General features: G+C 41.4%; 4 protein-coding genes and 2 long non-coding RNA genes across 32 annotated transcripts; 4 read left to right on the top strand and 2 right to left on the bottom strand.

Annotated features, from left to right (window-relative positions):
• Positions 1 to 567: 567 nt before the first annotated feature.
• On the top strand, positions 568 to 94633 carry ldb2a (LIM domain binding 2a). Of its 6 annotated transcripts, none has more exons than XM_023959478.2 (9): positions 569 to 1119; positions 26365 to 26467; positions 62244 to 62416; positions 69216 to 69338; positions 73364 to 73447; positions 78518 to 78641; positions 85321 to 85374; positions 85954 to 86090; positions 92742 to 94633. In XM_023959478.2, the coding sequence occupies exons 1-9, from the start codon at positions 988 to 990 to the stop codon at positions 92970 to 92972; spliced, it is 1161 nt and encodes a 386-aa protein (XP_023815246.1). In that variant the 5' UTR covers positions 569 to 987; the 3' UTR covers positions 92973 to 94633. The 6 variants fall into 6 exon arrangements, with proteins under 6 accessions (XP_078809963.1, XP_023815246.1, XP_023815247.1 ...); XM_023959479.2 differs by having other exon boundaries at positions 571 to 1119; positions 85954 to 86084; XM_078953834.1 differs by having other exon boundaries at positions 573 to 1119; positions 85321 to 85376; positions 85944 to 86090.
• On the bottom strand, positions 89740 to 90426 carry LOC144994817 (uncharacterized). Its single transcript, XR_013658460.1, has 3 exons — positions 90275 to 90426; positions 90056 to 90157; positions 89740 to 89862 (listed from the first exon to the last, which is right to left on the bottom strand). It is a non-coding gene; the product is annotated as an uncharacterized LOC144994817 (long non-coding RNA).
• A 4781-nt stretch (positions 94634 to 99414) lies between the features above and the next one.
• On the top strand, positions 99415 to 125242 carry tapt1a (transmembrane anterior posterior transformation 1a). 2 transcript variants are annotated; one of them, XM_023959474.2, is made up of 15 exons: positions 99666 to 99927; positions 102239 to 102369; positions 103101 to 103219; positions 103830 to 103862; positions 107294 to 107456; positions 108793 to 108928; positions 109302 to 109399; positions 109595 to 109664; positions 110447 to 110527; positions 112648 to 112757; positions 112832 to 112891; positions 112986 to 113054; positions 113183 to 113259; positions 114119 to 114288; positions 123350 to 125242. In XM_023959474.2, exons 1-15 carry the CDS (start codon positions 99738 to 99740, stop codon positions 123649 to 123651), a joined length of 1809 nt encoding a protein of 602 aa, XP_023815242.1. In that variant the 5' UTR covers positions 99666 to 99737; the 3' UTR covers positions 123652 to 125242. The 2 variants fall into 2 exon arrangements, with proteins under 2 accessions (XP_023815243.1, XP_023815242.1); XM_023959475.2 differs by lacking the exon at positions 103830 to 103862 and having other exon boundaries at positions 99415 to 99927.
• Positions 125243 to 129172: 3930 nt separating this feature from the next.
• On the top strand, positions 129173 to 218617 carry prom1a (prominin 1a). 21 transcript variants are annotated; one of them, XM_078953816.1, is made up of 30 exons: positions 129178 to 129749; positions 165098 to 165156; positions 165883 to 165909; positions 172675 to 172880; positions 190366 to 190486; positions 190893 to 190956; positions 191230 to 191319; positions 191467 to 191490; positions 193285 to 193514; positions 193745 to 193819; positions 194047 to 194110; positions 194337 to 194496; positions 197053 to 197205; positions 199257 to 199380; positions 200026 to 200129; positions 200570 to 200654; positions 202311 to 202457; positions 203985 to 204056; positions 204196 to 204288; positions 204864 to 204881; positions 206935 to 206988; positions 207067 to 207147; positions 207227 to 207295; positions 207756 to 207845; positions 208460 to 208575; positions 209257 to 209280; positions 209641 to 209709; positions 211279 to 211381; positions 213888 to 213920; positions 214550 to 215785. In XM_078953816.1, the coding sequence occupies exons 1-28, from the start codon at positions 129515 to 129517 to the stop codon at positions 211346 to 211348; spliced, it is 2724 nt and encodes a 907-aa protein (XP_078809942.1). In that variant the 5' UTR covers positions 129178 to 129514; the 3' UTR covers positions 211349 to 211381; positions 213888 to 213920; positions 214550 to 215785. The 21 variants fall into 21 exon arrangements, with proteins under 21 accessions (XP_078809944.1, XP_078809947.1, XP_078809956.1 ...); XM_078953818.1 differs by lacking the exon at positions 191467 to 191490 and having other exon boundaries at positions 129173 to 129749; XM_078953822.1 differs by lacking the exon at positions 211279 to 211381 and having other exon boundaries at positions 214550 to 218617.
• Positions 163093 to 166552, bottom strand: LOC144994814 (uncharacterized). Its single transcript, XR_013658456.1, has 3 exons — positions 166422 to 166552; positions 164497 to 164537; positions 163093 to 163230 (listed from the first exon to the last, which is right to left on the bottom strand). It is a non-coding gene; the product is annotated as an uncharacterized LOC144994814 (long non-coding RNA).
• Positions 218618 to 220687: 2070 nt separating the features above from the next.
• fgfbp2a (fibroblast growth factor binding protein 2a) lies at positions 220688 to 222613 on the top strand. Its single transcript, XM_004086514.5, has 2 exons — positions 220688 to 221398; positions 222055 to 222613. The coding sequence occupies exon 1, from the start codon at positions 220719 to 220721 to the stop codon at positions 221388 to 221390; it is 672 nt and encodes a 223-aa protein (XP_004086562.1). The 5' UTR covers positions 220688 to 220718; the 3' UTR covers positions 221391 to 221398; positions 222055 to 222613.
• The last annotated feature ends 19846 nt before the right edge of the window (positions 222614 to 242459 follow it).

The following is a 242459-nucleotide window of genomic DNA, read 5'->3' as shown; positions in this document are numbered from 1 at the left end:
GCTGCTTACCTGTTGCAGATTCACCTTCCTGCCTGGTAGAGGTGAACAGTTTGGTTTCTTCTCTTTGGTCTCGGCCATAGCGGAGCTTGAAGTGTCACTGTTTGAGGTTGTGGACAGATGTCACATGTTGTCACGTTGTGTTTCCATGCACCTGCTTCTTTTGGTGTCTCTTTGCTTATTACAGACACATCAGACTTTATGCTTATGGGTGTTAATTAAAAAAAAATCCAAAATGTGTTACAAAGATTTTGGTTGAGTGGGTCCATAGCCTAAAGGTAAAGCCATGCATGGAAGTATTTACAGAGGCTGTTTGGAAATACTGGATTTTTTGGTTGGCTGAAGCATCTCATGGAGACACGATCATGCAGTTTGTACTGAAATAGTGTGGCAGTGTCTTTAATGGAAACAAGTTGTTCGTTACAAATTTTAAAAAGACAGATAAGTGTTTTTTATTCCATCTAGCGTCAAACTGCAGGCTGTTTTGATGAAGAGCAGCTCAGACTGGTCTCCTCTTTGGGGCTGATGGGAACTTTGGGAGGATGTCTCCTTTTCCAGCTCTCGGCAGCTGCTGGTCTGTCCTCCATGCAGTGTGTTTGCTGTGACGGACACGGAGCTGTGGATCTGATGGAGCAGGACGGACATCGGCACGCTCCACCACAGGACCACGGAGCGCGGACAGCCTCCCTTCGCACAGGAAGCCCACGAGCACGCAGACACGATGAACTTTTAGAGCAAAACTTCTTGAGGGAACAGGAAACCCTCCTCCCCCGTTCAACTCCCCCCACCCACAGTTCCCCTCCCTCCCGTCTCTGCCTCTTCCTCCTCCTCCTCCTCCTCCTCCAGCACCACGCTATAGCCGTGAACTAGGCAGGCCAACTTGCAGAGAGCAGCTCAGCCTCGACAGCGGCTGCTTCCTGCAGAGCATCGCGCTCCATGTGCGCCGCTGAGCCCGCTGGATGTTTCTGACGCGCCTGGCCAGGATCCACCATGTCCAACCCGACCCACGACCCGTTCTACTCCTCTCCGTTCGGACCCTTCTACAGGAGACACTCGCCCTACATGGTCCAGCCCGAGTACCGGATCTACGAGATGAACAAGCGGCTGCAGGCGCGCACAGAGGTGAGCCCGCCGGACGCTCTCGCCGACAGAGGGGTTGGGCTGGGGGTGTCGGAGGAAGAGGAGGGGGCATGCACAGGTTTAGGGGAGCTCTGGAGGATGCGGGGCCAAAGTGTCAAACATTCCTGAGGTAAAAGTAAGCCGAGTGCTGCTGAATGCCATCCTCCGAGCGCAGAAGAGAAGGCAGCTTCTCCGGGGAGCACAGCAGCCCCCCAGCCCCGGGGCCAAAGGACCCCCGAGAGCCGTAGGAAGGAGCACCTCCGACTCACCTGAAGGGGGAGAGACCCCAGTGGGCACATCTTCATTTTCTACTTTAGAACGCCAGTTTTCCGTGATGGAACCTGATGGGAAGGAAGACTTTCAGAAGTTAACTGAACTCTTCCAACAATCACAGATTAAAACTTACAAAAATATCATGGCAGAGAAAAGCAAAGAAACGTGTCTGTTTATATGGCAGAACTACACTCATTTACATATTTCTGATCGTTTGCATATTGTTATCTGGTTAATGAAAGACCATCTGCAGCCCAACAAGAAAGCTTAGTTCTGCTCAAGCTCTTCCCTGCACGTTACATTTTCTCAATGAACATGGCCTTGATTCCAAATGTATGACTGTAAGACAACAAAACCACTTCAAGTTTCATTTGGCGTGTGGCGTGCAGTGTCATCCGGCCTGCACCTTTGCTGATCTCTGTGTGAGTTGCATGGGGAGCATCTGTCTTTTGCAGCTGTGCTGTGATCTCCAGCATGCAGACCAACCAAACGCAGTGAAGGACGGTTTTGGCTGCTCCTCTTCCTCACAGATTACCTGCTTTAGTTTGCTGATTTATTGCCTTGCATGTCAGGGTTTTCTGCAAACAGTGAGGATAATAGTTGATGTTTTGCCATTTACAGAGGAATCTAAAGCTACATTTTCAAAATAGTTTTCATGAAAAGAATTTCCGACCATCTTTGTTCAGTAAGTCAAAACATTTTTAAAACAAAGAATAAATAATATGACATTTGGGTGAGTGAAGCTTCATACTCACTAAGAGTTAATAAACTAAAAATACTTTAAAATAATCTCAAAAAGGGTAATGAGAAATAACCAGAGTCACACAAACTATTTGAAAGTGCTTCTGAAGAACATGCTTGTGAATATTTGTGCCTGAATTCTTTGGAAATGTTTAGGTGAGACTCAGCAGAGGTGCTGCAGCCTCGTGCAGAAGGATGCTGATGCTCCAAGAGCAACTTGCAACTTTAAGCAAAGCGACAGAGGCGGTGTTGCTGAGATGCTGCAGCCTTAGTCAGATGCATTATTCATGTGGAGTCCCAGCAGACCTGGACTCCTGTAGCACACATACCCTCACACCGAGTGCAGTCACCACACACACACACACACACACACCCAACAAATGCACGCACTGCTGCACATACATGTGCTGCATGTGCACACACACACATTTACTCAGGGATATTGTGAGATATTTGTGTAGCAGACACACTCTGGTTTAATCCATTACCTTCAGCTTCTCAGGCTCAATTATATAATTGTGCATCACTGGCATTAGTTTTCTGTTTCATATGCTGTACATTTATTCTCGTTTTCATTTTTTGTCTCTCGGTCCAGAAAGAATCAAATCATTCTCATTCAACAACATTTTTGTATCCTGATAGGCCTTCCTGATAGTTTTTATTTAAAATTTTGAATTTATTGCTCAATTAAGAAAGTCTTTTCTTATGTAAACTGTATATTTAGTTTCTATTTGTTTGAAATAACGCACAAAATAAGAAAAAGCATCCTCTTGACTCTAGCCATGACACAAAGTTTTCTTGCAGCGCATCGTCCTCACTGCTGATGTGCGCATGCCTCTGTGTGCTGCTGCAGACCGTGCTCAGTCCATCTCTGGTGGCCTTTAACTGTTGGTGAGGATGGTGGAAGGGTCGGGCTCCAGCTGCAAAGCAGCAGGTTTAAGAGGCTTTCTTCCAAAATACCAAACAAGTAGAAAAGAGTTGGAAGAAAATCAGCTGAAGCACCATAAGGACTCAAACAGGAGTCATCTAGTTTCATTTTTACCTCTGTTTGCTAGATTTTACATCTGTGTGTCATGATAGTGGTGCTGGGTAAAATGTAAAAAAAAACCTTTTTCAGCAGATTCGGCCTTTTCCATTTTTGTTAAGGTTGTAACGCAGCCATTGGAACATTAACATCTAATTTAAGAGTGTTCCATTCATACACACACACACCTATAATGAGGCAGCTTAATATAAGACAATTTTGGTTTGAGCCTCTGAAGTAACAAATCTCACAAAACTTGATGTGTGACCCTTAAATCGTTTTTTCCAGTGAATGTTTCCTGTTTGGAAAGGTGTCTGAGCACAGTGGAACCCGGGAAAGGAGCGCTCAGCCTGGCTCAAACGTGCCGTCACCTGTTGGTCCTCTTCAAAGCGTGTCAGGAAGTAGATGGGTTACAATCTGCTCCATGACGCTGTTCTCAAGATGTAAACTCTTCTTTGCATCAGGAGCATTAAATCCTACCACGAGTGTATAATAGAGTGTCTGTGTTGGATTTTAGTGGGAAGTGACATTATTTGACGGGGGTGTTGCTGTTTTTTGTGGATCCTGTCAAATGGATTTCAAGCTTGCAAACAGAGTTCTTGTCAGAATTATCACCAGAGTAAAAACCTTAATATGATGAAAGGAGGGCTATTGTTGGGTAGAAGAATCATTCACGCTCACTGGCAGGCAGCTGAGGGAGGAAAATGACTCACTGTTTGCTCCTCTGACGTTTTAAGTAGCTTTCTTTATGGGAGAGCCGACTGAGCGTCGTTGACACTCCAACTTTCAGAGGGTCTAAAAGACTCGAATGAATTTATTCTTCGGTTTGAAAGTCCACTATGTCTCCTGCGCAGAGGTGGACTTTTTGGTTTGGTAATCTTGCAGCTGCTTCACGGGTCAGAAGGAGACTCAAACAGCAAGAGAAGAAGCAAAGCTCTGAAGGGAGTGAAGGTTATAGTTTGTACATCCTGTTTGCATTTTATCCCTAGTGCTATCCTAGATGACCCCGACCCCCCCCCCCCCCCCCTTACATTGATGTGTTCTCCCTACCATGACAAAGGTGGATAAAGGTGGAAAGATTTCATGTAATCCATGGACACCAGTGAAGATCACAAATCATTGAAGAAAAAAGGTTCAGAGCACTGTCTAGTGGGTCTAGATGACCCAACTCCCAAGGTTAAAGTGCCTAGGATAGCACAAGGGTTACAGGTCAGATATGACTTTGGTGATTTCCTCTAAAGTTTTTCTTGTCTTGTTTTTGGTTTTCTCCTAGCTCTATATATCCATTTGGCTGTCATGTGTAGTTGGAGACAGTTTAATAGAATGTAGACCTGCATTAAACACTTTTAATTGGCCTTCAATCAGAAAATTATCAAATGTTTTATTCTTTTCTGTACACCTTGCTCTCAGCTCATAGTCAGGTGAAACAGAACAAAGTGTCAATCATCATTTTTTGGAGGGAAATGGCTGCAGTTCCATGTCAGAAATGGTTCATAGAAGCTCCAGAACATTATTCAGAAAGTTTGAATGAAAACACAGAATTCTGAATTGACCCCAAAGTTTCTCAGGTTCTTTCAAGACACAGCTTTTCTTCCACCAACAGTTTTCAGTTTAGTTTCCCACTAAACTGAAAAACAGTGAGACAGCCCACAGAGAACGGGGCTGATCTTTGCAGTTTACTGCATCAGTCGTAGTTTGCAAAACTGGGCAACACAACTTTTTTTAGTCAAATCTAGTTTTCTTTTACGACAATCATAATACATAATTTGTGATGATTCCTCTGAACGCTGTATGAATGTTAAATATTCAACGGCATAAAAATACCTAATTGGGAAAAATCATTTTACATTGACAAAAAAAAGCAAACTCTTGTATTAAGCAAACTTCTACAAATTAATTTGAAACCAAATGACCTGTAAAGACCCAGCACTCAAATCTTCAACAACAAAAACCATAAACAGGAATCGGATTGAAAGACCTTTCAGAAACCATGCCATATAAAGTGCATACATGCTGCACAAATGCTTTTAAAAATAAAGTAAAAATGTAGAGAGAACCAGACCACAAACCCAGAAGCCAAAAGTATGGCGTATACTTGTGTAGTACTTTTCTACTTTTCTCAAAAGCCTAATGGCTTCACAGTCTCATTCACCCATTATCACACATTCACACACTGATGGCGGCTCCGCTGTCAAACACTGGCGCCAACCTTCCACCAGGAAGAGGTGGGGTTAGGTGTCTTGCCCAAGGACACTTTGACACATGGTTAGGCAAGGCGGAAATCGAACCTGCACTCTTTCGATCATGGCTGCAGTGATATAAAGGGAAAAAAACAGACTAATTTAATTGAACATGCGTACCTGGATCAACTTAATAACATAGAGAAGGTAAAGTATTAAATAGTATTTATCTGTTTGTTGTTGTTGTCTGTCACACCGGCTTGATTTTGGAACCAAAGAGCTCAGAGTATTTTCCCTCGTGTCTGGTTAGATGCCGCTGCAGATTGGGCCTCATCAGTTGGATGTGTTGTAGAGGATCACATTAAGACGGTGATAGAACAAATCTTTGGTTGTGGAAATGTGTTTTATTGAAGGTCCCCCAACCAAAACCACCACATAATGGATCCCGTCAAAGGCTTCATCTGTCTCCTAACTTGTTTGCATCTTTTAAAACTCAGAAGCTCGCTTGGCGCTCGTACTTAAACATAAAGATATTTCCTCCCGTGTCCTGATGGAACACGGGAGGAAAGACAGCCAAACTACAAACACTGTCATGGTCTTCACCACACGCTGGTTTTGCTCATCTAATGTCAATCTTTTTGAGATGTAATGTGCATATTTTAAACACCTTTGGGAGAAAAATCCAGCTAATTATGACACAGTTAGGAAATAATTAACATTTAATTCACTGTAGCTCAAGATTTGTCTGAGAAACAGCCAGTTAGTAAAAAGGACAGGCGTTCAAACTCTGACCTCCTGGCTTAACAAAAAAAGATGAGACAATAGTAATAATAATAATAATATGTCAAAATATTGTATTAAATATTATGTTTTTTTTTTTATTTTTATCATCAGCTGCCACTCTTCTTTCATAAACAAGAACAAATGCTGATACAGAAGTTTTTATCAGCAGGGTGTCGCTGGGTGTAAAACATTGATTTATTGAATTAAATTGATCTGTACACAGAAACGTACTTTTAATTAATCTATGTATCTGTTTTCCTTAGATAACATTTATCTTATTGTAATTTTATTTTAGGCAAAAAAAAAAACTCGGACTCCCTTAATTTCTATTGTAATAATTCATAATTTCCCCCTTTCTTAATTTTAATTAGCTCATGTGAAAACTGATTTTTATAAATAAACTTTTTTTTGAGTTTTTGGAATACAAATATGAAAAAAAACCATTGAATCAAATATCTTGTCATTTATGTCATGAACTTGTAAATCTCAATGGGAATTGGTTCAGTATTTTAGTTTTATTCTTCATTCTGTTTTTCTGAAGTTGCTCATCAGGTTTGCAGAGAATCAGGTTTCCTCTCCTCGCTGTAACGAATCCTTCCTCTGGAAATCCTCTGGACTGGAAGCAGCAGCTCAGCGGCTCCTCTGTGTTTGTTCGGCTTCAGTGCTCACCTTTGAACCGATAACGTGCTGCAGCTCAAACAGTCCTGCTGTGATGATTCAGGGTCTGTTTCTATCCCAACCTTATTACTCGCTCCATTCATACTTATTACCTGCCTGGCTGTATTTCTGCGCCGGCCTGACTGCTATCCCATTACCTTCATTTTAGTGAACGTGAACCTGCTCTGACCCTGCAATCTAAACAGGCTTTGATGTAGATTTGATGCCGTACATACGGTGCGACCACACTGTTTGTGCGCTGTCGCTTCGGGGGCGCAGACCTCAGCGTTCAGCGGCAGCTGCAATGATTTGTGGGGGAATTTGACACTTAAGTGTATGTAAATGAGGCAGCAGATTAACATTCAGAGGAGGAGCTTGCTCGACCTCAGCTGCGAGTTTCATTAGCATAAAGAGCATTAATATTCAACAGCAGAGAGCGGCACACAAAATAACACTGTAAGTAAAACTACATCGCAGAGGGTGAAACAGGAGCAAAACAAAAGCATTAATGGAGGCGCTGTAATAATACCCACAGGGCGGCGTGCAGAAAGCTCTCTGCTGCTCACAGTGGCTCCAGTGGTCACACTCTTCTCTGGCTGATAGACGTGCCATCAGTAACAATGATTGGCAGGCCTTTCATTGGATTCGTGTGTCTATTGCTCCTAGTTAGTCTCTTTCTCATTATTTAAATGGGTCCGCAGACCTGACTCATTGCTATCACTATGGAACTGCATGAACTGGAGTGTTCATTACGGCAAACTCCCTTGTCCCTGTCAGGAGCAAAGTGGATGTTTTCCCATCAGGACTACGTGTCAGATTGACATGAATAAGCTTAGGGTGTTGAGGTCAAGTTGCTACTGAGCTGTTAGGTTCCCAGAGAGGGATTAAGAATGAAGACCATAGTGGGATCCCATTTGTGTTTGTGAAGATCCGTCGTTCCACAATTTACAGCCTGAGGTTCCTCTGCTGGCTGTTTGGAATAAACCATTTTGCAGAGGAGGGAATGGGGAAAATGTCACGTTTTCTTGGCTAGTTTCATGTCGTTCAGTCAGACACGCAAACGTAGATAATCTCATTGAACCTTCCATTTCTCCGTCTTTCTACATTGAGATAAATTACAGTTGAACTCATGTACGGCTTCTGATTTCTTGCAGTCCTAACAGGGTGTGTAGCAGACTCAATACGTGTTGTTGGTAAACTGAGGATCAGAGTCAAATGATTAAACCGGCTGTATGGACAGATGTCAGATCTGTTTGTGCTCCTCACAGTGGCACTAAGAAACTGCTGTTCCCTCACTCAGTGACAGATGAACACTCTTAATTAGTTTGGTTTTTCAGCGCTGACCTGCCGTCTGCAATGGCCAGAGTTACTCCTGCTCTCTGTAACAGTGCTTCTCTTTGCCTGTTGGTTGTAGGATTACAGGTAAGCTTCAAGTGATACATAAAAAAGTACAGCAAAATATTTGGCTCATTGCCAAATATGAAAGAAAATAGAGAGAAGAAAGTTTCAAGTAGATGAAAGTTTTATGAAAATGTAAAAACATTTTAACAAACCTACAATAGGTGAGATTTGGATTAAAAAAACTAACTAACTAACTAAACTAAACTAATAGTAAATGCAGAGTAGGAAAAGTTTTACCGAGTTCAACTACACGTATCTTTATGGTGCAAACAGACAGACACTGACTGTGTCAAAAACAGGTGACAAGCTGACATTTCTTATTAGAGGTGTAACGATTAATCAATGAATTGATTTATAATCCTATGATCCAACCAGATCAATTTGTCTGAGACAAGTTGTTAATATAATCAAATTAACCAATACCATTAGGTCTATAATGGATCTTGGAAAATACCATTTAGATTTATTTTACTGTCATGTAAAAACGACCAAGGTCATCACACCAGCCAACACACATGTGATGTCATCAAAAACTGATCATCCATCATTCCAGTCCAATGTGTGGACAGACTTTGAATAAAGTCATGTGACCATCCAGTGTCTAGAATGTTCTAAGAATGTTCCCTTTGGATTCTTTGGATGTGGAAAAACAACAGTGGTGAACTTTAGGAAACTAACATGTGAATGGATTTGACATTCATTCTAGTTTACTTGTTTGTTTGGACACAGATTTCATTTCCACTTGATGATCTGGAAGAAATCCAAGAATCTGGAAAACTTCACTGTTCAGTAGCAGGAATTTCTGTCTGAGTCTCACTGCTGGAAGTTTGGATGAAGAGGATCTGGATCCACTCTAGGTCAATAATCGGATCATTCAATTTAAACGAATAACGACTATGAATCGGATCATTCAACAGGAGCCAATATTGACTTTGAATCACATATTATGATTTGTATCAAATCACTGTTAAAATGAATGGTATTCTGCATCACGACTGTATTTAATAATAAAAACAAATTCTCTTAAAAGCAGGAGTTTTAAAATTGGGTAATGCCAATAATTTCATTTTAATGCTACTATTTGATACTATTGCAATATTATGCCAGTATTGTGCCTTTAATATTAAGCATAGGTGCTCTTTTGTTTACAAAAAATCCTCCTAAAGATTCTTATTTTTAGATGAGTATAAGTCCAACATAAGCATTAGAACTTGTGTTCTGTATATTATAAATGACTCATCTAAGCATCAAGATATCAGTATTTTGTGTTGATGCTTGGCTTGTTCCACTGGATTTGGTCTCCCCATGCGGTCTCAGTTCTCCTCTGGACTCCACGGTTTAACATGGGTCCCAGGGAACAGCAGGATCCTCTTGGTGTTTTTTTAACCACTGTCAGTGAAACCAGGACACGAGCGTCAATCAGAAGGGTTTCCATTTTCATGCAAATTTCTGACCAATTCTTTAAATATTTACTCTTTTATTACAGCTCTTTGTTCTGCAGAGGCTGCAGTGTTTTCAGATGTGTCCTTGGTGAAGTTCAGATCTCATAGCTTTGAGTCATTCTGTATAGAAACGATCTTAAGAGCAACATTGAGTCAGGAGTGTCTCATTTTTGGGCTCTTATTATTGGGGCTTACACAATGTTCTCTGTGAACACCCCAGTGGTATATTTACACAAATGCCTTTATTCTAGTCTTATTTGTTCTAAATGTGCCTTCCAGACAGGCATAAGAGAGAGTCAGGAATATGGGGATGGGATGATTTAGGACATGGAAAGAGAAAGGGAAAAAGAGGGCGAAGAGGGTGACACGAAAACAATGAATTAAATAAATGTGCAAAAAAATCATCTTTTGGAGGTTTTTCATCATAGAAAGCAGTTTCTTTGTCCTGAGAATTGAAGAAACCAGAAAAAATGTGTCAGTCTTGTGAAAAACGTGCATGTCAGTTTTTGATTATAATTATTTGTTTGTTTGTTAAGTAAATAACATTTTTGCACTAACTGCAGGAACATTCAATGAATGTCTTTCTGGTTTTTACTGGTGATAGAAGTCTTTGGTCGTGTCTTTAAGTTTGATCACAGTTGCAACCATCGGATGATATATTTCATATTTTTATTGCAAAACAACACAAGCATTACTTTGTTTCTAGGCTTCCTTTCAATGTGCAAAAATATGTCCACAAACAGCATTGTTGTTTACTCAGTTTGGCTGAATAACAAGCATAGTTATTATCGTTGTTCATTTTTTTCATTCAAATGAATCTCTAATTTGTTCTGTTTTGAAGGCTTATTGATAAAGAACAGGCGTCTGCTTTTGAGGGCTGCTGAAACGTTGCTCAGAGCTTTCACATTAAAAACCTGAAAGGACTGAATCACATTAACTCCTGCTTCCCTTCGTTAAGTCCCCGCCAGCATCCGCCTCTCTAAATTAAAGAATAATGCTGCTAAAAGGTGAGGAGGCTGGCAGATAGTTGTGAAGGGACAAAGTAACCATCTCCACAGAAAGCTGTGGTCAGAGCTGAATACCTTCTGCCTATTTCTAATTGTTTTTCCTTAGAAAGCTGCTCTTTGGAGCAAAGTTACTGAATAGAATAAAATTTGCTTCACTGTCTTGGGGAAAATTTGCAATCCTTTTTTTTTTCTAAGCAGTGGATCAGACTAATTAGTGAGTGTTTGCACAGAGACACAGGTCTTTGTTCGTCCCAGAAGAGGACAAAGCTTTGACCCTCTGAGCCCAACAAGAAACCACCTCAACCTTTCTTTTGCACAAAGCAGTCAAGAACTTCTTGCTTCTCTGAGCAAAGTCAGCCTCATGTTTAGGTGAGTCGCAGTTAATTTCACCAGCGATCGGCTGGAAAGACTCTTGCTAGATCTTTTACTCCTGACATTGAACTGGGACTCAGAAACTGATGAAACTGTAGATTCTTTCTTTACACGTTTAAATGTCACTTTTGAACAATTTCTTAGTTCGATTTAAATTGTTCTGTAAAACATTTTTTTTTCAAAATGAAACTGAAATCTGCTTCCAAATAGAGATGTGGTTGAAAATTGTGATTTGTCAGTGACGCCCGGCTCGGTCCTGATGTGCTCTGAGCTCACAGGAGCAACAGGTCCTCAGAGGGGACAGGAAGTCACAGAGTCTTCCATGAGTTCCTGTGGATCAAATGTCTTCAGTGGATTTGTTTAACTTATTTATTGTGTGTTCTTCCGCTGTGGCTCCTCTCAGAGAGGTTTTGTGAGCCCCCACTCAGCAAACTCAAGAACATCTTCTCACTACTGCTGCAGACAGGGAGGCAATGCACAAGACCACCAGCAGCATTTCATCACACCAGCAGATGTCTGCCACAAAGTCATGTTGGACTGACTTGATGAATAGACACGTCTGATCAGATGCTAAAACAGAAAAGGAGATAAAATGGCTCCTGAAACAACACCCTCAGCTGGATTCTTTAACCTGCAGAAATCTGCTTTTGGTTGATAGATTGACCCATATTGTGGATTTTGTGTCATACTTAGAACCCAAAGAAAGAAGAATTCTGATTCTGGTGACCAAAAATGGAGATAAAAAAAGAATATATGATGGGCTGTTGTTGCTCTTTGGACAAAAAAAACTGATGAAGCTTTTGACTGAACACCGAATGTATTAATGATTGTGTCTTCCCACATAAAATGTCAGAAAGTTTAACAGAAAAAGCTAAAAATCTAATGAAAGGAAAAAAAAAAATCAAATGAAACAAGAGAGTCAAAGTAAAACTTCTGAAAACTCAAAAATGACACCTGTTCAAGTTTTTATTTATTTATTTGAAATAGATTAAGTAAACTGGTTACGCATCATTTAAAAACCTTAAAGATCAGCTAACTCCTGTCCAGTTTGAGAAACCAAATGTTTCAATGATCTGACAAATGCTCTGCCGGGTTCTTCTGTCCATGAAAATGTAGCATTTATAGGTTTCAGTGCAAGGAAATGTACTTTGTTATAACTGTTTCAAAAGAATGCTTAGTCTGCAAATGGGCATTCATTTAAAAATGCAATGATCCAATAAATATTTCTGTTATTTGTTTTCTTTGAAAAGATAAAATACAGTTTTAAAAACAGAGTTCCTGCTGTACTGGAGAGACATTGATTGTGTATCAGCACTGATGTGATCACAGCGCAGTATCAGCCTCCTGAACATGGGATGCTTTGAGAGGATGTTCCAAGAAAATCATTTGAGGAGAAAAAAAGGTCCTCTGGTCAAATCACGAGCGTCAGCCATGTCCAGCAGGATGCCAGGACAATAGACCCACCTTTTTCCTGGTTCTTTCCCATAGTTCCTTCCAGGCTGCTCTGCGGCTCAGATAACGCACAAGACAGACGTGCCTGTAGTCAGTTCATGTCCTGTTGATCTCACTGTCTGCTGGGTCAGGGAGTGTGTCCTGAAACAGAGGGTCACAGGTTGAAGTCTTAGGTTATGTGTTCAGTTTTGGTTCCTGACAGGTAGAAAAGATGCATTAGGGCTATAATTGAAACACTCTGTGGGTTGTGGAGTGGAGAAAAACCTTGACTGGTATTAGCTCACATTTATACTTTATTTTGATATATGTTTAAAAACAAGTTTGCAGATCCACAGTCCCCTTACAGTTGTCATGAATGAAAAATGCAACAATAGACAACAAACAAGTCTTTAAAACCGGGCTGTACATGTATACATCTTTTAACATGGGACTCCAAGTTACTTCCCTCTGAAACTAGAATTCCAGGATCTATTAAGAAACTGCAATGTTTGTCCCATCTGGACTTGCTTTGGATTCAGTAACAAAAGGTGGGAGCTTTGTTATTTCCTTCTGCGGGGTTATGTAAAATATTGAAAAAGGTAACAGGGCTGGGAATCACCAATCATTTCCAGAATCAATCTGATTTGATTCACCAGAGCCTGGATTGGTTCCATTCACGATTATTTCCAATCCACTTGATTGAATTCAATTCAATTTTAAATTTACACAGTTCACACGTATGTATTTGTATAGAAATACATTAATAATCTTTATATGTTTCTAAGATATTGATATCTATAAGTGAAATAATAAACCAGTGAGATTGTTAACAGCAAACAGTGTTACATGATTTCTTAAACAGAGAAACTCCAACAAGAATGTACAGATCATTAACATTGTCTGAGACTGTAAACTGGATCATATTACAAACATAAATGTTCTGTCTCTCCTGGAGGAGGTGTCATTGTGATCACTAGGTGAAGCTTGCGCTTTTGCATTACACTTTATTCCAGAAGATTTGAGCAAAAAATTGTGTTTTAGACCATAACTGGTTAGTTTAAAAAATGTTTCTTTAAAAGAGGTTGAAAAATTCCTGCCTGTGAGTTAATAAAGCTGTTCATTTACTCAGTAATGTATGTTTCGGTCGACTGACCGTTAGCATTAGCCGTCCTATGGGAACTTCCATTATATGTTAGCATCAAGCTAGCAGACTTTGGCTTTACTGCTGTCATACGTTAGGTCACCGAAAAAGGAAAGGCATAAAAGATCGATTTCTACTTTTATGGAATCTTTTATCGATTTATTAAGCTTGGATTGATTCAGATTGATTAATCGATTTTATCAACCCAGCCCTAGGATAACATTTTGACCTGAAGAAATTCCAAGATTAATGTTTATATGTGAAGTTTAATAACTGAATTTTCACTCAGCGTGATTTGTAGGACAAAGTGGAAATTCATAATTTTTCTCATTAAATACATTATATCCTGTAAACTGAGCTTAGACTGACAACAGGGTGATAGAGAAGAGTGTCTTTCAGTGCTGGTCTTCCCTGTTGTGTAATTCCTGCTGTATGCTTTCATCAGCAGATGCAGTGATCAGAGAAAGGAACGATGTTGTGAAGGTAGATTTTTGCTGCGGCGCCTTTCTGCTTGGTGAGGATTTCTGGGTGTGTCATCATTTTGCTCAGCAGCCCCTTTATTCTTATATGTCTTTCCTGTTCATTTGATTCAAAGTGATTTATTCTGGACACATGCGGCACACGCATGCCCTTCACATAGTCCAGCATGTGCGTTCTTCATCGGGGAACACTTATCAGTGAACCACTCAAACACCTCCAAAATGTTGCATTGTTTTTTTCTGCTGGTCTCAAAGGAGAAGAACTTCATCTGTGAATCAGGATGTTGGATTCTAGAGAGTCATTGTTTTTCCTTGTGCCGTTCATGTGCAATGTCCCATGAGAAAACGACTTTAATGCTGTGTCTGTAGTCCAGGCACCCTAACTCTCCTTCTGTGCCTGAAACTTTATGTGAATTATTCAGTACTGAGAAAATGACAGTTTGGACTAATTATTGCAAATTGAAATCCCAGTGGTCACACATCATACTGAGGTAGCGGAGGTACAGTATATTAGAGACATTGATGATCACTGATATGACATGAGCCTGAAACAGGGATAACAGAAGTGCAACTGTTGCAGGTATGTCTTCAGTGGTTTACAGTTTTTCTCTGTCGCTTTAGTACAATTCTCAGATCAGAATGAAATTCCCCAAACTATTTGTTCAATCTTCACATCATGATGTCACTTGTGCACATCATATAAGCAGTTTCTCACTTCTTTGAACAAGTTGCAATTGCTTTGGTACATCCATGCAAATGATTATGTACAATTCTCTGCTCTTTGCTACATTATCAATTGTTTATGTCATGCTGATCAAAATGTATTATATAGTTCACTATGCAATAGTCTTACTCCTCAAATCACCTAGTCATTAGTTCATCGTATAAGTCATTAACTGCAAATGGTTGACCAAGTTGTCAAAATGTGACAAACATATTTTGCTGCATTGCAAGAGAGGATATTCTCTGTGATGTGGATGAGAATTTGTGGCCTAACATACAGGAACGACAAGAGGTGTAGGAAGACCACACCAATTCCTACTGCACTGCCTGTACTGTTGGACAGAATATTGTCCTATCTTTTTTCCCTTAGTGTTACTGTTTGCAGTGGGTTTTTTTCTATGTTGGTATGACATGGTCTGTCAACAAATTACAATATGAACAATAAAAGTATAAATGTGAATCTTGTCCAGTCTCTTGCAATCAAACAGAAAAGGTGTAACTTACATTTTACAATAATTTTCATCCAAACTTTAGCCATAGTTTACATCAGAACCTCCCTCAAAAGTACACAGTTATATTGACAACACGACTAAGTAATTTGACTGTCTTGTTCATAGACAATGACACAAGGACTTGACATTCTGATGGCACTGACATGTTCAATGACATAAAGACTTAGTTTTGAGAAATGAACTAAAGATTTTGAGCAAGTTACAGGCTTTTGCAAGAAATCTGTAGTGTTTTGCTGTTTGTACAAATTGTTTTGAGAAATGCACACACGTTTTTGCAAACTTCAATTGTGATCTGAGAATTGTACTAAAGCGACTGAGAAAAACTGTATTTTCTATATTTCTCCGTGAATCGCTTTCTCTATGGGCGCGGCTATCTTGTCTTCGTCTTCCCGGCCTAATTGACCAATGACGGGACGTTTTGGTTGCTTTCGGATGAGAAAGGAACTTTCTCTCTGAACTGATGCTTTATTCAACCCATCGGGACGATCAGCATATATATATCGCCGAATCTTGACTGCAGCGGTGGTGCGGCGCGATGCAGAATAACCAACCCCATTGATCAAAACTGAAACATTTGAATACATTTTTCTATCTAATTTATTTGTATTTCCTAATTACCATGATTTAGTTCAGTTTTGCTCAAAAACATTATTGACATTAATTATAATTATTATAAGTATTTGGTGGTTTGGACCCACACTCCCTTAAAAAAGAATGTTTACAATGTTTAATTTTGTTTGTATGTTTGTTTTGATATTTCCCAGATTACTAAGTATTGGTGTTAAAGAATTGATGTATTATGTTATGGAAAGATAGTTTAAAGCAGATCCCATATTTTGATGTAATGCAGAAATCGTTCAAATAAATGAGGTACTTTCATAGAATATCATAGTTACTGGTGTTTTTTTTTGCCATTTTGCTTTGATGTTACTATCTTTTAGCAATTGTATGTTTTGCAGCTTTTAGGAAAAGCTTAGATTGTAGGATTGTGTTACTTTTAGGAATTATCCAAATTCTTTTTTAGGACCAGCAAGTCCTTAATGGCAAGTCAAACTAAGGGTTTGAATTACAAATCATGATGCTCCAATTAGTCTTAGTTTCTTGATTAAGAAGTGAATAACTAGCTGCCAGAATGTACCAGAATTGATCTAAGACCATGTATTTTTCAAAAATTTCGCTCCGCGTCCGCCATATCGCTCAAAGAAAAGTTCTGGTATTTTTTCCTTGCCTGACCTTCATCACTGAGTAAAGCACATTTCCTTAGATCAGTACTCCAGCTGTCAATCCAGTCCTATAGTTTTTAGCAACTTCAGACCAGTGTCCAACTTAGAATTTTTTATTTAGTTTTAGAAAAAGTTGCTTTTATAGAGTTTCTCTTGCAAAACAACATCTTTGAGACAAACCAGTCTGGTTTTAGAACGAACCACAGTACTGAGACGGACTTGTTATGATATCTGGTGTGCCTTGAATTCAGGTCAGATCTCAGTGTTCTGACTTCTGGGACTCTGTATTTTACTCTTTATCCTCTGTCTGTAACGTCAAAGTACACGATCCCCAATGACAGCCCTTTTTGGTATACTTCCGGACAATCATTCTCTCCCTCCTTGGTTAGAGGACCTTATTGCCTTTCTGACACTACTTGCCCGTCGGACTATCTTGATGCACTGGAAAGATCTTCGCCCACCTACTCACTCAAAGTGGATAAAAAACTCTCTTTCTTTTATTAAGCTGGAAAAAATCAGACATTCTCTTAATGGTACTGAATGTAAATTCTCTGAAATTTGGTCACCTTTCTTTGAGCATGTCATGTCCTTGACCTTAGAAACGACCCAGTGAACTTTCAGGTACATTAACAGTTATGAGGTGTGCAGTGTCTTTGCTGTTCATAGATTGGTAGCACAGTATATTGTTTGTAAGATTTTATTCATTCATATTTGTGTACATTGTTGTTGTTTTTTTCTCTTTTTTTTTTTCTTTGTAATTGTGGGTTTGAATTGTTTTTTTTATTTTGAAAAATGTATAAATAAATCATACATAAAAAAAGATCTCAGTGTTAGTTCTACTTGATCTTAGTGCAACTTTTGATACTGCTGATCATCAAACTTATCTTTTTTCATTGGCTTTTAACACCAGAGTAGATGACAATTAGGCCAGTGTTTTTATTATTGTTTATTTTACTGTTACTGTAATTTTTTATTATTTTTACTTGTAATTATATTTTATTCTACCTGTGCATCACTTTGGATCTCTAGTGGCTGTTTAAGTGCTTTACAAATAAAGTTTTGATTGATTGATTGATTGATTGATTGATTGATTGATTGATTGATTGATTGATTGATTGATCACCTGATCCTTGTAAAAAGACTTAAAAGTCTTGGCCTTTCAGGTATTGTTCTTGAGTGTTTCTAATCGTATCTCATGGAGAGGAACTTTATGATAAGCGTGGACATACACTTTTCTGGGGTCCATGAAATAACTGTGGTGTGCCACAAGGTTCCATCCTTGGCCCCTTGCTATTGAACAATTACATGCTTCCTCTGGGGAATGTCATCAGAAGCCACAAGGTTAGCTTTCATAGCAATGCTGATGATACCCAGCTGTACATAGATGTATCTCCTGATAAAACAAGGCCGATAGAAGCACTTTTTAAGTGTATTTTAGATGTGAAATAATGGCGTATACTTATATAGGGCTTTTCTACCTACAAGGCCCAAGGCACTTTACAGTCACAGACCCATTCACACACATATTCACAAAATGGATGATGGATGAATGGATGGATGGATGGATGATGGATGGATAGATGGATAAATGGATGGATGAATAGATGATGGATGATGGATGAATGGATGGATGGATGATGGATGGATGGATAGATGATGGATGATGGATGAATGGATGGATGGATGATGGATGGATGGATAGATGATGGATGAATAGATGGATGATGGATGGATGATGGATTGATGGATGGATGGATCGATGAATAGATGGATGATGGATGATGGATGAGATTTGCACAGTTGTAATAAAAGTATTTGTTTAAAAGATTCCAGTATAAGGCAGCTGACCACATGGGAGTTGCTTGAGCGTCTGTGTGAAGGGCCGCACAGCAGTTGTGGTGGATTTCTTCAGATGAAGAACTGAGTATGAGCGAGAGCCCAGAGCCTCAGCTCAACAGTATCTGATGAAATCAAGTATTGATGAAGACTCCTGCTTTGCAGTAAGAGGAAGTGCGCTGAGTTGATTGTTTATTGGTCTCATTAGAGCAGCAGGGGAAACACAGGCTTGATGCCTGGAATCGTGTTAGTGGGTCAAAGCCAGAACCTGCATCCTTGCCTTCGTTCAGGTTCTAATTTCTCATGGGTGCGGCAGATAATTCCATTTCCCTGCTTTGTTATTCATGCACTTTGTAGTTGCTTTAGCATTTCATCTGTATTGATGTAGGTTACTATGATGCAGTGTCTGTGTCTGTGCTGCATCTATTGACAGATTTGTGTTTGTCTCCACTGAGGCGAGACTCTGCTGCTGCTGTTTGGTTAAGTTTGTTCCGGTAGTTTGTGTTTGGGTGAGCAATTACTGTTTGTCGGTGTTTTCTGGCTGCTGAAAATGTTAGAATAAACCGAACAGAACGCAGCAAAAGTCTTTTAAAGTGAAGGTAATCAGACTGGAGGCTGTGAAATGTGATGGTGCAGATAGGAGATTTCTGTCTTTACAGTTTTTACTATACTGATCACTTGATGTGAAAGTATAGAGATCTTCTCTAATTTAGCTAAAGCCTTTTAGAAAATTGTTTTCTGTGAATGAGCATGTCAGTGGAAACACACAGAATGATGTTAGGAACCAGTCCCGTCTTTTTGAATCAAACTCAGCAGTGCTGCATGTAATCGGCCCCCATGTTGCATTGAAACAGCACACATCTGTGCATTTTGACCCGGAGCCCACATGAGGACACCATCAGTGTCTGAACCACGTTCCTAACTCCTGCCTGTGATGTATGACAGTCAGAAACAGAGGGGTGCCTAAATGAATGGATAGATTTGACATGAACCCAGGGAATATCTCTGGTGACTTTGTTTAGACGTCAGTCCTGCAGAATGTGCAGTGGCTGTCAAAGGGTTAGGACTTTCCTCCTGCTGCATTCATTTCTCTTTATTTGCATAATGCTTGACGGGTGGCTGTATGGACGCCAAATGCAGCAGCATGTGAAGTCTGCGTTGCTTTAAAAAACATTGGAAGCCTATGAGGATAAACCTGTGCTGATACCAAAGTGACAAATGTGATTAAACCATGCTGTTCTCACAGGAAGACTTCACTAAGGTACTCAGGCTCTCCAACAGACGCTGTAACCTCAGGGTGTGTACACCATCTCCACTTAGATTGATCTGCATCGAGTCCTGAACCGTCGTCTGGGTTTTAACTGGGCATTTCTGTTTTGAACCAAAACTTGTAAACAAAACCACATGACTAAAGATCTCTTCACTCATTGGCGTGGAATTATGAGGGCGGGGCAAAGCAACGGGAGGCAGAAATGATGGATGTCCTTTGCAGTCCTTGTTGGGATAAACTTCATATTTTGCTGACCCATTTTGAACGTCCTTATCAACGTCAGGCTCAACACGTTTCAATTGCTGTTCTGGTCCGACTGCTCTGCCCTGTACCACCCAGAATCCCCCTGAACAGGATTCACACATCAGGGCATCCACCTTCAATGTTAAGTGAATGTGCTGATGGGGTGAAAGGTCTTGCAGCTCATTTTTGAGGGTCGAGGGTGGCATGATTCTCTAGTGGCAACATTATTTGACACAGAGTGACAAAAATTCAGCTGCGTGTTGAATTTTCAGCGTGCGCCTTGTTGTTTACAGAGCATCAAATAGCTGAACTTTGGTAAATATCCACGTTGCATAACCAAAGAACTTTTTATTCAGACTTAAGTTAATTTTGTAACTACCTGCCTTTTATTTATTTATTTTCTGTCTTACGTATTTTGTTTAATTAATTAATTTTATTGCACGTTACTTTGTTATATTTTTCTGTAAAATGTGCCTAATAAATAGATTTTTCTTCTTCCACCAGGAAGTTGGCTTTGGTAGTTACTTTGACAGTGCTGTTTTTGTATAGATCCTCATTTCTATTGCAAATCAAGTTTTTAATGAACTCTACAAAACTGACATTTTTCTGTTTGGTGTAACAGTCTCAAATCAAAGTCATAGCTACAGAAAGCTGGACATGGAAAAAAGATCCCTTTATGAATCTGATATGATGACATAAAATACATAATTAAAATGGCCTCACAACCGTTTGTTTGGCCCAGTAGACCTTTTCCACCTGTGCGTTTGTGCTGAAGCTGCTGCTTCTTGGCGACAGCTAAGCCTGTTCTGCCCAGCCGTCTGCTGCACTGCATTCCGCTCAGGAGCTGAATGGGGTTTCAGACGTTGGTAATACTCCAAGGTCAGGCCCCAGACACGCCTACACTCTTGGAGGCTTCTTTTCTGCCACAAGAGGCTGGAGGCAACAACAAAAGCATGCAGCCTGAAACACACTTGCTTGCAGAATGTTTCATGCTGAAAACAGAGATATTGGGTTGCTTTGAGAAAAATGGCCTCGTCCCGCGAGTGCAAAAATAAATGTAAACTAATGTACAGACTGAGCAGGGAATAATGTGGCTCCGCCTAATAAAGAGATGAGTGGCTTTGTGTATACATGCAGCACTCAGGAGCGTTGTTGAGTGTTTTCATGAAACCATCTGCCTCTGTGCAGGCATTATTTTATGTGAAGACTTAACCCCCAGCTCTGTTACTATTTATTGAGGATCCTCCATATGCTGTTTCACCAATCCACTGGATTTCCTACAAATCCCGCCGGCCTGGCCAGTGCTGCTGATTTGTGGGTGGCTAGTGGGCAATTGACACATTGATAAATCCCCTTTAGACGCGGCGCTATTCATTTGAATCAATAGAGCTTTATCGGCTGACGGCAGTCACAGCCGTCAAGGCTGCAGTCGTGTCAGTTCACCGCAGGTCCCTGGAAGTCTGCCTGATTTGTAGCATTTGACACAAACACCGTCATGCCATGTGGTTCGTCAGGGAGTCCGCAGGCGTAAATGAAGGCAGGATGTCGTCTGTCAGTGAGCAGCGGCTGGAAGGATGGAAGAAGAACCCAGAGACGGATATGAAGACAGGCAGGCAGAAAAAAGCTCAATCAAATATTTTAAGGGAGCGCAGTCCCGACTTCCTCTTTCATAGTAAAGATGTGTCATTTGTAATCTTAGAATCTGGGAGCAGACGCAGTGAAGGCAGAGCTCCTGAGAGATCCTCACACACTCTTGGCAGGTTCAGCTTCAGCCAGAGGATTCGTGTGGCCCGTTCCCACTGGCAGAGCTTAAACGGTTCTCCGGCCTTCCTGGATCTGATCCAGGGTCTTCTCTGTCCAAATAGATCCGTGCCAAAACCAACTGATCTGGAGCTCAGCCAGCCGCGTCTCACAATGTAGGGACATAAAGACCAAAAACTGGAGCAACCTCCATGTCCAGATAGGAATTTCTAACTATCCAAAAACATTTTGCTTTCAAAAAATAGAGATGATATGGGGACATTTAGTTTCATCTCTTGGTAGTCAGATATTGTGTAACTAAGAAGATGAACAGGTTAAAGAAAAAAATATGGCTTTGTAAAAACCAGTAACATGAGAAAAAACCTGAAAACTGAGCGGGAAAATGAAAGTCAGAATTTAGATTTTTGGAAAGAAAACAGTGTTAGGCGTCAGAGGATAGGAGCTTATCCATCACTCCTCTGTAAAACAGAAGACTCCTGCAGGTAATTCAAGAGTCTTGAAGATGACTGGTGATAAATAACTAGAAATATCAAAATCACTAAATTTCCTGAAATGCGTGAAATCATTGAACAGTTTTTTCTAAAGGGGGACATCAATGGATTGAATTTGTATATTTGCTGCTTAAGAAAAACTTGGAAGACCCATACATTTATAAAAAAGAATCCAATCCAACCCACTTCATTTATATAGCACTCAAACAGGCAGTTTCCAAAGAGCTGTACAGTGACCAAAAACCCGGCAAAAGCTTGACAAAACTAAATAAAAACAAAGTACACCAGTAAAATGAATAAGAATGAAATAAAAATAAGAACACAGATAAAAACAAGCAGGTAAGAGCGAATAGAAGGTTAGGATAGGCAGGTGTTTGGTACTTTCCATATGCGCTAACTGGCACTTAACTGGCTATGAAGCAGCTCTTTAGCCTGGAGGTTCAAACATGAAGATCAAAATAACTGGACAGATGACAGAAACTACTGCAGTTTTAGGTTGCACCACAAAGACTCTACCAGTGAACTGCCGTTGATCCAAAACCATCATCTGTCAGTCAGAAAGTGGTGGTTTAATTCCAGGGCCTTGTCCATGTCTTACTGGTCTGAAGTGTCCAAGTGGCCAGTGGGTGTGTGCAGGTTAACAAGAAACCTCGACCACATAGGAATGTGCTGCATGCGCATGTACTTTCAGTGTTTGACATGGCAGGTTTGTCTACAAGTGAAATCCAAGAGGAGAACTTTCCTGTGAAGAAACTAGACTGTGAATTTGGCTCAGACGCCGGCGCACACATCCAGCCTGTGCTCAGACTCAGTTCCTGTCAGGATGGAGGTTTAAAGGACCCGAAAGCAGGATATGTGGCCGTTGACCTACTCTGGTTCTTGATTATTATTGCTAAATAAAAAGGAAAGCATGGACATAAACATCAGACTACAAAAACCTGAAAGAGTCATCATTTAAAGGCTAAAAGCTGAGTTGATTGGCATTAAAAACTACTACTTTGAACAGAAAAAAAGCATAGCTTTATTTAAGGAAACCAAGAACGTTCAACAGAAAACCACCAACCGTAAAACACCTATATTTGGGAAGTGTTTAAAATGAACTACATTGTTGCTAACCAAAAGTCAAACACGTAAATAGCAGTCTACATTTCTGTAGGGATGATAAACACGATTCAGACGTATCCTGTAAATGTGCCTACAGTGTCCGTGACCTCAGAGAACTTAGGAGCTACTTTACAAAGTTTATTCTTGTCTAGCACGCTGATATAACAGTCTTACATAAACCATAAAAAGAACAAAAATGATGTGTATAAGGTTTTATTGAAAGTCATTCCAAAAATATGGCTAATGTTCTGTACGTAAAACAGATGTTGGTAGGTGTAGTTGAGATGTGGAGTCCGACTCTTCCGTGGCCGTGCCTTCCTCCCCGCTGTCCTCGCATGCCCCCGCTGCTCCGTTATGAGATGAGGCCGGTTTGAATGTCTGTCTCCATCACTCCCTGCTTCTTTTGTCTCGGCGTGCCACACGGCTGGCTCCATGTGTCTCTCTGAAATAGATGTTTTCTCATGACACGGCACACGTGCTGGCTGTTCACACCTGCTGACCCTCACAGTGTGACTCAGTCAGGCAAACGCAAACAGACACACACGGCAGCTCGTGCAGCTCCCTCCCTCCGGACAGCTGCCATGTTTTAGCATTTGATTGATTTTTGAAAACATTTATTAGGGGGATCTCTCTGACTTAGCTTGCATTAGAGAAACTAGTTACAGACTGAAAGTATTCAGGATTAAAATCATGTGAAAGTGGAACATATTCACTGCTGTGCCAATTCTGACTTAATTACAGTGATTCTATTTCAATTCATTAAACCCTTAGTAATTTCTGTGCCCGACTAATGAGGCAAAATGACAGAAATGTGCTCTGTCAGGCTTTTTTAATGAAACTGTTGGCTTCTGACCTCAGTTTGAATGTGCGCAGCCTGCAGGTGTTGGTCAGCGTAACAGAAAAAACAATTGAAATGTATTCTTTTGCCATTTTTGACGTAATTAATAAAAATACCAATCAATTAATAATCCAAAATAACTAGCTAGCTTTTTTAAAATATTGCAAGTGTGAACACTAAGATCTAAAAAAGCTCTCAGTTTCTTCAGTTTTAGGATTTTATCATTCAGAATGTAAGAAAAAAATCAGATCTCTCTCAGAGAAATTTGCAGAATGTAAAACTTGAAACACTTCCTGTGTTTCTCATCCAGTTCAGATTTTTGAAAACTGGGATCTGCTGATTAGGATTTTAGGTGATTCCAAATTCCAACAGTGGCATTGCAGAAGACATTTGGACTTTGTTTTTTATGTCTGAAACTGGACGGAGTGAATGGTGCAAACCTCAAAGACACACATGCTCTCAGGATCACCTGTTGAATAGCTGCTTTCATGAGTGTTGGGTTTGGCGCCTCCTCAACACATCTCCCTCTTGGATGGGACTCTTCTGGAGGAAGACCCGCTGACCTCCTGGTGCCCTGGTCACCGCTCATTTGGCTTGATGCTGCTTGATGGTGACACTGCTAATTGCTAACATGTGGGGAGTGTTTGTGATCCTTTGGAGCTGGCGCAGAATGAAACGTGCTGATCTGTCACGAGGTGTCAGAGGAAATTAGCTTTAGCAGAGGGGGGAGGAGGGTGAGGGTGGTTCTGACGGGGACGAGGGCAAAAGGCTGGTAGAGGAGTCATCCCCCCTGCAGGATAAATATGCACGATTCCTCTCCCCCCAGCTTTAGTAATAACTGCTGCTAAAACTACAAATACATTTGTAGTAAAACTACAAACACTTGTTACTTTTTCTACTTTAGAGTCTGTACTTTAAAAAAACATCAATTTTTCATGTAATCACAGTGACAGGTGTTTTTTCTCAACCTATCATGCACCTGTAATTACTGTCACCACTGTTCATGATACTGTTACTATGGGCCTCTAGTTTGGTTTGCACCATGAAACAGTTTACTAATACTACAGTCTCTGATCCTGTGAACAACACAGAAATCCACAAGCACGTCTGTGTTCTGCTAGCAAAAATTCTCCCATATTCTTCCTCATAGATGTAAACATTTAGGCGTTGTGTTGCAGCTGCTGTTCAGATAGACGTGCTCTGTGTAAGTGAGGGAATGAGCATGCTGTCGGGCCTCTGCTGGTATGTCAGGCTTGTTGGAGCCTCAGGCTGGGCTCACCAAGGCTCAGGCACTGCGGAGCACTGGCTGCATAGGTCAGCATTAAACTTTCTTCTTTAAGACACCACTGTGACCCTAAAAATGCAGACTGCTTTGTTATTCAATTCATATTTTTATGTTTAAAAAAAAAATCTTCTTTGTTCTCTTATACAATGTCTATATTCTGTCCTTTAACACAACCAGTAATCATTTTTGAGATGTTCTGCTGCATGCAGCCTGCATGGTCATGCTCTCTTTGTCTCTGTGTCTGTTGATCTAAATCCATATCCAGAAAGTATAAGTAAGGCCGACGAGACGGCATGGAAGCCTGAAACCATCCGACGCAAAGTGAAGGACGGTTGCTTTCGTTGAGTCTGTCAATTTCTCATTATGGACACTCGTCGGCCATTATGCCGCTTATACCATGGTCCCTTAAAAAACTACAGAAAGAAATATTCAATCAGTGGTAGTACTTTGTTCTTGTTCATTTTAAGGTTTAAATCGCTTTTTCACAAAAAGCATACTAATTGATACATGGTGCAACGCATTGTCATGGTAACAGCTACAGAGCCCACACCGACCTCGACCACAGCGGCAAAGAAAAGTGATATCTATGCTGATTGTCATGATGGGTTGAATAAAGCATCAGTTCAGAGAGAAAGTTCATCTCTTACCCCTTGTTTTTGTCCTGATGATGAAGCTAAAGTTTGTTTTAAAGAAGCCGGCGCAGTGACACAGAACATTTAAGCTATGTGACTGGAACTTCTTTTTAGTTTTTAGTTTTGCCAATCAGAATCGAGTATTCACCCGGACCATGGCATAACCACGGTTACTTTAGTAGAAGAACACATAAAGGTTTCCTATAAACCAAAACAGACCATGCTGGTACAGCACAAAGTTCCTCACTTTTGGTGACTCACCCTTGAGCAAGGCACCATGTTAAACCCAATCTGTTCTGGTCAGTGTTTGTGTTTGGAGTGTGGGTGTGTTCTGAGGGGGGGTTAGGGGAGACGACAACTGTGCTTTCATGATGACCTGAGATCCTTCTCCTCTCACAGGAAAGTGACAGTTTGTGGTGGGACGCTTTTGCCACAGAATTCTTTGAGGAGGACGCCACCCTCACACTCTCCTTCTGCCTTGAAGATGGACCAAAGAGATACAGTAAGACACAAACACAAGTCTCGTTAGGATTTTGCTTAAAAATTAGGAGCCTAAACACTCTGTGTGAGTCATGTATTTTATTTGTTCTTTTTAATTTTACTGTGTTTGAGATGGTTTTGAAATCTGCCATGTGATTGGTATTTTCTGACGCTTCGTTTACCACCAGAACATGCCCACAAGTCAACTGATCTCTTTATATCACTGAAAGTCACTAAACCTGTTGAATTCTAAATCTTTAAATCTTTAATCCTGGTCGCCACTTCTTCTGCATTGCTGTCAGTAGCAAATACTGATGTACACGCCAGCAGTGCCCTTTAACTGTTGTAACAGGGAAAATAAGGAACATATGAGCCTATTTGTTTAAATAAAAGTCACACATAAGGCAAATCTAGTTTTGAATCACACCCTTGGCCAATATTATGCAAAAAAACACAACCCATACTCCAAAAAATATAATAACTACAGACAGGTGTCCATCTGCCAGCGTTTTGGGGTGGGGTTGGAGCCGTCTGGTGTCCGGTGAGGGCAGTGATGGCTCCATTGGTTGGGGGATCTGGTTCAGCACCTGGGTGGGGTGCGGCGTGGTCTTTCTTGCTTGGCCGGGGGGGTGTGTGAATGGCGGGATTGAGTCTGGTTTGGCTTGGGGGTGGACTTTCTGGCCCTCTCCTGGGGGGCTGTATTTGGGAAGGGGGAGTCCACTAAAGGTATGGGACCGTGGAGGTTTGGCTGGTTGGGGTCTCGACTGAGGGAATCGGTGGGGGCCCTGACTGGTCAGGCTGCCTCTGTCCTGTCAGACCCTGACCAGAGCTGTTGGATTGCGGGGGTTGGGCTTGCCACTGGGCTATGTCTTGGCTGCTCTCTCTTTGTGTGGGGTGGGGGGTCTTGGTGCTCCTTGCAATGGGGCCCCTGGGCTGGGAGGCTTGGGCCAGATGCTGAGGGGGTTGTTTCACTGGGTGGGGCTCAGTCTGCTAGCTTCCCCCGACCTAATCTCCTTCCTCTTACGGCCACTTCTTTGGGCGATTGGGGGGTGGTGTTGGTGGTGGTGGGGTGGCAGCCTGCGAGGCGCCTCCGGGGGGGCACTTGCTTGGCAGTGGCCCCCCTCCCATAGTTACCGCATGGAATTGGGCCCCTCTTCTCTCGGTTTTAATTGCACCTTCAGCAAGCAGGAGATGTCCTCTTAGCGCCTCACTAAATGTCTTAACTGCACCGTAGACATTTAGGGCCCCTTGGTGGGGAGGGTGATGGGACATCACTGTGAGTAATCAGGAGATGTCCGCTCAGTGCCCTACCCGCCGATTTTAATTGCACCCCTCATTTCATACACCCCTTACGCCTCAACAATATACACTCCAACACATACCATTACACAAGGAAGGAGGGACCTCTGATCATCTGTCCTCTGCCCCAGTGTTTTTCAACCTTTTTTGAGCCACGGCACACTTTAACCTTGACAAAAATCCAGCGGCACACCAGCATCCACAAAAAAAAAAAAGCAGAAATTCATGGTCTGTATTGATCGACAGCCCCCCCTCCGCAATCTCACGTGGATTTTTGTGATAATTGTGGCAGAAAAAGCAGGAAGTTGCGGCTATTTTTTTCTAAGAGATGAAATTAAAGTTAAATTAGAAAAATTTAGAAACTGTTTGTTTGTTGTGGTTTCAAGACGTTTCACAAGGACGACTCATTGTGCGCTGTCCCTTTGAGCCAATGCATCATGGGAGATGTAGTGTGAAAACTGCCGAAAAAGGGCAGAAAGACTCGCGTCTCTGAGCTTCATTGTGTTGTTCACTTGTTCCACGGTCTGACACCGGACTCTGTGGAAAGCTACACCGCTAAAGACGAGCTTTAGCTAGTATTTCTGTTGGAACTGAGAGACTTTATCAGCAGAATTAAGAACAAGGAAATGAAGACTTTAAGCACTTCTGATTGGTCAGACTGATGACATGTGATTAAGCCTTCAAGAATGATTGGCGGAGACAGTTAAAGGGGCGGGACTTTTCCTTACACAGTTATAGCTGCAGCTAAATCGCGGAACCGTCATTTTTATCAAAATGTCTTCCATAGAATTAAATAAACACAAAGAAAAAGTAATTTTAAGATCTTTTATATTCCTAACTTCTCAGTGTTTTATCAGGGCCTGTTTGGATGAACACAGAGCTGAAATCCTGGAGATGGAAAATGTTTTTAGATCAGTTAATGAGGGCAATTTCCCACGGCGCACCTGACCATCTCCCACGGCACACTAGTGTGCCGCGGCACACTGGTTGAAAAACACTGCTCTACCCCATCCCTGGTGGGGGGGAACAACAGAGGCAGTGTCCCTTAGGTGCTGAGTTCCTGGGTCGGGTGGACCTGTCTACAACATCCCTCCCTTTTTCCTCTTCTTCTTTCCCCTTCCGGTCCAACAAAAAAAATGATACAAATGTTATGAATCTCAATAAAGTTTAGCCTAAATTACAAAAGGAGGTTTATACAACTACACACCTAGTGTGTTAGAATATCCACAACCCCATGTTATAACAGTAAAATATGTCCACACAAGAAGCCTCCAGCTCCTATCTGTGTGCTCAGCTGTTGGACAGAACAAGTAAAAAATAAGTAAAACCAGGGGTAATGCTTAATAAAGAGGCTGCTGTATTTATGACTCTGAAAATCAACCTTAAAATACATTTTAACACAAAACTTTCACAGTTAGTTTGAGACCTCAGTCTACATCTCTCAGTTGCATCTGTTTTCCAGAATGACAAATGATTTGTCTTCAATAAAGAGATGATATTTGGTTTTCTGTTATTGTCAGTCACAGAATTTATTTCCCCAATTTCCTCAAAATATTTTACATTAAAAGTTGTTAGTTTGCTTAGTGAGGATTTATTTGTGTTACTGTTTCTGCGCTCTGAAGAAACTGACATCTCACCTTCTTCCCACTAGAGGTTTTTCTGCATGAGGTAGCAAAGCATTGATGCAATGTCACATGCAACAACTGGTAACCTCCACCGAAGGTTTCCTCACAAATCTTTGTTAGTGAGGCCTCCACTCTTTAGAATGAGTGTGAACAGTAGCCAAAAAAAGGTTCACCCAAAGATTATATTAATATGACGTGATGGTACTGCACAATCTTGCCTTGCCAAAAATGACAGATCCCTGATTATTGCCAAAAAGCATGTTGTTGTTTCTAACATATGTGTGAGGGCAAAGCTCAGATTCCGATTCCACATTCTAGTCTGATCCGTGGTCAACAGTTGAAATGACTGTGCTTCAGGTTAAGGATTTAGTCTGTAGAGATTCCAAGTTTCATGTGCAGAGAACAGGGTAGTTAGTGTAAAACATTATTCAGATCAGCTAAAAACGAATCTATGATCCCACAGTAATGTTAGCTCACAGCGGGAGCAAACAAAGGAATCCTCCAACCTTCAGAAAAGAAGCTGAACCTGTTTAATCAAAGCACCAAATGATATGGAAACCGTGTAGATTTCCATGTCAACTGTTCAAACAGAGTTAGTCCTGGCAGAAACTTGAATGCTTAACATCCGTTCTCTCCTGCAGTCTTTGCACATTTGTCACCAAACAACAGTTCATCCTTACCGTTTCCTCACTGAAGATGTGGAAATCCCAGAGGGTGAAGTCTGAATGTGTTTATCTGCTTTTAGTAATCATATCAGAATTAGGAAGGGTTTTTTTCACATGAGAAAAGCAGATTTGCCTTTAATGTCTCAGTCATACGTGAGTATTGCTTTTTGTTTCCTCTTTGTGTCTTCTTGACAGAGAAGTGAACACCTTTGTGACTAAACATGACAGCTTAACGCACCACCTTTGTTTAGTGGATGCGGCATGTGTCTGCATATTGTTTAAAAAACAATGAAAATCCTGATGGAGGAAAGTTGCCGGGCTTTAAACTGCACTTTGTGTTTTAATCCAGCTGCCAGTCGCCTCCACTCTCACTGTAATGGGAAGGCTGCTGAAAAAAGCCAGACCTGCTGCTGTTCTCTGTAAAACCTAGAGCCAGTCTTTGAATGTTGGCCCATTCAATGCTTCCAGTTTTCAGCGGGTTGTGCTCACTTTAACCTCACGAAGCCTTAAGTCTTCAGCTTTGCCGTTCAGCAGCTGAGGGGAGGTCGCTCCTCTGGTTTGATATTGTCCTCTCTATCTCATCTGCGTACGTTTGTGTTCTGATATCTGACACATATTGAATATCACTGAGGCTGTGATAAGGCTGAGAGCAGATGTGTGTGCGCTGCTCTGTCCATGTGTCGGATGCAGCTCAGCTGTGGAGGAGGAAGGAGAGCAGTTAGCCTGGCTCCATGTTACTTTTTTAAAGGTGAAGATAAAACCCCCCAGGAGATGGTTAACTGCATGGCAGTGATGAGTCACCATGCCGTCTGATTCACACGCATGCATTAATGCACTTTCCTTGAAAAATCCACCACCCCCACAGTCATCCGCAACAATAGTGTCTCTGAAAGAAGTTTTTATGCAAAAGTTTTGCACTGAACTCTACGAATAGGGCCACAAAATGACTCATAAAAACAGATTGGAGTTTTACTTTCTGTTCGTTTTATTCCTGGTCTGAGTGGGGAGGAGGGCAGTTGAAGTTTTTAGGCTGATGCAGGTTATTGTCAAAGAAAGTGATGAATGAGATCCAAGCAGATCCATGAATATTTGGTCTTTAGTCAATTAGAGAATTTTCAATTTTAGCAAACAATCTGCTGCTCTATTTTTTCTGAACTTGTGGTTTGTTGATGAAAGAACCAACCAACAATGTGGGGGGGGGGGGGGGGGTTCATTCATTCATTCATTCATTCACTCATTCACTCATTCATTCATTCACTCATTCTTAGGATAAATCTTTATTTATTTCTTTTTTTAACTTGTTCTCTCCAACAGCTGAGCAGACAGATCAGAGCTGAAGGCCTCTTGTGTTGGACATATTTTAGGGGTTATGAATCTTTATTTATATATATTTGAATTAACCCCTTTTGTAATTTAGGCTAAACTTTATTCATCTTACTCATATCTGTTAGCGTTTTTGTTTTATTTATGTTTTTTGTTGGACAGGACAGAAAAGAAAGGCAGGGAAAAAGGGGGATGTTAGAGGTGGGAGGGTGATTAAGGGGGGGGGGGGGGGGGGGTTGCTGGGGTCCAGATATTGTTGTACATGTTTAAGAATAAGGAAATTACATACCACAAAAAAACACCAAAGACCTGGGTTAGGTATACAGAAATGACATGAAAAAGAAAAAAACAAGTTATACATTGAAATGTTAAAATAAAAAACAGATTCTTGTGAGAAATGTTTGTCAAAACATGACTTGATTTCCTGGTTTTGGATATTGGAGTACAACTCCTTTAAAGCTCTTTAGATATTCAAACCAAGCGCTGTGTTTCTGTATTCTTTTGTTTTCTATACACTGAGGTCTTTCAAATCATTTCTGTCCTGTCTAATCATTCTGAATGCATAAAATGTCATCTTTGCCTCCTATCCCTGTTTTTTCCTTTATTTTCATGCATTATTTACGGCTCTGAGTTGTGATCTCCGTTCTCTGCAGTTGTCTTTATTGTTAGTCACTGCTTAAGAGAGCTGGCTTCCTGCCTAACAGCAGAAATGTAACGTGACCCCCACTGACCCCGCACTGAAATAATCCTACAGCTTCCAGCTCTGCGTAAAGTGCTTAAACGTGTAGTTATTGTCACGCAGGTCAGTAAAACTCTGACCGGGAGAGATCTGAGGGGGTCGGAGGAGTAGCCATGCAAAAACAGTTCCAGCAAAACAGAGCTTGTAATGTTTCTCAGCTGAGCAGCAGGATGAATTCAAATGGAGCCAGACTCCACAATATTCCCCACATGGCATTTAGACAGAGGAGATCCAAATCTAGCAAGTCCAAAGATCAAACACATAAAGGAAATGAAACGCACAATTCTGCACATTTGAGTTTCATTAGACAACCTGGGCTTGTTATTGCAATTGTGTTCTTTCCTTAAAATGTTTTTCACACTAAAACACTCCTAATACATGTCTAATTCCTCAGAGACAGTTCACAGGATTAAGCGGCACAAATATAGGAACTCAAATCCTTGTTGAAATTAAATCATATTTGCTTGAGTGGCTTATAGGATAATTACAATCAAACAATCATTTCTCTCCTGTCTGAGGTGCTCTAATTTCATAACATTCAGCAATGGAAACATTAGAAAAGCTAATTTACCTAATCTGTTGACTGCAAGGACCTGTATTTAGGCGTTTGGAACTGGTTCCAGCTGCTGCTGAGGGAACAGCGCATACTAGAAAAATCCAGGTTTTAGCTGTAGACTGGTTCTGAAGCTCTAAGGAGACGTTTCTGAGACATGGTTGATGTGAGTTGTATGATCTTCATTTATTCAGCCTTAATGAACTTTAACATGTGTTGGTAATAAGTTAAACAATTCACTTATTTATTTGAACTAGAATTCTGGTACATTTCCTGGATTTAAGGGTTCTCAATTAAACTAAATGTAGCTCAAGCAATAGTATTTTAGAACAATGCACACCACATTTGGAGCTTGTGCTGTTTTGTGGCAGCGTCTGACACCTGACAAGGTTAGAAATGATTCACTGGATCAGTCCAGTACAAAGAATGTTTTTTCCACTGTGCCAGGATTCAAAAGTTGTATCTAATTATGTCCTCATTTGCCATGGCCTCAGCATTTGTCCCTGTGCGTTGTCTGGCCTTACAATCTGTGAGGCATCTGATAACAGCGGCTCTCTGTGATGCAATCAAAGAGCAAGGCTTCATTTAGAGCTTCATTTAGAAGAAGTTCAAACCAGTGAAGAAAGCTGCACGTGTCGTGGGCTCACTGCGGATGGAGCTTCAGGGCTATCTGTGAAAATAATTCATCAGTTATTCTTGCAAAATAATTGCAGTGAAGAAATGACCACAACAGAATGAGGAGAGAGGAAACACAAGCAGCAGATCTCCGCTGCAGTGAACTGAACACTCCAAAAACGGTAGAAGGTTTTCATCAGTAACTATGAAAAGATAGGATTGTGATACTTTAGTAGATCTGTTTCAGAGAAACCTACATCACTTCAAATATAATGACTTCTGATCTGAAAGGCAGTGTGAAAAGTTCAAATCAAGGCATAAGCATATTAAAAATATTTGTTCCAGATTATCGGGGGAAAGAACTCCAAAAACTCATAATGTAACATTAGAGGCCAACAATTCAGGTGTATTGCTTTGCTCCTCAAGTCTTTTCAGATGACTTTTGAAATGCTTGTGAATCTTTGAGATTCCTGAAATCAGAGGAAGCCCCCCCCTCATTATCCACACCTGTGTGAACGCCTGTGCTCTGTGTTTTCCAGGAGAAATGAATGTATAGCACAGTGCAAGTTCACCACACACACACACAATTTAGATTCTGATTGGGAGATCCCTATATTCAGGGTTTAACGATTAATAGAATAATTGATTTCTGTCACAAAGATTCAACCAGATTGATCTGATCTCAAATTGAATCAACCTGAACCTTAAAAAAATCCTTTTTAAATGAGATAAATCGATAATTGAATCAAGATTAGAAAATACCGTTTGAATTGAGACATGAAAAGTCAATTTTACTATAACATAAAAATGACACAAAAAAACACATGTGATGTCATCAAAAACTGATCATCCATCATTCCAGTCCAATGTGTGGACAGACTTTGAATAAAGTCATGTGACCATCCAGTGTCTAGAATGTTCTAAGAATGTTCCCTTTGGATTCTTTGGATGTGGAAAAACAACAGTGGTGAACTTTAGGAAACTAACATGTGAATGGATTTGACATTCATTCTAGTTTACTTGTTTGTTTGGACACAGATTTCATTTCCACTTGATGATCTGGAAGAAATCCAAGAATCTGGAAAACTTCACTGTTCAGTAGCAGGAATTTCTGTCTGAGTCTGACTGCTGGAAGTTTGGATCAAGATGATCTGGATCCATTTTAGGTCAGAGAATTGGATCCAATCAGATTGTTAAAAAGGAATCAATATTGACTGAATCGTATTGGCAATCACAGGTCGGATGTGAATCAAATCGTTGTAAACATGAAATGGTACAACTTTCATGGTTCCAGTTTGAGCATCAGGGTATTTGATCTGCGTCAGACCTGGAATGAACCACTGATCTGCTGTCTGGGTGGCAGCCCGGTCATCACCTTTACTACCTGGAACAGCTGGAGGTCTTTTGTTTTTTAAGAGGATTAATGTTGTAAATAAACCATCTGCCATTTGTGTAGCATTAATCCTGTAATGACGTTAATGGAAGACGTATATCCAGACCTCTCATTTTCTCTGCACATCCTGTGCTTGGACTCTACACAGCGTTAGAATGATGTTGTGTTGACAACTTTGGGTGTTCATGTGTCTCTGCAACAGTACCAGGACAATGTGTGAACCCCTCACAGTGCGTCCAGAAAACAGCCAAACTGCTAAACTTAGCTAGAGCAGTAAGGTAAAAAGAGTAACTGCTGGAGCTGAGTGCCACCTGTTAAAGCTGATGAAGGTGGATTATGTTATGAGCACACAAACGGTCGCTCTGTTAATCTGGTCATGCATGCACCCATGCAGCCTGTCTGCTTTGTGAGGGCTTTGTCAGCTGGGGCCTGTTTGGATCTGAGTGTTTGTGAGGAAGTGCTGGTTGGAGAGTTAGATGGATCTCAGTGCTCCTGCGGTAGTGACTGTTTTGAAAAAGGGAGAGGCGATGGGGGGGCGGTGGTCAAATCTGCCTCAGAGAGATGGAGAGGATTGAAGGTGTGGAGCCGTGATTGGCAGGTGGGATGATGCAGACCTGGCTCAGCTGCACTGCTGAGATGTCGACTCGTCCTGACTGACAGTTGAGTCCAGCCTGGGAACTTCAGCGCTGGATCAAGCTCAAAGAACGGCGAGAAGGAGCAGAAGAGGAGAGAAAGACTACATTTCAACAGAAATCTAAAGTCTGAACAGTTTGCTGTGTGCTCAGCTCTTCAGCAGTTCAACACTGCCATCTATTGAAAACATGGCTTATAGTTTCTTTAATTATGTTTCTGCCAGCTGTCTTTGTGCCTCTTTGTCTCTTGCTTTATTTGCTCCAGATTAGTGATAAAGGGAGGACTAAAAGTAAGAGCAATGAGAAACACTGAGCCTGAAATGATCTATGATTCACAGAAAAGGCAGTGAACTGTCTCTAATTTATGTAGGAAAGCAGGACAGTGTTCAGTTTCTGATTCCTGGAAATCATGGATTTGCGCTTTATTTTAATAATGCATTGTTTTCCTTTTCTTTCCTATTTAGGTCAATAAAATTAAATCAAAATTAAAAAGTAGGAATTTCTATTTTTCTGATGAGGTAAACAAAAACGTAAATCACCAAGAAATAATTTTTTTCCCCACTTCATCACGTTTATTGAGTAAAAAGCAGGATCAGGTATGATTCTTTTCTGTCTTATTATGGACGTCGTTTTACTAGGAGATGATAAACAGTTTAGATTTGGAGTTGGTGACAGCATGGTTTTAATGAAACTGCTGCTAAGTGTTTTGTCTTTTTTCTCCATTGTATTGCAGTTCTGCCAGCTCTGCGACTACATGAGCTGAGCTTTGTGTTGTGCTGTGGAAAAACAAACTTGAGCGTCTGCTGTCTAACCGTGCAGAACATTTCTTTCTTTCTTGAAACTGCTTTGTGTTCAAACCTGCAGGATCCCCGAGCGTCTCCTTCCTCTACTTTACTTTCTGCTGAAAACTGTCTGACTTTACTGCCAAAAAATGAGATGCTGCTGAGATTTTTGGAAAAAGTTAACTAAAGTGTTTTTCCTCTAGTTTTTAACATCATATTCAGGAAATGCAGAATGAACTTTATTTTTTGAATGGAGCACATGAATTGACCATGTTTTCTGTATATTTTCCCTTATGCTGTTTCCCATAGCAACAGATCCAGAGATGTAGGATGGTAATAACATGATGTCTGAGCAGTAGCAGAGCAGGTTTGTATTAGTTTTAAAGGAAACAGACGTAGCCCCAAAAACATTTACACTTAGTTTAACGAGTGTTCAAGCCATAGAATAAGTCATTTATGTTTTTTCTCTTTTTTATCATCATGTAAATTCACATGAATACCAACTCAAACAAAGCAACATTAACCAAGAAAGAAAAGAGATTGATAACATTATTGGTTTGTTTTACCAGCAAACAGTTTCAGTATCGTTTCTTTGGCTGCAATAAAAAGATCTAGAAGACAAACCGTCACACATCACATCACATGTTTTTCATTTGCTAGGATCTGCATGGGACATGGGGTCTGTCCTATTGCACCGTTTGCTGATAGTTGTTCAGTTTTTGCATATGTTGAGTGACTGGTAGGCAGAAAGTCATTTAATTAGACCAAACTTTTTTCTGATGAGTTCAAGTGCTGTTGAATTCTAATTTATATTATTATGCTGATGTTTTGTCTGCAAATTTATATTGAAAAGACGAGAAATGTACATAGTTATTCTCTGGCAGCTGACAGGTCCTGATTCATCTATTAGAAGGTCATACATTTGATCATATGTTTGACAGAATTTAAACTTTACAAAGCAGCATTTCCACCATTCAAAACTTTTTTTTTACTCAGACAATCCACCTTTTTTTTAATTTTTCACCAGAATCAGAATCCATCTGTTGTATTAATCTGTTTTATCCCTTCCGCGGTCACGGGGCTGCTGGAGCCTAGTTTTGGTACCTACTCTTGGGCAAAGGCAGAAAACACCCTGGACAGGTCACCAGTTTGTCACAGGGCCACACAATACAATACACACTCACAGTCACACTAAGAAACAATTTAGAGTAACCAATTAACCTATGAAGCATGTTTGTGGTCCATGGGAGGAAGCCGGGGCCCGGAGAAAACCTGCGCATGCACGGGGAGAACAGTGCTCTCGCTGTGAGACGACAGCACTAACCGCTGCACCACAGTTGATTGATTACTCTAGGTGTGACTGTTACTGTGTGAGAAAGTGTCTGGGATTTTGTGCCCTGCGACAGGCTGGCAGCCAGTCAAGGGTGAACCCTGCCTTCTCTCAACAGTAGCCAGGTCAGGCTCTGGCAGCCCTGTGACCCCAAAAGGGTTAAGAAAAAATGGATGGATGATTTAAAACACCCTATGATGATTAGAACTGTTTACTTAACATAGGACTGTTCTGTACACCCAGACATACTCTATGACATTTTTATGTAGATTTTTTGCAAATGTATTCTCCATCAGGAAAAAAAAGTTTCGTACTTGTAACAAGAGATTTGTTTGTTGTAAAAATATTTTTTATCTGTGGAAAATAAATGGTCTGTCCGTGACGAAGTTTTGTATCTGTAACAAGAGTTTTCTTGTTCTGTAAAATGATTTCTTATCTGTAGAAAAAACAATGTAAAAAGTTTCATACCTGTAACAAGAAATGAGTGTGTGTGTGTGTGTGCGTGTGTGTAAATTCGAGTAGAAAAACTGTCTTTAGGTGAAATGCTTTCCTGAAACTAATAAAAATCAACACATAGTTTGAGTATTTTCTTTTTTTTTTTTTAAACTTGTCCTGTCCAACAGCTAGGCAGACAGACGAGAGCTGAGGGCCTCTTGTGTTGGACATATTTTGCTTTAACAAGAGGGGTTATTAATCTTCTGACAAACCAAAGGTATGTCTGAATAAACCCCTTTTGTAATTGAGGCCAAACTTTATTAATTTCAATCATGTCTGAAAATCTATGGTGTTGGACCGGACGGAAAAGGAAAGAGGGGAAGAAGAGAGAGGGACGCTAGAGAGAGGGGGGGTAGGGGGTGATAATAGGAGGGGAAGGGGGGTAAGACCATGAAGCAGCATACAGCAACAAGTTTACTGGTTGTTAATCATTATGGTAAGGTTCAAATGTAGTACAAAAAGGGCGGGGCCCGTCCACACACACACTCAAATGTTATAAACACACCTGCTAGCTGCAAAAATGTCCACCTGTCGGCATGTACACAAAACAGATAGTGTTCACACGCATACTTATGCCTTAAAACCAACTAGTGTGAAACATTTCAGTCATTCAGTCATGCAAGCTATTAGTGCAAAGGTGAGCTAACACCAGTGCTCAGGTGAGGTTTTATGTTCTTCTAAAATGGATGGTGGAACGTGAAAAGGACGAGGGAGAGTGCCCAGCCATCCCCACCCCAAGACCCCCACCGCAGCAGCAGCGGCAGCCGGAATCCCCCCAACGCCACACGGGAACCGGCAGGGAACAACCGCCGCCCGGGCGACCAAGCCCGCCACCCAGGCCAGGGCCAGCAGGGCCGCCGCAAGGCCCCCAGAGCCAGAGGCCAGGGAAGCACGGAGGGAAATAGAGCGCCGCCCCAGCCCACCCAGGAGAGCAGCCCCCCCGCCGCGCCGGGAGAACCCAACGCAGAGCCCCACCGGAGAAGGACGCCCACAGCCCCAAACGAGCACCCCACCACCACCCAGGAGTTCCGGGCATCCCCCCGCCCCAACCCCAGGTACGAGCCAGGACCCCCCAAGGGAGACCCGCTCCGCACTCCAGGCAGCCATCCGCCCGGCCCACGGTTGGTCCAGGGAGGAGCGAGGCAGGGGGCCCGCCGCCCCCGCCCAGGAGGGGGGAACCCCGGGGAAAAAAAGAGGGCCCACAAGGGGTGTTATAAATATGGCCCGACCAGGCTCGGCCACAGTTGGAAATTTGGCGGGGCCCAGCACTCAGGAGCAAGGACCAGAACCCACCCCCCAGGGACCAGACACCCCCGGCTCAGATGTAATGTGAACTCCCCCACCGCGCGGAGAGAGCACCGCCGGGCCCAGGAAGCCGGCACCCCGGGGACACGGCCGCCGTTGCAAAGGGGCCCGCACCCCCCACCAGGGAAGAGGCAGGGGACAGATGGACCCAGGTCCCACCTTCCTTGCAAAATGTGTGTGCGTGTATGTGTGTTTGAGATGGTGTGTGTGTGCATGTGTGTGTGTTTATGTTGGGATGTATATATTGAGGGGGGAGGAGTGTGTGTACTAAGGGGGGTGCAGTTAAAATTGGCGGGTAGGGCACTAAGGGGACATCTCCTGATTACTCACAGTGACGTCCCCTCACCCTCCCCACCAAGGGGCCCTAAATGTCTAAGGTGCGGTTAAAATTGGCGGGTAGGGTGCTAGGAGGACATCCGCTGCTTGCTGGCAGTGATGTCCAAGCACCCCCCCTACCAAGGGCCCTACATGTCTAAGGTGCAAGTAAAACCGAAAGAGGGGGTGCCCACTCCATACGGCAACCATAGGAGGGGGGCCACTGCCTAGTAAACCCCCCCCCCCCCCAGGCTCATCGCAGGCTAAGCCCCCCACCCCCTCACCCTATTATGAGGTTATATGAGGAAGGGGGTAAGTTGGGGACAACTGATAGACTGTCCCCCGGTGGTCAAACAGCTGTCCCCCGCCCCCCCCCCCAGCAAGGGGGCCAGGCCCACCCAGCCCAGGGGCCCCACCCCCGGAGGCGCCGACACCCCAGGCCCAGCACCACCCCCCCCACACAGAGAGAGAGGAGCCAGAAAGCGCCGGCCCCCCCCGGAGCAAGCCCAGGCCCCCACCCCCAAACGCCGGCCCTAGAAGAGCTCTGGTCAGGCCTCGACGGGACCGAGGCAGCCAACCGGCCGGGGAAACCGCCGATGGCCTAGTTTGAGTATTTTCTACCATTTCGTCTCATCTTCTTTTTGAAGAATGAAGAAACAATTTTCATATTTCTGTTCTTTTTTCCAAGCATGGATATAATTCTTTGTTTAGTATTCCCTTGAGAATTTGTGTGAAAAAATAAAAGCAAAGGAACGAGTATTGAATTACTTTTTAAATTAGGGAATGAGTATTTAATTACTATTTCATCCAGTAACTAAAGTAATCAATTAGTCTTTAAAAGTAATTCACCCATCGATGCACACTAGGGGTGCAAGAGTCTGTTGATACGATACGTATCCCAATATTGTACCGGAACTTTTCTTTTTAGTAAAAGTATGACTTAGAATAAACTATAACTGGATATTAAAATTGTAAAATTCTGTTTAATTAATGATCACAATGTTAAGCACTGTAGCTGTTTCTCATGTATAAGTTGCTTTTACCCAAGAAAATTCATAGTGCTTTTATTTTGGTAAAAAAAAAAAATTTTTAATTTTTTTTCTTTTAATCTTCTTTTACTCGAGTGGTGTTGTCCGGTTGTCCAATAATGGGAGATATTTATCTGTGGCTTTGCTCCACAGTCTCTGACAGTCTGTACTGCCCTTTCCGCCTCACCATTGGAGTGTCGCGTATGTGGCGATGATGTTTTGTGCTGGATTCCATAGCTTTGGCTAAACTTCTTGAACTCTGCTGACGTATACTGTGGACCAGTATCTGTTCTCAGGATGGCAGGGATGCCATCCTGCTGCTGCGCTGATCTTTTAGCTTGTCTGCTTCAATGAATTTAGAATAATAATCCACAAGTACGATGTAATGCTTATCCTCAAACTCAAACAGAGTGGAGCCAACTACTTTAAAGGGAAGTTCAGGTGTTTCTGTTGGCATTAGTGGAAGTTTGAGGAGTCGGTTTTGCACATAAGCACACTTGGGGCAGTTTCTGATCTTTATTATCTTTTTTTTTTTATTAAACTTTTTATTAAACTTATTTCAAGCACCAGTTGGAGCAACTGGTGCTTGAAATATTCATGTTTTCTTTGTTTGATTCTGACAAGCGCGTAAATACTTGCTCTCTTCTTCTGAGTGAAAAGCGACTTTAAGAAGCGTAAAGTTGCGCAGCGCCACCTTGTGTACAGGAGTATTTCTGTTTACATTAAGCGCCATCTAATGTCAGGGAATGAAATTGAACGTTCGCTCAGCTCATCGTCAGCGAATATTCGTCCCGGTGTGTACGGGCCTTAAGATGCTTTGTTTACATGTAGCTCCATTTTCTCACACGCGGCTGTGGTGCAGCGGTCACCTCTGATCAGAAGTCTGCAGGTTTGATTCACGCCTTGCCCACTCATGTGTTGAAGTGTCCTTGGGCAAGACACTGAACCCCACCTGTATAGTTTTGACAGCATTTTGAATCCATACAAATATCGGCAAATGAACTATCGGGATCTATCGCCAAATCGATTTTTTCTAACACCCCTACTGCACAGTCTTCTTACAAGTACAAAACTTTCTTACTGATGCTTCATATTTTTATAAATGTTGGCATTAATTAATTTGATTGAATCAAGTGAAACTTCACTTCGGATTGTTACATCAAAATTACAAATCATTATTGGGGGGGGGGGGGGGGGGGGGGGGGGGTTCTTTCATTGAAAAATTGCCTTTTATAAACTAGAGCCAGTTGGAAAAATTTAATTTTTAGGCTCAGAACTGTTTTGAATTAAATTTCCTATGTTATTGTATTAAATTGCTTGTTTTTCTACAACACTTTAATAATCAAACTGGTTTTTCTATAGAACTGTATCAAATAAATGCATATTATGGAATCAAACTGGACATTTGTAAATGGAAACTGAATGTAGTCAGCACTTTGACAGTGGTTAATAATAAGTGTGTAACAAATATACCAACCCAACAGCAGCAGAAGTCATCTCTATTATGAACTCATGGAAACCTGGTCATTTCCCTCACATTTTCTGTAAACTACCTAGTAAATGCTAGCTTTGATGTAGCTGGTTTTATTTCTGTCAGGATGTTTCTCATATGACCGTTTTTAATCATGCATTTGATCTGATGCTGACACATCAATAATATCCTTGCTGTGTCAGCTCTCTGAACTTTTTAGGTAGATGAGAAGAGAAAAGCTTCTTGAAGAAGTATTATGTCTCTTTAAGCAGCATGAATTGTAGACTGTCATTTTAAAAAAAAATCCAACACCTAGAGTGACTGAGGCCTACTCCTGCACCAAAATCCTTTCTGTCCTGAAGCCATATGCTGTACCGCAATACCTGCAATTCATTTTCTAAGAAAAACAGCAGAAACATGTCTTAAACCATATTGAATTAATAGATTTCAATGAAAAAACATGAACAAAATACTTCTCTCTTCTCTTTGACACCAAAATGTATGGCAAATGAATGATAGAAGACTATTTCATGTTCAGTCCGGCTACATGTGCAGCACATTAGCTTGGAGTTCGTTGGAGTTGTTGCACAAACAGTGCATGTTGGAGAGAATTATTGATGGAAACATGCACTGTTTTACCGTCTTGTTGCTTCAGTTTTGCTTTAGGTCCACTTTTCTTCTTTCCGTGTCTTGTTACCTTTCCTTGTTTTGCGAGGAGATGTTGAGCTGTAGCATTGTAGCTCCCGCCCCAGCTGATCGGTGATGAAGGCCTGTGCGAAAGAGTGTTGTAACGAGCAGAATATCCTTGGAGTACGTTATCCAGGTTTTTGTTTCAATGCAGTTTCCTTGAGTTGTGGACCAAACAGGAAAATCCACATGTTCCCAGTTGGATTGGAACTTTGTGAATGACGCTATGACAAGAAAGCATCTGGTTGGGTATCCAGCAACAACACCGAAACAGAAATGTGCGGGGTCGGTAGCCCCTACTATACAGCAAAATACCAATAAAAACGTATAAGATTAGGGAGAAAATAAACTAAATGCACATAAACTAGTCTCTCTGCACCAACCGGTTGACCAGGAAGAACAGTCGACCAGGAAGAGGAATGCGTGCAGACACCAGTAACTAATGCATTAAAAACAGGCCATATGTCATGGCGTCGTGGACGCGGCAGACCCAGAAGCTGTAACCCGGAAGTAACTCTCGGACAGGACTAGCTTGAAGGTGGTTTATTTTCTTAAGAGGAGAACAACAGTTTCAAGGTGCGCGGAGTAATCCTCGGGTGAAGGTCTGACGTCACCGGAGATGTGGACGACGAGAACTGGTGGAGTATTTCCCACGAGCGAGGTGATCCGTGGATCCAGCGACGTGGACGTCGAGGACGGCAAAACCAACTTGAGGAAGGCGTGGGCGCCGAGGACGGCGAAACCAACTTGAGGAAGGACGTGAGCGCCGAGGACGGCGAGACCAGGGTGAAGAGAAGCTCTGGACGAAGGAACCAGCGTGACCAATGGTAAGTGGACCTGAGGGTGAGCACAAGAGTCGTGAGCAAAAATAACTTAGCTTGGTTAGCGAAGTTTAAAAGGCCAGACGTATGCACCGGAGTGAGTATAACAAACTGGCGCTGGATACTGAAGAGAAGAACCCTTATGAAGGCAGGCAGGAGATGAGGAGATGCAGGACAGCTGGTTCCAATCAGCAGAGCAGGAGCAGGTGAGCTGGGAGGGGGAGGTGGCTGACACAGGCACCGTGACACCATAGACAATAATGTTAACAAAACAAACACCCACTGACCACTTTATTATGCAAACCTGTCCAACTGGTCGTTATCGCACATTTCTAATCAGCCAATCACATGGCAGCAACTCAATGCATTCAGGTATGTAGATATGGTCAAGACAATCTCCTGCAGTTTCAACCGAATATCAGAACGTAGAAGAAAGATGATTGAAGTGACTTTGAATGGGACATGGTTGTTGGTGCCAGACGGGCTGGTCTGAGTATTTCAGAAACTGCTGATCTACTGGGATTTTCACCCACAACCATCTCTAGGGTTTAAAGAGAATGGTCCTAAAAAAGAGAAAATATCCAGTGAGCGGCAGTTCTGTGGGCAGAAATGCCTTGTTGATGCCAGAGGTCAGAGGAGACTGATCAGACTGGTTCTAGCCGAGAGAAAGACAACATGAAGTGACATAATCCCCGGATTTCAACCGAGTCCCTCAGAAGAGCATCTCTGATCGCACAACCCGTCCAACCTGGAGGCAGATGGACCACAGCAGACCAAACTCCTATCAGCTAAGAACAGGAAACTGAGGCTAGAATTCACACAGACTCACCAAAACCGGACAATAGAAGATTTGAAAAACGTTGTCTGGTCTGACGAGTCTCCACTTCTGTTACCACATTCAGATGGTAGGGTCAGAATTCGGCCTCAACAACATGAAAGCATGAATCCATCCTGCCTTGAATCATTGGTTCAGGCTGGTGGTGCTGGTATCATGGTGTGGGGGATATTTTCTTTACACATTTAGTACCAGTTGAGCATGGTTCCAACAACACATGCTACCTGACTATGGTTGCTGACCATGTCCATCCCTTTATGACCCGGTACTAGCAAGGTCTACCTAATAAAGTGCCTGGTGCATGTATATGGAGGAAGCCCCACCAGTTCAAAGTCCCCCCTTCTTAGAGTTTAGTTTTGGATCTTTTAGGGGGCCATCACTCCCAATCCCGTGCTTACTAAGAAAAAACAGCATTTTTCCTGTTTTTTTAGCTACATATTCAAGTCACACTGCTCTCTCAAATTGTGAGAACAATGTGACTGGTGTGCAATATTTTTATGTAGTAGGCAGGTGTCAAAGCTGGCATATGCATTTGAGATTTGGATCACACAGGATCCTTATTTGATTACATGTATGTATTAAGTTTCTTAAAGGTGCAGGTTATGGAGACAAACTGAACTGTCTGTCTGAAATCTAAGATCAGGTTAGATGTGGGGTTGTGAGCAGAAGAGAAGCTATTAATCTTCCACCTTCAGGCATTGGCTTGTGGCCCCATGATTTTACAAAAATGTTCTTCAAGCTTATGTGCCAATGGACCAACATTCTGATATTTAAGCAAATGAATATGAATGTATGTATTTGATACCATTTAAGGGCAGAGCAGAGCTCCTGTCCATCTCAGCAGTGTGTATTTTGGAGAGACCAAAATGGCATACCTTTCTTTACTGTTCTCTTTTTAAAGAAAAATCTTGAATGCCCTTGTATGGCATGAGTAATAATTTGTGATGTCTGACTCTGACCCGCTGTAACAGCTCCATTAAAATCAGCTTTTTGATGCAACGTAAATGGCTGTTTACAATTAGGGTGGATGGTCTATTGGTTGGCTGGTTGGAGTTTCCTGGTGGCCAGGATCAGGGTGGGAACTATTGTGTGAAACTAACAGGAAAAAGGGAACAGCTATCGGAGAGCACAGCTGTCCGTGAGGAAGGGCAGGTCCCCTGACTTCCTGTTTCTCAACACTCTGTGATCTGAAGCAAAACAAAAAGCTTCCCTTTCTAACCAGAGAAACAATATATATGGTCAAAAACCCTCATCCACTTCCATCCTCCTCTCTCTGTCTGTGCCTTCCTCCTCGTTTTGTCTGCTTCTTTTTCTGCCTAGTTTTCCTGCTGCATTGACTTTCTCAAAGTAATTTCCTCTGTTTCCCTCCTTTTGGGTCATGTCCCTTTTCTTCCTATGTTTTGTGCTGTAAAGCATTCTTTTTGTCATTTTCCCTCTCCTTCCACACTTTTTGTTTGAGGATTTGCTGTGTGGAGGGCTGTCATGAACGTTGCATGTTACTGAGGATGCACAGCATGCACTCAGATTCTCTCATGTCAGTTTATTTCTGTCAAGAACTTTCTCAAAATGAATATGCAGAGTGGCACAAGATTATAACTTATTTTGGAAGAAAATTTCATAGAAAATATAATGAGAAAAAACAGTTAAGCATCTGCTTAGTTTAAATTTGGAAATCATTTAAAAAACAAAAAGAGAACTCATAGTAGTATCACTGGAAGGTTTCTTCTTGTACCAACCTGTGATTTGTTTTGTTAAAATGGAATTTTTGAATGTTTCAGGCCACAATGACAAACAGGCAGTTCATGAAAAAATGAAGAGTGAAATGCAACAAGAGCTTTTAACAGCAGAAAGGTCAAAAGGAGGAGCTCTGTCGGGGAAAGAGAGAGACATTTTATTAATAATAAAAAAGCATTTTCTTATATGGATGTGGAACAGTGAATGAAAAAGTCCTGATGTAAAACATGCAGCATGAGCATCATATGGTGCATGAAGCCAGGCACTCATCGACTTACGTGTTGTAAAAGCAAGAGTGAGCCCTACAACTGAAACCTTACACACACACACTCACACACACATCCATGTGCATTTACACATTGGCTTTAAGTTGAATCAACTGGACTTAACGTGTCCGAATTCCACTATTTTGTAGTTCTGTCTGAAGTCTCTGTGAAAAACCAGTCTGCATCAATGCTCACTGGATTGGGGAACATAGACCACAATGCATTGAAAAATTGTTTAAAATATATAATTAATTAAAGGTTGTTTTTATTAAATAAACCATCATCATCAGAACACAGTGGACTCATAAATAGTCAAATGAAATGATTTCATTAATTAGGTTTTAACTTCGTTGACGTCATATATATTTAAAAAAAAATAGTAGTGAGCTTTGTGTCCAAATTTAAAATCCAGGGCACTAGATACTCCCACACTAGAAAGCTTCTTTAGAAGTAAGGGAGTAGGGAGGGAATTCTGACATACCCAAAATCTTCTTTCTTGAAACATACAAGACATTGGAAAAACCTGGATGAATGAGCACTTTCACCAACATGTTTCCACTCTGTGTTGACCTGGGTCTTATGCATCCGACAGCCTGACCTCATCATGATCAGGAAGCCTCGAATGCTCGAATGGGGTAAACTTACCAAGACGTCCAGTCCTGACGAAGTCTGAAGTTTTCTGTTAATTTTTTATTTAATTTTTTTATTATACTGTATTCATCCCACAATGGGAAATTTGTTCTCCGCATTTGACCCATGAGCCGAACCTCGGGAGGCAGTAGCTTTTTAGGGCCTTGCCCAAGGGCCCTCACTGGGTGATGTTAATTGACATGGTAATATGGTAACCAACCGAGCTACCCGCCGCACCTTTCTTCCCACTATACTGATATTCTGATTCTCTGGGATAATTATATAGTATAAAAGCAAAAGTTCTTGCTAATATTTTTTTAATAAGCAAACAGGCAAAGACTTTAAATATTTCTGATCAGCTCCAATCTGATCCATACAGATTCAGTCCTGCTTTGACTAAACTAATAGAGAAACTATTGTGAAGAAGTAAAAAATCTAGAAGAAAATAGGAAACTATTGGACAAAAATAGGGAGAAACAAACAAGGAAAACCTCTGAAATATCTGATGATGACAAATATTGACTTTGAGAGCTGTGTGATGGAAGGTGCACTTATAAGTCGATCATACAATGAACCTCAGCAGTCTCAGCCTGTAGCAGCAGAACTAAAGGCCTGTTTCTGGTCTTCCAGACAAACCTCCAACTTTTTCAAAAAGGAAAGTTTGAGGTGGGCTGCATGGTGTTCTCCTGTTTCCTCCCACTGTCCAAAAGCATGCTTCATAGGTCAATTGGTTACTCTAAATTGCCCCTAGGTGTGAATGCGGTGTGTGATTGTGGCCCTATGTCAGACTGGCACCCTGTCCAGGGTGTCCCCTGCCTTCACCCATGAGTGACCGGAATAGGCTCCAGCAGCCCTGTGACCCAGAAAGGGGCAAAACGGCTTTGGAAAATGAATGAAAGAAAGTGGGAGGTCTTTGCTTGAAGGTAAAGATGCTGTCTGCCTGCAGAAGTGAAGTAAGGAGGGGGTTCCATTTGAGAGTGGCCTCTTTTGGTTCTGCCATTCATTGATATTTTAGAAATTCAACCTTTGGTTGCTACAGTTTGACAGGGCAGAGCTCTCTTGGAAACACAGAGCTTTGAGGTTTTGAGGTAAGAACTGGCTTAGTCATTTAAAGTGTAAGTTTTTTTTATATTGTTTTGGCTTTGAACTGACAGCTTATGAAAAGAGACTTAAAGTGTTAAATATTTTGTGGTCAGCTTTTTGAGGAGTTTGGAATTAAAAACAGTTTGTTTCTCTTTGTGAGTTATAAGTTGTGTCGTCAGCATAGATTCTCCACGTTACTCACTGCAGGTATGGAGATCAAAGAAGGCCTTCAGTGTGCTGAGTGAGTTTCTGAGACGCCTTTTTACCCTGAATGTAAAGCCTTTGAAACTTTAGGAGACACTTGTTGTCCAGTGAACTGATTTCTTCCATCATGATCATCATAAATAATGAAAAATTAGGACTGTGCTGATGGGTCCATGCATAGAGCCTTGTGGTACACCTTGATTGACTGTTGTGTTTAGAAAAGGTTCATTATTCTCATCAACAAACGGTCAGATAGACATAAACCATAAACCAAAGCTGCTGTTACACCAATGGCTTCCGGTTTCTGTAATGTACAGTGTGTTGGGAGCATGATCTGCAATTTTATTCCTATAAAATGAATTTAAAATGACTTTAGCAAACTAAAGAGGAGCTGTGATTCTTTGTCAGCCTGGCTTCAGTGCTGAAAACACACCTGGGGGGTTGTTGTTCAGACAGATTGAAATCATTTTCTGAATACTCCCCTTTTGACATTCATGTGTTTGACCTCTGAAGATGCTTTCTGACAGGGAGACTTGAGTTATGTTCTCAAGAATTCTAGTATGAAGGATTTTACAATTGTGTTTTTCTTGGTTTATCATCTCTAAACTATGGATTTTTTTTACCTTAAAACACAGTTTTTACCATTTAACCCCTCCCCTCATGTGAACTAATAGATAACAGTATGATTATTGGAGGCCAAACAGTGAGAGTGACTCTCATTAATATTGATTGCTGCTCTGTGGGAATGTGAGTCTCACTGTGTGGGAATGTCTGTGTTGGCTGTTATTTCCCAGCATCAATCAAGAGCGATCAGCTGCATTCATGGCGTCTGCCTGAACCGTCGGAGGAAAGGATGCAAACGTCCTCTGGTATCAGCTTTTATTTTTTTCCTGTCAGACTCCGCCCCGCGGCGTGTGTGGTGCTTTGGGTGGTGGGAGGGTGTCCTGTCTCTTCCTCCTTTGTGTGTTGTGTCCTCCCGGAGGAGCCGTGCCCTGGGGCTCTCTATACCTGGGGGAAGGAGGTTGTTGAATTCTAAATTGGGGTGAAGAGGGGATGACTGGTGGCCTTGGGGGGACCCCAACCCCCATCTTCAGTATCTGCCCCCCCCACACACACACACAGCTCAAACACTCTCCATCCACGCATGGCGTGAGGTTGGATGAGGGTGAGTGGAGACACATCTCTGTCTTTGCTTTGCTGCCTTGCTCCTTGTCTTGTTACGCTTTGGTCCTTATCACCTTTTCTCTCTTTTTTTACCAACCTCAGCCTGGAAAGTCAAAATCGACAAAGACAATGGTCTACACATGTTGAGTAAATAAAACAAAGATGTTGAGGGTCTAGGATTTCTTTCATTGGTAGTTCTCTGCAGTGTCTGCTGGTAATCTGCACATGAACCTTTGTGTGTACTGCTTCTTGTAGATCTCTTGTTTTATCTATTTGTGTCAGTCTTTGTCAAAATGGTCATTTTCCCCTTTCCTCCAGATGTAGGAATCTGAACAGTTGTCTGTCCTCTTAATTTAAGGCATTACAAAGCTGACCAACAGATTTAATCTTCAATCAATGTCCAAAGAACATTTGATGCAGCACTTGTGGCATTTAGCCATCTACAGGAATGTTCACTGCATGTCGCCTCACCAGCTGATTTTTTCTACCATGTGCAATAAGCTTATGTTGGCTGCTGTCAATCCACAACATGGAATACAGTCCATTTGCAGAGATTATGTGTTTTTTGTTACACTAAACATAACTAACAAATAAAAAGAGAGGAATCACACTTCCCCAGTAAATTTGGCCACAGGCTGATTGGGAACATGGCATTATTTTATGGCTTTTCTTTTGGTCAAACTTAGAAACACACTTGAAATTTAGAAAAAGTGAATGTTAAGACGGGTTTGAAGCATAGGAACATTTAAAAGTATCTTATATGATAGTTATAAGTTATGTTACTTCAACCTTAGAAAAGGAAAGTGCTGATATAAGACTTTCAGTTGTCATCCAAAAAGTATCATTTTCAGCCAGGACATCAGGAAAGGAAGACTCCTTCAGATTTTTACTGCTTAAAATGGTAACGCTGCTTCACCTTGTTTAGTCCTTCTCCAAGTCTCAGCTGGTTTAAGTTGGACCAACACGTCAGAAGTGTTCTTTGTTACTAAGCCATGCAGAGACTTAAACACAAGGGGGACTGTTGGAAAGCCAGAGCAAAGACCTGAGGACTCAGAACTGATGCAGTCTTACATCCTGCTTTTTGTCAGGATCCAATTAGCAGAGTTCTGGATGAATTGCAGCTGCTTTATAGGACTTTTTAACTTGGTAACAACTGCCCTTGCAGGTGGATGAGCTGTCTGCGGGTGTGAGAGGGGGGAAAACCTGTGAGGGGCATGCAGGAAGCAAAATATCAAGGTGGTAGACCCTCATTGAGCTTGTAGAGCAAAACTGTTCATGCACATTTTCTAAGAGCATGCTACGAGTTACAGGTTGTAGTGAACACTTATGCAACATGCTAGGGTAAGTAAGGGTGACGTAGGTGAGTGTTGAACAGACTTTTCAGCATTACAACAGTAAGTATTTGTATCCAGTGGACTGCACCGGGAGGCTGCTAGTGAGATGAGTGCCGCCCACCTGTGTACAAGTTTGCCCATTTTTTGCCTGAAGACAGTTGTGAAGGCAGTTGAGAATGAAGTTTGGTGCAGCGGTACAGCAGCATCACTGGCATGTCATAAATGCAGGCAAATTACCTTAAAAACTCTACCAATACTTTAGTGATTATGGTTATGACCAGCGTTCGAACCTCCCTGGGCCGCTCCTTCATTCTTCTTTCTGCCCCCTGTGACTGGAATGAATCGCAGAAAACCTTAAAGTTGTGTACCTTGGTCTCCTTAGCTGCCTAGATCTTTAACAGATGTGGTTTGTGATGAATGCAGAAGTGTTCAAATGTTTTTATGGGTCTCGTTCATTCTTTTTTGTAAACGTGACCTTAGTGCCTCCTGTAGACGTTTTGTTGTTTTGATGTTTGAATATGTCCTTTTTTATTTGTATGTAACTTATATGACACTGTCAGTCTGTTGTATTGTGATTTTAAATGAGAAATAAACCTTACTAACCTTAGCCTTTCCAATACTTGACAACACACTCACCACTCGACAATGCAATGAAAGGGAACTCCAAGGCACACCTGGGATCCCTTTAAAATGCGCCTTGAGGTGGCATCTTCTCTCTATGACCCTCCATGGGCCCAGGCAAGCCAAAAAGCAGACAGTTGCAGTCGTCTAACCTGATGTAGATAAACATGCCTCTCCAAGTCTGATATAAACAGTAGAGCTTTGATTTTCTTTAATGTCTTTAAGATGCAAAATGCTGATGATTTTGCAGATTTAAAAATGTCTCATTAAGGAAAGGTTCACGTTTAAGACTTTATATCATTAAAATAAATGTTAAAAACTTATTTTAGAACCAAAGGTTACACATAAATGTGTAACTTAAAGTCAACTTAGCACTTGATGGACCAATCAACTAATTATCTGAGCACAGCTTGGCATCATTTAAAATAAAAGATTCCACAATTATGCAGTTTTGGTCTGTTACATACCATGAAAGAGGACCCCCATGCTTCTCATTTTTTTCTCACTATGGACATGAGTATGCTACTTCCTCTGCAGGAGTTCCATGGCTTGAATGACAATAACAGGGGCCTTCAAAACCTCTGCTTCACAGCACTAAACAAGGACCACTGCATGTTCTGTCAGCCTACAAGAAATGTTACGTCTTAATGATGCATTTTGATTCATGCAGTTGGGCAGAAATGCAACCAAGGTTTTTGTGAAATGTCCTGCTGTTATTAGTTGCAGGAACAGTGCAAGAAGTGTTGACCACACAAAGTGGAATCAGGCAGCCTCCAAAAAGACACAAAATACAGAGGGAGGGCAACAGACTGGATTAAAGTTTTATAACTGATAAATATTTCATGTCCTGGGCAGTGATTCTCACATTCTGGTGGGTTTGTGCAGGAATGTGTGTATGCTCTGAAGTGTGCAGGCCTCAGTGTTGGATGCATTTCTCCTCAATATATGCTGCATGTTCCAACCCTCTATGGACACCACCATCACTATCTGGAGTATTTTATCCAGAAAATGTTGACTTTTTTCCACTCTTATTTGAAAACATGACACAATTTTTGCAAGTAACATGGAAACTTCTTCCCATTGAAATTCTCAGTGAAGATACTCCTACTGTGATCACGGTTTTAAAGATCGTAATAAGAAAATGATACCAATGCATTTTGTTCACACATGTTTCAAGTATCCTGGATGGTTGTGTGCAGAAACAGCTGGAAGAACACAGCAGAAAGAGATGATAAAACATCAGGAGACTGCAGTGAACTGAAAGCAACAGAACACAGAGAGGTGGAGGGAGAGTTTCTTTCTAAAGTTGCTGTCAGAACTTTGCAGAGAATCTGTTTCAGTGGAAGGACTGAGATGTTTTTCTGAGGTTTGAACTGACAGCTCATACCTTTCCCAATGTAAAACCAGTTAAGGATTCATACTGCAGTTAGTTTGAAACCAGCTCAAATTAATAGAAGGTTCACCAAAAATATGAAATATGATTATTAGGATAAATTCATAAATTACAACTTAGAGTCTCTACAATTTACATAATAACAGACAAATGACACACTCATGCTACAATCACTAATGCTCACTTTATTATGAACTACATGGCATCAGAAAACATCAACAGAATTGTGCAAATGAAACAGCTAGAGTTGGATAAATGGGTATAGCTGCGTTTCCTGAAAAAGTGTTGTTACAATAAATGTCTTAAATATTATTAACTCAAAGGATATTCTAAAGTTCTCTTTTGGTTACATTTCATTTTTGCATATAGATCAAATTAAGACAGAAGATATTCTTCAATTCTGCAGCAAATCAAAACATTTGCTACCAGGTGAGTATTAAAAGCAGGAAGTCAGTTAATCTGAGGATTTATTAACCTTCAAAATGAACTATGCTTTTGCCAAATTAAACCCTAAGAAATATAAACACTCACCCCACACCTCCATCAGGAGGCCAGTTTTATCGTGGTAACGGACCAAAGAGGGCCTTCTTTTGCATTTGTTCATAACAAGAAAGCAGGCAAAGTTGGCGGCCTTCAATGTTCAAATGTATGAACAAATACATGAGGAAAACCAACACAGCTGCAGTGGCTGTCACAGACCAAAAATCACAAGCATGCAGCAGCTGAGAGACAATGCTTTTAGTAATCCCATCATCTGCTGCAGGAATGCAAACTGTCACTCCACATTGTTGTTCAGTCCATCCATGCGCTGCTTTGGAAATAATATAGCCTATATCTCTCACTTGGGAGCCCCTTGGTTCATTTGTGAACTCTGAATATGGATTTAATAAAAAATATCTACAACTAAAAAGGAGACTTTAGGTCACTGAAATGAACCACCCAAGGTTCGGTTTCACTATTTTACAAGAGCAACAGCAGACAGCAGCAGGATCATGCAGTGACCTCGTCTGACCCTCGTGTGTCCTGCATCCTCAGCTGATTAACCTGACTACCTTTGTGAAAAACAAAACAAAAAAGCCCAGAATGAACTTTTTTGCCTCAAACCTTCATCTACTTAGCTTTAATAATACTTTATTAGTCAGAGTCAATGTCAAATTTACAAGGTGGTCACATGATCAGAGGAAGAAATGTTTGTCTCAACGGCATGGCGCTGACGAAGTGAAGAAGAAACACAGACGGTAGTTGGGAGGGGTGTGGTTAAGAAACGGCGTGACTATGGCAACAGCGACAGTAATGTGGTTTTTAAACTAGCTCATCTTTTTGGAAACATGAAGCCTGGTTACTCATGCAGAGCAAAGTGTCACAGCATTCGTCACAGTAAACTGTGTGAATTATGGCCGTGATATTTATGCACAACAATGATTGTTGTCAAAAGAAAAGGTATTAAAAATACTTCTTCCTTTACACTGCAGTAACAGCGTTGTAAGTATCCTGGTAATGTACAGGTATTGAAAATAAACTGAAGGGAGAGACGGAGTACGGATTTGATGCCCTGCAAACAGACTCAATGTACTGAATTTTATTTGAAACACTCATTTTGTGCATTGATATCAAAACAGTTTCATTGGTTTATGAAAAACCTAATTAACACGCAGAAGTAACACAATTATGGTTCTATTAATGCTTGAAATGAGGATTTCTGATTTTCAGTTAAATAAAAACATAAATAAAATAATAAGTCATTAGATAAAATAAAGGCAAAATACTTCTGAAATGTTTGAGAGTTGTTTTCCCACCAACACAGCCTCCCACTCTGCTCAGGTGTGGCGGAAAAGATTCTCCTGCTCTCACAGAAAGGGCTGGACATTTCAGTTCTAGCATCACATGTGACAGTAAAGCGAACAGATGGACAGCTTTGTCAGCTGTCATGTGATCATGTAATTACCTGCATGATGTCCCCCCCCCCCCCCGGCTCCATCTCTCCTCATGCCCTCTGTGGGGCAGTGCAGTGATCTCATGCTCGTGCTGCGGACTCAGTAATGGCAGCTCATGATGCGCGTTTAGATAGAGATGGGGTCGATGCCGGCAGGTGTGTTTGCAGAGCTGTGTGAGCTCTCCTCAGCCATTGATTAGGCTCACAGATCAATATGTCAGCTTGCTTTTCATTTTTGCATCTCTCCCCTCACCGATCGTCAACAGTAGCTTACACTTTGAAGCAATAATCAATGTTCATGGCATTTCTGGCTTAGCTTATTGATTACTGCCCCTACCATCAGTCTAAGCTAGCTCTGGTTTGGAAACATTTCAGGTACTGAAAAATAAAAAAATACAAATCAATATTTCCTGTGAGTCTGGAGGTCTACTTTGTTTCTAAACCCCTGAAATAAGTTTGCTTTATTTCAGTCTGGTGTGAAACTTTGGGAGTTTCTTTTTTTTTTGTTACCAAAAATCTTTTAACGCTAATATTAAAGTTACTTCTAAAAAGTCTTAAAAATATGAATAAACACAAGTATGTATAGTTTAAGTGCATCTACCCGTTTTTTCATTCGACAAGCAGCTTTCTGAAAGCCTCTTTTTAAGTGACACATTAATAAACCAAACTTTTTTCACAGATGTAATTGTAGTCCCTATATATATGTACTCATCTATTTGCAGAAAAGTATACTTGAACATTTTTACAATGAATTTATAACTTGTGGAGTTGAATAGCTTGAAACAATACATTTAAAAAAACCAAAACGTTGTTTCTCTGGAGAGCTGGAAGGGTTGCAGGGCTGGATCATGCTTGTGCTTCTCTGCATGTTTACAATATTTATTTTTGTCCATACATGTGGGCGGCATACTGTTTACTAGGTTTTCGTTGCTCTCCCATGGTGCATCATTACTGTGCATATATGGCTCTGAGGTCACGTCTACGTGTGTCCGTGCACACGTGTGTGTGTGAGCCAGAGTAGACAGCAGTAAATTCAATATTCTGCCGTTTTACAGCGTGCATGCGGCTCCCACACTGACACATGAGGAAACGCTCTCACACAGACGCACAAGTGCGTGTAGAGGAGGAACACAAGCACACATGTTCGAGAACGCCTCACACAAATCAAAGGGAGCAGGGACTCTTAACCTGTTCCAAACAATGGCACACCTTTTTCTGTCTGAAACACTCAGAAGCACATGGCAGAGGAATCATCCCTCTCCAGAGGAAATTAAAAATATTGACCAAAATGTTTCTGCAGCATTCCAACAGTAAATCGTTTAATTGAACGTGTGAAAAAGTGAGGACATTTAAGAATAAAAGACTAAAAAAAGGGAGTTCTCACTGTGGTAATTTTGATCACCCAAGATGTTGTGGCTCTAAAGTTTTGGATGAAAAACCGTTTTTAGTTTAAATAAGTACATTTTATTTAAAAAACACAACATTCTTTTTTTATATGATCAAAAAATCTGTAATTACACAAAGTGAATATTGTCAACAAAGTTTATGATTTTAGAGAAGGGAGGATTTCACAGGAAATGAGGACAAACTATCATCCTCCGTTTAGTTCATTCATTAATATAATGTAAACTTAACAAACCTGAGAAATACACAATCCCATAGGAATTCCAGTTCAGGGGGAATCCTTAAAGCAGCAGAATTGAATGATGCAGTTATCTTGGTAATCATCTGTCGTCCTTCAACATCCTGCTGCCAAAAAAATAAAAATAAAAAATGGAAATAATACATTTAAAATAGGCCTTTCTACATGAAGTGTACATTAAATGGAAAACAAATCATCTCTTTTCTAATATTAGTGATGGATTTTCAAAGAAACAAACTTCATTTTACATGTGTTGGTAGCAAAGCAAAACAAAAGTAATGCAATGAAGAAACATTTGACTTTTTACTGCAACAAAGTAGTAAGGTGTTGCATATTTTTTTACGTTACTCAGTAAATATGTGGTCGCTGGTGTTTTGTGGTGATAATTAAATGTTGTAGTCATAATTAGACATATCACTTAAATCACTGTTTTATAACATTATTTTAGCCTTTTTAACAGCCAGGTTGTGGACCTGGATTTAGAAGTGTTTACTGTAATTAAAGCTGACATTAATATGTTTTTTATTTTTTCCTTGTTTCAACGTTTGATCGCTCCTCTCCTCCACCTCTCCTGAAAACCCCGCATTTGATTTGGGAACAATACCTTGAAATATACTTAGCAGATGATCCAATTTGTTTGCTTTCAGCTCCAATATTACAATATTTATTTGGCAGTAATTTAGCAGTACAAAAATGTACAATTTATAGAACTATAAAGTATTAATACAGGACTGTGAGTGTTTGCCAGTGCATGTGCAGCAGCGGCCGCTCCTCCAGCGGCAGAACTCTTCTGCCGTCTCGCTGGCTGTCGCTGCTGGCAGGAGTCCTGGCCAACAACAGAGAGAAACAATCCCAACAAAGTGGCATAAATTAATGCGACTAATTAACACTGCGTTGATTATTTGTAAATTGCATGTTTGGGTACACATTACTTGAGAGACATATGCTGCTTGTCCTGTTCTCATAAACAAGTGCCAGCTAATCGCTATCTCTGGAGCGCCCGGCAACTGGAGACGGGCCAATCAGCAGCTCTGGAGAACAAAAGCACAGAACAAGAAGAAGGGTAATGAAGAGGAAAGGAAGGAAAATAAAAAAAAGGATTCAAATAAATCTACCATTTCTTTATGCTTCCTTTTTTTAGGATTGTATTCTAAAGCAGAGTTTTTTCTAAGCCCACACTCTGCTGGTGGGTGTGAAACGTTACTGCCTGAGAGACAAATGTGGGGCCTCTTCCTTCTCTCTCCAACATATTTAGGTTTTATTGAGACTTGTAGTGAAGATTTTCATCTTCTGGAAAGTTTCAACCTCCCCCGACTTTCCTTTTCCTGAAAAGTTTTTCCTTATCCAGTAAAAATGCTCGTTAGACTGCCTTCTCAGCTGCCTGTGTTGATTCCTACTCAATTATTTCTTTGTCGGATGAAAAGAATCAGATAACAAACAATTGTCATGGAGTTAAAGTGTTGTGTTGTTTTTTTGATTTTTTCGTGTAAGATCATGAGTTCTTGACAGCCGTAGCCTCCACATGGAAATGAGGGTTTTGTGCAGCCACAGCTCCATCAGTGTCTTGATGATCTTCAAGGACACATTCCACGTCTTTCTGTGCATGTTCATAACTGACAGAGTCACATATGATGTGAACAACACAGAGGGGACTCCAGGTTTGACTGAGTGATGATTGTGAAGGATGTTCGGACCCAATCAGACTGCAGCCTCGTGACACGGCTTTCAGCCCTCAGAGTCTGAGGTTTACGGTGGTCACAGACAAAACCTGCCTGCAGACTCGGATCTGGCTGATATGGCTGCACAGAAAGGGATTTCTGTCATGATCCAGAGCCTCTTGAGAATACACTTCCATGGCATAGAAGCCTTTCTGCTGCACTTCTATGTGCAAACATGATTTAAACTCTGTGGACATTAAATGGCTGAGTAGAATTTAACAACATAATAGTCTTAGCATTAGGTTCTTTGTTTTGCATGTTCTCGCTCAGTGTGGTAAATGCGTGCAGACAACCAAAGGATCCAGAAACCCTAAGGAAGAGTCATGTTTTTGGTGTGTTAAATCCAAATGTTTATTAACCGAGGATGTAGACAGACTGTAACATCCAGAGCAGAAGGTCAGCTGAAAGGTTTGCTTGCAGTGTAAATATTGGATGAGGGAACCTAAAAATGATGTGAAGCGAGACCGGGACTGCTGTGCCTGCTGCCGTGCTAACACCACCTCTGAGCTGTTTGGACCCTTTAGGCTGAGAAGATCCAACCGGAGCTTCTTTGTTGTTCGGTCACCGGCTGCCCCCAGCCCCCCCTCCCATCCTTCGAGTCTTCCTCCCGTCATTGACAAGCCCTTCTTTTTTTTTACTTCTTTAGTTTCCTCTCACAGTTTCTCTATTACTGCTGGCTCTTTTTTTCTTACCCGATTCCTTCTCACCTCCTCCTCCCCCCAGCTCCACCCCACCCACCCCCACCCCACCCCCCAGCTCCTCAGAGTTCCTCCACATTAACAGTCAGCTCCACTCCTGGAAATACTTTGTTTTTCAAGCCTGAGTGAGAGAGGCAGCGAGATACAGAGAGAGCATCATTTACACAGCCCCTCCCCAGCCTTCTGCCCCCGCCACAGTCACTGCTCACCACGCCAAACATTTTTGTCTTATTTAGTCATGCCTGACTTTAAAGAACATTTGAAACACACCAGTCCTCCTTCCCTCCTCTCTGCCCTCCACTCTCCACATCACCCAGGACCCGACCAACCAGGTCTGACCTTGAGAGCCTCCGGAGCCGCTGTCTTTAGGGACATTTCACTTCTAAATTAGGTTTTATACGACCGGCCCCCTCCACCTCCTGACCACCCACTCCTCCCAAGGGAAGGGGAGCGAGAACATAATTCTAGACAGCAGAGTTGACTCTAAAATGGATTATTTCTGCCTGAAATCAGAGGCTGGGTGCTGCTGGATGGGGGGGGGGGGGGGGGGGGGGTGTCCTTTACCAAAACACAACATCACAAAGTAGGAGGAAGTGGGTTTTTTTCTCAATTTAAATGTTTTCATATCTTAGTTCCATGAGGCATGTTGCTGTGACTCTGGGTAAAATAAGGGATTGATCTCATTTGCAGAGCAGAATGCAGCTTAAATTCCAGCTAGCATTCCACAGCAGCATCCTCTGAACCACCGGGTGGGTCATGGCGGCGCAGGGAGGTCCCAGCAGCCGTCCTCTGTAAGAGTGAAGGTTTTTAGAACGAACTGCTGCAGGGTTGAGCAGCATTACATTACATTACTACCGTATGTAACACGGATCCTGAGTGTAAACCACTAAACCATCATCACAGTTGTCACAAAGGTTTGTGCTTTGTGGATATGTTGCAGTCAGTCTATGCAACTGAAGCACCAGTCTAAGTCAACATCTCAATCTTAAAGAAAATGTATGCATTTAGAAGTTGCATAAAAAGTTTACAACATTGAGAGAAATTCGGGAAGAAACAGGAACTGGTTCCCTTTCCCTGTGCATTTCTATCTAGTTGCCCCTGAGCAAGTCAGTGTGCACGGGAGGAAGTGCCTGCTGATATTTGCAGCTCTCAGGCATGTGTGTGTGTGTGTGTGTGTGTGTGTGTGTGTGTGTGTGTGTGTGTGTGTGTGTGAAGCAGGGCGATGCTGGAAATGAGTATCAGCATTCTGCAGCAACCTCATGACTAAAGAAATGAAAGTGAGACAGGCGGGCTCTGTGGGAATGAGCTCCCAGGATGGATTCTGGGTTTTCCCGCTGAAGGAGAAACTCTGCAGGAAGAGCAGCCCGCCGTTTCTACGGCTGCTTCTCTGTCTGTGCTGTTCGGAGGTCAGAGGAACATTCAGATGGGCTGCTGCAAATATTGAAAACATATGTGATGCTTTGTTTACCTGATTTTATAGAAAATGCTGTGAGGTTTTGGTGTAACTTCACCTCATTTGTTTTCAGCAAAAAAAAACACAAAAAATAAAGAATCTGAGCACATCTAGTGCATAATATTTCCTTGTTTGGATGAAGTTTTGTTCTCCCAAGAAATAGATTTTGATGAGCAGTGTTCAGACTAGCTGCTGGGGAGGGGAGCACGCCAAGGCAGAATCTCCGGGGCAGAAAAAATGAAAAAATGAATGACTTTAGCAGAATTAAAAAAAAAAATTCAAGTTAACTTAAACTTTGATCGGTTTGAATTTAAAACACGTGGATCACATTAGCCATTTCTTTTTGCCTGCGACATGAGACTAGAAAAGGAATATATTTATTGTACATTTATGAAGCCTATATATGTTTTGATATATATATATTACTTCATTTATATTTCAAAAATTAAAAAGAAATTAACTTTAAATCAAACACATTTAATATATTATTTTTTTATTAATTTAATATATTATTTTCCTATTGAACTCTTTGTATTCATGATCCTTTTGAGTTCATGTTTCACTTCGAAGCCCATCGAACAACAAATCTCTGTTGTTGTGATTTTGGGCTGTACAAATAAAATTGAATTGAATTGAATATTAATTATTCCATTTATTAGAATATAAAGAAAAATAACAAAGAACTTAAAAAATTATGCCGTGTTCTTGACAGTGTAATTACTTATCATCATGTGTGTGTGCTGTAAACCATGCAGTTCACACACACACATTAGATTCATTCAATATCTGGGTTATCTAATAAAGTCAAGTGAAATCTGATGTGTTTCTTGAAAGGGAGTTTGAAGAAGCCAATGTATATAATAATGTATATAATCCCACCCGTATTGAGTTATTGCTTTATCACTGATATTTTTGAACAGTTGGCATAATCTAGTCCTCATCAGATCAAAGGATTTATCCAGGAACCAAGAGGAGGGCTTGTTGATCCTCCTCAGAAAACATTCTTACATCATTTCAGTTATGAGACGTCATGGAACTGATATCATGAACTCATTATTATCATCAGAGAACATCATTGCATGAATCCAGAAATGCTCGCTGCACAATAACTTATTGGTATCATCAGAAAACACTTTTATTTAATTTCAGGTAACATTGGTGTAACATTATCATCAGAACACATTTCATCAGACTTCACTCATCCCTGTTTTTGGAATTGGCTCAGACTCCCACTGACCTTTAGGAAAAGTTTCTCTATACATTTTTTTGAATTTATGGATATTTGAAGATTGTTTGAGCTCAGTGCTTAACCTGTTCTAAAGTTTAGTGCCGCACACTGACACACAGAAACTTTTCTTGTGGTTTAAATCCATTTTAAAGTTACATCCGTCAGTTTGTAGCCAACGACATTTTCCAAGAACTGCTGTTGGAAATGTGTGGTCATACAGCTTTAAAAGTCTGGATTCATAAAATAAAGTGTTTGAATGATCAACATAGCCAGATTTTTGTATGACTGTTTTAAGTTAAAAAGACATGTTCATCAGAATGTGTATGAGACTGAAGCAGGTCAGGATCAGTGGAAAGTGATCAATAAACAGCAAACATTTGTCAAAGCTGTGTGCAAACAGGATTTGCTGTAAAAATAGTAGCTTCATTTGTGGCACACAGCCAGGCCAGCTGCCTCCTGCTGTTACTGCTATTTATGCCAAGTTGAGCTGATTGTCTCTCTGCTGCGGCTCAGGGGCGCCATCGGGGTCTCGCCTAGCTTATGGTACAAAACAAACAGGCCAAATGATGCATTCAAGGTTTGGATGACGGTGTGGCTCTCGTATCTTTACTGAAGCATCGTAGCAGAAACACGTCTCAAACAGAACATGAGCCTTGTTTAAAATACGCTGAGTGGGCTTTCAGTGTCTGACAGGAGGACATGACTCCAAGAGTTTTGTTTTGTTGGAGAACAGACCCTGGACCTGCTCGGGCCCCTCATGTGTCTCTCTGCTGTCTCCCTGCAGCGATCGGCCGGACGCTGATCCCCCGTTACTTCAGCACGGTTTTTGAAGGAGGCGTCACAGAGCTCAGCTACATCCTGAAGCACTCCAAGGAGTCCTTCCACAACTCCTGCATCACACTGGACTGTGACCAGTGCACCATGGTCACTCAGCACGGGAAGCCCATGTTTACCAAGGTAATGCTGGACCACCTCCATGAATATTAGAACACCGGCTATGACCGTGTCAGGACAGACTCACTGACACTTTCAATGCCATTCATTCCTTCATGTCATGCAATAAATGATGACATCTTATATGCATGTGTCTCATTTTATGAATAATAAAGGAGATTAGTTTAGATACATTTTTAAGTCGACTTCTCCTTTCGGAGCTTGTTTACTGGTTTCTGACTTTCAGAGAAATCCAGAATATTCTCTAAAAAAAGGATATTGTTTGAACTCAAACTATTGAGCCAATTGCTCCCTTGATGTTTAATTGTAATAAACCAGAATGTATCTAAAATCTGTGTTATTAAATTGCTGATTTGCAGAGTCTTGTCCTCTTAAGCACTTTTCAGAGTTCTGGCATTTTTCCTGTTAATGGTGCTGACGCATTCATACACTGAGTCTCCTGAGATCAAACTACTGGGATGAGAATGAGATGCATGAAGATTACAGTTTTGGAGTTCAGTCTAAATGACAGAAACAGAGCAAACTCTAAATGTTCTGTGAAATCATCCAAAACTGACACAAAGGGGCTCTGAAAGCACTAAAGCTGAGCTCATCTGCTTTTGTCTGAGGAGGAGACAATCCCCTTGTGAGCTGGAGTGAGTATCTTCCTCACCACAGTCTGATCCAGATGGCTCTCTGACTCCAGTCTCCTTCTGCTGACTGTCTAAATGGATGTGAGGCCGGATACCTCGTCAGTGCAGAGCAGCCCAGCTGACGGGATTCCAGGAGCAGAAGGAGCGGACCGCATCGTTCGGACTTTAAACAGCGGCACGCCCTCCTCGTTTTTGTGCTTTAACAGCAAGCACCCTTCATGTGTGTGTGTCTGCGTGTGAAGATTAACTTTCTCTGCTAATCTGCCCAGAGTCCACACGGGGAATGAAAAACAGGGCAGGTTGTGTTGATCAGACTTTGTCTTTTATTGAGGGAATTAAGTTCTTTATTCTCTTCCATTCATGTCGCCCTGCTGAGTCTGACCCCGTTGGGTCTGGACTGCTGCTTGTGAGACCAAACATTTGGAGGACAACTTTCCTGCTCGGGTTTTACAATGTTTTTCATAATTTGATTCTCAGATCTGTGAATATGTGATACTGTTAGTGAGGCTAGCAGACATTAGAGCAGCAAGCAGGGCTGATGCATTTCCACTCTGAACCTCACACACACGCACACACACACAGTCTCACACACGCCCACATGCACACAAACAGACACGCACACAGTCACACACACGCCCACATGCACACAAACAGACCCGCACACACACACACACAGTGCTAGACCGCTGCTCCCTCAGTGCTTGGGAGGATCTGCCGCAGCACTAGGATGAATTTTAGACGACAACCCGTCTCGACTCACATGGTCCTTTTCAAACTTTCTCATTGGTCTCAACAACATTTGTGTGTCAGTTTCAGCTTATTTGGTGCACAGAGTGGTTTTTTGTTACAGCAGGACTCACAGCAGTGGGACTTCTACGACTTTTCTGACTTAGAAGGATTCAAGTCAATTTCAGTTTTCTTTATTTCAAACACAAATGACAATAAACACAAGCTTTTAAAATAGACAGGATAATGAGGAATGTTGGACTAATATGAATCCTCACAACAAACACGCAGACATGCATAATGTTACAATAAAAACACATTTGACTGCTTGATCGGACCTTAAATGTCTCTATACTGTAAACTTCTTTCTTATATTTCATCATGTTATTAATAATTTGTGCTTTTCTAGCTTATGCAAAAGCAGTCCCATCTATTGATTGATGGATTTTTGATACGTATTATTGCAAAACAAAAACAATCGTAGTAAATTAGCTTATGTCAGGAAACTGCAGGCTTTTCCCTAAACAGAGAAAATGTTTTTGGTGTCCAAATGTTTTGATGCATGGTCGGTCTCCCTGCAGCATGTGTGGGACGGTGACTTGCTGGGTGGGCTTAGATATGTGCATGCAGTAAAATTGCAGTAAATGAAGGATGCATCCTCTGTTAGTTGTTGCGTCAGTCAACACAAAGGAAATCTCGACATTCTTTCGAATATGGAATGTCTTGTTTTTTTGTTTGTTTGTTTTTTACCATGTTTCTCAAAGGTAGTGAAAAAAAGTCACAGATATATTACAAGTGTCAGATATTAATGTTTGGAAAGGAGCAGATCTGTGACCTGGTCAACAAAAGGCTAAATTTACTGCTTACTCCGGCTCTCTTTTCATCTCTAAATTGGACGGGAAGAATGAATTCATTAGAAAAAATTCCAATAAGTGAGCGTGTTGTGTGAGCGCTCCCAGCAGCCGTGAGCCTGCAGCTCTGGAGGCCCGAATCTCAATCAGCTCTGCCTCGCCTCGCTTTCCTCAACCGCCGCTGCCCCCCGACTCACTCATCCTCCCCCAACTCGCTCATTCTCTTCCTCGCTCTCCACTCCACCGCACGCTCTCATCCCCCCCGTACACACACACTCGCATCCTTCATCCCCAGAGAAATCATTCCCAGCTCCCGACATGAGCTCTGCCCCCCCCCCCCCCCCCCCCCCCCCCCCCGTTTCCGTCTCTTTCTGTTCCTATCTGTCTTCAAAATGTCTAATTCTGCTCACATTTTCCAAGATTATTTAGTTTGGTTTATAAAATTTGCGATATTTGCTGTTTGGGACGTTCTCTGATCACTGAAATCTAGGTGGTGAAGTTAAGCAGCTAAATGTGGAAATGCTGGAATTAGGTCAAAAAAGAAACGTTTTTCACATTGGACTGAACAAAGAACAACACGTTGTGAACGGCGAGCTAAACACCGAGCTGTTAGTTATTTTTGTTTTTTATGTTCAGCTAAATTCCTTTTCTCCTGGTATAATTGGAGTTTTGAGGGGAGAAATGTCTGATATTAGCTCATTTTTAAGCCTAAATGTGATTAAGATAAAGTATTGTTACACTTTGAGTATGAAATTAAGAATATATATTCATTCCTCGCTCACTCAATACATTTCAAGAAAGATGATCAGTTGTTTGAAGTCTCCACTAATTGACACGTCGCTTTGCAAAAAGTCGTAAAGTCACAGATGAGCGATTTCTGTGTGGTTAAAAAAATGAATTATCATATACGGGACAAGATATTAATTGATTTCTATGGTTGACAAGTAGGAACTAAACTCTTATTGTGAAAATGTAAAGAGGAAAAGTCTTTTTGCCGCCTGATGTCACAAATGAAACAGCCTTAATGATGCCTGCAAATGATCTTTTCAATAAAATGTGAAGTTGGAGGAGGCATTGCGTGTCTGAAGTTTCTCCCCCTGCACACACGTGTGTGCTGCTCTAGTCTAATGAGTGGGCGGAGTCAGAAAGGCTGCTAGAATGCGGGCTGTTCTTCAGGTGTGGGTGGAAAATGTGTGCAGGGCTCTCAAGCCGGTGAGGTGTTGACAAGTTGACACAGGGAGCCAATTTAAGCAGAAGCTCCCAACCTGCCAGCCTCCCTCCGTCTCCAGCATCTCCATTCAGGACCCAGCATGCATCACTCTCCCTGACCAGCATGGGTTGGCTGTGCAGGCCTGGTCATCGTTACAGGAGCCCAGATGGGATTTTGTTTGCTCGGAGGTGAGCAAAGAGCAAAACAGCTTTTTGACGCATAAATCTGTTTGAAGTGGATTTTTTCACTCATAACATTATTTTTAGAAAATAATATATTTTTTTTTGATTTACCCTAAGAAAAATAGGTTATTCATAAAAAGATATTTAAATCAATGCGTCCATAAAGAAAACCAACCCTTGGTGATCGACTGTCACGCCACCTTCATCTGTCATCTGTGGGGTTTTCATAGTTGTCTGATTCGGATGAAGGGATATCTGAACATTTTTTCTGCAACATGATGGAATTTGTTTTATTAAATCCTGACCATTTCAAAAGCGGAGCTGAGAGATTATATTAATTTTTTTTAAATTTAAACTAAACTGAGATGCAATGATGAAGAAAAGACAGATGAACCACTGCAGTCACAGTAGTTTGTCTGAAGAAAGCATTTCTGCTGACTCAAAAACAAATGAAGGGATTTGGAGCAGTCATATCTAAAGACACACTGAAGCATCGAAAGTGATTTCCTTTAACGACCAATGAAGCGAGTGTTCATCAGATAGTCATGTATTGAATTCTTTGGCTCATGTTTTTCTGAAAACAGACTGAGAACATTTTCCCCAAACTTACAGAAGACGTCAAAGAATGACAGTGTGTACTGGTGCAACGTCCATTTAAATGAGATCCATGCTGGACCTGCGACAGAGCGATCAGAGCAGTTAAGAAATAGATGGAGGGATGGACATCAGGACATGAAATGTGGCATTTTTATTAAAAGGTTAAAATAATATTTTTGACAATACTGACATTGTTCTGTATTCTCAGAAATTGTGAGACCATCTTCAGAAAAGTTAAAACAAGGATTTGCTGTGACTGAGGACATTCAGCCTGACTCCACTTTATTTTTAAATGCTTCTAATGTCTTTGAATGACCTTCATTGGCTCTGTTGGTTGATCGTTAGGTTGGGGTTCGGTATTGAAGACAGTTGCAGCAGAACTGGAGATCCCCTGATCTCAACCCCCCCTGTGTGGAAGATTTATGAGCGTGCTGCTAAATCAATGTGGACTCTCTTTCAGGAGCTCCTCCTTTTCAATGGAACACTTTTTATTTAACAGGATCTTTCACTTTTCACGAGTGTGCACTAATTAGGGAAAAATATGAGCCATTATTAGAAATATGAGCTCTAACATTTCCTCAGGAATTTCAAGGAATGCTGCATTTGTGTCTGTGCAGCAGCATACTAAACAATAATTGCTGCACATTTAATGCACATGGCAATTGAAGTGATGCTGTTTGGCTTCTTGGTGTGGTTCTGATTCTGACAATCTGTCTATCAGTTACACCGAGGCTTTCCTGGAGAAGCCGAAGATAGAGACAATGCAAGGGAATGGCTTAGCACTTCAGAAGAAGGAATCAATAGCACATTGTTATTTCACTGTAGGCATTAGACCTGGAAACAGCAGAAGACCCAGCTCACCAGGAAACACAATTCAGGTTATGTCTCTGCCCACAAAAAGTCAGGGTTTCACAAATTAAAGAAACAATTACTTGCTTCTTTCAAACATGCCTTAATATCGGGTTGTTTAATAGACTTCAGCTGCCAGAAGGCAGAAAAGTCATTCACTGCATAATTACTGCCATGCATTTCAATTCAAAGTGGAAGAGAAATAACTAAAAACAAAGTTTCACCTTTGTTTTCCTATCCGTTTCCCTAAAAGCAATGGTGAGTTGATCAAATTAATCTAGAAACCTGCCATTAAATTAAGGAACAAATACAAATGAAGATCAGTTTCAGAAAAGTTGATTGAATTACTTTGTTTTATACGATCGTGTCACCTCTGAACTATGAAATAAATTACTTTTTTAAAGAGCAGAGATAAGGATGGGAAACAGGAACCTCACTGATCAGAGCCGACTTTATAGAATCATTAGGATTCTGATCATTTTAGAAATTAAAACTGACCAAAAGTAAGAACTGAACAGCCATGAAGACAGTCTATTCAAGTAAAACTAAGTCATTATCATTGAAACTCACATAATTCCCTTAATGCCTGCAAATTACCAATAAAGGAAGGAAAAAAAACGTAAAAGCGAACGCATAATGTTGAACTTGCTTGATAATTCCATTTATTTGGTTCATTTTGGGAAAAAGCCAGAGCATCATAGAATGACAATAACTGAAATGTATGATAGTGATGTCATTTATTGTAAACAAACAATGAGAAGCAGCAGTAAAGTTGACTTGGGTGTGTGAAGCAGTGTGAAGAATTGGGCATGCTGCAGTGATTTTTCTGGTTAGAAAAGTCTCATTAGAAGCTAGAATCCTAATGCAGTGGCAGCGTTGCTCTGCACGGCTCTGTATGCGTATTCGGACACATTTGTCATTTGCTCCATGCATTCGTGGTAGATGTCACCAAGGTTTCCGTGTGGACTGCAAAGCAAGGACATCCACGGCCACGGCGTGGAGCTCCTCTGTCTGCTTTTCTCCTGGACCGACTGTGTTGGCACGTGACCAGCACAGATAGAGTTTGGTGGGAATTCGGGGGGAAGTGGGTGAGAGGTGGTGGGGGTGGGGGGTGGGGATGAGGAGGTGGGGGGTGGGGTGTAGCATGGCCGCTAGCCTCTTTCTTGTTGATCCTCAGGAGACCATCTGCACTGGGGGCATTGATTAGAGTGTGTCTGGTGGGATTACATCTTTGCTGTTGCCATGCCAACTAATCAGCTGATTTTTCCCCCCCTCTTTCTCTGTCTGTCTCTCCACTCCTCTGTCTCCTGGTTGTCACAGCAACGAAATACGGGAGAAGCAAGATTCAGCTAAAGGGGAGAAAAATGCCCCCCACCCCTCCCTCTCTCGCTCTCCCTCCCTCCCTCCGCTCTGCATCTCTTCCTCTCCTCCTAATTGGCAACTCTTTCTGACCTGAAGTTCTTTTGTCTCTGGCATAAACACGCCCTTCTCCAGTTAGTTTATTTTTGCATTTAAAACATAGCTGGACGATGGAGAGACTCAAGGACGGAGGAGAGGCTGGGGTAGAATAAAATACATTCTCACATCCCTGCACAACCACCAAATGAGGCAAAATGATTCCAATGTTTCATGGCCGACCATGAAATCATTCTCTGTTCAATCTAGCCGACAGCCTCCTGTCAGTTAGTGAGTCGTAACTGTAAAGATACGAGTCTGAGGCCAGAAATTAACACTACATCTGTGCTCTTTGTGCAGGTTTGTACAGAGGGGCGTTTGATACTAGAGTTTGCCTTCGATGACCTGATGAGGATTAAGACGTGGCACTTTACTATCCGGCAGTACCGGGAACTCATCCCCCGCAGCATCCTGGCCATGCACGTAAGTGTGCCATCACTCACACACAGTCCTACATCCCGCTATGGGTTCCACTTTTGAGGAGCACATCTACATACATGTTGTATGGAAATGAAATGCACTGAACACTGGCGGTTCAGAAGGATTTCTGTTTGCAGATATCAGAAAGCACAAAGGGTCACTGATGCAAAAAAAACAAAAAAACACAAGGTCAGATGAATAAAGGTTGAATTCCATCAAGTGTAACACGCACGTGTAGTCACTGGAAATGTGGAGTGAGCTGAATTCATGGTGAAGCAGCAAGAAGGAGGTGTGTAGAGACAAAGCCAATTCCTGCACACATTCAGTGATATACAGTAGAGCTTTACATGGTGGAAGGACCCCGGGTTTGCAAAAGCCTCTTTCAAACATTCAGGCATCATAGAAAAGCAGCTGCTGCCTGTGTTACATATGAAGAGGTGCAGATGTCCATATCCATTTTATCAAGAGAGGTCAAATCTGCTCGTAAATCATTTGCAGTGAAACAATAGTTTGTTTCCATCAGAGGCAGCAACATGAGACGAAGCAGAAACTGAGCTCAGCTCCTCATTTAGGATTCATTACAACTGGCTGTCAAATTTCAGTTCATTCAGTAATTCACAATTCATTCCAATTCACACAATTTCTTAATTAAATATCAACATCAAATTTATTTTTCTAAAACCAACTTAGTTGAATTATAAAGAACAGTTTTTCTGTAAACTGAACGTTCACCAATAACAGTTCTTGTTGTAAAAACTGACAGAAAATCCTTTTTGACAACAAACTGCTTGTAAGGAAAGTGCTGCTCTGAAATGTTGAGTAACAGATGCTAATCATGGAAACAAAATGTCCATCCTGCTGTAGTAAACATGCAGCCTGGAACCAGACCAAAAGTTGCCATTCATGATGCATTGACTTACAAAAAACACAGTTTTTGTGTAAAATGTTAAAGAATTGTTATATTAGTGAGTACTTTGTTTTTATTTCTTTTTCTTTCTCTTGGAAGACATCTGCTCCTGAAAACAGTGAACGCGTCTGTCTTTCCGCCCGTGCATGGGGGTGGGGGTGGGGGGCAGGGGGTGTGGTCTATTCCTGCTGTCAAGGTAAAAATGTAAAGAACCATATGTCAAAAATGTCTGCTTTGAAAACAACAGCATTAAATGCAATCATTTATAGTGCTCAGTCATGACTCCTTGTCCTCAGCAGTGACATGTGCAGACCCCCGCCCTCCACCCCCACCTCCATTTGCTTGATAAACTAAAGGGGCTTCAGTTCTTTGCCTTGTTCTGCTTCATGAAGCTAAAGGTGGGGAAGGCAGGGTGTCTTTTTGACCAAATGTTCATACGAATTTCACTCGGCGATAAATTGGCCCCTCCGGGAATTCCCGTTAATTCCTGGAGAGATAAAAGGGGGGCTATGGGGTGAAATGTGAGGCACGGTGGGTGCGCTCAGGCTTTTGATGGCTGTCGCGGTTGATGAAAGCAGATTCAGAGCAGGAAGGTTGAGACGGCAGATTCTGGTACAGATGTAGAGCTGCTCTGCTGGGCCACCGTCTGAAGTCATGTTTTCACTTCTATCAGGTCCTGTGAGACACTGGGAGCAAAATTAGCTTCATTGTTTATTATCAAGTTTTGAAAAAATTGGCCTGTAGTTGATCAATGTAATCCATGACTGATCACATCCGAGCCACAACTCTAGTTCACGTTTTCTTTTGTCAGCTACAGTACAGTGTGCAGCACAAATTCAACATAAATGAACTCTGTTTGTGCATCAGCTGGGCTAAACTCTTTGAGTAGGCCTGCACAATATACCGCAAATTTATCGTTATCGCAATATCCAGCTCTGCAATAGGCATATCGCAAAAGACTGCGAATATCGCAATAAATTGTAAACCCAAAATGTGTTAAAACAATCTTATGGCAGCTTGACGCATTTAACAAATCAAATAAATCCCTTTATGCTTCCCATTGTTTACCAATCAGATGGAGGCCTATTATGTTAGATGTTTGTAACCTATGTCGATGAGGGTCATTTGGAGTGTAATTTTAAACTGTTGCAATGAAATGGGAATGATGTTTTTGGCATTTTTCTATTTTTTTATATACCGCAAATTATATCAATATCGCAATATTAATCTCTAATATCGCATATCGCAAGTTTTCCTCATATCGTGCAGCCCTATCTTTGAGGAAAGAAGAATTCAATAAACTGAATGAAAGGCTGATCCAAAGCTGCCTTTAGAAATCTGAGTGATGGACATGAAGGATCAAAGAAAACTCGTTTATTTCCAGTGCAGAAAATGTTAGCTATCTTTCTACATTTTAAATGAAAGAGAATAATTATATTTGTAAAGAAAACATACAGTTAGGTGAAAACTCTCCCAAGTTTCCATTTTAAAACATTATAAATAAATATATACCATCAGAGGCTTTGAAGAGAGGCCAATATTCAGCTGGACCTCAGTTTGTGATTCTATCAAAGCAGGTCTCAGATTCAATGATCAGTGTGAGCTTTAGGAAAACCTGCCTTTGGTGGTTTGCTGTGATCATCTCAGCTGCAGTGATCCTAAAAGAAAAATACTTCGAAATCACAAACAGAAGCCACATTGTGCAACAAACATGGTTTCAGTGTTTCTGGAACATTTAACTGAAATGCAACTTAGTGAAGCTTCCAAACAGCTTGAAGATTCAATAAAAATAAAGTCTTTTTTGCCTCAGAAACCTAAAAGATTAAAAAAATGTTCATATCTTTCTATGTTGTTTTGCATTTTTGTTATTCTTAATCCCTAAATTGATGGGTTTGAGTCTGGACTCTGACCGAATGTCCCTGTGACGGCGTCACACCAACACGCGTGTGGTTTCTCCTTCCTCGCCGGTTACAGACGACAGCATGGCACGCTGGCAGCAGAGCAGCACCTCAGCTTCACCTGTCAATCTAAATGCAATGCATTTGCTGTAGATGCCTTCTGACCTTGTGTTTTTTAAAATTGGAGCCACCATCTTGCATCTTAATGCTTTTTTTTCCTCAGATATTTCTGCACAGACATGTTTGCTGCCTCTGGATGGTCTCCATGTCTCAGTATTTGCTCGGTTACAACACAGACTGTTGTTGCATCTCTGTATCTGTGCAGCCAAGAAGGATTGTGTCCATTGCAGTCCCCCTAATTCTGCTTGATGAGTAAAGTATTTTGGTCTGTGATCCTCCAGCTGCCAAATAATGCTCTCTGGTTCAGTCCTCCTGTGCCTGTGCTGACAGCACAGAAGGCCTCCCTCCCTCACTTTCCTCTGAACTTTTTCCACTCAGAGATGCAACTGCAGATAGAATGATGCATTTTTCATGAGCCACCCAATGCAAGGCGGCTTGCTGCCTCTGCTATGTTTGGGCTGCTTTGCTCTGTCAATACCTGTGACTTTTTAGAATGCAGGAGCTTTTTGGGAAGCAACAAACAAGCTTGGTGAACAATCACACGTCTGCAGATTTGGCAGCGTGGCTTTTGTGTTTACTTTTAATATTCACTCCACATCACTCTTGTTCTTTCTGGATCAACACAATTTTTGCAATTCATTCTTTAGTTGATTCTGGTTACTCAGACTCATGTGTGTAAATTAGCCATGTCCTCTCGTCCTCATGAATCTTTTATATGAAGAGTGAAGCAAATCTGCAGATTTATTGTCCTTTTCCAGCTTCCTGTCATCAGTCAGCTGTTGTCCTTACTCAAAAACATGGCTTTATAGGTTTCAGGTTTAAGTACATATATGTTTCAGTGCTATAAATATGTGGCGATCTCACTATTCAAATCAGCTGTGCAACTATTTGGAGATTCTTTTTGAAGAAACTGCAATGAACATGTTAAAGACACCTGTGAGACTCTGCATAAACATCTAATATAGCTGAGTTCTGGAAATATCCTGTTTAGAAGGATTTAGATGTTTAGAAGGATTTGGCTGAATGCAGTGACTTCGGTTGTAAATCTGCTCTTTATGCAGAATTTGTCTCTTTCATCTTTATTTTCCTGCTGCTTACTTCAGGCACAGGACCCTCAGGTGCTGGAACAACTGTCCAAAAACATCACTCGCATGGGCTTGACCAACTTCACCCTCAACTACCTCAGGGTAAGTACGGTGTGTCTGTGTGTGTGTCTGACAATATATGTCATTTTGCATTTGCTGTTGTTCTCCTCTCTTGCTTGTGATGCACATCATGGAATAATTCCATTAGAAACTCAGTAATTCACTCTGCTCAAAAACCCCTCCTGTTGTTATTTTGTTTATTTTTAACTGTGCAACATCTTCAATGTAGATTTCTTTAGATATTTTTTGTTAGATTGATTTAATAGAGCTGTTGTTTTATATTTAATTTATTCACACCTTTTTAAATTCATGGTTTGACCCTATACTTTTATTGTTGAAATTCCCATTCCATCTTTTAGAATTGTTCTTTTTTTCCTGTATTTTTATTCCTTCTTGCTTCTGTGCTCAGCACGAAAGCACTCGGAATAAAGCGATATCATTTACAGGATAAAGGAAGCATAGGCCGGGTAAATACATGAGCCGTTTGTGACAGAGGCTTCTGTTTGTGTTTTTCAACGCCACATTCCACTGACAGCCACTATTTCCAAATAGGAGAGCACGAGCGAGGGCGAGACAAACAGGGAGAGGGAAGAATTAATTGGATACAGAAAATTAGCATAACATTAATGAGAGCTCCCTGTTGAGACTCATAATTGTGAAAAGACGCAAATCAGAGAACGGCACCTTCATTGCTTATTGTAGCTGAGAGAGGAGAGACACCAAGGCAGGAAGAGAGGATGCTGGGTCCATGCTGTGCTTTTCTCTAAGAACCATTCTTTCTGCAGAAAGCTGCTCTGATGCGGCTGAAAGAGAAGCCTCCAAATGCAAGGGTCTGTAATTCCTCATGGAGGTTTTATGATTTAGACCATCACAAAATTAAAAAGGACAATAACTGAAACTATAAAAAAATCAACTTTTAATTTACATTTAAAAATATGGTTTTGACTTTCAGTGGGCTGAATTTAAAATTGATTTGAACTGATTCCAATTGATCTTTCCTTACAAGATGCAAATCCATTATGAAATCACTCTTCCTTCAATACAGTGGTTAATTTTCATTTCCTGCATTATTCATATTATCCATCACATATATTTAGTTAAAAATGAGAACTTTACACAAAACAATATTTTAAAAACAAAAAATGCATGAATGGTTTAAGAACTGAAATTGACCAAAAATGTAAATCTAATTAACCAATGATTTTAAAAATGTGACTGAAATGATTTTGACAGCAATGCCCAGACAAAGGCATGAGTGTGTGTGTGCATGAGTGTATGGTTGTGGCGACCTGTCCACAGTGTACCCCCCCTCACCCAACAGTGGCTGGGTGGATGGATGGATGGATGCATGGATGGATGGATGGACGGACAGATGGATGGATTTTTGGATGGATGGATGGATGGACAGACGGATGGATGGATGGACGGATGGATGGATTTATGGATGGATGGATGGATGGACAGACGGATGGATGGATGGACGGATGGATGGATGGATGGATGGATGGATGGATGGATGGATTTATGGATGGATGGATGGATGGATGGATGGATGGATGGATGGATGGACGGACAGATGGATGGATTTATGGATGGATGGATGGATGGATGGATGGATGGATGGACGGACAGATGGATGGATTTATGGATGGATGGATGGATGGATGGATGGATGGACGGACAGATGGATGGATTTATGGATGGATGGATGGACGGACAGATGGATGGATGTATGGATGGATTGATGGATGGACGGACGGATGGATGGACGGATGGATGGATTTATGGATGGATGGATGGATGGATGGATGGATGGATGGACGGACAGATGGATGGATGTATGGATGGATTGATGGATGGACAGACAGATGGATGGACGGACGGATGGATGGACGGATGGATGGATTTATGGATTGATGGATGGATGGACGGATGCATGGATGGATGGATGGATGGACAGATGGATGGATGTATGCATGGATGTATGGATGGATGGATGGATGGATGGACAGATGGATGGATGCATGGATGGATGGATGGATGGATGGACGGACGGGCGGGCAGGCGGATGGATGGATGGATGGATGGATGGATGGATGGATGGATGGATGGACAGATGGATGGACGGATGGATGGACGGATGGATGTATGGATGGATGGATGGATGGATGGACAGATGGATGGATGGATGGATGGATGGATGGATGGATGGATGGTTGGGTGGGTGGATGGTCAGACAAAGATTCAAAAACTGATCAATAATTGGACGTTGTTTCTTTGTTTTTATATACATTAATTCTCCAGGGTTTTATCATTAAATGGAATTAAAAAGATTGAACAGAAAATAAAGTAGAGTTTTACCATAAATAAACTGATGTCTTGTTTGCAACACAGGGATTTGGCATCTCTCTTGAAAAATCAAGTTGGGGATGGTTACTGATTTTTAACAAGTTGCACATTTTGGATATCGGGTGTGTCGAGGTAAAATGCAGCCTTTCCTCACAATACAGTGCTTGTCTGGAAAAGGCCTTGCCCAGCATTTTCCCTCATTTCTAAAGAGACCTGACAGCTTCTTGGCTGGGCGGCCATGACTGTCTGTCTGTCTGTCACGTTAAAACCAGAATGCAAAAATGTGTTATTCATTCGTAGTGTTTCAGCTTTTCCATGTATCGTGGCTGTAGGCTTCCTACTATTCAAGCTGAAAATAACCCTTGTTTTCCGAGAGAGTCAGGCTTTCTGGCTGAACAGGGAAGGGATATTACAGTGTCAGCAGGGAACAATCAGAGGAGAACACTGGATTGGTCTACTGCAGGGATGTTCTCTTTGCCTGGAGCGGCGTGGCACAGAAACACGGCCATCCTGACGGAGGGGAAAGCATTACACGTTGCTAAAGTTATGTAAAGACATTGGACGTGATCACCTGAGGCTGAAAAAACTAGTTCAGACTGACATGAACTTCTATCAGTTCCACAAGGATTCCTGATTTCGCTGAACAAGTTGTATTACAACGTCCAGAGTTGTTTTACACACCGTAGTAGTCGTTATGTGGATGACACGCTTCCGTTCCAAGGGCTCACTGCACTTTGATCATTTCAAGTTTTGCTGCAAAGAGCACCCTGAGCTGGGACAAACATGTTGATTAGAACTCATGAAGGGAAAGTGGGAGTGGTGGGAAGCTGAAGGTCAGATGAAATGATTTGAACATGCACTGAATGATTAACAGTCTCCTTTCTTAAAGTAATGAATGTGGGAGCGCCCTTGAGCCGCTTGGTAAACTGCTGTTTCTGCACCGGTCACGCTTTGACAGTGAGACAGCATCAGTGAGGAGAATTTGAGCATCACAGATATGAACATGCAGGAACCATGTCACACTCAAGACCTGCAGAAATTACCTGGCATGTGGTTCTTTTTCTGACTCTTAGTAGAAATGATTCTCTAATATTGCAAAAAGAGTTGTATTTTTGTTGTGTTGATGAACCAGCATAAAGCTGTAGTTAGCGTTGTCTAGTTGCTTTAGCCACTGAACAGGTGAGCTCTGTAAAGTGACGGTTTAACAGAAGACTCGGTCACTGGTTTTACCAATGACTGCACGGAAAAGTAAAATACAGCAGAAGAATTAGAGCCGACTTATTGCCTTGAGTTTGACTCTGGCTTTCATATTTGATCGGTTTGATGTAAACAGAGCCGTGCCTGTCCTCCAGCTACTCCAACCAGCATCTGCATGAATGCTGCTGGTGAAGAAGGTACACCACCCAGCTGTTTACGGCAGCTCATCTTTATTTATGTTGACCCTTGTTTAGCTCTCTAGAGATGTCTAGCTTTCTCCTGAATTAAATCACATTTAAAGTGCTGTAAAACAAAAAATCATTGGTCACTCATTAAATTCAACAACAATCAGCGTCGGGTTAGAGAAGAAAGGGCTACCTGTGCACACTTTTTGTGGAAGGTGTAAACAACCAGCAAAGGCTATTTATCTGCCATCCTGACTATTTTGAGTGAGTCTTTCTCCCATTGCTCCTCTCAGGAGTACATTTTTTAGAGATACTTTATCTGGAAGGTTTAGAAGAAGTTTATTTCCATGGTAAAAAACAGAATTAACCCAAACCCCAGAACATTTTTACCACACTGCCAAGTGTGGCCTATAGAGCTACTGAAGGTTGGCCGAATCTTAATAAACCTTTTTCAATGAAAAAAGGGTCCAAATGTGTAAAAGTGCATCTTGTTGCCTAACGTCAAGCAAAATGCAGTTGAACCTGAAATATTTTTGTTTCCTATTGTGAAGAAATTCTGCAAACACTGATGCAGAAATACCTACCAAGTTTCAAGCTGTGGTTAGAAATTCTAATCATGTAACTCATGACACATATAAGACTTTTAGACCAACTCAGTCCTCAATTTGGAAAAAAGTCAAGTTGCCTAAGGTTGACATTTGTCATTTAACCCTTGTTCTATCCTAGGCACTTTAACGTTGGGAGTTGGGTCATCCAGACCCACTAGACAGTGCACTGAACCTTTTTTCTTCAATGATTTGTGATCTTCACTGGTGTCCATGGATTACATGAAATCTTTCCCCTTTTATCCACCTTTGTCATGGTAGGGAGAACACGTCAATGGAAGGGGGGGGGGTCATCTAAGATAGCACAAGGGTTAAACAGAGTTATACTGTGGTCCTCCTTAAAGTGGAAGAAATTTAAGTTTCCCCCTTAAAGTTTAGGTTCAACCTTGTAAATTTTAAAGAAGGGGCAAGAAAAATCCACCTGATTTTATGATTTCTGTTTAATGTCAGAATTGTTCTTGACATAGATCAGTTTTTCATGACTGCAGACATTGGAAATGGCAAACCCCCTCTTTGTCATTTGATTAGTAAAGGCAGAGTCTTTACGTCTTGTGTGAAACAGAGAAACGTTGTCAGTTTTACACAAGTGTTTGTTAAGGTAAGGTTAATTTCTTTACGACCCTCTCGACAACCCAAAAACCAACAGCACCTGTAGGGCTCAATCCCCACGGACTGAAACCAGAGGAGTGAGCAGACCTTGTCTTCATTGCAGTTATGGGTCCAGCTGCAAGGAGAAGCTATTAAGCTGTAATGCGGTTTGTCGTGTTTGTCCACAGCTGTGTGTCATCCTGGAGCCCATGCAGGAGCTCATGTCAAGACACAAGACCTACAACCTCAGCCCCAGGGACTGTCTCAAGACATGTCTGTTCCAAAAATGGCAGAGAATGGTAGCCCCACCAGGTAACCCCAAACAATCACCAATCATGTACTTAAAGAACAGCCAAGCTGAGAAAGCTATTGATTTCTTCAAAGGTTCTCACATTGCTGGATTAACCTGTTAATGTTAATGTTGATGTGCCAAACCCCAGAAAGAGTGTTAAAACACAGTATTAGTTAATCAATCCATCAAGAAAGTTTTAAATGTGCAAGAATCTGGATCTTTTCCCTTCGAATGCCTTCATTGCATCATTTACATTTCCAAATTTGCCATTAAACATCTTAATCCTTCAAATATGTTTTGCCTGTCAGGTATGTGAAGTAATGAGAATTCAGTTTCCTCTTGAATCTCAGCCCTGCCAGTCCTGACGGGGCTCTCAGCCAGCTATGATTGATGCTTGTAGGGTTGTTTCTGAAAAGTAGCAGGCTTAAATTGGCTGTGCAGTCTTAAGCTGGTGAGAGAGGAAACCAAGCTTCTTTTTCTTTTTGGGACACATTGGAGGGGCTGCAAATTACAGCAATGCTTAGCGAGGCGTGACGAGGTGTCTTTTAAGACCAACACCAGTCAAAAAGCCTCAACTCAGACCTGTGTAACTTTAATTAAGAGTGCTGGCTGTAATCAAACTAGTATATCCAGCTCTGTTGCCAGAGGCTCCCCAGTGTCAACGACATTCTTCAACAAGAGAAAAAGACGGAGAGAAAACACTGAGGGCATTTTTTGAATACAAAAAGCCTCCTCACTGTCCTAATGCTTTGGCAAGACAATCACAAGCTCACATGAAATCTTCTGCAGGTTTATCATTTGTGTCACAACCAGGTTTGCGTATTTCAAAAAGGCAGGCTTTGGATTTTTAATTATTTGTTTGTCAATTCTGGCTCAGACTAGCTAAGTTTTATTCTGCTTGTTGTTTGAATTTAGTGAGAGTAATGAAGGTTTGTGCTCTTCATTGTACTGGACATGATAAAAAGGCTTTTGTATGTCATCTTCACAGATGAACTTTACAGTGTAGCTGGAAGTGTGGCTCTCCGTGTTGGTGATGTGTTATTCCATGTTTCCTGCCATTCTTATCCAACTCGCAAACTGGCTAGGATTTAGCCAGGAAGGAAGCAAAAAGTGCATTTATTCCCAGATAAGTCCTTTCCTGTGGAAATGGAAGTGATTTCAACTGGCTCAGCATTGAAGGAAATCAGCGGGATAACAGAAATAATTCTCTCACAATAGGCTCACTTTTTTTTACTCACATGTTTGTCAAAGTCAGGAGTCAAAAGAAGAAAGAGAGGAGATTCTGATTAAGACTCTGGGTTTTGTTTGTATTATGATCTACCACTCGTTCTAACTGAATATGAGAGCCTCTCCTTCGCCATGATCAATTCAATTCAATTCAATTCAATTTTATTTGTATAGCCCAAAATCACAACAACAGTCGTCTCGATGGGCTTCGAAGTAAAACATGAACTCAAAAGGATCACGAATACAAAGAGTTCAATAGGAAAATACTAAAATGAACTAACAAACTGACTAAGCTATACTGGCATCCCTGCATAGACCCCCCTTGGCGGTAAGGAAAAACTCCCAAAAAAACCGGATTCCGGAAAAAACGAAGAAACCTCAGGGGTGCCCACATGAAGGAGGGATCCTCCCCCAGGATGGACAGGCGATTTACCAGAAATCTTAGAGAAGAATTAACTTATCTAAATCTACAACTACATATATAAAAGTCCAGCAGACGAGCTTCATCCAGCCGTGGTTGTGGGGACAGTCAAAGGCGCGAGTCGAGCCGGAGACAGGAAACACAGCCAGGTGTAGGAGCAGGAGCAGAGGCGAGGTACTCGGTCAGGCACAGAGCAGAGACGAGCCAGAGATGAGCCTGAGACAGGATCCACAGCCAGGTGTAGGAGCAGGAGCAAAGGCGAGGTAAACGGTCAGGAACTGGAGCACGGATGAGCCAACTGGAATCTGGAAGCACTCCCACTCCCCAGGAGGGGATAGGAAAAGAGGGACAATACATGAATCGCACTGCACCAGACAGAGGCATGGAGAACTAAATGATGAATAATGATCAAGAATAGAGGAGAGGAAGGGTAGAAGTAGAAAAGGAAAGAGGACAGAACCCCAGTGCACCATAGTTACCCCAGCTTCAACTTCTAGCAGCCTTTTAAAAGAAATAGTTATTATTAAGTTTAATTTAAACAAATTAACATTAAGTTAAATAATCTCTGAATACTAACTAGTCTGACAATAAGCCTGTCCAAAGAGGAATGTTTTCAGTTTAACTTTGAATGTAGAAACTGAGTCGGCCTCTCTTCCATCAGTTGGGAGTTTATTCCATAAGACAGGGGCTTGGTGGCTAAACGCTCTACCTCCAACCGTACTTTTACTAATTCTAGGAACCACAAGCAGTCCTGCATTTTGCGAGCGAAGTGTTCTGATTGGATGGTAAGGGACTATGAGGTCCTTAATATAGGACGGGGCCATTCCATGTAAGGCCTTATAGGTTAACAGGAGGATCTTGAACTTGATTCTAGAATCAACTGGGAGCCAATGGAGCGAAACTAACACAGGAGTGATGTGATCTCTTCTGCTAGTTCCAGCTAACAATCTAGCTGCTGCGTTCTGAACAAGCTGGAGACTTCTTAAGGAACTCTTAGGACACACTGCTAACAAGGAGTTACAGTAATCCAGCCTCGACGTAACAAATGCATGGATGAGTTTTTCAGCATCACTCTTAGAAAGTATATTTCTGATCTTAGCAATATTCCGCAGGTGAAAAAAAGGCAGTTCTGCACGCCTGAGATATGTGAGCCTTAAATGATAAATCCTGGTCAAGTAAAACCCCAAGGTTTCTAACTGTGGAATTGGGGGTTATACTTATGCCATCCAGGGAGACTATCTGAGCAGACAGAGCATCTCTGAGGTTTTTAGGACCAAGTATAATGACCTCAGTTTTTTCTGGGTTCAAGAGGAGGTAATTAATTGTCATCCAGGTCTTGATGTCACTGATGCAGGCGTTCAGTTTCTTTATCTGGTCATTCTGGTCAGGCTTCATGGATAAATACAACTGCGTATCGTCGGCATAACAATGAAAATTAATGCTGTGTTTCCTGATTATGTTTCCTAGGGGTAGTATATAAAGCGTAAACAGGATTGGTCCCAAGACTGAGCCCTGTGGGACTCCATAGTTGACTCGAGTGCACTGAGAGGAATGTCCATTTACATTAACGAACTGATACCTATCGGACAGATAGGATTTAAACCACTGGAGAGCAGATCCTCTGATCCCTATGTCCTGCTCTAATCTATGGAGTAAAATACCGTGGTCGATAGTGTCAAAGGCAGCACTGAGGTCCAACAGGACCAGAATAGAAAGTAGTCCCTTTTCTGAGGCCAATAACAAGTCATTAGAGACTCTAACTAGTGCAGTTTCCGTACTGTGGTGGGGTCTAAACCCCGACTGAAAGTCTTCAAAGTGGCTGTTGTCCTGTAGGTGGCAGTAAAGCTGCTTAACTACAACTCTTTCTAGGGTTTTAGAAATAAAGGGCAGGTTTGATATCGGTCTATAGTTGGCCAAGATGCTAGGATCCAAACTGGGCTTTTTCAGAAGAGGTTTAACAACTGTATATTTAAAAGACTGTGGCACGTAACCCGTTTCCAGAGAGGGATTTATCATTGTTAATATGGAATCATTAATTAGGGGAAAAGTTTCTTTAAAAAGTCTGGTGGGAATTGGGTCTAACAGACACGTTGAGGATTTGGAGGACCTAATAATTGATGCTATTTCCACTTGATCCACAGCAGTGAAGCAGTCTAATGTTACAGAGGTTTCTATGGATGCCTCCATTTCTACCGCTTCAGCCTGCTCTGGGCTGATAGTAGGAATAACTTGATTTAACTTATGTCTAATATTTGAGATTTTACTATCGAAAAATGTAAGAAAATCATCAGAGCTGAGAGAAACAGGAACATGTGGTTCTACTGAGCTCTGACTGCGAGTTAATTTAGCAATAGTGCTAAAAAGATATCTTGGATTGTTTCCATTCTCTGATATTAAGGTTGAATAGTACTGGCTTCTAGCTCTACGCAGAGCTTTTTTATAATTTAATAGGCTATGTTTCCAGGTATTCAGAGACTGCTCTGAACCGGAGCGGCGCCATTCTCTTTCCAACTTACGGGTTTCTTGTTTAAGAGAACGAGTTTCAGCGTTAAACCACGGTGCTACTCGGTTTTGTCTAACAAACTTAGGTTTCAGGGGGGCAACAACATCGAGTGTACTCCTGAGGGCTTGTAAGGCATCATTAACAAAATGGTCATTTATACTAGGACTGATGCTATGGGAGCTGGACTCAGAGTATTTTCTCAGAATATCACTAAGTACTGGCTGAACTGTGTGTTTAAACTCAGACACAGAACGGTCAGTTAAGGTTCTTCTAAGCTGTTTCTTATTCACTGGGGCAGAAGGATGTTCCAGTGTAAACTGGAAGGTAATCATAAAGTGATCAGAAATGATGGGGTTAAGAGGAAGGACACTCAGCTGGCTGATCTCTATCCCATGGGTTAGAACAAGGTCCAGGGTGTGCTTATGACAGTGAGTGGGTTCATTCACACTTTGGGTGAAACCAACATCATCTAATAAAGCTGCAAAAGCCTTTCCTAGGCAGTCACTGGGGTCATCAACATGAATATTAAAATCCCCTAATATTATAGTTTGATCAGAATCTAAGACAAAAGTCGATAGGAAGTCGGAAAACTCAGTTAAAAATTCTGAATATGGGCCGGGGGGGCGATAAATAATTATGAGTAAAACAGGTTTTCGAGTTTTCCTGTTTGGGTGATTTATAGACAATATGATGTTTTCAAATGAATTATAAGCATTTTTAACTTTAGGGCTGAGAAGTAAGCTAGACTGTGATATTACTGCTAAACCACCTCCTTTCCCTGAAATCCTGGATTTCTGATAGTTAGCATAAGTGGGGGGGGTTGCTTCATTCAATCTAACATAGTCATCCTGTTGGAGCCAAGTTTCTGTTAAGGCTAAAAGACTAAGATTGTTATCAATGATTAACTCATTGACTAAGAGGGACTTGGAGGAAATGGATCTAATGTTTAATAAACCGCATTTAATTACATCATAATTCTGCTTGTGAGTACTGCTGTCTGTCACTTTAAGGTTTCTATGACGCGCTCCTTTCATTTGTCTTTCAGCACATAAGTTAAAGCTAGGACCTGCTTGACTTTCCCTGCATGGGTTTTGCACCGGCACTAACCCTAAGGGAGGCTCAGAGGAGCGTTTTACACTGCTGCTCTGCGCCCGGGTCTCGTCTCTGGATTGTCAGGTTAACAGACTAAGGCTAGCAGAAATGTTTCTAGAAAGAAAAGCGGCACCGTCCCGGGTGGGATGGACGCCGTCTCTCCGCATGAGACCGGGCTTCCCCCAAAACGCGCTCCAGTTATCCACAAAACCAACGCCGTTTTCTGGGCACCATCTAGAAAGCCAGCGGTTAAATGATGAAAAGCGGCTGTACATTTCATCACTGACTAAGTTCGGCAGGGGACCAGAGAAAATTACAGTGTCGGACATCGTCTTAGCCAGTTTACACACTGAAGTTACGTTTAACTTAACCACCTCTGATTGTCTCCTTCGGGCATCATTACCGCCTGCGTGAATCACGACTCGACGGAACCTAGACTTACTCTGAGCTAACATCCTAAGGTTCCCCTCAATGTCACCAACTCTGGCCCCCGGATAACACCTGACTGTAGCCGCTGGGAGCTCCACGTTTCTAACTTCAGAAGAGCCTATAACCAGAGTTGAGTGTTCAGCGGGTGTGTCGCCGAGGGGGGAGAACCTATTACTAACGTGGAGTCTCGGGTGCTCTAAGTTTTTGCGTTTAGCAAGATGTTTCCTCCCAACCGGTGCAAACCCCTGACTGTCTCCCGGCTGTTGGGAGGGCGCTGGGGTGCTAGCTAAGTTAGCCCTGGTAGCGCGGCCCGCGCTACGAGTAACGACCTGGCTAGCCGGCTTAGCTTCAACTGTGCGGAGCCGCGCTTCTAACTGCTCCGGCCTGGCCTCCAAGTCTAACACAGGACACGTTAGAGAGACTATGTCTGTCAGCTGGCCTGGGAACGCCTCGTGGTCCCCCCAGAGGAGCTGGAGGAAGTGGCTGGGGCGAAGGAAGTCTGGGCATCTCTGCTTAGACTGCTGCCCCTGCAACCCGGTCCCGGATAAGTGGAGGAAGATGGATGGATACACAGCATAGGTTCCATAAAATGGCCGTTGTTGGCTGTGTGTAGGAAAAACCGGGGTTTGATTCCCGGGTCTGGGTTCCTCTGTGGTGGTCAACAGGCCAGATAAAATACAGAGTTGTGTCTGGAAGGGCAGCCAAATGTGCGTATTGCTGAAAGCGGATTCGCTGTGGCGACCCCTGAAGGGATATGCCGAAAGGTGAACAACATGCACAGGTTCTTATGTATGAGATGTATTTCCACTAAGATCTCTATTTAAACTTTCCTATACTTTTTATAAGGATTTTAATAGGATTGTGTCTACAAGAACCATCTGCATTGAAAGCTCCAATGTTTAGTAGAAACGTCAGAGTGCTACATAATCAAAAGTGGTTTAAATTTTGTCTGTCTGTTTTCACCTCTGATCTTCTGTCTTTTATCACTGCATCCATGAAATAAACCTGGTTTTGGCTCCGTTTTCAGCTGGACATCCACAGAACTTCAAAACGGAAATATTCCCTACAAATCACAAAAAAGGTATCTTCCCTGTCAGTCGTCTGAAGTCGCAGAAAGGCCAGTGTCGTGGTGCTTGCTGCAATGGAGCACAACACACCTGTAGGCTCACTGGGATGCTTAACAGCAAGATCGAAAAGCTTGGCATGTGAAAAATTACAGCATATAATAAAACGAATCTAAACTTTTGTAAAACCATTTGTGTTACACAAACAGGTGTTGTTTCTGCCTCAGCAGAGAAGATTTAACTTTACTTCCACTGTCAGCATGTGTCCGTTGTGCAGCAGAGACGGTTCTTTCTTCCATGTGCATGTCTAAGGAAATGCTAACATTGGTGTGGATTCACTTCTGAAGACAAAGCTCTCATGGTTCTAGTAGAATGCTCTTATCTGAATGTGTTCTTTCTGCATGCATGTGTAAGCATGTTTGATAAAGAGCTACCTGTATGTTTTTATGTCTGCACGCATGTTTTCCTCACAGTTTGTCAACAACATGACTCCACAAACACCACTACAAACACACACACACACACACACCTCCACGTGTCTCCGTCTGTATGCATTATGTTCTGGCCTCTGTTTCTCTTTGCTGGTCGCGCCAAAGCTGAGCCTGCCCGACAGACAACGACGAAGAGGAGGAAACGGAAGAACTCAGCCAGCAGCGCCAACAGCAGCGTGGGAGCCACCGCAGGCAAGAAGCGCAGTCCCGCCACCAACTTCAGCCTCTCCAGTCAGGTACCTGTAAGCATCGGCTCCACTCGGTTTGCTTCCTCCTTTACCGTCTTGCAGATCTGCTCTTGTATGTCTACAGGGAAACAAAGAAGCAGCAGCAATTGCTGTTGTTGTAGCTATTTGGTTTAACGTTTGCCAAATCCCAGAAGGTGGGGATCAAACCAAACTTGCCGTAAGATGAAGAAACCTGCAGGGACTACAAAAATACAGAAGACTTGACCTTTTCTTTTGTACAGCATTATAAACTGGCTTCCATGTATCATCAAGCTGTGTCAAAAAATTAAAATTTAACAAAACATAGTTCAAATGTGTTTACCCAATCAGACGTATTAACCGAACAAATTTAATGTACATAATGAAAATCACAGAGAAATGATTTGAAATGAAATAAAACAGACATCTATAACATCAAAGCACTGAAAGCACTACAGCTAAGATTGAAGTGATGGATATACTGCAGATCAGGGGTGCTCAAACGGTTTTGGCATACTATTCAGCCAACAATCTCCAACAAATCTACCTATATATATAAATATATATATATATATATTTGATTTTTGCTTTTGCTAAATTTGTGGCTTTCCACGACCGTTCCACATATGTCTTGCAGACCTTTCCTGCATGTATCACCAATGTACAACTTTTATATCGCATAAATGGCACACATGGTAAAATTATTCAATTGATGCACAAATCACTAATTAATTGCATACAAGCAGTGCAATAATAACGCACCCTACATGCATGATTGAAGTATTGTGTGACGAGTACATAAATCGGCCGACCCCTCCAGCAGTTTATACCAAGTGGGGGTCTCTCGGTCAGGTCTCTTGGGGGGGCGATGTCCAGCACCGGGTCGTGGTAGGGGGCCAAGCATGGCTTAAACTGGCTGATGTGATTTTTGCTCAGTGCTCTAAATGTCAAGGTGAACAAATCCAATGAAGTGCGCATTTACCTATTCTTTGCATGGTTTATTCGTGCTTATTCCGTGGTTTTAATGTCGTTCGTTTGTCATACATTTGTGAAAACTACAGATATAGAACACAACTTTTCTCACTTTTTACGCATATATTCACATATGACCAGTTTTCACCCGTGCAATGAGCGCAAAATGTACGTAGCTGCAATGTGACGCGGCGTTTAGATGGAGGCAGATGATTTGCTGTGAGGACATAAAAAGGGAGCAGCACAAAGATGATTACAAAAAAATGAATAAATAAAAGGACAAGGAAGAAGTGACATCAGAAATGATCATGTAGACGTGTGTACAATGCAAAGAAGTATTTCCAGATACAAAACTGTCAGATGTATAATCTATTGTTTTGAATAAAAGTATCAAAATATTTGAAAGCAAAAAAAAACAAAAAAACAGGCTGTTTAACAGTTAATAGTGAGGTCCAGTTTTAGATCTGTTTGAGGCAACATGGGCACCAGGTTCACTATACTGAATACATGGTCATCTGCGTATCTGTACTGGTCACACTGTTCCCCCTTTCCATTGTGGAGGGGCCTGGTTTGGTGACAGATCTCCATAGAAAACACTTGACACCCCAACAGGTTAAACAGCCTCTTAAACAGATGAGTGCAGTGACCCCCCCCCCCCCCCTCCAGTATCCCATGCCATTGTGTTTGTGTGCAGTCCATACTGTACTTTCTTCTTCTTCCTCCTCATGCACTGCTCATTATGCTCATGCTGTACTACATTTACTCCCCAGCATCCAATTTAGTGTTGTGCAGCCGCGCTGGTGCAGTTCTTCAGCACAGATCATTTCAGGGCCTGCATAAAATGCACTGATACCAAACATAAAAGGAATTTGTTGATGCCAAAGTGTGGCTGGCTGGCATTAATGTGTGTTCATGTTGTACACAGGGCTCATTCAGCTTAATGGGAATCTTAAGAGAGCTAATGGGTTTCCATACAGTGTGTGCAGCAGAGCTGCAGTCCTCCACAAATGATCCCTCTGTAGTGGCGGATTATTTCAGAGAATATCTTGTCTTTATGTGGTTTGTTTTGCTAGAAAATGCTCTTCATGGTGTCACAGCATTGCAGCTCTTATGAGAGACTGACCCTATTTTTTGATATAGAAGGTCTGCTCAACCAGTGAATGGAATCGATTTGGATTCACAGTTTGATTTATGAATTAACAGGATTCAGTTAAAATCCTTTGTTAAAATGTCATTCTGGTTTGGTTGGGGTCAGTTTAATGGTCAGTTTAACTATTGATGTAAACTAAACTATTTTGGAACTATTATTTTTTTCAAATTAAATCTTGTATGAAAACTAAGAAAAAGCTCTTTTCCCTTAGAAAACACGTGAATTTCTTTTTTTTTTAAATATGTGTGGATCCATGGATTTGAATGTGCATCACATTTGTTGGTCAGATTGGTTTAATGAACAGATTTGTTTCAAAGGCAGTCCCCCTCCATAGAATGTGCTCGCCACTCTTAATGCAGTTCTAACTTTTTTACCAGTTTTGGTGAAGGTGGGATACACCCTGGACAGGTTGCCAGGCTGTCACAGGACCCCCTCCTTCACCCACAAGACCCATGACAGGCTCCAGCAACCCGTGGCCCCAAAAGGGCGTCAGCAGGTTGAGAGCATAGATGGATGGTGAAGGTGTGGGTGTGCACTCAGTCTTTGCTGCAGAGATTCAGGGCTCTAGACAAACCTAGACTAACCACATCGGTGTGTTGTCGGTGGAGCTGTCTGCAGAATGCAGCAGGAACGGAACGTCTCATTTGAATTTTCATTCTGGCCACACTTTGTTTCTCCTTTATTAAGTCAGGCTGCTTCTTCATCTGCGGCTTTTTCTCATTTCCTCGTTCAGCTGGTGTTGGTTCTGGATCAACAACACAACGCCATGCGCACTCTGAGAGGCCTTTCTGCGCTCTTGTCTTCATCCTGCTGCCTGCGCTCCTCTTCCTCGGTCTCACACATTCATGATGCCTGTGTCCCACACATACATGCGCAGATTGTTTTCTCTGCAGAAAACAGCGTGGCACCGCGCCAGCTCTCATTATAAGGGATATCTGCGCACTCCTTCCTGATCACATGCACGCTCTTTACTTCATCATCCCCCCCTGCACCAACACCTCCCCCACCCGCAGCAGTCGGTGGTGCATTTACGCGCCTCTTAAGGACGGCCCGCCAACACGCTGCTTACATATGTTGCACGTCTGCCGTCTTTGTCTGAGAACTTGTTCGTTTGTGGCTGAACACGAGCCTACGTGAGCCCAATCACAATGAGGAGTGGACCCTCCAGCATGGGGGGGGTTTTGGTAGGAGGTGGGGAGCAACACTGACCTCTAGTGGTCAGAGCTACAGACACATGCTGCTTTAAGTGTTTGTCAGGATCATGAGGTTGGGTGATCTTTATTTTTCAACTTAAATATATGCTATGTGTGTCTTTATACTTTTATGAGCTGAAACAGCTCAATTTATTCTAAAATAACTGAAAAACAAATCAAAAATATTTCTGAAATGCAAAGAATCAAAACCTTCATCTAGTTGACTTATTTTAGTTTGAATGTGATCATGGAAATACATTTTAGGTCACTTTTATTGTTTGAATGCTTTCAGAAAATACAACCATTAAAGATCTCGGGTTGTTTTCAAATGTTTTTGCAAATTTCACCGTCCTTGAAAAACTGTCTGCAGCAGCTGCGCAGACAGGAGTCAGTGGTGACGGACTGCAAACCATCTCTTTTGCTGTAACATCAGGTTAGGGTTGTATCTAAAACATTCCGCTGAAACGAAGCTGTGCATCTCAGCAAACACTGTCTAAAAAAAGACGGAAATAAAACTAATGAAGTCAGAAGCCACATTCAGTTTGGTCAGAGCACCGACAAGACAAAGTACGTCCTGCTTAGAAATCATGTTAATAAAGAAGGAATTAGGATGTTTTAGTTTTCAGTAGCCAACATATAAGACAAAAACAAATCAAATAAGAAAGTATTGAAAATAATAAACTAACGGCAGCAGTTAAAAGAACATCTGTGTTCTTGTTGTCAGCCCAATCCCAACAATTTTCCACTTGTTGTTTGGGAGCCCATGGAAATTTGTCCTCCGTGCTAATCTGGCAAAATATGCAAATAAGAGTGTTGGGTGAAACATTCACAGCCTGATCTCAGCCGTTGTAAAAGCTAACTTAAGGAGATGAGCAGACACGCAAACATAGCATTAATTAACTCACAATTAGAGCTCCCCAGTCTTTGACTAGCCACCAGCTGTTATTGTTGGAGGGATTTTCTTCTGGAGGGGTGTTCCTAAAATTGGCCAGAGGTAGGTTGACGGGGGCTCCTCACAGGAACAGATGGTGAATGCAAGGCTTGTTGGCAATCAGGACATTTTAGCTAATGACTTAATTAACGATGCAAATTGACAAAACTGTGGATATTGTCGTTTGGTTGAAAAGCGCACCTAAATTAATTAGCCTGATTAAGGCATCGTGGGGTTGCGAAGTGGTCGCTGGGGGCTTAGAGATGACTTGGATTCATGCTCTGCTCCTCTTATCGTTGCCTTTTGATGGGAGTGGGTCAAGTTACACCGTTTTCTGTGCCGGAATCAGCATTTAATGGCTCTGTTTTATGTTAAAAAGCCTTTGTATATAATAGTGTTGCTGTGAAATGAATGTTTGTGAACAAAAGTTCCACCATCAATGCTTTGTTTCAGTGCCTGTTTGTTGGGATTCAGGGTTGTGTAGCAGTTTACGACAGTAGGGTAGACTCTTGGAGTTTGGTTGCCATGTGCAGATATCTGTGTGTGCTTGTTGCAGAGGAATGGCTGAGGAGGAGATCTCCCAAGCCAGACAGTTGACACACATGGCCAGTGAAGCATGCGCCCTATTTAACTGTAGAGCTTCCTCCTAGGTTACAATGGGGGGGCAGCAAGATACACAGATGAGATACAAAAACTCACAACTAATGCAGCCAAAACCTATGTCAAAATGTAGACCACATCTCAGTGTTGTGGGTTCTTTTTGTAAGGAAGAAAAAAAAACATGAGCCAACAGAAGCCCTTCTGGGTTCATCCCTCTTCATCAAGGCTTCTCAGCATCACAACAGTCACAGATATCAGTAGATATAGGATAAATCCCTTGTTCCCCTCCATGACCCCCTCTGAGAGGGTCATCTGTGTGAAATATGTCTTACATGATGAGTATTGATTGCAGCTGGTACAGAGCACCAGGAGAATCCACTGTCTCAACAGGAAGGTTTCATTTGCACAGCGAGCAGTGAGAGGGGTTGACCATGTGGATGGGTTCACTGGATACAGCAAGGCTTGTCCTAAAAACACTTGCAGTCAAAGTCCAGTGCAGGCAAAAGATGTGCGGCGAAGCAGAAACACACACCCTCAGCTGAGGGTAACTGGGTTCTCGAGAATCGCAAAATACACAATGAAACAGCTCTATGCCGTTTGAAAGGGCTTTTTGAGCTTTTAAGTTTATGAAAATGTTCATTCCACACTATAAACAATCTCAAAGCGGTAATTTGATCCATTCACGCATTTCTGAGCGTTCCTCTAAAAACCCGTGCTCTGAGCACCAGCCCCTCCCACTCCACGGAAACACGTGGGTTTTCACGTTGTGACATCACAAAGTGGGAACAGCCCTTTTCAGTAGGAGTCTGTGCTGGCAGCCCCGCCCCCAGGCTAACACACACACACACACACACACACACACTTTCTCCATGGAGCTACCGGGGACCAGCAAAAACGTCTTCCTTTTAAATGCACAGTATACACGTCCTTCTTTGCAAAAGTTTGGATGTGGTTGTTTTCGTGGGCGAGACACATTCACGCTGCTAAGGCCGCCTCTAGGATGATGTCATGAAATGGGCGGAACCCACAGGAGTGAAAGGCGGAGCCTCAGAGATTGAAATGTCTTACTTCCGGATTGGAAAAAACGAATAATTAATTAAAAAAATAATTCCTTAATGTGCCAAAGGTAATAAATGATCACATACATGGATATTGTTTTCTATAAAAAGCTTAAGAATAGCAAGATATAGGCCATCAGAACTTTATTTACTGTCAATGCCATTTTTTATTATTGGAAAAGGCATTTATTGTAAGTGATACTATTCTAATTTAAAAGTCTTTATAGATCTATTTTTTAATGAATCTTGTTGGTAGAGGATGCAGAAGGGGGTTAGATGGAGGAAGTTGATTTGCTGTGGTGACCCCTGAAGGGAAAAACCAAAAGTAAAAGAAGCAAAAGTCGGTTACTGCTCCGAAGAATTTAATAAACTTAAATAGAATCATTTCTCTTCTGGGGGTATTTTAAAAGTTCTGCAGAAAGGCATATTGGCTTTATTGGTAATAGCACCATCACACATAGAGCCAGATAAAAAGGATTATAAAGATTTGAAGTAGCTTTAAAGAAGCATTTAGTCTGTTCTGCAACAAAACCCAACACTCCAGTAACACACACAACACACACACAAGATCTTTAAACCTGTTTGTTGGATAGATGGAATTAAAGATGTCTTCTGTTGTAAATGTCTTTTTTTTAACACTGAAAGGATGAAAAGAATTGAAAATATGCCATAAAGGAACAGAACTATCAGAGCGTAGTGGGAATTTTTTTTTATTAATTTAATCACCTGAAAAGGAACTGTTGTGTTGTCAAAACGTCTTTCTCCTCGTCTTTGTCTCTGCAGGACGTGATGGTGGTGGGTGAGCCCACACTGATGGGTGGTGAGTTTGGGGATGAAGATGAGCGCCTGATCACTCGCCTAGAGAACACACAATATGACGCCACCAATGGTTTGGATGACGAGGACGACTTTACCAGTTCGCCTGCTCTGGGAAACAACACCCCCTGGAACAGCAAACCCCCTGCTGCCCAGGACAGCAAGCCTGAGAGCACAGCGCCACAACCCTCGCAGTAAAAACCAGAGAAGAAAACAGCAGATACTTGGCTCCATGTGGACTGGGTTTTAACCCCCCTTCCCCAAAGGGCAGTTCTTCTATACGTTTCAACATCTTCATGAATCAGAACCCCTGATGGTCGGCATGCCCAGCCTGACTCTGTCTATTGGAACAACCAGGAGAACCCTGAGAACTGTCTGCACTGTTCAGCAATACCCACAGACAAGTTATGCATACAAGTTGTATGCAACTGTAATTTAAAAATAGCAAAGCAAAGTGAGGCTTACTTGAAGAATGCACTGAGAGCCGGCAGATCAAATTCTCCACCCTGGACCCACAGATATGAACCTTTCGGCTCGTGGAATACCACAGCTGTGATTGCTTGACCTGCAGGTCAGAAGTCATCATGCTGACAGCAGACAGTGGGAAGGAAAGAAGAAGAGTAAAATCAACAAAATAAACGTCTCAGACATTGAAAATTTGTGAAGGAAACATGGTTTTAACAGCCAGCAGAGCCCATGGAAGCATCTCACCACAATGGGGACAAATGAAACGTTGTTTGGGGCGATTGCATTTTCGTTGGAAATTGAGTCGGCTGTTGGTTTGCTTCTGTTGTTGCTTTTTATTTTCATTTCCAATTAAGAGGAAATAAACGTGCTCTGCCAAAATGGACTTTTTTCAAATGAGAGAAAATCGCCGTTGGATTGTTTTTCCACATTATGGCAGTCGTCACAGATTGTGATTTCATGCAAACCAGTTTGATTGTGTTCGTAGTCTTTTGGTATTTTGCTTCTCTCTGAATCTTTTGCAGTCACATTGTAATTTGCGTGAACATTGTCAACATGCTTTGACGCATTAATGTTGTTGATTTCTTTATACGTTTCTTAAAATTGGACTTTGTTTCCCTTTAACGACCTATTCCCAAACTGACAATAAACCTTTTCCTGCATGATTTTAGAGGACTTTGATTTTGTTTGCTATTTGTGCTTTTAAAACACATCCATTGATTTGACCTTTTGGGTTCAACAGTTTGGGAACACTGTAACAAGGTTTGTAGCTCTGTATATAAGGATGGAATCTATTTTGTCCACTGTAAATCAGCCACTGAAAGCAGTTTGGATTTGGCAGCTGTATTGTTTAGTCCCAGAGGGGATTATTTCTGTGGGATGGCAAAGACAAATGCTGCTTTGCCTCTTTAAGAAAGAAAATGTCTAATGTTACCTGGTCTCTAACAATTACAGAACTAAAACAGGACTTGAGAAGAACAAAAAATAAAGCTGTTGTATTTGAGGAATTTTCATTAACATCAACAAAGCAGTTTTACTTTTCTAAACTGAAATGAAATGTCATCCACCCCACAGAAACACTGGGAGATTCCTGTGTTTGTGTTCACAAGTGTTCTTTCATTGAATTGATACTCAAGTATGCCACTGACTAATTTTGATAGATTTTTGTTTGAAAATCAGCAGGAACACAATGGCAGGCAGAGGTCTTTCTAATTGGATCAAATGGATATTTATTTGTGCATTTGTGAGGATGCTAACACATTTCTAAATATGTTTCAACCTACTGTTAATAGACATCATTTGTACATTATATAGCAAAAGTGTTCAGTGTCAAATCTGATGTCTGGTATGTATGCTTTATCATTATGTGTGCCAATAAACCGTGCTTAAAAAGACTGAATTGGGCTTGGTTACACACAGTAAGGGGGTTTCCCACCAGTGCACTGTTTTCAGGGGCTTTATCATTTGAACAAGTTTTACTCTAAAATAAAAACTGATCATATGAATGAAATGAATGAAATGAAACTAGATACATATGAATGTATCTAGTTATCGTTATAGAAATATGAATTTTGGACTTGTGATTTTTATTTGTAAAACATTTAAAAGAAAATGTATACGAATATTTATGCCTATAGTTTAAAATAACATTTAACCCTTGTGCTATCCTAGGCACTTTAACGTTGGGAGTGGGGTCATCTAGACCCACTAGACAGAGCTCTGAACCTTTTTTCTTCAATGATTTGTGATCTTCACTGGTGTCCATGGATTACATGAAATCTTTCCACCTTTATCCACCTTTGTCATGGTAGGGAGAACACGTCAATGTAAGGGGGGGGGGGGGGGGGGGTCATAGGATAGCACAAGGGTTAAAAATCCCCCATTAAATCATAAAAAAAGGGAGCAGGAAGACTGAAGAAGACAAGAATGCATAATTAGATCACTACATAACCAACAGTTGGAAGAAAAACACTTCAATGTGGCTTCTAATGTCTTTCTTTAAGGATAACAATTTTCTGTCTTCCTTCCACTCTTGGGATTATTTTCACAGCTCCTCAGGTCCACAGAACAACACAAGCATGTGTGCATTGGAGGTGAGTGACAGGTGAGTGACAGTGGGCTCTCTGAGCAGCGCCGTTCAGAAAACTGTGAGGACGTCAACCAGCTGGCAACCTTGTCCATTATAGAGACCATATCTAAATTAATAATCAGCAAAGACTTTAGCATTCTAAATCTTTTGATTTATTCACCTGAATTTGTCTGGTTTTCTGTTATTTTTATTGATTATCTTCTGAAATACAAAACTGAATCCGGAGTGCCTCTCACATCAATGTGCCTTTCAAAGTCGTTATCTTTTGATGTTTACTGTCATGACCCAGATGTTATAGTTTTTACTATTGACTCTTACCTATATTAAACGGCGGAAATGTTCTATTCTAGTCATTGCCTTGTTAGAGTATGTAAATTGCTCCATGTTCATCAAGGATGTTTTTTTTTTGTGAGGTTCATTTGCCTGATTTTGATATGGAACTAATTTTAACCCCTTGTGCTATCCTAGGCACTTTAACATTGGGAGTGGGGTCATCTAGACCAGCGTTTTTCAACCTTTTCTGAGCCACGGCACACTTTAACCTTAAAAAAAATCCCGCGGCACACCAGCATCCAAAAATTTAAAAAAAGAAGGAGAAACTCATAGTCTGTATTGATCTACAGCCCCTCCACAATCTCACATGCATTTTTGAGATAATTGTTGCAGAAAAAGCTGGAAACTGCAGCTGTTTTTTTCTCTAAAAGATTCAATAAAAGTTAAGTTAGAAGATTTAAAAATAGTTTGATGTGTGTTAGTTGGTTTCAAGACGTTTAACGACAGATCTCCTTGTGCCCTGTCACTCTCACAACCCAATGCATCATGGGAGATGTAGTGCATAAAATGGCCGGAGATCGGTTTTCGGAGCTTCATTGTTTTGTTCACTTGTTCCACGGTCTGATACCGGATTCTGTGGAAAGCTACAGCGCTAAAGACGAGCTTTAGCTGGTATTTTTGTTAGAACTGAGCGACTTTACGAGCTAAATCGGGACAAGGAAGTGAAGACTTTAAGCACTTCTGATTGGTCAGACTGATGACATGTGATTAAGCCCCTCAAGAATGATTGGTGGAGACAGTCAAAGGGACGGGACTTTTCCCAAATACAGCCGGAGCTGCAGCTGAATCGCGGTACGGTCATTCTTATCAAAATGTCTTTAATAAAATAAAATAAACGCAAAGAAAAAGTATTTTACGATCTTTTATATTCCTAACTCCTCAGTGTTTTATCAGGGCCTGTTTGGATGAACACAGAGCTGAAATCCTGGAGATGGGAAATGTTTTTAGATCAGTTAATGAGGGCAATTTTCCACGGCACACTTGACCATCTCCCACGGCACACTAGTGTGCCGCGGCACACTGGTTGAAAAACACTGATCTAGACCCACTAGACAGTGCTCTGAACCTTTTTTCTTCAATGATTTGGGATCTTCACTGGTGTCCATGGATTACATGAAATCTTTCCACCTTTATCCACCTTTGTCATGGTAGGAATAACACGTCAATGGAAGGGGGGGGGGGGGTCATCTAAGATAGCACAAGGGGTAATATTACATAAATATGAGCGAGACTGGTGAAGCCACTTGGTTGAGTAGTGAAAAGTTTCAAAGAAGACTTTAGGTCCAGGTGCCATGATTCACCTTCAAGACAACATCACCTGGAAGAATGAGAACCTTTATCGACAAGTTTGGTCTGAACAAAACCACATCATTGTCCGATGGTCAGAGACCAGCCTTAAAGACATTAGTTGTGTCAAGGAATAATTGCAACCACCCCTGCTTTGCTTCATGGTCGTTTGTTTTTCTGTGTCATGATTCAGATCTCAAATGACAAACATAGTTTGTCAGAGTGACCGGTCAGGTAAAACCATCTGTTCTTCAGTCAGTTGATTGATTTATGTCACTGAAATTGCAACCAAAGGAATCCAGAGGCATTAAACACAGAGAGTAAACATTAAAATGTAGGGGTGTAACTATTCACTTTCACAACAATTTGATTTATGTCATACATTCTGTTTGCTGATGCGATTCAAAGTCAATATTAGCTCATTTTAAACGATCCTATTCTCTGACCCAGAAGGGATCCAGATCCTCTTTATCCAAACTTCCAGCAGTGAGACTCAAACAGAAATTCCTGCTACTGAACAGTTTTCCAGATTCTTGGATTTCTTCCAGATCATCAAGTGGAAATGAAATCTGTGTCCAAACAAACAAGTAAACTAGAATGAATGTCAAATCCATTCACATGTTAGTTTCCTAAAGTTCACCCCTGTTGTTTTTCCACATCCAAAGAATCCAAAGGGAACATTCTTAGAACATTCTAGACACTGGATGGTCACATGACTTTATTCAAAGTCTGTCCACACATTGGACTGGAATGATGGATGATCAGTTTTTGATGACATCACATGTGTGTTGTCCAGTGTGATGTAATTGGTCATTTTTACATGACAGTAAAATAAACTACCATATCTCTGTCCAAATGGTATTTTCCAATATCAATTATGGATTAATTTGTTTCATTTTGAAACGATTTTTAATAGTATTGGTTGACTTGATTTGATTTGATTTGGTTACCAACTTTCCTCAAATAGATGGATCTGGTTGGGTTGTAGGAATATTAAATTGATTTATCGCTGAAAAGGAATCCATGACAGGTTTAATCAATTCTAGGATTGTCAGATAATCTGAGTTTCTTATTCTTTGATAATTATTCTTACATTTGGGGCAACGAATGTAAGTTAAAAATAATAGTTTTACACTTACTTTTTTTTAGCATGAACATTTTTTTAAACACAAAGATAGGATGTAGACAGGAAAATGTGTGATTTAGTTATGTGAGCGGATCTGAACATACGAAAGAACTTTTGCATCTCCAAGTGGAAGGTCGCAGTACTGCCACCTATTTTATTTTTGGATTTGTTCATGTGGAAAAACTTCACTTTCACTTTTATACAATCTATTTATTGAACTATAATTAAAATAATGGCAACAGAAAAATAGATATCTTGAAAACATACTGGATGCCACACAGCTGACACCACCCACAACGTGAGCGTCACGGCTAATATAGAATGAAAAACACTCGTGTTTTTCTTTTTTATATACATGAAAAAATTAGAACGAAGATTATCATTAATTCATTCATCTTCTAACCCGTTTTGTCCTTTTTGGGGTCACAGGACTGCCATCCCGGCCACTCATGGGGGGAAGCGGGGACAAAGATTATCCCTTTATTTTATTTCTATTTTTTTTTTGGTTGGATGCAATACGCTGCCATAGGATTTGTGTATTTAGAGAAAAAAAAACACATGAGATTTTTGTACCAGTATTTTTAAGAAAATATAAAAGCAAAGAAGTCCAAAAAAGCTGGGCTCTAAGCTTGTTGTCTGTTCATAAAACCTGTAATATGAGCTGAAAGCTGCAAGTTAAAAAGCCACAAGGTGTCCGTGTCATAGACATGATCTGTTTTGTTTATGCTCATCCAATAACACTACAGAGAAAAATACTGAATGTTGACCAGCATGAACTGTTTATTTATGTTTGTGAGTCAATCCCGATGACAATATCGGACACAAAGCAGCAAAGTCAGTGGGTGACCTGCTGGACGCTCACTTTGTGGGTGTAGTCAACTTGTGGCACAGAGTCTGTAATTTTTTAAATAATATTTTATACAATTTTTTTGTTTTTGACATATTGTTCTCCAACGTTTCCATATTTTTTCTGTTTTTCGCGATACGCTTTTTTTGTATATCATGTTTTTGTTTTTTATTCACGACACTCCCCTGGCTCTAATTATTTTCTTAATTTCGCTCTTTTTTATTTTTGAACTACAGTTGTAGTTCACAGCGAGGAGATAAGGAACCGTCTACAAATTGCATTAGTCGAACATGCTGGTTTACTCTAAGAGAAGGAGGAAGGATATTAGTGGTTTCTGTAGAGTTTGTTATAACAATGATGAGTACCTGTGATGTTTTTCAGATTATTAATGGTGAAGGAGAGAGAAACTGCTATCGTTTGTCTGGGTTTTTTCGTGTACTTTATTGACGGTCCCTGCCTGCCTCTGCAGCTTCACAAGCATCAACGTCAAGGCAGACTTCAAAGTTCAGAACAGGCGAAGTCTATTTACCGAAAAACTCCGTCTGTATCTTATTTTTGCATCACCACTGACAAAAATAAACAGTCATAGCACATAAACTGAACGCACGCGGATTTAAGGCACGGACTGGCTTTTTGTTTTAAACACGAACATTTTAGAGAGGAGATCATCCGTTTTTTTAATTCTTTCCTTTTTTAAATGCAAGACGCTTAAGTTTCCATACAAAGCGGACTCATCTGGGTAACGATTGTTATTGGTGTGACTGGTGATGACGTAGCACTGGGCGACGCTCGCGCCTCGCTGTGACCAAACTAAAGATGGCGGACGTGTCGGGGACCGAGCTGTCAGAACAGAAAGAAGTGGAGATTGATCTGAAAAGAAAGCAGGACAGACGGTGGGAATGCGCGCAGAGGTCAGGGAAGGCCGGCGTTACCCCGGAGCTGCCGGAAACGCTGGGCTTTTACGACATTAGCTCCGTCAGGAGGGAACAGCGGGGGCTCTCAGCAGGTAACCATCTGGACTCCCCAACAACACACGTCAACTGCAGCCGCGAGCTTTCCCCGCCGTCAGGGTCTCCGCGCCTTTACAAGCAAAGAGTTTTATCAGCTGCGATGGTTTCGGTCTGTTTTTGTCACAGCTGCTTCCGAGCTTCTCTACACTTGTTTACACAGTTACGGAGCCCCCATGCCCTTTGATGAATGAGTCAAAGTAACGAGTAACGTGTCTGCTCTGCCGGGATTACCTCCTGGAAGCGTTCGGTTTGTCATCAGACGTAGAGGTTGAACCAGAGTGAACCGTGAGGCTGAGGAGGCTCGCAGATCCGCAGTGAGCAGCTCAGGTGTCTGAGGACCAAACCGTTTGTTCTCAGTGACTGTGAGCAGAAGCTTTTTGACCAACACACGTCTGTATGATGACACCAACTATTCAGTCAGACATGGTCAAACCGACACTTTGAAACGGAACGAGTCCTCTATGAACACGCTAAGGCACAGTCACGTGGTACAGGCATGTGCCCTCAGAGCCTCTTTGGACTTGAACAGCTCTTATCTGTTTGTCTGACAGGCAAACACGTTAAATAAATACAAATAAAGTACAGATGCACTTTCACTGGTAGACCATTCAGCAGGTAGTGTTATTAGAATACAAGCTTTAATGGCTCTTGTGATTCTAACAGATGCCATTGCAACCAGGTCCTGTAATCATTGCAGACAGTATTATAAAAAGCTCCACAATGGTTTCATTCCTGCATCGTTTTCATTCGGATCTGCTCTACAAGGCAGATAGGTGGTGCTGCTCTGCTAATCACAGCAGATGTGGGCTTCAGCCAAACATCTGGAATAGAACGGCTGCAACTAAAATCCCATTTAGGTCAGAAGAAGCAGAACAAGCTTTGTCTTGGAGGTTTGATGGCTTCTCACTGATGCAGAGGAGTCCTTACAGCATCACTATTAAGCCTTTGTTTCTGCTTTGTGGCTACAGAAGTTTCTTTATTGAAATTTTATTTCTGTAGAAAATCTGAACTTTATACTCTTTGTTACACATTTGAGTTAAGTTGCAGTTGTATAAAATCAACTTAATAACTGAACGTGAAAAGATAACCTTTATTTTCAGTAAAAAAATAAACCTAAAAGACAACTTTTATTAAAGTTTTACAATAATTTTAACATTTTATATAAAAACAAAAACAGTATCTAAGTCAGCTACTTTATTCATTCAATCATTTATCATTCATTCATTCATCTTCTAATCCCGAAAGGGATCGTTCTGTCCCTTTCGGGGTCACGGGGCTGCTGGAGCCTATCCTGGCCACTTGTGGGCGAAGGCAGCAGACTTTCTGGAGAGGTCGCCAGTCTGTCACAGTTTGAATATTTTAAATCCAAATAATACCTACATTATTATCAGTAACTGTCAAATCCCTCAAAGATCTCCAGTTACAGTCATCTTCAACAGGAATCTCACATACACACACATACACACACAGACACACACAGACACACACACAGACACGCATAGATACAGTTGGGCAAAAAAGTATTTATTCAGCTACCATTGTGCAAGTTCTCCTACCTAAAAACATGCGAGGTGCCTGTAATTTTCACAATAGGTAAACCTCAACTATGAAAGACAAATGAAAAATAAATCACATTGTCTGATTTTTAAAGAATTTCTTGTGATCATTGTGACCCCACAGGGTGAGATCTTGGGGGGAGCCCCAGATGGAGGGAGATAATCAGTGGTCTTGTATGTCTTCAGTTTTCTAATAATTGCTCTCATAGTTGATTTCTTCACACCAAGCTGCTGACCTGTTGCAGATTCAGTCTTCCAGCCTGGTGCAGCTCAACAGTTTGGTTTCTGGTGTCCTTAAACAGCTCTTTGGTCTAGGCAACAGTCGAGTTTGGAGTGTGACTGTTTGAGGTGCCGTTCTCACAGGTAACCAGTGGAGGACAGAGGATCCTCTACAGAAGACGTTACAGGTCTGTGAGAGACAGAAATCTTGTTTGTCTGTTATTGACTAAATATTTATTTTCCACCATAGTTTACAAATAAAGTCCTTAAAAGCCAGACAATGAGACTTTTTGGATTTTCTTTCTCATTTTGTCTCTCATAGATGAGGTTTACCTATGATTACAGGCCTCTCTCATCTTTTTAAGTGGGAGAACTTGCACAATTGGTGACTAAATCCTTTTTTGCCCCACTGTACTCACAGACACACACTCAGCTATGCATTGAACATGTGTTTAAAGGTGAATTGTCTCTCATTTCAGTGAATGTGTGTGAATGTCTCCGTGGTAACACACTCCCCTTCCTGTTGTTCCAGATCCATCGTTGACTCGCTTCATTTGTGCAGAACTCACCAGAGGTTACTTCCTGGAGCACAATGAAGCAAAGTATAAAGAGCGCAGGGAGAGAGTGTACACGTGCATGCGCATTCCCAAGGAGCTGGAAAAGGTAGCATAAACTAGCTGTCCTGATCTTTTCTCTACCTGTCTTTCTCTTTCTTCAAAGCACAACAGATCTTCTGACTCCCTCAGGCTGTGGCAAACCCGTGTCAAAGCTCTGAAAGTGCTTCTTACTGACTATTTCATTGATGCATTTTTCAACCTGTCTTTTTGCTTTAGTCATTTGTTTAACTGACTGGTAATAAATGTTCAAGTTATGTCTGGTAATCAAAGCCATTTCATGTCGTTGTGTGTGTAGTTTGGAACCAGGATTGTTGTGAATGATTTGCAGAATGTGTGTTTGTTTTATGTTGACTTGTCCTTTCAAGAGCTGAATCCTGCAGTTAGAGCCCATGCTCACCAGAACCAGAACCAGGAGTCCAGGACAGTGAGAGGAGGCAGGACACATGATTCTGCTGTTCCTATTGCAAATGCATGTTCCTTCTTCAATCAGACTTCTCATGCATTTGAATCATGTTATTACCATCGATGAAGTAATGTCATCAACAAAGAAAGGCTTTCCAGCTGTGGTTCCTGTGTTGTTGTTGCCGTGTTCCCCTTACACCTTTGCAGAGACAGCGGAGCGCTTACGTTCTTTGATTACTGACTTTCACTTTAAGTTTGATGGATAAAGAAGGTTTGGTTTGTTTGCAAATCCTCCTTCAGCGGAGTTGTTGTTCCCTTTTATGCATCACGCAGTAGTGGGCTGTTCAGTGACTTTGGGTTGTGTGACTGTTCCAGCTGATGATCTTCGGTTTCTTCCTGTGTGCCGATGCCTTCCTGTACGTCTTCACTCTGCTGCCCCTCCGGGTGCTGCTGGCTCTGCTGCGCATGCTCACCCTGCCCTGCTGTGGCTTCAGGTCAGCGTGCGCACACACACACACACACACACACACACAGTAGAATCTGTCCGGTATCTTGTCCCATGAATCTCAGGCCTAAATGATGGTGACATACTCTTGTCATAGTCTGAGTTTGTGGCTAAGCACATGGCTGTGTGCTCAGCTGGTGGCTCAGTCCCATTTTTCCTGCTGTATTGTTTTACCTCTGTCCTCATGTCCCAGGATATGTTGGCAGTGACACCATGGATCATAACAGAATCTTTTCCTATCTGCAGTTTCTGCTCAAAACAACAAGATGTGTTTGACTTTCCTCCTTAAAGTTCACAGCCAGGTTCTCTGGGTTTCATGTTTATTGCAGTCCCACTTCATATTCCTTCTGTCATTCATTCTACTTAATCTGAGTAATTTTCCTCTTAATTTTCCAACCTTAAAAGCTCTTAAAAACCAAAGAAGCAATATTCACACATGTGATGCATCCTCATTTATAATTCTGTGGGTTACACATTTATCACATGACAGGGAGATCTGTTTGAAGAAGTATTGATCATATGCTTCTAATTCCCCTGGCAGGAGCTTGCATTTCTCTTATGTCTGACTGTTTTTCCTCTTGCCCCCTTTCCCCCTGCAGGGTGCACACATGCCCCTTCTGCCAAAGGAGCAGGTAGACTCTCAGAAGTCCATTATAAATATTGCACTGCCCCCTTGTTTTATGCTTTATTTTTCCATTTCTGTTCATCTTGACACAAAGAGCAGCTGGTTCCACATTCATCATGATCTGTCCTCTCAGGCTGAACCTCCGTGTGGGTCCTGCCTAAGTGTAGCTTTCTGTGAACTTTGGGTAGGAATGAAGATTTCCATCCCCTGCATGATCATCCTCACTACTGTGGTGCCACGCTGCACAGGTTGTGGGCAGTCGGGGCTTTTCTGCCTGCCTGTGGCTCCTGTGGCAACCCTCGGTGGTAGTTGTGGTGATAGGGGGGTAAACGGCAGTAACTAAACACTAACAAGCTGGTCTTGCTACTCACAAGGCAGCTTATTCAACCCGGATCATTGATCCGTCTGAATGCTCGGCTGAACACGTTTCTGTATCCTGTCTTGGTGTGACCTGGAAGTTCAGCTGCTGCTCCCTGTCATGAAGGTTCAGCTGTCTGCCTCAGCTGACCCTTCATGAGTCTGCAGGATGGAGAGGGTTTGTGCAGCAAACCTGAGCAGCTCCATGAAGCAGCTTTGAATCCTGGGAGCTGTGAGTGACCCGCTTTACCCCACAGCCGTTTACCGATCTGATCCGACTACATCCACAGAAAAAAAATCATTTCAACGCAACAGAACGACTGTAAACCTGCAGAGTCTGGAAAGAGTGTGGAACTGCAGCAGAACCAAAGTCTGTCCAGATGGACTCAGCAGGGTCCGATGACAAAGTCATATGTGTGTTAATATTACTGTATGCAACATGACGTGGAGCAAATTTCCAACAACTTTCTAATAATCTTTTGCATGTAATGAACAAATGTGTAACTTTTAGAGGAGAGAAACAGCGTGGAGAGTTAGAAGATGATGATGGACGGATGTTGAAGCTGTGTAGAGCCACGCCATGGACTGCATGCTGAAGACATGGGTGACCTCTGAGGTCACATGACTCACTGATTTGTACTGGTCCCATCTGATGCCAGTTTTCACTCTGCAGTTGTCGTCATCTTAGATAGATCTGACCCCCCCCACCCCCCCCCCCCCCCCGGCCCCTCCACCACCACCACCACCGCCGCCTTTGTGTTCTTGGAACAGATGAGGATTTGACAATACCGGAAAGTCAAAAGGTCCCAGTTGAGTGTAGATGGGATCTAAGATCTAAAATCAATGATCGACTGGATAAATAATTCACCTTGGGTACATATGCTGTGAATAATGTATTTAAGTTTGAATCTGAAAAACTCTATTTTTTAGTTGTATAAACTGAGATGAACATTATTGACCTCATATGTAACCAGCCACTGAGCGAGTAAACGGACCCAACAGTAGGTAGGTAGGTACTTCTGTGTTCACAGAGGTCTGAAGGCAGAAGTGCTGCCTCCTGGTTTCCATGAACTACTCCAGCTTGTGTTTGGTGGCTTGTTGACTGTAAATGATTCAATTCTGGTCCCTTTTGTTGGTATTTTACTACTGAGATGCTAAGATAAGCAGGACAATCTGAGCGCAAATGTAACATTTATAAGCAAACATTATTAAATGTTTCAGATCAGTCAGTTGTGTAAGGTCTATCTATCATCTAGAGCGATTCAGGGAGACTCTGTCCTATTGTCTGGACTAGAAGAAATCATAAGCTGTGTCTGAATTCCCCCCCTAACCCCCAACTACTCAAAAACTATATAGTGCGACACTATGTAGTGCCCTGAATTTTAATAGCAATTGGGACGCCATGCTTACTACTTTTTCTTTTTTTAAACGGCGGATATGACATCATCGACATGAATTTAAATCTAATTGGTATGAGCGTTTTGTGACAATTATTTATGAGTCCACTGTCTTCTGAAGTTAAAAAAGTTGATGGTTTATTTAAATACATTTCTTTGGCAAAAATTGTTCCGACGCAATGCATTGTGGTCTATATTCGCCGATCTAGTGAGCATCGATGCACACTGGTTTTTCACAGAGACTTCTGGGTAATTTCCAGGGCCCTGGATTTGGCAATTGTAGATTGGGACAGCAGTACAAAATGGAGAAGAAACTATATAGAGCATTATGTGGGGTTTAGGGAAGGAATGTGGGCACATCAATATTCTTCAGAAAAGGATGATAGCCCATTGCCTCCACTGGGGGGAGCCACAGCCTCGGAGAGCATAACATGGGACATCTTCATCACAAGAGAGAGAGGGCTTTTTCATTGGCATGGACAGCGACAGTACACACTAATGGCTGTCAGGTAAATTCAAAACAAAAGCAATTATAGTCTCATATATTATTAGGAAAATAGAACAGATGTTTTCCTCATCAAAGCCTTTAAAAAACAGTGAGGTTCATAATTAAGCTGATCCTCTCAAAAAGCTTTTTTCCTCCTCCCTGCAGTTTGTTCCTGGTTTGCTGAATCTGAGCCCCTTCATCTTTCTCATTTTGATCTTTCTTTTTCTATCAATTGCTAATTAAATGACTCTTAAGTAATAATGGTAGCAATTTGTGGTATTGGTTAACATCTTGTGCACAGAGTCTAGTGTTTTTGCAATGAATAGATATATAATAGTTTTGTTTGTAAAATGAATTTTACATCAGGGGTTGTTTAAAACGTCAAAAGTGTCATCATTTAGTTGACTCATTCAGGTTTTAGATTTCCACCTAGAAATGTGACAGAGCTTTCACGTGTTAAACAGGTTGACAAAACTGTCACAAACAGAAGCCATACTTGTATTTTTCATCCACCCTTTCCTGTAAAACCGATGGGAGCTTTTTCTGCTTTAAACACAACTGCAGACGTTCAGCTCTGTGCAGACACACACACACACACACACACATGCTGTGTTGACATGGTTGAGGCTTCGACACACTGAGAGCACAGAGTGGAGCTCTGCAGGATATCAACTGACTGCATCTACTCCCGTGTTTGCATTGAATGGAGGAACTCGTCATAAAAAGTCACATTACAGAGGCACATCTTATCAAAAAGAAACGGACGATGGAGACGGCCTTACCATCTTTAATGCCTTCCATATAGATGTGTTTGTGTTGTCAGGGCATGTTTGTGTTTCTTTTGTGTCTGATGCTGAAAAGAACTGTGCTGTTGTATGTTGTCCTGCTGTTTCTCTTCCTTTGAGAGCAACGTTTGCCAAGTTTAAAAAATCTTTTTTGATTATTCTGCAAATGATTGTAAATGTGTTCATGCTCATTATAATCAACAGTCTGCATCTGTCAGCACACATTGGTGTACGCAGGTCATCTTTCACTCATGTGCATGTGTGGCACTGCAAGAATCTCTGCAGCCTTTATCACAGCATGCAGTGGTGCATCCAAAAACATGTATGTTTAAGCCGTTCTGTGTGTGTCAGCACACAAGTGAATTTTTCTGTTTCTGTGTGTGTGTGCGTGTGTGTGTGTATGCGTGGTCAGTGGGTCACAGCTACTGCAGCCGGCTCAGGTGTGTGACATGCTGAAGGGTCTGATCCTGCTGCTGTGTTTCTCCATGATGCACTACGTGGATTACTCCATGATGTATCACCTGATCCGAGGACAGTCTGTTATCAAACTCTACATCATCTACAACATGTTGGAGGTACCTGCACACTTCTAACAACTTTTTCATCAAACACAGTCTTTTGCTATGTCCCAGTTCCCTCCCTACTCCATAACTACTAAGAAACTGTATATTGCAGGACTATTTAGTGGCCTACATTTCAGAAGCACCCTGATCACTATATGGGCTGCATGGTGGTGCAGTGCTTAGCGTTCCGGCCTCACAGCTTCTCTGTGCATGCGTGGGTTTCTCTGGGCACTCCAGCTTCCTCCCACAGAAACATGATGCAAAGGTTGATTGGTTACTCTGTAGTGTTCCTAGGTGTGTGACTGTGTGGCCCTGTAACAGATTAGCCACCTGTACAGAGTGTACCCTGCCTTCACCCAACACTAGCTGGGACTGACTCCGTCAACCCTGTGACCCCAAAAGGGGTATAGCGGGTCAAGACGATGGATATATGCTGCTACCGTTTTTTTTAAATGGGAAATATGACGTCACCGATTTCCCAAAGTAAAAACCTAATGGATATGAACATTTACAAAGACTATTAATAGATGAAAACTTGGATGCTTTATAAAAAGTAAATGTAAAATTGTTCAAATGCAATGCATTGTGGTCTACAATTGCCAAACAAGTGGGCATCGACGCACACTGTGTTTTTTTCAGAGACTTCTGGTAAATTTCCGGAGCATTTGATTTTGGAAATGTCGATTTTTACAGCTGTACCAAACGGCAAACGCACTATAAAGTGCACTAAGTAGTGAGTAGTGAAAGAACTCAGACACAACCGTAGTTTTTGTTTTTGTTGTCCTCCAGCTTGCTGGTCTTTAGCATTCACTGCACCAGTGTGCCGTAATACATTGAACCAACAGGAGCCAACTGAAGGACTTCAGAATCAGTGTCTTTTTGGGAGAACAAAGGGAAGATTTTCCGCCCCACAAATACACCTCAACACAGCTCGTCAGTACTAACTAAAATGAGACGTAGTGGAGAGTTAAACAAGAAAACCTGGGTTTTCTTTGAGCCAAATGGAATCTGTCTCCAAATATCAGCAGAGACTGTGGCAGCAGCAGTCATTCATCAGCGGTTCATCTCAGCTGGTGGAGAGTCTGTCACTTCCTGACTTCCCTCCACCAATGACACTAAACGTGGGATGTTCATCCATTTACTGTGCTGTCGCACAGTCCAGTGAGAGTTTCAAATACCACGGCGTCTTTCTCTGGTTGTTGTGGTTACTACGCTAAAATGTGGGGGTGTTAATCTCAAGGTGACCCCTGTCTAAATGATCAAATACCATGACTGCAAAAATGTCAAAGTTGCACTGGTAAAATAGTCAAAAAGGTGTTGATCTGTACCTCCTGTTCTCTACCTTTAGGTAGCAGATCGCCTTTTCTCCTCTTTTGGTCAGGACATCTTGGATGCCCTGTACTGGACCGCCACAGAACCCAAAGAACGGAAAAGAGACAATATAGGACTTATCCCTCACTTTTTAATGGCAGTCTTTTATGTCTGTATCTTTTCTATCTGTGGCATTTGAAATCAATGTTTTTAGAGGACTGTTATTGTTCTATATAGCTTCTGTTTTACTCAAAAGCGATGAATAAGGAGGTTTTTTCAGCTTTGGTTAGACTCCCGATAGTAGATGATAGAACAGTTACCATGACAATAGATCATGTCTTTTGTACTTGGTGGTTTGACTCCACTTCATCCAGTAGATGGCTACAGTCTCACCATGTAATATCAGTTCTATGAAGTGTTACTGATTATTTTCATGCACAAAGGCCGTTGCTGCATCAGTTGAGCAGGTTTGTGTATCAGATGATGTGAGGAGATGACAGTGAAGCGTTCTTTGATCTGCCGTTTTCCTGAGCTGTTGACCTTCAGTTCTACACTCCATCCTCATCATGGTCCAAGCCTCCACACTCAACGTGGCCTTCAACTCCCACAACAAGTCTCTGCTCACCATCATGATGTCCAACAATGTCAGTACACACACACACACAAGTCTATGTCAAACAGAAAATGTGAATGTAAACAAACTGAACTGCTTTTTATTTACTAGTTTAACTTTTGTGGGAAAACATAAAAAAATTCTTTCAGTGACCTTCAGCCATTATATACTAGCTTTTGTTGTTTTCTGGGTCTATTTTCTTCACGTTTTTGTGTTTTTTCTTCAGTTTGTTGAAATTAAAGGCAGCGTGTTCAAGAAGTTTGAGAAGAACAACTTATTCCAGATGTCCAACAGTGGTAAATATTCAATGACACACATTTTTCATTGAACATAAACAACATTATATAAAAAAGGATAAAAATAGTCTAACAAACTGAATGTGTTAAAGCTTCAGACTCTCATAAAAAACATCAACTTAATACCAGCTATTTTAGTCTATAGGTTGGTTTTGACTGATTTATACCAATTTTATCTACATCATTTTCTAATTTGGAGTTTGGTGTCAAACTTTGAGTAGAAAAGATTCAGACTTGGGATAGACCACTTTTTTTCTTAAATAATTAGCCATCCTTCTTGTAGGTCATTGGCACGTAGTAAGTCTGGCTTCCCAACATCCCTACATGCCTTTTTATATACACTCCCAATCCCCAACCTAACATTAGCGCTGCAACAAAAATGGAGAAAATTATCAGAGCTGCACAGTTTTGAGGCAGATTTCAGCTCAGAAAACAAAGACGTACCTGGATCTGTTTGTCTGCAAGCGCATGCATGTTGTGTGCAATTAGTTTATAAGTATTTTCCCAAACCCTATAAGGCCCTTTTTTTAGCTGGGAATGTTTGAAAAGAGATTTCTGTTTTATTAGAACCCTTTTCTTCAGTACAGGTAAAAAAGTTGGTAAAAAATAAACGATTTGACCGTGTGAATCACAAAACAGACCTTCAGTCTGTGGCCTTTAAATTGGGTTTTATTGGACGTGGTGAATTTCTTTGTGACGCCTCAGAGAGATAAATCTACCAGATCTGTCTGTGTTAAGAAGTATTTGTAGCTGTAAAACCATAGTCTCTCTGAACCCTGCAGATATCAAAGAGAGGTTCACCAGCTATGTTCTCTTGCTCATCGTTTGTCTCAGGAACATGGAGCAGTTTTCCTGGAATCCAGGTAATCTTTTGGTTTGTGGTAATTATAATGTTGATATAATGAAACTATTAACTATTAATATTCCAGTGAATTTTAAGTGACATCATCAGATCTGTTCATTGGAACAGCTAAAGTTAGCTACTTAACAAATGAAATGAACATTATTCTGCCCCCAGTTTGCCTTTGTTCTTTAAAGGCCCCCTCCCTTGTAAATCATGTTTTTGGAGTTTCTGACATGTACGTGTGGCATTTATCTTATGAAAGAGAACAAATGTGGTAAGAAATCTTTTCAGTTTTGGATTTCTGAGTATTTTGTTCTTGTAAATTGCTGTCAATCAAACTGTTGCAAAGATGCTGGGTTTGAATTGATGAGTCGCTGTGATGTCACAACGGCCCAGGAGGGCATGCCCACCCCGACCCCCCATCTGGCCCACCCAGCGTGCACATCATGTGTGAGAGAGGAGAAGATGGCTCGCTGCGTTGTTCCCCACACGTATTTTAAGGCCATCCGAGGCTGGATTTAGTTTCTGTCAGAGAGGGAACACAAATGTGAGTTTGAAGGCTTGCTGTCCCGCTTTAATCAGAGAGGGTAAAAACAAAAATAAGAATAAAACCAGGGGACCTTTTTTATTATTACCTTGATTAAAACAAAATGACATAAAATTCAGGAGACCTGAGCAGGCTGGCGAGTCTCTGTCCTCCGGGAGCCGGCATAGTTATGGGGATGGTTTCAGCTCCATCAGCCCTGCCTCAGACTGTCCAGGCTTGACCCGCCTTCACTGAATCATATTAGAAATGTATGAAAAGAGCAAGGAAAACATTATTTGGGTCGAAAAAAATCCTGGTCTTTGTTTCCATGGTGAAATCCTTTCTCCTGGCCCAGCTGACCGGCTGCTTGACCTTCATCCCTGAGACAGCAGTCAGAGAAAAGAGCTTCTGAGTGACAGCTGTGTGGAAACGCTTTCTACTGAGAGGAACAGTCTGCCAGCTCAGATATGTTTGATGTGAAGCAGCATCCATTCTGCTTCTTACTGTTGGAAAGCTGCATGTTAGTTAGTGTATGCTGCAGTGCTGAGGTCTGCACTGGCACCAAAGCACACATATTGGTAGCACTGCTGGCATTTGTGCTGGTGAGAACCATGTTTTTAAAATAAGAATGTAGTTAACGTCTCTCATGTATTAAACTATATCAAGTTCGAGCTCTACCTACATTTCTATTGATATGAAATGTAGTTCAGAAAGCATAAAGTTATTGTATCCTTTTTGCAGCTGCCCTGCATTGGACTGTGTAGGTGTGCCCCGCCTTGACCCTGGTGCAGCTAGAATAGGCTCCAGCAGCCCTGCACAGGATATGGCAGAAATGATGGATGGGTGGTTTATAGTTGAGACGCAACATTCCACTTTCATGCTGATTCAGTTCAAACTTCAGTTTTTGGGGCACTTTTTTTTTGGTTTAATATATGATTTTTTTATTTTTTTGGTGGCTGAGACTGGCCTTTGCAGCAAAAAATAGGAAATGTGAAAACAAAAAAGAAACTGTGCAAAGAACAAGAAGCACTGCTGCAAATAAAGAAGTCAACTTCTCATTCATCCAAATAACTACTGTTACTTACGCCCTGGATTATTTCCATGTGCTGTGCTCCAATATGCAGCAAAGCACATGGAGCTGTGCTTTGCTGCAGAACTTTATTCTTCTCACAGCGGTGCATTGGCAAAGACCATCATGAAGCCCCTTCCACTGTGGCTTTTTTATTTGCAACATCATTTCTGTTTATTTACAGCAGTGTTTCTTTTATTCGTAGCAGCATTTCTTTTTTTTTTGCAAATTTTTTTTTTTTAGTTCCTTTTTTTGCTGCAATAGTGGGTCTCGGCCACCGTAATCCGTGTATTACAAAAGAAACAAAAACCTTAAAACTGTAGAAAAACCTTTCAGTTGGTTCATACTAAGCCTGGTGTAATGTAATAAAATAAATCCTAAATATTTCTTTATTTAGTACAATACTGGTTTGACTCTTTCAACGTAAACATTCTGCTATAGGATTCCCCTTTCCCACCAGTCAGTTTAGTGGAGTAACGTAGGATTCAGTTTTAAACAGAGAATGCTGGCATTTCTGTCTAAAATAGTGCTATTTTCCCACCAGAACACCTGTGGGTGTTGCTTCCTGATGTCTTTATGGTGGTCTACTCAGAGGTTGCTGTGGACATCATTAAACACGCTTTCATCACAAAGTTCAATGACATCCCTGCAGACGTAAGAAGCCACTCTGCTGCTCGTCCTCATCAGCGCGGCCCGTCCAGCACGTGTAACAGGTCTGTGTGTTGCAGGTCTACAGTGAATACAGAGCCAGTCTGGCTTTTGATCTGGTCAGCAGTCGACAGAAGAACGTGAGCATCGTTCTTTTAATTCCAGAGCGTTTCTGAGCAGACAAATGCAGGCCTTTTCATCAGTGCTGTTGTGTTTGTTTGTGTCATTTTACAGGCTTACACTGACTACAGTGACTCTGTCGCTCGCAGGATGGGCTTCATCCCTCTGCCGCTGGCTGTTCTGGTGAGACTGACATTCAGGATGAGGTCAAACAGGTTCACTTTAAAAGGCTCCTGCTGCTCTTATTTCTGACTAAAGGATCTCAGATTCGGCTGTTTCCATGTGTGTTTTCTTGTTGTCGTACCTAACAGCTCATCCGGGTGGTGATGAGCTCAGTGAAGGTGCAGGGCGCCATGTCATACTCGTGTGTGTTCCTCTTTTACCTCGGGTAAGCCTTTTCCTTTCCGTCCCTGGCCTGTTGTTCTTGTTAGTCCACACATCCCCATGCTTACTGCAGGGAAAATGGCTTTTCTCATTCTGCTGGGTAGCAGTTCATCCTCACTGAATCCACGTGGGCTTTAATACTAATCCTGTTTGAAAATATGACATGGTGGTTAAAGCATTTAAAAACTGTAAGTACAGGATACAAATGTGTTTTTAGAGCTTGGTTTTTTGCATGGAGACACTGGGGTTACATAATCAAAGCTCTGGACGTTTCCTCGTGCTGCTCTGCTGCTGACGGCTAAACACAGTCTGTGACGCTGAACCCCACTGGGGCCTGAGACTTCCCCTCTGGGTCAAGAACAGCGTTGGCATCCCAAAATAGCTCTGGCTTGAGCGTGCAGCCGTGCCACGGCAAGAATTCTGCTGACAGTCTGAATTCCAAGCCCCTGTCAGAGCGGGGTTTGGACCACAGACCCAGATGTGTCCACCGTCCTCTCATCAGGTCGCGTCTAAGCTCTGTAGAAATGCACTCGAGCAGATGAAGGGTGCATGTCAGCAGCCTGCTGCGTCCAGATTACAGCTGTTGCCCCCTACTGAAGAGTCACGGTGCTGTTTTTGAGCCTCATGTATCAAATGCTCTGCTGGATTCATTGGAAAACATTCATTCCCTCTTCTCGTTCCCTACTGTGAATTTTGTCTTGCTCACAGAAGTTCCAGGTTATGAGAGCTCCTGTGATGGTCACAGTTCCCTCCTTCTGCTTAATTATGAAGCTGGAAATGCTGCTTTCTGTGCTGCTCATCAGACTTAGTTTGGGTGTTTGTTCTCGTGGTCACACACAGACTGTTCTCTTCCCATCCTGCAGGCTGGTGACAATGAAAGTGTTGAACAGCATCGTGCTGCTGGGGAAGTCGTGTGTTTATGTCAAAAGAGCCAAAATGGAAGAAAAACTGTTTGAGAGACCCCCCACTGCACCCTCCGCTTCTGCAAAGAGCCCCAGCAGAGCTGACGTGGCCAGGTGCCCCAAAGCTTCAGGTAAAGCTCCCAGCAGCCACCTTGTTCCTGTCAGGAACTGTCAGACAAGCAAGAGCTGGAGGAAACCTTCAGCTCCTCTAACATGACTCAGATGTCTCACCTACAATCAGCCACACATGACTCCATTATCCTTCAAATAATTGGTTAAGATTTAAAGACCAAAAACTGGAATTTAATTCCTGACTTGTAAGTATCAGGTGATCCAGCTCTGCTTGATAATGAAATGTTTTGGTTTGATGTGGAATTCTCTATTATTGCCCATAAATGTAAATTCTTCTGATCTTATTCTGCAGTGTGGTTGGTATTAAAATTAGACAAATACTTTTAGGAGAAGACAGTATGGATGTAACTTATAGTGCTTTAAATATATCCAGCAGACAGCAGGATCCTTTCTTTCTGAGCCGCTCTCTGTGTTCAGGTTCCCTCATCCCGGCTCTTATCCATGCAGACACCTTTAGGTTCCTCCTAGCCTGGGTGTGAAGATGGTTGGGCTGCTGAACAGATTTTGATTCATTTTTCAGTTGGGGATTTTAAGGTTGGGGCTAAAATGAACTAAGTCTTTAGCATCTAAGCACAAAGCTGACGCTGCCATGAAGTGTTTGAAATAAAGCTGCTATGATGCACAGATGCATTTAGCCTCAGGTGAACCAGCTGTCATGAGGCTGAGTGTCTGACAGCTAGCAAAAACTGAACAGGCCACAGCCAGACTGTGCTCAGTGTGTGTGCCTCAGTGTGTGCCTCAGTGTGTGCCTCAGTGTGTGCTTCAGTGTGTGCTTCAGTGTGTGCTTCAGTGTGTGCTTCAATGCTTCAGTGTGTGCTTCAATGCTTCAGTGTGTGCTTCAGTGCTTCAGTGTGTGCTTCAGTGTGTGTGCTTCAGTGTGTGTGCTTCAGTGTGTGTGCCTCAGTGTGTGCCTCAGTGTGTGCTTCAGTGTGTGCTTCAGTGTGTGCTTCAATGCTTCAGTGTGTGCTTCAGTGTGTGCTTCAATGCTTCAGTGTGTGCTTCAGTGTGTGCTTCAGTGTGTGTGCCTCAGTGTGTGCCTCAGTGTGTGCTTTAGTGTGTGCTTCAGTGTGTGCTTCAGTGTGTGCTTCAGTGTGTGCTTCAGTGTGTGCCTCAGTGTGTGCCTCAGTGTGTGCCTCAGTGTGTGCCTCAGTGTGTGTGCTTCAGTGTGTGCCTCAGTGTGTGCCTCAGTGTGTGCTTCAGTGTGTGCTTCAGTGTGTGCCTCAGTGTGTGTGCCTCAGTGTGTGCTTTAGTGTGTGCTTCAGTGTGTGCTTCAGTGTGTGCTTCAGTGTGTGCTTCAGTGTGTGCCTCAGTGTGTGCCTCAGTGTGTGCCTCAGTGTGTGCCTCAGTGTGTGCCTCAGTGTGTGCCTCAGTGTGTGTGCTTCAGTGTGTGCCTCAGTGTGTGCCTCAGTGTGTGCTTTAGTGTGTGCCTCAGTGTGTGTGCCTCAGTGTGTGCTTTAGTGTGTGCTTCAGTGTGTGCTTCAGTGTGTGCTTCAGTGTGTGCCTCAGTGTGTGCCTCAGTGTGTGCCTCAGTGTGTGCCTCAGTGTGTGTGCTTCAGTGTGTGCCTCAGTGTGTGCCTCAGTGTGTGCCTCAGTGTGTGCTTCAGTGTGTGCTTCAGTGTGTGCTTCAGTGTGTGCTTCAGTGTTGCTTCAGTGTGTGCTTTAGTGTGTGCTTCAGTGTGTGCTTCAGTGTGTGCTTCAGTGTGTGCTTCAGTGTGTGCTTCAGTGTGTGCTTCAGTGTGTGCCTCAGTGTGTGCTTTAGTGTGTGCCTCAGTGTGTGCTTCAGTGTGTGCCTCAGTGTGTGCTTCAGTGTGTGCTTCAGTGTGTGCCTCAGTGTGTGCTTCAGTGTGTGCCTCAGTGTGTGCTTCAGTGTGTGCTTCAGTGTGTGCCTCAGTGTGTGCTTTAGTGTGTGCCTCAGTGTGTGCTTCAGTGTGTGCCTCAGTGTGTGCTTCAGTGTGTGCTTCAGTGTGTGCCTCAGTGTGTGCTTTAGTGTGTGCTTCAGTGTGTGCTTCAGTGTGTGCTTCAGTGTGTGCTTCAGTGTGTGCCTCAGTGTGTGCTTTAGTGTGTGCCTCAGTGTGTGCTTCAGTGTGTGCCTCAGTGTGTGTGCCTCAGTGTGTGCCTCAGTGTGTGTGCCTCAGTGTGTGTGCTTCAGTGTGTGCTTCAGTGTGTGCTTCAATGCTTCAGTGTGTGCTTCAGTGTGTGCTTCAGTGTGTGCTTCAGTGTGTGCCTCAGTGTGTGCCTCAGTGTGTGCCTCAGTGTGTGTGCTTCAGTGTGTGCCTCAGTGTGTGTGCTTCAGTGTGTGCTTCAATGCTTCAGTGTGTGTGCCTCAGTGTGTGCCTCAGTGTGTGCCTCAGTGTGTGCTTCAATGTGTGCCTCAGTGTGTGCTTCAGTGTGTGCTTCAGTGTGTGCTTCAGTTTGTGCCTCAGTGTGTGCCTCAGTCTGTGCTTCAGTGTGTGCCTCAGTGTGTGCCTCAGTGTGTGTGCTTCAGTGTGTGCTTCAATGCTTCAGTGTGTGTGCCTCAGTGTGTGCCTCAGTGTGTGCCTCAGTGTGCGCTTCAATGTGTGCCTCAGTGTGTGCTTCAGTGTGTGCTTCAGTGTGTGCTTCAGTTTGTGCCTCAGTGTGTGCCTCAGTCTGTGCTTCAGTGTGTGCGTCAGTGTGTGCTTCAGTGTGTGCCTCAATGTGTGTGCCTCAATGTGTGTGCTTCAGTGTGTGCTTCAGTGTGTGCCTCAGTGTGTGCCTCAATGTGTGCGTCAGTGTGTGCTTCAGTGTGCCTCAATGTGTGCCTCAGTGTGTGCCTCAGTGTGTGCCTCAGTGTGTGCCTCAGTGTGTGCGTCAGTGTGTGCTTCAGTGTGTGCCTCAATGTGTGTGCTTCAGTGTGTGCTTCAGTGTGTGCCTCAGTGTGTGCCTCAATGTGTGCGTCAGTGTGTGCTTCAGTGTGCCTCAATGTGTGCCTCAGTATGTTTGCCTCAGTATGTGTGCCTCAGTGTGTGTTTCAGTGTGTGTTTCAGCGTGTGCTTCAGTGTGTGCTTCAGTTTGTGCCTCAGTGTGTGCTTCAGTGTGTGCCTCAGTGTGTGCCTCAATGTGTGTGCTTCAGTGTGTGCTTCAGTGTGTGCTTCAGTGTGTGCCTCAGTGTCTGCTTCAGTGTGTGCCTCAATGTGTGTGCCTCAATGTGTGTGCTTCAGTGTGTGCTTCAGTGTGTGCTTCAGTGTGTGCTTTAGTGTGTGCTTCAGTGTGTGCTTCAGTGTGTGCTTCAGTGTGTGCTTCAGTGTGTGCCTCAGTGTGTGCTTCAGTGTGTGCCTCAGTGTGTGCTTTAGTGTGTGCTTCAGTGTGTGCTTCAGTGTGTGCTTCAGTGTGTGCCTCAGTGTGTGTGCCTCAGTGTGTGCCTCAGTGTGTGCCTCAGTGTGTGCCTCAGTGTGTGCCTCAGTGTGTGTGCTTCAGTGTGTGCTTCAGTGTGTGCTTCAATGCTTCAGTGTGTGCTTCAGTGTGTGCTTCAGTGTGTGCTTCAGTGTGTGTGCCTCAGTGTGTGCCTCAGTGTGTGCCTCAGTGTGTGTGCTTCAGTGTGTGCCTCAGTGTGTGTGCTTCAGTGTGTGCTTCAATGCTTCAGTGTGTGTGCCTCAGTGTGTGCCTCAGTGTGTGCTTCAGTGTGTGCTTCAGTGTGTGTGCCTCAGTGTGTGCTTCAATGCTTCAGTGTGTGTGCCTCAGTGTGTGCCTCAGTGTGTGCCTCAGTGTGTGCTTCAATGTGTGCCTCAGTGTGTGCCTCAGTGTGTGCTTCAATGTGTGCCTCAGTGTGTGCTTCAGTGTGTGCTTCAGTGTGTGCTTCAGTTTGTGCCTCAGTGTGTGCCTCAGTCTGTGCTTCAGTGTGTGCCTCAGTGTGTGCCTCAGTGTGTGTGCTTCAGTGTGTGCTTCAATGCTTCAGTGTGTGTGCCTCAGTGTGTGCCTCAGTGTGTGCCTCAGTGTGCGCTTCAATGTGTGCCTCAGTGTGTGCTTCAGTGTGTGCTTCAGTGTGTGCTTCAGTTTGTGCCTCTGTGTGTGCCTCAGTCTGTGCTTCAGTGTGTGCCTCAATGTGTGTGCCTCAGTGTGTGCCTCAGTGTGTGCCTCAGTGTGTGCCTCAGTGTGTGCCTCAGTGTGTGCTTCAGTGTGTGCTTCAGTGTGTGCCTCAATGTGTGTGCCTCAATGTGTGTGCTTCAGTGTGTGCTTCAGTGTGTGCTTCAGTGTGTGCCTCAGTGTGTGCCTCAATGTGTGCGTCAGTGTGTGCTTCAGTGTGCCTCAATGTGTGCCTCAGTATGTTTGCCTCAGTATGTGTGCCTCAGTGTGTGCTTCAGTGTGTGCTTCAGTTTGTGCCTCAGTGTGTGCTTCAGTGTGTGCCTCAGTGTGTGCCTCAATGTGTGTGCTTCAGTGTGTGCTTCAGTGTGTGCTTCAGTGTGTGCCTCAGTGTCTGCTTCAGTGTGTGCCTCAATGTGTGTGCCTCAATGTGTGTGCTTCAGTGTGTGCTTCAGTGTGTGCCTCATTGTGTGCCACAGTGTGTGCTTCGATGCTTCAGTGTGTGCTTCAGTGTGTGCCTCAATGTTTGTCTCAGTGTGTGCTTTAGTGTGTGCCTCAATGTGTGTGCCTCAATGTGTGTGCTTCAGTGTGTGCCTCATTGTGTGCCACAGTGTGTGCTTCGATGCTTCAGTGTGTGCTTCAGTGTGTGCTTCAGTGTGTGCCTCAATGTTTGCCTCAGTGTGTGTGCCTCAGTGTGTGCCTCAGTGTGTGTGCCTCAGTGTGTGCCTCAGTGTGTGCCTCAGTGTGTGTGCCTCAGTGTGTGTGCTTCAGTGTGTGCCTCAATGTGTGCCTCAGTGTGTGTGCGCCTCAGTGTGTGCCTCAGTGTGTTCTTCAGTGTGTGCTTCTGTGTGCGCCTCAGTGTGTGCCTCAGTGTGTTCTTCAGTGTGTGCTTCAGTGTGTGCCTCAGTGTGTGTGCCTGTGTGTGCCTCAATGTGTGTGCCTCAATGTGTGTGCCTCAGTGTGTGCTTCAGTGTGTGCCTCAGTGTGTGCCTCAATGTGTGCCTCAATGTGTGCCTCAGTGTGTGCTTCAGTGTGTGCCTCAGTGTGTGCTTCAGTGTGTGCCACAGTGTGTGTGCCTCAGTGTGTGCCTCAGTGTGTGCCTCAATGTGTGTGCCTCAGTGTGTGCTTCAGTGTGTGCCTCAGTGTGTGCCTCAATGTGTGCCTCAATGTGTGCCTCAGTGTGTGCTTCAGTGTGTGCCTCAGTGTGTGCTTCAGTGTGTGCCACAGTGTGTGTGCCTCAGTGTGTGCCTCAGTGTGTGTGCCTCAATTCGTGTGCTTCAGTGTGTGCTTCAGTGTGTGCCTCAGTGTGTGCCTCAATGTGTGCGTCAGTGTGTGCTTCAGTGTGCCTCAATGTGTGCCTCAGTATGTTTGCCTCAGTATGTGTGCCTCAGTGTGTGTTTCAGTGTGTGTTTCAGCGTGTGCTTCAGTGTGTGCTTCAGTTTGTGCCTCAGTGTGTGCTTCAGTGTGTGCCTCAGTGTGTGCCTCAATGTGTGTGCTTCAGTGTGTGCTTCAGTGTGTGCTTCAGTGTGTGCCTCAGTGTCTGCTTCAGTGTGTGCCTCAATGTGTGTGCCTCAATGTGTGTGCTTCAGTGTGTGCTTCAGTGTGTGCTTCAGTGTGTGCTTTAGTGTGTGCTTCAGTGTGTGCTTCAGTGTGTGCTTCAGTGTGTGCTTCAGTGTGTGCCTCAGTGTGTGCTTCAGTGTGTGCCTCAGTGTGTGCTTTAGTGTGTGCTTCAGTGTGTGCTTCAGTGTGTGCTTCAGTGTGTGCCTCAGTGTGTGTGCCTCAGTGTGTGCCTCAGTGTGTGCCTCAGTGTGTGCCTCAGTGTGTGCCTCAGTGTGTGTGCTTCAGTGTGTGCTTCAGTGTGTGCTTCAATGCTTCAGTGTGTGCTTCAGTGTGTGCTTCAGTGTGTGCTTCAGTGTGTGTGCCTCAGTGTGTGCCTCAGTGTGTGCCTCAGTGTGTGTGCTTCAGTGTGTGCCTCAGTGTGTGTGCTTCAGTGTGTGCTTCAATGCTTCAGTGTGTGTGCCTCAGTGTGTGCCTCAGTGTGTGCTTCAGTGTGTGCTTCAGTGTGTGTGCCTCAGTGTGTGCTTCAATGCTTCAGTGTGTGTGCCTCAGTGTGTGCCTCAGTGTGTGCCTCAGTGTGTGCTTCAATGTGTGCCTCAGTGTGTGCCTCAGTGTGTGCTTCAATGTGTGCCTCAGTGTGTGCTTCAGTGTGTGCTTCAGTGTGTGCTTCAGTGTGTGCTTCAGTTTGTGCCTCAGTGTGTGCCTCAGTCTGTGCTTCAGTGTGTGCCTCAGTGTGTGCCTCAGTGTGTGCCTCAGTGTGTGTGCTTCAGTGTGTGCTTCAATGCTTCAGTGTGTGTGCCTCAGTGTGTGCCTCAGTGTGTGCCTCAGTGTGCGCTTCAATGTGTGCCTCAGTGTGTGCTTCAGTGTGTGCTTCAGTGTGTGCTTCAGTTTGTGCCTCTGTGTGTGCCTCAGTCTGTGCTTCAGTGTGTGCCTCAATGTGTGTGCCTCAGTGTGTGCCTCAGTGTGTGCCTCAGTGTGTGCCTCAGTGTGTGCCTCAGTGTGTGCTTCAGTGTGTGCTTCAGTGTGTGCCTCAATGTGTGTGCCTCAATGTGTGTGCTTCAGTGTGTGCTTCAGTGTGTGCTTCAGTGTGTGCCTCAGTGTGTGCCTCAATGTGTGCGTCAGTGTGTGCTTCAGTGTGCCTCAATGTGTGCCTCAGTATGTTTGCCTCAGTATGTGTGCCTCAGTGTGTGCTTCAGTGTGTGCTTCAGTTTGTGCCTCAGTGTGTGCTTCAGTGTGTGCCTCAGTGTGTGCCTCAATGTGTGTGCTTCAGTGTGTGCTTCAGTGTGTGCTTCAGTGTGTGCCTCAGTGTCTGCTTCAGTGTGTGCCTCAATGTGTGTGCCTCAATGTGTGTGCTTCAGTGTGTGCTTCAGTGTGTGCCTCATTGTGTGCCACAGTGTGTGCTTCGATGCTTCAGTGTGTGCTTCAGTGTGTGCTTCAGTGTGTGCCTCAATGTTTGTCTCAGTGTGTGCTTCAGTGTGTGCCTCAATGTGTGTGCCTCAATGTGTGTGCTTCAGTGTGTGCCTCATTGTGTGCCACAGTGTGTGCTTCGATGCTTCAGTGTGTGCTTCAGTGTGTGCTTCAGTGTGTGCCTCAATGTTTGCCTCAGTGTGTGTGCCTCAGTGTGTGCCTCAGTGTGTGTGCCTCAGTGTGTGCCTCAGTGTGTGCCTCAGTGTCTGTGCCTCAGTGTGTGTGCTTCAGTGTGTGCCTCAATGTGTGCCTCAGTGTGTGTGCGCCTCAGTGTGTGCCTCAGTGTGTTCTTCAGTGTGTGCTTCTGTGTGCGCCTCAGTGTGTGCCTCAGTGTGTTCTTCAGTGTGTGCTTCAGTGTGTGCCTCAGTGTGTGTGCCTGTGTGTGCCTCAATGTGTGTGCCTCAATGTGTGTGCCTCAGTGTGTGCTTCAGTGTGTGCCTCAGTGTGTGCCTCAATGTGTGCCTCAATGTGTGCCTCAGTGTGTGCTTCAGTGTGTGCCTCAGTGTGTGCTTCAGTGTGTGCCACAGTGTGTGTGCCTCAGTGTGTGCCTCAGTGTGTGCCTCAATGTGTGTGCCTCAGTGTGTGCCTCAGTGTGTGCCTCAATGTGTGCTTCAGTGTGTGCTTCAGTGTGTGCTTCAGTGTGCTCTTCAGTGTGTGCCTCAGTGTGTGCCTCAATGTGTGTGCTTCAGTGTGTGCCTCAGTGTGTGTGCCTCAATGTGTGTGCCTCAATGTGTGTGCCTCAATGTGTGTGCCTCAGTGTGTGCTTCAGTGTGTGCCTCAATGTGTGCCTCAATGTGTGCCTCAGTGTGTGCTTCAGTGTGTGCCTCAGTGTGTGCTTCAGTGTGTGCCTCAGTGTGTTCCTCAATGTGTGCCTCAGTGTGTGCCTCAGTGTGTGCTTCAGTGTGTGCCTCAGTGTGTGCCTCAGTGTGTGCCTCAGTGTGTGCTTCAGTGTGTGCCTCAATGTGTGTGCTTCAGTGTGTGTGCTTCAGTGTGTGTGCTTTAGTGTGTGCCTCAATGTGTGTGCTTCAGTGTGTTTGCCTCATTGTGTGCTTCAGTGTGTGCCTCAATGTGTGTGCTTCAGTGTGTGTGCTTCAGTGTGTGTGCTTTAGTGTGTGCCTCAATGTGTGTGCTTCAGTGTGTTTGCCTCATTGTGTGCTTCAGTGTGTTTGCCTCATTGTGTGCTTGTCTTAGACTCCTGCTGAAATGACGGCTGATACATTTGGCTCATTAGCAGTGGTAGAAAGCAGAGATGCTGGAAGTTTCAGACTGAAGGTCTACAGACAGGATGTGCATGTAGTTACTGCAGGACATGACTTCATGGCACAGGTGTGAAGGTGGACTATGTGAGCGAGGACCCGTGTCTCCATTGAGAGACTCATTAAACCAAAGGAAAGTAAGGAAGACTTTCCAACAGATCATAGAGCTTTTAGTGGTGAAGGATCGCTGCATGGACTCAAAAAGTAAGGCCAATTCAATTTTTGTTTTAATAAAAAGAACATAGGAGTAAGTAGAAAAAAAATGTATGTATTTGAAAATGAACCTTTAGGCCTAAAAGAATTGTTTTTATCATCATTTTCACAGACAACATTTGATAACACTGATGAAAGCATTTGAAGTTGGAAAAAAACTGAAATAGTTACTGGGGGTTAATGTGTGCTGAACACATCTGTATACTTTCATTTATTTACAGTGTATATGAATAATTTATACACAAGAAGAGTGTTCTATCCATGTCCATGTTCTTGTGTGTATTTTATAAGCTCTTAGCTGCTGTTGGATGAAAGGGTAAATATTCAGTTCTTGTAAATCTGCCTCCAGAGGAGTCGCTGCCTCACCAGCCATCAACCTCACCGCACGCCACTGTTCTACAGCTCTGTTTATGGCGTCATGAGGCGTCACTACATTCACGTGCAGACGTGTTTATCTCTAGGCTGAGTCAGGGAGCTCTCATTCAGTACATGTTGGTGTTCACGTGACCGTGCCTTCTGTTCTTCATAGGGGAGTTTAAGACCACGCAGATTGTCGCTGCGCCCTGTACCCCCCCATGCTCCTCTTCCTCCTCCGTGACCACCCAGCCAGCTCCCAGGACTGAACTGTTCCCTCCCCCCCTCACCCCTGCTAACCCTGCCAGCCGCCCATCCTTCGCCCCACCTGAACCAGAACCAGAACAGCCTGAACCGGTGCTCTCAAAGGAAGAGGACCATGCAGCTCATGATGCTGAGGAACTGCAGCCCAGATCTCCAGAAAATGACCTGCTGGAGATCGATCGCTTCACCATCTGTGGTAACCGCATCGACTGAGCTGCAGCTGCTGCAGTTGCAAAGGGCAAAGCTCTCAGGAAAGACAGCAGACCGGCCGCTCCCTCAGCCTGTGGCCCTGCGGTCACCCCTGGGGTTACCGTGAACATGTGGAGCCACACACACCTGGAGTCGACGCCTTCCTCAAAACGGAGCAGCGCTTCAGGAAGTGAACAGCACCTGGCCTATGTTCATACAGACCCTGTTCTCTTGGGACCTGCTCAGACAGTAAAATCACCAAAAACTGCAGCTCACATCTCTGCAGGACTTAACCCTTTAGCTTTGTGACAGAGGAAGAGGATTTCCTTTGTGGGAGTCTGAAGTAGAGTCGGACACTCTGCAGATCATCCGTGTAACATACACATGCTGCTTTTCCTAATTCTCTTCAGTTTGGGGTGCAGACACGTCTCTGCTCCGTGCAGGTCTGCTCACTGCCGTGTTCGTCTTTGTGCAGCTAATCTTTTTTGCTCCAGTGCCAGTCGACGGTGAATCCTTACTTGAAGAAACTCAGCTGTTTGGTTCAGTCACTTCATGAAGAAGCTGAGCTGTTCTTCATCCTGCAGACTCTGTTCCAGCCTGTCCTGCCAGCTGCTTCCACAGCCCATGGAACTCTTTCTTGATCCTTTCTTTTTGGTCCCTTTATATCTTTATTTTTAACAAACTATCTGCCTGCCCCCCTGAAATGCAGGCTCTAGCTGGAACAGGGTTATGGCTGAACGGGACGCCTCCAGCAGGACAGGTGTGATCAGAAAGCTGCTCTCAGGTCCCGTTTGTTGGTCTGGCATGTTGGCACTGATGACCATGACGAGTGTAAAAACTCCTGCCTCCCCGTCAGTGTGACCCGAGCTCTGATGTTTGCACCTTAGGATGATCAATATGTCTACAGCTTCTCTGCATGTGGGCTTCACTGAATGACTGACGGCTGACAAAGATTTCTCTCCATTGAAATGGTAAATATAATATATACAGCATCAACAAGAGCATTAGTTCCATTGAGTCTCACTGGTTGTACATAACTGCAAGATTGTATACAATTAATGAATATGCCTTTAATTAGATTTTTTTTATTTCATTTATTTGTGTTGAGACTCAGCTTTCATTTGATCCATGTCTGTTCACAAAAGTTTGGAAGTTAATATGAATAAAAATCTTTTGTAGTTTTGTCAAATCAGCCAAAGATTTCTTTGCCAAACAGACTTCAATCTGGTACTGTTTACTTTCTTTATTTGTTTAGCAAAGCAGAACGGTACTTTATTGAATAAAAAACGGTAATAAAGAACATTTCATGAATGTTTTGGGTGTAGCAATATGTTGAGAAGTTTCCATCTGTGTGGATTGTAGTTTGAGCAGTTATTGTTCATGACCAATGGAATGAGGTTCTGTTTTTCCTGTGTGAGTTGTGGACCTTGTTCTTTACTGTCTCCTCTTTCTGGGACAGACCTGAGTCGACTTGAGTTTGCTTCAGGCCTGAAGTTTAGCTGATAAAGACGAGTCTTTCACGGCTGCTTCCTGTCTGTGTTCAATTCAAATTTTAGATTTCACTTCCAGTGTATAATCTTGCCTTCTGAAAAATTAAAGTTTGTTTTTAAGTGTTTTCAGTCAATGTTTAATTTCAGTGCATTTTTATTTGTATAGCCCTATATTACAACAATAATCATTTCAACAGGCTTCACATAGTAAACATACAGTCATAGAATTCCATAGGTACATTCTAAACTAAACTGGACATCCCTGCCCTTAGACCCCCCCTCTTCTCAGTAAGGAAAAACTCCGCCAAAAAAACGGATTCCGGAAGAAAACGAAGAAACCAGGGTTGTCCACATGAAGGAGGGATCCTCCCCCAGGACAGACAGGAGATTACCAGAACTCATGGAGAAGAATTAACTTATCTAACCCTACAACTACATATATAAAGTCCAGTAGACGAGCTTCATCCATAAATGATCAAGAATGGAGGAGAGTAGATGAGATTAGAGGACAGAGGACTTTCCCCAGCCTCAAACTTCTATCTTCTTGGTCAGTGGGGGCTCCAGTTTTAAGATGGAATTTCTTTCCTTTGAGGTTTTACTGCCACAGAATTTGGTGGCCCTCCTTGGTCGCAGCACTGGGTGGCCCACTCAGGGGAGGATCCCACCAGATCCTGATCACTTTCCAGCTGATCCTAGCTGGACCCACTGGGTGAAGGTTTTGCTACCAAAGCCTTGTTAATGAGTTCCAGCTCCTTCGATGTGATTGGGTAACACATCCTTTGTGAGCACACATTTTCAGAGTCACTGTTTCCCTGAGGAAGAAGAAGCTAAGGACTTTTTCTTAATGCTGGTGTCTTTTATTAGAAGGATTATGAATTCTGTGACTACCTCTGTGCTGTCTTTATTGTGTGGGATCTGGAGTTCAGGCAAAGTCAATCTACAGCAGCGTTTCTTAGAGCTGTAAGCTTCTTACAGCTGCGGTCTGAAGAGAGCTTCAGTCTTGTGAGTTATCAGGGCCGTTCAACGCAGGGTCTGCAGGAGTGTGCCTGCATGGGCAGACCCCACATCAGCATTTAGCCACAACTATAATGGAATCTATTCAGAATCGAGGACATTCATCAACTGGATATTAATGTCCCATGTTCCACCTCTGCAGGCCTGATGAGTGTATGCCATCACTGATAAAAAGAATCAGAGAATCAACAGATTCAAAACAGAAATCTTTCTCCTATCCCTGCAGAAGCTGGCCCCACAGGCCCTCCACAGAGGACAAGGGTGTTATTGTGCTGCAAGATGTGAGCAGAAGCTACTGTACCTGATCGCTGCACCTGCAACCACACAGCTTCACTCTGATCTGTTTGCACTCCAGATAGAAAACAGCTCAGGAGTTCTCCTGCATGCAGGCTGACAGGCAGGCGCTTCCTTTCAGCTAAAGCAGATGTAAAACAAATCTTTCTGTCTTTACTATTAATAACTACTTGATGTTTTTATTTTATAAAGAAAGGTTAACATTAACTGGTACAATGGGCTGCCTTTGGTGTTTTTAAGGCAGCAGTTTCAACTTTGAGCCCCCTGTGTTAATGACAGAGAAGCACTCACTAAGTGGTTCCCTGAATCTCTACATCAATTTCTGAAAACTACTTTCAACTGGAAATCAGACATTCCTTTGGATTCACTGTTCAACAGAAGATTATGTGAAACATCTGAATGAATCAGGCCTGAAAAAAAAAGGTGCACTAAATGTTGCATTTTTGAAGCAAACACTGCAATAAAAAAACTCTTCCCTCGGCCTCCTCATGAGTGAAGTGCTGATTGTCACAGGAGGACGGCGTGTTTCAGCTCCTTCACATGTGTTCAGCAGAGTTTACATCAGCTGTAACCCTTGTGCTATCCTAGGCACTTTAATGTTGGGAGGTGGGTCATCTAGACCCACTAGACAGCTCTGAACCTTTTTTCTTCAATGATTTGTGATCTTCACTGGTGTCCATGGATTACATGAAATCTTTCCACCTTTATCCACCTTTGTCATGGTAGGGAGAACACGTCAATGGAAGGGGGGGGTCATCTAAGATTAAAATAAGGGTTAGTCAGGTAAGAGAAACTTGAAATATGAAACTACAAATAACCAAAGAATTAGCACCTTAACTAAAACATGAAAGTGAAGAATAAAATGGATACGACCAAACACACACCAGAAACTCCCAGTTATCAGTGAGAGACAACTACAGCGAGAAAAAAGCCTAAAGTCAACAACGGTCCATCGACCCATCAACCCATCCGTCCATCCATCCATTTATCCATCCGTCCATCCATCCATCCACCCATCCATCCATCCATCCATCCATCCACCCATCCATCCACCCATCCATCCATCCATCCATCCATCCACCCATCCATCCACCCATCCATCCACCCATCCATCCATCCGTCCATCCATCCATCCATCCATTCATCTATCCATCCACCCATCCATCCATCCATCCATCCATCCATCCGTCTATCCATCCGTCCATCCATCCATCCATCCATCCATCCATCCATCCATCCATCCACCCATCCATCCATCCATCCATCCATTTATCCATCCGTCCATCCATCCATCCATTTATCCATCCATCCATCCATCCATTTATCCATCCGTCCATCCATCATCCATCCATCCATCCATCCATCCATCCATCCATCCATCCATCTATCCATCCATCCATCCACCCATCCATCCATCCATCCATCCATCCATCCATTTATCCATCCATCCATCCATCCATTTATCCATCCGTCCATCCATCCATCCATCCACCCATCCATCCATCCATCCATTTATCCATCCATCCATTTATCCATCTGTCCATCCATCCATCCATCCATTTATCCATCCATCCGTCCATCCATCCATTTATCCATCTGTCCATCCATCCATCCATCCATTTATCCATCCATCCATCCATCCATTTATCCATCCGTCCATCCATCCATCCATCCATCCACCCATCCATCCATCCATCCATTTATCCATCCATCCATTTATCCATCTGTCCATCCATCCATCCATCCATTTATCCATCCATCCGTCCATCCATCCATTTATCCATCCACCCATCCATCCATCCATCCATTTATCCATCCGTCCGTCCATCCATCCATCCATCCATCCATCCATTTATCCATCCATCCATCCATCCATCTGTCCATCCATCTATCCATCCATCCATCCATCCATCCATTTATCCATCCATCCATCCATCCATCCATTTATCCATCTGTCCATCCATCCATCCATCCATCCATCCGTCCATCCATCCATCCGTCCATCCATCCATCCATTTATCCATCTGTCCATCCATCCATCCATTTATCCATCTGTCCATCCATCCATCCATTTATCCATCCGTCCGTCCATCCATCAGTCCATCCATCCATCCATCCATCCGTCCATCCATTTATCCATCTGTCCATCCATCCATCCATCCATCCATCCGTCCGTTTATCCATCCATCCATCCATTTATCCATCTGTCCATCCATCCGTCCGTTTATCCATCCATCCATCCATTTATCCATCCGTCCATCCATCCATCCATTTATCCATCTGTCCATCCATCCATCCATCCATCCATCATCCATCTATCCATCCATCCATCCATCCATCCATCCATCTATCCATCCATCCATCCATCCATCCATCCATCCATCCGTCCGTTTATCCATCCATCCATCCATTTATCCATCTGTCCATCCATCCATCCGTCCATCCATTTATCCATCCATCCATCCATCCATCCATCCATCATCCATCTATCCATCCATCCATCCATCCATCCATGCATCCATCCATCCATCCATCCATCCATCCATCCGTCCGTTTATCCATCCATCCATCCATCCATCCATCCATCCATTTATCCATCTTTCCATCCATCCATCCATCCATTTATCCATCCATCCATCCATCCATCCATCCATCCATCCATCCATCCATCCATCCATCCATCCATCCACATGTGCTCGTCTCTCCAGCAGGAGGAGCGCGTCTCTGTGTACCAGTGCTTCGAGCTCACGCTTGGCTGCGCGCGGCCGTCATTTAGCGCATCCCCGTGCTGCTCAGCGATGCCGTTGGAGAGGACGGGACGCGCACGCATATCTCGGTGACACGGAACCGCACGGAGCGCATGGAGAGCTGAGAACGGGGAAGAGCAGCAGGTTTCCGCGGGAAACATGTCCACAGCGGGCCGCTTCGAGCTCAGCAGCCCGTTAGGAGCCGCGCTTTACCCACTGGAAGACTTGTTTTAGGAAAAGCACCGCGTCTTTGCGTCCGCTTCAGCGCGATAAGCAGCACAAGACAAGTCACAGTCCGGTTTTCTCGCCCCCCGGATTTCGGTCCAGTTCTTCCCTGGCAGCATGTTGGAGATCGGGACTCTGCTGCTGCTGCTGCTGTCGGTGTTTTCTGCGTCCGGTGAACTCCAGCAGGAGACGGAGCAACGGAGGCTTCCACCCCCGGGAAAGTTGGATTTCGGTTATGTGCCTGCGGGAGTTTACGAGACTCTGGCCCATTATGAGCCGGGACCCATCGGGATTCTGTTCCACTTGGTGCAAAGCTTCCTGCGCGCAGTGCAGCCCAACGCTTTCCCTCACGGTAAGACGGTGTGACGGTGGGCTGCGTTCAGCATCAACCCGCAGACTGAACGGGGCGTGATGGGGGGGCTGAGCATCCTCACTTAGAGCCCACTTTACCCCTTTTTAAAGAAAAACAGGCGTGCAGTTTACAGTTTCTGTAAACTATCACCATGAGAAAACCCACACTTGCTATGTGTGCACCCCGCGCATGCATGCGCCGCGCGCGGCTGGTAGAGCGCAAAGGTGAGGGCGGGAAGGTATTTTCTCGTTTCCATATTTGAAGTTTGGTGTGCGTCAGTCTTTGGTTTGCGTTTACGCGCCGGAACGGAAGGGCTCGCCCGCCGGGCCTTTACGCACACGCTCATGCTGAACCGGGTGAGGTAATTGGGCTCCGGATCCTGAAGGCACGCGGATCCTCTGGGCTTCACAGGCTGCGTCCACGCGCGTCGGGACGTTTTGCAGATAAGTAGCCCTCTGAGTCACCTTGTTAATCCCATAAACCCGTGCGCCATATGTTGTTGGTCTTTTAGTTTGCAGTTTGCTATGAGCTCCTAGACTAATACCGTGGAGCAGACAGACTCCTGCTTAATGAGCATTTCCAATCACAGAGGGCCATGTAAGTCAGATGTTTATGTCAAACTACTGTCCAACAATCTTTCATTGGTTTGGTCTTTTTGGATTTCTTATCATTGCCTTTTTAAATGATTTAACTTAAACTATACGTTACCACCCGCTCTAATAACATAGTTTATAGAAGACCAAATGACACAGAACTCCACTTCCTGGGGTCTTAAGATTTGTAGACCCTTGCTTTGTTTCCTCTACAGTTGGACCTCTGTCTTTTGTAGCAGGACTGGTGATCATTTATGTTCTGATCAGAGTTTGTCATGTCACAGTGCTTATCAAACTACACAGTCTAAGCAAAGACAATCTGGAAAATAAGCAAAGCACACCAAGAGCATTGCCTTACATATGATGCCATTGCTGCAGTTAGTCAGGCCTCAGCACCATGGCTGTTTGGATGATGCTTTCACAGCATGCCTTTTCAATAAAAACGTGTCTACATTTGTGATTTGCTTGAGCTCTAGTCTGATGTTGAATATGAATCCATTCACCTTCGGCCTGCAGGTCAGTGTTTCATCCATGTTACCCTTTAAAAAGTGTGCTCTATCAGTAGAACTGGAGAGCCACCACCAGGGATGTAAATCAGAGGAAGGTAAATGTTCGTTTTAAAGAGTCATTTGCAAAACCGAACCTTCCTTCCAGAGTGTACCTCGGCTTTGCCCAACAGTGGGTGGGATAGGCCCCAGCATTTCTGTGACTAAAGGGAGAAAGCAGGTTTGAAGAATGGTTGGATGGCTCACAAAACACTGGGACAAATTCACCTCAAGCTCTACTTACTGCAAACCAATTTGCTGTCAATATGAAGAACTGTAATTGGAATATGGCCAAAGGATTGTTTTCAAATATCCTACTTTTAAAGTGTGTTCAGGTGGAAACCAGCTGTCTTACCACAGCCGTCTGATCTGATCACCACACAGCTTTCTAATCACTGGGAAAGGTTTCTGGGTTTGGTTTGGTTTGCTCCAGGGTTTGTTTCCTCTGATCTTCTCTCAGGTGGTTTGGTCCAAAATTGCTGTAACTGGAAGCAAACTAGTCTAGGTCAGGTGGTAAAATTCAGCGTTGCCACTCATCTGAACTGAGTGCACAGCAGTCTTAATATACAGTGGGATAGTTCTGACTTATATTTGATCTTCTAGCCGCAGCTGTTTGTGTGTATACCCAATACTGAAGTCCTGACTGCATTCAAACTTTACTAGTTATGACAGAGCCAAAGTCATATGAGGTTTAAAGCATACATATATATTACTGGGTAGGCCTTTGTGTATTTGCTGCTATACACAGTGACGTGAGCGCAGACGCCACTGCTATGCATTGAGTCACGTCAACAGAACTGCTGTTCCAGTTTGGGACAGACAGACACAAAAAACAAACTCCTTCATTTCTTAACTGATTTTCACCAAACAGCTCGAATTAAAGCTTGGAAAATAATTGATCTCATGGTATATTTAAATATTTACCATGTCTAAAGAATAATCTGTGAATAGTGCATGAACTGTGTCTTCTAGTGTTACCAACACTTTGCTGTCAAATGAACAGCTTCAATGACAATAAAAGCAAATCTAATCTAATCTTCTAAATATCAGTGATTTTTGATTTCTGTCTGTATGCCAGAACAAGTGTAGCTGAGCTTGTAAATGCACCCAAACCCAGAAAGGAGGGGGGCTGAAGAAGGTCAATAGCATGAATGGCTGACAAACTTGACAAAGTGAGGAAAACACCTCAAAGAACTGTACAAAGAAAAAAACTACCTGTGTGGTAGACACATACAAATACAATTAGGTGAGCAACACCTTGTAAAATCTACTATAACAAAAATCAATAATAAGAAACTATAGCTGTTATTGTCTTTTATTATTTTTGCATTACATACATGGTAAATCCATCTCAATGCATTCAAAGATTACATTCAAATAGAGGATTTCATAGTCCTCTGAGAATATTAAGCTTGGTATTTTGTTGATGTTGTTTGTGCTTCTGCAGCAGTTATGTTTTTAGATGTGCATTATTATGCTGGTTGTAGGTGATGTTCTGCTTTCAACAGGATAGAGTGACTGCATCTGATGTTCGCTGGAGATGGAGCTCTTTCCAGAAGATATCCTCTAGATGTCTCACAAGATACTTCTTTGGAAGATCTCTTTACAATCCAACCTATAAAAACAAAACAAACAATGAAATTTATAAGACAAACTATGGCACAACTTCATAGAATGCTAGAAAAATAAGCATGGAAAAGAGTTTTTTTTAATTTTTGGTCCAATGACTGTTGACTTGTCAAAGACAATGCAGTTAATATGTTTGTGAAAATATTGCATCTTATGGAGTTTTATAGTAAGTTTGGGCGATGATGAATCTGTAGAACATTTGAGAGCAGGATATTGTCATAAAATGCATTTATATTTTATTTTTAATTTCATCTTAGAATCTTATGCAGTGGTCTCCAAGCTTTTTCAGACCACAAATCAGTCTGAACGGGGCCAAAGTTTGCTTTTGATATTTTTAAGCTTCTAATTTCTGAAAAATCTATTTCTCTAATTAAAATGGTAACCCTTGTGCTATCCGAGGCACTTTAACATTGGGAGTTGGGTCATCTAGACCCACTAGACAGTGCTCTGAACCTTTTTTCTTCAATGATTTGTGATCTTCACTGGTGTCCATGGATTACATGAAATCTTTCCACCTTTATCCACCTTTGTCATGGTAGGAAGAACACGTCAATGGAAGGAGGGGGGTCATCAAAGATAGCACAAGGGTAAAACAAGAAATTGAATCGGTTAGTTCAAAAGGGGCCCAAGTCCAAGAGTTTTTTTTTTCCGGGAAATGATTTTAATTGCATAGCTTAAAGGGAGGCTACACCAAATGATTCATACTTTACCCAGATTTGGCACCAGTTCATAGCTTACAAATGCTATTACATGAAGCACCTCACTTTTATCATTTCAGAGGACTAGCAAGCTAAAGTCTCTGGACTTGGGCCCTTCTTGAATTAAACAGGGGCGCTGCCATATTGGATAATTAGTGCTGCCATCTATGGGATAAAGCTAAACCCATGCAAGAGAGGCCCAAGTCCAGGAATTTGGACGTAATGCATTTTAAATGTCAAGTATAGTCAATCCATTACAACAGACTTGGGACTTTTTGCACATAACCAGATAGCTTTTCCCTTGAAGACTACAGAACATATAATATCTCTATTTTGAAAAATTGTGGACTTGGGCCCCTTTTGAACTAACTGATTCAATTTAGTTTAAAAAAAATCTGAAAACAGTAGATTTTTTTATTTTTATTTTTTTTAACAGACGATGAGGAGTCCGTGAAGCAAAATTGTGGATTTGTAGAAGTTGGTTCTTAATTATAAAAATTGAATAAAAGAAGCAATACAGTTTTTTTTCAAAGAATACCATTATAACATTTAGAACTCAACCCAGGCTTAGATCATCTTTCGGGGTAAAAACATTTATCATGTTTTTTTTTTACATAAATGCTGAATCATCATGTATTTTTTTTAACACAGAGGAACATTTATTGTGCTAAAGTTTCTTTGCTGCCTGCCTGATTCACCCTTAATCTCCCTTTTACAAGTTTCCACAAATCAGAAACAACTTTGTTTGATGGAATCTTCTTTCTTTAAAATGTTTGCTGCTGGTTTAAACGTAGACTTTGTGATGAAGATGAAGACGTCAGAGTGGATGCTAACAACCGGATGTTAACTTTACCTGCAACCAATGTTTAAGGTATGACATGGATAAATAAAGCAAAATAAAATGATACAATCATCATTAAACTGGTATTTTCTAAGTATAATAATAAACATGAATCCACCATGTCTGCATCTTTATTATCTGCATGTGTGAAACAATCAATAGTCAGTCGCTGCATTTTAGGCAGAGCAGCTTCTTGTCCGTGAGAACAACTGTCTCCATAAATCCGTCTTTGGAGGAAAACTCCAGGTTTTGTCTGTAAACAGCACCTTTATGTTTCTTTGTAGGTGAAGGTTCTTCTTCAGTTTCCCCACTGACTCTTTTCTTCCTCAAGACGAAAAGAGTGTTTTATTGTTTGGTTTTATTACCTTTTATCTTTGGCCCGGCGGTTAAGACCCACTGATCTTATGAACTCCACAGCACCACCCATCTGATCAAAGAACAGATTGAACTTGACTTCTTGACAGCTGTTGCCAATTTCAACCTGCTATATATTATATGATATCACAATGTTGAAAACAAGTTCAATACAATAAGCTTGAGTCTGAATTTTCTCCTGACCCAATATGAGGGTCAAATTGGCGTCAGACTTCTCTCTTTTGACGTGCATCATGTTTGCTGCTCAGCACCTGTCCAGAAATGTGCTTGGCGGCTTGATGCCCCAGACGCGTGTGGGAGGAGCTACCACTAAATGTTTCTGCTACAAGGAGCGCTGTCTGTGTATATGTCATTACAATGCATGGAAGACACGGAGGATGTCTGGAGATCAGACTTATTTCTGGTAAAAAGCTGCATGAGATGTTTCAGAGTGTCTCCTGATCTTCACTCCTACTGCAGAAGCTCGGTCTGAATCACAGCCGCTTTCCGCCGCTACGTCCATGTCTCTGTGACCCAGTTTGATTACTTATTGCTTTCCCACATTAGTCCGAGGGGGGAGATTTTATTATTGTGTTGATTAGAATAAGAAAAATATAGTGAGGTTTAGGAGACTGCCTTCCCATCCCACACTGGCTCTCTGTCTGCCGGTCAGCCAGTCCCCCAGGAGCCAGCCTAGCGGGTGCGATAGCTTCAGCAACTCCGGCCCCTCCAGCAGGCTCTGGGGGCCAGTGAAGCTTGCTAGCTCTGGCGGCCCCTGTCTGGCTGGCAGACGGAGAGCCGTACGGGTGCCAGTGTAGCGGCCGTGACCACTCCAGCTTCATGGGGGCTGCAACAGGCCAGAGAACCTTTCCGGGGCGTCCCCCTTCTTCATCCAACATTATCCGGGACAGTCTCCGGCACCCGCTTGGCCCCAGCGGGTTAAGAAAATGGATGGAAGTTTAGGACGAGTGGATTTATATCCTCCGCATGCCAAATGGCGATGCTGAAATCACACTGCTGCCAGACCAACGCACCGCGCCCGACGTTTGAATGGCGCTGCAGGACCTTAGATTGCGTCTAAACTTTGACTTAACATTGAAAGCCGAATGGCTTCCGGTGTGAATGCAGCTTGATATTAAGGCTAAATCAGGCTAGAATATTTCAGATAAATGACAGTGTATCTGTATTAGATGAGACAAAGGCTGAAATCAAACAAGAAGGCAAATCGCAGCAAAAACAGCAATTTGTCTCAATATTGTCACACTGAAGTTTTAGACAAAACAACAGATGTAACTGAAGAATTCCACTGACTGAAGTGTATCTAAAGGTTATAGGGGTTTGATTTTTGTTTAGGATATGTGCATCTTTGTCGTTTTTAAAATCTTTGTGAGAAGCTTTTTGTCTAAAGCGCTTCAAAAACAAGAAAGGTTTTCTAATTGAACTTTGCTCTGACTTGATATGAGTAGCACTATTGTGTTTCTTTAGTAAAAACCTGATCACAGAGGGACAAATCTGCCGCCTGAATTTTATTTTATTTTTGTGACTTTTTGGGGAATAAGGTTGCAGTAAAGCATCATCAGCCCTGAATCATCTAAAACCTCTGGAGAATTGGATGATGTTAGCTACCAAAGCGATGCGGATCCTGGTACGCTCTCATTAGTGACTTTGTTTTTTCACATCAAGAAAACAGCTCTTCTGTGAAATCCAAACCTCCAAGGAGCGCAGAGAGTCTGGCAGAGTTCCAGGAAGGTTTCTTTTGCCAGTTGTCAGCTCAGAGTGTCGACTTTTGCATCTTTGGTTCTTTTTGTGACTTGCTCATTAGGATCAAAGATAAAAAATACACTTGTGCTTACAGCACTGGCTCTGCAGCAATGTTGAGTGAGGAACACACAGACATTACAGAAACACAACACCTCCAAAGATTTAGATGCCAGGAAGATGAAGGGATTGAAGCTCTCAGTGCTTTAGCCTTTTAGGTGATTCAGATTCACTGGAACATGTCAGGTCCAAACTAACGCTGTTCAAGCGTCCCACAGAACAGCTGGGGACATGCCGGCTATCATGGGACTCTGTGCTTTTGCTCCATTTCACACTCTTTATGTCTCAATGAATTAGTTGGCATGTTGACAGTGAAGGTGATCCAAACTGCCCCCCCATCACATTTCTGGGGTTATCGCAAAAAGAGAAAGACAGAAAGATAGAACTTTTTCTCGATAGAAAAATTAATCTATTGTGATAGAATTTGGTTTTGAAGGGTCTGAAATTAACACTTGTTAGTTTCGAGCATTTTCTCCTCTTTGTTGAGTAAAAGTTGGAGGGTTAGTCGCCACATTGTGAGTAAATGTTTGTTTCAAATTATTCCTGATTATCAGGTCTCCTTTTGGTGAATTTCTATTGTCCTCTCCCCCTTTACCTTCTGAACATGAGACCCCTCCACCCCCTATGAATGGCAGCGGAACATTCAGTGATTTTCATCAGGATCTGGTCAGATTTGGAGGAGAAACGCACTGGAGCTGGACTCACAGCAGCAACAGAAAGTTTACTGAAAGTGTAGATTTGGAGACAGGGCTGTTGCTTAGCATGCTGCTACGATGCTACGATGCTACGATGCTATGCTAACGAGCTGTTCCATGTATGTAAACACGGACCGGTTTAAATGGAACCGCTCGCTTTCTGCGCTGTCCTGGATAATAATATGGCGTGACACAGGAGAGAAGCCTCCCTTTATTTCTGATAACAAACAAACAGAAAACAACACACTGTCCTATACAAACAAAACAAAACAAAATTTAAGTTTTAACAGTGAATCCCCAAAATATCTCTCCTAAAACATCAATACAAGTTTGAAACAAATATTGTTGAAATAATACAAATAAAAATTAGCACCAAAAAAGGACAATAAACAATAGGATGGATTGGAATAAAATTATTTTAGGCTGAAGGCACCCACCTCTCTGACAGGAGATCATACAAAAGGGGCGGGGCTTTGGAATATGTAGGAGGGCCAAAAGAAGAAGAAGAAGAAGGAAGGACGGGCTATGACTAGGAGTGTAATGCTGCAGTTTGTTAGAGATCTCTCAGGTATGGTAACATTTGAACAGATTTTGTGCCATTATAAAATAAGATAAAGACTATCCCAGTTACATAAAGTCGGACAATATTTTCACAGACCGTACTTAAAGACGTGGCTGATAAATACAAGAGTAGGGCAGTAATAAAAATGCTTAAAAAATGTGTGTGTGTGTGTGTGTGTGTGTGTGTGTGTGTGTGTGTGTGTGTGTATAGATATAGATATACATATATAACAATAATCAAAAACTGTTTTCAGGCTGTTGTTTTGTTTTGTTATGATTGAATATAAAATGTGATCATCTGGAAGCAGAATTAGAAAATCTCTCGTACATTTGTCCTTGTTTTCTCAGCATATTTAAATTGGAGTTTACAGTTAGATGGCAATAAAGATGTGTTCATACCATCTATAAATTACTTTTATGCAATTTCATTTTATTAAAAAAAACAAAAATTGAATAAAGTTCAAAAAGTAAAACGCCTAAATTATTTCTGAAGGTCAGAAATACACTATTACAATTTATTGTTTGCTAAATTGTAATAGTGTTACAATTTGGCCAGTAAAAATATATATATGGCCAGTAGATTTCTTAATCTACCTGCCAATTCTGTTTTATTTATGTTTTCTTTTGAATCTGGAAAGCTTTTGTTTTAATTTTCAGTTTTATTTTGTAATATACATGCATACACTTAGTTCTCTGATAAAACGTCATCATGTTCCTTTAGTGCGTCTGTTATGTTTAAAGTCTGAGAGGAGATAAATATTTCAAGATGCTGATTATGACAAATTTCTCTTATGAGAACAGAGCATTCAAATTTGACAATATATAGTTATTTGGTTTATTTTCTTATAATTATCATTATCGCCTGAATTGAAAAACTATATCATGATGTAAAATAAAAAATCGATATCACCCAGCCCTCGTGTCAGTTTAAAACTGGATATCATTGCTCATGCTGTCATGTCTCATGAAGAAAAAATAAATTCATGGTACGGTAAACTTTCCTGGACAGAGCTGTCATAAAATCTTGTTTATGTTTTTTGGTAAACACTTTGGGTTCTCAGCTTGTGTTTCAGAAACCTTCAGTCTGTCATCACTGAACTGTCATTAACAGTCGGTACTTCTGCCTTAAGCTCACACTACTAAACAAAATCAAATAGGCCAGATTTTGTACCTACAAACTCCTATTACAGCTTTATTAAACAAAAAAGCACCACCCTTGAGTGGCAGTGGATTAGACAGCATTTAGATGTGTTAGCCTTTTATAGCGGAGGTGAAAATGTCAGGCATGTCATGACTTAGCACAGCATTTGCCATGTTTAACAATACAGAGTGTGATTGTGATGACATTTATTCAGAAGTGTGTAGCAGTAACCTCTCTGCTATGTCATGCAGGCTGGTCTTCAGTAAGACTGATGGACTGCAACAGAGACTGAAGAAGAGTGGGAATTTCTACAGCTACTCCATCAAAGTGCACTTTATTAAGGTTTCTTTACTGGTATAGCTGAAACATGTCTGTATACATTCTCATTCATCCATGGTTCATTCACATTCAATGGAGAATTGAGAAAGCCTCTTGGAGAACAGGCAACTGCTTTTTTGCCTACTGCTTCTATATCATTGTTTAAAGTAACATTTTCTTGGCCACTTGGAAGTTGCCCCTGGACCGCATGTGGCCTGTTGTGGTTGAATATTTGAATATTTTTCCCTTCAGATGTCCTGAAAAATAAATGTATGTTTGTGTCTCTGAAGCTTCTGAGCTTCTTCTGGCTTATCTTTTAGTGTAAAACAGCTTGGAAGGTAAGAACGTGGATCTTCAGGACTCAGTAATGCAGAAATATTCACTGGTGTTTCAGCGACGTGACCGAATTCAAACAGCTGAATACTTCACACATTACTGTCAGCCTGAACAGGTCTCAATGCTCCCATCTCTTGGCCTCACAGATCAGTGATATGGCTGCTGTTAAAAGTTACAAGGCTGTATGAAAAAATAACTTGGAATTGTGTTTTGAAGGCCCAAAGTCAACTGCTCTGATGCATTACCAATGGTGTAGTTGTTAGTCGACAGTAACGGCAGAATTGCACTTTCTGAACCCACTGAATCCCAGCTGCTGTTTGGTAAATGCAGGCTACACCCTAGTCAGGTGGGCAGTCTGCCGTAGGGCCTCACTAACGCCACCGCCACCTTCCCTGTGGGTGGATGTGACAGTGTTGCTTTGATCTAAATAAGTTGTACCTGTCTGCATCTTAACCTAAAGTTTGCAGATTCATCTTTTTGGACCAAGATCAAATTATTTGGAGTACAAAAGACAGGAAAGCATAACAATATTGTTTAGTTGTTATCATATATTATTGTAAGTTAACACCACTTCCCCCAGAACAACCGGATGAGAGTGAGAGGATCTGTCTGGACTATGCTCCCAGTCACACTGCTGTAACATCTGCATGACACAGTGATAGAAAAGGCTCCACTGCAGAGGTTTTTTGCTGTCACATGCAGTCGTGTCATTCCATTGACGCTGAAGCCGTTGGCCCCAGACTCTTTAAGACATAATCTTAAAAGCCTGCAGTATTACACTAGCCAATTTCTAAAGGCACAGTGTCACTGTAGCACAGAGATAAGGAGACAAGCAGGTGGACAACGGATCATGGGTGCATGCAGAGCAGACTGGGTCAGTTTTATGACTGTTTCTCAGGAGAATGTATTTTCCTGATGGATTCTACTGTAAAAGGAGTTTCAATGACTCAAATGTTTCAGCTCATGTCTGATCATGCTATGCTGGTTGTTGCATGGGAGTTCTTTGGAAAAGGCTGCTTGTCTTACAGCCTGATTGTAGCCCAATGCACAAAGCATTGATCATTAAGACATGGTTGGATGAGTCGTGTCTGGGAGAACTTGGCAGCTTCCACACAGTTTTGAGGTCAAACCCTGAAAGAAATGTAAAGAACCAAGCCCTCTTGTCTATCAGAGTCCAACCTTTCATTGCAATTCTTACTGCTATATGAACCTTGCTGGGTCAGTATATGTGCATAAAAATAATTTAAGCACTGCAGTGCAAAGGTATCACTTTAAACAAATTTTCCTTTAGTTAAATTCAGCAAAACACTTGTGTTTGCTTTCTCCTTTATTGTTTGCTAATCCCCCCAAAGGGTCAAATGTGATGTACTTTGAGTAATCCACTATGAGGTCTTGAACCTTCAAACACACATTCTTACATGGGCCTATTTATAAACTCTGACCTTAGTAACATTTCACACTTTAAATCTGTTGAATACAAAATCGTGCTTTCCCATTTCTTCAATTTCTTTAAAACTCTGTAGTTGGCATTTACTTCTAACATTTTTTTAACTTACTGGTATTGTATTTAGTCAGACTGACTCTGCTTAGACCAGTTCTATTCTACTCAAATGTTATTTGGTTTGTCAAAACAGAATTCAACAGTTCTGAAGATTTTGTCAGATATCAGATCCAGGAACACAAGATATTATTTGTTAGTCTAGTTGTGATTAAATTTTAGAATTTGTAGAGTTGGAACAACATTAGCATAAACTCTTAAAATATTTTCTGTTTATAGTGTATATTAATGCTTATATTTCAAACCACATATTATTCAGGTAAGGACCATATTGTCTAGACCAAAAGGTGCACAGAATTATGCAGCGTGCTCAAGGAAACAAAACAATCATAATCTGACACGACTTCACTACCCAGAATACCAAGAGGGGTAAAGAGGTAGGCAATTGCTAAGAAGGGTTGATGGGAATTTTTCTGGTGAATTTAGCTTTTCTTCATATAAATCTCTTTTAGCTGCAACAAGCAGCCTTTGCTGTGAGTTCAACATGACAGAGATGGCAATCTTTATTCATTATTTTCACAATAACACTCAACATTGTTCAATTGTTACTATTGGATGTATTAAAGAACTGGATTGAGGGACCCCTTCCTCGTATTCCAAATAAGAAATATCTGCTAGTAATGAGTTATATAGGCTAGAGACGCTACGCCTCTGTAACTGTTACCATTGTACAATGTACCGTAGGTGATTTACGACATTTTGGGAAAGGCAGTAGACAATGGCATATGGTTTAGCAGATACAGTAAAATGACCATCACATGCTTAAGAAAAAACTCTTATTATCACAAAAATAGGCCACAAGCCGTGGAATAAATGTTTCCAGGAACAGGATCAGGAAACCACTCTCTGACCCATCTTTGGAGGTGGTCTGTAGCACAGAGCGAGCCTGCGTCTTGCCCTTTTTAATATGGCGTTAAATATTTGCATATGTAACTCGTAGCATATCAAATCTATTTTATATAACTCATTGCCTGCTGGTCCCAAGAAGCCAAAATCCCATAGAGTTCTATAGAGAAACAAACAGCTATTACTCAGTCATTCTATTGGTCGCAATAACTATTCCTGCTCTGAAATATTTTTCTAATATATTCTTGATAATTGTCTTTTCTTTCATAATATCTCTTCAGTAGTGCAAATTATTCAAGTAATAAACTGACCAATCCGATTCCTCAAAAAAAGGAGGTGGCCTTGCATCCAAAATTTGAAGCATTTTCTACAAAAGTGACTTTCAGTGGAAGGGATGTGGCCTTCTAACATGCTCACTCCTGATTGAATAGTGGTTGCCATGGAAATAAAGACTCAGAGGAACTCAGACCAATCACTGCTCACTGACGATTTCTAGCTCCAACATGGTGATGGCTGTATTGCAAAATATTTTGTCTAAATATACTTAATTTGATTGGAACTGGATGTAGGGTCCACAGAAGCATCAGTAATCACGTTTCCATGTCTTGGTTCATGAGAGCTGTCACAAAACAGGCAGCAGGATGTATTAGCACAGCCAAAAGTCGACAAAACCAAATCAGGCAGGCAGAGGTCAACAACTAGCATGGGAGCATCAGAGAAGCAACTAGAGTAGTCGGGATCCAGACGGCAGTCGAGGCAAGCGGCAGGCAAACAGCATCAGAGACAGAACAGGGTCAGGAAACAGCAGATCAGGTTTGGATGTACCGCTTGGTAATGCAGGCAGAGTGGAACAAACAATACTTCGCACTGAGCGAGGCTCTGTGTAGTGCTTAAGTGTCACGTGATTGATCGTAAACAAGAGTCTGATGTTGGCATCCAGAAACTGCGTGCTTGGGTTGCTGGGAGATGTAGTGCGTTTATAACTCTGGAGACAGCTTCCGCCGGTGACCAGAGGGGGAGACAGAGCTCTGACGTCTGAAAAGATCATTCAGATTCTCTCCCAGAATGGTGAGCTTCACTCCTGGTGTGATTAAGCCACTTTGCGCTGCAACTTCCATGTCTCCGTGACCCACATTATTTCAAGAGGAGAAAAATAAAAATCATAATTCTCTCAATGAAAATAAGATTTACAAGGTTTAAATGGCGTATACTTGTATAGCGCCTTTCTTCCTACAAGGACAAAGCGCTTTACAGTCACAGACCCATTCACCCAGTCACACACACATTCACTCACACATTCACACACTGATGGCGGCTCCGCTGCCAAACACAGGCGCCTGCCTACCACCAGAGGCAAGGTGGGGTTCAGTGTCTTGCCCAAGGACACTTCGACTCATGGGCGTGCAAGGCGGGAATCGAACCTGCAATCTTATGATCATGGGTCGACCGCCCTACCGCTGCACCACGGCCGCCCCGGGTTTAGGAGGTCCAAGCTGGCTGCCTCCCCATCCCACAATGGCTTTTTGTCTGCTGGTTAGTCAGCTGCCAGGGTGGCGACATAGCAAGCAAACTGTGGGGCGGCGAGCGCAATCACTCCAGCTATGCCGGTCGGCTGGCGGCCGATCTGGGTGCCTGCCCTCCTGTAGCAGCCAGCATGATCACTACAGCCCCATGGACGCTGAGACAGGCGGGTGACCTGGCCAGAGTGTCTCCCTCTTTCACCCAACTGTAGCCGGGACAGTCTCCAGTCACCCAATGGCCCCAGTGGTTTAAGAAAATTGATGCAAATTGGCTACCTGTGCAGAGTTGTGGGTCACGTGACTCATCTAATTCGAAAAGTGTTTCTATTGCAGTTTTGGCAAATATTTCAATTTCATCATGCCTAAAAAAAACCCTCTGCCAAGTACGATACGTTTTACTCTGTGAGTAGGCTTTTGACTACAGTACCCATAATGCTCCAACAAAAGCAATACTCAACTCAACTCAACTCAACTTTATTTATATAGCACTTTCATACAACAGTAGTTGAGACAAAGTGCTGAACACAACAGTAAAAAACATTAAAACATGTTACGGGGGGGAAAACACAGAGGGAGATAAAACTATAGAAAAACAGTAAACAGTTAGAAAAACAGTGGTCTTCATATTGGGTTAAAAGCCAAAGCATAAAAATGGGTTTTTAAACGGGTTTTAAAAATGGACAGTGAAGGGGCTTCTCTAATGGCCAGCGGCAAAGTATTCCACAGCTTTGGAGCGGCTACAGCAAAAGCTCTGTCCCCTCTGAGCTTCCGTCTGGACCTCGGTACCTCTAAAAGCATCTGATCAGCTGATCTGAGGCACCGTGCCGGCGAATAGGGAGTGAGAAGCTCAGAGAGGTACAGCGGGGCAAGACCGTGTAAAGATTTAAAAACAAGCAGAAGAATCTTAAAATGAATTCTAAAATGCACAGGCAGCCAGTGAAGCGATGCTAGGATCGGCGTGATGTGGTCTCTTTTGCGTGCTCCAACCATACAGCTACATACAGCTTTGTAGTTACCAAAGTTAGACAAACACAGTTTGACAGGTTTTTGAGAGCTGTGTACCTCAGTAAATTGATTCAAGGTCAATAAACACTGCCAGAATTTATACAGAAGGAGCATCGCATTAATAGAAAGAAAGAGAGAAGGGTTTTAAATTAAATGAGTTTATGTGTCTTATTGTCCAAAAAATACAGTCATTACCTTATTGCCATATTGCCTATACTTTTAATACTTGTATGTTTATACTTTGGTTTCTGGCTCAGCAGTATTACTTTTCCAAGGATATAAACCAGGATTTGAACCCAACAGGCCTTCTTTAAGCTGCTGCTGCTTGAGCTTTGCGGGAAAGATCCTCCACATAATTACCACAAAGAAAGTATTATTGTACACCACTTGAGTTCACTGCTTTCGGTTCCTAGCCTGGGAATACATATTGAAACAGCTTGCTGCTACAAGAGACCCAGAGATCTGGAATTACTGTACTCTATTCTTTTTTTTTTACTTTTGCAGTGTTACTTTACACTGTAGAGCTCAACATTTCAAACCTGTCACTTTAAAAAACAGTTTTACCTCTTTCCAACGTTGACTACTCCTAGGAGCGAGTGTCTGCAGCTGTTTGTGTCACTCAGGGGTTGAGTGGTCATTCTACTGATGGCCTGGACAGGCTTTAGCAGATTCCTGAGACCCTTAGCAAGATGAAGGAGAAACAGTAACTATGTGGGAACCCACTGTGCTGTGCAATGTTGTGGAGTAGAAAATGTCAGTTACCTGTGATGTGAAGTAGAAATGATCACTAAGGTAACTTGATGCTTGTATGATGTGTGCTTTGCAACGTACACTATATCAGTGTTTTTCAACCAGTGTGCCAGTGGCCAGGTGTGCCGTGGGAAATGACCCATTTTCACTGATCTAAAAACATTTTCCATCTCCAGGATATCAGCTCTGTGTTCATCCAAACAGGTGCTGATAAAACACTGAGAAATTAGGAATATGAAAGATCATAAAATACTTTTTCTTTGTGTTTACTTGATTCTATTAAAGAGACTTTGATAAGAATGACGGTACTGTGATTTAGCCGTTGCGTCAGCTGTGTTTTCGGAAAAGTCCCGCCCCTTTAACTGTCTCCACCAATCATTCTTGGACGCTTAATCATACGTCATCAGTCTGACCAATCAGAAGTGGTAAAATCTTCACTTCTTTGTTCTGATTCTGCTCATAAAGTCTCTCAGTTCTAACAAAAATACCAGCTAAAGCTCGTCTTTAGCGGTGTAGCTTTCCACAGAGTCCGGTGTCAGACCGTGGAACAAGTGAACAACACAATGAAGCTCAGAGAAGAGAGTCTGTCTGCCATCACTACATCTCCCATGATGCATTGTGTTAAAGTGACAGCATCTCAGCGTAAAATGAGTCTTCCCTGTTATAACGTTTTGAACCACAACAAACACATCAAACAGTTTGAAATGTTCTTGATGAAATCAGACGTCAACAGTTTAGTTCTCCTTCAAGGTTTGTGTTTCTTAACAGCCAAACATCCCAGAGTTTGGTCCAAGTCATCTTTCTAACTGAAACACTTTTCTAATAACATCTGGATTATTTTAGATGTTAAACTTTAGAAGAAGTAATAACAACATTTAAGAAACAGGATTAAGGTGAAGTGGCCAACAGACACAATTAAACTAAATTGAAACAATTGAATCATTTAAAAAGAAATAAAACATTTTTGTCAAAGTTTTTTAAAGACTTCATCTTTTATTAAGACAAAAGAAAAACTAATAAAACTTCAACATGTTTACTTTTTGTGTAGCTACAGAAAACATCAATATAATGTTAGTATTTTTGTGTAAAATCTATAAAACACATTGTGATCATATTGTTCAAAAATTACAGTTTCCTTTGCACCAACTGGCCTGTTCAGAGTCCTGACCTGAACCCCATAGAACACCTTTGGGATGATTTAGAGCAGAGACTGAGTCAGGCCTTCTCCACCAACATCAGTGTGGAATGGTCAAAAGTTCCTACAAACACACGCCTCAACCTCGTGGACAGCCTTCCCAGAAGAGTTGAAGCTGCAAAAAGTAGACCCATAATCATACTGAACTCTATGGGTCTGGAATGGGATGGAACTTCTGTTCATATGTGAGTCAAGGCAGGTGAGTCAATACTTTTGGTAATTAAGTGTAGATCAGTGGTCCCCAGCCCCCGGGCCGGTCCATTGGACACTTAGTACCGGGCCGCAGACCGACAAAAAGCATACGGTAATTTAGATTTTTTCCATTTCCATCTATTTTCTGATGCTAAAGGAAGTTTTATTTTGGAAAAATGTCGTATTCTGTTCACAGCATCTGTCTGTCATGATGCATCACGTGACTTTAAGACCGCAGTAGTCACTGGGATAAAAAAAAGCAGAATCAATGTTGCTATGTTACATTTGGCTTACGGTAGGAGAAGTCTTTGATGGGACACAGGACACGGTGAACACTGTGCTGCTATGGGTACTGTACTGTGAGCGGTGAAAATGGGAGGACATGATGTGCTCCACTGAATACTCCATAGTCACACTGTTTCCTAGTGTTGTAAATACTTAGGCCTTTAATCCGGAGCAGAGCTGGGTCATACACAGGAATCCATCTAGAAAAGATGAAAAGATCCAACATCCACAATCTGAGAATCCAAATCAGACGGGCAGACACAGGTCAGGAGGAAAGCTCTCAGGACTTAGTCAGAGACAAAAAAGCAGATCAGACACAGATGAAACCTGGAATTGAGTGGACACGATGCAGCGTAGAACGCTGGTCTTCACGCTCCTACTAGAACAGGGGGGTCAAACTCATTTTCACTGAGGGCCACATCAGCATAGTGGCTGTCCTTGAAGGGCAAGATGTAACTTATACATGAAACTAAATGTAATGAAAAATACATGTAACTATTCCTTATTGTTAAATAACTCATTATTTATTTATTATAACATTTTAAAGTGACAATTACAGTTTCATAGAAAACATATATTTGCTTGTTACTTTAGCATAAATCCTTTTAAACTGATTCTGTCAGGTTAGGTTACATGGACAGTGTTTAAGTCCTAATGTATAGTTGCCCAATACGTTATTTCAAGTCTGGTTCCCCCGAGATATGAATAAATACACACCAATTTTCATTTTTCATTTCAAGAAATTCAAAACTTTTATGCTCTCGTGGGCCACATAAAATGACATGGAGGGCCACATTTGGCCCCCGGGCCTTGAGTTTGACACATGTGCACTAGAGAAATGGGAACAGGTGTCGCTAATGAAGTGATTCCATCACAGCATGAATCTACTGAGGAGCACCAAAGAACCAGGCAGACATGTGATACTTTCCAGCATACACCATGCTTTCAAGCTAAATAACGGTTAAAAACTTCAAATGAACAACAATGTTGAAAGGTGTACTGGCCTGTGGGTCTGGATGTGTTGTTGTTTACTGATCCATCAGCTGAACAACTAGAATTCATTTAGAGTTCTATGTTGGTCCACATGTATTATTATTAACATTGTTTTTGTACTATGAAGGGCAGCAACACAATGATGTCAATAAATAGGTTATAAAATCAAACCAAAAAGATTTACAGCCAATTGCCGTGATTTGTGACTGTAAAACACTTTGGACCTCAAAGCAAGATAGAAAAGCGCTATACAAATAGAAGCCATTTGCCTGATGGCTTCTGAGGGTAAAAAATGCCCAAGGGCCCTCACTGGGTTATGTCAATTGCCCCGTGGTAAATGCCCCGTTTACCATAGACGTTTCATTCCACCCCTGGGAATCGAACCCTGGTTTCCTGCATATACACACACAAACACACATGCCCCCACACACACACATATATACAGTAAGTACAGACCAGAAGTTTGGACACACCTTCTCATTCAAAGAGTTTTCTTTCATCAAGGCATCAAAACTGAATTAACACATGTGGAATTGTATACATGACATAAAAGTATGAAACAACTGAAAATATGTCATATTGTAGGTTCTTCATAGAAGCCACCTTTTGCTTTGATTACTGCTTTGCACACTCTTGGTATTCTCTTCATGAGCTTCAGCCCATGAAATAAAGGGATTGTGTTTAAAAATGCTTTAGTTTTTTCACATTTTTATGCAATCTTTTTGTTCAACCCATGGAATAAAAGCTGAAAGTCTGCACTTCAATGGCATCTCTGTTGTTTTATTTAAAATTCACCGTGGTAATGTAAATGTGGTGAGATAAAGACAACACACACACACACACACACACACACACATATCTATATCTATATCTATCTATATATATATAGATATAGATATAGATATAGATATAAATATATATAGATATAGATATATATACCTTGCTAGGACCGGGTTGGACCCCTTTTGTCTTCAGATCTGCTTTAATCCTTGGTGGCAGAGGTTCAACAAGGGACTGGAAACATTTCTCAGAGAATCTGGTCCATGTTGACATGACAGCATCACACAGTGAAGTACATCATACTTTTACTGAAGAGCGGTCTTCATTTTATCTGTCACATTAGAAAAGTAAGTTGGGAAGAAAGCATATTTTTATTCATATAAACCGAACTTGGAAGCCATTTCAGTGGACTATAATGCGTCCTTCAGCTTAAGCTCACTGAGTCCTCATGTGAAATGCTGCACAGGCAAAAAGTGAGAGCACACGTGAAAAATCAAAGCGAATTAGAGATCACTGTGACAAGAATGGCTGTGGGGATTTCAGCTTCTTTAAAAAAAACCAAAAGAGGAGATGGAAGGGAAACGGAATAGACACTGGGAGTGCATGGGAGAAAGAGCTGTTATTTCCTCTGGTGCTGCTGAAGCCTCGTTCTGTTCGCTGTATTTGGGTCAGGTCTGGGAAGCCAAGCAGGAGAGACGAGGGATGAGGCAAAGCAAGCTGCTCAGGCTTGCTGATGAGATGGCAAGTCAAGTCATGCATTTCCTGTCGCTTTCTTCCGCTCCATTGGTGGGAGCAGCAGAGTCCACTCTGAGTCCACTCAGGGGCGCTCTGAGCTGTGATTGCAGATGTGTGGTGATCAGGAGGCCAACCTGATGATGGTCCTCCAGACAGTCCTGACAGCTTCTGCTGCCCCAGCCGTCGGCTCAAGGGCACACCGGCAGTTTGACTCAAAATGAAGGTGCAGGCTGTGGGTCAACCTCGGTGAGGTTTCATGAAATCTGGTGCATCCCTCCCTAGCTAATGCTCAGTCAAGGATCATTTGTCAAATCCACACATTCACATTGACTGCAGGCCTGTGAGGGCATAAGGCTGACCTGCTCTTTTTTTTTTTTTTGACGTGTTTGGTCAGCATCAGTCCTGCTCTGAAAGTTGGATTAATAAGGGTCAGGGCTGTGTGTGTGTGTGTTCTCACCTACAGGGTCCCAAAGTCAGCTTGTGAAGATTTTGATCAAAAGAACGCCATGCGAGATCTTCTTGAAGCTAAACTTAAACATTACAAGACTTTTTACTGAAAACTCGGACTTTGTAGGTTTTGTTAACACTGACTCCATTGTAGTCCATAAGTCAGATATTTGTTAAGAAATCTGAAAAAAATGAACATGTGTCAAAAATAAACATTGACACATTTAGGTCTCCAAACCAGCAGATTGGGGATTTACCTCCAGTCTGATTGCACTAAGGAAGAGCATGTGAGATGAATCTGAATGACCTTCCTCACATGACCTCTGTTGATGAGGAGCAGCGGAAGGACGAGAAACGTGTCTGTGTGTTTATTCATGTTTTTCATGACAGGGGTTTGTCTTTGCATTGATTCTTTCAGCCTTTAAGAGTAGAAAGTAGTAAAAAAAAGAATTTGTGAATAATATGACATGTCATCCTAGAATTTGTTTTCATTTTTAAGCTTAAAAAGGGACAAAACTTGTAGGAACAGTGATTGACAAACGAAGTCCAGGCCTCATCAAGTTCTTTACTGTTTGACCAAAAACATGCAGCAAGCGCCCACTTTTTCTGACACATTGTTTAGAATATCAGATGGTAACTGCAAATGACGTTTTGTCCAAGAACTGGTTAAAGTAAGTTTTGTGCAGAGTCCCTCAGCTGCAGCTGGTAGCTTACTCTAAGACGTGAATGAAATCCAGCCCACTTTCTTAACTGTGCCACTCTTATCAAGTGCAAAAACGTCATAAACCAAGATGAGGGGTCACAAAGGTGGCTCACCAGTTTTTTTATGTTTCTTGTCAGTAGGTGGGTGTCTTCTCTCATTGGTCAGTCTCCACACTGGGCAGGTCACCCTGCCTGTCTGTCACTGTCACCTCTGCAGCAGGGATCCAGCCTTCATTAGCTGATGCTAATCTAGGATGTTGTTTAAATCTGGGCTGCTGCCAGACTGCAGTCAATCCTCTTGGCTGTCCAGCCGTCACCATGCCAACTGCATAGTACACGTCCTTTTGTCCCAGACTCTCACTCTAGAACAAGGGCTGTCTAAGGAGACACTATTAAGAAAGTGACCAACCTGCATTACCAGTGTAACATTAGCAAAGTTTGGTTTTGGTTGTTCCCACAACCATTGCAATGTCCAGGGTGACTGTGACTGAAAAGTAAACAGGATGCTTGCATAAAAAAGAATGCAACAATGTTAATCTGGTAGTACGTTTAAAGGAATCACCATGACGTCCAAAAGGTTTTGCTCAGACTAGTAGACTCTGGTAGTTTTTTTTATCTATGCATTGAAACTTCAAACATGTGAATACTATATTACATACATATTTTACATACATGTTGACTCAACAAAAACCTCAGGCAGAAGGGCCCTTCTCTGTTTCATTCCTGCAGTACATGTAGTAATATTATGACCACTAACTCTCAATAATAATTCACAGAAGCTTTGAATTTCTATTTCCTTTTCTCAGAGGGGCATTCCTTTAATGATCATTTTGTGATAAAGAAATCAGGGGAAACAAATATTTTCAAAACCTTTTTGCAGTGATTTTTCCTGATTTTTCATTATCTTGATTATCCACCATGTCATTCATGCAGCCCTTTACTCTTGAAAACTTTGTGAATTCATCTTATTCTCTTTGATCAAGCTGCAGACATAACAGTGAGGATTTGAAGTTCCACCATTATTATAAGAGTGAGATCATGGTGGAAGTTCACAGTTCTAACAGCTTCATGTTGCACTTGAACAAACAACTCCATCCATCTAAAACCTACTAACAGCTAGATCACGGGGAAACTCTTTTAAATAACATTTTGAGGAGCAACTGTAGTTTTAGTTCTGCAGCCCGTCTTATGCGCTTTTCATTAGTCACACTGTCATGAGCACAAAGGAGCGCAGCACAGTCTCTGATCCCTCGCTTTAGTTCTTCACTTCAGTCAGTGGCATCATTGTCACAAATGGAAGATAGACTGTTTGATGAAGCAGCTCTCCACCATGTCCTCCTGAGTCAATGTTCAGAACGTCCCAGCTACAGACTCTATGGTAACAGGGTGTTTATGGTGCGCAGAGCTCAGGGGAGGGCGGCTCTGATGCAAACATGCAGAACTCCAGACGGCCTGCTGTTCAGCTCAGTTTGTGTCCAGCTTTTCTGAACTCGCTAACACTTTTCAGCCGTTAATATGTGTCAAGAAAGCCGGCTTCTCTTAAGTACATTTGCATTCATGTGTGTACTGTTTGTAAGGCAAGTGCATCAAACAGACATGAAGTCCGGTTTGCATTCAGACCATGTGATCCAATGAGTAATAATCTGCCCACACAAACAATCACAGCCTTTTATTAAAATAATGAGCAGAGGCAGGCGTGAGAGTGTTGTGACTAGTTCACAGCCTACGCTGCTGAATCATGGTGATTGGTTTTAAACACACACTTACTACCTACTGATTACCACCATTATGGACTTTCTTTCACCGTTATTGCTATTATTATTTTTATTTATATAAAAATTCATGTTATATTATTTAGACCAATGCAAATTTAAGATAAATGAATCTAAAAATGTTTTCTTTTTAAGATTGCGAAGCAAAAAGTTAGAAGCGTTGTGTGAAGTTCTTCCAAAAAAGCACAATTACAAGATTCAAGTAACCAATAACCTGCCAGCTCTTTGGGAGTAGAAATGAATGAGAAACCAAATCCATTTTAGGTGTTTTTGTTTTTCTTCATTTGGTTTTACCCCCTCCTACCACAGTGCTACTGTAACTACTAAACTACTACTACTATCACTACTAATATTACTAATGCTAATAGCAAAATAAATAACCATATAGTACAATATTCTTTATCACAGTTCACCTTTATGTGGTCTAACTGTTTAGCCATCTTTCCCCCGTTTACCTTAATATGTTTTTTTTCTTTCACTGTGTTGCTGTGTCCTGCATCCGGATTGGCTGTTGATGTAATCAGTCAATCTCCTTCGTGCCGTGTCTCCTGTACAGTATGTGTTCAGCTCGACAGAAGTACATAAATGGAATCCCAATCAGGTCTTTGTTTTCATTTGCTAAAACTGAACTTATTTTTCTGTGAAGGTTTGAACTTTGAGAGTTTAGACAAAAGAGAAAAGTGTGAAAATGTTCATGGCTGTCTGAGAAAACGGTATAAAGGCCTACTTCACGGATTTCATAATACCGTTAATAAAATCTGAAAACTGTCATTCTTTTTAGTTTTACCATCACGGTTGTAATTTGTTTAGTATTTGAATATATTTTAAGGGTTTGGAGGATGTGTCAGTCTCCATGCTAAATCTGTTCATGGTCTGGCGATCTGTCCAGGATGAATCCCCCTTTGATCCTGTGTCTGCTAGGATTGTCGCTTTCTTTTCAAATTTAGATCAATTGTCTGCTTTTGAAAAGACAGTTTCCATGCGTGTGTGTTAGTTATTTCGTTTCACCCCAGCAGCTGGATGGCTCAGTTGGGTGCATGTAGGACGGGTGCATGGGAGACTAGGGTTTGATTCCCAGGGGTTGTGATGAGCTTCATCCAGGGTGGGTTCTTGGGCAAGACCCTTTGTGCTACTGCCTAACTTTGTCACCACAAGGGGGCCCAAGCCTGTGCCGGTCCCCAGCCTGGGGTTGTGTCAGGAAGGCAATCAGAAGACTGGCGACCCCTGAAGGGATATGCCAAAATGTGAGCATTAAAGGCTATAAAAGGACAAAACTGTTTTTGTTTAGATCTGCTTTTTACATATGACCCCTTGTGAACTCTCAGGTCCTCAGGGGGCTTTTAGTTGTTCATGGAGCCTTTTTCATTGTAGTTTTTAAGTATTTTATAATGTAGTATTATAAGAAGTTATTTGACGTGTTCTTTTTATTGAACTGTATTTTTATCCTGATATTGCTTGGTTGACTTTAATATACATTAAATGTAACTCTGTTATTTATTTTATCCTGGATTTTCCTTTTGTTTGTGTCTTATCAGTTCTGTATTAGAGTCCTCAGCCTGAGCCGTCTGCTTCAGGGAGGGTCTTGGCTCCTGAGGCTTACTGTGCATGTGGCCACTCAGGTTTTATTAGCCTTTCCTTGCAGAGGCTCTGTGCAGAGTCACTAGATATTGTTTCTGTTGGGAAGCTGGGAGGATTTGAAGGGGAGTTTCAGTTGGGTTTATTTTCATAGATTCTTTTGCATAGAATACTCTGTGCTACATGTTACTGCTATCTTTGGAAAACCTATTTTGGAAGGGATGGTAACCATGGCAGAATCCTTGTCTGAATTAAAATAAACCATCAGTAGAAGGTCAGGTTTCTGACCACATTTCCTGAAATAAAGTAGTTTTTTGGTTTGTGGAGCACAAAGATGCAGACTCTTCCTTCTTCTGGTTAGAGTTGAAAATACAATTCAAACAACAAAAGAGTTTCTTTTGTCAAATGAAGACAGAAAATTCCATCTAAAGCAGTTTTCCCACCTATTTGTTTTATCAATAAAACCAAAACTGAAGAAAAAAATCGATTTGTTTTGTTTTTACAGTTTTTAAGAGCTGTGAATCAAATGCTTCAATTCAAACCTAGAGAATGTCAGTACACTGGAAAAAGGAATAAATTATAAATGCTCACAGCTGGTACAGTTATCTGTTCATGTAGGAAGTAATTCTGTCTTGATAAGAAATTCAGAGTTAAGACTTTTAAATTTAGAACTAAGCTGTTGAATTGAAATGTGAGGAAAACCTTAAACTATAAAACCTGGATTTTAACGGATTGCAATGTACTCAGTAAAAAATGCTCCAAATTCTCAGCACAGATTCTGGATAAATGTATTTTCATCTCTGTTGCTGTATTGTCTGTTTTTCTTTTGGTTGCCCATTATCTTTTAACTCTCTGTTAAGCGCAGGAATGTCCAAACCATTATTCAACAATACCAAGAACATTCTGTTGCATAGCAACAAGCAGCACAATAGAAGAAACTGCTCCCTGAAAGCTTTTCGACTCCTTCTGCACACAGACTACAGTCTACAGCAGCAGAAGCCTCATTACTGATCTTCAGGTTGGAACTGAACTCCTCACAAAGGTGTCAGTGGAAACGCTATGGTCCTAAAATCTGCTTTTCTACTCAATTTGACTGCTGCTGGCATTTGTTTAGCTGAAATCTTAGCCTTGGATAATGACTAATCTCTTTATTTCACCTACTCCAGATCTGCATGTGTCTTGTTACATGAAACATGTTGGCATGCAACAAATGTGCTGTAAAAAATGTCCAGTCAATGAGCTTGAAGGAAAAATCTGCAATATTTTAGGGGATGATGCAATTCTGCAACATTGGTGAGAATAACGGTGAACATAAAATATGGCGTTTCATCTTTGCCATAAAGTGAAAGGGCGTAAAGACAACTGAGCGGCGTATTCAGGAACTGAGTGAGGAACCTTACAACCAAGCATGCTCAATTTTAACCGAGCGACCCCACATTTTACAACTACACGCCTGCAATCCAAACTGAGCCGTGATCCTGCACACTCACTTCCCCGTTTGTTGATCTGATTGGCTGCATTTAGCATGTCAAATCCGGCGAGGCAGCGGGGCGGGACTTTCATTTAGAGGCTTTAATAGAAAAGAAACGGCGGCTATCACGTGGATTAAAACGGTAACGAATGCAGTGATTTTCACATGAGAAAAACTTACAGCACAAAAAATCCCGCTGCACTTTCTTACCTTGGTCTTGGGTTGTTGGTTAACGTTTCAATCCACGGTACATCCGCCGTTTTTTCTATTAAAGCCTCTAACAGGGGTGGCGAGCAAGTTTGACACCAAGAGCCGACATTTCTAACTGTGATAGTCAAAGAGCCACACCACACACTGACCTGCCAGACACACACACAAACACACAATTAAAGCCACATTATTTCCCATAACACACTCCTTTACTTACAATACAACAGCACTTCAACGGCGCAGTTTTAGTTCTGGCTGTTTTTTTTCTGTATTTAACGTTAACACATACCGGTAAAACATGCACGCTAGCGTGTGTTTCAAAAAGGCAGCGAGCTCAAAACTGAGTTGGTTGTGATTTATTTTTTCAGTCATCAGTCAGCATCCAAGAATCCATTAAAGTCTTCATCTTCTGGATCTAAAATGAACAGCTGGGCTACATTTCTATCAAACATGCCAGCTTCCCTTTCGTCGTCGTCAGAGACCGTCTCTTTGCCGTGCGGCTCCAAAGAACAGTGACCCCAGTCAGCCCCAGATTAAGTCCTACAGTCCAAAAGTGTGGCGTAACTCACCCGGCGCTGCCTCCCAGTTACAGGAGTGGAGGATGGACAACTTTTCATTCTCATCTGCTGGAGGTTGTTGCACTCGAGTCCATCTTCCAACATGGGCAACCTCGCCTTGTTTCTGTGGAAACTCAGCTGCTGCTGCGTCTTCTTGTCTTAGTGGAGTTGGTTTTCCAGCGTCTTCACTTGCAAACAATAGATTTATTATTTTAAATTCTCTGGCAGCTGAGGTTCGATAAGTTAAAAAGATCTTCACAGATTCAGACTTCCTGCTTCAATAACTCTTCTGATCAACGTTCAAATGTGTCAGCAAGTATCTCAATCCTTTTTGTATGAACATAGAAAGTGAACTACAAATGCATTTCAAAAGAAAAAAGATCGTGGTTTTGTCTTTTAATCAGAATTGTTTACTTCAAGCTGTGAATGCAGACATGCAGCGAGCCAGCTGCCAAGCGACCGAACTGCAGCTGCTCTATTCCCGTGTTCCTCCGCGTAGCTGATGAATTTCAGTTTAAACTGTGCTTCATAATCGTGTCTCTTTGCATTTCCAGGGTTTCCAAAATGAAGTTGTTCTGCATCATGCTCATATCTGCACCTTTGTACTATGGGGGGGTTCTCCTTTCACGTCCTCGCCTCTGTCCGTACCGTCATCATGCTGTTCTCTCCTAGGTCTTCTTTACCAAAGTCACACAACAACACATTAGGGCCGCTCCATACATTTTGGAGAATATGTAAGACTTTTGTGTACACCTTATGGTTGTGAAAGTACTGTATATAGAAAATGTGATTAAAGGCAGAGAGCAGCATGCAGCCCATGAGCCGCCTGTTAGCCCCCCCCTGCTCTGAAAAATGAAAGTGCCGCCCGCTGCCTCGCCGGATTTGACATGCAAATTTTAGCCAATCAGATCAACCAGAAAGGTCACTGCTCCCAAGTGACAAAAACGCCCCCTTAACACTGTGCGCAAACCCAGGAGCCCAAAAAAGGGGAAGTGAGCGTGCAGGATCACGGCTCAGTTAGGATTGCAGGCGTGTAGTTGTGAGGTTCCTCACTCAGTTCCTGAACACGCCGCTCAGTTGTCTTTGCGCCATTTCACTTTATGGCAAAGATGAAACGCCATTATAAAAACAGAAATAGCCAAGTGACTCCAGCACAAAATTAATCAGTTTTATTTTGTTAAATTTTTATGTAACTTTGCTATTTTGTTTTGGCCAAAAATGAAGTTACGGACGTAACGGAGGTGATTTCCCACACGGAGCCTGTTTACATCTAACTCACAACATTCATTGGTAGAATATGTTACTAGAGAGCTGTTGGCTTCTTCTCTCTGGTTATGGCTCCACAGTGTCCCACAAAAGCTAAGGAATGGGGGGCTGGGGCGGTTTAGGGGGTCCAAATAGAAAGAGATGTAAAAAAACAGGAAGGAAAAGAAAATGCTAGAGAGGAAGTGACCTTGTCTTAATTTATGATATAAGACAATTTCTAATGAAACTTCAGAAATGATGCGATTTACTTATCCTATAGTTTTGAAATAAAATGTATTACATATTAATTAATGATACAGCCTTTATTCAATTCGCTAATATATACTCTAATTACAGAATATTTTGCATTATTAGAAATTTTTCCATTTATTTGAATACTATTAATTTCTTTCATGTACTTTTATTAATTAGTAAATTACATTTATAAATGAGAAATAGTATTAGGTAATCAATACTTTGATCAAACCAAATTTTAACAGATCATAAAAAATGTCACAGGCACTCCTGCTGCTTCAGTTTTCTCTCTTAGTGACAGGAAGCGGTTTCAAACATTTAAAGCCGCTTCCTGTTTGCGTCCTTTGGTAGCCTGACTGCTGGATGTTCAAATCCCCATCTGGCTGTTTCTTTGCTGTCCTCACATGCGTAACGGGGCTGAAGGATCTCAATGGAGGAGTATTTCTCATATCTTCCCTCATTTATTTAGAAATGTATTTTTCATTAAGCCCGTTGGTCACGGGGTTTGCTGCACAAAACTGTCACAGCTTAGATGGGGAAAAGGAGAGTTTTGTTGACTCGGCTGGAGGCTTTGGGTGTAAGTTGGTGGTGATAATTTCAGGCTTTTATTTGAGTGAATTTCAGAGAAGCTGTGCTGATCACAGAAACCGTTCTTTGTCCAAGACCCAATGGGCCAGCAGAGCATGCAGGCCTCACTTCCACACACATTGTAGATCTTTATTCATACACCTCTGCACTCCTGTACAGCATGTAGTGTTCATCACACCTCTGCCCATGTCTCCTCTGCTGTCTCTGTTTGTCCGTCTTTTTTCCTCTTCTCGCCTTTGGCATTCCTTCACTCCGTCTCTTCCTCCTTCTCATAGTCTGGATTTAGGGGGCAGCAGATTAGCTGGTTGTTGTTAAGCAGAATCATTTAAATACATGTAATCTTTTATTGGCAGCACTACAGAACCTTGCAGGCAGAAGTTTTTACCTTCTGCCCTTTTTCTTTCTCCAGTTTGGACTTGCACTGTGACCTGGTGCGGCTTTCTTCAGCTCAATCACACACACAGCTTTATATTCCAGAAGGATCTGTTTGTTTTTTTATTACTTTTTTTGTGGAAAGTATTGATTTCCCCACAGCGACGACATCATCAGCTCGTTTTTTTGAGTACCCTAATATTGTTGCTTTTGAGTCTTTGCTGACATTTACAGAAGTCAGGCATCTCAACACCTTAAAAACAACAACAGTTGGTTCTGGTTGCACAGACATTACAAAAAAGCCTTTAGTCTGGTCATTTTCAAACGGAACCACACCACCCAGCTGCACTTCTACATAAGACAGAATAGAGGATTTGAAGCTGCTTCCTTTTTGTGTGTTCACGCTTCAAAGCTGAGTGAAGTCATTTTCTCATTTTTCCGGCTAACAGTTCAAATGTACACTGACCCGAAAGACACAGCCCCTTCAGCACAAAAAACAAAAAAAGCCATAAGGACTTCAGTTGGCTAGACTTAAGGCTTGACTGAAAGAAGAAATCCTTACGATTTCTGACTGAATGACTCTGCGTGTGTGTAGCTAACACAGTTCAAGACACAAAGACAGTAAGTTCTTTGAAATATAAAGAAAATCAGATAAAGTTGTCCCGGTTTCTGCTAATACTTTGCTGTGAGCAGGTAGGTTTTAATTAAACAAAACGTCTCTCAGATCGGCCAACAGAGTGATGTGCTGTGTAACAATAGGTCAGTTTCTTTGGTTTGCACATTTAATCAGCTACATTTTATTGAAACTATCACATTCTGTGAATGAGATCATTGAGTTTAGTCACCCAGTGGAAACAGTACAGCTGACACATACATAGACTTTCATTTCATGTTTTTATTTATTCAGCAAGTGAACCACAGGGCATGCACATTTATGCATAGTTCAAGTATTATTTCATTTAAGTAATTGGTAAAAGCTTTTATGCACATCCAATAATGGATAAAATTGTTGGCTAAGATAATAAGATAACTAATTGAAGATGAGTGTGAAGGTAAAGCTGCTGTGGTCAGTGTGAAAGCGTTTTGTGATGGAGGCTCTGCAGCTCCCAGAATCCACCATAATCTGAGAGGAGCTCAGTCCAGGCTGTCAACTGAACAGAACTGCCTCTTCTGATGTTTTATTCAAAATCCTCTCAATTCATTGACTGTCAGAGTTCACTAGTGTAAGGCTCATCTTTGTGCATCTTTTCAATGACTTGCAGGGAAATATTTATATTTTATGAATATGTGTGGACAGCAGAAAAGCGTATAACAAAAAAATGAGTTGGAGGTAGTGTGCAGTGGTGGTCCATTAGTCCACCTTTCCTTTGCTTTGATGGAACCACAGACTGGCAAAACTCACATTTGTTTTAATCCTTCAGTGTCAAGATTACATAGCCTTGTTCAAAATAGCAGATGTCAGGTTCTATTCTAAAGCTTAGAAATGCAAAAAAATCAACGTAACATTTTCCAATTCTTTTAAAAGGGATTCTGAATAACTCCACCCTGGTGAGAACAAATGTTTGGTTCAGAAACCTTTTCTATATGTCCAACTGCAAGAAACCAAACACAAGAAAGCTGCTGGATTCTTAGGACTGAATCAGCTCAGTTTTATTTCTGCTGTAAAACTTTAACTGAATAACAATTAGAAGAACTAAAGGCCACATGGCAAACACATTTTTGGAGAGGTCATAAAGGCCAATGTAACCGTACAATAACATTCATGCTGTTACAAATTCAAGCACTTGCAGTGGGAGGAAACATGCATTTAGGGAGCTTTCCCTTCATGGCGGGGGATTAGTCGCCTCCCAGAACAAGCAGAGCAGGATTCATTTCAGCCTTTCTACTTTTGCTGTTTCAGTTCCTCCAGAGCTCGTCTCTTCTCTGTCTTTTCTTTATTTTGTCTTCTTCTCTTACCATTGTTCTGCAGTCTTTCCTCTGTTTCAGCAGCTGCTGTGTCTTTGCCAAACAGAAATGTGTTTCTTTCCTAATGAATTTTATAACTAGACTGTTGAGACTATGTCCTGATCTGATCAGGTAATCGGAAATCTGACCCGATCACGTGGCTGACACGATCAAACATTCAGATGTTTTACCCGATCAGTATCAGACATTTGACTTATTCTTATTATGATCAGCGCATTCAATTTTGATCTCATTATTCCAGCCAAATCTTCTGCTAGAAGTCTGCAAATCATGAACAGATCACCATCATTTATTGTGGCGCTAGTTTGAGCAGAAGACGCACAAAAACAGTTTAGCTAAGCTAAGCCAGCGAGATATTCCCAGATTCAGACTTCCGGGATCAATAACTCTTCTAAAAAACATTTTTAACTCACAGCAAGTGTCTCTATTGGGTCTTAACGCAAACAACGACCAAAGACATTTTCACAGGAAGAAAAGCGTTTTTGTTTTTCTCCAGTGAGAACGGCGTTCTCCATGCTGCCGACAGACGGAGAGTGGCTGCTCCGGGAAAAGGAGATTGATCCACTGAAGAGCCCATCCTTTTTATTTCTCTTTGACAGACCCCCAGTTAAGCAGAATTAACTAGTGATGTAATATAACCCAAAATGTGATGTTCATGCATGTTGATGGCTGGTCTTAAGCAGTTAAAAAAAAGAATCACATTCTCTAAAAAAACAACCCAGACTAATACATTGTTCCATTGATATAAGCGAGTTATAGTCATCATACGTATATGGTACAACGTTTTTAGATGAAAACTATTCATGCTTGTATTTTTAATGGGGATGAATCAAACTTGATCAAAAATGTTTAATAGTTGTGAAGATACCAGCACTACAGTCACCACTCTGCATGACTAAATTTAACCAGTTTTTTCTAGTTGATAGCTGCACTAGTCTTACTTAATTGTTCAAGCTACTTCACAGAAGTGCTCTGTTTAAGTCTTAAATGATGAAGGAAGGTTAATAAAAAAATACTTAAAAAAACCTGGTTATTAAATATGTTCATTTTTTAATCATTCATTCATCTTCTAAAGCAGTTTGTTCCCTTTTGGTGTCGCGGGGCACCATGGACGAAGGCAGGGGACATCCTGGCCAGTCTGTCGCTGGGTCACAATCACACACACCTAGGGACAATTTAGAGTAACCAGCATGTTTTTGGATTGGGGGAGGAAGCTGGAGTCCATGCAGACTCCACACCTGGGCAGAACTTTCTAAGTGTGTTTGTTGACTTTAGACCCGGACACATATCTGATTCGGTTCAGAGGGCGTAGCATCTGCAGCTGGGATCGAGGCTCATTCTAGTCATTGAGTGTCATCATCCAGATGTTGTGGCTGTGACTATCAGGCAGTCTGCATGCAGAGCTAAAGATATTTAAGCTCTCTGCAGCTCATGTTTTATTTCCCCTTACTGCTTGGTGAGCGTAGGTGAAGTGCATCATGGGAGTTACTATTTCTGGTCCTATATTTCAGTTGTGTGAGGATGAGGTTTTGTTGCTTTTGTGGTTTAAAGTCCCACTCCAATCAACTTTAGATGTGAGCAATATCAGAGCTATCCAGGCGGACAGTTTAGATCCAGATTCCAGCTCAGACAGGAAAACAAAGACGTTCATGGATCTGTTTGTCTACAGGTGGATGATGAGAATGGAGCGGAGCAGGAAGACTTTGGTCTACAGTCACTGCTACAGGCTTTTTCCAAATGACTTTTCTTCTGCTCCTGATTCACCACGATTTGAATAAAGAAATACTCAGAAAAGCAGTTTTAATCTGAAATTCTTTTATACATGTCCTCCATCATCATAAAAATGCAAGACAAACATGTTAAAAACACAATTCTCATTGGAGTGGGTGTTTAAGTGACGTTGCTTTGTTGGTCATTTTAAAGCTCTTAAGATACATCAGCGTTTTGAATGTGTTTTTACCCTCTATTATTGTAGCAAAGCAGGGGCCAAAATTTAATTTTTGAGACACCGGCCAAGTTGGCGATAGACTATTCTCAGGATGTTGAAAAAAATGTTTTTCTAAATTGTCCCTAGGTGTGAATGTGAGTGTGAATGTGTGTGTGATTGTGGCTGGCGTGGCAGGTCCGGAGGACGGCCGGGAGGCCGCGCAGTCCGGCGTGGCAGATGAGGGGCCTGGCATAAAGTCTGGGGCGAGAGTGGCCAAGTCTGAGTTCTGCCAGCAGTCGGCCGGTGGGCCAGGCATGGAGTCATGGTCAGGCATGGCTAAGTCTGAGTTCTGCCAATTGTCGAGCTCCGGCGGGTCGGGCCAGTCGTCGAGCTCGGGTCAGTGTGTGTCAGGCACCCCCTTGGAAGCAGGGGCAAGTTGGGGCGCCGACACCCCCCTGGAAGCCGGGACGGGTCGGGGTGCAGCCGGCAGGTCAGGCATGGAGTCAAATGAGGGGTCAGGCACGGAGTCCTCTGGCAGGTCGGGCCAGTCGTCGGAGTCGTCTGAAGAGGGCAGGAGGGTCGGACCGGGGTGCGTTGGGGACCACCACCGGAAGAGGAAGGGGCAGGGATGCATCCGGGACCACCACTGGAACAGGTTGTGGTGCGTCCAGGACCGCCTTCGGAACAAGAACGGGACGTTGAAGGGGACGGCAACGACAACCCCCCCTCATGGCAAGACGGCTCCCCTCCATAGCCGGAGTGCAGAATTCGAGCATGACAAAGTCCTAATAAGACCTGGACCTCTCTGCTTCCAGGCAGTAGGCCTCCAGCAAACGCATGTCCTGCTCTGCTGGGTCCAGGAAGAAGTATGGCTGGTCCATTCTGTCAGGTAGGGAGGGCTGGTGAGCGTGAAGGACCCAGAATGCAGAGACGGGGGCACACGGTTCCAGGGCAAGGGGTTTATTTAACAAAAGGCGCCGCAGATCAGGGTAACAAAACAAAACGCACTGTGGGCAAAACATGAACATGGCAGAAGGGAAGAGACGTTAGAGACGTTAGAGACATTACATGAGAGACATTAAAGACGTTAATGGACCAGCACAAGAGGAAGCAGAGACGAGACTTATATACAGACAGGACTGACAAGACTCAGGTGAACATGATGAGGGCAGATTGGGACCAAGGAAGTAAAACTCAAGAACATGACAGAACAGAAAACCTTTCAAAATAAAACATGAAACAGAACTCAAACATGACTGAAACAAGACGGAAAGCAAAAACCAAGAAAAAGAAACCCAAACCATGACAATGATTACAAATTTTACTGAGCTGAGCATTCAAATTAGACAAAAATAGTTATTTACGGAGCCCAGGACCTGACATGGGTAGAATAAATAAATAAAGCATTCCCACGAAATAATAATTTCTTCACAAATAATATTCTAATATACATTTATCCTGTTGTATTTGAATGCACCACAGTTACAGGGACAGATTGATTGGTCGAGATGCATTATGGAATATGTGTGATGCAGGTAAAGTGACTGCTAACGAGTATGTTGACAAGTTACCTCAGCACGTCCTAAATATTATTATTCCTGTTCGACCCTAAGCTACAGCATCCCAGACCGCAGCTGCCCGAATGCCGGCATGACAATCAAAAGAGCTCCGCTGCCAGAGAGCTTCAGCGGCAGCACGGAGTGCGTACCAGGATGTGAAACAACAGTTGCTGTTTTGTGCATCTCCATCTTGGATGCTGCTTGAGCCTCGGGGATTTGGTGCATGCATTTGGAGCCACCTCACCTCCGGAGTCTATCGTTTTCCCATGACGGACGGGCGTCAGCCGCCACAGGCGTGTGCCATTGCGTGTGGCCCACATTCCATTCCCACGCATTATTATTCCATGGGAACGAAATATTATTTTGTGGGAATGCTTTATTTATTTATTTTATCCGTGTCAGGTCCCGGGGTTTTGTATTTAAAAAACTACAATTTCTTCTGTTGCCCAACCCTGAAACACAAAGGTGGCAACAGACCAATCAGCAAATTGGTCTTTAGGAGCCAACCTGGAACACAGTGACAATATGATGTGGAAAAAGAGCTGTGATTCCTGATCTGTGTGGGAAACTTCAATGACGGAGGTGCATTACAATGCTGAGCTGTTGGATTACAGTAACAGGAGAAACAAGCTGCAGTGAAGTCAAAGGCACCTGTGTATTAGAATGACCCAAATGCAAGAGAAACAGCATGAGAAGGGCTCTCTGCCAACTTACCCTGCTCTGCGATTTAAAGCAATTTAGCAGATCTTAGGCACCTGAAAGTAGAGATCTTTCATTAAACGGATAATAACTGAGTGAAAGATTTGTCAAAGCTTTTTAAGAAGGATACATGGGTCAGAAGCTTGGCTCTGAACTCTGCTGTGTTAAATTAAAACAACATTTTTTTGTTTTTGAAGTAAAAAGAGAGGATGTAGTGAACTCTTAGAATTATTCTCCCAAATTTCTATACAGTCGGTAAAATATGGTAGTATTAAGGAGCAGTACAATAAATATCTACTAATATATGTTTAGATTTATTGATGAATGAAATACTTTTTGAGACTTTAGTTTGTATGTGTCTGTGTGGCTTTCAACTTAGAGGTTGTTATTGATGACAAACTAAGAATTTGATTTCTGTAACACTTTCAATTGAGACATTATTTATTTGAATTGAGAGCTCGGTTTTGGCATGAAGATGATGAGAGAAATCTCAGCGGTAGACTTCAATAAACGCTTTCACCCTGCGTTCTGTCAGACTTTGAGATGAAGCTTGGTGAAGAATTTCCTCCTGCTGCTGTTTTCAGCAACTGTCTTTCCTGTCTGTGTGTCTCTGCAGATCTTATCATTAAACTGGCAAAAGACAAGTTTGGAGCCATTCAGGCAGAATATCAAAAGGTAAGTGTGTCAAGGTATGAGGTCAAATGATTATTTGACTGGCATTACTCCGTCTGTCTAAAGTTTTCTGATTGGATTTTAAAGATATTTTATGTTGAAACAATGTAAAAAATACTCGGTGTTTCCCTTTGTTTTATATTCTTGTACTTTGCACTGTTGTTTAGAATAAGGTTTCTGCAATACTCCATTGTGATGCTGCTAAAGTTGTATGTAATTTCTTTTTGACTGGACTAAAGCTTTTTAGAATTGAGATTTACAGGATCTGGTCCTCATTACTTTGTGTGGGATGCAAGTAAGAGAAAGATACAATCCAGCTCTGATGAAGATGCACATTCTACTAAGATCAGGCGTTGTTTTTTCACAAAAGGAATTGAAACTTTAGGTTTTCTTCAAATCTTAAAATAATTGTGTTAACAATTCAGGCAGAAATCAATGGGGGGTGCAGGAGCCCCTATTTGAAGTTTAATGTAATAACCCTGAGCTTTTCTTGCAGTCAGGCTTCATATTTGAGACGCTACATTATAGGAAGTTAACTGTTTTTCAAAACAAAGTGCATTTGTGCTATGAGCCTTCTATGTGCAGACGGTTGATTTGCATGGCAGGTTTGACTTCAGTTTTTCTTTCTGCTCTTTTGTTTCATCACATCTTTGTTTTGTGGCTTTATTCTTGATGCTGCATTGCCTCTGTCTTCTGCATGCCCTCTTCATCTGAACTGGCCTCGCACAGCCAGAGAACATTGTGCTGACTCTTCAGGTAAACTCCACCACATGGACTCACTGTCCAACCCATCCTCTGTCTCAAGGTTGCACAACACAAAATAAGCTAAACATGATTCAGAAGTTAGAGATGTTGTATTTGTCCTTTTAATTCTATTTTTGCTGTTTGTGCAGTCTTGTGACTTTCACCCATCATCCCCCCATTTACCTCCTAACCTCTCTGCACCCGTCTGTCTGCTGTGCTGCAAAGCTGTCACCACTTAAAACTAGGCCTTTATGGAAGCATTTGTGTGTCTTAATTCAAAATAAAAGTCAATACCAGAAATGTTTTTTCATTTTTACAATGAAGCTGCGTTTGTTAACTCAAAGATAAAATGAAAAATCAAACAGCCTCTTCTGTCACTTAATCAAAATGATAAAGAAAATGGTATTTGACATTTCATTTCAGGTTTTCTTGTAAATGAGCGACCTTGGGAACCTTTCAGGCAGATTACTCTAGCAGTGTTTCACTCGGTTACTCCCCTAGGGCGGTTCAGTTAATCAACTCACCTGTTCAGCGTCCTATTTAAGTCCAGGTGTGCACTTGTTCATTCTCTTTCTTTACTGCAGCGCTGCTTTCGTCGCCCCACCCCCCTCCCCGGCTTCCACCTGTGAGCTCCGTTAGGGGTAGTTATTACCCAAAAGTTTTATGGAAATCTTATCTCACGGAATTGTACAGAGCCTTATGCCAAACGAAAGGAATGTGAAAATAAATATTTTTCCTGCATGAGTTGTCTGAATGAAATTCAGTTAGAAATGTCTAATTTGACGGTTAAAATGGATTAACAGAAATGCTTTTTCATTTTCTAATTGTAACTGCATCAAATGACTCAAAATTAAAATGAAAAATCAATCTTCCAAAATGCTTTTTCATTTTCTACTCAAACACCAGTCATTCTGTGAGATAATGAAAGCGAAAATGCAAAGAGGGGATTGCATTTTCGTTTCCACATCCACCGGGCAAAAACTGTCGCATTATTCAATTCCAGTTTGCAGTTCTGAGGGGAACAAAAATCATGTTGTTTTTTTCCTTAAAGTGGCTGTAAAAGCACATTTCTCAATAATCATTGGTCATACTTGAGACATCATTTTCACTGTCATCCCTGTCAGTCACTACCCCAGGAATGTCCAAACCAGTGCTTGACATCATGAAGCTTTTCTCTGGCTTTGTTGAATTCTTAGTGGATGGAGCTACTGTTCCAAAAGAGCGGCTTCTCCACAGAAAGATCATTCCAAACAGCTTTTTCCAACGGTATCCCCAAAATTAATTCAGAAACAAAGACACATAAGGAAAAAGTCAGCAACTTCAAATTTGCAACAGAAAATGAGTTTGTGTCCTTAATTTTATAACTAAGAACTTAAAATAAAACCACCTATTGTGATTTTTTTTTCTTTAAATGATTTTGAACTAAACGTGACCTACAATCTTAACAAGGGGCATAAAACTGTTGTGGCCTAAACTGAAAAAGTGCCGTGCATTGTATAAAAACCGCTAAGAGCTAAAGCATAAATGTCCGTTTATGAAAAGCTTCTGCCAAAACATTGACTAGCATTTAAAAATGGGGTGTTTCAGTAAAAGATGAAGTATTGCATTTTACTGCAAAGTTTGGAAAGATCTTGAAAATACACAACGTTTACATCCAGACATGTTTGGTTTGGTGTTTGGTAATTGTCATATGAAGTGACTCTAATCTCTGAGGGTTTGATGAGAGCTGTTGTAAATAACAGGAAGTCCCTCTTGTCTGTCCTCTTCAGTATAAAAACGTTCCTCACTGTCTGCCTGTTCCAGCCGTCCTGCTAAACTAAAGCCCAACAATCAGCAGAGCCACAGCTCATTTAGTCTCAACTGTGACTTCCAGTGAGTTCAGAGAGCTGGAGCGTGTTGGTTGAAGGCACCTCAGCATGTTGACTTCATATCTGACCAGTGATGCCTGTCCTCCTGCTCAGACATGCTGCCATCTTCTCGTTCAGTCTGTTCCCTTTGGAAGGACACAACCCTTGTTTTGCTCTTGCCAAGAAATAACAGAGGTCCAAAAATAATCCGAGCTGCAGGCCTTTAAAGGGTGTTGGGGGAAAAACACTCAAATCGTTCTGACCTTTCTCTTGTCAGGGCTTACAGTGACAGAAGCAGAGAGACAGATGCTCATTTCCTCATGTCTTAGTGTTCTGTGAAAGCATCCGAATGTTTTTAAAGAGCAGTAATGCATCCTCACTCAGCGTGAAAATGTCTGCTTGGGTTTGAGGGCAGCACGTTGGTTCTGGTTGTCATTCCAGCTTCTGCTTCCAGTGCAGTCATTCATACATCTGCTGTAGTGAGAGCATCGTTGTGACTCTTTCCTCTTGTGTCTAAAAGAAAGTGCACAACATTAAAAACATCATTGTGGATCATGGTCAACTGAATATAGACTTCAAAATTAAACTGAATATTTCATAGACAAATATTCAGAAAGAGTTTTATTTCTCCCTGTGTTTTTGACCAAACCGTCCATGCCATGCTAAACCTGTGCTGCATTTCCCCGGGTAAGATGGGTTCTGACGTCTGAGGAGAGTTAAGATTAGAGAGGGAACAGCTTGGGGAGCATTTTGACCTTCCAGGAGCTGTGAAAACAGGGTTGCTTAATTTCTTTATATAATAAAACCATAACAGGTCATAGTGAGGAGTTACATATGGAGACATCAACCCCCCTCTCTCTGTCTGGGGCTGGAGGTTACATGAGGCAGATTTGGTGACCTTCATGAATGGTCTCAAAGGGCCCATACCAGGCTATTCTTACGCCTTTTATAGCAAACAATATCCACGTATATGATCATATTACCTTTGGCACAAAAGAACACATTTTTCTTTTTATAAAATATGGGTTCTTTTCACTGTTCATTTTCCAACCCAGAAGTAAGACGACCCCATCTCTGAGGCTCCGCCTTTCTCTGTCTGCTTTAGCAGCGTGTCTGCATTTCTCCCACGAAAACAAACAACATCCAGACGTGCAAAGATGGATGTGCATATTGTTCATATAAAATTAAGGAGTTTAGCCAATCAGAGTTGACAGCGCAGACTCTTCCTGGAAGGGGATGTTCCCACTTTCATATGTATGTTGTTTTCCTGCTCAGAACGCAGGTTTTTAGAGAAATACTCAGAAATGCCAGAACAGATCAAAATACGACTTTGTGGTTTCTTCTTGTAAGGAATGAACACTATAATATACTGGTTTTGCATGATATAGGCCTTTTAAAACTCTGAGGTACTTCAGGATTTTTTAAGATTAATACATAGAGATGTTTCAATTGCATATTAACAGCGACTTGTCTTAAAAAAACAAAAAAAAACAATTCTGGTCTGCAGTGAAACTATTGAGTTACATTCATTTCAAAGGTATTTTGGTGTGGTGCTGTCTACACAAGTAAAGCCTTAGTCCCTAATGGCCTTACGAGTGGATATGGACTGGGCAAATCTGTGCAGGGCATGCAGGTGGTCCATGATACATTTGAAGATCGTAGACCACCTGGGGGGCCTGTAAGGCGAAAATGTTGAAAAGACACAGGCGTCCTACAGATTTTTCATTTGTTCAACCCTACAGAAACTTGCACAGGAAGCCTGTTAGTGCTGTTCAAGAGATAGATGTGCGCATGTCGCTCATCCCTTCCCTGCAGCCTGACTGTTAGAAATGAGGAGATTAGACAATCAGAGTTTACATGTGTGGACATCCTACAGCAACTTACAGTCACATGCACACCCTGTGTGTGCAGCATTAGGTGAAGTCAGTAAGGACCAGTGAGTGCATCTTACTGGGTGTAATGCTTAAGGGCGCCGTATAACAGCATTACCCGTAACGTCTGTCATTAGTGAGTGTAACTTATATTATCCTTCACCAACACTTGCTGCACACACAACAATAGTACATCCCATTTTGATGAGGTTGACGCACGATCCACAAGTGACTGCAAGACACTCCTGCACTCCGGGCATGCTGCCTTAGGATGCGGTCGCACCTTTCTACGACCCTCCACAAATACCTGCAGCCCCCGTACGGGTCAACCCCTGCATGTGTGTGACGGTGTGGCACCGTCAGATGACGAGGGGGGGGGCCACACTGTGTTTTATTTTTTATGTATTTTATGTTTAAGGTTACTACCTGTGGTGCCACCTGGACAATAATTAAGAGCCACGCCCAATGGGAGGGGCTCGCTCTTCAAAAGGGAGCATCACAGGAAGTGAAATGAGGAGTGTGACGGAGGTGCCATGCGCTGGTGCGGCCCTGCGTGTAGCAACTGTGGTGCTAACTGTTTAAGTGTCCTGAATAAAGACAGAACCTCCTCAAAATAAATAAATAAATAAAACACATGTGTTTTATTTATTTATTTATTGTGGCCCCCCTCGTCATCTGACGGTGCCACACCGTCACAATGTGACTATGGCTTTAAGTTACAAGCTCTGACTTTGAACACAAGTTTTTCATCTGAACTAATCAACCTTCTGTTTTTCTGCCAGCAACAATTATTTTGCTGCCTTTCACTCTTCCAACTAGATTAAAAACGTTACCATGAATAATAAAAATCTATGTTTCTTTCTTTCTTGTTCATTTTTATTAATAAAACATGAGGTTACTTTCATGTCAAGTCAACACGCCATCAAGACTGCAGTAAACTGAACGGTAAAAAAAGATGCTTTTGATGGTTAGGTCAGAAAAAGAGTTCTCCACAGCCTGATAATCATATTTCCAATATGATGGATTAATTTGAGGTCACCTATGTTTGCAAACGATCAAACATCCTGAAAAGGCTCTGAATTCTGATAGTTTAGGTCAATATCCTTTTCTCCTGTTAATGCAGAGCAACAACTACGTGTGAATTTGTGGAAAAGATGTTTGTCCAAAATCAGTTCAGATGTTCTTTTTACTACTTTCATTGATCCCGTTTCTACATTCAATTCTGAATCAATTCTTTCTAAGCAGCATTTTCCGACATATTATTTGGTTTCTTAAACTCAATGTTGTCACAATACAGGGACACAGTGTCATACTGTGACCCAAATATAGAATTACAGAATAGAATTGTAATGATGCCAGATTTTCTTTTCCAACGATTTACAATTGGCCCTGGTAAGAATTCTTAATCTAAGACTGTGAGGTTGAAAAGTTTGCTTTAAATGCAATTTTCACCAAAACTCGACAAACCAGTTTTAATGGTTTTCTGCAGAACTTTATTGTAAACAACATTCACAAGTAGTCCCTTGGCACTTGGTTTCTCCTTGAAATTAGTTATAACAAAATTAGTCAGTTCAAGGGGCTAAAACAAAGCTAAAAAAGCTAAATGTCTACGTTTCCTCAGAATGAGCTGTAATGTAAATGTAGTTCTCTAAAGGCACACATGATTGAGAACAAATATGTGCAAAAAGTTTGAGTGGTCAGTCTTTTCTCATTTGTTCAAAAATTGTTGCTGGTATGTGGACATAATTAAATAACTGCACATTAACCCTACAACAGTAATGAATTTATAAAAGCAAAAGCCATTCTTTTTTGACTTCAGAGACAAAAGCAGATGACATGATTGCATTCAGATTTGGTCAGATATAACCTCTTCTTGGAATTTTCTAGTGTAGTTTGGTTGCATCATTTCAGATCCGCTGGAGATTTTGATAAACAAAATGAAGTCTAATTTCGTCTGGAGTTCATTCAATTGTACAAAGACAATTCCAAGTGTTTTACATAAAACATTAAAACAAACATTCAAAAAATATCAGAGGAGTGATCATTAAAATAAAAATAAAAAATAAAGAAAATGTAAAAGAACTGAATTTAAAGTACCTGTAAGCTTAAAGTAACAGTGTTGATGTTATCTTCTGAATACAGACTAATCAAATGCAGCTGAGAACAGGTGGGTCTTTAACCTGGATTTAAATCAACTGAATGTTTCACTTGATAAAACAAGATAAAAATTTAAAATTGATTAAAAAATTGTTCAAATCAAAAAGAACTCCAAGATTTTTTACCGCAAAACAGTAGACAAAACCAATACCATATAGTTAGATGATCTTGTTCTGAATGAATCCTTAAAGCACATATGGGTCTAAAACAGCATCCTTTGTTTAATCTGAGGTTTAAAAGTCATCCACGTCTTAAACCTTTAGGACGTGGTTGAAAATTTGTGAACTGGGTGACATTTTCTGGCTCAATGTATCACTAAGTATCTGCTGCACATAGCAAATCTGTATTTTCTACACCGAGAATGCCCATTTTGTAGTCAGTTCTTCAAAAAGGCTCCAGTTCTTCTTCAATAAACAGGGAGACAAAAATCCTAGAGGCTCACAGAAGAAAAGATTAATTCCTTTGAGCACATACTGCACCATCCGGTTGCTGTCGGTGAATTTCATCTGGAATGGAAGCAAAAACTTTGAAATGTTTTTGCAAAAGTCACTGCAACTCTTTCTGTTTTCACTGGGGTGTGCCAAAACAGTCCTGGCAGCGTTCTTTATGTCAGCCTTTGAGATTTATTCCAAAATAATGCATTTAAGGAATCAATTATTGACATCATTTAGAAAAGATTTTCCTCCAGCTAGTAGATTTCTGTAAAACATTTACATTCAGATTCTTTTTTAAAGTCGTTTTGTCTTCTTTCTGCGTCCTCTGTGCATTTAATTCTTCCTCATCTCCTTCAATTCTAAACTCCCATTCCCTGTTGTTTTTGCACCTCCTGTTTTCTTTTTTTAATAACATTTTCTGTCTAATCTACCTGGCTTCATCTCATGTTTCTCCTATAATGACTCTAGGCCATCTACTATGAGGTAGGCTTCCTGGTGTGTGCCGCCGTGGGGCTGCTCTTCGCCGTCCTCATGCCCGTCGTGGGGCTGTTTTTCTGCATGTGCCGCTGCTGTGACAACTGCGGCGGCGAGATGCACCAACGCCAGAGGAAAAACGCAGACTGCCGGCGCGGTCTGCTGGGAACGCTCCTTTTCTCCACGTCGCTCGTCATCACGTAAGTGTCACGCATGTAAACATGTTCTTTTACAGATTATTCATGTGCATGCACCAACTCCAAATGCATGTAAGCTGCGCTTCAGTTTATGCACGCTGACTTCTGACATGCTCCTCCTCTGGCAAAACACACAGAACCATCCAGCTTCACCATCCCCCCCGTTTGCTAATTATGGTGACGTCCTACTGTACAGTGTGTGTGGCAGCATGGTACATTCCTGTGTGTCTTGGGCTCTGCTCACACTAACCTGCAGGGTTATTCGTCCTTAGAGTTCTTCTGAGAATTTGTATCATGTCAGTGTGAACTTTGTAAACCAAGGATGTCCAGAAAAACCACAATCCTCAATACTTGATTTGTATTTAGAAGATGTTTATGTGACAGTTATGGATACATTTAAATGAATCATAAGATAATCACAAGGTGCCTCAGAGCACTGTAAGAAATTAAGCAAAATAATTCAACTTGTTTTGGTCTAATTAATTCTAAATAGTTTTAGTTTTTTGTGGTATTAATGGTATTGAGGAATTTCCAACAGACGATAGTTTTTAGTGTAATCCTCGTCCTGAGCGTGCAAATGCATGAATAAATACATGAACAGGAAGAAATCTTCAACAGAACCAGAAGAACAGCTGCAGAAGATGAAGCATTTCTCTGAAGGAACATTACTCTAAGGTATTTATCCGTCAAAAATGCAATGACATTTATATTTGAATGTCGTTATTCAGAACTTTAATGGCGTTCTTATTCAGGAACTGCTGCTGTTTTTGTCATGTAGACTCTTAAAAGTATATTTATGCATCTTTCGGCTTTTTGGACCCCAACGATGTTGAACATTTGGAAAAGTTTTGAATGTCTTTCTCTTTCAGCTGCTCAGTCATTTGTTAAGTTCTTTCTATGCTGAATACCCTTCTTGACACAGCCGCACAGTGAATAAAGCCGTCTAAAGCAACAAGTGCAGCGTTTGCTCCTCAGCCCAAGGTCTTTTTGGACATGAGTATCTCAGTGATGCTATGGTCGCTTCAGCTGGAGGGTCGCGCTCTATGCTAATTTCATTATTTATATCTGTAACCTTTTTTCTTTGCACAATCACTTCCTGGATTTCCAAAGGAAGCACCATTCTTCCCCATTTTTTAAGCCTCTGTCTAATGCTGCATAGAAGAGTTCACTTCACCTTTAAAGAATACATGTAACTACTTGATAAACACAAGGTCTTAGTTTTTTTATAGACTTTTGCTGTTGTAAAACTGTTAAAGTTCCATTATTAAGATAATGCCGTTTTTTGTCCAAATCCAAAAACCTGTCGTTTTGTAGAACATAGTTTCTGTGGCAGGAATTTGTTAGAAATTCTCCTCTGAGTTGTGGGACTGTTGGTGCAGAGTAAGCAGAGTAAGCCAGAGACCTTTTACCATCATCCCCTTGTTTGGGAGTTTGTAGCCTGTGAACTGTGGAACATGTCACTGAAAAAGTGAATGCCTTTTCCATTCTTCCATTCTTCGTCATTGTCTTTGTGTGCTCCCAATTCACAACAATTTGAATAAAGAAATGCTATTTGAATTTTAATTTCTCTACATATGTCCTCCATTATGAGAAAAATGCCACAAGAATAAGTTAAAAACACCAAAAACACAATTGTCATTGCAGTGGGTCTTTACTGACAATGTGGAACGGCTATCAAGCAGCAGCATGTAAACAACATAGCAAAGCTGGAGATGACCTTTTGACCTCTGATTGTCTACATCCTAACTGCTGTTCTCAGTCTCTCTCTGTCCATAGACGCACATCAGGAGCGTCAGGCTTCTTTAAAAATTCACTATTTTATTTACAATAGTAGCACAAATTGCCACCAGATCTAGTAATCTACCCAACGCTACAGATATTCTCTGGTTTACAGCGTCAGCAGCTGCTGAGCGTGAACTCTGACTTTGAGCTGTCTTTGCTCAACTAAGGGAATCCAATTATTTGATGTTTTCTCACCCTTTGTCTTATCAAACAAAACTCTATACCAATGTCCTGGAAACCCAGATACAAGAGCCTGAAAGCATCTTCACCACTAATATTAAATCTCCCCAGCTACCAGGCAGACATGCAGCACAAGATTTAATGACGGAAGTACAGGTTGGAGAGGAAAGCACTGAGCCCAAGCCTCAAGACAGCTGACAGCCTGGAACAGAGGAGAAGTGGGACTGACATTTACTCTCCAAGAAGAGATGGGACATCCTACACGGGCAGAAGGACAATACAGGATAGGCTAAAAAAGGGAAAAAAGATACCAAAGTGAGGTTCCATGTGAGAACCAAGTTCTCCATGCTGTCATGAGTCTGAGGCTAAGCAAACACGTCAGAAAGAGAACACGTCAATGCAAGGGTGGGGGGTCATCTAAGATAGCACAAGGGTTAAATCAGATATTTTCCCCCCCAAGAAAACAAAAACAAACTGCAATGATATTCCTTTGATAAACAGTGTTTTAATTTTTCAAATATGGTTCTCATGTTTGTGCAACTGTAAATTTTGAACAATTATATAATTGCATCATGCTTGATGAAGTTTAAACAGAAATTGTGCTTCATGACAGTTTACAGTAATGCAGACATGGTGTCACATTAACCCAATGAATCATGGGAGATGTAGTTAAAAAACGGTGGCACTAAAGCCGGACAGAGTGACGTCTTTAAGCTTCAGTATTTCATGCACTTTTCCCACGGTCTGACACTGGATCGCGTTGGAAGCTACGCCGCTAAACACGACCTTTAGCTGTGTTTTTTCTCAGAACTGAGAGGTTTTTTTTATGAGCCATGTTGGCTTAACGCTAACCAAGTCTGTTTGGTTAGACTGATGATGTGCATGATGAAGCATGATGAGGAATGATTGCTGGAGACAGTTTAAGGGGTGGAACCTTTTCCAGAATGAGAGCATTAGACTGCTTAAAGTCAAAGTTGAGGTAAAAGCATGGTACAGTCCTTCTTCTAAAGGTGTCTTGAATAGCAATCAAATAAACACAAAACAAACAGTCTTTCTTGGACTTTGATATTCTTAGCTACTCAGTGTGAAAGCTGAAGAACACACAGCTGATATCCTGGCAATGGTTAATGTGTTTAGGTGAAATTGAAGACATTTCCTGACCGTCTCTCACAGCCTTCTAGTGTACAGTGGTTAAAAAACACTTTACTAGATGACCTGTTACACAAGCTTCTTACTTTCCTTTTACGTTGTTGTGAAATGGCCAAACTGTACAACAGAAGCAAAGATGCTTGTGGTCTGTATCCAAATATTTCACCTTTGTGGTTACAATTCAAATCTAAGGGAACCTCTGCATGGGTGGGGTTGTGGCCTTTTGACTGACAGAAAGTCTTTGCATCCTCAGTAAAATGACTTTACAGGATGTGTTCCAACAGCTGCCAGGCTGTCCCTCTTAGAGCACATCTGTCAATAAGGTCTGGATTTGAAGCCATCGTTGGTCGAGATGAAGATAGCAGCAGAACAGGAAGACTTTTAATGGCAGAATAGCCTTTAAGTCAGTCCAATACAAACCAAAAGGCAATGTCCCCCTGACGCCCCCATCCCACCCCCAGACAAACACACACACACAAACACACACACACACTATCCGTCTTCATTCAGCCATTAGATTCATGTATTCACTGGAGGAACAATCTTTTTCGTGTACACTCTTTTGAATCAAATCTTGCTGTCTCCTTCATTTCCTATTAACCATCATGGATTTGCAGATGTTCAAACGTCACGCCTCCACAAACATGCTGGATCATGTCCGCCTGCTGTGGTGTAGCCAGATGCAATATTAAAAGAACAGCAGCAGCTATCGTAGTCTGTTCCTATCGTGTCTGATTCCACTAGAACCCTGTGTGGATTTACAACGATAAAAACAACAAATAAAGATCCCTACATGTGCTGCAGCCGAGTGGAAGGGCCCTGTCTCATGCTGTTACCCAGAAGGCACTTCAGCAGTCTATTTCTGTCACTGGGTGTCCAGAAAAATTAGTTTAAAAAGTCTTATCTGCTTAGTGATTCATAGTATTCATACTAATGTATGTGGCCTAATTAATGTAATGCAGGAAACAGGGAACAAAACATTTTCTAGCCTAAACTAAAGCACAAAACCGAATTTGATTTGAGAAAGTTGTCAGCATATTATGGAAATGTAAAATATGCTGAAGTTAATAACAGAACATCATTATGTAAGAGTTCATATAAGTATCTTCTAAGTATCTTTGAAAAAGACTAAATAATGTTCAAAAACACTCAGTTTATTAAAACATCTCCTGGATTTGCCTAAATGAGTGTCTTTGAGCTAAAGTTATTTGTCTTTAAATTTGCTATGCAGCTGTCATCATTTGCAGCTGGTAACAAACTAGAAAGGGTTGGGGCCTATGCTCCACACCAACAGTCCCGCTCACAACTCAGAGGTACGTTTGTAATGAACTACTGGTTCTCTGCAGAAACTATGTCCTAGAAAACAACACCGGTTTTTGGATTTTGGCTAAAAACGGCATCATCATAATGAAAAGACCACTGCAAACACTTTCAAAATAGTTAAAAAGAGAACCTGAGTGGGACTTTAAGCAGAATGACTAGGTCTCTAAAAACATTCCATCTGTGTTGTACATTATATCTTCAGACAATAAGGCCTGCTGTAATGTGGAGCGAAAGATCTGGTAACAATGAGCTGTGAATATTACTGTTTATAAAATACTACCTAATACAACATAAAAATACAGAATTTGTGTCTTTATATTCGTTTTAAAGATTGATCTCATGTTGAGAAGCTCATTTTTAAGGATGTAAAACTTTCAGTTGTCTGTATTCTGATTTCTTCCCTATTCTTTGTTTTATTTACTGCTGTCATACATAATCATTTTTTGATAGTCTATTTATAACATCACAATATGGTTATGTTGACTGACAGATAAGAATAAGAATTGTTAATAAAAAATCTTTCTTTTACAGTTATGACTTTGTTTGTCAAATAAAGACAACTTCAAATTTCCCAGCATGAAGCAGAAACTGACGCCTGCTGCACTTCCAACACAAACAGGCTTTTTTTAGCAGATTCATTAACACTGAGGTGCAAAACTTCCAACTGCTTCAAAAGAAGATCTCTGAGTGTGAATCAGTGTCAGAACGCATGGAAATCCTCTGTTGATTTTCAGAACAAGAACCAATTTGTCTGCTAAAATGGTGAACCCTGAAGCATGAGTGGGCTCTCTCCGGCTTCCTCCCACCGTCTAAAAACATGCTTCATAAGTTATTTGATTGCTCAAAATTGTCCCTTTGGTGTGAGTGAGTGTAAGTGTGTGATGTGTGGCCCTGCAACAGACTGGCAACCTGTCCAGGATCTCCCCTGCCTTCGCCCACGAGCGGCTGGGATAGGCTCCAGCAGCCCCGTGACGGGTTTAGAAGATGATACTTCTTTTAACAGCTGGAGGACAAATTATTTTTGGTGTCATCCTAGTTGTTTTGAATAATTTCTTGCCATTTTTTGGGCCAAATGTTTTCTTTTCTGTAAGAAAAGTGAGGAATAATGTCACTTGGTCTTCATTTATAAAAGGCCTGAACTTGGGGGGTAATTCTGTGTTTTATTTTACTGTCAGACAGTGAGAGGTAAAGTGTGTTGGTGAAGCCTGTTGACCTTTGGTAACCTTAAAGGTCACTCTTTTAGTGGCCCCCCACTGCAGTTTCTGTTATTATTGCTGCTTTTGGCATCAGAAAGAAAAGTATGAAATGAACACCAATGTTGTCTAAAAGCTTTGTATTTCAGTGACCTTTCACATCCACGCCCTGCAGGCTGTCTGGCTCAGGCTTCTGTTGTCATGTCTTCTCTGGGCAGCCAGTGTGGAGCTAGTGTTCTGTAGAACATTTAAAGTCCTGCAGAACAGGCGGTAACTCACAGTGTTCTCATGATGAGAAACACACAGCTAAATCCCTAAAGCGAGAAGCTTAAAGTATTTATTCTCTGGTTAAATTCTTCATAAAAAAAGACAGATTTTTAGCCAGAAGTCAGGTTCAGACTGTGATCTAGCAAGGAAAAATATGAAGCTCTGCACAATGAAAGAAGCATAACAAAGGCCGAATCCAAATTCTTCCCCTACCCCACCGGCTTCTCTTTATCCCTCCAATTGTAGGGGCATTAGGGGGGGTAGGGGTGTCTGAAATACTTTTTTGTATGGGAAACCCTACCGGCGGAGGGCATATGTATCCCTCCGCTGGTACAGTAATCCGTGTGGCGCTGTGCCGTGGAGGAGAAACCCATTTCTGCACGTAGCTGTGCTCTGAAGTACAGAAGTTTACATGTAAATGTAATGTTTTAGGATTACTTTTAAAAGTTATAAAACTGATGTTATGTATTTTCCAAGTGCTGTCAGCTCCGCTCTAACGTAGCTGACCGACGACTATTGATGATGTCATCGAGTGGGAGTGACATAGAAGACACTATTTTTCTATAACCCTGTATGGAGGGGTAGGAAGAAGCCGTACGGGAAGAATTTGTATTCGGATAGACTTGATTGAAAAATTATATTTTTGGTTTCCATTAAATCATAATTATGTGAATAAACACAAATAAACTCATGCAATAAGTCATTCAAAAACATGGCGACGGATGTGACAGGCCTGAATAAGACACAGCAGGAAGCTCCTTACACATGGGGGCGGCTACAGATGAAGAGATTTTGGGATATGGTGGTTGGTGATTTTGCTGTGGATCCAACAATTACCTTTGACACACTCAACTGTTGATGAGCTGTGTGACGCTGTGGGACCTCTTGTGGCGCCCACAATGCCCAAAGTAGCTAGTTCCTACCAAGAAGCGCATTGCTATCGCTATCTACAAACTGGTTACCTGTTTAGAGTTGTTGGTCACGTGACTCATTTAATTCAAAAAAGCATTTCCATGAAATATGTCAATTTCCACCTCCTTCAATCACAAGAACCTTTTAGACAAATTCAAGTTTATCAAAATTGTGGTGTTTCCATTATGTGAATTTATTATTGCAAATCCAATTTGCACAATTTTATTGTCAATGGAAACGCAACTAATGATGACTCTCAGCCAGGGCACAACAGCACCGATTGTTGCTAGCAGGTCTTACAACAGGCAAGAAATTGTTTATGATGTTCAGTTTGTGCTAGAAAAATGTCTTTGGTCCATTGTCTACTGAACAAGTTTATTGAACATTGGTTCATGTCTACTACTGAAGGATATCTTCTGTGTACTCATGTTTCTTTGTTTTGTATTTTGTATTTGCTTTGTAATGGGTTAGGGTTACTTTTTCTACAGTCCATAATTATTATTCATATATACCGTATTTTCCGGACTATAAGTCGCACCGGAGTATAAGTCGCACCAGCCCAAAAATGCATTATAAAGTAGAAAAAAACACAGATAAGTCGCACTGGACTATAAGTCGCATTTTAACTTTCACAACCTTATATGACACAATCATAGCAGACTGTTTATCTAATAATTTCACAGTAATTTTTTCTCAAACTTATTTATTTATTCTTTTCATGAAGCATCATTGGTCAACTAATACTCTGTTTTCATCCTGTATTTGTAGAAACAGTTGTCATTTTTATTGCATTTCTGAATCTATGAAATCATTGGAAAATAGAATATTATGTTGTTAGCCTTCAAGATCTTACTGTAAAAAAAAGTTTGCTGATTCTCTGAGTCACTTAACATCCTCTTAACACTTAACATACCTCAAACATCAAATTGACCCAGGAACATCATCTCTGTTCCTCACAAATGAACATAACAGGAGGGTTAACAATGTATTTATTTCAATTTATTTCTAATATAAGTCGCTGCGGAGTATAAGTCGCACCCCTTGCCAAACTATGAAAAAAAGTGCGACTTATAGTCCGGAAAATACGGTATACAGCACTCAGCATATGTGATTACACCCCACTACATTTGTCAGAAAACATTTAGTGTCCTTTCAGAATCAACATTTTCTGTGAAATACTGTACTACAAAACACACCTACAAAGGTGGACCATTGATTACAAACAGGATATGTTAATTTTCACACAAAAGTAACAAAATAATTCAAGCCAATGTTGCAAAATGAGTACACCCCATTCATGTTTTTAGGAGAAAAGACAAACTTACAGTTTTTCTCAGTCGCTTTAGTACAATTCTCAGATCAGAATTGAAGTTTGCAAAAACGTGTGTGCATTTCTCAAAACAATTTGTACAAACAGCAAAACACTACGGATTTCTTGCAAAAGCCTGTAACTTGCTCAAAATCTTTAGTTCATCTCTTAAAACTAAGTCTTTATGTCATTGAACATGTCAGTGCCATCAGAATGTCAAGTCCTTGTGTCATTGTCTACGAACAAGACAGTCAAATGACTTAGTCGTGTTGTCAATATAACTGTGTACTTTAGAGGGAGGTTCTGATGTAAACTATGGCTAAAGGTTTGATGACAATTATGTAAAATGGAAGTTACACCTTTTTTGTTTGATTGCAAGAGACTGGACAAGATTCACATTTATACTTTTATTGTTCATATTGTAATTTGTTGACAGACCATGTCATACCAACATAGAAAAAACCCACTGCAAACAGTAACACTAAGGGAAAAAAGATAGGACAATATTCTGTCCAACAGTACAGGCAGTGCAGTAGAAATTGGTGTGGTCTTCCTACACCTCTTGTCGTTCCTGTATGTTAGGCCACAAATTCTCATCCACATCAGAGTGAATATCCTCTCTTGCAACGCAGCGAAATATGTTTGTCACATTTTGACAACTTGGTCAACCATTTTGCAGTTAATGACTTATACGATGAACTAATGACTAGGTGTTTTGAGGAGTAAGACTATTGCACAGTGAACTATATAATACATTTTGATCAACATGACATAAACAATTGATAATGTAGCAAAGAGCAGAGAATTGTACATAATCATTTGCATGGATGTACCAAAGCAATTGCAACTTGTTCAAAGAAGTGAGAAACTGCTTATATGATGTGCACAAGTGACATCATGATGTGAAGATTGAACAAATAGTTTTGGGAATTTCATTCTGATCTCAGAATTGTACTAAAGCGACTGAGAAAAACTGTAAGACTACAAAGTACTAATTAACAGACATTCATCCACAGGTAAGTCTACTGATTCCTTTAAAAGGTGTCCAGCAAACAGGTATACACCATAGAAAAAGTGATCCAAAATTGAAGAAAGATGGAAGTGCAACCATCATACAGAGACGTCCTGGCTGTCCATGGAAGCTGACCTCTCAACAGGAGCGTCTTTTGATGAGGGTTGAAGGGTTGAAGAGAATTGCCATGCAAGTTCACTGCATGCTAAAGCAGTAGAACGCCAAACTGGAGTGTTTCCTGTGACACACTGCACTTCTCTTGATATCTATATATCTATAGATATAGATATAGATAGATAGATAGATTCAGATAGACAGACAGACAGAGAGAGAGAGAAAGAGGGAGAGAGAGAGAGAGAGAGAGAGAGAGAGAGAGAGAGAGAGAGAGATAGATAGATAGATAGATAGATAGATAGATAGATAGATAGATAGATAGATAGATAGATAGATAGATAGATAGATAGATAGATAGATAGATAGATAGATAGATAGATAGATAGATAGATAGATAGATAGATAGATAGATAGATAGATAGATAGATAGATAGATAGATAGATAGATAGATAGATAGATAGATAGATAGATAGATAGATAGATAGATAGATAGATTCATCATTCATTCATCTTCTAAACCAGTTTTTTTGTCAGGTGATACTAGTCTGTCACAGGGCCAAAAATCACACACCCATTCACTCTCACATTCACATCTAGGGACAATTTAGAGTAACCAATTAACCTATGAGGCATGTTTTTGGATGTTGGAAGGAAGCCGGCGTCCCCAGAGAAATCTCCTGCTACACGGGGAGAACATGCAAACTCCACACAGAAAGGTCCCTCGTTTGTGTTCTGTTGTGAATCGGGAGCAGATGAAAAAAGGCCATTTAAAAAAGCTTGTGGTGGTTGGGTACAAACTACAATCGGTAGCTACGCATCCACTTGCAGACAAGTAGATCCATTCATGTCTTCATTTTCCTCATCCTGCGCTGGCATCTGGCTCAAAACTGTACGGCTGGATAGGTTTAATATTACTCACCATTTTTGTTGCACCTTAGGTTGGAGTTGTGAAATGCTGCAAGCTAGCAGAACAGACAGTGTAAACAAAGGGATGATGCAAAGTGAGCCTTATTTCTGAGACAACAGTCCTGCGCACAACTAGGAGGTGAATTTCTACTGTCACTCTGCAGAAACTATGTCCTAGAAAATGACACAGCTTTTTTTACATTTTGGCTAAAAATGATGTAATAATAATGAAAAGAACACTGGGAACGCATTGACAATGGGTCGGAAGATGATTGGAGTGGAAATGTGCCCAGCTCTATTTCCTACATGGACGGGTGTTGTCATGGAGAATGAGTTTGTTTTAAGTCTTTATTCTTTATTGTGGGAAAAACTATGCATGCCTTTATTTCTTCTTTCTTAGATTACTGCAACACTCTTTTTCCCTGTTTTAAGAAGCGTTCCCTAAATCATCTTCAGCTCATCCAAGCCTCTGCAGCAAGGCTTTAAACAGGAACCAGTGAACGGACTCACATCCCTCCTCTGTTGTCTGCTTCACATTAGTTATCTATTCAATTTGGAATTGGTTTTAAAATAGTACTTTTAGTTTTACTAGCCCTGTACGGTCAAACCCCGACGTACATCTCTGAGCTTTTAACTCCAAACTCTTCGACCCGGTCTTCCAACATCTCATAAGCGTTCCAAAAACCTGCTTTAAGACTGAAGGAGATCTCTCCTTTCAAGCCGTTGCTCATCTTATTTGGAACTCCCTGCCATTGTCGCTGTGTCAGATTGACCCCGCTGAGTGTTTTAAATCCCAGGTCAAGATGTTTGTATTCAGGAGAGCTTTTAGTTGATTTTAGTCCTTCTTTTTTTATTATGTTTTTACTTGTACGTTTACTTTTGTTGGACTTGACCACCTTTCTGTGTTTGGGTTTGATTTTATGCCGTCTTGTTGTTAATCACTTTGTGATTTGTTTCTGTGAAAATTGTTATAGAAAAAAAGTTATTCAATTCTATATTTTTCTATTCTAAAGTGGGTAACGGATCTTCAGGTCCATGAAGTTGTCCCAGTCGTTGTTGTTGAACCATAAAAGACAAGCTGTTCTTCTGTAATCCATGAGATCTGACCAGCTCTTCACTTTGTGACATTCAGGTCAGGCCAGCACCTGGCAGTAATACCCCACCCACACACACACAAACAGGCATATAATATTTGTATATTTCAATATAAAGAAGACTACAAACTTAACGTTTTTTCTCTGCTTTTAAAACTGTGGTTTTAAAATAAAGTTACAGAAGCTGTAGACTACACTAGTGTCTCTTCTAGGGATTGGACAACAGTGGTCCAGTTCCAGTAGTCTGAATGGAGAAGAGGGGGTTTGAAAGGTGACTGCACCAGCCTGGCAACTACAGTCAGACTGAATGCGGGTCATTGTTGCTGTTTGTAAAAGCTATGGAGCCACTCGAGCATGTAACACTCACTCCCCAGCCCCCAGAGTTAACCCACATTCTGGTGCACTGTACATAAGTGTTCTTCAACTGCACTGAATCTGCATCCTGAGGGAAGAGTCGTGTGTCATCAGGATTCTGGTCAAACATTACAGTATTTGAAAGCCTAAGTCCAGAGCTGTCAAACATAAATCAAAGGCACACACCCAAGAATTTGCCATGCAGTTTTGCCCTTACTAACCAAGCTGGGAGGGAGCAGAAGACCCAGAGGACCCTGGAGACCGGCACAGGGGGGCCCAGATTTGGGGCCCCTTCTGACTACATATATAGGCAGCAGCGTGAAGGGTCTCTCCCAAGGACCCACACTGGATTTAGCCCATTGTGACCCCTGGAAAACAAACCAGCCAACTGTGCCCTCCTGCCAGTTAAACAAATTACTATAAAATACCTTATACATGAAAGGGTAATTACATCCAGTTTTCCAAAGCCTGCTGTTATCAAACCAAAATGAAAAGGCCGAATCCAAACTCTTCCCCTACCCCTATGGCTTCTCTCTACCCCTACATTTTGCCCTCCAAGCAGAGAGTTATGTCTTCAAATACAGACGACACTACCCTACCCTACCCACTTAAGTCTTTATTCACATTTACACACAAATGTTTGTGCTACAGAGCACACCCATATGAAGAAATTTGTTTCTCTTTTGCAGCACAGCGCTACATGGATTACCTTACCGGCAGAGGAATGTCCATTTCTAAGTCCCTATGGTTTCCCCTTAGCCCTCCTGTTATGTTCATTTGTGAGGAACAGAGATGATGTTCCTGGGTCAATTTGACCCAGTGCATGTTTTATTAATTAAAAAATGTCTGAAACCCAGAAAATCCTAACAAGCAGTGTGAATATATCATCAATAACTCCATTACTAATTATTCTTTCAAAAATGTAGTGAAATTGTGTTCTTTACCTCTAACAGGAAGTGGTTAAATTATTAGATCATTCACTCATTTTTCTTAAAAATGCATATGTTCAAACTTTTTTCAAATTTCATACTACTATATTACTTTTAAAAGACTAACATATAAAATACAATAGTTTTACAAAACATTGAAATGTAATCTTGAATTTTTTTTTACATACATGCACTGTTAACCATAAAAAAAAAAAAACAACAGACAAGCAATTGCAATATGAAGTTGTGTGTGTGTCTGTACATATACACAGCACAAGAGTGACCAGTCATCACACTGTGCTTTGTGCAAATTCATTCATACTCGACTGGTGCACCTGGCTGTCCCCCCAACTCCATCTGAATGAAGCTTGTCTGCTGGACTTTATATATGTAGTTGTAGAGTAAGATAAATTAATTCCTCTTTATGAGTTCTGGTAAATCGCCTGTCCGTCCTGGGGGAGGATCCCTCCTTCATGTGGACACCCCTGAGGTTTCTTAGTTTTTTCCGGAATCCGTTTTTTTTATTAGGAGTTTTCGTACCGCGAAGAAGGGTCTAAGGGCAGGGATGCCAGTTTAGTTTAGTCAGTTTGTTAGTTCAGTTTAGTTTTTTCCTATTGAATTCTATGTATTCATGATCCTTTTTATTTTATGTTTCACTTTTTCAATTACCGATACGAAGCCCGTCGAGATGACTGTTGTTGTGAATTTGGGCTGTACAAATAAAATTGAATTGAATTGAATTGAATTGAATTAGATTGGATGAATTGACATAATCACATGAGTCAGTGCCATCTTAGTGGGCCCTGGCACTGTCTTTATTCTGTTTTCTGCAGACAGGTTTGTCTGACGCATATTTGGGGATGAAGACCAATGTATTTCACCATTCTTTGACATGACTGTCTTGCTTGGAGGAACAGGAATAACTATTCCCTCATCTGGTTCAAACTCAGAATCATTAGAATCAGAATTTAGCTCAAGATAGTCTTCTTCTGATCATGATCAGTGGTGACTACCAGAACCTCCTGGATTGTCATCGTTCTGCTTTGGTTGCTCATTTTGTAAATGTCTGCCTGAAAGAGTGTAATGTTGGAAGGATTCCCATGCAGAGAATCTTTTATATGTTTTGCCCCTCCCCTGTTGAGTGTCCACTGAATGTGGGTTGAGTTTTCCCGCTAGAACATAAATGGTTCCTATCAAAATTCATAACAACTATGCACCTGTGTGTGTGTATTTGTGTGTGTGTGATTGGGTTGAAATATGTCTCACAGCTGCAAATAAAGAAAAACTAATAATAATAAGAAATCCTTGTACCTCAAGTTTGACTGCCGGGTCAAATTGACCCGAACAGTATCCATGTGATATAAACATGCAGGGGGGGGGTTGCACATATTTGAGATGAACCATTTTCACAATATATGTTGATTACGCCAATTAAGGCAAGCAGAAGAAGTTTCATGCTGAAAAAATACTTTAAACTATTTTTCCTAGATGTTCAAACTTTAAAACGGGTCAATTTGACCCGGAACATAACAGGAGGGTTTTAAAAAAAAGTTCGGACACCATTACAGCTTCAAATGCCCCTACAAGTGGAGGGGTAGGAAGACGCCGTAGGGGAAGGGGAAGAAGTGGGATTTGGCCCAATAGTCAAAAATTTGAGAAAACTTCAAGGTTTTTTGTTTTTTTATTGAATAATATATACAGTAGTGATACAATGATACAAATGATAGATGATACAAAAAATAACTGGAGTTACAAAAAGGAATCCTGGAATGATCTTGAGGATAAATTGTTCATTACCAATTTAAATTCATTAAAGTCACCATCTTTTCAAGATGTGACAGCTGAACATGGTCACGTCATACTTTCTACGATAGAAAGAAAATATTCTTGAGAAAGTTCTTTTCAAATCTCCTGCAGAATTTTCCATAAATGTTTGGTCATTGAGGGTTTCTTTGACGTCACCCTTTGACGTCCAGTTCAGCCTGAACCAGCTTTGAGAGCAGCTCAGTGTTCAGGTCTGCAGTCTGTTCTGACCCCTCCATGTTTTCAGGTTTACCATCTTGTTCTTGTCTACTTCTGGTAGAGCTCGGTTTGATGTTCTGGGTCATGGCCTTGTTGTAAGATGATCCACTGACCAACATGATGCACACCACTCTGTAAATTCACTGACCCTGGATCCTACAGAGCAGCACAACATCATCAAAATTCCTTCTGCACGTTTGACATTTGATATCACACGTGGTAGATGTTTTTGACAACATTCAAAAGTTCTGTATGATGAAGAACAGATGCTATTTTTACATTTTAATTCCATTTAAAATATTAGTCATGCCTTTATTGCTACAGCACTTCGTGTTTTTTCCCAAATAAAAAGGTGTAGAAATAAAGGTGTATTATTTTGATATAATCAGAGTTTTACTAGTCTGCATTTCAAAATTACCAACATATTATCAACTCGCTGTTTAGAATAGGATCCTTTAGCTTCATTGAAACTTAAGTCTTTTTGTTGTTGTTGTTTTGTTTTGTTTCAAGTCTTCATATTTGCAGAAGGAGTTTTATGACATGTTATAGTTTGATTGTTTTCAGCTGAACAGACTGTTCCATAGTTGTGAAGCTCTGTGCAAAGCGCCTGGCTTTCTTTCAAAGAGTCTTTGTTTAACAGCAGATTCCAGAGAGCAGCAGAGGCAGAGCAGAGTGCAGCACAGGGAGGGAGGTGGGCAGGAAAAAGAAGGGTAACAGAGGGCAAAAGAGAGGAAGAGGAGGAGCACAAAGAGAAAAAATGATGTTGATTTACTTTAAAGGACAAACACCATGAGTCGTCAATGCAGAACTATTACAGGTTTATGAAATCAGACAAAATGACTTTGAGACTGATTTAGGAATTTCAATAGTTATTAGTGTCAAAAATAAAAATGATTAAAAAAAAGCACCTGAGTGCTTCCACATGTAGAACCAGATAAAGTTTGGACATCTGAGAAGATCTTAAAATGATGTTATAGATAGATAGATAGATAGATAGATAGATAGATAGATAGATAGATAGATAGATAGATAGATAGATAGATAGATAGATAGATAGATAGATAGATAGATAGATAGATAGATAGATAGATAGATAGATAGATAGATAGATAGATAGATAGATAGATAGATAGATAGATAGATAGATAGATAGATAGATAGATAGATAGATAGATAGATAGATAGATAGACTTTAATAATGGTTATTATGGATATGTCCAACCCAAAGGAGGCCCCACAGGACTACATACAAACACACCATGCACCGCACACTCCTCAAAAAGTGTCTCACTCCACAGAGGATCAAACATTCTCATTGGGCCACATGTCTACAGCAGTAATTTGACAATCCAAAGTAGTACTTGTAATTTTCCTGAAATGAACTGAGTTTAACTGGTCTGTTTGTTTTTTGGTAATTCTTCTTTTTTGAACTTATGAAAGCGATGTTTTTGATTGAAACCAACAGACACTATTGACTTTGATTCTAGCAATGTCCTAAGTATGAATGCAGAAGGCGTAGATCATATTTATAAATGCTGCTCACAAGGCTGTGAGGAGCAGCTGCATAGCTCCATCATGACATGCACACACGCTGTCAAAGAAATCCAGATGCACAGAGAGGACGCATGCATTTTAAACAATGAGTCAACTCTGCATTGATCTAAACCTTCCCAGTGGCATCTGAGTCAGTTCTTTTGTTCTCCTTTTTCTGCAAGTCATATTACATCATCCACAAAGCTTCTTATCCTGCTGAAGCACTTCAGCCAAGGACATGTACTGTTACACAAGTTTCTGTAGAATCTGGTATTGAATGTTTCACCATCATGTCTCTGCAGTCAGTTTCAACATGCGTACAATAAATAGACACATGCACTCATTCAGATTTACAGCACCATGGTAGCTTTGAGGCATGAAGACAGAGAATTCAGTGGGGACGAAAGTGAGTCATGGAGACAGCTTAATATTATGGGCTGTCGTTCCCTTGATGTTTCTCAAGCTAATTATGCCTTGTAGTGAGCCACTCAGGTCTGTTTGAAGGGTGCAAGAGGCTCTCTCAGAACACTGTGCTTCACATTTAACTTGAATGTGTTTACACCAAGAAAAATCCGACGATTTGTTTTCAAAATGTACACAGCATTTAGAAGTTGTTGTTAATCATTTTAACACATTCAGTCAGGGGGTCGCTAGAGCGAATTAGCTTTCACTGAGTCACACATTTGGTTTGGCAGAGTTTTCTTCGCCGTATGTCCTTCCTGACACAAACCCTGTATTTTATTTGAGCTGGGGACCAGCACAGGGGGACCCAGGCCCGGGCCGCCTTGTGGCTACATAGTTAGGCAGTAGGCAGTAGCATGAAGGGTCTTGCCCCTGGTCATCCACGTGCCAGCCCTGCACCTAACAAACTGAGCCATGCAGCCTCTGGTTGAGTAGGAAGTAAAAGGGTTATAACTCCAGAATCTTCTGCCTGCAGGTGTTGTTTTGTAAAGAAATGTCTGGAACTATTCAGTTATTAACTTATCAAAAATGAAGCATGCAATCTGGAACGGAAATTGTTTTTAGGAAGAATAGCATCTCAGTACTATGTGATTTTAGCTGACATGTAGCAGGAAAAGACCTCCAAGCCCTCCAGTCCTCTAGCATGCAGTCTGAGGACCAGGCTAAGCAACATTAAAGGAGAAACATTTATCACCTGAGTTTCTATAATTACAGTACAGAGGTATAAAGCTGACCATAGCCAAGTTGTACAGGTGCTGTTTCTGCTATAATATCTTTTGAAGGAACTACTGCCCCCTATTGGTGATGGCATGTCCCCTCCTCCTCTGCAGAGAACCTTACTGCCTAGAAATGGCTAGAACATCTCCAGGGGTCTGTCTCAGCGACAGAAGGACCCAGCTGAAGGCTGGTGATCATTGTTTTGTTCATGTTTGTCTCCCGCTTACAGGATTGGGGTGTTGTGTTCATATGCTGCCAACCAGAACCTGAGCTCACAGGTGAAGAATATTCGACGGCTGGTCAACAGCAACATGAGAGACCTGCACACCTTTGCTAATGACACACCAATGGTAAGACTACCACACAGGAGAACAACTGCTTCATTTCAACTACAGATTGTCTCAAAAAAGCTTCTGAATTGACTACAGTGTCTTTTGGGCTGGTGAACTAAAGCATGAAAACATTCTGGTTTTGCTTAAATAGTGTGTTATTAGAATATTCAATCCAAACATATTTAGACTATCTGTATCTTCTTTTTCCTTTTTTGTGTAACATTTGGTATGTGGAAGGTTTGCATCTGTTATTGTGCAGTTTGTTCTTATCTGCTTTTGAAAAGTTGCTTGTGTTTTACGAGTTATTTACAGCTCTCCTTCCAACTCTTAAAGTTTTTTTTCATTTTACAGTTTCTCCATTTTTTTTGGCTTATATAAAGGAACACGTTCATTAGTAACTCCCTGTCCTGTCTCTTGCTTGCAGCAAATTGATTACCTAATATCTCAATATGCAACAGCCAAGAAGAAAGTCATCTATGACCTAAATAGTAAGTAGGCCTTCTTGTTGCCCCTGATTGTGAAATAAGAAATGATTAGTTGAGGTCTTACACCTCAGTGTGTATGAATGTAATCTATAGTCTTGTCTTCTTGTCATAATACATTTATTCTATTCATAGGACATTTAGTTTGTACTTTCATCTAAAAAAAACAAATTCTAATTTACTTTTTTTGTAGTTATGGATAAAGAAGAATATAATCAAAAGGAAAAAGATTCAGAACATTTTTTTAACTCTGTTAAAATGTTGCTGTGTTTTCAAAAGATATAGGTCCACTGCTGGGGGGCAGGATACAGACAGAGCTGCATAAGGAAGTCCATCCTGCCCTGGACCAAGTTCTTAATATGGCCGGAGGTACATCCACTCTAAAATGATTATTTTTCCCATCAATCTGTCAGAAACAGCAAAGTTCAATCTGTTGTGAGCAGAGAACAACTCAGCATAAATAGCCAAACACTAATATCTCTCATCCGCTCATATTTTATGCTTTTTTTCACAAAGTGAAAATCCAGAGAGCCATCAAAGGTAACAGTACTTCAGTGCTTGACCAAAGACCCACAATCCTCTGATCCCTGACCTTGTGAACTTTGTTATTTGCTCCAGTTGTTTTCTTCCTCAAGCACTGGAACTACCAAGCCCCAGGTCATGCCTTTGAAACAACAGGCTAAAACTGCACTATGCAATGTCTTACTTTCTAGGTATGGACTTAAATGAAATTGCATTATGACTAAGTAACATCAGTTTTACATTAGGTCTCCAGAACAGGACTCACCTTGATGTGGTGCAAGGTGCAAGAGGTCATTTTCAGAGCGGGATGTGATAGATCTGCTCATTCGTATGCTGGTTTTCTTTTTACTCTCGAATGTAGCATACCGGTATACGCATATGATGCACCTTGACAGATGAATTTGGATTTTTCAAAACAAAGATTTGTGATTGTTTTTCTATCCACATTTAGCCTAGTGCAGTTTTAAGGCAAATGTGTTTTAAATCTTTCCAAACACCTGTAAACCAGCATGAACGTGTGTGTGTGTGTGTTCATATGTATATATATATATATATATATATATATATATATATATATATATATATATATATATATATATATATATATATATATATATATATATATATATATTAAAAAACCGCCCCTCTCACCCTCATTGGGTGGTTTCTCCTCCAAGCTGGGGTCCTCTACCAGAGGCCTGGGAGCTTGAGGGTCCTGCAGTGTCTTAGCTGTTCCTAGCACTGCGCTTTTCTGGACTGAGAGGTCTGAGGTCTTTCCAGGTATCTGTTGTAGCCACTCCTCCAGCTTGGGGGTTACTGCCCCGAGTGCTCCAATTACCACAGGCACCACTGTCACCCTTACTTTCCAGGCTTTCTCCAGTTCTTCTCTGAGTCCCTGGTATTTCTCCAGTTTCTCATGTTCCTTCTTCCTGATGTTCCCATCACTTGGTACTGCCAAATCCACCACAACGGCTTTCCTCTGTTCTTTATCCACCAATACAATGTCTGGTTGGTTCGCCATTACCATCCTATCAGTCTGGATCTGGAAGTCCCACAGGATCTTTGCCCTCTCATTCTCTATCACCTTTGGAGGTGTTTCCCATTTTGACCTTGGGGTTTCCAGTTCATATTCTGCACACATGTTCCTGTATATTATTCCAGCCACTTGATTGTGGCGCTCCATGTATTTCTCGAGCCGACTGAAATCCCAGTGTCTTACTGTAGATCCTGGTGGTGTGGATCAGGGAGTCAATGTCACAACCTGAGTCACCATAGCTAGTCCTGTTGAGTAGTTTTCAAGGTTTTGATGTTGACCAAGTTTTAAAAATTTGAATAAGTACCATAAGACAATGAAAGTATAAGACAATTAATTATTTAATTCCGGCAAAGTATTGGCTGATGAACCTGTTTTCTATACGTACAGTGTATATTTTGGGAACTGGTCAACTCTTGCAACAGTAATGAATGTGAAGCAACAAAAAGTTAACGGGTAAACAGGGGTTGGTTATGTATTAATTGACAACAATTTAAAAACCTTTTTTGCATTAAAAACTCTGCTTTACTTGGCTGCTGGAGCCTATCCTGCATACTAATCAGTAAAGGTAGGGTACACCCTAGACAGATTGCCAGTCCATTGTAGGGCCATTTAAATCTAACACATTTTTACATTTTTGGTTAATAACTGGTACCACCAACTGTTAAAATGTTTTCTTTGACAGTGAAAAAGCTGCAAATGAAGTTCTTGTGTCATGTTATATTTTTCTGTGTGACATGTCCAGCTCTTTTGTCTGATCTCCACCTCTGTCATTCCAGCCATGCGAGAAACCAAGGAGGCCCTGGAGAATGTCAGCGTGTCCCTTGTTGTCCTCCAAGAGGGAACTGGGAAACTCAGCTCTGACCTGAGCCAGGTCCGCAGCAGCATCAACAGAACCCTCAGTGACCCAGACTGCTATGATGAAGAGTCAGACGCCACCACAGTCCAGCTCTGCCACAGCATCCGCCAGTCACTGCCACAACTGCAGATTGGTGCAAATTTCACACGGGTAAAAACTGACTGCAACATTCTACACCTGATAACGAGCAGCAAGCTGCCCAGAGAGGAGCTTTCAGTCTCTTTCCTAGAGAAAGGGATTTGCATTTTTATTCCTACTCCCTGTGACAACCGTTTTATTGACTTCTGAAAAAATCTTTTTAATGAGATTTACTTTTATGTGACCTGACAAATTTCTGAAAAACAACGGGGGAATGCAGAAATGTACTGTGTGTTTTTCAGCTGCCCAACGTAAACTCTCAGCTTGAAAGAATAAATGGAGTGGTGAAAACAGACCTCAGTGCTGTTGTCCAGAGGGTGAGTCCTGAAGTCCCTCAGCTGAGCTCTCTTCTAAAACTTTTTACTTTTATAAATATATAAATGTCATATGTCACAATAAATAGTGACATGAAATCAAAAACCTTTTGCTTTTGTAATGAAACATTTATAAAAAATTGCAAATATGTATTTATTTAATTGTGATTAATCAAATATTTTTCCTCTCTATGTATTACTTCAGACTCAAACTGTTTTTGTTTTCTTAGGGCTTCTCCTCTTTGAACGACACCCCAGACATGGTGATGGAACAGACGCGAAGTGTTGTCGACAGTAAGTTTTGATTCTTAACAGCAAACAGGAACCTGTGTCCTCATTAAGGAGGACAGGCAGGCTTTTGCAGTGTCTTGTAAAACTGTCTAGACATTCATTTTTTGGTCTTCATTTGTTATATAAAAAAATATGACCCTAATTCCTAATGTTGAGTCATTTAATCTTTCCTTTGTCTTCACTCTGACCATTCTTTAAAAAAACAGTAATGACCTGTTTTGTCTGTCAGGTGTGCAAAGTTTGATGGATGGGATTGGCAACAACATCAGCACCTTCTCCAAAGTATTTCCTGTTCAGAGTTTCCTCTCCAACTACACCATCTTCATCAGCCATGCACACGCCAAGATCGAGGACTGCTACCCAGAAATTGACAAAATTGACTTCTACAGGTATTCTGATGTGTGGATCCAAAATATTTGAAGAATTTTACTTTGAAAAAATATTTTTAGTATTTGGTCTTTACATTTCAACGCTGAAACAAAGGAGGGCCCAAGATGTCCATCAAAATTACGTTAGTGGTCTTTCCCTTTTGTTTTACATCTGTATTTCAGTGATTGGGAAAACAGAAGAGACTTTTCTTCTTGGCTGTCCTTTGACAGGAAAGCATTGAGGCTCAGGATGAGAAACCACCAAAACAGCAAACAAAACTACCTGTGATGCTATTGAGAGGCCAACTTTCTTAAAAAAAAAGAGAAAATACAAACAGGCCATCTTGAGTGCCTTAAGTCACAGAGCTCTTGGGGAACTTTGGTACATTGCATGGAGGACACAAGATGCTACTTTAACATTTGACAGTGTATTTGTCTATGTCTGAGTGTTCACACAAGGGTTGATTTGTAACGAGTCAGGCAGTGTGGAAAAAGTCATGGTTCAGCAAAAAACTTGAGTACTGAAAATGGACAAATTCTTCTGGACTAAAATGAAACTTCAGCAGCTTATAGGCATAAGGGCATAAGTACAGACTTGAAAATAAGACAAACTGCTCAGAAACAGTGATGAATGGATGGTAAATGGCGTATACCTATATAACACTTTTTCTACCTACAAGGCCCAAAGCGCTTTACAGTCCATTCACTCAGTCACACACACACTGGCGGCTCCGCTGCTGAACACTGGTGCCAACCTCCCACCAGAGGCAAGGTGGGGTTCAGTGTCTTGCCCAAGAACACTTTGACTCATGGGCGTGCAAGGCGGGAATTGAACCTGCAATATTACGATCATGGGTTAACCGCCCTGACACTGCACCACGGCCTCCCCTAGATGATGATGGATGGATGAATGGATGGATGGATGGGTGGATGGATAAAGGATGAATAGATGGATGGGTGGATGGACATTTTTAAATGAGTTCTAAAATAACAGAAAGCTCTCTGAAATTACTACATTTCTATTTAATGGTGTGCTTCAGAAATAAAGTTAAACTTGGTGGGAGTCAGAAGTCGATGTGTTCATGTGTGCACGGGTTCATGTGTACATGTGTGCATGTGTTCATGCTTTCATGTGTTCACGGGTTCATTTGTTCATGTGTGCATTTGTGCATGTGTTCATGTGTTAATGTTTGCATGTGTTTATGTGTGCATGTGTTTATGTTTGCATGTGTTCATGTGTTCATATGTTCATGTGTGCATGTGTTCATGTGTTAATGTTTGCATGTGTTCATGTGTGCATGTGTGCACGTGTGCATGTGTTCATGTGTTAATGTTTGCATGTGTTTATGTGTGCATGTGTTAATGTTTGCATGTGTTTATGTGTGCACAGGTTCATGTGTTTATGTTTGCATGTGTTCATGTGTTAATGTGTTCATGTGTTCATGTGTGCACAGGTTCATGTGTTTATGTTTGCATGTGTTCATGTGTTAATGTGTTCATGTGTTCATGTGTGCACAGGTTCATGTGTTTATGTTTGTATGTGTTCATGTGTTCATATGTTCATGTGTGCATGTGTTCATGTGTTAATGTTTGCATGTGTTCATGTGTGCATGTGTGCACGTGTTCATGTGTTAATGTTTGCGTGTGTTTATGTGTGCATGTGTTAATGTTTGCATGTGTTCATGTGTTCATGTGTTAATGTTTACATGTGTTCATGTGTGCATGTGTGCACGAGTGCATGTGTTCATGTGTTAATGTTTGCGTGTGTTTATGTGTGCATGTGTTTATGTTTGTATGTGTTCATGTGTTCATATGTTCATGTGTGCATGTGTTCATGTGTTAATGTTTGCATGTGTTCATGTGTGCATGTGTGCACGTGTTCATGTGTTAATGTTTGCGTGTGTTTATGTGTGCATGTGTTAATGTTTGCATGTGTTCATGTGTTCATGTGTTAATGTTTGCGTGTGTTTATGTGTGCATGTGTTCATGTGTGCACAGGTTCATGTGTTTATGTTTGTATGTGTTCATGTGTTCATATGTTCATGTGTGCATGTGTTCATGTGTTCATGTGTTCATGTGTGCACAGGTTCATGTGTTAATGTTTGCATGTGTTTATGTGTGCACAGGTTCATGTGTTTATGTTTGCATGTGTTCATGTGTGCATGTGTTAATGTGTTCATGTGTTCATGTGTGCACAGGTTCATGTGTTTATGTTTGTATGTGTTCATGTGTTCATATGTTCATGTGTGCATGTGTTCATGTGTTAATGTTTGCATGTGTTCATGTGTGCATGTGTGCACGTGTTCATGTGTTAATGTTTGCGTGTGTTTATGTGTGCATGTGTTAATGTTTGCATGTGTTCATGTGTTCATGTGTTAATGTTTACATGTGTTCATGTGTGCATGTGTGCACGTGTTCATGTGTTCATGTGTTAATGTTTGCATGCGTTCATGTGTTCATGTGTTCATGTGTGCATCGGTTCATTTGTGCATGTGTTCATGTATTAATGTTTGCGTGTGTTTATGTGTGCATGTGTTCATGTGTGCATGTGTTCATGTGTTCATGTGTGCACCACAGGTGGATAGGCTGCATTGCCCTGTGCTGCATGGTGGTTTTGGTGTTGGCCTTCAACTACCTGGGACTCCTGTGTGGCACCCTGGGATACGACAAACACGCCTCGCCAACAACACGAGGATGCATCTCCAACACAGGAGGAACTATGCTTATGGCGTAAGTTTAGCATACAGTCCATTTAATGCGTTATGAACAGGATGTTTTTACCCCTGCTTTTCCTGACATTGAAAATCCAAGAATCCACAGAATTTCTGCTTCTATGTATTCTTTAATAGAATGTGAAATAACATACAGTATATTTAATTTAAACATTTGAAATGAAAGAAAACACATACCAGAACAAACTGTAAATTGCCATTTTGGGCAGAATTAACGGAAACTTAAACATTTGTGTCATTTATTCACCCAGCACAAATAACAACCATACATTCTGAATACAATCAGACAAAATACTATTTCACTTTGAATATCCTGATTTTGTTTCGGTTTATTTGAGCTTTTACAAGGTATGAAACTAAAGTGTACCAAACAAATTCTGCTCCTCCATCTTTAAATGCACTTTTTCTGTAAATGTCTGTAGTGTTTTCACAAACATCCCTGTTTGGCTAAATGTTTCTCTTTCACCTTAAACCAGGGGTGTCAAACTCATTTTGGTTCGGGGGCCACATTCAACCCGTCTGATCTCAAGTGGGCCGGACCAGTAGCTTAAAGGCAAAATAACAGCTTTGTTTTTGTTTTTTTACTCAATTAGAAAACATGCCTCAACCAACATGGTAGCCTAATCATTTCTTATTACACATCCATTCACAGAGGCCAATGGATCTTAAATAAAATTAATTTCACTTTAAAAAATATTGGTTTATTCAATTTTATACAGCCTGAATATTTTAAATCTGACACTGAAGTGATCCTGATAATAAATTCAAGAGGGGCTACAGAAAAAATGAAACATCTTCCTAAAATGTAAACATCCATATGATGACAAAATTACACAAAATTAAACTTGCAAACATTTGTGAACATAAGAGTTTGGAGTTAACCTCCTTTCTCTCCTGAAACTTTACAAGACCGTCAATATCAGGATTCAAATCTTGCGCAGAAACACATTTACTGTCATTCAAGTGTGCAAAACACAATGAAATGTCCATTATTATTATCAGTCATTATTATTAGAATCTTTTCCTGGTTTCTACCTGCCTTCTTCCTGACCTTTGATGGAAACGCCATCAGTGACCAAAATTACTTCATGTGACCAGTTCACTTCAACATCGTCCAGCACAGTAACTAGAGAGCCGACTATGTCATCAGTTGTTCTTGTGTTCAATAGTGAAATTACAATAAATGACTGGATTCCTCCATATGGCTGCCCATGTTTCCTCAGAGATGTTGGATCTGATCGTAATTCCTGACAGACTCATGTTTAAGGTCGACTGCTTTTTGGGAACAAGACTACTGCAGCCTTCAGCATTTTTCAATAAGTTCACCATCAGAAAATGGATTGGATGTTTGCTCCAACTTGTCTGCAATAAGGTAGCTAGCTGTCACTGCTCCATCACTGACGTCACGGCTGCAGTAAATCCAGATGGTTATTTATCGGTCCAGCTAATAGTTGCTAAATCTTTTTTTTTTAAACTGCAAATGGTGAAACTTTTCTTTGTGGAGAGTCTCATAGTGGTGCTGAATGTTATATTCTTGGAGAACCTGTTGATGACATACCAAGCATGCAGGTTTGCATTCAGCTCTGTGAACAAATAAAATGCTTTCCATTTTCCTGGAAAGCTCAGGACTTCACTTCAACCTTTTTTTCTTTTTGACAACATTTTGGTCATTAGGGAGTCACTACTGACCATCCTTCAGTGGTGAGGCTCACAGGGAACCAAACTACTGCCTACCCAGACGCAGAACTCTTAGGTTTCGTTTTTGGCACATGCAGAGTTATGTTGTTTCACCTGTTAAGCTTTTCCTTTGCTCCCCCTAGTGGCGTAATTGCGCATTTCGGTCATTTCTTTAAAAAATCATAACTCGCCACAGGAATGGACTAGAAACTTGCTTTCTTTTTTAAACATTCTTGCGATTTTTACTCTTCATATGTGGGCCGGACTAAACGACCTGGCGGGCCGGATACGGCCCGCGGGCCGTATGTTTGACACCCCTGCCTTAAACTGTTTTGTGTTGTGTTCTGATGTTCATCTTTGCTTTCTCTGCAGAGGCGTTGGGTTTAGTTTCATCTTCTCCTGGGTGCTGATGGGAGTGGTCACAGTCCTGTTCTTGGCTGGAGGAAACATGGAGAAACTCGTCTGTGAGCCGTTCCACAACAAAGAGCTCTTCAAGGCAAATATTTGGTCCAAACTTTTAGGTGCTTTCTGCTACCAAGCACACTGAAAGAAGACTGGCGAAAAGTCTTTCAGTTTGTCATTTTAAAAATAACGCGCCAGGTCTGATGTTTATAACACTCTATGGCCTAGATAGTTGAAGTATTTGTTTCAGACATTTATTTAGGAAAGAATAGACAGACGTGAAGACAGCAATAGTCTCCATTTCAAAGTTGAGTTTTTGTTGTGCTGCATTAGTGCTGAGCTTAAGTCCAGCTTGAAAAAGCTGAGTTTCATTGAAATCAGCAGAGCTGAAGCCAAAAATGGAGTCTTTGCAAAGATCCTGTGTGTATCTGCATCTGAATTCTACTTCTTCTTTGTTTTGACAAATTCACAAAACACCTAACATAATTTACCAAAAATGAAACAAGTCTTTGACATGGTCACTGTCTTTATACACCCTTAGTCTAGATGAGTTAGATTATTTATAAAAATGTGTTCTTATCACTGTAACTGTCAGTCTTCTGGTTTCATTTGAACCAATGTATTGTCTCTCCTCTGTGAAGAATTACTAAGATATTTGCATGAAAATGTACCTTCACTGTGTTTCATTTTGTTGTGACTGAGCCAAACTCAAACTCTTTTGTGTGTCTGTGTTGCTCAGGTTGTGGACACGCCGTATCTAATCAACCCAGAGTGGAAGAACTTCATCCCTGGTTACATGTACAACGACTCGGAGCTGGAGCTGACGGTGGAAAGCTTGTACAGGCAAAGACTCTTGTCCTTCAGCCCGGGTCCTGTGTCCTGTTTGGCCCCTTAGGAAGCTGGGAGACGTCTGATTTCAGTGTCGTTGATATGCATCATCACATTCCAAAAGATGACTTTGAGCAGGAACACATGTATTTAGTATGAAATTCAATATTTCACTCCCAGAGATGAGGATGGAGATGATTATTTCTTCCAAATTGAAGTTATTTCTGACAGCATTGGTGTTTCTTCTCTGCAGCTACTTCATGCAGACTCTGCAGTCTATGTTAGTGCCTGAACACCACTGTGAAAGTTTGATCATTGAATCATCAGCTGACACCGCAGCAGAGGATCTGTTAGACACGCATTTCCACTCTGTTCACAAGGTGGCAGCAAAGACTTTCACAAAACCAAGGCTGACTTCTGTCTCTCTCCTCCTGTTTGTGTGTTGGTTTTCTTAGCACTTGTAAACAGAATAGAGGCATCTATTCTGCCATGCGTCTGGACAAAATCTTCAACATGTCGTCTTTCCTGAACACGACTCTGGTCAGTAACTGCAACATTCACTACATTCTATACTGCTCAAGTCTTATTGCATCTTTTTTTGCTGGGATATCTGTCTGATATGAATACTGTAACATTTAACAGCCATGTTTAAAAAAAAACAACATATATTGACAGCATATAACACTCAAAGTTTACCATGAAAACAATTTCATCATATTATTTTTCTGTCTACAAACAATAACATAAAGTAAATGGCAGAAAAAGTTCAGAGGCTGTTTCTATTTCTGTTCCTTTTTAGCTTGTTGATAAATGTTAATAAACAGCATTTTAAGCACAAAATGAAACTAAAAGAAAAATAGTTCAAAGTTTATAATGCAGCTTATTGGAAAACTTCAGTTGTGTCTTCAAAACTTTTTTATTAGGGTTATACATCTGACAGATTAATTTTACTGCATGATTTGGTTTCATTGTTTTATATTTTATTGCCTTACTGGATAAATGGAAACACATTCCCATCTTTTCTGTTTATCTTGTCTTTTATTTTTTATTCTTGCATACATTTAACAGTTATAAATTTTATGATCAACAGTATTCTTGCTTTACAAAAAACTAATAGATGATGAGCCTAACAACTAGAAATCCACTACACTGATCCATCAGGATGCCTCACTTCAGGGCAGACGCAGCTTCTCCACCACCTTGAACTGATCTCTGACTGTCACAGTCTGCACTTTCCCTTCCAGCTGGCCAGACAGCCTTGATTCACTGTCAACAGCTGCTGGTCGCCCTCTCATCATTTATCGGTATTAATGACTGCTAATGGGACAAAAATTCTCAAAGTCAAAAGCTTGAGGCGTACAGGAGTGATAGTGTTGTCTCAAAGTTTGGTAGATCAGAGAAGGCGATGAAAAAAGCGGCGCCAACAACAGACGCTGTTATGGAGCAGAAGCGGCATCACCATAACCTCTGTCAGCCCATGTCAATCATGACCTGGAAGCCGGTGGGCTCAGAGCCCCACCCCCACTAAAAACTGGGCCCAGCACCGAAAGAGAGAAGTCACAATTGAAAGTGGAGGGAGAGAAACAAAAAACAGAAGAGAAAAATGCTAAACAGCAGATGTTACAAATAAACATATTTTTTCCTTTGGTAACAATATTGGGTTTGTATGTATATATTTTTTAAAGTTGATTTCCCCCCCAATTTATGATGTCCATATTTCAAATATTTAATTTACTCTAAACTGATCCTGATTGGACCCCATATCCAGGTCATAAAACATGTAAATGAATCATTATAATCTATCTTTTAATTGCAGATTTTATTCATTTCATTAACCTCAGAAAGGTTTGTAAGCATTTTACAGATTTAATTTTTGTTTGCTTTATGATAATCAGAAATATTCCAGGATTACAGCAAGATTAAAAATGCTGGTAAAACAGGAGATCAAACGGCAGCATTAGCCTGATAACAGAGGAGCAGGAACACTATGACAGCTTTTCTACAGGGATGATTTCATGGTTTTCGGCTGGACAGTGTGCAGCAGCGTAACTATAACCACCAGCCTGGTCAAATCATCAAGTGGTTAACTGCAATGAGATCATTACTATAGAAATTTAGATTGTTGGGGTTTGTTTAGGATTGAAGTTGGTCATTGCCTTTGCTCACGAGACTAATAGATACTGATTGTGTTTTCAGTTCACTAAGGATGTGGTGGACAAGCTGGAAGGGGTTAAGATTGACTTGAGAGGGATAATCCTGTTGGAGGCAGATGGGAAGCAGAACCTCAGGGATTTCTCTGAAGTTGGGCTATCAGAGATCAACTATGCCGACTACCTGGAAGAGGTGACGCTTTCACATGGATGCAAACACACTCCAGCATGTGTCACTGCCCAAACACACTATACATGACACTGAAACCTGAAATGTTACTCTGGGGGATCGTGTAGCTGAGCAAAAACAATGAAGTGCAGAATTACAGGCATGTTCCAGCAAACTGAAAAACAAAGAGCAATCAAAGGACCCTCACAGTGTTTATTTTTGAAAATGGATACCATTCACTTACAGAGTGCTGGAGGTTACTTCCAAACTGCAATAATTGACTGATTACATGCTATTGTTCAAAATAGCAGCTGGATGGCTCTGTTGGCTGCGTGTAGGACTGGCACATGGGAAACCAGGGTTTGTTTCACAGGGGGCGCCATGAGCGGAAGTCAGTGTGGATCGTAGGGTAAGACCCTTCACGCCACTGCCTAACTATGTAGCAACATGGGGGCCCAAGTCTGGGTCGCCCTGTGCCGGTCCCCAGCCCGGGTAAACTACAGGGTTGTGTCAGGAAGGAGATCCGGCATAAAAACCTCTGCCAAACCAAATGTGTGGATCGACCCCCTGAAGGGAGTCAAATGGTGCCAAAAGGTGCACACACTTGCTATTATTTGAAACAAATCCTGTTCTTTGCAGTATTACTTTCTCAGAGTAAAGTGCAGGACATGACTCGGGTATTGAGGTATTAAGTTTCTTTCTGTGTAACACCTGCAGCAGTAAAACATAATAGAAAGATTATGACGAGAGGCAAATTAGTGTGACTAATAATATTGTTTATGTTTTGTAAAAGCATTAATACCACATCAGGAACTTCAGCTTCAGACACTTTAGTCCCTAACTGGGAAAATATAGTCAGTCAACTTAGAAAGAAAAACAGAAATCAAATGGAGAACCATAGGCTATAAAGTAGGGTCAAATCACAAAAACAAGGCAAACACATATTGACCTTGTGAAAGGTAAAGAACTAGACCCAGTTAAACCCTACCAAAATATTCTTTTCCAGTAATGTAAGTCAAAATAAAGTAGTCCCCCTGGGACTATTAGGTGCCCCTCCATGTTCTGGTCCCAAATCATGGAACATGCAGTGGGTTGGGTCTAGAAAGCATCTGCTGTTAAACTCAATGACATGTGCACATTGTGGCGACCCCTGATTGGGGTAAGTGACAGAGAGAACAATAGTTTCAGTTGGTAAAAATATTTGAAAAGCTGAAATGAGGCAGAAAACAGACTTTGTGACATATTTTCCTCTGATGATGCCTCATGGTCCTGCTGCCTTGATCACTGACACATTTTGAAATTACACTGTGGGCAGTTATCTGTTAAATTACAAGAGAAATAGAATATCATTAAATATTACCAAATGAATTACATTACTCAGAGTGAAATGTAATCTGTCACTGTAACATATTGCTGTGTGTTGAGTTACTGACTGCACTGCTCGGTGAATCACTTTCAAACATGTGCTCATTCAGTAAATTCATCGAGATTTTTGAAAGGGCAAAATGATTTCAGAGAAACTCTTTCTTCTTCTCCTATTCTCGTTTCCAGGTGAATAAAGGAGTCACTGAGGTCGATTTGCTCTCATTCACCAGAGAGCTGGAGTCTCAGACAGACCTCATGGTAGGAAGACTTTATCGCTGATTCAACTGAAGTCTGTTATTTTCATCTTTGCATTGTTTTTTTTCTCTGATCTGATGATTCTTCCAGGTCAATTGTGTGTCATTATTGTGTGAGATTATGTGTTTGTTTTGCAATTTAGCCCAGGGGTCCTCTGCAGACCGCCCTGAAAAACCACGTTGGGACTCTGCAGCAGATCCACAAGCAGCAGGTCATCCCCATGGAGCAGACCTTGGTAAAAGCAGCCGTTGCTCTTTCCTATGACCTGTACATCACACACTTAGTTCAATGCTTATTCTAATGCTACTTTTTTCCAGCTGATGCAGATGTTATTATGATTTCTGAGTATTTACATGCCCCCCACCCACCCCAAAAAGTTTAAATTTAATATCTGAAATTGAAGCAGTGAACAGATTTCCCTCAAAGACCTTTTTTCATTTCTAACTACAGTCTGCAGAAGAAAATCGTTTTTTGACTCCCAAACTGTCTGCTTCCAAAAACAACAACAGCCCAGGTTGAGTTTGGATGAAGGAGGCTTTCTAATGACCAACAGCTGCTGCATCATTTTCATGAGGGGCTGATCTTCCAGATACTGACATCACTTTAGAATATTTACGTCTGTAACTTGGTCCTAAATGAAGGAACTTTGTCAGACATTAATCATTTAGCATGCCTGATTGTAAATTAGTAGTTTAGTTTCCTTCTCAAACAGAAATCAACAAGTAAATACAGGAACAGGCACACATTTATTTTCTACACAGAATTTAAGAGGATTCTTTTTTTTTCTTTTCCCCCCATTCCTTCTTCAAGAAATATGTTAGAGCAAGGGTAAGCAGAAACTAATCCATCATGCAGATTCAGTGTCTTCATTACCAAATACAATGTTCAGTCGGAATATTATTTATCAAAAAACAAGAAAAGAAAATACATAGACCCATTTTAAGAATATTATTTTGTATGTTGTTTTGTTTTTGAGATAAGTTGTCTCCATCAGCTCAGTGTCATCATATATGAAGAATTTTGCACCAAAATAAGGAAAAATATCCACATGTCATCGTAATCCATGGATGCTGGACATTTTACAAACTAACAACAAAAAACAAGGATATTTGTTGTGTCCATGATGACATGACCTGCAGATATGATCATCCTTGATTCACACTGAGGAGATCCCCACCTGCATGAATATTCTACCACATCCTCTGAGAACAGCAATCATGGGGGAGGTTTTCTGAACCAGCTGAGGAACCAGATACTCCAAAATGTATCAATAAATCAAGGACGTTCTAGCAGTTCAAGATTCATTGACACAAAGACAATTTTTAACAAAGCATAACTTCCTTTAGTTTTGGTGTTAATTTTATTCAGACGTGACACAATCACAGATATCATTGTGGACAAAGACATTTATACAGGCGTTTTCTTTCACAGCCCTATTCTGATTTATGAAAGACTTGATGTCATAGAATTATGATCACTTTTCAAACAGTTACCACTACTGTGTTTTGAAAGGATGCTATTTATACATCACTACCAAAGCAGAGTCCCTGATTGGTCAAAGTTCAACCTGGTTTAACTTTTGTCATGCATTGAATGGCCACACCTTTTGTAACTACTGTAGAACCTGACAACAGATTTCAAAACTTGGATTGCCACACATGAACTGTGCACATGCGTGCATTTAAACCTGAGTGAAAGTGGTCGCTTGAATGTGGGTGTCTGAGCCCGTGTGAAGCTAACAACTTGCCAAGTAACATAACACACTGAAAGTATGCAGCATGCAAGGCCCTAAACTTACTTTTTTTCTGTAGGCTTACATGATAGTATATTTCCATTCTACTTCCAAACACTTTGTGTCCTGTTTTACACTCGACATCAACAAAGGAAAATATCTCAAACCTGTCAAAATAAAACAAATGTATCCATGTAATCACACAGACCAATCAGGACAAAAAATCATGATCACTGGCAGATGAAGTGTGGAATGCAGTATCTGGTATTGGGTGGGATTGCAGTTGCAGTAGGTGCACATTATTGTTGATGCTAGAGACAGGAAAAATGAGTAAAACTGAAAAGATTTTAATACAACGTATTTCTGGACTGCTGACACAGCTGGGTCGGAGGATCATCGGACACTGTTTGCAGTGTCAGTGTTTGACAGAAACTGCATGAACTATCAAAGTGGGATAAGAACAAGACTGAAATGATGAAGCTGCTGCTATGGTCCAGTTCAACAGATATTATAGCTGAGGTTGTCAAAGAGGTTAATGCTGGTTCAGATAGAAAAGTGTCAGATTATGCAGTGGATGATGACTGTGAGGCTGCGCAGCTGCAGACACTCTGACCCCAGAGACCGGAGCGGCGGACCAGTTGGAGAACCGCATTTCTGTTTACCCTGTTTATCATTTCATATTTGAATCTGTGCTTGAAGTTTTACACTGCAGCATCCATGTCCTCCTTTAACTGAACATCTCCATTTCTTGGTTGGTGAGTGTTTGATGAGTTTCCTCAGGACTATCTAATGTGACTATCCCAGTGCTCCCTCACTTCTCAATAAAGTTAAAACCATTCACTGAACAATGCCTCATATCATTTTGTGTTCGATGTAGCTGGAATGTAGTGACCATCAGCTAAACACTGATTATCTAATCAGTTGTAGCGGCAGCATAGTGTCCTGCTCCCATGCGCTCATTAGATTCTCTGTTTATGACCAAAGGATATTTATCTTGGGGCAAAATTCTTCAGCATGCCATGACTTCTGTTCATCATTGAGTGCTGGATGTTTTTGCTGTCTCTGTTCTCACCTATGTTATATTTTAGTGTTTATCTTGTGAGTATAAATTCTCCTTGACGCTGTTTCTTAACTTGTACTTTTTCAAAGAGCGCTCTTAATCAGAGTATGAGGTTCCTCGAAAGAACAGCCTCTGACCTTTCAGTGAGTAAACCAGCCTGAGTTCCCAAGCAACCACTTTAAATCAGAATCCCACTGACATTCATCCTTTTTGCTCTGCAGAACAAAGTCATAGCTGTTCTAGATGCTGTTGAAGCTGCTCAGTACCTCATCTCCCAGAATGTTACACTTTTAATCAATCAGGTATTTACAAAATTATTGCCTTTGTTTACATGTATAATATACTGATTTCATTAACTGACAATGCCCCAATCTTTCTTAGGAAACACGAAAATACACTGCGACCATAATTGGCTACTTCCATCAATACATAGAATGGGTGAAAACATCTGTAAGTGTTGTTGTGTTTATTTGTTAACATGGTGAAACTTTTTCTTCTCATTTAATTTGGGTTCTTTGTACTTATGTCTATTTTCGAAGGAATCCAAACCAGACACCAGAGTTATAAAGTGGAAAATCAAAGCTTTTGTGTCACATGAGTGTTTTGGCGTAAACATAGAGAGGATGAATATATTGGGTTTGACCTCTTTAAATCTGAGGAATTTGTTATGAGACACATTGTTTTCTTCTTTTAGAACCCAAGGAATTTAGGCCAAAGTGGGAAAAACAGCATGTTCTTTTCTCAGTTTAGCTTTGGCCGAGGATGTTGTTGTTCTGCAGCTGTAACATATAGTTTTTTTCAAAAACATTTAAAGTGCAGAATGTTGTTTGTCATAGTTTGGGGACTTTCACATTTGAAAACATGGTATTGGCTAAGTGGTGCACTAACGTTTCCTCTATAACTTTGGTAGTTGGCAGTGGAGGTAGCCCCATGCAAACCATTCAGCAACATCCTGGACACGGCGGAGATCATGTCCTGTAGCTTCCTGGTGGACTCCATGGTAATGACACTGAAACTGTGAGGAGTTCTCATAAAGAGCCTTGTCTGAAACTGCACTTTGGGACACTGAACACTGGTACCCTTCAACTATTACATTTAAACCCTAACAGGGAAAAGAAAAAATTCAAAACTTTGTTTTGCGAAGAAACATTTCCAAATTGCCCAGAAATGTCTTCACTTCAAACAGCACCAGATTCCAGTCTGATGCGATCATTTTATGAGCGTCCTTCCCGGACGAGGAAGAGCCGTGTGGCAGCACAGACACATGCGGTTGGAACCTTGTGGGTAATTATTTTCAGCGGTTGAAATAGCTTTTGTGGATCTGTTTGAACGTAAACCCACAACAACTGTTGTTTTGGTGGAGCTCAGTATAAGTCACTGTACATGCATGTTTTCTGTTTCGGAGGTTAGAACTGATGCTGTGGTGAAGTGTACACATTCATGGACAGAAGCTGATTTGACCCCAACAGTTTTTAAGAAGAGAGTTTTGTAACAGAATTTGTTTTCTTAAATAATTAATCTGGTGAGCCGACTTAAAAAAAGTCAACTGATACTGACCTGATCACCAAAAATGTCACATGCTAAATACTCAATAAGCTGTTTTCTTTTGACCAGAACGTTTTCTGGATGGGTCTAGGCTGCAGCACGCTGTTCCTGCTCCCCAGTGTCATCTTAGCCGTTAAACTAGCCAAGTATTACCGCAGGATGGACACAGAGGATGTTTATGATGAGTGAGTAGATGCATTTGCAATCCCTCCTTCCTTTCATTATATAGAAATGTAGTTTTGTAAATTGTTTGAAAAGGGCCATATTGCACTGCTCAACAAAACCTGAATCTGTTGAGTATGAGTTGGGGAAGATATTGTATGGAGTGCTAACAGTTTTTTCCATCTTTCAACACCTTGTTTTATTATTATTAAAATTCAAATACCATGTTATAATAAGTAATACTGTATTTTTATGTTAGTGGTTATTTTCTTCTATGTAACTTTTACATTTGAATCTTAAGAAATGATAAATAGTCAGTTTCAGTTCCTTTTTTTACATAAGTCCTATTTTCTGTCCCTTTTCTCTTTCCTGTAGCTCTTCTATTTCTGGGACTTGGCATTTTACTTTGTGATAACCATTTGTACTATTTCCATTACCATTCACTTCACCTCATTTCTTCACTTTTCTTTGTCAAGCACTTGGCACTTTACAAAGAAACGATGGTGCATCTGTCCACTCAAGTTTCTCTTCACTTGTCTTTTGTTCTTGATTGATGTTTCTTGTTGTTCTGCCACAGCAGATTATCTGATCTTTTTCCAGTAATCTGTGCTGGATTACATGTCTTATTAAGATACATTTCTTCATCTCATGAGGTTTTATGTTGCTGTTTCTCGTATGTCTTTAATGTTTATGTGTCTTTATAGCTCTGAAACAATTGCCATGAAAAAGTAAGACATCTTTCCTGCCTTCTGCGCCTTTTTCAGCTTCTATCAGTCTCTCTTGTACATAGAATAGTTTTCTGAATTCTTGGTGCTGCTCTGTGTTTAAAGCTTCAGTTGGTCATTGTGGCTGGATGGTGAGGCTTGTGTGATACTTTCAGAAAGTGTCCCTTACCTTTCATGAAGGGCTCTTGCAATCATTATTATACAAGTTTCTCTGTTTTGTGTCAGTGCATTTATAAATAAACATTATAGAACATGTTCATCTACTAACATTCTTAAGGTTTGGCTTCTCTCCTCCTAACGTTTAGCATGCCATGCATGCTCTCATTTATCATCACTTGTTTGTTCACAACATTTTGTTTTCAGTATGGAAATGGGTAATAATGGTTATCATAGGGAGATCTTACAAGGAGTTCCAAACGCTGCGATGTCCAGGTAAACTCTGCGTCAATCCTGCCGACTGCATGTGGTGGTGGTGATGGTGAACGCATGGCACCAGGAAGTGAGTGTGTTTGTGGTGAATACACAGCTCGGTGCATGCCTGCAGGGGTGATGATTTACTGCACAACAAAGAGAAGCAGGAGTTTGAGAACATTAGTCTTGAGTTTTGCTCCAATAATTAGCATTTGTACAATGACAGTATGATTCATTATTATCATCTCTGCATCTTCTGTGTAAAAATTGGATAAATGGAAACATTTTCTTACTCTGCAGTCTGTTAGACTGTTTAGAACTTTTCAGAAATTAAATGATCACACAAATTGTGAGTGGTGAATGTATTGAAGTTTAGCCAAGCAAATGATAGCATTACAAAAATGAATGCAGGCTAATAGACTATGTGTTCTCCTCTCTTGTATGAGGAGTGTAATCTGACAAAAATGCCTGATTTATTCCATGATATTTCAGAAGGAATACACGATGGAAGAATTTACTTTATGTTATGGTTCAAATGTAAAGAGTAGGAAAATGGGGATTTGATTGTAATCAAGTGCATCAAATCCATCTTTGACGCACAAATCAAACTTTATATAGCATTAGTCATAAACACTTTTTCAGTTATCAACTGTGCTGGATCTGAATTAAGTTTATTTATGGAGCCAGAAAACAAAAAGACAATAAGGAAAAAAGTATTACTGTTAAAATTAGACGATCCTCTACATGTACATGGTTTAGTAATGTACTCTTTAATGCATCCATGCGCACAAATACAGACATAGAGCCTATTTTAGATGAAACTTATCTTCCAGTCAATGTCCTGGTGTTACTTTGACACAGAAGGAAATCTCAACATCACCTGTGACAGTGTTTGTAGGAAGGACTTGTGCTTGGGCTGTTCCTGCTGCCATGACTTCATTTGCTCTCATATCAGCATTGCTGATGTGTAGATTCAGATTCTTCCCCGACTGCTTGCTCTCTGGAATGAAAACCTTTCCTCTTTCCTTTTGTTTAGAGTCAGCCAAAGTCCGATGAATGTACATCTGATCATTTTTTTCAAAGAGAGGCAAGCATGTTTAGCTTTGGTGTGACACTGAAAAACATGCTACTTTGTTTTTCTTCCATACCTAACCGAACAACTAATTGCATGTCTCGTATTTGAAGTTGCATTTGGACGGAAAGACCTGCTATGACAGCTGCAGAAGGCAGAGAGCAAAACAGCTCAGTCAGAGGTCGGTTACCTGTGAATCCGGGCTAAATAGCACAAAAACGCTTTCTTGTAAAATAGACTCTTGAAAGATCAACAGGAAGACAGTACTGAGGCCATTTTGCACTTCTGACAGGAAGCCATTTGTTAAATTGAGTTACATTTCAGCAAAAGAAACTCCAATCAAACTCTGTCATTTAAAACTCAGACGTTGACAGAAATGTTTTGCTCGCTGCCTGATGAGCCACTCAACTGCCTCTGCTTTGCCACAGAAGTGAGGAATATATAATCACTCAGCAGAAATGTCCCTCTGTGGAGGTTAATGTTTCGCTCTTTGTGTGTGTTTACCCCCCTGCTGGTAGCATCCCTACCTATGATACCATGAACAGGTTCCCACGGGCCTCAGCCCCTCCGAGGCACATCGACTGGTGACAAAGAGCTGGTTCTTGTTTTAGCTCCTGACAGGTACTGGAAGACTAAGAACCAGACTGCCAACCTGGTTCTCTAACTCTACTGGACTCACAACAGCGGCCATCTTAGTAGTTGTCAGTTGTCTCTTTGTTTGATCTTGTGTATTTCTGAAGTCGTAACCATCTGAACTCCTGACTGCATGTCTGACTGCTTAAGAATGTGTGCTTCAGAGCAGAGAAGCTAACTGCTGTTCCTCTTATTTAACTGCATCACTAAAAACTGTCTCTAACATTTCTGACAGAGTTGTGTTTGTCTCAGAATAGGAAGGTGGTTTCATGTCACTTTACTACCAAAACGTAGCACTCATGTTCACCCAACCTGAGTAACAGCTGTTGTTGAAAACAATGTTCATTAACAGAAACTGTGTCTGGTTGTGACTGAAAAACCCTGTCAAAAGAAAGCAAAGGCTCTTTCAAAATGGAAATGTCACTAAATGAACAAGTATGTGTAACTCACTGTGACTTCCATTTAGCTGCTTTGCTTTGCATCAACTGGAACTTCTGACCTTCAGAGAGTCAAGTGCTGCTAACACTAAAATAATCCATTCTGATTTGCCGTTATGGAAACAATCGACTTTTTAAAAAATAGCCCTTTTATACTGACAAATGTATTGCTGAATAAAGAGTTAGGCATATCCAAATGAATGGATGGACACCAGCAGCCGCAGGGGGACCTGTTTATGCAGAAACAAACAACTATTTCTATTGTTCAAATAATCTCCAGCCACACACAAACACAAACAACATCATGCTGTGCGTATTGTAAACAAGATGTTTGTGTGGTTTCCTCCCACTGGGCACAAGATGTCTATTACCAGTAGATAACTAATATACAGCCATGGTAGATGTCTGCTGGACATCTCAGACATGTCTATTTTCTTACTCTATTAGTCTACTACACATCTACCTGTAGACATCTAATCTTGGGATATTTTTAGATGTCTATCAGAGGATTTTTTTTTTTACTAGATATAAAACAAATACTGCAATTTTACATCTATCCACTAATCTTCAGAACCCACTGGATCCTTTGGGGTCCTGGTTATAATCTGGCTACTGTAGAAGGTGGGGTACACCCTAATCAGGTCACTAGTTTTGCCATCAAGCAGTTAACCCCTGAAACATGTTTTTGGACTGTTGGAGAAAGCTGGTGCAAACATGTACGAGGAGAACATGCAAGCTTCATACAAAAGAGTCCCATCTGACTTTGCATAATGATGTGAAGGAACTAACCGCTGCTGCACCACCATGCAGCCTTTTCATTCACAGACAACTAGTAATCACAAAGTTCTACATTCCAGGTACATTTCAGTAAAAGTACCTGGGGTTAAAGGTCTCAGAAACCCTCACCAAATCCAGCATCTATATTTCTGTTTAGATTTTGAACGTGTCATATAACAGAACAAAATGATGGGAAAAGGTTGAATCTATTGTCAGAGTGAATCATTATGAAAATGAGCTAAAAGCACATTTTCTTATCTTCTGCTGCACAACAGAGTCTAGTTGCTGTTTAGAGGTGAAGTGTTTACAAGACAATTTCATCTAACCAATGTTAATATTTGACAGAGAAAGGAGAAAAAGGATGATGGTGTAGCAAAGTCACATTCATAGAAACATGTTTGACTTTGCTTCTCTGCTGGTTTCATTTCAAGTAAATCTGCTGCAGCAAGAGGATCCAATTTAACTCCCCTTTTTGGGTGTATTTTATTTTGAAAGGAACTTGTATACTTCTGTTAAAATAAAATAAGTTAAAACTGTTATAGAAGTGATGCATATCTATAGCAGTAAAAACTGAAATAGCCATGATATAGATATAGACAGTGTTCACTAAGTGCTCCTAAATGCAAACACATAGAAAAGCCCTGTGGCCCCCATTGTGTCTGAGAAAAATCAACTGCATTTACTGCTACCTGGTATAAATATCCTTTGGAAATGAGAATAGAGAAATGAATGTACTGACCATTACAGCTAAAAACACACCTTTTGAGCAAAGTAATTGGCTATAATAGGCTGCACTGTTACTTCTTCTTCTCAGCTGACATGCCTAATGATTTCCCTGGATGAAGGCATGGTGCTGTGTGTTATATTGCTCCCTGCGGCGTACTTAGAATGTTATAGTATTACAGTTAAATGTGCTGAATAAAAAACAAGGTCATCCGTGGAGTTTTATGGGAAAGCAATGGTAGCAACGTCATGTCCAAAAACACTAAGTAGCTGGGTTTTGACATAACTTTTTCCTACTGGAAAAAGTAAAAAAAAATGCTGAGCTCAGAAAATCAGAAATCATGACTACTCTGCACAGTCACTAATATTTGCATTCATTTTTACACAACTTCTTTCACATCCCAAATAAAAGTTTGTAAAGGTTTGAAGGGTCATTGTTTTCTTTAAAGTATCCACAAAGGTTCATTAATACTTTGAGCAATGGCCTTGTTGTAAAGTGCTGATGTTTAAATGATCATTCACCTAAACTTTTGTTTCTGTGTTGTCTTTCCTCTTAGTGCTTTGGAAAACTGGAACTAAAGAACACAACAGTAAGCTTTCATACTTCCTTTTAGATGGCAGCCATAGCTGTAGTTCAGATTCTGTACTTGATCCTAGCTCTATAGTGATGCGGCTTTTGCATTCATATTCCAAAGGGTTTGTTTGGCAGCGATCTTTTGTTCTCAGACAGACGCATCAGCAGAACAGGAGAGAAATAATACTAAGCAAATTGCAATACTTAATTTTCTATTTATTGAAAAAAAAGATTTAAAATGCCTCATGATGACAAATATGTATAAAAAAGGAGTAAAATCATTCCAATTTAACTTTCATAAACAACTTTAATCAAAATGCTAAACCTAAGATTTAATCATTCTACGAAAGGTTTTAACTCCAAAGATAACAACTAAAGATGCAAAAGGCTCTACGGTTTGCTACATTTAACATGTCCTTACCTTGGTTCAATATGAAATATGTAAAGTTGATAAAAATACATTATGCCCAAGTCTGCTGTCATTTGAACAATGTGTTTTCTGAGTGTAATGTCATTTCCCTCATTTAGCTCAGCCCCATTGGATACAAAAAGATGACAACAGAAATGTTCAATTAAAAAAAAACAAGATTTTGTTCTGATTTCTGTTCCATTATCCTGAATTTGCTCTGTTTTTCTATCATTTAGGGCTGTCATGTCAACATTTCTGCTCAAGAACAAAAGCTTTTTTCCCAGTGGATGAAAACACCTCCAACAACAGGAATTCCTGCAGGGGATTTTTTTTAATCCATTGAAATTTCTCAGACTGGTTCGTTTGTTGCCTGCAGAACAGCAAACTCCTCCCGTCTGGATCAACTGTGAGCCTGGCTTGTTCTGCATTTTTTTTGAAAGAATTGCATTGTCTGTGTTTACATTTATTCAGGCTGACATCAGTTTCAACCAGAGGTTTATGTTTATTTTGCTGAAGAAGTCACAGCAAGACAAGGAGATGTTGATTTTTGCCTTCACTTCTAATGGATGGAACATTTTCACATAGTAAAAAATGGGTCATTTTGTTTAAAAATACTGGTGATGAAACTGAATCAGTGTTTTTTTGTTGAAAATGCACATTCTTTTGAACGGAAGTGTGTGCGAGGCTGACTGACATTCAGAACAAAGCTTGCAGGGCTTTAAAAGAAAACTAAGGAGAACTTTGAAATGTTACATAAAAGCTTGTCCTTGCTGGTTACAGACACCCTGTATTCAACTGCTGCCTATTAGATTCATGTTTCACTCTGAATTTTTACAGATTTGTTCCTCAGTAGAGAAAAATAACATCCATATTGCAGATGCTGCATGATGAATTATATTCATCTAAACCTGTAGCACCTTGTCATGTCAAGTGTTTACACTGACATTTTTCTTCTAAGAAAATGACTTCATTCACAGAAAATAAGACCATATTCTTATGGATCATTCCTCATCAGATGATGCCTTCTGACCTAAAAAAATAGTGAAAAAAATAGTTTGTGTTTTTTTTCAATAATTACATAATAAACAAACATCAAAACAAAATCCCATCACAACCATAACCATAGTGGAAGCATATTTTCTTTTAAAATCAAAACTATAGTACAGATCGTTTGTGCAGTTTGGGTTAACAAAATGCTAAGTGTTTTAGTTTCCCAGTGTGAATCTATGACTGATTTTAAGTTCACTGGTATTTTTAGTGAGTTTTCATTTGCTGTCAAAGTAGTGAGATATTAAATTGAATACTTAACTCTCAAGCCAAATTTGTTCATAAAGGTCCATCATTGATGCTTTTGCTTATTTTTCAGATGCTTTTGTAACTATTTGTAGTTTTGAAATATGAAACAAGTGCATGTATTCAAGAGCTTTGTTTTCTTTTCTATTGTTGCTTTATAAAGACAAGTTATGCTGAAATCTGTCTTATAATATTTTGGGCAACCTGCCTCCTTCTGCCCGCCTCGCCTTCATGTTTACAGGTTAGATTTTCAGCTGCTGTAAGTAGAGAAAAAAATATAAATTATACATAAACAACTGTTAGAAGCTTGCAATCAGTCTGGGTGGTAAACGCATGCTCTATTGTTCCACCGCTTCAGTCAGTGCAGTCTGAAAACAAACTGTCCATCATAACACTCAGAATCCAGTTTATGTTGACAGAATAAATTCAATTCATTGATTATTTTGTTTGATTGAGGAGAAAAATGTCAAATATCTTTGAATGTTTACATTTCTGTTAAAAGATCTGAAGAAAAACTAGCAACACTTTTTTATAATATGACAAGAGTCTCATTAAAGCTTCAGCAGTTCCACATAGCTCATCATGTGATTCTGCAACTACCAACTCTGTTTTAAAGATTTGAATTGAACTTGTTAGGATGTCTTACAGTTTTTCTCCATTGGTTCGGCTCATTTCTTGAAACAGAAATTACATTCTCAAAATTCTTTCGTTGGCAAAACAGTCTTACAGTTCAGCACAACACTATAGCTCACTTGCAAAATCTAATATATCTCCCAAAACTGTTCACTCATGCTTCAAAACTAAATTCCTTTCCCATGTAAACAGTCAGTGCCACCAAAATGGCAAAGATCTTTCTCAATTGCTTTGGCTCATTTCTTGATCAGACAGGACGTTCTCAACACTCTTGGTGCTTTTGTCAAAATAATATGGATGGTTCAGCACAACACCATGGTTCACCTGCAAAAGCTTATATCTCTCCCAAAACAATTCACTCGTGTCAAAACTAAGTTTCCTTCTCATTTAAACAGTCAGTGCCTCCAAAATACTTTGTCCCTTTGGCATTGTGTAAGCACTGCAAGTCAAAATGAGTAGATGTTTGGTCACTATAGCAGAGGACCATTGAAATAACCCTCATGTCCACCTTTATTGACAATGGTTGTTGTACTGTTTTGTATAGCTAACAGAATTTTTTTTTTTATGAAACTGAAAAAAAAAAAAAAGGATTTTAGGGTGAGAGTAGCCTCTTAGGTTTAACCCTTGTGCTGTCTTAGATGACCCCACCCTTACATTGACGTGTTCTCCCTACCATGACAAAGGTGGATAAAGGTGGAAAGATTTCATGTAATCCATGGACACCAGTGAAGATCACAAATCATTGAAGAAAAAAGGTTCAGAGCACTGTCTAGTGGGTCTAGATGACCCAACTCACAATGTTAAAGTGCCTAGGATAGCACACGTTGTACTCATACTGCCAAGGAAATTCTAACCATTATCATTCACACACATAAAGTAACTTTCATACATCAGAGTAAAAAGAAAATATATACAGCATAATATACTTTATAATTGAAACACAAACAAAAAACAATGACAATAATATGCAGCCTACAGTGCTGTAAATAATGCTTGAGTTTCATAACTAACAGTTCTTCACTGGTCGCTGTCCTCACCCTCCCTCTCCCTGCCATCGTCCTCACCCTGCTGGCCGTCCACACCCTGCTGTCTGTCTGTCTGGCCACAGATTTTCGTCCATATCAAAGCGTACATTCTCCCTTGCAATGCAACGAGGGAAGAAACGGCGTGCATGTCTCAACCATCCCCTACACTGATCTCCTGTAATATCCTCACACGCAGCATCCATTGCATAGAGCAGGGACCTCTGATCTTGAGCTCGATGCTCAGACACTCTCCACCTCTAAGCGAGAAAAACTCCTCTATAGGATTGAGGAAAGGAGAGTAAGGTGGTAGGAACACTATGACCATCCTTGGATGAGCAGGGCCATGGTGGAAATTCACATTGTCACATGGGGCGACAGTGGCTCAGGCAGTTGAGCGGGTCGTCCAATGATCGAAGGGTTGGCGGTTCGATCCCCACTCCCACCAGCCAAAATGTCGTCGTGTCCTTGGGCAAGACACTTCACCCTCCTTGCCTCCAGTGTGGCTCCACTGGTGTGTGAATGCGCATGAATGATCACAGTGATGGTCAGAGGGGCCGTAGGCACGAAATGGCAGCCACGCCTCTGTCAGTCTGCCCCAGGGCAGCTGTGGCTACAACCATAGCTTACCATCACCAAGTATGAATGAGGAGTGAATGAATAATGGACACACTGTAAGCGCTTTGGAAAAGCGCAGAAAAATCCAATCCATTATTATTATTATTACACAATGAAATGAAGCTGACTCATTTTGGAGCGAACAACCATCAGACTGAGAATCAACAGTCAGTTTAGATCAACATGATCTATCCACTTGGAATCTGTGCTAAATGAAGGCTACCTGTACTTAATCAATTGGAAAGATGTTCTGAGACATTGAGACATGTACTAAGACATTTACAATTTGATGAAACTAATGAGAAATTCCATTCTGTTGTGAACAATTACCAAGTGGTTTGGAGGTTTGTCCATGTTGTTTTGAGAATGTAATTTCTGTTTCAAGAAATGAGCCAAACCAATGGAGAAAAACTGTAACATAAATACTGGAGTTTTTTTTTGTCATTTTAGACTTGAAAAACCTTTTTCTATTTGACTGAAAAAGCGTTAGTTGTTATGATGGACTTTTGTTTTGATCCTATGTGCTCACTTTTACTATTACTAGTTTTTTTTCCGCCGTCTGTTGATCCATTTTGGAAAAGGTCCTTAGACTAGTTGTCATGTTTCCCAACCCTGACTGAAGGATATCCAGTGATGCTGTTTTGACACGTGATGGTATGAAATTGGGCACTGAGAGGTCATCTGAGGACAGGCTGTGAAGACTGTAAACAATGTGAATAAACTTTGAAAGTCTAAAAACGTGTCTGTTGTGTTCTTAGCTGGACTTTCATTCATGTGAGGCTTGAATTTATTTTTAACCCTTGTGCTATCTTAGATGACCCCCCCCCCCCTTCCATTGAGGTGTTCTCCCTACCATGACAAAGGTGGATAAAGGTGGAAAGATTTCATGTAATCCATGGACACCAGTGAAGATCACAAATCATTGAAGAAAAAAGGTTCAGAGCTCTGAAGTGATAGATAGATAGATAGATAGATAGATAGATAGATAGATAGATAGATAGATAGATAGATAGATAGATAGATAGATAGATAGATAGATAGATAGATAGATAGATAGATAGATAGATAGATAGATAGATAGATAGATAGATAGATAGATAGATAGATAGATAGATAGATAGATAGATAGATAGATAGATAGATAGATAGGTAGATAGATAGATAGATTCCATGATAGAGAGATGGAAAGACATGAATGTATTTGTAAAGTCACTCAAAGGGTAACAACAGAAAGTAATTAACTCAGGCATTGCATAGAGAAAGCATTGAGGCATTACGTTCTGTGCTTCTGTACAACATTTTGCTGAAATTAACACAATAATTCACATTCCAGTGGGGTGCTGCGCTGCCGGCCATGACTCTGTGGTTCCATACTGACCAGCTATTTTAAAAAGAGATTATTATCGTCTTCAAGCTTTGCTTTGAGGTTTTTCTCGGGCACCAAAAGGACTGCTAGCAAAACCACATGCAGAACTCTTTTCAGCAATGACGGGAACTCATACAGACACTCAAAGTGAACGTAAAAACAAAAGGGCTTCAGAAAAGAAAGGTTTGTTTTACTCGTTTACCTTACTTGACTGACTGGAGAAAAAGCCAAAAAAAGCCAAGACAAAAATCTTTCACTAATTACAAACGTTTTTCCAGAAAGAAAGATTTCAGATTTTATTTAAAAATACAGATGTGGTAGTAGCAAAGCTAAGCTTAACAGCTATGGTGAACTGAACAACATGAAGCAAATTAAGAGAACATACTAGACCAGGTGCCTGTTGTAGAGCCATTAGTAATTATTACATGTTTAAGTCATGATGCTGTGGAAAAGAAGCTTCAACCTTTACTGTTAGAGGTTCGGGGTTGTCTGGCACCTCTGGTCCAAGAGGGAGAAAGCTGAAATGTGTCTTTAGTTTCTTAAAGATCCTTGAGGATGATGAAGATGGATCACTGGGAGCTCTTAGTGAAAATCATCAAAGAGTGTAGAGAGGGCAAAAAAGAGTAAAAATCAACTGTGTCCCTTTGTTTCTGGCATGTGTCGGTTCATACAAAATGTATACAGCCATAACTAAGAAACTGTTTTTTCTGTGACCACCAGATAACTGTCTGGCTGCTGGATTTAGGATTTACTGGAGGCTTTTGATGAATGATTTGGACATCCTACTAGAATAGCAATACAGAATCATGACTGCATGGGTATGTTTTCAACATTTCTCTGGTAAAAGGATTTTTATGAGTTTTGTTTGATTTCACAGGTGAAAAGGCCTCTGAAGACCTGTTTAATGTGGTGGAATATTACTTCAGGGTAAATGGCAGAAACAGAAGTCAGTTCATTTATGGCTGTCTCATAATTGGCACTGCTGCTGCTGCAGATCTCTCTCCTTTATGCGTCATTCATGATTCATTGGTGTCTGCAGGGAAATGCTGGCTTGTGCCGCATACTCCTGGGTGTGCTCGGCTTACTTCAAAAACCATCAAAACGGCTTACGGCCTTATTTCACTCTAGTTTCTTTGTTAAAAGATAATTAACAGACAGGAAATTGTTGTTGTTGTTTTATATCATTTCAAAAAGTGTTACACAGTTCTGTGTGTGAACCTAACATGAGTGAGCTGCTCAGGAATGTCTGCTGCTGGCACAGAATGAAACCAACAATTTTTTATGACAGGTGGTTTCTGTAAGTTTGCGATCAAGATGTCTGAAGAAGGCAGGATTACTGTGGGGGTGTTCCTCCTCCGCCCTTTCAGCTATTCACTCCTTTCTTTGTTGCCAAAATTAGCTCTCTGCCTTCCCAGCACATAAATGCAGAGAGTCCCCTCAGTTCCAGCAGTCGAACAACCGTCCTCTGACAGCATGTGGGTCCAGGCCGCCGCTCTGCTGCTTGCCTGCTGCGTCTGGCCAGCTCAGTCTCAGAGAGATGACAGCAGGGGGCAGAACATCTGGGAAAACCCCATCTCCTTTGACACCAAGGGAAACGATAGATGCAGCATGAACTTTAAAGCCCAAGGGGAAGTCACAAAGCTGAGGATTTCCTGCAGGGGCTCTGAGCGCTTCTACTGGTGTGAGTTTGTGGGGAAACCTCACACCTGCACCGCTTACAACAAAAGACCTCGCCACTACTTTGTTCAGATGATGTGGCATCTGAGGAAGCTCCAAAACGCTTGCCAGGGGGAAAGACAGTTTAAACCCTTTATGTGTAGAATGGCACCTGATGATGCTCAGATGGTTTTGGCATCTTCCTCCATTCATCTGCCACAGAAAGAGGCCATCAGAAAGTCAGCGGTACAACCGGCAAAGCAGCCTGTGCCACCTCACAGCCAGGCTGAACCTTCCAGACCCACTCCTACAAGGCACACACTGAGGAAAACAATTCGAGCAAGCCAAAGAGTTAAGACCACCAAGTCACCCAGTAAAAAAGCAACGCCACCCCCAGGTGAGAGCCCCGCAGAGAAAATGTCTCAACAATACTGCTGGAGGTCACTGCAGGGCATCTGCTCCTTCGTCATCGGTGTATTTCGGAGTTAATCAGAGAGGTGAGCAGCTCAGTTTCTCTTTGTTAATATTTGCCTTTGATACTTCGTAGAGCATTTTGGAAGTCTTGGTGAAAAGATGGTATTTATTCCACTTTGCCCTCAGCTTTAATGAGATAATAATCTATATATGTTTTGAAGAAAGTCATATTAATATGAAACAGTTGACATACTGTCAAATGCAATAGTGAAATAATAAACCAGTGAGATTGTAAACAGCATACAGTCTTACATTATTTTTCAAACAGAGAAGCTCCAACAAAAATGTGCCGATCATTTACATTGTAAAGGCTCTAAACTGTTACAAAAATTAATGTTATGACTTTGGCTTTACTGCTGTCATGCTTTGGGTCACTGGAAAAGGGAAATGGATTCAAATGGATTTTATCCCCCAAAAAAAGAATCAGGAATGCTGGAATAAAGAGTTTATAGTAATGAATTCTTGTTCTAAATCAGCATCTTAAAAAAAGACTGCAGTTTGTACTCTGCAAAATGTGCCAAGGCACTTACGTTTTCCCTGATCGTGTGGACACTGTTTGTTTATAGATATTTTGCAGAGTTCTGGCAAGAAAGATACACCGCCTGCTTTTCTCTTTTCTTTGCTAACAGTTCTTCTAGAGAATGGATCCTGAGCACATTTCTGCTAATGTGTCTTTCAGATGTAAGCATTAAGTGGACCTGAGGGAAAGTTCAGGAGACTTCCAGACTTCAGGAACAGAAGTGTTGCTCACCTGCCAAAGAGCTACTGTGGCTGGTTTCAGAAATCCTTTTCCTACTGCATATTGTACCTGATGCATTTATGCATGAGTTATCTCTATGAAGATTCACAATACACTTTACATGTTTATGTCTGTTAACATGTTGTGTTATAAATGAAAGTATATATGTATACCATCATATATTTGTGTCTCTTACTTCCATTGTATAAAAGATAACTATCTGATCTTCACTTTTTGCCTTGAGGAAAGAAAATGTGTTTGCCATGCTCTGTTCTTAATAGAGATAAACATCTCTGCAGTCAGCTGTTTTAATTGTTTTTATTTGTAATACCCATCTTTGTGACAACAAAGTAACTACAAGACACAATTATATTGCTATCTTTCATAACACATTTTAAATGATCTTTAAAGATCCGCTTCTCTGAGGTAAATGTTGTTTTTAACGTTTTGTGGAATTTTCTGATGATGGGCGACATGTAATAAAAAAACGAAAACAGTTTTTTTGATTATTTCTTTATCAAATCATTGTGAATCCCGAGCAGACAAATCAATTCCAGCTAGGTAGCTTTGGCTATCTAGCCAGTATTTTTGCATGACAATCCTGCACCCAGCCAACTAAACTATCCAGCTGCTGACTTTGATATTGCTTGCCATTTTTCTTGCATAAGTAATGTTAGGTTGGGGTGGTGAAGGACCATAAGCCAGCTGATGGGAAAGAGGCTTACTCTGCGCCAACAGTCCCACCCCCAACTCAGAGGTGAACTTCTAATGTACTCCGGCTGCTATTTTACTTTCCTGTAATCCTTGTGCTATCCTAGGCACTTTAAAGTTGGGAGTTGGGTCATCTGGACCCACTACACAGTGCTCTGAACCTTTTCAAGTGGATCTAAATTCAAGAAAGTTCCCAACCCCTGCAGCCACACTTTGTGAGTGTGTGTCTGTTTCAGATTATGCACCAGTCTGTTGCTGCTGCAGGCTGAGACGACTGAGCTCTTGTGTTTCAGGACTGCAGAGTTTCTCTGAAAACTGCAGGTAAAGTCATTTCTCTGCTGCTTCTTTGTGTTTGTTTTTTGCATTTGTGTAACCCTTGTGTTATCCTAGCCACTTTAACATTTGGAGTTGGGTCATCTAGACCCACCAGACAGTGCTCTGAACCTTTTTTCTTCATCGATTTGTGATCTTCACTGGTGTCCATGGATTACATGAAATCTTTCCACCTTTATCCACCTTTGTCATGGTAGGGAGAACATGTCATGGAAGGGGGGGGGGGGGGGTCATCTAAGATAGCACAAGGGTTAAGGTGACCCTAAGCAAGAATCGTCTCCCTGTAAAGTGTTAACTGCACCTTTCAAACAAATAAGGTTTAAGAACTCTGATTCAGATTGAATACAGTCTGCCTTTCTTTCTCATTTTGTTTATTTATTTATTTTTCACAATTTAAAATGTATGAAATATATCTATTAGAGTTGGTATTTAAACATAGCTCTTTTTTACATCAATAAAGCCTAAAAGCTTTGAAGCTTCTTTTTTTTGGATTGTTCCCTCAGATATAGGTTACTTCAGAAATACAGGGACTACAAAGACTCCATCTGAACTGGATTTCAGTTGAACTTGAAAACAAATGTCTACATTTCAATGTCTTCCTGCAGAATATCGACAGTCCATGGGCCTCCTTAGGAACTTCTCCATCCTTCTCCTCTTAGCTTGCGCCTCCCATCAGATGCTGTTGGGGGGTCATCGGAGGAATCACGGACAGAGCAGAAGAGATGACAGAGTACAATACAGAGAAAGGTCCGGGTCAAAGGTGGCCCACAAAGTCAATGCTGCCTCTGTACAACGGGTTAAAGGAAAAGTGGTTACCAAAGAAAAATCAGTGTGTACCTGGGCAGCAACAGGTGAGGACCTGGTCCTCCTCAATGTCACTTGCAAGAAAAATGGCAGGAGTTTAAGTTGTGAGTACTCTGCCAGACCAGCTCTTTGTACCCACTTTACATCCAACGAAGAGCTTTACTGGAAGCAGATTTCCAAAGCTCTGAAGAAGCACAAGAACCTGTGCAAAGACAGCAGCAGACTGGTTAAAGCTGGCATGTGCAGAGGATCTCCTAAAGAGGCTCACTTCATTCTCTTTCCTGTTGTACTGATGAAGAAGGATATTCCTGCATCAGCAGGCACAGCTGTCAGTTCTTGCAAGTCAGAAAACAAGAAGCTAGCAGAGGAATACTGCATCGAGTCCTGGTCCAGCTTTTGCACTTTTTTGTTCACTATGATAAAGGACTCGGACTGTTGAGGTGGAACAAAGGTGAACTTAAGTGAAATACTTTTGTTGGATTCTGACTGTCTCATTCCTTAGAAACGTTCTCTTTGTTTCCAAATGTTTCCATACATCATGCTGCCTGTCTGTAAAACGCATTGATCCTCAGAGTAATTAGGTAATAGAGGCGTTTTCCATTTGGTTTTTTGCTCTGCCTCTCTTTGTTGAAAGAGAAAAGAAGAAAGAAAACCCCTTTTGCAAATAGTTAAGTGAAATTCCTATTAACACTTTCTCTTTATTTATTATTTCCTTGCTATGAACTTTTTTTTACTTACATTCTTACGTTTTTATTCCGGTTGTGGGTTACAGCACGGACGTGCGTGGCTCACGCGGCTATCTTCAAGTGACTTAAAAGTTGATTTTTCCAACAAAAATGAGAGCTGACCATGGCCCCTAAGAAAAACCATGACTATGAAGACCTTAAAAAGATTCTTGATGATATTGACAGTACGTTGTTTCCTTTAATGTAGCAAGTGACCGCTAAGCTAGCTCATCGACATTCTGGAGAAAAGACTGGACGATGTGGAACAACAGGCAAGAATGAATAATGTCATTCTCACTGGAGTACCGATCAATCCTCGGGCAAAGCTAAATGCAACTGGAGTTAGCATTGCTAATGCTAATAGCGCTAGCATTGCTAGCAGTTCTTCTGAACCTGGCATCGATGGAGAGTCTCTGGAACACCAAGTGGAATCATTTCTCATGTCTGAAGAGATTTCCCTAGATCTAAATACCATGGAGACCTGCCACTCGCTCCCCAGGGGAAAGGAGACGGATAAACCAGCGATCCTCATCAGGTTTGTGAATCAAAAACACAAGCTAGCTCTGATGAATCAAAGGAAAAATCTGAAAGGTTCGGCTGTTTATCTGAACGACCATCTGACCAGAAGGAATGCTGAAATCCCCAAACATGCCAGGCTTCTCAGGAAGCAGAAGCAGATTGAGAACACTTGGGTTAAAGGCTGCAGGATTTACGTCAAACCACTCAGTCCACCGGACCGGTCCAAGGTTCTGGTTGTGAACACCATGAAGGACTTTGAGAAGTGTTTGATCACGGACGTCTGAACCAGCATGCATATTAACAGTAATAAATCAAAGAGCCAAATAATTCCAAGAAATATGACGCCTGGATTCAACACTTTCTCCAAAAGTCTGAAGTGACCTGATTTTCAGCAAAGTTCTGACCTGCAGACAACTTGACCTCAACTTTCAGCGCAGCTGATATCAGCTGAAGAAGGATATGGACCTGAATCTAATGTCTGCAGACATAACATCAAAGAGAATATAAACTCTGTTAAAATCAGAAGAACGGCTGTTAATCAGCAGAAGATGGAATACCAACCTTGGTCATTCGACAGATTATGGACCCTTGCTATATAAAAAAAAATCTTAATAATTTATTGATGATGATTAAATTGATTGATTTTTAATGATATTACTTCACTTGCTCCAAAAATTGATTCATGAGTTTTCCTAATGAAACATAATTTGCACATATTTTTAACTTTTGATACTAGATCAATTTTTGCTATAAAGATTTTTGAAACAGTGATATGTGTATTTTACTAATATAGTCTTATTTTTTGGAAATCATATGTGTGATTTTTATAATCAACATAATCTGTATATATTCTAGATAACTGATCTGCATTTGCCATGTTGATTTCAAAAATTGTTATTTTTTAACATAACAATGTAAGTAATTCATCTTTGTCATGTGCTTTATTGATACTTCAGGATTCTCAATTCTGTCTGATAAAAGTTATGAACCGGATAATGATGAATCATGTAATAAAATGGTTACGGTAGAACAGTGGTGGGATTTTTATAAATTCGCTTCCTTCCACTTCCTTTCAAGCAATATTTAATTTTATGTGTAATTATCCCCAGTTTGATACGTCATTGTATGAATGTATAACCGATGATTGTAATGTTTTTGTGTACTATTCTTATTTGATTGCTTGAAATAAACCATTTCAAATCAAATCAAAAACATAAACCTGTGTACTTACTAATAAATGGATAACAATTAAGACAAAAAAAATATAAACGATGCCATTTTTTTGTTTCTGTCTCTATCAAACGTTCACAGTTCGGATGAGGGCAGAGTGTCAGCTGGAAGATCGGTTGGAGCATGTTTGGCATTAAAATGTACCCAGAGGTAGAGTGACGTAACCAGCATACTTTAGCACAGATCAGGCTTTCTATTCAGACCCTTTTGTGAAACTAAGGGTGTTTTCAGACCAGGAAAACTGGTTGTCTGGACCGAGTCCACTTAATTTGAACCTTCCGTTTGGTGTGTATTCAGACTCCCATCCAAATGAAACTTAACCAACTTAAACAGACTCGGTCTGGACCACACGGTTTTCCCAGTCTGAATACACCTTAAATAAACTTTATGTTTATTTGCAAAACTAGAGTCGGAGACCAAACCTAAAGCTTTAGTCAGCATCAGCTATTCTGCAAGAATCTGTGGACTTTTCATTCTTATAGAACGTTTTCTTAAACAGTTTTTCATCTTTCAAAAAACAAAAACACAACTGCTATCAGTGGGCTGTGACTTTAGAGCATCTTTTTCTTTGACTTACGGTAATAGTGTGTCAGGGTGTTTTTAGACTGGAAAAGTCTGTTGGTCCACACCGAGTCAACTTACTTTGGTCCGGATTGAGTCCTGAACCTCGTTTTTGGTCTGTATTCAGACTGCCTTCAACAGGACTATTCTGTTTTAAACCAAAGCTTGTAACAAAACATGGTGATTAAAGATCTTGTGTGATTAACGATGTCTGGTATTAAATAATACTGGACATCCCACACTTTGTAATCCTTGTCAGGATAGTTTACTGATTCAAACTTTATATTTTGCTGAGCAAATTTGAATGTTTGTATCAACGTTAGGTACAACACTTTCTACTTGCTGCTTTGGTACAGTGAAGTCATGCTGCAGGGGGGTTACTGTCAAAACGTCGGCTAAGAAGGTACACTGATCAGTGTTTACATTTGGATTGTGGAGAAAACAGTGTGAGAAGCAATGTGTATCACCATGAAAGTTGTTTTATTAAGCCTTCATTCATTTGCATGACTTGTTGCGTCACGTCATCATCATGGTTAGTTCCTTCCTTCACTGTTAACATCACATTATCCCTGGCTACGGTGGCCGTTTTGGTTCAGTTGTTCTGCTCCAGGCACGGAGCCTATTCAGACTGAGGAATTTCAGTGTGAATCTGAGCTTTCCAATTGGAAACAAACCAAGACCACCTCAAAAAATGGGTCAAAGAGGGTTCTTGGTCCTGGACCAGTGTTCACTTTAATGTGTCCAGTCTGATTACACCCTCACCCTGCCATCAGGCATCCTTCTCATTTCAGCAGGTGGCATTCTGTCCTTTGAAGACTTTAGTTGTGAGCAAAGGAGGCACACTGAAGCCAACATTTCTTCAAGCACTCAAAGTAGGATCAGAGTTCTGTGTTGTGAAGACAGTTTGAGCACCGGTCCATTCCAGATTTTAAAAAAAATCCTGGGTTGAAAAGCACCCGCTCAGGTTGGGATGCAGATTTACCAGTGGCCTGACGGCCTCCGACTCCTGATTGGCTAAAAAAAGTCGCACAGAAAATGATTCAGAACAAGCTGCAGCACTTCTGATGCTAAGCAGATTTATGTCCAGCTTACATTCTCATGAACTCCTTTGTAAAAGGGTCATTAGGTTTATAAGAAGCTTTTACTCAATGAAACTGAGGCTAGAATGACCTGAAACTGGAAAATGATTAGAAGTTTGTGCTGTTGGTGTTCTGTAAGGAAGAATGGTCGATTAGTTGGAGACTCACAACAATTGGTTATTTCTGAGTTCTTTCGGTTGAATCTGTGGGGAAAAGGCAGGATAGAATCAAAAGTTGCGATTAGAATATGTTTTGAACAACAGAGAAAGTTTACATGAATCAGGTTCCCTCCACACATTACCTGTATTAATGACACTCCAAACTCCACTATGGTCAAGACCAAAGAGCTGTTTAAGGACACCAGAAACAAAAATTGTTGGAAGACTAAATCTGCAACAGGTCAGCAGCTTGGTGTGAAGAAATCAACCGTGGGAGCAATTATTAGAAAATGGAAGACACACAATACCACTGATAATCTCCCTCCATCTGGGGATCCTCGCAATATCTCACCCCGTGGGGTCACAATGATCACAAGAAGGGTGAGCAGAAATCCCAGAACCACACGGGGGACCTAGTGAATGACCTGCAGAGAGCTGGGACCAAAGTAACAAAGGTACCATCAGTAACACACTACACCACCAGGGATTCAAACCCTGCAGTGGCAGACGTGTCCCCCTGCTAAAGCCAGTACATGTGCAGGCCCGTCTACTGTCTGCTAGAGAGCATTTAGATGATCCAGAAGAGGATTGGGAGAATGTCCTATGGTCAAATGAAACCACAACAGAACTTTTTGGTTAAACTCTACTGGTCGTGTTTGGAGGAGAAAGAATGCTGAGTTGCATCCAAAGAACACCAGACCTACTGTAAAGCATGGGGGTGGAAACATCATGGTTTGGGACTGTTTTTCAATGAAGGGACCAGGATGACTGATCCGTGTAAAGGAAAGAATGAATGGGGCCGTGTATGGTCAGATTTTGACTGAAAACCTCCTTCCATCAGCATTGAAGATGAAACATGGCTGGGTCTTTCAGCATGACAACCATCCCAAACACACTGACCGGGTAAGGAAGGAGTGACTTCATAAGAAGCATTTCAAGGTCCTGGAGTGGCCTAGCCAGTCTCTAGATGTCAACCCCATAGAAAATCTTTGGAGGGAGTTGAAGTTCCGTCTTGCTTAGCGACAACCTCAAAACCTTGCTGCTTTAGAGGAGATCTGCATGTAGGAATGGGCCAAAATACCAGCAACAGATTGTGAAAAGCTTGAGAAGACTTACAGAAAACCATTTGGTACTTTATGTACTTTATGTACCAAAATAAAGTATTGCGTTTAACATTTGTTATTAACCAAACATTTGTTTTATAATACCATAATTTGCTAATACATTCCCTTAACTTTGTGCTATCTTAGATGACCCCACCCTTGCATCAACGTGTTCTCCCTACCATGACAAAGGTGGATAAAGGTGGAAAGATTTCATGTAATCCATGGACACCAGTGAAGATCACAAATCATTGAAGAAAAAAGGTTCAGAGCACTGTCTAGTGGGTCTAGACGACCCAACTCCCAACGGTAAATTGCCTAGGATAGCACAAGGGTTAAAAAAAATCGGACAGTGATTTTCTGGATTTTTCTTTTCATTTTGTCTGATAGTTGAGGTATACTTTGATGAAAATTACAGGCCTTTCTCATCTTTTTAAGTGGAAGAACTTGAACGATTGGTGGCTGACTAATTACCACTGTAATTGCAAGGCACACCTGCACTCTCTTTAAGATGCAGCCACACCTCTCCATGACCCTCTACGGGCGGGGCTAAGCCAAAAACTCACAGCACCTGTACTGGTGCATGCAACTATGGCTTAGCATAGGGGTGGCAGTGGCTCAAGAGGTTGAGCAGGTTGTCTAATGAAGGGTCAGCGGTTTGATCCCCGCTCACCCCAGTCAACTGTTGTTGTGTCCTTGGGAAAGACACTTCACCCTCCCTGCCTCCAGTGCGGCTCCACTGGTGTGTGAATGTGTATGAATGTCTCGGTGATGGTCAGAGGGGCCTCTACCATCACCAAGTATACCTGAGGAGTGAATGAATAATGGACACATTGTAAGCGCGTTGAGCGTCTGGAAAAGCACAGATAAATCTAATCTATCATTATTATTAACAAAGTTTTGTGCTCAATCTTGCATAGTTTATTCTGTATGTGCTTCTGTGTATTTGCCGTAATCCTTGAAAGGAAAGAGAATAGTTTCATACTAGATTACCATATGCTGAAGACACAGGCAGCAACTTTTACAAAAGAGAGGACGGAGAGAGGAGGCTGTATGTATACTGGCCTGCTAAACTGTACGGCCCAGGAAACTGTACATGTATTTTGGACATTTATTCCGTGCTCCAGAAGAAAATGCATACGCAAACTTATAGTATCTCAATTAAGTTTATTTTATGATACTGACAGGAGTTTTATTTTGGAAAACTACCGGATTCTGTTTACAACATTCGTCTGTCTTGATGCATCATGAAACTTTAAGGAGTTTCTCAGACCCCTTAGGTAGTAGCCCAAAGCTAAAGAGCTGATAAAAACCAAGCAATAAAAGGTATTTGGAAAGTTTCTTTGGGGAGAATAGAGTCAGTGGCCGGCTGCCTCGGTCCCGTTTAGGCCTGACCAGAGCTCTTCTAGGGCCCGCGTTTGGGGGTGGGGGCCTGGACTTGCTCCGGGGGGGGGGCGACGCTTTCTGGCTCCTCTCTCTCTGTGTGGGGTGGGTGGTGCTGGGCCTGGGGTGTCAGCGCCTCTGGGGATGGGGCCCCTGGGCTCGGTGGACCTGGCCCCTATGCTGGGGGGGGCCTGGGGGACAGCTGTTTGACCACCGGGGGACAGTCTACCAGCTGTCCCCAACTTACCCCCTTCCTCATATAACCTCATATTAGGTCGAGGGGGTGGCGGGTTTAGCCTGCGATGCACCTTGGGGGGGGGGGGGGGGGGTACTTGGCAGTGGCCCCCCTCCTATGGTTGCCGTATGGAGTGGGCCCCCCCTCTTTCGGTTTTATTTGCACCTTAGACATGTAGGGCCCTTGGTAGGGGGGGTGCTTGGACATCACTGCCAGCAAGCAGCAGATGTCCTCCTGGCACCCTACCCGCCAATTTTAACCGCACCTTAGACATTTAGGGCCCCTTGGTGGGGAGGGTGAGGGGACATCACTGTGAGTAATCAGGAGATGTCCCCTTAGTGCCCTGCCCGCCAATTTTAACTGCACCCCCCTTAGTACACACACCCCTACCCCCTCAATATACACATCCCAACATAAACACACCGTGTCCCTTGGGTGCCGGTTTCCTGGGCCCCGCGGTGCTCTCTCCGCACGGGGGTGGGTGGGGGTGGGGGGTCACATTACACCTGAGCCGGGGGGTTCGTGTCCCTGGGGGTTGGGTTCCGGTCCTTGCCCCTGAGCGCTGGGCCCCGCCAAATTTCCAACTGTGGCCGAGCCTGGTCGGGCCATGTTTACAACACCCCTTGTGGGCCCCCTTTTTTACCGGGGTGCCCCACTCCTGGGCGGGGTGGCGGCCCCCTGCCTTGCTCCTCCCTGGATCAACCGTGGGCCGGGTGGGTGGCTGCCTGGAGTGGGGAGCGGGTCTTCCTTGGGGGGTCCTGGCTCGTACCTGGGTTTGGGGCGGGGGGGGGGGGGGTGCCCGGAACTCCTGGGTAGTGATGGGGTGCTCATCTGGGGCTGTGGGTGCCCTTCTCCGGTGGGGCCCTGCGTTGGGCTCTCCCGGCGCGGCGGGGGGGGGCTGCTCTCCTGGTTGGGCTGGGGCGGCGCTCTCTTTCCCCCTATGCCTCCCTGCTCTCTGGCTCTGTGGGCCTCGCAGCGGTCCTGCCGGCCCTGGCCTTGGTGGCGGATTTGGTCGCCCGGGGGCGGTTATTCCCTGCCCGCTGCCGTGTGGCGTTGGGGGGGTTCCAGCTGCCGCTGCTGCTGTGGCGGGGGTCTTGGTGTGGGGATGGCTGGGCACTCCCCTTCCTTCTTTACACATTCCTCCATCCATTTTAGAAGAACATAAACACTCACCTGAGCACAGGTGTTAGCTCACCTTTGGACTAATAGTTTGCATGATTGAATGAATGAAAGATTTCACACTAGTTGGTTTAAAGGCATAAGTATGCGTGTGTGAACACTATCTGTTTTGTGTACATGTTGACATGTGTACATTTTTTTCAGCCAGCAGGGGCCTGTTTCAGAAAGGAGGTTCAACCAACTCTGAGGTTGAACTTGAACTCTGAGTTGGTCAATCGGGAGATTAACAACTCTGAGTTTTCTGTTTCAGAGAAGCTGATCGGAGTTAGGTCAATCAACTCTGAGTGGACTGATTCGGAGGTGAGCGTGCGCACCGCGTCTATAAGAAGCCATTATCAATGGAGCGCAGATATCACGAGTCACCATGGCAACCGTGAAAAAAAGAGGTCTGCGTATTTTTCGCCAGCTGAACTTGACGTGCTGCTACAGAGTTACAGTGAATATGAGCACATATTCTGGAAGAAAAGCAACACCGCTGCATCTGCAAAACAGAGACAGTTAGCGTGGGAAAACATAGCTGCTCAAGTTAATGCCTAAGTTTGCATTTAAATCATTGTTATAAAATATTGACTGTAATAATTTTTTAAATAGCGTAAGGAGTGAAATAAAAAATGGCGATATTTAGGTGTCCTTTTGAAGTGTCATTCCTGGTGTAAATGCATGAAATGCTGCATAGTGAACAGAACCAATCTGGGGGGGGGGGGGGGGGGGGGGGATGCCTTTAACGTCGGTAATGTTTTGTTAACTTTCCCCTCTAGCAAACGTTGGTCAGTTTAATATTAATACATGCAACTGTGTTTTTAAAAGTGAACTTTTGTCTACTGTTGAACCTTTCGCTGCACGAAGACTTCTCCTTTCTTTTCTCTCGTCTTTCCGACCGACCGTGGTCAGAAGCGCAGGGGAGATTTCCTTCAGGGCCGAAGGGAATTCTCCTTCGGGGTTCACTTCCCGTTGGAAACCCTCAACCTCCAGAGCGGATTAAGAATGACTCCAAAACAGTTATTCTGGGAATGACACCTTCCCTTTATTTAACTAAGTCCGTCCTCCGAACACACAATATATTCCACGCACACACCTCCGCTCCTTGCTCACCCCCCCCCCCCATCTGCACCTGCAATCGCCCCTCCCCTTGTCTCTCGTGGATCGCACCCCGCTCAGCACACACACGCTGCAACACTACCCTTGTATTGATCAAGCGGTATAGGTGTATGTGGGATTAAGAAAGTAAGCAGTGCTAGCAAATTGTGTTTCCATAAAGTAATTGTTACATTAATCTAATTCAATGTCCCTGATTTCATTTTCACGTAGATGCAATCCTGCAGGAATTAAAAGAACATGGCAGCAGCTAAAAGTGAAAAAGAAATCGAGTCTTCTCAAAATCCTCGTACGAGGTAAATATAATGTTCTATGAATTAATGCAGCCTCCTCGTCTATTGGGTCCTCCAAAAAAGAACAAGCCATTCTTGTCACTTAGACCGTCTCTGTGTGACGGACATTTGGGCAATGAAGGTTAAAGCGAAAAATACCGCTTCGTCTTTAAAAAGGGGAGGGGACCGGCAGAAACTTCGAGTTTGGAGAATAAAACCTGCTCCCGAGCAGGTTAGGTTCACAGCATAAGTAACCATGGATACTGACTCCGAGTAGAAGTTACCTCTCTTTCAGAAACGGGTTTGACTTACTCTGCTTTCTCTGGTTTAACAAACCTCCCATTCTGAAACGGAAAACCCAGGGTTTCCCTGATTTCAGGGTTAATGCACTCAGAGTTTACACTTAACCTCCTTTCTGAAACAGGCCCCAGGTGTGTTGATAACATTTGAGTGTGTGTGAACAGGCCCCGCCCTTTTTGTACTACATTTGAACTTTACCGTAATGATAAACAACCAGTAAACTTGTTGCTTTATGCTGCTTCATTGTCTTATCCCCCCTCCCCTCCTATTATCACCCTCCTACCCCCCCCCTCTCTCTCTAACATCCCTCTCTCTTCTTCCCCTCTTTCCTTTTCTGTCCGGTCCAACAACAAAGATTTTCAAACATGATTGAAATTAATAAAGTTTGGCCTCAATAACAAAAGGGGTTTATTAATATTCTGACATACCTTTGGTTTGTCTGAAGATTAATAACCCCTCTTGTTAAAGTAAAATATGTCCAACACAAGAGGCCCTCAGTTCTCATCTGCCTGCCCAGCTGTTGGACAGTACAAGTTAAAAAAAAAAAGAAGAGAAAAGAATCAGTGAGGAAACTGAAGAAGAACCTTCAACTACAAAGAAACATAAAGGTGCTGTTTACAGACAAAACCTGGAGTTTTCCTCCAAAGACGGATTTATGGAGACAGTTGTTCTCACGGACCAGAAGCTGCTCTGCCTAAAATGCAGCGACTGACTATTGATTGTTTCACACACGCAGAAAATAAAGATGCAGACATGGTGGATTCATGTTTATTATTATACTTAGAAAATACCAGTTTTATGACAGTTGAGTCATTTTATTTTTTTCAATTCAATTTTATTTGAATAGCCCAAATTCACAACAACAGTCGTCTCGATGGGCTTCGTATCGGTAATTGAAAAAGTGAAACATGAACTCAAAAGGATCACGAATACATAGAGTTCAATAGAAAAATACTAAAATGAACTAACAAACTGACTAAGCTATACTGGCATCCCTGCATAGACCCCCCTTGGCGGTAAGGAAAATCTCCTAAAAAAACGGATTCCGGAAAAAACGAAGAAACCTCTGGGGTGCCCACATGAAGGAGGGATCCTCCCCCAGGACGGACAGGCGATTTACCTGAAATCTTAGAGAAGAATTAACTTATCTAAATCTACAACTACATATATAAAAGTCCAGCAGACGAGCTTCATCCAGCCGTGGTTGTGGGGACAGTCAAAGGCGCGAGTCGAGCCGGAGACAGGAACCACAGCCAGGTGTAGGAGCAGGAGCAGAGACGAGGTACTCGGTCAGGTACAGAGCAGAGACGAGCCAGAGATGAGCCAGAGGCAGGATCCACAGCCAGGTGTAGGAGCAGGAGCAGAGACGAGGTACTCGGTCAGGAACTGGAGCACGGATGAGCCAACTGGAATTTTGCTTTATTTATTCATCACACCTTAAAAGTTGGATGCAGGTAAAGTTAGAGTTCAGTTGTTAGCATCCTCTTTGACATCAAAGAGAAAATCTTCATCACAAAGTCCAAGTTTAAACCAGAGATTCACTGAAACAAAGTTGTTTCTGATTTGTGGAAACTCGTAAAAAGAACATTTATGAATTTTCCTACAGCAGGGGGGGATTAGGCGTTTGTCCAGAAACTAGAGCACAGAAAATATTTCTGTGTTATCCCTTGTGCTGTCTTAGATGACCCCACCCTTCAGTTGACGTGTTCTCCCTACCATGACAAAGGTGGGTAAAGGTGGAAAGATTTCATGTAATCCATGGACACCAGTGAAGATCACAGATCATTGAAGAAAAAAGGTTCAGAGCACTGTCTAGTGGGTCTAGATGACCCAACTCCCAACGTTAAAGTGTCTAGGATAGCACAAGGGTTACAAAGAGACACAGTTAATCAGGATTTATGTCAAAACTAAATATGATAAATCTTTTTACCCTGAAAGATGATCTGAGCTCTCAATATTGTAATGGTTTTCTATGAACAAAAAACTGTAATGTTGCTTTTATTGAATTATTTACAAATCAGAAACAAATCAACTTTGTTTCACTGAATCTTTGTTGTCTGTAAAAAATATATTTATTTTTTTAAAAGTCTACTAATGTTTTCAGATTTAAAACAAAAATTCTTGAAGTAGCATTTTGATTTGAAAAATAGTTTTTTCAGAAACTGGAAGGTTAAAAATATTAAGACATACAGTTCTTTCCGTTCAGACCGGTCTGTGAAAATACTGTCTGACATTAAATCGGTCTGCGGCCTGAAACGGTTGGAGAGCACGGCCTTAACTGTTACAGTTTGACACAAAACAAATGCAAGGATTCATTAAATCATTCTCCTGGTTCTCTGTTTACAGGATCATTGTACAAATGAAATGTTTGTACGTTTTTGAAAAATTGCTTTCCAAATCTTTTTAGTTCATCAGTTTTTTTCTGAAAACTTCTTGGAAATGAACTTTTAAGTTCTTGTTCTTCTTGTGTGAGCCAGTTTGTGGTTTTCAACCTTTGTTCATTCCAGATATCAAATGTTTTTGCATCTGGTCATTTTTATTGACACAACAGAATGGATTTGATGTCACACCGCTATCTCACAGCAGAGGGCACCCTGGACTTGGTCATTACTCATAACTTGTCAGTGAGTTCTTGGCTGTTAACACAGCTGTCTGAACACCACCTTACTGTTTTTTTTTTTCATTGCTTTAGAAATCATTGCTTTTAAGTCACTGTTGCACATTCTGATGCCTAAAGTTGCAGTCAGTCCAATTAGGGTTAGTGTCTCTGGCAAACTACTGAATCAATGTTATCTGGATTTATAAGATTACAGTTTAAAGTAAAACAGGTTTTAATCAAATGTCATACCATGGTCTGGTCCAATTCTGATTGGCTTAGGGGCTGTCCAGTAAAAATAAATAATGTACACCTAAATAGGAAGTTCTGGTCACATTGCATGAATGTTCTATATTATTACCCGGGCCTGAACACCGGAACAACAGAATATTAGAACATAAAGGTGGACAGTTTATCACAACAGCATGACAGTAGAAAAGATGGATCTCTTTCACATTTACCATAAACAGCAATGATGCCTTTCATTATAAATAGTTGCTCTCTGTATTTCTGCCTTGCTTAGTTTATTGCACGATACAGAGTAAATACATATTCATAAATAATGAAAGAAATGTTTGTTGATGACTATTTAATGATAGATATTTATTCAAAACAATCTAAGAAACTACTTGCACTGTAAACCCGAAACTTAATTCTATACAATCGAGTACATTTTATCTGTATGAATGAGTTTGGTAGTAATACTTAAATTATATGAGTATAAAACTAGTGTTTGAGACACTGAGTTTACTCCCCATGGTTAGTTTAATCACCTTACAACAGTGGAGTTCTACTTGAAGCCACACCCTGCCCTGTTGTGATTGGCTCAAAATGTAACTTAGCATTCGAGTCAGGGCTCCTCGTTTTCCAGGTGCAGATTAGTTCTTATTAGATTACGTCTTCTATGTCTGAATTATATGTTCCAGTAAAGTCTATGTTCTTTGAGAAATAAGGCGAGTTATTTTTTTCTATTTATGGACCTTCAGTCATTTTAAACTGCAGGAACTTTCTTTTTCTGTCTTTTTCCCACAAAGATATAAAACAAATGTTATGATATTTAAAATGGTCCTAAATGGCAAGAGAAGAAAAAAAATACAAATGTATCATCGATCAATTTTAGAGATGCATTGTGTGCTGATTGATGAAGATTTTGAATAAAAATGTAAAGATTCCACGGTTTTGGAATTGTACATTCAGACAGCACTAAAAATGGCGAACAAACTGTAGAGTAATTAGGGTGATAATTTGGACGCGACCTGGGTTAATAAAGCACTTGTTGTTTTGTTTGTTTTTCAGTTTTTCCAGCAATTTTCTTTGTCCACTTTTCCTCCACCTGCAGTGATGTCCTGTCCACCGGTTATTGAGCTGCTGGACCCGTGGCCTGCTGTGAAAATAGAGTCAGAGGTAATATGGATCAGCCCTCCTCTTAACTCTTGTGCTATCCTAGGCACTTTAACATTGGGAGTTGGGTCATCTAGACCCTCTAGACAGTGCGCTGAACCTTTTTTCTTCAATGATTTGTGATCTTCACTGGTGTCCATGGATTACATGAAATCCTTCACCTTTATCCACCTTTGTCATGGGAGGGAGAACACGTCAATGTAAGGGTGGGGTCATCTAAGATAGCACAAGGGTTAAAATGAAAATTATGATCCTTACTCATTTGGCATCTATGTGCTGCTTTATAAATTGGTGAAATTTTTTTTTTCTTTTCATTTTTAATTGGAGTCTGTTGTTGCATTTTCTCCTCCTGCTGTTGTTTTTATTCAGGTGTATGCAGAGTTTCAGCAGACTACAAGTCAGGACCTGCCTAACGCTTTTTATGCTGAACTTGACCATCATCTTCCTCGACTTCTGACCATATTGAGACAAAAGGCATTAAAAGCTGGGGGGACTGCAGGTCCTCTGGCAGAAATTTTATAAAAGCACGATGAGCAGGTAAATCAATTATTTGATATCTCAAGTTTATCCAGTAGTGATGACTGTTTTACTGTTTTGTTTGAGGGTTTTTTCTTCTTCTTTTGACAATTAGCTTGATTTTTTTTACCCCTAATATTGCATTTTGTCCATTTTATATTTGCCATTTGTCTGATTGCATTGACGATGTGAATAAATTGACAAAAGCTTTGTTAAGTAAATTGACTTTTTTTATGTAAATCCAGGACATTTACACCAAGCGCACTCCTGTTCTTCACGCTTTGCCTGTTTATCTGCATGAGGATGTCTGGAGTTTTGAAAACTTGCACAGTGAGTTTCTTTAAGTAACAAATAGACACTACTGTTTATTATGTAAATGGTTCATTGTCATTTGGTTTAGTCTGTACAGTTTTCATAAATGGTCTGTTTTCTTTGGTGTCGCTTCATAGGAATTGAATCGTCATAATGTTCCCTGTGATAAGATCTTCAGTAAGACAAACTTGAACAGTATTAGTTCATTAGCTTATGTCTATTTCACTGCATTTCGATTCTCTGGTAAGTTGATTGATTTGTGTGTAGAACAGGTGTTTTCTGTTTATCATTATAGAGGGATTGTATTTTAACAGGACTCTCTTAAATAAAGATACACTACATTTTCTGTTGATTTGGTTATGACTGGCATCTCTGTTTTTCTTTTTTTTAAATGAATTCAGGATGAGTCTGATGAGCCAGAGCTTGATGGTGTCGCCGTGGGGCTTCTTACTGTCATCAATGACCATAGTCCAGTGCACTACGCGCCTGTAAATATCCCTGTTGTGATGAAGTGGTCAGCTTCCCCAGATTGGGTGATGCTTTCTTGGTGATGTTTGGACTCATCTATGCAATGCACCTCAAATATCCCAAAGCACCGACCAACACATTTGAATTTACATCTAGAAGATGGTAAACTACCACCCAGGTTGCAGACCCTCAAAAATGACTTGATGATACATAAGTAAAACCAAGTTGAAATAAGGAGGCATAAAGCAATAGTTTTCTCCCTTTGTCTTAATAAAGCCTCAAAAATATGACACTACTCTGCATTTGTTCAGGCAGTAGCTCAAAGTTCACACTGTATTGGTGTTTTTATTAAGCGTAATTTTCTTTCATTTCAACTTGCACAGGAGAGAGTGAGCAAATAATACTGTTAGGCTGATGTTTATAACATTGCTCTTTATTTAATTTACCGTTACTCATTGTTTTTTAGGCAATCATTTTTCTAAAAATATTTAAGTTTAGAGTTTACTGACTCAAATGTGATGACATGTACAAGAAGGTAACTAATAAAGATGAAGTTCTATTAAGATAAATTTATGTTGTTGTGGATAAGTCATGCAAACTTATTCCTGTGGCTTGAAAACTCCAAACTGCTGAGTCATAGTAACTGATGACAATGAAGTTGTCTTAACAGGAAAATGTCAGTCATTTTTAATGCTAATATTTGATTTAACACTTTTAATTAAACTGTTATCAAAAAATAAGTAGCACATAATTAAAAATTTTCTGTTATGGAAAAATCTGTGTTGAGTTTGCATGCGTGGGTTCTCTCCGGGGTCTCCGGCTTCCTCCCACTGTCCAAAAACATGCTACATAGGTTAATTGGCAACTCTAAATTGACCATAGGTGTGAGTGCGGGAGTGAATGGGTGTGTGAGTGAGGACATTCTACCCTGCAACAAACTGGCGACTTGTTCAGGTTGTCCCCCTGCCTTCGCCCACAAGTGGCCGGGATAGGCTCCGGCAGCCCCGTGACCCCGAAAGGGATAAAACGGTATAGAAAATGAATGAATGAATGAATGAATGAATGAATGAATGAATGAATGAATGAATGAATGAATGAATGAATGAATGAATGAATGAATGAATGAATGAATGAATGGAAAAATCTGACTTTTAAGTGAATCAACTTAAAATAATTGTGGCAAATGAGTTTTGGTAACTTGTTCGGGTTTACATGCAGCATGCAGCTTAGTTCCTCTTGGCATTCTGGGTAGTGTAGTCAAATCAAGTTCATGACAGCTTTTATGCACAATATAATTTGTTGGACCTCTGGGTCTGAAAAATACAGCACATATGTTGTAAAATCAAAATGTTCACAAATGTTTTAGTATTTTTCAGATTGTATCGATTCATATGTAAACACCAAAAAAGTAAACTAAAGGCCCGTACACACCGGGACGAATATTCGCCAGGCGTTATTCGCCAGCGTTTTTCGCCACGTTTTTTGTGTTCACACCCAGGCGATTTTCGCTGACGATGAGCCGAGCGAACATGCAATTTCCTTCCCTGACATTAGATGGCACTTAATGTAAACAGAAATACTCCTGTACACAAGGTGGCGCTGCGCAACTTTACGCTTCTTAAAGTCTCTTTTCACTCAGAAGAAGAGAGCAAGTATTTACGCGCTTGTCAGAATCAAACAAAGAAAACATGAATATTTCAAGCACCAGTAGCTCCAACTGGTGCTTGGTTCAGGGATATTTTAGAATGTCCGTCATTATTGCTTCGCGGCTGTGTAGACGCTACTTGGCGTCTATCTTCTTCGCTGGTATGTGTGCTCAGCAAGGCAGTTTTGTGTTTGAGCGCCCCCAAGTTGTGTTTTACTGTAACTTCAGAAGCTCCAGACACGTGTGCAAAAGCGGCATTCTCATTGGTCGAATAGATTTCGACGCGATGCGTCGAAAAAAAAAAACGAACCCGAGGCGTTTTTTTTTTTTTGACGCTTTGGCGCTTGGCGTTTTTTCGCCTCGGTGTGCACACTCTCATTGGTGCCCTTTGTTTAGTCACGAGGCGTTAAACGTCGGCGAAAATCGCCGGCGAAATTCGTCCCGGTGTGAACAGGCCTTAATGCTAATCTAGCCACAGGGGTTGCAAGCCAGTTGCCTCTGTGCCGGTCCCAAGCCCGGATAAATACAGAGGGTTGCGTCAGGAAGGGCATCCGGCGTAAAAATTGCCAAAATAACCATGCGAATCATCCACAACACTTTAGACATACCGGATCGGTCGAGGCCCGGGTTAACAACGACCGCCACCGATGCTGTTAACCTACAGGGTGTCGGTGGAAATTTGACTACTGTTGGTCGAAGAAAGAGGGGAGGCAGAAGGGTCCGTGGCCAGAGAGAGAAGGGAAAAGGAAGGAACATAGGTTTGAGAATAGGGACTCTTAACGTTGGCACAATGACAGGGAAAGGAGAGAAGGAAGGTAGATGTACTGTGTGTGCAGGAGACAAGGTGGAAGGGCAGCAAGGCACGTAGTATTGGAGGAGGATACAAACTGTTCTATCATGGTGTTGATAGGAAGAGAAACGGGGTAGGTGTGATTCTGAAGGGGGAGTTTGTAAACAGTGTTCTAGAGGTGAAAAGAGTCTCAGATAGGATGATGAGCCTAAAGTTAGAAATTGAAGGGGTGATGGTGAATGTAGTCAGTGGGTATGCGCCACAGGTTGGCTGTGAGTTAGAAGTGAAGGAGAGATTCTGGAGTGAGTTGGATGAGGTCATAGAGAGTTTTCCCAGAGGAGAGAGAGTTGTTATTGGAGCAGACTTTAATGGGCATGTTGGTGAGGGCAACAGAGGTGATGAGGAGGTGATGGGCAGGTTTGGTGTGAAGGAAAGGAATCTGGAGGGACAGATGGTGGTGGACTTTGCGAAGAGGATGGAAATGGCTGTAGTCAACACTTACTTCCAGAAGAGAGAGGAACATAGAGTGACATACAGAAGTGGAGGTAGGAGTACTCAGGTGGACTACATCCTATGCAGACGAGGTCATTTGAGAGAGGTTATTGACTGCAAAGTGGTGGTAGGAGAGAGTGTAGCCAGACAGCACCGCATGGTGGTGTGTAAGATGACTCTGGAGGTCAGGAAGAAAAAGAGAGGGAAAACAGAAAAGAAGACCAAGTGGTGGAAGCTACAGAATGAAGAAACTTGTGAGGAATTTAGGCAGAAGTTGAGGCAGGTCCTGGGTGGTCAGGATGAGCTTCCAGAGGACTGGGAAACTACAGCAGAAATTATCAGGGAAACAGGTAGGAAGGTGCTAGGTGTGTCATCTGGAAAGAGGAAAGACGGTAAAGAGACTTGGTGGTGGAATGAGGAAGTACAGGAATGCGTCCA

Source organism: Oryzias latipes, chromosome 10 (assembly GCF_053564925.1).
Source record: "Oryzias latipes strain Hd-rR chromosome 10, Olatipes_Hd-rR_3.1".
NCBI classification, from domain to species: Eukaryota; Metazoa; Chordata; class Actinopteri; order Beloniformes; family Adrianichthyidae; genus Oryzias; species Oryzias latipes.
The sequence above is the reverse complement of the archived record's forward strand: the minus strand, read 5'-3'. Positions and strand labels throughout refer to the sequence as shown.

Coding starts and splice junctions, on each gene's coding strand:
- ldb2a (XM_078953834.1), top strand. CDS start 988: ATGTCCAACCCGACCCACGACCCGTTCTACTCCTCTCCGTTCGGACCC. Junction 26,468..62,243: donor AGATGGACCAAAGAGATACA/GTAAGACACAAA, acceptor GTCTCCCTGCAG/CGATCGGCCGGACGCTGATC. Junction 86,091..92,741: donor GCCTCTCCAGTCAGGTACCT/GTAAGCATCGGC, acceptor TTGTCTCTGCAG/GACGTGATGGTGGTGGGTGA.
- prom1a (XM_078953816.1), top strand. CDS start 129,515: ATGTTGGAGATCGGGACTCTGCTGCTGCTGCTGCTGTCGGTGTTTTCT. Junction 172,881..190,365: donor TCCACGTCGCTCGTCATCAC/GTAAGTGTCACG, acceptor TCCCGCTTACAG/GATTGGGGTGTTGTGTTCAT. Junction 194,497..197,052: donor GACAAAATTGACTTCTACAG/GTATTCTGATGT, acceptor TGTGCACCACAG/GTGGATAGGCTGCATTGCCC.
- fgfbp2a (XM_004086514.5), top strand. CDS start 220,719: ATGTGGGTCCAGGCCGCCGCTCTGCTGCTTGCCTGCTGCGTCTGGCCA.
- tapt1a (XM_023959474.2), top strand. CDS start 99,738: ATGGCGGACGTGTCGGGGACCGAGCTGTCAGAACAGAAAGAAGTGGAG. Junction 99,928..102,238: donor ACAGCGGGGGCTCTCAGCAG/GTAACCATCTGG, acceptor CTGTTGTTCCAG/ATCCATCGTTGACTCGCTTC. Junction 108,929..109,301: donor AATGGCAGTCTTTTATGTCT/GTATCTTTTCTA, acceptor GTTGACCTTCAG/TTCTACACTCCATCCTCATC.